The following is a 288358-nucleotide window of genomic DNA, read 5'->3' as shown; positions in this document are numbered from 1 at the left end:
TATTTTAGATGGTGTAAAGTTGATTTGCTTACTATTTTGCTGTATACTTTTTCATGTAAAATTTATTTTTATCCAGATAATTTTGCAAGATTGCATTGTCTGTAATGGCAGGTGAGCAATAAAAAACAATCAATGAAGAACCTTTCAAGATCTCCAGTCTCACCTCAACGGCAACATTTTAGAAGAGCCATGAAAAAGCAGGAGAACAAGATTCACTTTCTGTTTTCTTCACCGCAAGTCTGTGGTCATAAATAGCGAGCCGGTCCTCAGCGAGCCACCTGGGGAGTTAATATTGAGTTGTCTCTGGCGAATGTGCTCCATCTCTAAACCCGATCAATGTTTAATATTTGTGGCGGCTCAGGTGAGAAGAGGTGATGGGGGTCCACACAGATGGACAGAAAAATAACACACACACACACGGGCTATCACAACAAAGTTACTTAAACACACACACCTACTGTAGGACAATCATTTACACCTGCTTCCAACCAACCACCATGAAGCAATGAAAGTCACACTCTAAAGGGAGAGAAAAGTAATAGGATTGCTCAATTAGGTGCCAAATGGCTTTCTGGGGGCCACTATTTCATCTCCACTGCCACTGCAAGCAAAGTGAAAAGAGAAGCATGGGCTTCTGAAAGTGAGTGCAGACATAAGCTGCATATTGGAGACTCTTTATGGCCTTTATGGCTCAGATTTCATACTTTGTGCTGCGCTGAAGCTCTCAAGGCCTATCGTTAACATCACCTGGATTACATGCACATTTATGATGCCCTGAATCAACCAAAGCACTCACTGAAGGTATAAAAGTAAGATTATATATTCATGCAAGGCTGCACAATATGGCTTTATTTGTGTTAATGGAGGAAAAACAAGGGGAGCACTTATGGGAGGTGATTCAAAGAAAGTAACATCCAAACCAAGGACATGCGTTACTTCATGATTTTGCATTAATTCATTTGCTTTTAAAGAATAATACCCACTAGAAGCTAACACAGACACTTAGTCCAGAGATTTGACCTTGCTTTTTCTAATTACCATTACCAAGACTAAATTATTAGCTTCAGGAGCTAATCAACAATGATTTACGGGTGATTGCTGGTTCAGGTGGGTGTTCTTTTTTCTTCTAGATGAAATTACTCAACATTATGCCACACAGTTCAAAATCATCCAAATGCATCTCTACACATGCAGTTAAGATAGTTTGTAGCTACATTTCCTCTAACCATTGGGTAAAGTGTTACATTTCTACAAATTATTCAGGCTTGTAGTACAGAAAGCAACAGTTTGTTGTTTTTAGGACAGAACATGTCAGGCTTAGTGAAGCACAGAAACTGAAACCAGACACTGAAATGATCTGCTCACTTAACCCTGGTAAATTTCTACAAATAAAATGCATTTCACATTGTCAGCATAATGTACAAAGGTGAAAGCAGTGAATTTTTTTTATCCACATTTTTGTTACCTCAGCAACCAGAGATCAACAACATGCACAACATGTTTTTCCAGTGAATCTCTCAGCTTGAATTCTGTGACTCCAGGGTTTGGCATGTAGGGATTTTCATCCAACCAGTGTTTTATTTACCGAATTACTAATTCAGCACCGGCTTGTTATCCGGCCCCTCTATGTGGCCGGCTCCTCCTGGGAGGCACTGCTCTAATTGTGTTCGGCGGATCTGTGGTGTAGAATTGCTGAAATCCCTGACTCGGGCAAAATGAGAATATCAATAAAAACAGACCCTGGATGATCTTTGCTTGTGGCAAAACTGCACTGCACTGGATGCTGAGGTTTGTAATTACATTCCCCTGAATAATTGAAATCGCTGTCCTCGGGCTCTAAGTTCATCTAACTGAATGTTCAATATTGCAACATTTTATATATCACATATTTCACATTCTGTCTGTCTGGCAGTTCGTACTGGAGACATCTCAAGTGTCATACCCGCTAAGAGTGAAGCCCTTAAAAAACAAACAGATGACAATGCCAACCTGGTCAAATGTGTATTCTTTTCGACCCAAAAACCTCTGCAGTGTTGGCCACCACGTTTGCAACAGATTGGACCAGGCACGTGCAGAGGGGGGGACTGGGGGTGCTTGAGCACCTGCCCTTTTTGCTCCTTGCCCCCAAGTGCCCTTTTGGTCAATTTTTATTTTATTTATTTATTTATTTTTTGTATTATTATTTTCTAAGTCCTCTTCTGACACATAACATGTACTAAAATTATTATTTATTTATTTATATATTTTTGTACAACATAATAAGCCCTCCGGTCACCTTGTTACCTTTGACCTTTTGCCCGTGACGCATGACACAGTTGCTTCTCGTGCAGTGAGATAAGGCGGCTAACTGGAGCTCAACGTAGCGAACGTTCCAGATTACAGAACAGTTTTTGGTGAATTAAAAACATGTTTTTGGTGAATAAAGTGGAGTAGACTTGCTGCTTGTCAGATGACGGAAAACGTTGAAGTATCGTTTCTGCTTCAGCTCGGAGTCGCGGTTTAAGCAGAGAGGTAATGAAATACAATTGACACTGACAGGCCTCTGCGTCTGCCTTTCTCTGATGAACTACTGAGCGGGAGGAGACAGCCAGGTGAGGAGAAACTGTTCTTATCTATTGATTCAGTATTTTTATTATACAGACATTAGGCTGTTGTTGTTGTGATATTATCTAGCTGCTAGCTAACGACTTTGCTAGCAAAGCTAGATAACTTAAAAGCTTCTCCCCTGTATCGTTAATGATATCAGTCATTCTTACGTATTTATTATGCAATAAGGGCACATCGCCCGTCCAAAACCGATCATCTCCATAATGGATATATGTCAGATCTTCCAATTTCCTTTGCTTCATAATGTACATTTCATTTATTCTAGCGTTAGGTAAATGTATCTTGAAGGAGAAGAACACTTAAATAATAGTCCAACAAGGATATTCATTTAGAATTAAAAATAACTCACCATGAATTACCATGATAGATATAATGAATGTAGTAAGTGTCATTAATGAAGGGGAAAAAACTCAACCCAGACTTTAAGTTGGGTTGAGTTGAGCTGTATAATATTTTTGGAGCTCCCTACAAATGATTTACTCCTAATTGTTACTGGGGGAAAATGTCATTTATTGTAAGACAATTTAAAAATAAATTTAAGATTTGCAGAGTATGCAGTAAATTTTTTCTCCCCAATTATTTAATGGGGGAAAAAAAAACTAACCTCAGTTAAGTAAAATAAAATTGTACTCAAAACTTTTGGAATTGTAATGATTCCTTTTTTAAAAAACATATTGTTTTGTTTAAAAAAGTTTTTTAAATTAAATAACTAATTTTTGTCTTGTGAACATAAAAAGTTATTTGCCAAACATAAACTTTTATTTTCACACATCAGAAATCTTTTGTTGTGATTTTAGTCCCTGCTCAAGACGTCATGTGAGAAAAAAACTTAGAATAATAAGAAAAGATTTCTGACATGCACAAATAAGTTTGTTTTGCAAAAAAAATCACTTCATGAGACAAATGTGTGATTTAAATGTTTAAAAAAGTTGTTTTAAGCAAAACTCCGTAGGCTTTTCTCATGGTGACATGCATTAACAAGTCAATTTTTGCTTTTGTTTTTTTGTTTTTTTTATCTGCAGTTCCACCTTAAAGTTTGATGCAGCTCTGCTTTCCTGAATGGACCATCTTCATCTCCACTGCAGCAAATGGGCAGCTCTTTGTTTTATAGATTACAGTCCACTAAAAGGTTGCATTGTGCCCTTGTTTATATTTTAAATAGTGTAATTCTGTAAAGACAAAATATGTCTGGTGGTCCAGCTCTGATTTACATATCTTGCTAAATTGCGGGTTTGAATATCGCAATACTTTCCTATAACAAAATACACCTGCAGAAAGAAATTACTAATAAAATATCTTACATAGTTGCATGCTCTGTATAGAGATTTCCCTTAGCTTTGATTGTATATCTCACAATTTTGTAATTTATCATTGTTTATTAAACTCTGAAAGCTGAGAGGCTTTGTTAATATTCTATGCGGTTTGATGTGCCCTTTTTTTTGAGCACCTGCTCAAAAGTGGTCTCTGCACGGCCCTATTACTTATAGTCTACTTCACTCTTACTTATATTTTATTTTTGATTCCACAGTCATATTTTGTTTTTCATAGTGTCAGGACTCATGTTTCAGAAATGGAATTTACTGTATGAAAAACAATCGTAAATATTTTTATCTGAAAAATGTTATGTTTTGAATATGAGGTAAAACATTCATTCATCCACATACATCCAGTTTTCCCTGAATCCCCCCGTGGGGTGCCCCCACAGGGGGTAACGTTTCGGACGAAACGTTACTCCGAATTGTTCGCCAGTTGAACATCTCGGGAGCGAGCGGGTATACACCCCTGGACAGGTCGCCAGCGTGTCACAGGGGGGAACATATATAGACAGACAGGACAAACAACCATGCACACACATTCACACCTGAGAATTTAGATGGACCCCAATTAACCTGACAGTCATGTTTTTGGACTGTGGGAGGAAGCCGGAGAACCCGGAGAGAACCCACGCATGCACAGGGAGAACATGCTAACTCCATGCAGTGAGACCGGTGATGGGAGTTGAACCCACAACCTTCTGACTGCAAGGCAACAGCTCTACGAACTGTGCCACTGTGCAGCCCGCTGTAAACGACCAATTAATTCTTTTAAGTCTTACAATAATTACGTCATGAGGGAAGACGTGACGCAGCTCGGACCCTGTGACGTGTTTGACCCATTCCATTCTGTTCTATGTGACAACACCGCCCTCTGCTGGTCTTGTTTTGTTCCTCCTACTCATGGTAGCTGGCGACATTCTGTAAAGTCCTCTCCGCTGTTCTGATTTGCTTGATGACTTTTTATTGCCCCTTTTCCACCGGCTCTACTTCAACAAATCGGCTCGGCTCTATTTCGGAGTGACCGCGTTTCCACCGGCCCAACTGGGCTCTGCAGCAGGGTGCCGCCTCCTGGTATCGGAGGGTGTATCGCTATGTGCTGTGCTTCGAGGTCGCGTTGGCGGAATATTTCCCGTTTTGACCGGTTATTTTTTTTAAACGACAGAAACATTTAAAGCCATTTGACAGCTTATAATTAACACCCTCTTTACACACTTTACACAAAACGTTCATCGCAGAGCCAACTAAAATCAATCAATAAAAGAATCCTTTCTGAATATCATCTCATGGACGCTGAACTAAATGCGTCTTTCTGACCGGGAGCTGGCGGCGTGTTGAAGAGTTATGGACCGGACGCTTTGGAGCGTCTGGTTAGGAAGCCCGTTCAACAACTTTGGTAGAAACAGCGCGTTTAATTTCAGTCTCCATTACATACAGAATAGAGAAAACTAAAGAGAATGCAATGTCGAATCCATTTCTAAGCAGAGGAGCCGGCAGTTTATCTTGAGGAAATAAATGAAGGCGCACAAGTTGATTAGATCGTAACATGCGCAGTGCGCTGCGGCTGCACAACCAACGCGGACGCGGTTCTGCCGCTGCAAAGAATTAAACTTAACTCACCCAGTGGCTTTAATTAATGGAGATGAAGTGAGCCTCGCTCAGAAGCGTGGTAGATATAACATCTGTCTGTTTCGGGGGAGTGAAACCACGCAAAAATAATAATAATAATAAAAAATAAAAATAAAAAAATCCAAGCACGCCCGGGCCGCACAGGGTAAAAAAAATAAAGTTCAATGGATCGGTTTGGATCAGGCAGATCCAACTGCCGGATGAACCAGCGCAGATTTCTCTGCTGATACAACCAGGAGGAATTTGTAAATCTGTGCGATCAGACCACAGCAGGTGAAGTGTTGGTAATTTAAGTGGAGTTGTAATTTCATAAGTTATTGGGGCCATAGTCAGTTGTCACTACGGAGAAAAAGTTAGATGCATTTATCTGCTTTATGTGTGATGGGATCTGGTACACGATTCAACTGGGTGAATATTAACCAAAACCAGGCACGTGCAGAGGGGGCCTGGGGGGGTTTGAGCACCTGCCTTTTTTGCTCCTTGCCCCCAAGTGCCCTTTTGGGTCAATTTTTTTATTTTTATTTTTTATTTTTTTGGTATTATTGTTATTATTATTCATTGTATATGTCACATTTTTGTAATTTATCATTGTTTATTAAACTCTGAAAGCTGAGAGGCTTTGTTAATATTCTGTCCTAGAATGCGGTTAGATGTGCCCTTTTTTTGTTGTTGAGCACCTGCCCCCTTAGTGGTCTCTGCACGGCACTGGGTTTGACTATCTGATGCTGAAAATTCAATGGCGATCTGTGAGGTTGTAGTAGTCATCTGTGGAAGGAGGCAGTGGTTTGGTCACTCCGCACTCATAAATTGCTTAAGGGCTTTATAGGCATGCAGCAGCACAGGAGGTCATGTCAGTTCATTATCACCGAGCTCTCTGTTCCTCATGATGTCTGCTCCCTCTGCAAGGATTTATCTTCATGTGTAAATGTATATGTCACCATGCTTTTCCAATCCAGCAGAGCACGAAGGCACAGCAGTGTTTAAATCATTAGCTTACACACAAAGTGAAGAAATTACTCACAGGACTAGATTTTGCCCACAAACACAGCAAAAGCTTCACTGTTCTAAGAACTGGTTGCTAAATAAGTGCATCAGCGAAGTAATAAAACTGTTTCATTTTCTTGACTTATTTACCTATTGGGGCTTTGCTGGTCTTCACTAAATTGTGTCTTTTTTTGTTGCAGTGTTTACATATACATGTCAGTGCTGCGTTGGTACTAGTGTCTTAATACGTTTCTTGGTATGCATATCTGACTTTTCTTTTACTTTAAGCATACATTACAAAGAATTATAAAAGTATTCATACCCTTTGGACAGATGCACCTACTGGCAGATTTTTCTGTGGAACGTGAATACAAATTATTTGCAAGAATCCACTCATTTCTGAATTTCTGAGCATATTTAAAATATTTTTTAAAAAACATACAGCTTGGGAAGTTGATATGCCTGGACACGATGCAACTATTGGCTGGTGTTTGCAAAATCCAGGAGCAGCATTTATTTTCCTTGGAACTGATTGGCTGTACCCCAAAGAGAATGTGAAGAGAATTCAGTCTATGCCACACATTAAATAATTTATTTTCTATACATTATACAGTAACTGTAGCCTTTTTATTGCATTGAAAAATCTCTCAAAAATAAGATATTTCAATCCACACTCTGCAGACGTGTTATTACCCACAGAAATGTCTCCTTCCAGCGCCCTTCTTTGCCTGTTCATTCTAAACCAATTATGTTCACTGTATGAAGTGCTAATCTCCAAACCATATTATACAGAATAATGCTCTAATTCAATTGAAAGAAACAGTTCAGAGAAGACCTGAAGCTCACTTAATGACCTGACCGATGATTTAGAGTCTGAATGTGATTCTAAGCCAAAGATTTAATCACACTCAGCAATTCCAAGAGAACATCCATTCTGCATGCAGACCGAATATGTGACCTTGGTTAATATGCTAGCTTCCTCACACATGAGGCCTTTCTTTTCAATAACCCGAGGGATTGATTCCATTCTGTGACCCGGAGTTCAAAGGAAGGGATGATTGCTGTTTTAAATATGTCTCATTATGTTCAGAGCAATGTAATGTTCTCCTACCACCATAACTCTTCCTTCGCCTTCAAAGTGATTCATTGTTTTGTGAGTCCATCAGTCATTAAGCTAAGGAGAGGTGAATATCATCTTTCCACATGGCTCTGACCATCTGGTGTGGCGAAAATAACAACTGACTGGTCATCAGTTTACTTTAAGTGAAGTTAACATATAATGACATGACAATGAAACTGCCTGATATAAATGAATAATAAGTGTATTGCTTCATACAGCATTAACACAAACATTGAAAAAATAAATCTCATTTATTTTAGCATATCTGCTAACGTAATGTAACATTGATGCTATTGCCATTTATTATGAATTAATTTTGCAATGTTGATATATTGTTAATAAACAAATATACGTTTTCTATTAGTTTACACAATAAACATTTTGCAGATTATACCTTTTACCATTTTACTGTTCACAGAGGAGCACCATACTAGCTGAGGATGTGGTCTGCTGACATGATGCACATAGCTTGCCAATCATAGTTTAAGGAGCGTGCTGGCAGCTCTTTAGTTCCAACAATATTACCATTTTTTTCTTGTAAATATGGGATAAGTGCAGCAAGATTCTTTTTGAAAGTTTGACAGCAGTGTGCAAAAACAGATGGGGGAGAGGAAAGTCATACTTTTACAATATTATGTAGCAAAAAAATCCTTTCTACCATTTCCTTAAAATTATCTTAATGTTTTGGGACCACCTGCAATAAGCTTGGAAGTGTTTCTGGGGAGAGGGATGTCTTTACTTCTCCACTGGAGCCATTATCTCTCATCTAACTGGAAGGATGGACGAATAGATGGATTTTATCTTCTGATTTTGGCTACATTCCCACAGCAGGTCTTGATGCTCAATTCAAATTTTTTAATGAAATCTGATTATTTTATTTTTTTCGTTGTCGTTCATACTACTAATTGAACCCGACTGCAATGAGACTTCCATGTGAACGGTTTACGTCTCAAGGTGACCTGCTTGCACAGAAGAACTTAATGTCATACAGTAGCAGAAGTATGGACTTCTGTAAACTTATCTGCAGTTGTTCTTGCTGTCTGCAAAGCAAATTATCTATTGGAGACAACAAAGTTTATTTGATCTGATCTGAACAGTTTATGGATTAATTAATATGGTTTTTTCAGTATTGCCACAAACAATCCTGGCTTCTTTGGTACAACAATATGAAGGAAGTTGATAATAAAAAAGCACAACCAATTAACTGCAGCTTCTGTAGAGAAGTGAGTCTGGACATGTAGTCAGAGCCATAAGTGGTTGGATTGTGATGAGATGCATTTCAGTGACATAATTATTTCATAATTTCAGTCATAACTTTCAGTCATTGTTTACATCCTGATTTAATTCATCTGGCTTCTTCAGGTGCAGAATTATGACCTAAAGTCATAATTATGCATAATTTCAGCTTTTATGTCATTACATCAATGACATAAAAGCTGGATAAAATGCGACATGGCTGATCAGACTGCAGACACTTTGAAAAAAAAAAATCATTACCACAATTAGTGCCACATATGGAAGTGGCACAGATCATAGTTTTGGGGGTGAAAATATTGGAATAGACCTTTTCACACAGATATAGGTCACATAAGGGCAAAAAAATATATATTTGGATCGCATTTGCCTGCTGTGTAAACATAGCCTTTGCAGTTTCTCCAATGCTTTACAGTTAGGTAAATACTTTTTTCTTCAGTGTTGGGCTTTGGTCCAATAGAAACAGAAACTATGAACAACTGCACAGAGTGCTGCAGTGAAGTAATTACAGGCAGTGGCATAGAACAGCTTTAGAGTCCCATCAGGTGGTGCATCTCTCTAGAGCTTTCCAGCTGTGTTTTCTTTACATGTTTACTATACCTATATACTAGCTCTGCAGAATAATATCTGACAGCTAGAGGATAACACAAATATATATTATGATCCCATCTGTATCCTCTCAAAAGCAGCAACAACATGTGGATTCTCATTTGCTACTTGCTTACGGAAGTACTTCATTTTAGTGTCAGGCTGGGGAGCACTCAACACACAATTTAGGTAAGTTTGGACAGAAAACCAAAACTTACATGTTCTATAACACATCACAGGTTGTAAATAAGGTGCTTAAATTGCTGTTCGCCTAAGGTGACAAAAGAGTAACAGTCTCATGGATCAAGCTGTTCTGCTTTTCAGTTCATGCACCAACTTTTACTTCAGCGATCAGCGGTGGTCTGGTCGGGCGCCAGTGTTGGCCAGAAATCCCCTCAGATAAAAGAGAGCAAAAAAAAAAGACACAGACTTGAATAAGGATTACCTTCTTCAGGCGACCTTCCACAGAAAAGAGAGACAAAAACCAGAAGAAGGGAGGGAAAACAGACTCTGAACGGCTAAAACACATAATCCCACCCCCCTCTCTCTGGAGTATCAGCTTATGCATATGGATGCTGAGGCCATACACTGTATAGACAGTCCTACCTGTTATCTCCACTCAAAGATATTGCAGGATTGGATTCTGCCAGATTCAATTAGAGGCGGATTTGAGTCGTTGCACTCCCAACATTCCAGCGAGAATGCTACAGTCCTCTTGGTGTGGTTTTCATCAAGGAGGCCATTTTATGACACTAGCAAATGCAAGAAGACACAAACGCACAGACAAATTATATACCATACACATTCCTTACTGAATACAAAGTACTTAAAAAGGCTCTGCATAGTGTTATTTACAAATTTAGGGATTTGAATAAAACATGCACAACAACGCCAGTAAGCTCACACAACCACAAAGACACTGAGGTGGTATCAGCTCTGTTTTACAAGAGATGTGCATGTTTCAGACTGCAGGAGACCGAGTGTAAGCAGGCTGTTAAACCTCGCAGAGAGGGGTTTTAGAATCCACGCTGAGGCATTGTCTTCATTATCGGAGCCCAGCACTCCTGGTCGACAACTCTTAGCTCAATAAATATGGATATGAGAGGAGGTTTATCGACAAATGTTGCTGAATAAATCCAAGGCTGAAGGAAATTGACTGAAACATTGCTGGTCCAAATAGAAGTGAGGCCCTATTGTGAAATGCATGATGAAACTATTTGTTTTGTCAAAGCAGGGCTGTAGCCCAATTACCCATTGCTATGTTGATGACCTGGTTTTGACTTTGTCCTGCTCCCATAAGAAAGGTACAAGCATCTCTCAGGGAAACAAAAGCCATCACTTACAATGTTGCGGTAACAGCAAGGAGTGTCAAAACAAATTTGGAAGACTCTGTGCTATAATTTACACTTGTTTGCAAGTCCTGTTAATGAATAGGGACTGCTAACATGATTGTGGATGCTATGAGTACAGCAGGTGGGTAAGTGGAAGTGAAAGAATCAGGATTTAATTTGGCAGATTTTTATTCTGCAGAGCAAGTGTCCTCATTTCACCTAACAGGAAGGAATAGCTAAATAATGGGCGTCCAAAGCTTTTGAAGTGAGTGTTTAAGCTGTCTTGTTTTGAGAACTAAACTGAAATGTTTGCATGGCTTAATTTGTTTGTCCATTAGAGAGTCAGTCGGCACCAAAAGGTTTAATTCCACTTATAAAGGTGAGCTAAAGACAGAGAAATGCATCTAGGTCATATGTTGTACCTAAACCTTATAACTCCCACTTAGCAGTAACAGGTGCCATAAAGCATTTGTTACAAATCCTTCTCCTGATGTGAGAATGTCGATTTCTTTTATCAGACACTTGAAATTTGACTTGGCGTGAAAGTCAACTTCACTTGAACTTTCCCTAAAAGACTTGTGACGTTATTATGATTCGCTCCTTAAACACTCGAGACCCAAGTTGGGGCCAAAGACTTCAGACTCAACTTAGATTTCCTCCTTTATGATTTAAGACTTGACTTGAACTTTACTTCACTTGTGAACTTGTGAACCGTTATAGTACATGCAGAAACTGCCCATTGATATCGAACAGATTATGGTACTTTTGTGCACTATACCCAAGTGATAAAAAAAAACAGTAGCATCTTAAGATTAAAGTCCACTTCATCCTCCGTTATCTCACTTAAACAGATCAAACAGATTTCAAAAATGTCAATTTTATCTGGATATCAATCTACTTTATGTCTTTTGTACAACAAGCTATAACTTTGACCTGAAATCACACTCCACCATGGGCAGCAATCCCCATTCTACAGCTTAATCTCTGCTACAGCTTCAGCTTGACCACCACTTGTTGTCCACTGATCTCATAAAATCCCTCTGCTTCAATGGCAACTCATTCCTGGCAGCGTGTTATTCTTCCATCAATCCAGACAGTGGAACTGCTTGCCTCCTGTTTGCCTCAAGCTTCCAATTGGTCTTTCATTAAGGCTTCTGTCAGTTGTATGGCCCATCTTTTCTCTCAAGCCTTCTCAGGCTCCGAGGGCACCACCAAATTGTTTAAGGATGGATGATCTGTCAGGAAGGTCCAGAGGAAATGGAAACATCCCTATCCATCACCAGGAATCTTTGATACAAACAAAGGACCACAAATGGAGACATGCACCAGAAGACAACACAAGCATTTAGACATGCATGCTGTGTAATGTTGGCATCTACTTGCCTGCTGAGTTTCTCAGACTACAACAGCTCTGCCAGGAGGTGCTGAATATTCAATGCAGCAGCTAATAGAGGCACTGTTGGGCTTCCTAGGCCTGTATTGAGTCAATACCCATTTCAGTATTGGTCTTGGACAAATGCTTCATGGCAGTACTAAAACAGCCTGTTGAAGAAAATGCATTGAAGAATAAAACATTTGAACTAAAAAGAGCTACAAAGGCGCTATAGATGGCTGAAAAGACACTGTACATCTCCCTGAACAAACTGGTTGTGATGTAAAAAGAAGAAGAAAAAAAAGGGGAAAAATCCAAAAAGGCATTCATAGTCTTAAGGAACTGTGTTTAATGCTGGCACTAAAATTTCTCCAAAAGACTAAAATCGACCCTTGTTGTATCTTGTAGTGAAGAAGTCAGAACAACATACATCCTTTACTTTGTTCTCCATTTCCTTTCCAGAAGCAACACAACAAACGCCCTCTATCACAGCACGTCTTCAGACAATAATTGGTCTTATTTAAACATCCTCCACACAAAGCAATTTCCCACCAAACAACCTCCCTTCAGGTTTTAAAAGGAAATCAAGCTAATCTGTTACCTGTCAACAAAAATATTTACAACCGTTTTTGAAACATTTTCATTATTTGAGACGAAAAATATCCAACCTCACAGCCTCAGCTTCAACATCCAGTAAGACTTAATTTTACATGTGATGAGTAGTTACAATCTTTAAGAGGTGAGAAATGACTGTCAGGGAGACTGGTACGCCTCTCCGTGCTCCCCAAACGGTGCTGTTATGTCTTGTGGCCCAATCCACTGTGACGGGTCAGGAGTGACCTTTTGGCCTCCAAGACATTACTGAAGCATCTGAGCATGTCAGCATAGAAAGATGGAAGGAAGAAGGAGAGGAGGAGGAGGGTGATACGAGAAGACAGTTCTCGAGATGGTCTGAAGCTGAACTGGGGGGGCTGAAGAGGGTGTCCTTGGGGGAATTGCGGAGGTCAACCACTTCTGGCTATTAAAGAAGCCCCCCATAAAACCCTGTCCTGGTCCATGATTACATCTGTCATACTGCAAGAGAGGATGCAAGAGAGACGAAATGAAGAGGAACATATTATTGATAAAAGCTCCAAAGGAAACATCTGACTATGTGGAAGTTGTGTTTTTAGACAAATTAAAACAGCTTATCCAATAATTGGAGGCATCAAAGTGATGGAAATGATAACTGCAGAAGCAATGTTGTACTTTTCCATTAAAATGTAAAAATAAATTTTCTCATTCATGTCAATAGATGAAAGTGTGACACACTCCCTTTCCAGCACTCTTGAAGGGCGTTGATAGGCAACCAGGCCCTCAGGAAATGGACTGCTGTTTTTTTTTTTTTCTTTTTTTCTGGCAAATAGAAATACATGCAATCTATTCTCCTGTCAAAGGCCTCTGATCCACAGAAGGGAGTTTGACATGGTCACTAAGAAAGGGCTTCAGGCAAGAAAACACACAGAGATGCCATATGCACATAGAGGAAAAAGCAAAACAGCACCAGAAAAAGCTATTTGATAAAAAACATGCATTTAAATATAACAAATAAAAAGGAAAAATCACTTGTTAAAATTAAGTTTAGCTTTTAAGTGAGCCAAATTAAGCGTTGTTAGTGAATGCCACTTTCAGAATTGCAAAGAGGTGTAAAGTGAAGATAGAAATATGTCAGGTCTGGTTGTTTAGAAGAGGGGCAGCAATGTGAAGGGCAGTTTGAGGACAGCTAGTCCTCATTTGGTAGGAAAGAGCCCATATAATACACAGAGTAAACACCAGTCATCACCAAATCTCCTGGGACTGTGACTCCACCTGCGTTGGAGCACCTACAGCAGAGACCGTGCCAAGGTACTGAGACCAGAATAGTTCTGCATTTAACTTGAATGACTTTGAATTCAACCTTGTGCCGTGAAGTGTTGTAAAGTGGTGTGGTGGACCTGTATGATAGTGTGCTGGTCCACCTTTTGCTGCTAAAACGGTCCTGATCCACTGAGGCACTGAATCCGCTCAACCCCTGAAGGTGTGCTGAAGCATCTGGCACCAAATAACAGGAGAAGGCTCTTCAAGTTTTATATATTGTGACGCTGGGCCTCCATGAATCTAACTTGGTTTTCTTCCTGCTTCAAGCTGAACAAACTAGGTAAGTGAAGTTACTTGCAAACTTTACTTACCTAGTCAATCACTTGACTTGTATCTTCTTTAAAAGTCAACATAAAGAACTAAGGAAGAATGTGTATATGAATGATACCTATAATTTTCAAGATGTGAAAGAGTCAAAAATCACACTATAGTGCATGTAAACTAGTTTCTCCACACAAGGCAGATCTTTGAGACAAAATATGTTGAAGATTTCTGTAAGTATATTTAATTCTAGCTTCCTCTTCCATTTAAAGTCTTATGCATAACTTTATTATTGGTTTGATTTACTTGTATGAATTACTGGGGTTGCTGCCAACATTTCGTGTGAATTTCATGTTGGATGAAGCATAGAGTTTAAACACCTTAACTGTTGTATTAAGGTGTCATTATACCTATGACTCTTTCCCAATTAAATGTTTTAGCTTTGGTAGGACCTGCACAATGACAAACCTGAACATATTCAGGAGCATTTAAAATGAATGTATGCATGGTGCAGCTCCAGGAGAATAATACCAGCAGCTTAAGCGCAGAGTTTCAAACACAGAGTGGCCCTACCACTCGTTGCATTTTAATAACTGTATATCCCGAACACCCTAGGGAGAGGTGCATGTAGGGCTGTGGATCAGTACGTAAAAGCTGTGAGGGGAAAGGGGCAGTCTGAGTCCAGAATTGACTTTTCACAGCACGTCCTCTGAGGCAATCAGTCATTCTGACTGGCAGTGTTTGTGCTAATGTTCACACCTGTTTGGTGGCCTCCTGCCTCACACTTTACACAAGTGTGTTCCTTCCTGCCTGGAAATTATGCTGTGATCTCTCACTCCACCAAATGCTATGGGAAGCATAGAGAGATACATGGTTCCTGCTTGACTATGGCAGCAGGAGCAGAACTGGATCTAAATCTTTTGTTCCAACACAGTAAACCTGCTGCCTTTGTCCCTGCATGTACTGCTCTTTTTGTTTATTTTCCTAAATATAAGAGAATAACAGAAAAGAAAGAATCTATCCTGGACTAAGTGTTTCAGCTCATGGCTTTTAGTTGAATGAAATAATAAAAATCGCCTCGCTTCACTCTATAAACATGATTAAAGTGGAAAGACCATCTTTATGCAAGATGTTTTATCCCTCCCTACATTTTTCGCTGGCAGGTCATTTTATCTGCAGTGTCTGTGCACTCTCGCTGACTCTTATCACTGCTCAGCCCTTTACAAACAGGATCCATCAACTAACAATCAGACCAGAAAGAGAAGAGGTCACCTACACACTGATGCCTCCTGAATGATGGGCTAAAGAGAAAGTCTGTAACAAGCAGAAGATAAATCAGACATATTTCAGTTTTGGTGAGCTTTCAAGGCCGTGTTGTTTAGGGCAAACGAAGACTGAAGACAAACCATGAAGACAGAAAATTGGATTATGACATTAAAACAAAGGACAAAGTAAATGGAGTCACTTTATTGTGACTGATTCACAGAGCATTTACTGATGGTGAGTAGCAGTGGTAAAAAGCAGGGTGACAGTTATAATCTCATTCGCACAAGAACAAATTATAATAATTATTAGAGATAAAATTATTTGGTAGTTAGAAGGTTGTGAGTTCAAATTCCACCACAATGTCCTTAGGCATGACATTCAACCCTTGTTGGCTACCAATCTGCACATCAGTGAGTGAATGCGTGTTTGGACAAGTGAATGTAGACATTTTGATGGATCATACTATTTGGCTGAATTGTAACCCTACCATCTGACTGGTGCAGCTGTGAGACTAAAGTCAAGACTAATCAGACCAGAAAACATTTTTCTGTTGGTGCTGTCTCAGTTTCAAGTTGTTTGCTAATAGTAGTGATACTTAATATGTTCTGCTGCTGCTGTCGCTCATAACAGTCAACATATTCAAAGGTTGCATTGAGCATAAGGTGAGTGAAAAAGGAACATTTGTGAAGGTAATGTTAAACATGTATAACACTGATATTAAACCTAAAATCAGCTACCAATGGGGAATCATGTGCCATTCCTTACGTAGCACAAAACACAAAACAGAAGCCATCATTTAGAATCATATCCTTCCTCTTTTCTTTGTAACAAAGACTCCCTCTCTAATATTCCCAGCAGTGAGCCCTCATCTCCAGCAGATGTTCCCCTGCTGTGAAGTACAAGAGGAAAAAGGCAACTGTGGAGATGCTTCAGACCAAACTGTTGGAAGATTCTTTAGAAATCCTCTTGTGTCCTTACAGGAAAAAAAAATATATTTTTTTGTTTTACACCTACAAAGCCATTTAAACATTGGGTTGTTTTTGTTGTGTTTTTAGTTTATGTTTTTTTGTGAAAAGTAGTGAATTCATCTTGTGCAACAAATACATGTAAAATAACAGCTTTATCAGAATTCAGTGCATTGTAGGCTAAAGTAATTCAGTCTTTGGTAGAGAGGTTGAATTTAAATTTGGAAGGTCAATTTGTACAATTCTGTGTAAATGTGAACCCAACTTCAAAGGGTACAATATTTATGAAAATAAATGCCTTTAGGGTTGGTTTACCCATAACTCAGAGGGCTTCATGTGTAGATGTTCAGGGTGTCATTTGAGTTGGCAAATCTATGTTTTGAGTAGGATGTATTTTCTGCTGCTGAAAAAAGGACAAATATCTTGTAAGCTTTATGTCATGCCATACTTCTTTTATCCCATCCAAACAACACAGGTACTCTCCACATTTTTAATTCACTGAGTGGGGGGCAGTGAAGACCAGACTTCTCTAGGGTGCCATTTATTCAAGAATGGCTGCCAACCTGATTTTTCTTTTCTTTCTGGCACTTTTTCCTCATGGATCAATACGGATTTGAATGTTCTAATCATGCAATATCACATGAAAAGTAAACATTTGACTTGTCCAACCAAAACACTTCCTTTTTCAACCATTTTATTTTCTCAGATTTTAAAGACTGTTTTTGTTTGTTTTTTTTCCTTTGCTTCTACATGTTTTTTTTTTATTTCGTTTTATTTTACTGGGCATCTGAAAAATGTGATAATCATTTCAGAAGTTCAAAACTTAAAAAAAAAATGAAACTCGCATATGGCAGTAGTTTTAAACAGATTGCTCTCTGTCCGCATGTATTGGATAACTGCAACGACTAATAATTTGATGGCATGACATTCATCCTGTCCTCGCAATGACAGTCATTTAGAGACTAATCAGCAGCATGTTTTGTCAGAAAACCATTCTCTTTAGAGATTTGCCCAGTCTCTGTGCTCTGCTTGTTTGTATTTGATACATGCTTCAGTGTTTGCAGAGATGGCAGCTGTGGACCTCAGTAATTGTCCTTGACAGAGTGGAAGAGAGCTGTTTCAGCTGGTGGAGATCAACATTGCGCTGGTTGTGCCAATCATGTGGCTCAACTCAGCCAGGCTGAGATGGATCAGCCAGTCACACCGTTAGAATAAAGTGACTCTTCTGTAATGGCCTGTCGGGATTTCATTTTCTAGGTGACAGAACACATTTACAGGACTGGGAAAGGCTCAGTTGCTGATGGGAAGTTATTCTTGGAGGCAATGCAGTGCAACAAAAAGGGGTATTTTGCTCCTTTTTTTGACAAAATAAATATTTTTCTCACCCAAAAAAAATCTTTGGATTTCAAAGCACGAAGTAAAACAAGGTAACTTCTAAATGAAATCGAATGCCATCAAAAGGATAATATATTCTGGGGAAAAAAAGCCATGCTCAAAGGCAAATTTGTTGGGAAAATTGCTTGTTAGCAAAAAATAGCAGCCTAATGAATCAAGTCATAATATAGAGCTGTTGAAGACGAGTTGCAGGAGTTAAAACTGAACATCAGAATGAAGATGAGCTTCCTGGCCATAGTTTTGTTGTTAATGTACAGGGATTTTTACACACAACTAGCTCTCAGGTTTACAGAAAATGGACCAAAAAAAACTAAATATATTAATGACAGAGGAGAATGGACAGACTAGCTTCTGGTTTTCCAAGCAGGAATGACCAAATTCCACATATTATGTGGAATGGAAGTTACACAATAGGAAGACGATGGAGGGAGGAGCAGAGCAAACTTGACCATTATGTATTTTCCAGACATAGTGCCATTTTATAGGACAGTCAAGTATATCAAAAATAAAATAAATTTGACTTCATAATATGACACCTTGAAATAGGGCCTCTTAACCACCTTCAGAACAACAATGCTCCTCCATTATGCCAAGTTTCTCTTGAAACTGTGTGGGGATTTTGTTTGTTATTTTCGGTTTTGGTAGTGATACGGGTCAACCGGTACACTGCTGCTGCAGGTCTAAGGGTTTACATAGAAACCCGGCCACATAAAAAAATACCTGCTGGATAACATAAAGTGCATTGCGGCTTTGTGGCTCATGAAACCAGTAATGATAGTCATAAATGATAATTACAAATGTGCAATCTTGTTAAGATGTCATTGTCTGTGCAGCTTCTAACCTCAGAGCCTGTTCCGTCATGTGTTGCCTCTCCCCTTCAGTGATGTTTGTCTTGCTTTCCTGTGCAGGATCCTTTCACATCAACCTGGCACTTCCCTCACAATCTGCATTCAACCCAAACAGTGGAGCCCTGTAATCACAAATTCCCCATATTGTTTATAGCTCAGTGAGTCAGTAGCATGAACTGGTTTACCTGTGGGCTACAGCGGGAATGTCTTGAGCATCCCCGACAAGAACAGACAAAAACTCTGGCCTCAGGAAGCTTCAGTGATTCTCGACTTTTGTTACCCGCTCCCCACTTCGCTCTGTCTTCTTCTCGACTTCGTGTTGCTGTTTACCACGTGAAGCCGAAACTAAAGCAAAGATACATATCATTTTTTTGCACACTTGGCAGCATCAGCCAACAGAGTTTTCCTTTTTTTTTTTGCACAACTTCTTCCAGCGCTCTCTCATTTTCATTCGGTGCCTTTTATTATAAGGATTTATGCCCTCACTTAACAGTTGCCAATCTGGCAGTGACAGTTTTGGCATAAAACCTTTATTTGAGGCACAGTTAAAGCACTGATGTTCTTATTTTAAACATTTGATAAATACAATCTGCCTGTGATCAACAAATGATTGCAGAACAAGAGTCTAAAGAGGAAGAGCTTTTTTTAAAATTTAACTAACTCTGAAGGTTTGCCTCACAAATGTAACTTGTCAGCCAAGTTACATTTGTCAGCTGATCCCAACAGTCTGCATGGTAGTACATCTGTATGTCTAGCATGAGCCATGTACACAGAGACAGGAACAATGAGTTCAAACCAAGTCTTTAAAGGACTAGAAGATAAACTTTTATCACTAAATCTGACATTCAAGGGGTTAAGCAATTAGACAGAGATTAAAAATAGCATTCATAAAAAAATTGGAACAAATATATTGATAAACAATATTTCATTGCAATTTTTAAAAGTTTTTTTGTGCGTTTCCAATCGGCACAGGTAGAGCTGATAATAAAATGCCTTAAGTGGGTTAAAGCTTCCTGGAATGTATTAACAAAGCAAAATTTACCATAAACAAGAATCTTGTCTGATGAGGAGATGGTCTTTGTGCTACAGATAAATAGATGTGTGCTCTACCTAATGCCATGTTGTTCTGGTATTGGAGTGTTTGGCATTCTCATATTCTAGCCACCTGTTATGTGAACAGCTAAGCTTCATTCATTCTGCCTGGGTGATATTCACACCAGTCGCAAGTGAGACTCTCTGCTCTGAGCCAGCTGACTGAAACAGACAATTTTCTAATCGATGCTCATTCCACATTTTATAAGGGAATGTGAGCGCATTCCCTTCTCTCCCCTCATCTTCACCCTCTTTTCTTTTTTGTCCTTCTCTCTCTCTCTTCATCTCTGCCCGAAGTCGCCATGGGTTGTATCCATTAGCCACTCTGTCTGCTTTCCCGTTTACAGAAGTCTCCCTTTAAATCCCAATCTGAAGTGAGTATACCCTGGGGCCTTAAGGGACTTCATCATCGCCGTATCCGTCTCGCACCTGGAAAACTGGAATCAAATGGCCCAGGAAGAAACTCATTACTGTGGTATTCCTCTGTGGTTGTAAATTGCGATTTGAAGGATTGTGAATTTCTTATCCAGTTTTTGTTTTTTTCAAAACACTAAAGAGGTGTGGAGAGATGCAGACTACATCGACTTGATTAATCTGGGCTCTGCTGGTCCCAGCAAGCAGCAGAAGCAGCGTTTCCAGACTCGGATGGAATTCACTGCACAGAGACTCCCATCGAGTTACAATATGGCAATGTTTACACTTGCTCCGAGCCATGTAATAGGGACACCGGCTTGCATAATAAGTGCTATTCTGGAAGTTAAATTTTAATCCCCCAAAGAGTGCATCACCTGAGAAAATTAAGATCCAAACAAGCATGGAAAGTCATCTCTGTATTTTGATACCATCCTGAAATAACACCAGCTGCATGTAGAAAGAAGCTTGCGTGAGTTGAAATTGTTGACAGAATTCAAAATATTTCCGAGCACATGAATATGAAATACAAAAGCATTTCCAAATGAGCAGTGGTAAAAAAAATGCTTTACAAAACTATCTGCACCACTTTAACCTTTTCACTTGTCTTTATTTTCTTTTGAGCATTTTTAAAGGTTCTATTCATCTTGGTTACATTAACTTCATCTTGGTTTGTCCCAACCAAAAGGAAATTAATCATAAATAAGTCAAAAGAGATGCATGGTTTAAAATATGGATCATCATGCAGTGGGGATGTTTTGCTTAAACAGGGGCAGAGGAGATGGTCAGAGTTGACTGAAAGATAAATGGAGCTAAATGGACAGCAGTCCTCACATTAAAGATGTTGAGGTCTGCAAAAGCCTTGAGTCTTGAAGCTTTATGTACAGACTTAACTATTGGATGGATCAGATCAAAGCATTTTGATATGTTAGAAATAACACAGTCAAAGTCCAGACCTAAATATAATTGTGCATCTGGCATGGAAATCGATGTTCACAAACAAACAATCTATCAGGGCTGGACTGGAACCAAAAAAATGGCCCAGACAGTTTTGACCATGGTGACCCACCACTATATATGATACATGAAGGTACACAAAATCTCAGAGGATATAAGTGCATGTTGTATTGCTTTAAAAGTTAAAACAAAGCACTGAATCCTACAAGGAAGAGCAACCATGTAAAGAAAAATTGCCATGCTCTTCCACTGCTTGGAGATTTTCTTCTTGGGCGAGATGGCCACAGTGTTACAATTCCTATCTTGGAGTGAAAGTGAATATCAAAGAAACACACGTTAAATAGAAGGGTCTTCATCAAAGTGCCACCTTGAAGAATAAAAGCAGAGAGGTTTGCAAGTGTTACCTCTTAGGTTGCCTCCCAATGATAAATAATAATAATAATAATATTTCAGCAAAGCAATGTTTAACTAATATTATATACTATAAGTTGTAAAACCTGAAAGCTATAACTCCATGGCATGCTAAAATAACTAAATTGGACACCAAGTTTGAAAATCAACCAATGGGCATCACGGTCAACAAAAGTTATTTATAATACACCTTTTTTGGTAACATTATTCACCTTCAGGGCAGCCTGTAAATGGGCATCGGCCTACTGGGCATTGCCACCTGACTGCCATCCATTCTGTCTGAGCTTGAATTCTTTTGCAGAGAAGAGTGGATAAAATATAATGAAAATATTGTCTTTCTCAAAATATTTCACATTCATACTGCTTTACACAGTTTGTGCTTCAGGGCTCTGAACTGTTTCAAAGCATCGTAAGTCAAAGTGCAGCTAAATAAAATACTCAATACTGGCATTTCTTTAACATACGCAAATATTCAATCTGTTCACCTTGGCTTCACAAGCAGCACAGGATCATAGACTCTCCAAGTAGTCAACTCAAAATCCAAATAAGTGTGTTTCAAACATTATACTTCATTTATAGTACTGAATATCACTGGTCCTGGCTCATTTTTTTCCTGTCAGCTTCTCATACATGTGTTTGACTCGAAGCGATTTGGTCTCCAGCGCTTCTAATTTTCCTCTGGGAGCACGCTCGCCTTGAAGGGCAGCCAGTCCTCTCCGTTTCTCATTTACATGACATTATTCAGTAGGCTCCATTTCCTGTTCCCATGACCCCTTGATGTCTTCAACCCTGTGTCATCTGGCATTACCTCTGCAGAATTTAATTTCTGGTGAGCAGAGCATCCTGACAGGGCTGCCCATGGATCCTGTGAGGTCATATTGTTGGAATAATATAAAGTCGATGTGCACAGAGAAATGGTGTTGTATTGAGCCCTGCGTTGCACTATTATGCATTTGTATATTATTTCAGAGATAAAAATGTCATATACCATTATTTTTTTGATACAAAATCAATTAATATAATACATTAACTATATTTGAAACAATCATAAAAAAATATTTACAAATTTTAATACATTTAAACAATACCAAAAGGAAATTAAATTAATGTCGCAGCCTGTTTACATCTCGGGGGAAATCAGCTAAGAGGAAACAGGCTGAATAATCTGCCAATAATTGCTGATAATTTACAACGAGACCACAAATGTTTCCAAACAATAAAACTATTTGCATCCATCCGTTACAAACTATTCTTTATGCAGAGGCTATCTGGTTAATTAGATCCAGCATCTAATCAATGTGATTTCTGAGCAATTGCTCGTAAGTCATTGTGCAACAATAGTGCCAGCGATCACAGATTTACAGGACTGTCGATACACTTTTCTAAAATGATATTTACTCTTTTTCCATGAACATCAATTCCCACATTGTTGATGCAGGTTATTGATTGGCTGAATCCCTGCTGAATATTAAAAAAAACCTCCTTCAGATATCATGTGTTCCTTTTAGCCTCTGGCCTACACGCTGTGTGACATCTGCCCGAGAACACAGAGGGTCTGAGATTCAGGGAAGAACTGTTGCCTTCCTGGGTTTTCCCACGAGAACCTTCTGAACGCTCTCATTCACGATGCTCAGGTGTTGCTACACTATCATTAGTGGTCAGTGTTTCTGGGAAGAACAACCCAGACTATGCGGGAATACCGAGATGTAGGAGGTGCTGAGGTGGAGAGACCTGTTGAATGTTTTCCACCTATTAAGCTGTGGATCAAAATATAATCAGGACTCTCTGCTTTGAGCTGTAGCTTGAGGGTTGTGAAAAGTGTAAGTTGAGAACAGTTGAGCTTCCAAATTAAAAACCTGGATGATAATCAAGATTAAATAAAAAAAACAAAAAACTGGATTTTGCATTTCAAATTCTTGACAGAAAACGACAGAAAACATGCAGGAGACACAAATCTTAGTCACAAATGAGTTGTTTATGGGTAGCTGTTCTGTAAACATCATTATACCGCAGGTCACCCAGGACACAAATAATTAATTTAAAATTTAAATGCGGTGTATCGTCTTTTCTGTGGTTACCCTCCTGAAGAATAAACACAGTTTCCTAAACACAGTCCTGTGAATCTAGTTAAAAACCAAAGAGACTTCTTTGGCAAAAGTAGCTTTTCCAGATCTTCAAAAAAGTTACCCGCTCAGAATAATTTATAAGCAGATTTTTATGAAACTTTCCAGTTAACACACATTCTTGTATTTTAATTTTTGTATTGGTCTGTCATGATATTCTAAGAAATTAAATGTGATGTTTTTATAAGCGTCAAGTGGAAAGTTATAACAGAGATAAAGGGTGAAATACTCCATTCTCTGTCTAGTTTATCTTTATAATCTGTTTCACTTTATGAATTGAGTTATTTAAATAAGTTAACTTTTAAGTACTAAATTTATTCAGATGCAACTGTTACCATAGCAGATATTAAGCACTTTCAAAACGTTTCCATGTTTCCATGTTACTGCACCAAAGTCACACTGGCAGCAGTTAGGAAATTTAAGTTGCCTGTGAAATTTAATGACTTGTTTACAGTTAAGTCTTTTTTACAGCAACTTTTTTTCTCAGTGGCCTAATTTCATCTCTGCAACGAATCCAAGTTTATCAAAGCTCACAGTACAAAAGCTAACAAACAAATGTACAATTTCAGTGCTGTTCTTGAATCTTCCTATAGGATCATTCTTAAACAGTAATAAGATTTCTGGTATATCCATCTCTACATAAAAAATAATAATAATTTACTGGGATCTTGAAGCAGAAGTGATTTTTTGTCTTGCATATGAAGGTTTTATAGCTCAAGAATTACAAAAAAGTAAGAATACAAACTGTAGTCAACTCATCATATTCAGTTCATTTGGGTCAAGTCTGTGCATTTATGGGAACTAGAAGATTTTAACAGCAGTCATTTGTTGCTCTTGACCTCTGACTGGTGAATGTGCACAAAGAAGAAAGGACCTGAATACCCTCCAAATCTGAAAGTCGAGTTAGAATTTATGCAAAACTAGATGGCAGTGAAACAGAAGTCATAGGTTCATTTCAACAGTCCAAAAGCGGTTTGCATTAAATGCAGATTATCTGGCAGTACTGCCTTGCCCTTTCCCTGAACTTTTGTACTTGTGAACCCTCAGTGGACTGTCCTCATTTCTGAATGTGCAGAAGTTTACTTTAAACCTCGCAGATTTGGAGCACAAACCGTGGTGTCCATATTTTCAGACCGCCGCGGTGCTAAAACATGCATTATTCAGACTTAACTATACGACTGGAAAAATAAAATATTAAACGATTGTAAACAGTGTTTGAAAAATGAGGAAAGAGTGTCTCTGCTCAAAATAAGAATACTGCAATTATAATCAGCAAACTCCACACAGGATTGTGCTGTGGCACATGTTGCGAAAATGTCACAATCAAATAAAGGAGCTTCACCACTTCACTCCGAAGATACTGGAAAGCCTGTTCAAATATCTAAATGTCAACTGCGCATAAACACTTTCCAATTATGGTTTATGTGCATGCAGCAGCTGCAGGGCAGGAGTCCACACGTCCCTTTGTCGAGCCTTCAATCCCCTCTGGGTTTGAATCAACATGCACAGAATTTATAAAGATGGCACTAAGAGAAAAGATTTAATGAAACAATCTGAAAAATATATCTATGCATCTTTCTTTAGGGGGTTTAGATTCTCCACCTGATCATAAAAGCCCTATTTCTTTTGGTCAGCAGCCACTAAAGTTCAACAACCATTTATTGCCACAATTGTCTCGTGTGTGATGGAGATGATGATGACTGCTGGCTGCCTGTCATCACAGCCCCACCAGCAGACATGCCATTATTGTTAAATGATAGGTCATTTGTGGCACACTGGTGCAACAGGCCTTGCTGGACCTTCTCTGACCCTTCTACTAATTACACCCTGAGGACCGAGAACGAGCCAATCGTAGGGGAGCAGTTTGGCTCACTGCTCTCCAACAGGGGATCTCCTGTCTTGTTGCCAGTCAGATATGTGGTTGTGCTTGTCCTTCCCATCTCACAAAACAGATAAGAGGCCTTCCTTTAGCTCACAGACATGCTTCAGGCCTTGAGTGAGCCTTTATAGCTTAGCCTACTGTGCATCCTTCAAGGTTTTCTGTGTATTTTTGAGTCTTTGTCCACTGGGTTATTGCACACCAGGTCTTTTCAAATCTGTTTTGACGGGCTAATTGCCCAGGTTATTAGCATGCACAGCTAGCCCCATGCTCAGACTGGGAAGAAGAAATCCCTGCCCAATTATTACAGTCCCAGAAACGGTGGCAGAACGCTCTCCCTGCAGTCTGGTTCAGACTAGTTTTAGCTTTCGGTGGAGCAGCTGGTAACAGCTCACTGTCTGCATTCTAGACAGGCTTCTGAAACTGAAAAAAAGATATCCATAATACAGCTGGAAAAAATGCAACATTGATGGTTTAGTAGGAGGATAGTAACATGAATTATATAAATACTCAAAAAGCAAAACAGTGTTATAGAAAGGCCTTTTTTATGTCCATTGAGCAATCTGCATCACAAATAATAGCAATTTTTAAAAATGTATCTTGAAAAATATTTTTTTTAGGATCAATTTTTTTGACTAACACTAATAATCAAAAACTTCCAAGATATTCACATGGATTGTATCAGACATTCCCCTTTTCCCTTCTGACAAATCAACATAAACCTGTCCTGTTTGGTCAGGGAAGACTACCAAAATAATTTATATATGTCAAATGACAAAACAATGAAAGTTGTGTAGAATGTTTTTTTTTTTAACTCCTTAGATTCAGAAGTGTAAGTTCTTTCTTGGTAAAATTGCTTTATAAAACTGTGAACTTAAACGAAGATATTGGTTTCCTTTAACAAGCTTTTCCCAGTAGTTTGGCCCATTCCTCCTAACAGAATTGGTGTAACTGGGTTAAAATAGACCTGGTGTAACACATTTTTAGTCCAGCTGAGATCAAAGTTCAACAATAAACAACATGTAAACTTTGACAGTCTAGCAAGCCTCTTTGTCTCAAATGACAAACTAGAGCAGATTTTATAATTTAATCATCTACATGTGACATGTAAACAAAAGATGCAGTTTTCACATAGGAAGACCAGCTATTTGAGACAAACCTGATGTGCACACCAGAACCTTTACAGTTGACAGCAGATAATGTGATTTATGCTACGGGGTTGTGGTGGGGTCTATGATGATGTAAATGCTATATTTATTGGGAGTGTGCACAGCTTTCTGCAGACAACCATATAACACTTTATTGCGACCGCCTGGGCTGGCTCCATTTGCTGTGAATGGAAACAACGTAACCCTAAAGTTGTGGGCACCTACAGCCATAAATACATCTATGTAACGTAACGGATAGACTTTAAAATAAATCCAACTCAGGTTGAAAATAATGTTAGAACGCTGTTTAGGATTTGTTTGTAATTTTCTTCTTGTGCTTTAGCTTCTTAAACTCCACTTTTGCAGTTGCTCTTTTATGCTTTTGATCTAGTTGTCTTAATCTTCCAGCACACCAGGTCTATTTTAAATCATTACTCCTTCTGCATTTTTTTCTCAGTTTTAAGCTATTGTTTTCTTTACATATTTTATATATAGAAAGTATGGCATAAACACGTGTCATGAGACAGGCATAATGTACTGGCTGGTGTGACTTTTTTGTAAAAAAGAAACAGAGCCTCCTAAAAGCACATCACTGACTCTAATGGCACAGAAGTACTCCGCACTACTTCATCAGGAAGTCTCTTTTTTTATTTGCAGTCATTACACGACTAAGTGTAAAAGCCTGCTCCAGTACCATGTTGTTCAGGTTTTAAAGCCTCTGCAGGGGGAGATATCTCTGTGCTGTGATCCATAGAATAAACACTTTATTTGCTTCAAGCTCCACATGTTCAGATGGCTGCGCAGAGGGAGAGGAGACACATGGGACATCACAAGATTATACACTCTTTGTATTCACTGCAAGGTTAAATCAAGGTAAATTCCATGCATTTTGTTTGAAGTCCTTCAGCTAAGATTAAGCAGGATTGTTTTTTTAGGGCAACACAGCACCTGCATTTTTATGATAAACAAACAAAACTGGACATTCAAATCAAGTAACAATTGCCCTAGAAGAAACCATTTTCACCTTTTAACCTCTTCTTTCTCCACACTGTGTCTACTGTTTTCCTGAATCTGTGAAAGACATTGGGCCAGTGCCAGATCCGATATGTGGGAGCGTTTCTTATGTTTCTCCTGAGGACACGCTCAACATACAAATTATTCAGCATCCTTGTCCTTATACCATCCCATCTCCAAGTCCTTTGTCAGAAGGTTCATTGGGCTGAAGGGCATGGGCAGTAACAATAAATCTGAGTATGTTTATCTTACAAAACATGGGCCAGGAACAACACGACAGGCTAGCCCATGAAGGCTTTTCCTGCATGACTGCCACTCTGTAAATTATAGCTCTATTAAAAGCTTTTCTGCAATGAGTACAGTTTGACATCTTAATCCATATTATGACAGGAAATAAACCAGTTCTTGACTAAATGAATTATATCTCTTAAACATTTTCACATTCTGCCAAGTTACAAGTTACAAACATCAGCGTCGTTTTCGGAAAAGATCAACACTAAGTTGTACAAAATAGTGAAGTAGAACAAAAACAAAACATTTTTTTTTTATAAACAAAACCTGAAGTGTGCTACAAAGGTGTACTGAGCCACTATGAGTCATGCACATTTGCAGAATCACACATTAATACCTGCGATTTCATTACAAATGTCCTCAAATCTTTGTCGTCATTCTGCTAATGTTGAAAAAAAAACTATTTTGAAATTGTAGTATTCCATTATAGAGAAAATGAAATTCAAATCACAAGTGAATACGCTTGTTCACACAATAACTCAATAAAAATCATGGCAAAGAAATATATAAACAGAGAGATGCGGCACAATCACAATCCAGCCTTGGCGCTAGCGCTTATCTATCAGCCATCAGAGGAAACGTCAGCGTCTTATTGAAGCATTGGAATGGAAAACCCCTTATAGTTGGAAGTGGCTGCATATGAAACATTTTGGTGAAATTGCAATTTTACAGAAGAACTATGGATTCAACATATCGAATGACATGTTCTCTACATGCTACCTAGTATTGTAGTAGGTATGTGATGTGAATCAGGAAGCAGTTTATGTTACATTACATTGCAGCACATTCGGCAGAATTTAAAGTCCTGCTTTATCATTTGACAATGGCATCCCTGCAGTACAGCAGATAAGATCGCCATGCATAGCATACAGTTAAGCATCATCATCAGTCAAAGGACAATATATCTCCAACTGGAATATTGCATGTCTGTGCCTGCAGATCCACAGCCAACAAAGCCCGCTATCCTTCAGCTCTTTCTTTCGTGTATCTCTTTCAATATCCTGTATCCTGATGAGTCGGAGAGTGGGGTGTTGACCTGAGGTTTAAATCTCAGGCAAGTCCATTATAGTAAGACAGAACAAAGTGCTGATAGAGGAGACAGATACAGCCTTAAGGACAAAGAACATACATCCCCACCTGTTTTTATAGACCTGTACGGCCATCTTTGCTCCTGTTTGTACTTTTTACACTATTTTTTCATATTTATAGTTCAGTGTCTTCTAAATGCACCACATGCTCCACCACAAAATACTGAACAGAGAGTTATAGTCATTCTTCACTGGGATGTGTTTTCCCAATACAGCTAAATCTGTCCCAGTGGATCAAACCCTGTCAGATAAGCGCAGACAGCTATCAGTCCATTTCATCCACACAGACATGCCAGCTCAGTGGTGGGGGTGATTATCTCAGCAGAGGGGTGGACATCCCCCATAAGCTCCGGGGATCATTGTAGCAGAGGTTTCATTATTTATCAGATCTTCTCAAATGTCTCTTTATCCAAAGCAATCTTTATCAGCAATGAAAATCAGTTCCTTGCAGGTGCATCTCAATATCACTGAAGTTGATCTATTTCAGTGGCACAACTCAAAATGTTAAACTCATTTTATACATGCATTAAACTCAAATGATTTAAACAAGTGTTTATATTTGTTAATTCGGATGACTGTGGCTTACATTTAGCACAAAAACTAAGCTGATCAGAAAATGTGAATATTGCATTAGACCAATAAAAATACATTTTAGAAATGGAAATAACTCTTTGACAAATATGTCTATGTACTGTCAGAATATGCACTTAATACTTAGTTGGGGCTCCTCTTGCATGAATTACTGCATCACTGCATAGAGGTGATCAGTCTTTGGCTATGCTGAGGTGTTAAGAAAGCCCAAGTAATAATGTTTTGTGAACAAGTGTCTTTGACAGATACCTTCTGGAAACTACCGTCCTTGTGGAGTATCTGCTGGATGTCTGTCTGGTCAGAATTGTAGTAGGCCATTTTGTTATGTTTCGTTGATTGCGACAACCCAAAGGCAAAATCATGACTTAGAAGGTATTTTGAAAGGGAAATAAAACGTACAGCAATGGGGCAACCATTGAGCAATACATCAAAAAGACGAGAGTTCTAGCTGCAAAGAAATACTCTGCAGGCAACTGGCTAAAGAAAGGAGCATTAAAACTGCAGTGAGGTGATTACTTTGAGAAGGATCAGGTGAATTTAAACATATAAATGCACGACAAAGCTAAGTGAAGAATGCAAAAAGACCTATAGGAGACCTGAGGAAAATTTTAAAACATAAGAACTCAGACAAGACTAAATGTCAAACTCCAAGGATCATAACCATGACATTGGTTCTGTATTGTAAATCTTTTTAATTGGTTTTATACTATATTCCAATTTTCTGAGGTTAGTATTAGCTGCAAGCCATAATCATAAAAATTAACATGCTTGAAATTTGTCACTTCAATAAATGTATATAATTCACAGTTCAAAAAGTGTCCTTTTTTGAATTTAATAACTGAAATACGATATTTAAAAGATTCAAATATATTGACATGTACCTGTATGCAATTAAACATCATTGTAATAACAAACCAGTTTTGAATGAAGACAAAGCTGCTCATTCAAATTTGCAATAAAATGCATTTTATCTAGGCATTTTTATCCTCCATAGATAAAAAGGATCCCTACTCAGGGCATTTTTTATGTATTAGTGTAACATCAATCATCTGCACAACGAGCCAATCTCAGCACACAAAAAGAAAACAACTGAAGTTAAAATAAATAGATTTGTAAGTAGCAAAACCAATTTGAAACAAAAAAGTAAGATTTACTTTACATTTAAAAGATGGGAGCTACCACGGTTCATAACATGGTTGTGTTCATCTAAGAGTTGAGCAGAGCAGTTTAAAAGTGAATTGAAGCCTTGTATTCGCCCTCATTAACTCCAGAGCTGCTTGATCTCATAAACGGACATATAGTGCAGACGCTTTCTACTCTACTCCACCTATTCATTAGTCTCAATTTTCCACAATACATCTGACCTTGCAGCCACTGACCTATGGGCTTGTAAACATAAAGCAATTTCAAACGTCCTTTTAAAACGAAAAGCAAATTAGTAGTAAAAAGCATATGAGCTCATGAGGAAAGGACACTGAATATTTAGCTTTTAGCAGAACTATTACAACACACTGTTAAAAGGCCCTTACCTTTGCTTTGTAGAAGACCAGACTTTAACAGGAAAACCACTAAAAGCTGCATCAGATAAAAGCCGAATCAAAATACAGACGAAATACTGGTAAAAAAAAACCATAAACATCTCCTTATGTTTTGCAGAGCATGTCTCAGAGGCTATTAATTTGACTGCTGTGAACAAACACAACACTCACCTTTAAAATTTAGGAATTTATTAACTGCATCTGAGGCTTTTATCTTAAGGCCTTAACCCCAAATCACAGCCTGAGAAAATTTCCAGTTAAAGACCTCATTATACCGTAATTCAGACAGGCAATGACGACTCTGGCTGTCAACAGATGCCAGCTTTTTCTTATTATCACATATATGTGGAGGATTGGGTGGACTGACATATAGGCAACAAATTAAGTCTACTGCTCTGGACACATTTGTTCGTGTTGAGACTCATAAGCATCTTATGACTGTGACATCTTACAGCAAATGGACACTTCTGCAGCCTCACGTATTCCAACATTCTATTGTTTTTCAGCTGCTTATTGCAGATAGTTCAAAGTTGATTCTGCTGCACTAAAAAGGTTCAACAATAGGTTAATAAATTGCTGAGATTTTTCACCTTGAGTTCCCATCTCCCACAAAATGGCAGCTCAAGGCAAAGGTTTTAGTTGTTTGTATTCATGTATTATATTTTGAATGAAAAGTCACAGCACAGGTGTTTAAGATTAAATTATTTTTCTCCAGACAAGTCATCATTAGTACAGCTATATTTTGCAATTTCTTAAAATCTATATTCACACTACATATAACGTTTTTGCAATCACAGTCAATTTTATTACGACCAAAGCTTCTTTTCTTTAGACAATTCATATTTTTAGAAGCTTGTAAGACGCATCTGCTTTCTGCTGAAACATCAGGCCATCATTTTACTCTAAGTATATTTATTTATAAGAAGCCTTCTGATTGTTTCCTGGACATCTTCCGTTTGGTAGCAGATACACCAGGGCAGACCCAGAACTCAGAACTACACCATGGTTTCCCTCACCACAGAACTGTATCTGCACAAACCCAAGCTTAAACCACTTAAAATAAAACTCTGCAGTCAGATAAATTATTGGAGGAAATGCACAGCTTTTCTGCCAATAATTATCTTGGTAATCATTGTATGTTTTCCATTTTACAGAGATAATATCTCAGAACCTTCTTAAAAAAAGCCAACCCTTAAAAACCTGAATGGAGCTTTAGTGCTGACATCTCTGATTCACACAGGTATAATTGTGAGCTCCAGTTCAACATTAAACCACTCAAAGGGTATACTGTAATTTGTCCCTTTTCTTTGAGATCCATTAAAAAGATGCCATAAAAGCACTCTCCTCTGCTGAATGCTGCTTTTACAATGCACAAAAGTAATATGGGCTCAAAAGAGATTGAGCAAAACATCACAAACTGGGATCATTTGCAGACAGAAAAATGGAAGCTTATTTAAGCCTGCAAAAAAAAAATCAAAGGTATGAAAGTCAAAAACATTAAATGGTGCCTCCTTCTGATTGTACGCTGCTCTCACTTAGATATAATTACATCAGTTCTTCCCACTACCATCCTGTGCTGAACCGCAGGCCTGTGAGGCACCGTAAAGACAAATATGATTCATAGGGTAAAACTGACTTCTTGCTGAAGTAAGTGGAAGAAAAGACTCTTTTGTTACTTTTCAACTTTAATTTTTTATCTAAGGGAGCCTAGAGGACTGATCCTTTCAGCTACTGGGGAACTCTACCCCCAGAGCACATCTTTTATCACAGCAGAGCCAGAGGGATGTGGGGAGGCTGATCTCTGGAGAGCACTGTGAGAGACAGCAGGGAAACTGGAGTACAGCAGTGATCAGCATTCCTGTCTTCACTGGGCTTCATGCAATGTTAAAACTTGACTTTTACCATTGGCATACAGCACTCTTAAAACAATTACTTACCTCACATCATTGGCTGCTTTACTCTATTACCATGATAGAACAAACAGAGATATATTCTTGATCTTTTCTCCCTAAACAATACACCATCACTGTCTGTCAGTGTGTGTTTGTTAATAAGGGTGCCATTAATTGTGGGTGATTAAAAATAAAAAAAATAAAAAAATCACCAAAATAATAATTTATTAACCTCACCGACATGAAACAAAGCAAAAAGATGATTTGCTTTAAAATAAGATTTAAAATCCGAACAATAAACGTCTTCAAGTTAACAGTGAGACTTGTGATTAAAACCGGCAGCTGCATGAATTCATTACTCATTCATTATGTTTTAACGGTATTGATATTGTCAGCAAAGACGAGTTTGACCTGAGGACAAACCTATTTATGTGTGACGTTGCTTAGATGTTTTTGCAAAGTTTTTATCTAAATTACATTAAAATTGCTTGCAACTTATATAATAAAATATTTTTAAGTCTCAGACATTTGTGAGATCTTATGAAGCCGACATGGTTTATTGAAACAGTGTCTTCTGGTCCAGAGGTTGCATTTAAAGCCTTACCCTGACTTCTTCAGGGCCAAATGATCACCTCCAGTAAAGGTCATGGAAGACCATGATGGATGGCCACTGCTGTGATTTAATTTAAAATAAAGACCAATAAACACCAGGCGCATGCTACTGGCACAGGGGGATGATGAAGGACCCATTAGTTAAGCAAAGGTCGTAGACTCCTCCCCTGACAGGCGTTGTCACTAAGCCATCACAAACAGCGGAGTGGGACGTGGGGGCCAAAGAGGGTCAGAAAGCCACAACTGCCCCGCAGAGGATCTGTGTACGATGTGTGTGCTTATCAGCCCTGTCAGAGATAGACTGAGAACGAAGGAGGATTCTCAGTAGGGTTTAAAAATGTACTATCCTGGCATGCAGTCAGGTACTGAGTTCACTCTGTGTTTAGAGTAGAATCATCAATCAATCATCATCTAGATTTCAAAGTAAAAATTACAGGACAGCATATGTGCACATGCACATGTAATTAAACAAGTGCCTAACAAATGTATGAAGCTTTCTCACTTTAAACGCCCAAACTTCACTACATTCTGCTAAGATACAACACTACACTATGACTGAAAGTAGCATCACTGTGAAGTGAAAGAAAAATGATACGCTGTCTTGAAAATACTTTTTGGAATAAAATCTGACTGTGAACCATCTTACAACTCAAGGAAAAACTCTGCAGCAGCTGAAGCCACCTGCTGCCTCGAAAAGGTTTTCTTCCAAGATTTCCCTGTGTTAGCTCCTTTCATTTTCCCATCAACAAGCTTGACTGCCCTGCTGACAAAAAAGCATCCTCACAGCACATTGCTGCCACAACCATGTTTCATCAAACGGATGGTGCGTTAAGGGTGTTAACTTTCCTTACACACACAGAAGTAAGTTATCCTCTCAGCGGATGTCCCTACCTGAGCCGTGGATCTCTGCAGTCACTATGTTACCCTGAAGCAGTGACAAAAGATATTCAAAGGGTATGAATACTTACTCAAATAATGTGAATATTACCTTGCTTTATGTGGAGGGCATTTATTTCAAATCAAGGATCTTTTCATTTCTATTTGGTTTAATATTTACAAAAACCAAAGTTTTTTAAAGGAAATAAGTATCAGTGTAAATTATAAATATATTTTCTTTGACTAAGCATTTAAATGTTGCATATTTGACCAAGATTGTTTTGCATAATTGTTCAACATCATGCTATAGGGTGCACAGTTTTAACATAAACTGCGAATTAAGACAACCCATTCACATCTGCAGCTACTTTGAAAAGCTTCATAAAGTAAACATAAATAATTCTGCTCAACGAAGGTCAAAAATCAAAGAGAATAAAACGATTATATTATTCAAACTAGATGCTAGATTTTGTGTACTGCAAACATATGACATAGTATAAAATGGTCAATACCCACATCTGATATACAGACTTCAAAATCTCTGTCAAAACAAACAAATTTAAAACACTAATGTAGAAATGTGCACAGCACAAGGGTAATTTGCTGCCTTCAATTGCTCCCACTAATGGCATCTAATAGGTTCTGTGGGCCAAAATAGTGACAGCATGATGTATTTGGCCTGAGAGCAAAGCTAATGACTGCCATCAAATGCGATTTCAGTTTTCAGTCATGGTTATCTCAGTGGAGTCCAATTTATTTAGTGCTACCTTTTAAACTGCAGCGTTTGGCAAAGACACATGGCCAACAAAAACATGACCGAAACCTATCGCCTATTACAGCTGCTGATTGGGTTGTTAAAGACACGTCTCAGGTTTGTTTTCAGCCTGCAATAATGATGACCCTAATTGTGCCATTTAGTAAAGGTGGAGGTGACAGATAGAGGAAGTGAAGAAACTTTGACATAATGTCTGCAACCATAAAAAAGTAGGAACTTGGCTGAGAAAAGTTCAGATAGAGGAAAAGATCAGAGTTCCTAGCACAATGATACAGAATGTCACTTCTAGCATTTAAATATGAATCTATAAAATTGTAATTTTACTTGAGTCATACAAAAATGTTATCTTCTTTTTTGTCATTTGTCACATTTCATTAGATTTTTAGTCTGTCACATTAAAGCTTCAAAGTTATGCTATGAAATGTGTCGCATTCCCAAACACACCAGAACATGGCTGTGACTGAATGGCTGTAAGGGATGTTATGTGATTCCAGATGGATGTTGGACAGCAGACCCCTCATCAAAGCACAGCTTGGAGCACAGCACCACTAATTTCTTCCACTTTTTTTCATCTCACACATAACAGGATGACAATTCTTTACCAACATCCTTGAATCCAGCTAACATTTTCTGTGTCTATTTTAATACATGTGAAATTACAATAATGCTCGTGTTACATGCCAAAATAATAATAATAATAATAATAATAATAATAATAATAATAATAATAATAATAATAATAATAATAATAATAATAATAAACAATTTTCTCACATTGATTCATTTCTGAACCGCAGCACATTTGGTTTGTTTTTCTCCATATTTGACTTTTTCTTATCAAACAGCGTTTAAAAATAAATCCGTTATTGAACCGACTATCAGCTTACCATTCATTTACATGTATAATTATTACAGCCGCTTTAGGAGCAGTTTGCCTAAAGAGCTTTATGCAAATTGTAATTAACAGTAATTAAAAGGAAGGCTTCCATGAATTGAAGAAGGATTACCATTGCATCATTTACAAAAACCAAATTAAATCTAATGGCTTCACAGTGAAATCAGCAGGGACTCTGAGATGACGCTAAGCATGTCCTGTCTGACATTAAGACCAAAGAAGTCAGCAGAGGGGTTGCATTGTTAGAAAACCATGAGAAAACTGATGATGTTAATCTTTAAATAGCATATTCACTCAAATAATTAAAGATCTTTATATTTAAAATGCGCAAAATTGAAACTCGGTGCACTGCAGATACAATAGGGTATCTGCTAAAACATTCAATTGGCTGGGGAACTCAGTTGTCTAAGGAGATCTTTGTGCACATCTTCATGTTTGCCAGAAATGTGTGGAGTTGTATTTCGCCAGAACTCAGCCATTCAAATTTGTCGCCTTTTTACAATCATATTCTTCATAGGTTTCGAAGCATTTGGATCTTTGAAGTGAAAGGAAAATCTGAAAAGTGTTGTGTTGATTTATATGAACTCCCTATGAGTCAGTATGACACACCGTTTTTTGCCATTACAGCTGCAAATTTTCTGGTCTATCACTTTACCAGACTGTACACCTTGATGTTCATTTTTTGCAAAATAGCTCAATCTCAATTAACTTTATAAAGCATATGGTAGCATAAGCTTTAAAGTTGCATTACAGATTTTTCAATATGATGTACGACTGGACTTTGACTAGGCTTTTTTTTTTTTTTTGACTCCAGTGGGCTTTATTTGATAGTTAATTGACAGGAAGGTGGGTGATGAGAGAAGGGGGGGAAGACATGCAACAAAGGTCGCCAAGGCCAGGAATCGAACCTGTGACGGCTGCGTTGGGAACTAAGGCCTCCGTTTGTGGGTTGTGCTTAACCCCTGCACCACCACAGCACACCCCAACTAGGCTTTTCTGCATTGTATCTCTAGCTGTATGTTTAGGACTGTTGTCCTGCTGGTTGGTCAAGCTCTGCTCTAATTCTCCCTTCATCCATCCTACCTTCAACTGTGACCAGCTTCTCTGGTCTTGCAAAAAAAAAGCATCCTGATAGTTGTTTTGTTTTAAGGTACACAGAGGATGATATAAAATACCAGTTTTTCGTATTTCCGCATTTTCCACACTATAAGGCGCACCAGATTATAAGGCGCACCTTCAATGAATGGCCTATTTTAAAACATTTTTCATGTATAAGGCGCACCGCATTATAAGGCGCATAGAATAGATGCAGGAGTTACGTTATGCATCCACTAGATGGAGCTGCACTAAAGCAAATGCCAACAAAACAACTCCGGTCAGCGAGGAGAGCCTTCCGCGACTGGGCCGGGGCGTGGCCGGACGATGGTCACCCTTCTCTGTTCGCTCACAGCATGTTCGTGGAGAACGTGGTGCTAAATGACCTGCAGACGACCTGATTATCAGGTCGGTATGTAGATAGGTCAGTCAAACTTTATTAACAAACCAGCGTTCTGACAACTATCCCAGCGTGCACCGCACGCTTCTTCTTCTACGGGCGAAAATGAAGTCGGCGGCTGCTTACCGTAATTGCTAGACCTGTTGTGGCTCAATAGTGGTCAATATATAAGGCGCACCGGATTATAAGGCGCACTGTCGGCTTTTGAGGAAATTGAAGGTTTTTAGGTGCACCTTATAGTGCGGAAAATACGGTAGTTCTCAAAAACAGGCCAAAATGTTTTCTTCCACGTTTGCTATGTCTCCTTGTAAAAAACTGCAATAGAGCTCAATGGTCTCTTTAAACAGTAACTTTTCTTACCACTTTTCATTAAAGATCAAAGTGCAAACCCATTAGTTGCCTGCTGACATATTCTTCCACCTGGGATGTGGATCTCTGAAATCCTCCAGAGTTACCATGAGTTGATTCTCTGATTAAAACTCTCCTTCAACATCCTTTCACTGCCATGTGCAGTTTCGCTATGTTCTTAACATTTTTAGATGACAAATTGAACAGTGCTAAGCTTGTGATATTGATTTGTATCTTTACCGCGCTTCAAATTTCTCAATAATATCTGTTGTCTTCATTGATTTTCCTAGTGCTGTTTGTTCACGGATGTTCTCTAACAAACCTATAGGTTTACAGAATATGTGTATTTGTACTGTTAATGACTTATGCATACGTGGATTTAATTTCATGGCATTTTCACTAAATTTGTTCACGGTTGCCAGAGTAAAGGACGGCGAAGCCTCAATTAGGGAGATGTGTTTTATATTTTAAACAGTGGAAAAATGCAGTGAAGAAAAATACCAAAATTTTTCAATTCCTGTACAAGTTGTGTGGTTTGTTTTTGGAACACATTTATTCCAATTCTTCCGTTTTAAAGGCAATAAATTGAGCCCTTCATTAAAAGAAATATTTCTTTTAATCAGCAATATGGACTTCCAGTAATAACCAAGGAATAAAATAGCTGTTTATGTATGATGCAGGTGTATTCTCTCAATGAGAAGTATGAAGCACTCTCCAGCAGGAAGAAGCTGTCCGCAAAGCTCTACAGACTCTTAAGCGAGACTACATGGAAACATTTTGACACACAGCAAAAGGCATGGATGTGTAAAGTAAGCAGTTGGGTTTCAAGTCTAAATGTCTGCCTGGAATAATCACATCACAGCTTCCTTTGTGTTCAGTAGGTTATTAACCCCATATATTCTGCTGATCTGCACATGCTGCATAACTGAAGTTAGATCTATGTGTTGGCCTGAGGCTGTTAGTATTCATTATTTGGGAGAATATTGTCTAAATTCCTCAAAGTATTGATGTTTCATCAAACTTTTTACATTCATGGTCAGTTTATGTTTGGTATTTGTAGGATTAGTCAAGACTAAATTATCTTGCAAAGAAATATTATACTATCCCTCACCTTTTCTGAGTTACACCGGCACAAATAGCATTTTATAGAACTGGGTTGACATTTCAGGAAATCTGTGGCAGCATCTTGTAAAATGCTATACTGCAAAAATCACATGTACAGCTTGATATAAATGAGATAATCTAAGATTTAGTAAGAAATTCTGATCTGGTGCTCCCTTAGCTTAGAGATGAACCACAAAAATGAAAATCAGACAGAGAATAAATGCAAGAACCTCAGCTTTCTGAATTAAAACAAAATATCACTGGTAAAGATTATGTTTCTTCTCTTAACTTGTAATGTTGTGGATCCTGATAGAGCATTGCTCTAAGTTTCTTGCCCATTCTGTTTGGTCTTTGCTAAAGTTTCACAGCAAGTGCACACAAGAAATTGGCAAGTCACACATTTCAGACACACTATCCCCAGTTCTGTTTCTCTTTTTCTTCTGCTTATCTGTTAGTCAGCTCGCTATAGATTTCCGACCTCTCTCAGACTCTATACCCATTAAACTGTCAGAGTGGATTAACTCCAGATGAGTGCAGATAAAATCCAAGAAATTATCTACTGCAGGATGTAGAAAGTGACGAAAACTGAAGAAAAGTATTGAAAGTAACAATGGAAGGTAAATGATGATGCTTTGAGAGATTTATTTAATATACATGTGTTATTAAGCATCAAAAGTCAAAGAGCATGTCCAACTGACTAACCTGTTGACTTAATCATGTGCTTATTAATGGAGCTTTATGAAACAGGGAGGTCCTAATGCATGCTTAACCACTTTCATCAGAAATATTCGGACTTCACAAGGTTTCACTCTGTCAAACAATTCATCAGCTACCCTCACGTGAACCCACAAAGAGCAGAGAAAGGTGAGAAAACTGAATGAGGCCAAGGCTGTGGATAATGATGTCTCAATCAGGATACTACTTATAAGGCATCATCCGCTCACTTATGTGTGTAGTCCTGACAGCCAGAATAATAATGGCTGTCACACACCAGTGAAGAAACTGCTAGACCTTCACAGCCCAGAATGCATTATACTTGTTTAGCTTGCGAATTTCCTCAAAGATGATGGGTCAGCAAAGCTTGAGGGACACTTATTAAACGTAAACTTGCTTGGATGGGGCTCATATTATGATGGATGCTAATGCTGCTGAATTTGCACACATTAATTTTGATTTTGCGATGAAAGCTTCCCTAACTTTAAACATGCCAGAAAATCTTCATGTTGCGAGGTCACCTTAGTTACAGAAGATAAATTTCAAGTAAAATACGGCTAAGCATGAAGAAATTGTTTGATTGGAATGTATCTGACACACGTGTAGAATATCAGTGGGTATGTAAATTGCTTAATTTACATTGAGCTGGCACATCTTCAGCAGGCACTAGAGGACATAAGTAGTGCACATCTCAGTCAAGACATGAGTGAAGGTCATCAGAGAGAGCCAAATCAAATTGGTCATTAAAAATCCTACTTTCCGTTTGCAGTAAAGATGCCAGTTGTCAAGACATGGAACAGGTTGGCACGGTGTGTCGAAATTATTCCAATTATAGGTGGAAATTGGCCGGTGTGTGATAGAATGATTTAAAATGATTTTAAAGAGTTATGGTTTCGAAACTGCTAGACTTCTGCAAGAGAAAGAAATAAAGAAAAGAAGGAAGGAAGAAAGCAGCCCACTTTAATCAGAAAAGAAAGATTGAGATTTGTATAAATAGTATGACAAAATCGCATTATTACTTAACGTTACCACACTGTGAAATTCACAGTAGTTGTCCAATAACTTTATCAGTCCTCTCCTGAATTCACCAATGGGCACTAAACTAATCTGACTCTCTATAATAAAAATGCTATGGCACACTATCATGTCGTTTAAGGATAAGCATATGTCTATGAACCAATTTCTTCTCAACTTTAAATCCAGTAACACGAGCTCTGAGCAGTTTTAAAGAGCTGATGTGAAGGCTGCAAGTGCTCCTGAAATATGTGGCCATACTGCTGGATGATGGACCCAGTTAAAAAAAAAGCCTCAGAGGAGTGAGAGCAGAGGTGTATTTTCTTACAGGTATTATCCTGTAAGAAAATAGCCTCTTGCACTTCCGCTACCGCTCAGTTATCTAAACCAAAGTAAGTGTAAGGGTTTTTTTGTTCTGTTTTTCTTATTTATTTCAATAATCCATCCATCCATGCATTTTCTGTACACCCTTGTCCCTCAGTGGGGTTGGGAGGGTTGCTGGTGTCTTTCTCCACCTAGCGTGCCGGGCGAGAGGCGGGGTTCACCCTGGACAGGTCGCCAGTCTGTCGCAGGGCAACACAGAGACACACAGGACACACAACCATGCACACACACACTCACACCTAGGGACAATTTAGACAGACCAATTAACCTGACAGTCATGTTTTTGGACTGTGGGAGGAAACCAGAGTACCCGGAGAAAACCCACGCATGCACAGGGAGAACATGCAAACTCCATGCAGAAAGACCGGGGCCGGGAATCGAACCCAGAACCTTCTTGCCGCAAGGCAACAGCTCTACCAACTGCGCCACTGTGCAGCCCTCTATTTCAATAATATTTCACCATTTATTGCTTCTAACAATATTATACAATAAAAGTGGACACATATTTTCCACTGTGTTTACCATCATGAGCAGGTTAAGCTCCAGGTGGTTCTGACTGCAGTGGACCAGCTGATTTATCTCCTGTGTACATGGAGACTCATCATTGTCCTGAATCAGACAAATAACAGTAGTGTTATCTGCAAACTTCAGGAGTTTCACAGACATGTCCACTGAGATGCTGACATTTTGGCGCAGGACAAACGGGAGAGGGGAGAGAACACACCCCTGGGGAGCACCAGGGCTAATGGTTGTTGTGCAGGATTATGTTAATATTGAAATTATTTCCTCAAAATGGTATGGGACATATCAGAAGCTTATTACACAAAACTTCAGTGATTTACTTTTCTGCAGCATATTCCAAATACTGACTGGAAAAACATGAGTATTTGGGTGTCTTAAAGGGCTTGTTCACTCTCTGAAATGCACTTTTGTATATTGTTTTGTGTGTTTTGCCTTTTTTTTTCTGTTTGTCAAGGTAAGTTGCCTTTTTGCTTCAGAAAGATGTTTTCACTTCTCATTAAAAATACTTCTTTAGCATCGGTGAATGAAAAAGAAAGTCTAATTCCCTCTGTCTAAGCACTTTGGATTGTCATGCCTTCAATATACTAGAATCAACACCAACACAAAACACTTTACCTTTTGCAAAAATACTCAGCAGGAGTCATCATTTTCCTAGATAAACAACTATAGCTTTGTGGGTTTAAATTTTTATTTCTGCGTTTTGGAGTTTTGTGTCAACTCCTTGTTCACTAAGGAATAAAACAAGTTTTCCAAATGCAAACCGCTTGTACAAAGCTTGAAATAGATACTCTTTTTTTTTTTCTTTAGTTTCCTGATGTATTATGTGTTGTGGTGCGTTGTCAGCTAATCTTACGGTTGGCAAGAATGGGTAGGCAGATTTAAAAAGATCAATCACTGAGACACTACACCACCGCATGGAAAGAATTATGAAAATCTGTAATTGTTATTCATGAAAAATACAATCTAACAAAGTAGAAATTTCCCCTTTCACAATATGCTTGCCAGGGAGTAGAGTGAAAGAACATGCTCTGCTTTATTGACAGCCCAGGGGAACATGATTCCCTTCAATGAATATCATTTGGCATATCCTCAGCCCACGCCTTCAGTAATTTACAGTATTGATTTGAAACAAAGTCATACACTGTGAAGTGGAGAGGAGAGTACCGTGCTTTCATTTAATGCTTTAGTAATCCAGCTCCTGGTTTGGTACACAGCGACCAACGACGATAAAACATAACGTCTGAATCTGGCCTGTTGGGAGCCGTGACAAAGGCATCTGTCAAGGTGAAACAGCGGCGGATCACATTCAAGACTCATGCTTCGAATGTGACATGCTGATATCTCTGACCAGCTTAAAGAGCGGCATTATACACCAAATAAACACAATATGAAACAGAATCACTTAATTCATCTCCTTTTGTAAAATTCGTCTAGTTATTAATGACACTTCCCCTCCTCCTTGACGCTTCTAATCAATTACAGATTGTATCCAGGTGATTTAATTCGATTTTATGTTGTGTGGAGCGATTTCAGGATACGCAGCATTCATCAAAATATTATGCAGGGTAAAAACACAGGGGGACACAGAGTAGTCGCAGGTACAGCCAAATCAATCAGATCCTGCTGATCCCCCTATGAGCAAAACAAGATACTCTGATTCTACTGTTATTTCAGTATCTCTTTGTGTGATCCACAACAAAAACAGGCACACATAATTTAATTAAATCCAGCACTTTTATATGAAACAAATAAGAATTTTACATTAAATCTGACATTTATAACATATTTTATTATGAATACTGCATCATTAAATCAGTAGAGCAATATTAAGCTAAATTAAATTGCATTTTTGTTCATCAACCAATCTCTTTATTCATTTATCTTTCCAGAAAGTAATCTCTATTACATGCTCAGAAGGAAGAAACAGAAGATTTTTGTATCTTTTAAAAATCTTTGGAAATTTTATTTCCCGAGTTTTTCTAATTTATTGAGAATCAACACTGAGATTAACACTTGAACTTCAGATTGGAAGAATAATTAAGAGCTCATCAGTAAAATCTTCAAAATTGATTAATCAGGCAGTATTTTTTCCCTCTACTATTCACTAACAAAACAAAGAACATAATCATCTAGTACAAGAAATGTTAACACTCTGCATTTGATATATTAATAAAAAAATGTGTGGATTATTTTAAAACGTTCTGTATTTCAAATCCAAACATAACCAGATTATTAACCCAAATACAATCTTTGATTTTGCCTCATTCATCTCAGTCCATGCACACTTGCACAAATAAAGAAACCAACAGGACTAGATGGACTACATGTGCCTCCTTATCCCACTGTCATAAAAGCAGCAGCTGTAATCCAGATGTTTTTTTTTTTTTAACGTCTGTATGTAATCATGTGGTTGAGGCCTGCAAAAGCGAATATGCATTGCGTGGGTGTGTCAGTGTGTGAGAGCGTAGATCCGTCCCTTGTTTGCAGGCTCCAACATCTGTAAACAAGGAAAAGATCATAACGGCTTCTTGAGGAACACAGGCCTGACACTTCACACAAACCACAAGACCGACAAGGGCTGAGATCCAACAGGCCATCTGGTGTTGATGAGTTAGCTTTCCCTCGAAAGCTAACTCATCAACACGATGCTAGACTCCTCAGCCGACTGCAGCAGACACCCAGAAACTACCACCGCCGAGAGATCTCCCACATGACCGAAGGAGCACAACCCATCCAGAAAACTGTAACCCACATGGCCCAAAAATACGGCCACAGGCCCCACAACCCTCTGTGGGGTATGGAGCAGCCTACCCACTGGTCCAAACAACACAAACCTGCCTCTGGGTGAGGATGAAACCCCCCAGCAAAACCCCAACAAACAAATTTAAATGAAACCAGGCTTGGTTCTTTGTGAACCTACATCAGGTGAGATTGGGTTTTAAAACATCTCCAAGTTTGAAGCCATCTGAATCAATCCTGTAAAATATAATACTTGTAGGTGCAATGTCAAATCCAAAGTGTTTGTGGAGACACTACTAAGGTGCAGGAGATCTTTATCGTGTTTTAGATCATAAATTTTCTCTTTCTTGTCTTAATAGTAAAATGCTTAAGGCATTTTTTTATACATATTAGAAGGAATATCAGCATGACCAACCACTGAATTAAATTCATCCATCTAATCTTGATAGGTCCATCCTTCTTTTTCCAGAAAGATTAATACTTCTGCCTGACAGATGAAATTCATATTCTGCCACCCACTTTGTATGTTTATACATCTCACTGTGTGTGGCTCCCAAGCAAGCAGTGAGCTGAAATCTGTTTATCTGGAATATAAAAGGGTTATTTCCCAAGTTCGACCTCCATGACGTCCACGTTCATCGAGTGTGTATGTAGTTAAAACCGAGCATGCTCATAATTTACTGCTCTGGAGCTTTTCCAAGATGCTTATCCCACTGCAGAGCAACTAGCGGTTCCGCTCCCAGACTGCACAGCTTATCTGATCCCACTGCTAAGCTAAACCTACAAATTTAAATAAAAGCAAAACAAAAGGTCACCAATGGGCAATTTCTTGCAGCTGCCGCACTTGATTATCCAATAGAAGAGGGCTCAGACCTTCACTCGACTACAAAACAGCAGAGTGCTTCAGTTGGAGCAGAAGATTTCTCTAAGCCGTCTAGATTTGCATCGCGGCAAATCACGTGGAAAGTCTTTTCTTGTCCTCTCCCTCTCTGGACTACCAGCAGAAATCCAATTGCCCCTTATGCAACCACCATCCACTCCAACCCCCCTGAGATCCGACTCTATTCACACCCCTGAATGACACACACTTCACCCAATCACACAACCATGAGGATGGGGAATATAAATGATTAAAGCCAGATACTGTCTATATTCCCCACTTCATGAACTGCTGCACTTGTTTCATGGAAACCCAACTGATGGTAAGGCACATTTAAAGTCTTTGCATAATTATTGTACCAGGAGTGATGAATTGATGACAACAATAAGCTAATAACCCAAAGTGAGCCTTTTCTAATTGAACTAACCACATGGAGTCCCTCTTATCTCATATGTCATGTGTTCTACGAGATGCTTCTCCTACAACAGGCTCCCAGCAGGGGGCCGGAGGATTAGAAAAGGATTCCTCTGACAGCTCTGGAAAACACACAACTGAGTTTGCTTTCTGCAGCTAGAAGAGTCTGCTGCCCATTCACACACACAGCAAGCTTCAGACTCAGGCACACACCAGCCACTGAGCCAGCTGCCCACTAATCAGCTCATTAAAATGGAGATCCAGGTACAAGTATAACGGCAGTATGAAGATCAGCCACCTTCATATCTTAAGCCCTGGGCAATGTCAAGATGGATTTGTCTCCTTTTTTTGAGACTGGAGTCTGAGTGTCTGATTACTGTTCAGCTATTAAATTACTTCAACACAGTCTGAAGCAACTCGGTTCTGGCAGGGAGAAACTTCTTTTGCTACGACAATGATATCGCAGAAAAATGCACCGACGTGCTGAAACATTAAAGGGATAAATCAGATTATGCAAAGCGATGGTCTATGGAGCCGTTAACAACAGTCTGTTACTTACAGAAGCTGTTTACAGAGTCTTGCGGTAGTTTTCATGCTGCTTTAACTTTTACTCACATTATAACCACAAACTTTGATGTGTTGGAATTTAACAGAATGACACAAAGCAGAGAAATGTTTAAGGGCAAAGAAAATTCTGCATTGTTTTCAAAATGTGTTATGAATAGAAATCTGTATGAAGGGGATCTGTTTATCCCCTTAAATCAATATTTTAAATAGTATTTTTTTGTAGCATGTATTTTAACGTCTGTCTTCTTTGGACTTTTTTTTTTAGACAAAAGAACCCTTTGTGTTGTTGCTCTCCCACATAAGTCACACAACTAAAGTTTTTCATGTCAGCAGATTATCCTGACAACTCTGTTAATCTCTACAGCTCTATTAAAGTTACCATAGACCACTTGACTGCTTCTCTGACTGATACTTTCTTCAAAATTTAGGTACACATTCATGTCTTGGTAAGTTTTCTTTCGTACAATTTGAATGTACAATTTCAGATGATGGATAGAACAATGCTCTGTGAGGTGTTAAAAGCTTGGAATATTGTTTTGTGTAGTCTAAAACTACTTTGGACTTTCCCACACTATATCAATCAATCAATCAATCAATCAATTAAATTTTATTTGTATAGCACATTTCAGCAGCAAGGCATTTCAAAGGGCTTTACATAATTAAAATAAGAACAGCAGGTGACAGCGAATAAACAGAAAGACAAAGAGATTTTTTTTTAAAAAGATAAAGAAAAAAGGTTAAAAGTAAAGATAAAAACATTAAAAACATCGAAGACATCAAAACCTGCAATTTAGCCATAAGCAACTCTAAACAGGTGGGTTTTAAGTTGATATATCTGTTCTGTCATTATGATGCTATGTGTTCGCTAATAACCTCTAACAAACCTCTGAGGCCTTCACAGAACGACGGGATTTATATCGAGTTTAAAGTGCGAACAGGCTGACTTTATTCACCTGAAAGAAGCTCGTCACACTAGATTGTGTTTAGATGTTAAGGTGTAAGTGTTGCTGGATGGCTGAAAAATTTGTCTGGGATCGTCTGGTTCCTGTGGGGTGTGGCATATCATTGGGTCAATCAGGCTTGCTCTGGTGCATCTCATTGATACATTGATCGGAGCTCAGGCTGGATTGGAAGCAAAGTCAATTGCTTGTCAAAACCCCTGACTGATCTAATTAATCAGCTTCAGCATCAGAGGCTGGAGACACAAATAACAAATGGATCAAAAAGAGGAAATACTTTTAATGTCTTTCACTTTACTTTTTAAATATAAATGCATCATGACCACCAGAGTTTGATCAACCCCCAGCATGACATCATTAACTTCAGCAGGAGAGGCCGTTGCTCTCCTTGAGAAATTGCAGCCCATCCGCACATCAGTCACAGACGAGACATCGGTTTCTAGTCTAACAACGTTGAATCAGTGGCTGCATCAACCGCCTGGAATGACTAAATTAAACGCCTAAATTTCCCTAACAGTGTGTGATGAGTGATGAATCTCTCAGCCTTGCGGCCATTCTCATCATTTACCAGGGCAGCGCTGATTTTCTTTAGATAGTCCTGTCTGACAAAGAGACCGATGGAAAATACTGTATACATGGTGGAGACAGAATGATAAGGTGGGGAATTGAACTGAAACTGAACTATGGCATCATTATGAATGTCCCTTTGTCTCGAAGGGTTTCTAATGGCACGTGAGGACAGTTAGAGAGAGAGACTGTGGTAGGAATAAACTAAATCATTGCTACTGCTGCATGTTCACATTCTTGTGGATCAAGTCAGGTAGTTCTGATTAATAAAGATTGCATCAGACTCTGAATTGGAAAGTGCAAATAAACCTAATGGATGCATAAATTAATGATTTGAGCAGACATGCTTGATGAAAAAAAGAGCAGCTTCAGTGTATTTCTCAGGTCTCCTGTAAGGCAGAAAAATTAACGCAGCTCATCTTAATGAGCATCATAAAAAGTCTGAGGTGATGGATATGGAACTAAATGATTAGAATGAAAATGACTCAGGTTAATTTTCTTTGGCCTTAATTTCCTCATGCTTCAACTGGCAGTTGAGCGAGGAGCTCGAAGTAAAGCACTAATGGTGAACATTTAACACATGACCTGTGCAGACATGCCAGCTATTCTGACAAAAGAACAGTGGATGAAAAATTTACATCCCAGATCACCTCAATCAATACTTCCATTAAGCCCTAATCAATTGACAATTAACAAGCTGTTTCACATCGAGCCAAAGGATCGTATCCAGTCATGCAGAGCAAATAACAAGCAATGTAAAACCATATATTCAACTGTATGAATTCCAAAGCTAGCTTTCATCTGTTTAAAGTTAACTGGACTGTACTGTAGCTTGGGTGTGACCTTTAATTATTTGCATGAACAGAAGTTTACAAACAGTTGCCATGGCAATGCATTTTGTTAATTTCAGACTTTTAGTGATACTTTTGAGTTGTTTCTTTTGGGATAAAGTGATTATATAGATACTGTACTTCAACAGTTTAAAAAACTGGAATTCAAATGAATATAATCCACATGAGATCAAAATTATCTACGCACATGTGTGAATATATACATATATCCTCATAAAACGTGGGGAAAATGTCTGTTAGCAAACTGAGGAGACTCTGGTGCAATTCTAGCTGGATATTCAACCTCTCTTCCCATCATAAATTATAGAGCTCATTTAATTAGACTTGGGTCCTGGCATGAACCGGATGTACAAGCGTCCATTAATCTTCAAAGGACTTGTTATTAGTGAAATTTGAAAAAGCTAAATGTTGACCTGCTTGATTCATTACAAAAGCAACATGTTCATGTGTTTAGCATCTTAAACTATTAGTACACCCTGCTGAGTCTCTACCATTTAGCTCAGAGGTCTCAGACAACTCTATTCCACCTCACTGTTAGATATGTCTAATAAAACCACCTGAAAAAACCCACCTGACTAAAATAATAGGTAATTCTGTAAATTTAATTGGATGCTCAGGAGGTAATACAGCTTTTTGAGTCATGTGGGATGAATCGGGGGACGTTGTTCCCCAAGGACTGCAGTTTGAGACAACTGATCTAGCTGTTGATTTGAGGTGAGGTTGAAGAATTAGGAGTTAGTTCTCCTGCTTTATTAAATCACTAGTACATCTAGGGGCGAAACAGCTTCAGAACATGGTGGCAAAAGACATGGAATACTATGACTATGGCATTTCTTCACTTCCACGTATTATCATTAAAATCCCATATGTTGGGTCAATGTTTGGGAAGGTTTACTTATGAGTCCGTGAAAGAGAAAATATTTCTCTTTGCAGCAGGCTTTTATTAGCACACACGTTGTCAGTTTATGCTTACTGTTATGTCTATGCATGGCCGAACAATACTTCTGCCACCAACCAACCCCAATATTTTGTATACTTAAAAAAAATGCAGAGAAATTGTTTTATCCACAGATTCTTAACTGTCTGGGCACAAAAGGTGTGGCTCCAGAGATAAATGAGGTGAAAGAGGGATTAAAATGTCCCCAACGTTCAGGGTGTTTAATTGAAACCTCCCCTGGGACACCGCAAAGGGGATGAGAGGGCGGGAAGGTTGTCCAGTGAGCCACCACCAGGGACCTTCATATGCGAATCCACTCCCTCTCCTTCTCTCAATAGGCGATGATGAATAGTGCAACATCAGTATCCTGAAGGGAACAGAGGCGAGCTCTGTCGCTCGAAGACCAAACCTTGTGGCCTTTGTGGCAGAGATGGAGTACAGGAGGTGTGGCTCAAGTGTAATCAATAATTAATCAAAATATTGAAAATATTTTCACTCTGTTCTTATTATGCATATGGTGGCTTTTGCACACATCTGGTAAATGTGCTTAAAAAGCCTACTAAAAACAACCTAATCTTTCATTGCAGCAACATAATCTCACTCTGAAAATGTACGACAGATTAGTTATAAATGTTCTCTAATCGGATGAGACAGTTTTCAAAAAAGAACATTTTGATTGTCCACATGTAAATGCATGTGTGGCATTTAAGGAAATTATTCACTGAGTAACTCTCAGTATTGCAGACTTAATAATTTAACAATTATTAATTCTTAGCTGCCAAATCTGTTTTTAAGACAATTGCAACTTTTCTCAATCTTAGCCATTTTTTTCTAACGTTATATAAGACTTTAAGATTCTGACTTAAAACAATGCATCATTCTTACTCTTTTCAAATCAGCAATGGGCTGGGCTCCTAACTCATCCTTCAAAGTCGTGTAGTAGTTCCTCCCAGGTGCAGCTAGAGCAGCAGATGTTCACTTCTCTGTGTCCAAATAGCAAATGAATCGTGTCTGTTATGAACTGTCTTCTTTAGGTTTATTTGGAATGGTGTTATACTCTATACCGGGCAAATGATGAGACAACTCCTCAGGGTCACTTTTGACCAAATTCCAAATAGAAAAAAGGGAAGATTGGAATTGTTGAATTAGAAAAAAACAAAACAAATCAGCAATCCACATTATTTCTAATTGTAAGCATATTTAGGTTGCTTTGTACTTACTTATTGTTTTTGCAACGGCATCATTGTTTCCCCATTACAATTACATGCACATGGTTGATTATGCAAATGACATGAGGTTATATAGTAACTTCTAGCAACTTTTATTACATCCAATTGCCTCTCCCATTACTGAGAAATTGGCAACTCTGTCCTTTTATGGAAAAACATTATTTCAGATGTTTTAAGGAATGAAAAGCCAATGCAATTAAACAGCATTATTACGAGGAGAATACCTCTGACAGCTGGTAATTCATTGTTTGTCTCAGGTTTGTGGGAAGCTATTACAAATATATTGTGGGTGGCTATTACAAATGACTTATTTGTTAAAAATTTAGCCACTGAGACTACGATACATTTTGTGCCTCCTCACCCTTCCTTCAGTAGGAGGATGTGGCTGACAATTCTGAGTGATGGCTTTTGTCAAATCAATGAGATGTGAACAAGTGCTGTGATAATGTTGTTAGCCAGCATCATTTTCTCTTGTTCTTGGTTCAGCTGGTGATTGATAGAGGTGCGGGCCATTTTGTCCAAGGTCAATAGAAGCAGCAGTATTAGGCGTAAACTGGCTGTGCAGCATGTGTCCTTGAAACCACACCACAGGACACTAAAGTTAGGATGTACAGCCTGCTGGTTTGATAATAGACCCTTATAACGAGACATAATGGTATTTTTCGCCATCTTTTTATGCAACGACAACATACCTTTGTGAGATCACAAGACTTGACAACAGTGCACTTGAATTGAATGAAATTTGAAAAGGAGACGATTAATGCAGAAAACCCTGAAAACTAATTAATCTGCACATCAGCTTTCATAAAATGTACTGATTATTGTACAAGGAATGGATCTGTCATTCCTATAACACATATTTATAATTTATAGTTTTAAAACTGCTATTTTTATTTATTTTTGCCTCATATTATTCTTATAATTTAACATCTACAGTATCTAATGAAATGCAGGTGAAGGTAAAGGAGATGAGAAACCCAACACTGACCCATGATGCGAGAGCTACTGGGTGAAATTAGACTCATATATTTAGTTACATGGCAAAAAAAAATGACAGTCGTAATGTGGAAACTAGAGGTCAAAACTACAGTAAGCAAACTATGTGCATCTGTTGTTTTGGCTATATTTCAGTCTGGAGAGAGCAGTATGCAAAGAGCATAACGTTATTTAAGTCTCTCCTGTGGTGGTGTCTAGTTTCAGGTAATATTCCTTGGAAGTAGAGAATGATTTAAAACGAGCTTTAAATTAAACTTGTTGTATAATGCTTCTTAACTCATGGTTGATTATGTGGTTGCTGCCCTCCTGTTAGTTTTACCTCCCACTGAAACCTCCAGTGTACGCAATAACTTAGATTTTCAATTAGCCAAACTGAGAATATTAAGCAGCTGAGAAAATTCCATTTCTTTTTGTTAAACAGATTAGAAATGCTTACTTGATTCTCAATTAGCTGCTTAAATAAAGCTGTTCGCATTTGTTTGTGTGACATCCAGTTTAATACCCCACTATGCAAATTTTGTTGAATGTTGTGGTTGCAGGTTAACTCAGCCAGAGCAACAGAAAACAAACGAATCAGTCTGAGTTTGGCTTCTCCCTCGGCTAGGAGTGATGAAAAACATGGCTGGTTATTTTCAGACATAAAGACTGCAATCTTTTGCAGAGTGAGTGAGCTACATAAAACTCTATTAATGTTCATAAACCAATCAATATCACACTAAAGGAAAATCTAAATGATAAATTTTATAGCATTTAGTGGGTCTCTGTCACATCGCTAAACAATCAGGAGATTTCACAAGCGAGATTATAAAGGCAGCTTCCAAGAAGCAATTAATTAAATGTGCGAATGATTGAAAAAATACTTTGTTCTTCTTTTCAGCAAAACTTTATAACATTTTAAGCTGCATATCGGATTTTTTTTTTTTTTTTTGCTCTGTAATAGTAGGATGGCTTTATTATTAAAACAGTGTGTAAAAATCAGACTCACTTCTGCTCTTAGCCATCTGGTGGCACTCTTCCAGCTTTTTCATGACATGCACAGCTGCATAGTGGGCTCAAAGCCGCAGTACCTGCTGAACAAAGGCTTTTGTGATTTCATCCATACAGCAGCGGACTCACATAAAACATCTACAGGTTGTCTTTTTACTGCTTCTGCTTTATTTTCATTCTACATGCAACAAATAGATTTTTTTTCTGTAATATTAAAAATAAAGATCTCATCAAATCCAAAAATGTGCACAGTTTTTAATTAATTTACATGCATTTATGCCAGGAACTAATTTATGCTACATTGCGTTTAAACATGTCTGGATAGTGGTTGCATAATCATTTTATTGTCTTCCGTTGAGCCAGTTGATCATCATACAAATTCAACCGATTAAACAAGTTTTTTTTTTTTTTTTTTTTTTTTATGAAACTCTAAAATTTTAAAGGGTTGACATAAACAATGACTGTGGAAAATGTGTGCAAAATCAATACTACATATGTCCAAGCAATAAATCCACTGCAGAGAGTTAATGCAGCCCTTATGGCAGCTGTCTTTTCTGTTTGATGATTACTTATGGTCACTCCAAGAGCTAATGTCCTCCACAGAACCAAAACGGCCCTTGTTGTGGGAGGAATTTATCCAATCTTCTCTTCTATTTGAGAGGCAGCGGCCCCTCCCTCCCCTCTCTCGCTCCCACCACGCCCGGTTTGACTGTCAGCAGCCCCTGCCTCACCTCCCCTTCCCAGACCCTAATGAGCCATCTCCTGGGGCAGGGCTTTACCCCCACCAGGGGTAAAGAGGCCATCATGTTGCTCATCTAAAGACGACACATAGCCATGACTTCCCCCTAATTGTGTGCCTGTGTTGGCTCATTTGTTTTCGTCGTTAAAAATTCAGCCCCGAATTTTCTCCTCCCCACTGATAAAACAGGCTGTAAGCAATTTGTGAGAAGGGGGGGGGGAGGGCAGAAAATCTTCTCTGGTGGCTTTGGGAAGACGCAGAGGGCCTCACTTTCTCTGATGTATGAAAACATCTAAAGTCACACAAACAAAACCAGCCTTACAAAGTACAATAAAAGCACTAAGCACATAAACACTCATTTTCTCTTTCATTCATTATGCAGGCAAACACACAGAAATACACACACACTTCAGAGAACCTCTTCCCCTGGGATTTTGTGCATCTGTGGCGAATTTCAAAGTAGTAAACATGAAGCCCAGACTGACTGCGACCTGTAGGAGAGCAGACCTTTAGCAGAGACATTAAATATTGATGGGGTAAAGTTATGCAGATTGTTTATTGACCAACTTCACCGTGGAAAATAAGAGAAAATCCCATCTGTCCAGCAAACTCCATTTCTAGTGTAATTGGACTGATTTCTGTGTACTGTTTCAATGCATTTGCTATTAAGAGGATAATTCTAAAGTATGCTTCCTTGCTAAGATGCTTCTCCAGAGAAATGCCTCAGTTTGTGCACAATGGATCAAATTAATGTTTCCACAATTAGCCTGTAACATCTCAATCACACACAATTAGGACTAAGTTGATGGAAGCACAGCCCTCCTCTCTGTCGCTTGACTTGACTGTGACATTTGCCAGGTGGTGTTTGCCTCCACCATGCTTCAGTTATTATTAGGCTAATGGCCTGGAAGCATTCTGTTGATCTGATGGAAGGAAATTAAGATGCAAGTATGCTGCACATTGCGGCAAAACCCACTGTTTACAAAAATCCTGGTTTTATATGCTTTATACTTGAATAATATCTACTGGGTGTGAAAAAAATGTTTTCTTTAAAATGGTTCTGTCACAAAAATGCAGCACTTTAAAAAAGAGCATGTTTTCCCCACATTTTGTCATGCTGCAATCACAAACTTCATTATATTTTTCTTAAAAGGACCGATTGCAAAACATATTCATTAACATTTTTTTTTGCACAAAATCATTTTCAGATAATGAGATTTCAATTGCCGAGTTCTGCCTAGTATTTTGAACTTCTCAGGGCTTTGTCAGTTTTATTCACATAAGCTGCTGCTGCCCACGTCCCTCAAATCAATGATTACACTCTGACTTTATACGTGTCTTAATGTCTGCAAACAAATTTGCAATTGTACAACTGTACATCTTTGACCCTGAGTCACACCCAGAAGCAGAAGACGTGGAACCTTCTGCACAACAAGGACAGCGGTTTCCAAATAGTAAGCCAACAACAAAACACTTCTGTTTGGAGGGTTTCCGCTTGGGTTGCTAGGTGAGGAGCAGTACCTGCAGATTGCAAGTCTGGAGTTTTTTTGAAACAGTTAATTTTCCAGACACAAAAAACATTATTATTCTCAGGAAACAGGTGGGGTATGTTTAGCACTTGGACTGTTTAAAAGGTGCTACGGAGACTCAAATGGAAGCACAAAAACATGCAAAATGTGAGATTTGCACTATAGATCCCGCTTAAGATTTTGAATAACAGACCCAAACAAAGAAGTGGATAATTGAGAATTAACATGATAAAAAAAAAAAAAAAAACTTTCATCAAAGAAACATCTTAATCAGTTCTTTGATGGTCCATCTCTGATTAAAACTCATGACCTTGCTGCTGGTATCATTTATATAGCAACAATTGCTTCATCATAATATGCCATAAAACCTGCTGCTTTTCAGAGATGTTCTGAACCTCTTATATTTTTACAGCAGTCAATTCTTCCTACTTCTGAGATATTCATCTCAACAGGTGCCAACTTATCTAGTCCAATCCCTCTGAGAAGTAGAACTGCGCCAATAAAATCAGCAGCTGTGTTTAGATACACCAGTTTTACTCAGATTGATTTCTCAGTAAGAGTCGAAACACCTTGTTAAGATCAACATGAGCCAATCCTGGTGAATCTAGAAAACTATTAGGTGAATTAGAAAAGGGTAGCTTAAACCTTTTTAAATCAGTATATAATGAAAGTTTTGTTGACCTGAGCTGTTTGTTCTTATGTAAAAGCAACATACAGTCTTGAAAATAATTTATTTCAATAAGTTTAGTAAATTATATAGACTTAGTTACCTGGACTGATGTCCAGGTAACTAAGTCTATATAACTAACTATTATGGTGAAATATTTAAAAAATCAGAATAGTACTTCAGACCAAAAAAAAATACTTTTTTAAGCTTGCTGAATACCTCCTTAAAGGTTTTTATTTTCAAAAGATACTTTAAATCTGGGCAACAACTCTGTATACAACAGGTCCTCATGCCTCAGCCATTTAGAGGTGAAGTGAGAGATTTGTGAGTATACAAAAAGAAAAATAGACACAGCAAAGCAAAATTTATCTGTGACAGACTTTAGAAGATGCAAGAAGTGTTGAAAATCTGGAGAAAATGTTTTGACAGCTCTCCATTTCTGATATGTAAATTCAGAGTACAACTCTCTCCCACCAATCCTTTCTCCAGACTTTCAGCTGCACTCCCAGCGAGGCACAAGAGAACTGAGCGCTAAATCTTCGCTTTTACCATCGTCAGCAGAAGTCGCCCTTTGTGACGGGAAGTTTGTTTCTACAAAAGATGGAGCTGCAGAGACGTCAAGCCAGATTCCTGTGTTCCAGTCCAGTCTTATGTTAATCAAGTAAAGATCTTTCCACTTTCCAGACTATAGTTCAATTTTAGCAAAACAATTTGGGTCATGCACACATTTTCTGTTACATATCTTTTTGTTGACGTTAAAGGGGAAGTTTCATCATAGTTTTAGAGCAAGAAAAGATTGAAACAAAAGCAAATTACAACCAACCTTTTCTTGTTTCCCAAAGCAGATAAGAAATAAGTAATTTTTTCTTATCTTTGTTGGCAATTTTTTTATTGCCAACAAATAAAAAAATTGTTGGCACTGACTCATCACTGGGGTCAGTTACAGGTTTTCTGGCATTGCAGCAGAGAACTTCCATCTCTGTGTAGGGTGCCAACAACCATATATATTGGGTAGGAGACTCTTTGTGCATTTTTGATTGAAATGTCGACCATACTTTAAGTTGATCTATTCATTTATGTCCTATGTAGGAATTATAATGGAAACAAATGTAGATTTGCTCCTAACTTTTTTAATTCACGCCAGTTCCAATTAATACAGAAACACATGTGACACGATGTGCTTCCCATTTTGATTTCACAAGAAAGAGACTTCTTTTGAAAGAAGTATCCTGCTAAGATGTAAACTCATCTCACAACGACTCCTTTGTCTCAGTCTACCAGCATGAGAGATCAACAATACGGGAAAGGGTAGGAGGCTTATAAAGATAAAATGGCAAGCAGAAACATTGCATTATGACTAATGTGACTCATAATCTAAGCAGAGTGAGACTATGATGCATACCTGTCACAACTTTTGCTTAGGAACAATCCATCCTTAATGTTAATGCTACATTCCTCACTACGAAATGTCATATCGGCTTCAGTGCATGCTAGATTATATTACAGATGTAATCCAACAGGCAGTAAAACTGTGGAGGCATATTGTGTAACACCTTCCGCATTTAGAAAAAGCACTTAACCCCCTGCAAATGAGTCGCATAAGTAAGATATTGGACGGATGCTAGTGTGATATATGTTTGTGTTCGTGACTCTGCCTGTATGCTGTGGCTTGACCTTCTGTTTGGGCCAGCCAGCCCAGCGAGGATGCATAACTGGGAATGAGTCCAAACCAGGTGGCAGCTTGTGGTTAATCCCTTTGATGAAACTGTACAGCCAAACATACCTGCAAGGCTGCCAGCAAGAGGATGCATGAGCGAGAGAAAGCCCAAGTACCAAATTGTCTATGAGGCCTCACTTTTATCTCTAAGACAATAGACAAATAAAGGGAGATAAAGAAGACAGAGATGCAGTATTTTTGCCCCAAGTAAGACACCTGTTACTGTCTTGACATGACAGAGAAACCAGATCTGACAAGATACCCCGGAGAATGGGCTTCTGCTTTTTGTTGCGCATAACTGAGCTCCTCCTGCTGACAGAGATGCTTGCAATCGTCTTCTTGAGACTGTCGTTTCACATGCACAGGTGTTTCTGAAATGCATACGCATTTCTCCGGCAAGTAGTTTTTATAAACAGTACAAGAGAAGATTACGCTTTGAAGCCAATGCTCCTGCGATGTGAATTTTAACCAAGGGTTACTACCTTGTCTGCAGGTCATTCTGAATAATTTTGTCGAATTTAGTCAGATTTTATGAAAGCAAGTTTTTAACTGCACCAGTGGAAGGTTCAACAACTTAATGCGTCAGTTTCTCAAGTGATTTATCTGATGAGAGTGAATGTCAAATGTTACATTTGACAAACCTCCATCAAATGTTACATTTGATGGAGGTTTCATTGTTTGCTGTCAATAGTAAACACAATTCATCCTTGGCTGTTCATGTAAATCAGCTTTAAATGTATTCCCAAACTCAGTCTCTCATTGTTGATTAACCATCATAGTTCTAAAACTACGGTAAGTGTTCCACTTCTCCACATCGAATTTTGTTTTAAATTTATGTAAAGTTTTTTTTTATTATTTACTTTGTAAGTCACCTTTTCTCAATACAGAAACATACATGGCAACAGTGTTACACCAGTTTACACTCACATTATTTATTTTTTTATTGAAGTAACCTTTTTCAAGATTTGTAAATACTTTAATTATCAAAAAATTTGATTTACAACGTTCTGACAAGTCATCTAAACTGATAACTTTGCAGCGATCATTAAACATGGGTAAACATGTTTTTTTTTATTCAAGTCTTTTCTTGTGTAAGTTGATAGTTTTACAAACTAAATACGGTACAGCTCTTATTCCTACTTGTTTCCAGTCCAGTGATTTCTGCAGTTGTCAGCTACTGTAAGTAACAGGAAAACATAATCCTGCAAAAACACACGGAGAAGGTGACTCACTGCTGGCAGCCATGCCCGAGTGAGCAGACGTTAAACAGAGTCAGTGTCAGTTTATTTCCATGTTTAGGTAAAATGATCTGTCTGACAAAACACACTCATCCTTCCCACACTGAGTGCAAAGTACACACAGAAAAAATAATAATTACTATCTATTTCAGAGATCTGTCAGTGTGTGCTTAGCTGTTGTGATGGGCAGACATGTCCATACCTACAGGGGAAATGCTGTGAAAGAATCCGCTGAAAGGAAGACAGAGACAGAGTAAGCATTTGTAGGTGATGCAGGTAGAGGGGGTGGAGGTCTGACAGACTGATTGGCATGCAGGTGGAGTACCGTTTTCTCTGAATGCAGCAATATTTTTCCAGCGAGCAGGTGCCACTCGGCTCTATTCAAACCCTAACCTCAAAGCACAGATGGTGCAGGAGAGAATAACGATTCTGCTGCTGTTATCCCTTTTGAATCCAATACAGAAATCGCACAGCTAATAAAATAAAAAAAATTGTTAAAGCAGCAAAATAATGTGGTGGGAAATTATTTTCCTGGAATACAACATAATGGGCAAGAGAGAAAAATAGTTGTCCAGATTTTATTTTATTTTTTTCCTCTGTTAAATGTAGCCCTAAAATCATATGTTTGCAGTTAAGTATAGATTTTATTTTAGTTATATTTCAGAACAGCATTAAAAAGGTATGAAAGCTTTAGGAAACATTAAGACTGATTTACTGTTATAAGTCTTAATCGAAGTCAGCAGAAACATCCAGGCGTGGAATCATGTTTTTATTTCCGTAGGTTTCCTTCCTGTTAAATACAGTATTACAACAAAACAGTAAAACAAATAAAAGACACTGACCATGACATCTCCAGTAGGGGATAAGCTATGCCTAAAGTGATATTGATTTACTTTACAGTAAGGTCTGGCTGGTAGCTTTAAAAACTAGCATAAAATGGACCTATCGGCACTTGCTAACATGACAGCTCACACTGCAGCACACCGAGCGCAGACAGCTGATCTCCATCCTGCAGTTGCCTTCAGGGGAGCCTTTTGTGAGGTACAGTAGCTTTCACTCCTGCCTGCTCTCACACTCAATAACGGGGACACAGAACATGTCAATGTCAAGCTCCACTATCAAGCACTCCGTAATTGTGTTGGCATGGCATTCAAACTTGACTGCTGCTGCTATGAGCTTCCTACAGCCCTGTCAAAAATCTAAATGATAGGAAAGCAGAGATAGGAGGTGAAGATGCAGTTTGGTGCTTTGAGTGAAATGATACATGCAATTTTGTTTTTAACGGTTTCTTGTTTTAAAAGATATTTGAGTTATTGTATTTAACAGCAGATGTGGTGGGAAAATAAAACAACTCTGCTATGAAAATGGAGTGTAACTGCATAAATATTTTTTAAAAATTGCAAACACTCCATTCAGTAGAACAAAGCAGTCCACTCGGCAAACCTTGACGAGTTTAGTTATAATTTTATAAACACAGATCTCAATCCATCCTGTCAACACTTTATTTAAGATGAAAGAAAGATAAGAGACTTTCAGACTTTCAAAAGTGCAGCATGAACTCTCGTTTAGCCAACCTGAATATGATGTAATTGAAGCATATATTTGCTTCAACTACAGCTTCAGTGGAAAGTTTGTTCACATCTAGAGAATGGGATATTTAACTTTCCTTCTTAAAGTAGATCAAGCTCGGATAAGAACAAGTTTGTGGGTTAATGTGTCAAATTAGGATTTGAGAATTATTCAGGTTAAACAATTTGCATAGTAGATATAACTAGAGAAGTGCCAACCATGCCCATTGTAGGATTCTTAGTTAAGGTAGCTTTCAGCAAACGAGGCATTTCTTGAGTCTCACTATTAAAACTGAATAATAGAGAACATCCCCTACTATTTAAAACAAAGCTCCAAGTAACAAAATTAAATGAGTAAGTATCAATGGTAAAAGCATTATAGCAAAAACAATTGGAATAAATCATATTGTGAACCAGAGCATGAAGGAGTATTTGCTCTATTTGGTTTGCACATTTCCAGTACAGCTCTAATCGCTTAAGGTTTTGCTGCGTTTATTCTGTTCTGATCAATACTTTTCGTTTTTTTACATTTTAGATCATCATGTTTTATGTTGCTCAACTGCCAGAAGCCTCTTTAAACAATAAAAAACATCTTAATGGAATATCTTGTGTGTTTTCCAGCTTGTAGCCTTGTTTTCTTGGATTTGGTTTTCTATTACCTACACTACTTCAGAGGGAAATCTTTCTTGATGGGAAAGGATTCAGGGCTTCTTCTTCTGTTGAGTAACTGCTATAGTTTATAGCTTTTCCAGTATTTTGGATCCTGAGGGGCTCACAATAACATGCTGACACCATTTTATCCATTTAGCTGAAAATGAAGGGAGAGTACTTTGCAGTTTTATGATCTTATCCCACTTGGCAAGATTTCTGTCGCTCCTGGTATGTCGTAGGCCCAGGGCGTAGAAAATAGAAAATAATATGCTCTCCGTGCTTCTGTGTGTGTGTTGCAGTTGCGGAACGCCTACACTCAAACATTCCTTTGCACACTAAAAATGTTGTACATGTGTGGGTGTTGTAACCCATGAGTGCTCCATCTCTGAAATAAAATAAAATATCAGAATGGCTGTAGCTGTCATATCAAAGCCTCTCTGCGGGTCTGTTTACCAGCCTCTGGAATCTATTTCTCCCAGTCTGAATGGCCCAATGTGTGCAGAGAGAATCAGCAGATCAGAGGTGAGGGGATAGTTCAGATTGAATGTCGACTGTGCCCACAGTCAGAGCCAAAGCAGACCTACATCAGGTGGAACATGTAGGGATATGACAACCAGACAAATATTGGGTTTCTAATACGTTTTGGTTACTAACAATCTTTCTGCTCATGTACAACCACGACTATACTTGTTCCAAATCTAGAATCACACGACAGTCAAAGAAATCACCCAAAACAATCTCCTCTGAAAACAGCTTTGCCAACCTTGACATAAATTTTTTGTAAAGCATTTTATGTCAAGGACATTTGGAAAAGATAATGTCAGTCAAAGAGTCAACCACACGGAGCAAGAAATCAATACTCTGTTGGTTCAGCTGTACCTCTTCAAATTATTTGGTGTATTAAAGCGAAATCTTCTTTTTGTGGAGCATTTGCAACATCAGTAAAAATGCAAAGATTACAAGAATAAGGTAACATGTGCACCTCGATCCAAGCAAACTCAACTCTGGATTAGAAGTTTCACTGCCTCCTACATGCCTGGCATGTGCACGACATCAATTCCAGAGCAAGCTAAATGTAGTTGATGCAACAGAAAACTTTGGGGGAAACATTGTAAAAAAGAGGCTGTGAACCAGTCAGGACTGCTTGGTATAAACCTAGAAAAATATCAGGTTTTAAAATCAAGGCTACATATAGACTTAATATTGACTTATACCAGTGCAATGACATCCAAGACAAACATTAGAAGTGACATGTTGATCATTATGTCACTTTGTTTTGAGACACGCTTTCAGTTTACATTTAATCTAAGAAAGTAATGTTATAATCTGTTAGAAAGTTTGAAATGTCCTAAATCACGCACAGTAATTATACAAAATCGCAGACCTGTTGAGACAGAAGGCAATATATTATCCCCTGGTATTTTTTTATTTTTTTTTATAAGTGCTTAAGTGTATAAAAAATAGATACACATCCAATCCTAGAGCACAGAAGACAGCGAGTTTCCTGCCAGACTGTAAATCAATGCCTCAGCTCCCCTGGGGTCCCTCGGTAGCTGACAGCGCCAGACCTTGTTTCCACTTCTCTTTCACTTCCATCATTTCCTCCATACTCACACAAGTGGACAAAATATCAACGCTCATGCATAATGAATGCAGTAGCAAGGTGACGGCTTCAAAAGTCTCATATTTGTGCCAGAGCCTGATCAGAACTCCCTGCATATAATCAGAGAGAAGGGCATTAGAGGTGAATCTTTTGCTAAACAATCATAAAGAGCTTCAGTGAAACAGCTGGTGTCAATTTGGGCTGTTAACCTAAAACACTGTAGAAGTGTACAAGGTTTCATTAATTGGGACCGATAATTTCTCAATTAAGTGTCAGCTATTGAAATGAAACGACGTAAAGATTTGCCTGTTTCGGTGTAAAACAGATGCAGAGGGCAGCAGAGACTAGACCACACATTCAGAGTAACTACTCCCCCACAAACATAGTAATCATTAAGTGACAAGTGAAATGCAGGCCTTGTAACAAAAATGATTCTGTTTATTCTCCATCTGTGGTGACATCTGTTTCATGCTGTTCTCACTCTCTGTTTGTCAGCATTTTGGCATCACTACATTCAAATGCTATTTTTATCTGAATATACAAGACTGAGGGAGGGAGCTCATCTCTTTGTGTTTGATTTACTTGGTGAGATGTCCCTCTTTTTAGATGCCAGGATCTAATTACATTTATTTGAATAGCTGTTGAGTGAATGGCATTTGTGTGTCAGCTCAAAGAAAAAATGACCACCCTCATGGTGACACGCTAAAAAAATGAAAGCTTTTCATTTGTCAGTGTCAAGCAACTGCATATGAAATGTACTTTTCTTAAAAGCAAAGATCATTTTGAACCTTCTGGCTTCAATATTCATTTATTTAGAAGGACAGGGTCCCATCAACGGTAAAGCTCGAGTCGTGATGCATGTTGTTTTGGATATTTCACCATCTGGAATAAAGCTATAAGGGTCATGGATGTGACACAAAACAGTAATTTACTAGCTTTAGAATTACACATGCTTGTGTTGGATTGCATTGCGGTAGGTCGCTCGGTCATAAATTTTAAACCGAGACATAAAACTGTCTTATCAAGCTTATGTAACAACTGCAGAAATATGTCTCCGCTCCCTCAACAACAGTGTTTCGTAAACGATCTACATCAGCAGATCTATAGTTTGGTGTAACTTAATCTTTTTCTTTGCAATTTTGATTCTGTCATCTTTGTCAGCTAGTACATGTTAGTCAATGTGCTCAAACATAATCTGAAAAAGAAAAACAATACAGTGTGGCAGTCCTGTATGCTCACTCCTGCTTTCGGCAAGGCTCGTATTGAAAAGTAATGGAGTCTATGAAATTAAAACTAGGTTTTTTTAAATACTAAAAGAATATGAAGTTGGATTTACCACACAATAATTTCACACTAGCAGGACTCAGTCAGAAAATGAATGAATGACTGTAAGGTACTGTTCAATAACTTTATGCATTTCGGCAGAACAACCCAAGAAGAGGGATGTTGCACTGTATGTTCCAACTGTGAACCGATGGCTAGACTTCACTTCAAAAAAATCCCAATTCTTTTCTACACATGCTGCTGTATGTAAGGCTACAAATGTCCTCCAAACCACGAATAAAAAAAAAATAAAAATCTGTGCGTCTCCAGATGGTTCTTGTTGAAACAGCATTCTTTAAAGGCCAAACACAAAACCAAAAAGTTGTAGATTAAATTTTTGGAAAACTTGATGTCATGGTTTGGTGATGCAAAAAGAAATGTTTTCTTTTGCCCCGCAGCAGGTTGCTCTGTGATTCTGACCTCAAGCATCCAGACAGTTCTGGGTGTATGCTCTTTGCATGTTGACATGGACTCGCCAGAAACCCTCCCAAAAAATGTCTGGCTTCCTCCAATAGCATCAAACATGTACCTTCACTGCTGGGATGACCCGAAGAGCACCATCATTCCTTCTGAAAAGTTTACAGTGAATCCCCTGGTATTGGCAGGGGTCAGGGACCTCAACCACTTGTGAAGAGCTCAAATCTGCCAATACTCTAGTCTAGATTTCCTCACAAAACACCTATAGCTGCATGTTTTACTAGTCTAAACACCAAATATACCTTAATATGAATTAATATGTTTAGCAGAAGATATTTGGACTCTGCCGCAGAAGCTAATATCTGCAGTCTTCCTTATTTCTGTTCTTAGGGATATAGCCAATCATCAACATGTAAAAAGAACAGTGCTCCTGTATTGACTGTTTGGGTTTTGGAAACACCAAACAATGCTATATCAAACACCATTGTGTCTAGCTATTTCAGTTTCCTTAGCTGCATTTTCTTTTTAATATTTTAGATATGCTCCATTGCTTGAATTTTTTTTAATAGATGGAAATAACACCATCTTATATCTAAGATGGAGCATCTTTAAGATCAATCAAAAGGAGGTATTGAAGTTCAGTTTAGTTATACTTACAATTAGGTATTTTAAACTGCTGCCTGGGTAGTAAAATCAGCATTATCAATTCATCTTTTTCATCTTCCTAGGCATGCATTAGTCAGTATGCAACTGCCAAGATTTGCACAACAGTTTCTCCTCCAAGTTGAAGCACTAAACATTTTTGTCAATGTAATTTTATTGTCTTCTTTTAAGAGAAAATATCTTTTAAGCGATAAGTCCATTTTTCTTCTTTGCTACCAACAATTGCCAAATTTACTACTAACAGAAGTCTCATCAAATATTTTCATTCAGACATATCAGATTTATCTGCAGCATTTAATTTTTAATCCTCGGGGTTGCATTAGAAATCCCCGGAAACCTTTGAGAATCAGGATCCAACATAAGCTGTGAGTCTAGGGAAAGGATTACAGTTGTTAAAGTTTGTGCTGTAGGTCAAACAAAGGCTATGTCACTGCAAATTCAACCATGCACACTCTGATTCAAGGACTCACAGCACCAATTAAGTACAAAGTGTTCCCATAAAATGGAGGAAGTGACAGAAACGTCGGCTTAGTCATATTGGCCAGGCGGAAATGCTCAGAACCCCTCTGATCTAGTCTCTGATCAACTTAGCACTTTAGGTCAGCGCTGCTGAGACAAAGTAAAGAGACAAGAAGTTGACAGTTTAACTACCCCAAGCTGTAAACCCATTTTATGGCTACTTTCATAAGGCTCTGGCTACCCTGTCACTCCTTATCCTTTTAGCAGTCAACGAGCCACAGCTTGACCATGACCTCTGATCTTGCTCACATTTGCAGTACTTGGACTTTTTGGTCCAGCTGGAGTCCAGGAAGTTGAAAACTGGGTCTTTGAAGCTTGCTGTAATTAACACTTAATTTCACATTTATTCTCTCCTTTTTTTCTTTTTTTTTTTTTGCCAGCAAATCACACACGTAATTAGTTCTTTGGCAGCACTAAACAAATGCAGCATGACCTTACTTTGGCAAAAGAATTTGGTTTCATGTGACAACTTTTGTGACAAAAGTCCTATATTTACGTGAGCATGCAACTGTGAATTTATGGACCTAGCTGCAATGGTGTTATTGCTCACAGAGGTGACTAATGAGCACAAGGTGAGAAGTGAAACTTGTCATTAGAGTGAATAATAAGAGGAACAAGCTGAGAGGGTCAAGTCTGGTGTGAAAGAAAACGGGGGTGGTGATTGAAACTGCCATGGAAAACTTGAGATATAGGGTTGTGATTAGACTGAAAGGAGAGACATTTAGGCCCACCTATCATCTAACACCTTGATTGCATGTCTGTCACCTCCCTGTCAGACTGACTGCTTCATCAACCGTCTTTGTCTGCTGTGATTCTCCATTTGGTCCAGGGCTGTTCTCTGGGGACCAAAGAAGACAGGACGAGAGTAGTTGGTAAAAAAAAATGTGCCAAACCACTATGAGGTTTTACTAACTGCATCTGCTTTAGCAAGTCTCAAAATTCTGAAAGGTTTTTATTTTGACAAGTTTGATCAAATGAAACTAATACTGATTTAAGAGTGTTTCGTTTCAAAAGGATAGAAAGAGATTATGCTATAGGAAAATAATGCAAGTTGAAAAATTCTTCTAATTGAGCCTTTAGCTCTTAGATCTCATATATAATGGATGTGTTGTTGTAATTCTACAGAACTGAAACTGAAATATTGGAGAAATGACCCAATGAGAAGTTTGACTCGATTCTACTTTGTTCTCAATTTGTGCAATATGCATGGTTTCAATCTGGGCATTCTGTTAAGTTTAATCAGACGGAGTTGGGGAAGAATTTGTTTCTTTGGCAGCTAAAGGTGCCTCAGGAATGGTGTGGTATGGATCGGTTGTAGAGGCCACTTTTACACGTGTAACACACAAAATAGAGTGCTGAACCAGAAATATGTGTGAGGCAAGAATTCAAACAACATTTAAAACCAACTATCAACTGCACCACTGAGCAGGCACAGTAAATGTCAAAAATCCAATATTTTATATTGAATTTCTTATTCAACTAACCCATACCAGCTCATTTGAAATAAATACATTTAAAAACTAGACAGTCTTTTGAATATCTCTGTGAAATTGACAGTTATATGAGATCTGGCTCCTTCCAAAGAACCATAAATTCCCATTCGAACCCAAGTTTCTCAAAAGGAACTTGTTGCAGACATTTCACTAAGCACTCAAGCAGTAGTAGTTTTAAATTTACTAAAACAGCTGTCAAAGAGCAGGCCTACCGACACATAGCAAAATAAAAATCAAAAAACATTTTGGAGTGAATTATGCCTTTAAAATGTAGATTAAAACCCCATTCTGAATTGTGTCAAAAAGTTAATTACTTCCAAATCGCTTCTTATTTTAATGTCTTCAATAAAAGGCCTCACAAATGGTTAAAGGGTTATAGGGTCCCTCATCAAAATGACAGAATAATTACAGCCAAGGCTATTTGGCAGAAATAAAAAGAGTAAGAGGGAACAAGGAGGCAACAGAGGGGACACTGAAGTGTCTAAAAATGACAAAAAATGCACTTTTTAAACATTTAAAGAAGACATTTTAAATTATTTTTAAATGCTGTGAGCTTCTGCCATTTGATTCCTTTTTTAAGCTGGGTGTTTGTAGGACTGAAACACCCCACGCTATTCCCCCAGCCAGGAGGTAGGGCTCTCCCGGTGACCTCGGTGTGCTCAGTCGGACTAAACAATGATGCTGGGTCACCTCCTCGTGGCCCAAGACAGATGGCTGGCCCATCTCTGAAGTCCCGACCACAGCCAAGGTCATCTCCCTGGCGCATAGAGCACCAGCACCCCAACACCTCCCTGAACACCTTCATCTTTATTCCTGCAACATCTAGCATGCACATACACACGCACACACACGCACACACACACACGCACACACACAACCCCCAATGTTTAAGAGGAAAAAATAAACAATTGAGATTCTGCTCATGTGTCTCACAGCTGAAAAACACCACAGATGCAAACCCCATCAGTTTAGAGGAAGATTACCTAGAAGACATTTTTTTCATTTTATGCTCCTCTGACTTTCGCACCATTTTGCATGTTTTCCAACGATAATAAAAACTGTTGAACAAAGACTTAAATTGCAATGGATGCCTCCCCAGCAATACTGCAAATCAATTGGCACCTGTGTCGTTGCAGGAAATGCTTCACAGCACACTACTGAAGAGGAGGAATGGTATTGACGAGAAGCTGTGATCCATGAGACAGACTAGCTGTCACCGTCACAGGAGTACCTCCCTTACCCATTCAATACAGCAAACCATCAGATCAATGTCCACAGCCACAGAACACCCCCCAGCAAAACTAATTATCTGAGCAGTTTTTACTGCCAAGTCCCCTCCACGCTTTGTTTATGCAGGCTGCAATTAGGGAGGCAGTCAATAAGTGGAGGCACCGGTGAACAATGGCAGGAGGTTGAGCCTTAAGAAAGCTGCCATGCCATACATGCTGGGAGCATATATGAATTGTGCGACCACACACAATTTCTCATAACACCAGGATAAGAGATGAACTACTCCTGAGAGTTTCTCACAAATCACTTTTGAGCAAAGTTCTCAGTTCCGTGGCATCAGCTTCTCTGGAACGGCAACACCAGTGGGTCTTTATACCACTTCAGCACGCACAATTAAGCTGCTGTGAATATTTATGACAGGTTTAAAAGATGTCTTTCTCAGTCCCCCAGGTGTCACAAAGTGGCTGTAATCAGGATTCAGAAGAGGCTCTGGCTTTCAATCGATAGCCGGTGAGTCACCTGAGAGCTGTAAAATCCAGAGTTCTTCTCTGCCTCTAAAGCCTGGATTAGGCTGCAGAAACATGTTACTGCAGCAGATCTTAACATTAATTCTACCATTAACTCGGAAAGCACACTGATCAGGCATAACATTATGGCCACCTTTATAATAGTGTGTTAGTTCCTCTGACTCTTCGAAGGCATAGACTCCTTTGGACTGCTGAAGGTATGACTATGTGCAGGTAGGGCCTCTGTGGATCAGACTTGCTTTGATTATGATTTGGGCAATTTGAAGCTCAAGTTAAAATTATCTCTGGGCTCCATTTCTGTAAAATTTCTTGAAGCTACAGTCATCTGAGAATGATCTACATGCTTTTCTCACTGCATAAGTAGGTAAATAACATCCACATGGACAGCTGGATAATAGGGTTCCCAGCCGCATCACACACCGTCAACATAACATACATTTTACAAACATTAACAAGTACAAAATTCCATATCCTTCTAAAAAATAAAGATTTAATCTGAGCTGCAAGTTAAAAACTGAGTGTATGAAACTAATTGATTCAGTATATCATCAATAACTCGGAGATAAATTGGTCAATTGAAACTCTGTAATGATTCCAGCTGGAGAGTAGAAGAAAAAATAACTTAATTAACTTAATCATAGCTGTTTGGAAACACAAAAGGAAGGAGTTTTTGACTGGTTAGCTAAATAAACTTGATCAAGTATTTCAAGCAATGCTGTAATTTAATTTATTTATTTATTTTTACACCAGCAAGCTAACATTTATTATCATAGAAAGCACAGAATTTAACTTACAGCCTTCAGAAAAATGGGAATGAAGACTTGCTCACCATTCCATTATTCACCACCAGAATTGCAGACTACCTATTTTCAGAGTTTGGGTAACATTTAAAAAAGATTGCGTCATGGTCCTGTTAACGCCGAGTGTCCTCACTCAGGGTAAAAGACCTTCATGTTAGAAGTGGAGCAATCAGCTTTTAATTGTCCTCTAGAGACGTTCTGAGCCTGATCCAGTTTGCAAGGAGCTTCAGACCTTTACCATGCAAACGATGTGTGGCAATATCCTTAATTAAATTAAAACCTTAATTTTCCTCAGCTGACAGTTGATTTCCTGGTGGTGTAATTAAACAGGTTTAGAGAGGGTACTGGTGTGGTCATTGGGACATTAGAGCACTGATCCCTGAACATCACTGAGCATTTAGTATATCAATTTAAATCTATTGTTGCCTCCAAAAGATTTAAAGTCACAGAGGAGCTAGGTGGCCATTTCATTAGGTTTGCCTTCCTAGTACTGATTTTACTTGAGAACTTTATTCTTCGTGGCATACATTCAACAAGGTTTCTGAAACATCCCTCATTTTGGTCCATATTGACATGACAACAACACAGTCACATCTAGGTGCTGCACATCTATGGCTCAAATCTTCTCTCGTACCACATCTGAAAGATTTGGTATATCATTCAGATGTGATACCAAATGTATGCTTTCACGTGGCATTTTCATCCACAAAACTGCCTCTCAATGGACACTGTCATTTTCTTGCCCTTCTCTGTAAACCAACGAGAGATTTCTGAGATACTCTGATCAACCCGCCTTACTCCAACAACCCCGACAATGACCAGTCATTTAAATTATTTTTCTCTCCCATTTTTATGCACATTTTGAACTTCTGCAAGTCGTCGTTAACACATGGAAATGCTCAGGGACGCTGTAATGTGATTGGCTAACTCATTACATGTGTACTAATTGATACGGTTGGCGAGTTTATATATAATGAACACACACTTCATGTCCTAATATCAATAAAACAGTATATTTTCTGGAAGATAATCTATGATAATTATAGATGACTTATGGATGTTTATCTAGTGACCTTTTCCTACCAGTTCATAACTTAAATGTGTTACGCCATTTTGGAGTGCTGCAGCATTGGGCTGCATCATTGATGAGGAAGATTGATAGGCTGTGTCTGTGATGGCATTTGTGGATGCACATTGGTGCAAGGTGCTGACAGGCTCACTGTTTTTACATTACTCATGCAAATGTGCTATGAATATGGGCAAATACGGGAAACATCTACCATAATACATAATCCCAAATCTAAAATGTCTAGAGAACAAAGTGGCCTCAGACTAGTTCCACTTACACCTCTGCTTACAACGGTTAATGAAAACCTTATAAACAACATGGTGGTTACCCCTATAGATGCCAAACCAAAGCATCTATATGGGCATCTTGTTTTCGATTTGGTCAAGATGTCAAAGATGTAAAGCTTTTCAATTTGGATTCCAAAATGCCTTGGAGAAACCAAAGTTGCATGAAAGGATTTTATTTGTCACATTTTTTGCATTTTAATTGATGAGTTTTTATTTTCTTTACCAGACCAGCTTTTACTGTTGCTGTTGGATCTTCTTTCTAACAGAGTCCAGTGGGGGGCAGAAGGGGTTTGCACATGTACATATTCAAGTTCAGGCTCACCAGAAGGCTGTGTCCTGCTCACATTCTTTTTTTAAATGTACACATAGCTGCAGAATGTCTGAAGGTAGCTTTTATGTTGCACCATGTCCTGATGACACAGTCCTCCTGTCCCCTGTGAAGGGTTCAGAATCAGGTCACAGTGAGATCTTACCTGTCTTTGCTAAGTGGTGTAATCTTAAAGTGACACCACTTTAAGATAGAGACAGACTTTCGGAAGCAAGCAGCATTCACAATGAGAAGGCTGACATTGTGGACTCCTATTAGTGTCTCCTTGGCGCTGTATTCGATTGTCAAGTTAAATTTTGATGTAAACACGTAAGGGCTGAACTCATATTATGTTGCTATCTTTAATTGAAAGTATTTTAACATTTTCCTTTATGTATTGGTTTAATGGGATGTCAGTAAATAACAAAATCAACCTAAATATTATGAGTGTTTGCTCCAACATTGTGGGATTTCACCAAAGAGGCTTCAGCACGCTTTGGAAGAAACAGGTGTCTGAAAAAGCAGAGAATGACTTTAGTCAGTTAATGCAAGTCAGAGGTAAACATATGGACAGGTGGACTAAGAGTGAATGGTACACTGATAATAAAATATCTGGCTCTGATGAGCTCCTTTACATTTAGATAAACATAACATAGTGTGCTTTCATTTCAAGAGCTCCCACTGCTGTTGGTGACATTGAATGAGAGGGAAAAGTTAGTTCATAGCAGCATGACTTCTGCATCATGTATTATTCTCGGCAACAACCTGTCTCGTGTCGAAGAGAAAGCTGCCACCTTCCCCTTTCGTTGCCTCCACATTGTTTTTCAAACACCGATAACACTCAAAAAATTTCAGACACAAAGCTTTAAGTGGGAGCAGTAGGCTGCATGACAGTCAAAGCTAAAATTAATTCCCCCCACCCCCTTTACTTTCTATAATTGTTTCCTTTCATGCGCAGTAAGTAAACAGTGCATGGCTAGCTAACCAAATTCCACTGCCCTACAGGTATGCAAACAATTACAAAAGCCTGTGTTTGGTATTATTCCCTGCAGCTGCCCTGATGAAGGCAGCAGAGTGGTGGTGCCTTTTAATCAGCTCCAATGTAGGGAGCTTCCATGTGTGACCAAAACCCCGCCAGACAATCTAAAATCCGTCAAGGCAAATAAGTGTTAGTTCCTTAATTTTAACAAACATTTTTGCTCTGCTTCTTTCCCTGTACCAGTGTGTTGCATTGAACTCAAATATATCATTTCAAAGCACATGAATCTTAAATTCTTGTTTTTAAGATTCTTGTTTTTAAGGGTAAAATCGCTCCCCCATATTTTATTAGTACATTTGAGACCAGAAAAGTAATGGCAGCTTTGTTTTTGAATTATCTACCACTAGAATATATGTATATATTGATTGCTTAAAAGAACAATTGTTTTTGCCGTTGGTATGACGGCATGTTCTTAAGAATGGGTGTGTCAAAAAAAAAACTAACTTCTGTGTGCTTCTAGGGGATGAGTCGGTGATGAAGAGTAGATGATGATGATTGGCAAACAAGTGGTCGGGGTGCACAGACCAGTCGACCAAATGAACCAAGACATCATGGTCTGACTAACCAAACCTTAACCATCTCAAATATTCCATTGAACAGTTTATGGTAGCTGTGATAATCTCCAATTTCAGCCAGATATTTAATAGCTTACAATTTTCTTTTGAGTTTCAGAGAAACAGCTGACCATGTTTATGTATTCTTAACTAACAATTATATTGGTCTAATCAATAATTATTTATTGACCGATTCATTTAGAAAATAGATATTGTTCAATTTGAGACAGAAATGTTAATCTGAGATTTAATATATAATTACAAAATAATCCTCATTCCATAAATGCAATTTAGACCTCTGACAGGATTTACTTTTCAGACAGAATGATAAAAGTAATACGCTTCATTTAAAAAGACTAATCTGATTTTTAAGCATTAAGATGTCTCCCATGCAGTGAATGATATATCATTCACTGCAATATTTCAAGCTTTTATTGTTTTTAATATGTTTTTCAAAAGGCTTTGGTATAATGTGTCTGAGGAGCAAAACAAAGACTTGTATCTTAAGGAGGAAGCGTCATCCTCCCTTGTCTCAAAGGAAGACAGGCTTTGTTCTGAACACTGTTGTGAGGATCTTTGACAACATCAAAGAACTGCACTGCATTTCTTCAACTGGTGTGCTAATGAGAAACGACCGTCCTGCACAAGTATGATTATAGCAGCTTCATTAAGGGGCGAAGTAATATTTTGCATCTAGCTCTGTGTCTGCCGCCGATGGGAGCTCCTCTACACAGACCTCACATTCACTGAGGATCAGTCAGGATGAGTGACTCTTAAAACACTTGTGATCCATTTTGATCTTTTAGAGCTACAATTAGAGGTGCTTTCTGTAATAAAACGACCTGTCAAGCAGGTTAAAAGCGGTTGACATGCCCTGTGAAAATCTGTATTGCACTAAAACTGACAAAGTTTTCAGCTCTGGAGAAATACTCAGTTGTGTGCGCAGCCGAGCTGTTTATTATTGCTTTGAGAGCTTGAGAGCAATTCACTCGAAACAGAGACGGAGCAGGAAAAGCTGAAATGAGTGGGGTTAACACTACATGTCACACAACATAAACCCGAGAAATCACCAGAAGCCTAAAGAGAGCAAGAACAATGCAGAGAAATGAGATCTTGACCCTGGGTTTAATTCCATTTCTAAGACACCAGAATTTTTTTTTTTTTTTCCAGCAGCCATGCATCACTGCAGCTAGCCTCTGTATTTACAGCCTAGTCACCTCACACTGATATTAAAATGGATTATTCTGTAAAATTGCTCCTTGTAATTTACTAGGTTTACGCTTATATTAACTGTGTTGCCTTTTAGTATTAGTGAAAGTGTCGGATTATGTCAAGACAACTAAAACCAGAATTCATGAAGCAGTGGGATCAGCTGCATTGTTCTCGCACCATTTGCTTTATTTCTGCAACAAAATCACAAAACAATTTACTTAAAATACCCATATGAGGAATCCCGCCCATAAAGTCTCACAGGTTAGTTGAGAACCAGCTTTTGCATCCGGTCACAGTTGTTCTCATTTTACCCACAAACAGCAAGCGAAGAAGTTAGGTAAAAATATTTTACAGTTTGATTAATATTTGATTAAACTTGCTTGGGAAGGTTATTTTTGGTGCAAATTTTCTGAAATGGGAGAACCTGCAACCTCAGGTGTGCAAACATTTACTAGTTGCAAATAGCAATATGCATCTGCGCTACAAGTGTGCTCTACTTAAATATGAATAAAAATAACTAACGTGTAATGCTAAGGCTAATGAAGAGTGGGTTGAAAAGAACAACAAGAATATCTGGAGTTGCTAACAAAGTTATATTTGGGTTACCAAATATAACAAGCAGACAGTAACAGTGCAATTTTAAAAAACATTTTCTCCACATTTATGGGTCTATTTAAGGATTAGTACCTTAAATTAATCAGGAAATAAATCATAGCAGTGGTTTAACTTACTGTGACATTTCAAAACATTTGTAGTAGCTTGACTGGTGATCAAATTATTTATGTTAGTGTTAAATATGCAAAACGGCGATGCTGGAGTGTTTTTACCTAACGAAGCCAATTTGATCCTGCCAGTGAAACACAATACAGACAGACAATGATAAGATGGGAGTATAAAGATGACTCAACTAACAATAATTTCAGAATGAATAGGGATCACCTAATCACATCAGAACCCATTCTACCCGCTTACTTAGGTTCCAGCTGTCTGCAGAAAATCACCTGAAGCTGATTGTATTATTCAAGCCTCCTTTAACGTCATCGTCTTCACCCTCATACGTTCTCCTATAATTATTTCAGATGCAATGGTTCCCCCCCATTACAATTAGCTATATTTATGGAAATTTCTCTTGAAAAGGGCAGGAAACCCCTCTTGCTCAGGGAGATAATGGTCTTGATTATTTGGGATCTCTTAAAGATGCAAAGGCCACAGCCTCCAGTTTGCTTGAGGCCAGTCTCACCTACAAGTGGAAATAATTTCCACTCTAAATCCTTAATTATCCTTATTTTATACACAACAGAATATAATGACGAGAGATACTTAACAAGTATATGCTAATCATATCGTACTTGATAGAGCAATTGTTTATCATTTCAATGTAAAACCAAAACGATGTTTATTTGGATTGTATTTCACCATTAAAGTAAGTTGATATATTTCTAAAGAAGACATATTTTTGTTGTCTTTATATAAAGAAATGCTACATATTATACAGAAAGCAGGAGAAAAACACACAGGCGTGTGTAAGAGATGTGCAACAGCAGCAAAAAAAGCTTCTAGTCTGACACCAAAGCCAACTGGTCTAATATGATCTGCTATTCTCTCAATACCACGTGTAGGCACAAGGGCGCTGGCCTCAGAGGGCATCTATAATTCATCAGAAGTTTTCATGAATTAACAATGACATAATACACCCATATACAGTATGTATTACATGGAAAAAAAACAGGATATACACAATTATCGCTAATATACTCATTCCTGTTGATTAGAATCAAAATGGGAAAATATGCTGTGTGCAACAAAGGCTTCTAAAATTAGCATTTAATTTGTTCAAAATGATTTTAAACAGAAAACATGTCATTTTTCCTTAGGAAGCAATTGTCATATTTCTCATTTTATTTCCTAAAAGCACAAAACAGTTCCAGTCCGTGAAGATGATTATTTTTAAGACTGAAATTATGTTCCCCTCATTGTTTTTGATAGAACTAATCTCCTAAAAAAATTAAACCACAATATAACGACAGTCCATTCTCATGATGAGAATGCAATAGATTGCAGTATAGCTACAAGGCCAAAAGTCATTTCATTTGTGAAAATGAATACCAATTTTGGATTTGTTGGCAAGACACAGCATCCCAGTCTTTCATTTCTGTATGTTTCTGTTTTGGTCACGCCATATATAGGCCTACTGCGTCCTGGAAAACTATTGTGCACCCCTTTAACATTTTGTCATGATAACATTTCAAGGTATTTTTGGGGATTTTGTCTTTTGTGAAAGACAAATACAGTCATATGAAAAAGTTTGAACACCCCTATTAATCTTAATCATTTTTATTTCTAAATATTTGGGTGTTTGCAACAGCTATTTCAGTTGTATACAACTAATAACTTATGGACACAGTAATATTTCAATATTGAAATTAGGTTTATTGGACTAAAAAAAAAGTGCAGTACGCATTAACACAAAATTTGACAGGTGCAAAAGTATGGGCACCTCAACAGAAAAGTGAAATTAATATTTAGTAGATCCTCCTTTTGAAAAAATAACAGCCTCTAGTCGCTTCCTGTAGCTTTTAATGAGTTCCTGGATCCTGGATGAAGGTATTTTTGACCATTCCTCTTTACAAAACAATTCCAGTTCAGTTAAGTTTGCCGAGCATGGACAGCCCGCTTCAAATCATCCCAGAGATGTTCAATGACATTCAGGTCTGGGGACTGGATGGCCATTCCAGAACATCGTAATTGTTCCTCTGCGTGAATGCCTGAGTAGATCTGGAGAGGTGCTTTGGATCATTGTCTTGCTGAAATATCCATCCCCGGCTTAACTTCAACTTTGTAACTGATTCTTGAACATTATTCTCAAGAACCTGTCGATATTGAGTGGAATCCATGCGACCTTCAACTTTAACAAGATTCCCAGTGCCGGCATTGGCCACACAGCCCCAAAGCATGATGGAACCTCCACCAAATTTCCCAGTGGGTAGCAAGTGTTTTTCTTCGAATGCTGTGTTTTGTTGCCGCCATACATAGCAGCTTTTTTTATGACCAAACTCAATCTTTGTTTCATCAGTCCACAAGACCTTATTCCAAAATGAAGCTGGCTTGTCCAAATGTGCTTTTGCATACCTCAAGCAGCTCTGTTTGTGGCATGCTTGCAGAAACGGCTTCTTTCGCATCACTCTCCCATACAGCTTCTCCTTGTGCAAAGTGCGCTGAATTGTTGAACGATGGACAGTGACACCATCTGCAGCAAGATGATGCTGCAGGTCTTTGGAGGTGGTCTGTGGGATGACCTTGACAGTTCTAACCATTCTTCTTCTCTGCCTCTCTGATATTTTTCTTGGCCTGCCACTTCTGGGCTTAACAAGAACTGTCCCAGTGGTCTTGCATTTCCTTCCTATATTCCTCACAGTGGAAACTGACAGGTTAAATCTTTGAGACAACTTTCTGTATCCTTCCCCTAAACAACTATGTAGAACAATCTTTGTTTTCAGATAATTTGAGCGCTGTTTTGAGGTGCCCATGACGCCACTCTTCAGAGGAGATTCAAATAGGAGAACAACTTGGATTTGGCCACATTAAATACCTTTTCTCATGATTGGCTACACCTGGCTATGAAGTTCAAAGCTTAATGAGGTTACCAAACCAATTTTGTGCTTCTGTAAGTCGGTGAAAAGTAGTTAAGAGTATTCAAATCAATAAAATGATAAGGGTACCCAAATTTTTGCACCTGTCAAATTTTGTTTTGATGCATATTGCATATTTTCTGTTAGTACAATAAACCTCATTTCAATACTGAAATATTACTGTGTCCATCAGTTATTAGATTTATCAAACTGAAATAGCTGTTGCATACACCCAAATATCTAGAAATAAAAAGACTAATAGGGGTCCCCAAACTTTTTCATATGACTGTATAAATAGGTGCATAATTATCAAGTAGAGGGAAAAGTATGAAAATCTGAAGTGTGACAACAATTTGCACTCAGCCTCCTTTACAACGACACTCCAGTACAACTTACTGAGTTTAATTTCATCACTTCCTTCCTTCCAGTTAAGGTGTCCAGATCTCAAAGTTTTCATAAATGTTTACCCATTCAGAAATGTGGATGGATGCATCAGTGTGAATTTGCTCTGGATGGTGAGCATGATTATGAAGAAGTCTATTAATTTATCTTTCAGCTAAATGTCTTATGTGTAATTGAAAAGTCAAACGACAGAGTCGTGAAATCTCCATTTGTAGGTGGCAGTATCATGGTTTGGGAATGGTAGGATGCTGGAAAGAAACTTGTTAGCAACTCAAACAGGTTTACAAAGGCTCAAAGTCCAGAAATAAATAAAATTAGGAATTTAATTAGATTCCTAATTAAAGTCTAATTAGATTCTATGAATGATAAAATAATTTATTTTCCTTCCACTTCACAGTAATATACTCTCTGTACCAAGGTCTTTGTTGCTTTTCACTTATGCACAAAGTTACAAAACGGAACACGCCCATCTTTTTCATATTCATATTCACTTGTGCTTCCAGGTTCTAAAAATAATCTGATCTTAACATTCATTAACATAAAAAGGACCCCACAAAGGTGCCCATCTGTCTCTGTACTTGTGAGGGCAGATGCCCCTCACCCTATGGTCCAGCTCTCACCCTCAGAGCCTCCCTCCTCTGAAGAAGGTCCTTTAATTAAAACATTTCAGTATCCTTCAAATTTCCCATACAAACTCTCTCTTCCTGTGAAATGAGCCAGTCGAGTTGAAGGTAGTGCAGAAAACCTGCTGGGACTAAGACGGGATAAGAGTTGACATTATACAAGCACTTCACAGCAGGATGGAGTGAGAGATCTGAGATAAGACTTAAAGTCCAGCTGGCCCTCACCTTAATGCCAAAGAAAACAGTTCACCACTGCCAAACAGGAAGTGTTTCATAAAGAATTAATCAGGAATAACATATTTTTTTAGCAAATCTATTCAAAAGAAGGAAAACAATATGCAATTGTCATCTGTGGTAAAATTGGATTCTTGTTACCAAATTTGGAAATAAAGATAGTGATAAAAGTACTCTCCTTTCTCCGTTCATTGTTGTACCAAATCTTCTGTTGTCTTTTTGCATTTCTTAAATTTTGTCATGGTGAATAGATAGCCCCCACGATAAAGGTAGAAATTCTGGGTTCATAAAATGGCGTTTTCATCAGCTTTTATGATGTTTTTAGAGATAATAGATCAGACGTGGCTATTGTCTCTCTCAGACTAGCAATTAGATCCCTCCTTCTGGACGAGGATGTTGCAAGAATGAAAAGAACTCTGAAAATTTAGACATAATTTTGAGCCTTGAGGTCAAGCAGACACTGGCGTAATCTGTGGGGAAAATTGTGTGATGAAATCCAAACATGAGTGCATGTTACCCACAGTGATATCCTCCTGTGGAATCAAATTAGCATGTTGCTGAGGCTCGCCAGTTAAAAAGCAGAAAGCGAAGATGAAGAAGTACATGATCAAAGATGTTGGCTCCTGACACACCAGTGCAGATTGTTCATGCCAAAACACACACACACCTGCAAATCAACATTCATTGTTTCCATTTCTAATAAAGATACACATCATATTGTCAAATGTGAAACAAGCAAATTGTGGGTAGAGTTGGTTTTGGATATTGCATTTTAAGACGAATGAGATGTACTTGGACTATAAATAGTCATTGCTTTGTAAACATGACAGAAACGAAATGCATATATCTCAGTTAGGATTGTGCTAATTGACTTTTAATGACTATGTAGCAAATTAATTACAATCACTACACAAACAAAGACACAAACACTAAATTAAAATGTTCAATCAATCTTAAGACACTATGTTTTCAAAGAGATACAACATTTATATGCTCATTCCGGGTCTTTCATGCCATTTTGGCTCCAGATAAAGCACCAATGAGTAAAGCAATGTCATCACACCAGCCTGTCTACCATGTTTAACTCTCTTCCTGGCTTAAATTAGCATTTACTAAGCATACCCACAGCCTCTGAGCAAATGATATTTAGAAAACACTTCATTATGTTCCACAAAATTAAGCCAAATTCAGTGGGCTAAAGCGCTAAACAGGTATTTGAGTGAATTAAGCAGGAAGGTGTTACTCTTTAGGCGCATATGGAGGGAAATTTTCACACAGGGTTTAGTTTTCTGGCTAATGTAATTATGTAGCGATTTACACCCTCATCGTGGTTCTGCACTATATTTATCTTCAGCAAAGTGCACACGGTTGAAATGTGGCATGATGCCGGAGTCTGTTTTTGAAAGCGATGAAAACACTGCTGAATTGTCTGCCATATGCTCCACCGTGCTCAGGTTTACCATCGAAACAGCTTTAAATTAGAGATCATTCATCTCTCGTGGTCCTGTTTGATTTGAGCTTTCACTCTAAGCCTACTTAGTCTCAACATATGACTGCTAATTAGTGTTTTTTTCCTTTTGAGAAACAGGACATCACATTTCTTGGTGCTTGGATGTTGACAAGATGTGATTCTTGTCAACTGCATGCTCTAAACTATGCTCTCAATGCTGCAGCCAATGGAGTTTTCCCCTCTAATGTTTCTTTGGATGAGTGACTGAAGAGCAGCGGTAAATCACCTGAAGTGAAAATATGTCTACAAACACCATTTAACAATGCCTGATGAATATTCAGTGCTCTCCAGCCCAGGCAGGAAATCCCCATCAGCCATTTCACAAACTATAGTGGATAATTATGCCACCTCTAAAGCAAGGATCCAACTCTCAGAGTTGTCTGATGCCCCCAGCTTTTAATTAGCAAAATTACCACATACTTCGCCCTCCATTGATTACTGCTGTGGGGATTGATTATTTCCATACGTGCACACATGGACACACAGAAAGTACTGCCACGCGTGGGAAATCTATGCTTCTTTAAACACGATTAAGGTACCTTAAGGTAGTTGTGAAACTTTAAAATGAAATCTTTACATAGACAAAATGGAAATAAAATATAGATATTGTGTTGCCTTTGGGTTTTACTCCAGTATTTCCAAATGAAACCTTTCTTGTGATTTATCCAAACGTGCAACCCACCAAGATCCAGGACAGAAATGCAACAGAAAATGCATTTCTAAACAGAAATGCTGAAAATGATTTACACCGCTCAGATTATACTCGGTGTTCCCAGAACCAGAATTATTCACATAGGTACAACATTCAGTCACTTTGCTCTTCAGCTATGGATCAAACTACCTGAAAACATGAGATGTGCAGTGATTCCCTTAAACAAGAACCAAAAACATTTCTCATTTAGTCACTTTTTAATCAAATAATATAACTAGGGAAATGTTTGAAGCATTTATGCCTTTATGTCTTCAGGTTAGGTGTTATAACATTCTGAAGTGACTAATTAGGATTCTCAGCAATATTTGTTGCTGAGAATATTATTTTGCTAATCTACTCCTTACCATTGAGTATAACCAAAGATATTAGCTGGTCTATTAGTCAGGGTATCTGTTCTGGTAGAGAATACCTACTGATGTTTAATAGGCTTGTCATTTCTAGCTAAACAATTGTAGATTTTAAAACAGTGTTACCTTGATAAAACTGTGTTGTGCTAATTTGACTTCCACTATACAATCCAAGTTTTTTATTAGCAGAAATACTTTTGAAACATGACATATTTCCACATATTGTACTTTTAGCCAACAGCAGCTCCTCTTTGTTTTCCAAGTCACAATAAAGTCATCACCAAACAAATCTGAGGTAAAGACAAGACTTTTGGACTCATTCCAGTACTAGCTGGTGTGGATGCATAACATGTTTTAAACCAAATGCCAGACTGCCGTGTACTATGAACTTTTGACTTGTCCCTAACATGAGAGGACAGATTGGCAGCCGTCACATTTGGCCAGTGGCTTACCGGCCATTGTTTTCAACAGAAAGAGCAAATGTTGCAGCTATATAGTTATGGCACCTTTTTGCGACATTTAAACGAAAAGGGTATTTGCAGCCTCTCCAAACATCCTGACATTCAACAACACTGGATCCATGTTATGTTAGGACCCCAGCCCCCTTTCATGTCTCGTTCTTGATTCAGGTTGCAGCTGCCACAGCCCTGCTGTCAGACTGCAACCGCAGCATCTCCCTCTCTTTCTGTCTCTCTCCCTCTCAGCCCATGGGGTACAGCTGACAACACCGAGCCAGACAGTCAGCTTGAGCACAGCAAGAGAGCCCTCAGCTAAAGCTGACATATTCCAGGCTCTATTTCAACAGATGGAGTTTTTACAGGTACCGTTTGGGGTAAAATACCTCGCTGGAGGCTATAGCATCTGGTCCATCACAAATTGGATGGCACACCCCGCCTCATTCTCCTCACACTTTACAACCAAACCCTAACACCTCACCCTTTTTTTTTGTTTTCCCCTCTATTATGTAGGAGAAAAGCAGTGCAAGGCAAAACACAAACACACATTCCCAGAAACGGAGACTTTCAAATAGTAAAAAAAATGAATAAATAAAAATCTTTTAGTCCCTTTCAGTCTCTTGCCAAAACATACATATCCCTTAAATATTCTCACATTTTGTCATGTTATAACTACAAATTTCAATGTGTTTGATTTCAGAGACCAACACAAAGTAGTGCCTAATTGTGAGATGGGAGATCATAAATTATACATGGTTTAAATATTTTTTTACAAATGAAAAATCTGAAACGTGTTGCGCTTCTATGTATTCAGTGCACTTTACTCTAAAACCCTAAAATCAAATTTTGTGCAATATAATCTTTGTAACCATAAAATGTTCAATCCAACTTGAAATGTAAAAAGTAATAAGCTTTGCCTGCTTTAAAAAGTTAAACACATTTCAAAACACATTCACTTATGCACTACTTTAAGCTTTTTCTCACATAATTTCCAACTCAAAACACACTTAAGCTTGTGGTTGAAATGGAAAAAAAAGATGTGAAAAAGTTTGTGCGATGTGAAAACTTTCACAGACGGCTGTAAGATTCTCAAAGTCTTTCAAACATTCAATTTGCGGACACAATTCAGTTCTATTCAAACGGTTCTCATTCTGCTCCTCAGGTATGGCAGATGAGATGACACGCTGTTGAATCTCATTTGTGGGGAAACTTGGGCCGGTACGTCCCCCTCACCCCCCACATCATCTCTATCACTCACCCAACGACGCTCAATAACCTTGGAGTCATATTTCTCTGGCAGTGATTTAACGACTTGCAAAATTACACCGCGCTGGGATGAGCCTGCGTAGATGTTGGCATCTCTACTCTTTACTGTCCCGTGCGTCGTCAGCCCTGCTCGTGTTATTTATCACGACTTACGTCGTGACACACGAGCAGCGCCCAAACGACCATTCATCTCCACGTTAAATAACACGTGCCAGGCCAGGCAAAGACGAGAGGGCCAAGGTGAGCTACGAGGTTTTGAAAACTGCGGCAGGTGAATTACAGCCATCAAGGAGTTCCTCTGAAGTTGTGCTGCTGTGTATTTTCCTGAGGCCTGACAGGCTGTAAAAGGAAATTTACACTTGTGAGGCATTTACTCTGATTAGATGAGAGAGCAACCTCATACTGCTGAGTGCAGTTTAAGCGTTTTTATATTGCAGGAAACTACACATTTACCATTGGCTTATGTGGGAACTGATGCAAATTCTGAGGAAAAACACAGAATAGACACTGAACAGGCTTACAGCTGTACTCTGTGCTTTCACTTTTTGCATTGTAGCCAGCAGGTTTGTTGTTTTGCATAAAAAGACCAGAAAAAAAATCTATATTTGAAGCATCTCAGGCTGTGAATAACAAGTGTTATATTGTGTATTGGTAGGTTTTCTCAGCGTTGATGTATTCGTGAGGCAGAATCACATGTTTTTTAAATCTTGAGCAAACAGGAATCAGTAGCGATAGTATACTGCACTGTATTTAAGTTTTACACAAGCTTAGAAGCTGGACTCAGCTGATATTTTTATACAGGGTGAATTATACCAGCACTAGAGTTTACTGTAAATATCAGTTATTACATGGAAATACCTTCCAATTCAGATCTCTAGTGAGTATTTATTCACACCCAGTAATTATAATTCAGTCCACAGCACCTCTTCACGGCAATTACTACATACTGCACATTCCAAGTAATCATTCACTGAAAATGTGGTGCAGCAGCTTGAGCACATAAAAATACTGTATACATTACATAAATAGTTTATCCATGGAGTGATACATATTTATACTGCAGATATTTGTGCATATTATTCTGGTCCACCCCACCTTGTTGCAGCTTCTGATAATATACCCCAATTTAAAGGACCTGTATGATTACATTGTAGAGCCAGAAAAAAAAATATTGTAAGTACATAACATAACTGACACCTGCCATTTGTGTTTTTTGTCTCAGATTATTTTTGAAATTACACTTTTCTGACATGTAAAGAGCCTTTGGAGTCAACAGGAAGGAACTATCATAATTGTGATGATGTGGGGTATTGCACCAGCTGAAAGTTGGCCTCTTTCTGTGGTTACAAATAAAGTTTTTTGTCAAAAGAAAACTATTTAGTGGCAAAATGTTAAGTAGATGTTTAGACACTTATTGGAAACACTGAAAGATGACATTGAGGACTCTTGCTACATATATCAGACCAAGAACTGGTTGAGATGACCATACAAGCCTGATAGTACACTTTGGGATTCTCCAGAGAGATGAAGAGTGTTGCTGGGTTCTTCCCTGGTCCCGCATCACTCTTAAGCAGCTGACTGCAAGCTCACGACTCGAGCAGACAGCTTAACTAATCAACCCGCTAGTGTCAGAATGCTACTATTGAACTTAGCAGGTGTTTATTATATCGTTTGGTTTGAGTTTATGTTTTAAAATAAAAATATGATTGATAAAAACTGCTTGTGACATTTTTGAGATTCTCATGTTGACCATAATCTAATCTATTTTGCCATAGAAGTTAAAGCCCCTTTACCAACAGTATCAAATGGGCTTCCTAAAACAATATAAAAAATATATAATTTGCTCTTTTATTTCGTTGTTGCATCCCATGAAGATGTGATGGACAGCGGCCACAACAAGATTAACATGGGTATGACAGCAAGACAATCATGGCAGAGAAGTGGCCTGTAATTCAATCACTGGTGCAGAACATGTCATGTCAGTTAAGTCTATTGACTTTGACAGGCTGCACGAGGTGGTGGCAGGCTCTTATTGACATGGGGAGTCGTGCAAAGTGCTGAAGCATCATTGTGTAAATGAGGAGGGGTCTTTTCTCCTTCACCTTTGACCAGCAGCTTAGAAGAGACTGGCCTAAAAATCTGAAAAAGAGGACTATCTCTATATATGAATCTATGAGGTTTCGATGTTCTAATTAGGTTGCAGAAAACAAAACAGGCCGTCCTCGGTGCTCAATTGGAAAAATATACATTTTTAACAAATGCAATAAACAACAAACATCTCAGATGGTGCGTGTACAGGCACAAATGGCTCTGTGTGTGCCTCAGCTCAGCTGCATGCACAGCCACACAAAGTCCAGATGCCATTCATTAAATAATTAACGTCAGACTGAGATGAACTTTGATTTAATGGATCTAGCCAAGCCTTGTGGAGAAAAATTGATGGGCCACATTGTTTGGATTTCCTCCCAAATTGTGAGAAATCACTTTGGAGGTTTTATCGAGCAAACAGCAGCAGGAAGCAGAAGCATGGCTTCTTAACGGCAAAGCTAAAATTACTAAAAGATGAACAACATAGTTTTCTTTTTAGTAGACTCACAATGATGGGCTACTTATTAGCACCTAAGATCAACAATTTTAGTGTGGATAAGACATGTTCCTTTACTTATATATTGGTGAAAAAGCTTTGGTGAAAATAAACACTTTGTCCTTTATGGCTTTACAGTAAAGACAACATACACAAAAGTACAGGTGTTTGGATGGTTCTGAATGAAACAAGAATCGTTTTAGATGTGAACTCAAAAACTATGATATCAGAAAAATATAAAAAAATTTAGCACTGTTGCAATGATGAGATGACTTGCAAAATTTGTACACATAAGTATACAGTGGTATCTTCTTTCTGCTTCAACAAAAATATTGACCAGATCGCCACAATAATTCTTCACCTTACTTATCCTTATTTGGCATCATGAATGGTAAAGATACATTGTTTTAGTTTAAAGCAATGATTTAAAAAAGAAAATACACAAAACTCTGTTCCGTTCTGCATAGACTCCAGAGTGATTGACACGAATTTTGCCAACATAATATTTCAATCACACTATAGTGCTTCGCAAGACAGTCTTCACTTTGACAAGAAATTTGTGTACCGGTAGTTTGAATTTCACGAGCTCTCCTTATACCCCTCCTAAAGCCTTTACGCTCACCCATCGCACCTGCTGCGGCTGGACTCTCCTCCACCTCCCTGTACATGATAGGGTTCCTCTATAATGCATGCAGAAAGAAATACTGCACACACAGATGTGGGAAAACAAGTCTACACATAAAGAGCTGGAAGGGGGGAGTACACAGGCATGACGGAGTAGACGGCACCGTGCACGAGAAGCTGCTGCATGTGTAAATTGACTGATGCTGCCCACCCGCCACCCCCCTCAGTCAGATTAACTCCACAGGGCAAGAAAGATGAGAAGGGAGGGAAGAAGTGTGATTGGGGGGGAGTTGGGGGCTGGGTCCTGCCCCTCATCAAAGAGCTTTTCTTTTCCAATCTTTGCATTCATTTTGTGGGTGGGAGTGCCATCCACGTAGTGGGCACTCTGTAGCTCCTACTTTTATACCAACAGATTACCAAAGTCTTCAAAACGTTAAACATGAAATAGAGCATCATAGAACTATTTAAATCTGCTTCAGTAAATGAATGGAAGCGGATCCTGCGGTTGTGCTTAGCAGAGCACTAGAATACCAATGACTAATATGCATCTTCCTCGTGACCTATTATTTGAATGTCAACTTCTCTGCCATGTTTTGGTTTGCCAGATCCAGGCCCCCAGGCCAGGATGTTTTAATCTACTGTTTGGGGCCCAAGGCCATGAGGGCGACCCGCACCCTGAGAGGCAGGTCTGCTGACAGTCCTCTGCTTTCTATTGTGAGGCTGTCACATCCCACCCTCAGATCCCCGACCCATCTCTGTCTCCTTCGCTCCCTTGAGTGGGTGTAATTACATTTAGGAAGTCAATCCATGCCCAGCCTTCCTTTACCTACATCTTCACCCAAATGTATATCTTGTTAGGTCTCCTATAATCCTCACCCAGGGCAATAATAATGACCCCTATCCGGGAGTAAAACCACCTAACAATGAAAACCTGACTAGTTCACCTTCTCTAATAGAGCCGTAATGGTTGGAGAAGAGAATATACCAAATTATTAATTATTTCTCTTTTGGGAACAATTTTCCCTAAATACGTCTCATCTATGATATAGTCAAACATCTGATTGTTCAGCTGTAGTGACATTGATAAATCATGCATGTTAAGGTTTGAAAGCAGATAATTTAATGAACTCAAGTCATGACAAAGTTAGATTTAAGAGAAGCCAGTGAGAGATCATTGGAAACCAATATCGCTGTGAGAGACAAGTCAAGGATAAATCGAGGAGTAGCCATGTCCTGCACAGATAAATCTAGTTTTAGACAAAGCAGAGGGGTTGAAGTTCACCATCCTAATTTGATCAGGGAATATTCACTCAGCTTGATAATAGCTTTAACAGCCAACCTGTAGTTGTAATTACATCATCTGCTTAATAACCGAATATGGCTTCAGCTAATGTAATTTGCAATAAAGTGGGCAAGGATTGCTCTAAAGTTGTCTTAATTGAGTTAGGGGATATCATTTTCGGCAAATTTGCTGGTTTCTATCGTTTTAAATGGAGGATTTGCTCGTAAACAGAGTCTCCAAGGAATTCACTGCCTGATCAAACATGAAGAAAGAAGCAGCACACCCAATAATAAAACACTCATTACCATGGTTGCACAGCAGCCAGCTGCACAATAACACACACACATTAAACAATTAGCCAAATGTTGGTTATGATTAAAACTATTTTTGCAGTATTAATTTAAAGATGTTTAAAATACAAATTAAAAACATACCGTGCCTTGGAGAAGCAACCAGATCTGTTCAACTGCATGATGGGAAGTTCTGTTGAAGATTTTTTTTAACAATTAAAAATCTGAAAGGGTGTTCTGGTACACTGAAATAAACTCAAATGTAAGCTGAAAGGTTTATTTGAAAAACAAACAGAGTCCGGAATAAAGCTGAGCAGTAGCTTCAACCGTGATTCGATTATTCAACAACATCCCCGGAATTAATTGTAAAATCTACAATTTTAGCCTTTAATGAAGTATAAAACAAACAAGTAATCAGTTTGGCACAAGCCTTGTAGCTGACAAGGCAAAGACCTGAAAAAAATATAAAAAACTGCTCCAGTCAGACGAGATTTGAATTTGCCTTAATTAAATAAATGGCAAGAGTTGAAAACTGACCTTCACAGATGCTTTCCAGCCAATCTGACAGAATTTGAGGAAATGCGTAAATGTCAGTCTCTAGACAAAGGACCTGCACCACAAGTGAAAAGAGCTTCTACAAAAAGTAGTGACTCAGAGAGATTGAATAGAAATGCATGCCACATGCTCTGTTTTGTAAAAATAAATAAATAATAATAATAATAATAATGATAATGATAATGATGGTCTTCTATATGAAATTGTGAAAATTTTCATTGTTGTTCTTGGCTGTTATATGAAAAAAAAAGTTCAGGAAATTTAAATAACTTTGCTATCACTGTAATGCAATATTTTGCAAATAATTTACAGCAAGCACAAGCAGATACAACACAGCTTTTGACAGTTCCTAGCTCCTGAAAAAAAATGGCAACACACAATGGGAAACATGCATTTGTCTCAACTTTTTGATGCCTATTACAACCCTGAATTATTAAAAAAATACTTAACTCCTTTATATAAAACAGCCAGCTTCTATAATTGATTATGAAATATATTATCTGAGAATTTGAATCATGGATACTAGCTTTTATTGGAAAATATGGGAGATAGAAGAAAAACATCCCAGCACAAAGCCATGGCACCATCCCTCTCTCCACCTTAGAGATGAGCTTCAGAAATCTTGATCCATCTTTTGCAGGGTGAAAACAATGAATTTTACATGGCTTCTTTCAAAGGGAAAACTGAAGAGAGATGGCACTGTGGCAGCCCCACCTCCTTCCCCCAGAATTCACTGCAGACCCCCTGCAAGGAACTTTGTCTGAAGTTACTGAGAAGAGAGGAGGTGCTTGAAGCACTTCATATTTATGGCTGAGTTTGAGTGGAGAGAACTCATCCATCAAACACAGCATTTCCTTTCATCAAGCCTATGTGATGTTTTGAAGAGGTGATATAACCTAGTAGTAAAGCTTACCATACAGTAGACACTGAATATGGGTGAGGGTTATAGCATTTCTTCCAAATAAACTTCCTCCTATTTACACCGAATTCAAAAGAACACAGAAGAGGGGCCTTACTTTGTGTCTCAGGAGAAAAAGGAAAGTAGTTTTCTATGCCTCACACTGAGGATGGAGATCGGGTACACAGACAGATTTTTTTTTAATTCATTTGGCTTTGTCACCGTTAAAGGTTTCAAAGGCATTTCACAAAGACAAAGATAACCTCAGAAAATATGAAAAGTAGTTCAAAAATTATTTCATTTATGAAAGGGAAAACATACATTGCAGGTTTCCCTTGCCTCAGACACCTTCATTCTGGGAATCCCAAGGAGTTTCTTAGCCAGAAGGGAGACACAGTCGCTCTGGCATGTTCTGATTCTGCCTCAGGATCTCCTTGCCTGGAGACCCTCCAAAGGGAATCCCCCAGTGGGCATCTTCTTCAGATTCCCAAACCATCTCACCACTCCCTTCGATGTGGAGGAGAAGCGGATCTACTCTGAGTAACCTGCTCGTTTTGATGAAGTCATCACTGTGAACCAGACACAAAGATACCGACCGCCGTGGAAGAAGCAATCCACTTTCAGTGACTTCAGTCCACCTGCTTTTCAGGTGATGCTAAAATGAAATGTGGCTGAATGATGTGCATGATGCATGCTGTTAAAGTAATGAAATGTAAAGTCAAATAAAATAATGGGAAATGAAATAAAAAATAATAAAAGAACAAAATAGAAAAAAAGACTGGAGTCACTTCAGGTTGGAAAATATCTGCTTTGAAATGAGTCCTGGTTTTGCACGCTCGACTCCCCTGTCAGAACTTGTCTTTGTTTCTACAAACTGACACGACAAGCACCATTTACCGCCTGCAAACTTTTTTTCCACGCCATTAAATACATCCCGTCAATTACTAACATTTTAAAATACACTTACACACTTAGAACTTATTCCGGTTACCTGCACTTATAGTTTACACTATTTTATGTACCATAACATAAAGTGATTATATGATTTGTAAGGAAACGCTATTGTAATAGTTTACCACATTGGAGACAGTATAATGTTTTATGTCTTTCATTAAACTAAAGATTGGATCTTTTTCCCCATGCTGTGTGGATTTTGTGTCATCTGTGCACAAGTGCTTTTCAGCATCTCAGTAAAGATGCGCGGGTGTGACTGCGGCCAACCTTGTAACACGAGCTATCCAAAGCTTTTAAAACCATTACACAACTGCAAAGTCATTTAGGGACTAATCAAACCGTGGAACAAGACGCTAACCAACACCCCACTCGGTTTTTATCTTCATAAATTATTTGTCGTGTTAACTCCAGCTAGTTGTTACCTTCCCTATCAGAGCATTTGGAGATTTTATGGTGATGTGATTTATATGGGCTTGTGGCACATTAATGATGCCAGGGAGCCTTTGCTTGCCATCCATATTCATGAACAACTGTGTTTGGGGAGCAGTAGAGATGGAAGGAAGGGGAGAGACCGCTGCACATCCGCCAAGTCTCCCAGGCACAAGGTCTGGATCGCAGAGCTGCTTCAGGTTCACATGCCTGTGGCTACAGACCCACCTGTCCACCTAGATTCATTGCATTCCCTAAGACACGATACAACTGAACAAAGGAGCCACAGTAATATATTTGGTGCACCGCTTCTTTCTTCAGGTTTGATCAGGCAGCGATATAAAATTATTCATTTGTTCAAGGTTTTAAAAATGGCACAATATAATGCTCTAAGACATATAAACTTAATACACAGCAATCATCCTCCTAATCCCTTTGCGATATTAAAACGCTGCAACCGCTAAGACTCTGAAAGATTTTGTTTGCTTGTGGATTAACAGGCTTTTGTAAATAAATCAATAAACAATTTTGCACATTAATCTGTTGAAGACATTAGGCAATGAGCAAGAGTTATGTGTCATTAGAATATTTTGTTTGCCAGCTGTACTCCTCTAATACCAATTTGTCTTAGTAGATTTTCATAGCTATTTTGCTGATACAATGAACTAAACACAATGCCGAGTGCAATTCCGCCATGTAACATTTTGCTTCTTGATTTTGACATAATTTACAGTACCTTGCAAAAGTATTCCTAACCCTTCTGAAAATGGAAAGAGTACCACTCTATTGAAATTTACTCTGGAAAACGATATTATTGGACTGGAATGAAATGGATTGATCTAAATTGAATTCGGACCTATGTAGACACTTTATTAGATTGGATCTCTGAGTTTTGTAAAATGTCTGGAGATGACATTCATTGTTCGGCACTACACGGATAAATCTGCTTTGAACTGACAGGCAGTACGTCTCATCATTCAGGTTCTTTTAAGAGCTCTGAAGTAAATTTAGCCCAAGATCAGTGGTCATACTTCTGGCAAAATCCAGCAAAAAAGAAACTCAAGCAAACTGAAAACATCTCCTGCTGTTCTCCTATAAGGTTATTCTCCAACATGGTTTATTTTGCCCATTTGAGTAGAAAAACGCAAGCGGTCTCAGCTGGTGATATAAAACCTGGATTTATTGTTACCTATATAAACGCAAGACAGCGAGATTTCACGTCCTGTTAGCGATCATGATCTAATCAATGAGCAACACCTTAAAACTGCTGACAGGTAATTATGAGGGCAGCTCACTCTGCGACATGCCATTCAGGTAACCTGTGGTAATTACAGAGGAGAAGAAATATCTGCTGAAGGTTGCTCACGGTGCAACAAAAGCCGCCAAGAGTGAATTGCATGTCTGCTCCTGGGTGAGGCCTAATTTGCTTCTGAGGAAAATCAATAAAAGCTTTTCATGTTGGTTGCTATGGAACAACATATACTAAAACACAATGAACATTACCTTGGGGAAATTGGCACCAAACATAATCTCTCCATTGCCCTCCTGAACAATGCCCTTTTCTTTGAAAGAAACAGACGTTTCAGTGATATAATGCTGATTTTGTTGTTTACTGTAAGAATTATTCTTACCATGGCAAACACCCAAGCATCACTGATGTAAATTCTGTGGCATCAAACATAAAAAGCATAATAAAATAAAAAATAAAAAAAAATTCCTGCAACTCAGATCTTAATGCATCAGGGAATGTGCAAACTTTACCATCTTCCATACGGGACTCCACAGAGGCAAATAATCATAAAGGAAAATAATAGCGTGTTCCTCCAGTAGAATAAATGTCATCCCCGGAGTCTGTGATATTCCTAAATCATAAAGTTATTGTTTCACATTAACAGTACGTCATTCACAAATGTACAGATACAATTCAAAAATGTATGCCTTCACTGCTGTATTCCAGTCTGTCATGGTCATGTCTGCCTGTTTAAGCAGTTCTGCTCGTTGCGGCCGTAATCGCAGGTTGCGCACCTGATGTGAGAAAATGTATGTAGGAATCTGATGCAGGGAAAAAGGTCACACTGGTCTAAAGCAAACTACATAAAAGCAGTTCAGAGAGCAGCATGATGGACGTTATTAACAAGCTTTGACTGCAGGTCACCATAATATTTAAACGACATTAATACTTTGGTTAAAAATGATCATTTAGGGTCTAAAATAAAAGATCATCAAAGTTTGGCTTGTCCTGGAAACTAAAAAAAAAAACGGACACATTTTTAAATTAACCAATTTATCCAAAAAATCTCAAAACAATAAAAAATATATTTATAAGTGTTACAGAAATAAACCACTTCCTATAGTTGCTGATCAGCATTTTGCTTAATCTTGAAAACCGACCAACAGTATTTTAGGGATTTAAGTTTTCATAACTTTCATAGTGTACAAACTAAACAAAAACATTCCCCAACCCAATTTTGACAGTCTGATTGGACTTTTGGCAACTCAGTAAGGCAAATGGTCTTCCTGTTTTTGGTTCCATTTATATTCCATATCCCCCATTATTCTTTCAGGTTTGTGATGCCATACACCCTTCTTCACCTGTAAAGGGGGAAGAGGAGGAGGAGGAGTACTCCTCAGGCAGGTTGTCAAGCCATCTCTGGCTTAATCAAATCAGTAATAAAAAGTTTCTCACAATTATAAACAATCGTCAGCCCAGTTGATACTGTGTTTTCCCATCTAATTACTTGGATTAAATATTAACCTACTTCTGTGTTAGTGTTTGAACAGCAGACAAACGGCTTCCATTTTTACGATTCCAAGCTTTAATGAAGCACAAACACAAGCAAGACCGATGCAGTCTGTTGGTAATTCAAAGAACACATTTATTATCCTCTGGCTATGAATGAACAGCAGTAAAAGAGAAAGGGGGGACTGCACCACCAGCCTGCCAACCAACTCAGAGACAAACAGCAGGACGTGCACATCCTGCCAGCCAAGCCGCCATCACAGCAACTGTCGCCACGCAGCAGAGCTGCCATCACACGTTTGATTTGTACGCGTCTTGGACGTGATTGGCTGCGACGGGAATTGTGAGGCAAGAAGGGTTTTTTTGTTTTTTTTTGGAGTAATTAACCCTTTCACTTGCATGTATTCCACTTGAGAAATTACAAGTCCTGACAGGCTCCTGTCAACAACCAGCACCAATCCCACTCTTAATAATGTGCGAGACAGAGTGAACACAAAGACAGTGTTTGGGCTGTCACCAGTGGGGTGCTTCGGAAACTGTCTGCAGACAATACACTGCGTCTCAGCAAACCAAATGAAGGGGACACTCGCTGCTGTAACGGAAGCGCCTAAAGAGAAAGGGCCTGACAACTCATACAAAGTGACAGACAAAAACGACGCACAATTCTGACTCATTCTAATATTTGAAGATCCACAGTGGCTTTGTATGTTACAGCCTTATTCCAAATTAGATTAGATTAATATCTTTCCTCAAAATTCTACACATAAATACCCATCTAAAAACGAAATCCAAAAAAAAAAAAAAATCACATTTACACAGGAATTCACAACTTTTGTCATGAAGGTAACAATTGAGCTGTTCTCACTGATCATCCTTGAGTTGTTTCTACAACTTAAATGGAGTCTATTTGTAAGTATATTCAGTTGATTGTAGTTTATTCTCAAAGCCACACACCTGCATATAAGCACAAACACCAGGCATGAAATCAAAGGGATTCTCTGTTGACCTCTGAAACAGGATTGTATTGAGGTACAAATCTGTTGAAGGATACAGAAAAAGTTCTGCTGCTACTACTACTCTTCCAAGGAACTGTTAAAGTATAAATAATTGCTAAATATAATGTCCGTCTTTGGAGAATTATAGCAAAACTTCATGCAATATGGAAAGACTGATTGCAAAGCCAATTTCCTTCTTTTAAAAGTGGAATTGTCATTGAACAAATAGTTTCACATCTGCCCTACAGAAATAATGACTATCTTGTTTGAATTTTGTTATCTGGCAATTTCTCACAGGCATCAGCTGCTGTTTTTAAACCCTGGACAGAGCATTACAATTTGGCTTTCATTTTCAAAGTGAGAAAACAAATGAAAGGGAAAATTTATCACATTTAAAGGTCGTCAACATGTATGAAGCCATTCATCTTGGCAGACAGCTTTATTCAATGCATAAAGGTTCCTCACAGAGCAATCAAAGCTCTGGGGAAAAAATAAAAATCCGATGTTTCATGAACAATGTTACAGATATGCATTCCAATTATTTTATAGTACCAACACATAGGCCTAAATTAAAGTCTTATTTCATCAAGAGCATCCTGGAGTGAAAGCATGAGGATCAAAAAAGCAAATAGATGTTGAAAAACTAAAATCATTCAAGCTAAAACTGGATGTTTAATAATCGTCATGTAAATGTGTCCGAAAATCTTTCAAAGCCTTCACAGGTGGCTTCCTCCATAAGCAATATGCATTAGGTAAATGGTTTCACAAATAAAGAGTCACTGGCAGACTTCAGATTACATCCCGATGAGGCTTTTCATTTAAAATGTACTATGTGTGGAAAATAAGGCAGTTTACATGTATTAAGTATTTTATGGCCGGTGTGTGAACAGATTGCAATGCATCCTTAATGAGATCCTGTGACTTTCCTGTGCTTTACACAGTCAGCAAGAAAGTGCTTCTCTTTTGATAATCCCTAAACTTCAGTTTTAATTAGAATTTAGCTTAAGGCTTTTTTATTGTTTAATTTGGAAAGACCTCTTTCAGCCCAAAACACAGAAGCAATAAAAAGACCCACAATCACATCTTAAACAGAATCTTGAATGATCAAATCTTTCAAATGTCACTTAGAGGAAGAAGCACTTTTAAAGAAAATATGTTAAACATTGTTTTTGTTTGACAACCTGAAGTAAGATAAGATGATACTCTTTGTCTCTACTTTTTTTCAGATTTTGGGAGCTACACTGTTTTTCTTGGCATTCTACTGTAATTTTTCATTACAACCACCTGCTTCCCTTTTCAACTCTTTTTTGGAGCTGAATTCATGTGCCAATGGTTCCACTGGGACAATTAAACCCATAACTTTTTTATATTTTGGCTATTTAAAAGAGATAAACAATGCCAGAAGAAGAGTTTCAAATAGATAAAACTATCAAAATGCAGAACACGAGACAAATAGACTATGCAGTGCATAAAAAAATATATACAATCAGAAAATGATGGTATTCTCTCAGAGTGTAAAGTAAGTACCTTTTATGATCAGCCTCTTGCTGGTGTCCTCCGGGGTGTGGGTAGCCCCCTGTAGCTGAGGTTCTGTTGTCCACCAGATGGTGCCCACTGGTGAAAGAGACCCAAGATTTTCCTGGTGATCACTAAAATTTAAGATCAGAGGTGCCTGCTGGTTATAAAGTCACTGACCAATTAAAAAAGTAGTTTTTCCCTCCCTTTATGTCTGCACATCTGTTGAGCATATTACACCTCATTGAAACTTTTGAAGTCTGTTTATGCAAAAAAAGTAACTGCAAGTATCTCTGCGCTTCTTTTGTTTTAACTTCTCTTGCTTTTTAATTCACATGCCTTAGTGTCGTTGTCTTTAATTTTTAGCCCCACGTTCTTTGTACCTCAACGAGTCTTTGTATACTGTTTATCATTTAATAAAAAAACAAAAAAAAAAACATCTTTTGAGCATCCACAACCTGATAGGATGACTGACTGTACAGTTTTTGACATCAGTGTTTCTAGCAAATATTTTTCTTCTTCTTGATTTTTAATGGCAGTTGGCAACATTACCGCCACCTACTGGTATGGAGTGTGGTTTAAATATTTTACTTCTATATTTTATGACTATATGCAGTGGTGTCCAAGTTCATTCCCTGAGGGCTGGTATCCTGCAGATTTTAGACCTTCGCCTAGTTCAACACACCTGAATCAACACGATACTTATTAATCAGGCCCCTGCAGACCTTAATGACATACTGAGGAGGTAATTTAGCTTTGTGAATCAGTTTTGTTGCAGCAGAGACAACGCTAAAACATGCAGGAGACCAGACCTTATCTAAAGAAAATAAAACAAAACAGGTCCTCAAATGAGCACTGAATGCCTCCTGGATTAACTAATGCACACAAAACCAGCTGTTTCAGAGACTTTCAGGTTCAAATTAAGAAAAAGACAGATCATCTGGCTGGCGCCGTAGTCTGTTGAATGGGATGTGTCAAACATGAATGAAACTGGTCAGATGATCCATAAAATATGTTAGTCTGCTCTGTATTTAAAAAAAAAAAAGTTAACGGAGACAAAGTGATGTCAAAGTGAAGAGCTGGTGTTGTACAACTTTCAGATGAATACACCTGAATCACATAATTAGGCCATTAACAAGACACTGTAGAGCTTGAGTGTATGAAGCTCTACAGTAGATAATTCAGTCTGTCGAGTGAGGCATGTTGGATTTGGGACACTTAAAAAATTGCAATAGGACCCTGAACCTCTAAGGCTGAAGTTTGACACCCCTGACAAAGGGCTACTAAGTGAGAAACAGAAAAGAATGAAATGTGTCCTGACCTGAGCTCACAGCTTGAGGTCGTGTTCAACGTCTGGATTATCAAAAGCTTTACCATTAGATCACAGAAGAGAGAAACCCAGCAAGGAAGTAAATCTCTTGGATTGAAAATCAGCCCCAATGGCAGTGAGGCAGCATGAGTTCTAACTAGGATTTATTTTCATGTCATAATTCCAGCATCTGTGACTTTCCTCGAAAACCTGCTCCGTTGAGTAGACTTTTTATGATGCATACAAAATATAAAATCCATTTTTGTGGTTGATGATATTCATGTTATGATACAAAAATTCCAATACACACCTCATTCTTTAAAATTAAGATTTATTTATGACAATTATTTATGTTGTGCTATAAAACAGTTTAAGCACTTGTTTAATTAAGCTTTTTTTCACTGTATTCACCTGCAGCTCCTCTAGCATGTGATTTACATTGTAATGTATTTATATCAAGTGCTTATAAAAATTATTTTTATTATTTTTTTGTCCGTATTGTCAGATGTTTTGGATTGTATTTTTTGTTTTAACCTGGCTCATTTTATTGTGATGCCTTACTTTTTTTCAGTACAACTTGAAGAGCTTTTGTCTACATTTGACTTTTAAAAGTAAAATGTAAAAAAAAGTAGGATTGAGTTAAAAGAATACCTTTTCTGCAGATTTTGTGCACAAGCACAGACAGCACAGACAGCAACAACATATGAAAGTACAAAATAAAGCCAATAAATCATCATATCACTGGCAGAAAGAGAAACTTTATGTTCTGTGTGACATTTCCAAATGGCCTGAATCCAAGAGAGAGGGAGTTAATGGATATATTACTCGGGTCATAAAATAAAAGTCAAACCAAAACCAAATTTTTTCAAGGCCGTGTACAAAGCAGCTACCGTCCAAGCAGTCAGTTTATTTCTACGGGTAGTAAGTCCGGAACTTAATCTGCAAACCTTTTTAAAAAGGAAAGTAGAACATCAACCCATTCACCTGTAGACAATGTTCTGAAACACAGTAAACCGCTGGCAAAGCAAAAGACTTTATTTTTGTGTTCACTTGCTACCAAACTAAACTACAATGAATATTCAGTGCACATAAAGTCCAACATCAGCATTCTGAAAGCAGTTTAAAGCAATGTTTTCAAAACAAAGCCTTTATGTAAATCACTGGTTATCTACAAGCGATCTGGACCAGGGGGCCACAGAGCACAGATTAAAAAACAAGGTTAGTGCTTTCTTCGACAAGGTCAGCACATGATGTACTAACCAAAACGATAACGCAATGATAAAGAAGTTTGCGGCAGACGTTTTAATTAACGTATGCTTGTTTCCGTTTAAGAAATGTTTAAAAATCTCCCATGCAAACCCACTTGCTTCTGATTTATTTCCGTATAGTTTTAAGGAGACGTTATCAAGAGAACAGCACTGCCTGTTCGCAGTCAGACAGCATCAGTGGCGGTCTGTGTGGGTGTCACTGAGTGAGCGTCTTTATTACCTAAGCACTCATTAACTTGGCAGCTTACAGGCCATTTGAACTCATGACCCACATCCTGCTTCTCATTATTGTGCAAACCAGATAGGCCGGATGACGACTCAGGAAGTCAACACACGGGGGAAACAAGGGAGCTAATTCACATAATTTATATTAATGTGTTAAGTTATGAGCTGTGCATTATCTGCAGTGTAACAGCTTCTGACTGCAATGTCTTCCTCCCTTATCTAGATGTTCTGTTGAATTAAACACACCAAACATGTTTAGGCAATTTTTAAAAAGTCCGATCAATTAAATCCTCAATGAATAGATTGTTTTAATTTACTCTCTGTGGCAGCACGTTAATAGATTTGAATGATCACTCATCCTAAAAGAATTTACAACAGAGACGGAGGAAAGCTTTCAGGCAAGGTTTCTGCGAAACCCCTTACACATGCAGTCTGTTTTGTGGATGGAAATGTCAATAGTTACGACCCCCCCGAAGCGCAGTTAAAGACTGTGTGTGAGGTTAACGTTTTGGCCAGCCTCTGATCATTTAAGGACTCCCTTCCACACCAGCTTGTTGTAATTATGGGGAAAAAGTGGCAGCATGTGGTCAGGTTTATGACTGTTCTTCAAAGAGCAAGCCTGGTTTGCTCAGACCAATCTGGGTGACTGCAGAGCTGTAAATCCCAATCTGAGCCAGCTACTGCCACTAAAAGTGAGTATGGTGAAGTGAGAGTTCAAAAAGCCCGCTTTCCTCGTAAAAATGCATCTGAAGCCCATGATGCAGATTTGACTCCAAACATGAGGTAATTTAATGTATAATTAGGGAATGTATGTAAAACAAAAATACGCAAAACAGACACGGAAAGTTATTTTCTTTGAAGTGTCAATTAAGCAAAAAGAACTCATTTCGAAAATATCTGACTGAAGACATGAAATAGAGAGTAAAGCAGCCTTAAAACTGTAATGAGATTTTAATGGAATAAGAAAATCACAGTCTGCACATAAGGGTGTTACAAAGACCTGAGTTTTGAAGGAATTAAAGAAAAACTTAACTTAAGAAAATGTAGTCGGATAATTCAGAGCATCACAACCCTTGCTTAGTGCTACGTTGGTGTAGGGGGGGAGGTTGTGACTTTTCAGTGAACTCATTTTTATTCTCACAAACACCCTGGCTCCCCCGCTAATGATAAGAGCCCTGAGGCAAGTCAGGTCATATGGGACTGGATGTGCTCAGACAGAGACCGTCAAGACATCTGCAACAGCCTCAGCCAACTGTTTCAACTCTGGCACACACGGTGTCTTGTGAAGGTTTTTGCAACCCTTGACCTTTATGCATCCTGTCACGTTACATTCTCAAATTTCATTGTGTTTTCTCTCAATTTTTCAGCAAATTGGTAAGTATTAAGTAAAAGAAAGTAATAAGTGATGATCACAGTTTTTTTAAAAACTGAAAAGTGTGTCATATGTGTTCATTGTTGACTGGACCATTCTAACTCTGTTTACTAGTTTGGTCTCAATATTCTGCTGCAGGGTGATCTTCTGGCTCAGTTTCAAATCTTTTGCAGCTTTGAACAGGGTTCTTTGCAGGTTTGCCATGCTCCCATCAAATCTCAGCTTATCTAAATTTAAGATTCCCCCCAGCACAATGCTGCCCCCATCATATTTCATTTCAGAATGTTAGGTTTTATATGTTGACCACAACTGGCACGTTTAAGTGGACATTCAGAATGAACGGGCTATGGGAATAAAAATATGTCATGTGTCCCAATGGGAATATTCTAAAATTGTAGAATTTTAGAATATTCTAAGGGGTGGTTTATGCCGATTAAGCCTCCAAACAGCGTAAATACTTGTTCTGATTGCGGCACACTAACCTAATTGAACGTTACAGAGGGAAGTGCAGTAGTTGGAGTCAGCACAGAACTTTGAAGGATGTTTATTTCCTTCCAATCTCTTGTTCCATAATGCAAGAAGACCAACAGCATGTGTTGCTTAGTTTGTTCTTTAGAAAGTGGAGTAACATCTCAACCATTATTAGAACCTGGCACAGAACAAGCACACTACTACTTTGGGTTATTCTGGGGCGGGGGTTCAACACAGATGGAAGAACAACTTATTTTTCCGTGTTTTTTAGGGAAATTTTACCATTTTAGAAAATAGAAGCACGTGTCAGTGATTCTATTCTGAATAAAGCCTGGTGCATGAAAACACAAGACATCTGATTAATTAATTTTGTGCCCATACAAACGATACGATTATGTAATGAATCCAAGCACATTTAAAGTCGTTCAAAGGACCATTGTCTAGATGTTTGCTGTGTTCCCAACATTGTCTAGGAAAAACTTAGGAACTTTATCTGGGTATGTTTTAAAAAAAAAAATCAAACCATTCTTATTGTTCTATACTCAACAACCTTTTTGCTGACCTCTCAGTCCTGTTCCTTCTTCCTCATGATGCTGTTTATTCTCAACAAAGTTCTGAGTTCACAAAACAACTGTGTTTATACCAACATAAAATCACAAAGCCTAAATATCCATTAGGCCCACCAAAAGCAAATGTACCTGGTTTTAGTCAGTGATATATTAAAGGCAGCAAAATACAAATGTTAGCCACAATTATCTACTACTTTCTATTGATCTTTTCCAAAATAAATCCCAAATAACATACATTTAAGTTTATGGCTGTAACGTGACAAAATATGAAAAAGTTTTAAAGAGGGAACACTTTTGCAAGGCACTTTGTGATTTAAGTTCAACAAGATAATGAAACAAACTACAAGGGGGACAAAAAATAATTAATTGCAAATAAATGTATATCCAGTGCAAATTATGTGTTTCGCTGCACACAGTTTGATACGATTTGTCAACACAATGAGCCAATCTTCACAATGATGGGAAAAGTGCCAAACTCACCAAACCAGAAAGAAAATGTCACCCCCAGCATCTAAAACATGGTGACCAGCTGCTCTCTCCAGTCAACCAAATTAACCTCTCAGGGTTTTGATCAAAATGGAATTAAAACGGGGGAAGCAAGATGTTATTGCACAGCAGGATTAAGCTTCAAGCTGAATTTATCCACAGAGTAACAGTATATTAATGAACAGGACTTCATGTATCATATTGAGCAGCAGGTCGTTCTGATAGAGAGTTATTAATCTCCCCAGACCTGCACCTTCTCTTCTAATCTCATTTCCCATTTGTCAAATTCAACCTTTTTGTAAGTTCAGTATTTGGCCTCGTCTGACTCAGGTTAACAGAAAAAAAGTACAGAAAATGCCACCAATTTCACCTCCGGTAGCACATTGAACCCTGGAAAAGAAAAAATGTTAAAGTAACAACTTATCCAGATTTGTTTGAGAACGTAAGATATTTATAGGGGATTGGCTAAAAAATGCATTATCGTAGAATTAGTTTGTACTTTCATAGAAAGGTTTCTGTGATCTTCCTAACTTCTCTGTTTCTAGAAAGTGAATACTTCTTTCCATGCATGTCACTAACGTATTAAAATAAAAACATACGGTGACACTTTATTTGAAGGGGGGTGAATAAGACTGACATGACACTGTCATAAAAAATGACATAACACCTGTCATGAACATGAATAAGCCTTCATGAATGATATAACTGATATAAATTTGTTCCAAAAGTATTACTGATTGCACTTTAAAAATGAGGTAACTTTATGTTATTAAAGGTAAAGTTTAAACAGTAATGATTTATTGGTTAATGTCAAGTTGTCATAACAAAGACATTTTGAATAATGTCAACTTTGTATTAAAAGTGCCATGATTTACCGAATGACACTTTATGACAACAGTCATAAATATTCATGAAGGCTTATTCATGTTCATGACAGGTGTTATGTCATGTTTATGACAGTGTCATGACAGTCTTATTCACCCCCCACCCCCTTCAAATGAAGTGTTACCAAACATACTTTAAAACAAACTGGAGAAGATTTCTGGAGCAAATTTAAGAAGCGGTCATAAAAATAACTGCTCATTTCTTTGCCATTACATTTAATGGAATACAAATTGTGGGTTTTATAAGTGAGGTTCTGTTGAAAGGATATAATCCTAAAGATTAAGCAGCAGATAAATCTTTTGGCATCTTTGTTTGGTCTAAATCCAGATTAATCGGTCTTGCAGGTTGATGCTACAGCTAGCCCAAGACCAAGCCAAAGCAGACATCTTCCATCATTCTACAAGTTCACTCTCAAAAACATTTATGTGACCAGTATTTTATCAACTAACTCCAGCAATCCTTACTATGGGTGACTAAGAGGAAGCTGATGATTATTTACACAGGAAATGGAGGTATGAGGTGTTACACTACTAATGATGTGTGAATCACATACTGAGAATGGAAAAGATATGTTAAAGATTTTCTGGAGATGACCTTTTCTCAAACAGCGACACTGTTTTAGTTAGTTCAAATACTTATACCTTAGGTCTCTCGAATTATATAAGAAATAAGGTAACTGCACACTATTGTACTCCACTGATTAAAATTTCTTGGTCTGGAGGAATTTTGAATTTAAATATTACTCCTTGAACTTTTAATCCATCTTGCCTTATTTAATGCCTGGGAATGATTTTTTACGTTCAGCTATTTTTTAATGTAGAGACTTTGTGCATTGTGAGCGGCAAACATCGGTTCTAAATAAACATTTAAAAAAAGTAATTTTACTACTTTGCACATGTGTGCTTAAAGAAACTATTGATCAAATTGGTTTAAGAATAAGTCTGTAAAATAAAACCTTTAAAAATTTTAAATGTGCAAATACTTTCTGGTGTTAGACGCTACAAGAATTTGCATGATTGGCACCTGTCAATATCATTGTAGAAGGTTTGTAAGCAAGAAGTACCCGGCCCTCATCTTTAGGAACTGAGCCTCAGTGGTTCATCATTGCTAATGGGCTGCAATCCCGACAGCAGTTTCCCAAAGCGTGTAGAGGGCGGAATACAATTTATTACATTTCTAAAACCCAAACGAGTCTGGAATAAAATGCTTGAAATGGATCAAGGCCTGCAGTCGACCTCCTGTCCAGTTGGTTGAATGAAATTGTGATCAAAGGCAACTACATGGTTCTCTGCAAGAAGGTAACTGACACTAAACAATTTATTTATGTGTAACTTCAGTATTTACATTTAAGCACCTTTTTATGCTACTGTTTCTTTTTAAGCAGCTTTTCACAAGTTATTACTCACTCGCCTTGTACGTGCAAAAAACAGCTTTCACACTCGCATCAAATGAGTCTTTGTGTCCCTTATACTTCTTCTGGCTGCAAAAATTCGGGCTTTAACTAAATTTTCTGTTGTTTTCCAGGAAATAACCTTACAGAACCGATGTAGGATTTGTTGGAGAATTTCCTTGCCTGCCGACTTTGCTTCAGTATTGGCTGATAAAGTAAAAATGACTCAAACGTCATCATTTTCAACTACCTCTGCCATCATCACTGTTTGTCTGAGGCACAGACATGATATCATCTCTATGGTCCGAGGTTTGCTCTACTTCCGCATTTTCTCTTCTTCTTGTATTTTATTGGCAACAAACCAACTTAAGGTTTGCCATCCGGTAGGTGGCTGTGCTTTAACCGCCACCTACATTTCATATCTTACTATCCCAAAATGAGAACTACTAGGGCTTGTAAGACCAATCTTAAGAAATGATATTATTACTTCTTCCAGTGTCATGTCAGTTTTCCTGTGACGAATTATCATAACCTCACTTTTAAAAAAAAAATTTCTAATTATTTAAGCAGATTTGAGGTGATTCTGTGAAAGAAGAAACATTCTTGTAATTCATTAACCCAAGTTCCCACTTGTCTGGATTTGTATTTTCTTGGCAAAAGCCCTTTAATTTTGGATGATAAAATGACCAAACTTGTTCACATCTGTAAGAAGAAACATTTTATTCACAGATACTGGGAAAAAACACAAGCTGCCATATTATACATCTATACACAAGGTTTGAAAATCCTATACAAAAACAAAGATCTTAGAAAATATGGGTTTTGATATGAAACGAGACCTTACATATTATCACATCTATGAAAAGAAGGTCTGTTCGTTTTTTTTGTGTTTTTTTTTATTCATGAGCCCATCCTCTTCCTTAGTGAAAACCGAAATTATTATAAAAAATTAGAATGGTAAAAATGGAGAGTAGAAATCATCTGTAAAAATGGTTAAAAAATCTCATGCAGCATCTTCTGTGAGGGCCTGAGAGAGCACATCTTTGTAAAAGGAAACAAAACAAGCACACCTAGATAAATCATAGCAAGTCTGGTTTTTCATGTTTTTGGAACAATTATTCTCTCAGATCTCTCTTCTCTGTGTGTCAGCCATTTGATTCATAAACGCGTTTGGGTGGCTTCAAAGAGCCGATATGATTGATTTTTGCTGGACACCGCTACAATCACCATCCATTTCTGCATCCTTTCACGAGAGGAAGCAGATTTAGTCATTGTGTGAGGTGTTTATTAAATGTTGCCATTTTTTTCTAAACAGTCTTGTTGCAGATAAAGATTAACGTTGCTGCTGAGGACCTTAAAGTAGTTACAGTGTAAATGTGCTGGAATGCATAGAACTGAGGCTTGGTAGCACTTGGGAAATGCACTGTTTAGGAAAAATACTGTACAGGAAGAGGCTGGCACATTGGTGCTGTCTCATTTGTGTCTTACATTACATAGTCCAAACCATCTGCAGAGGAATAAAGCTCAAAGATGAGCATCCATAGACCTACTGTCACAACTGAGGGTGGAAAAATCTCTCAATGTCCATCACAGTGCCTTTCTGATTGTTTTGGCTTCATTTTCTGATTTGCAGGGATAAACATCAGTTAGCACACTTCAAATAAACTTTGCTTGCCATCAAACACACCAGCTGATCCACAGAGACCCATTTTGATAAAGGCAACTGTAGGGAAAACAAATCATTTCCACCCTGTGAGCTATTACAGGCCAGCTGACAGGAGGATAGGCGGTCTGTAATGAAATAATACAGTCCAGTTTGAAAGTCTAGAAAACTACAGAAATACAAATCAAACTTAAGGCGCAAGAGGCTGAATGACCAATGGGAAAAATGTTGACTTGAGGTTAGAAACAAGAGAAAAGGCAAAGTCTGGGACCGCAATAACATTAGCTTATTGCTTCTTATTTTTTCTTTATTTTTCCCACTTAAAAAAAAGGTTAATTGTACACACCACACATTCATTTAAATACACTATACAATGTGGTATAAAATATTTTTTTTCTTAAAAGCAACGTGTTCAGGGTTATGTTCAGGTATGCTTAAAACACCTGCGTTGTATGAAAAATAATGACTCAAAAAGAACATTAAAAAAAGGCACTTCAGGGTGTTTGTCGACTTTTCAGTAAGTGATAGCCACTGCTTTGCCATGAAGACAACAGCGTTTGTGCTCACGCTTCGTTCCTCTGCTCTGTCCTAGACAACGAGGCACTGTAGCTCAGATGGTCGAGATCTCCTATGTTTTTCAGTAAAGCTCTGCTCTTGTCCCCCGTCCGTCTCTTTTGTACTTCATTCCAGTGATATCTATAGACTGACTGCTACATCTCTTCTACCTTTTTCTTCTCACTTCCACTTTCTTTTTGATTCCTACTTGCTTTTGTCCTCAGACTTCAACTTCCCGCAGTCCCTCTTGAGTGCCGGGTGTTGACGGCATGCTGATGTCGAAGCAAGTCACCATCATAACGTGGGACTTGCAAAGATTGACGCAAAACTCCAACTCCTCTGTGGCCTGCGCCAAGGCCTCCAGGTAGTCTGGAGACTCTTTATCCATACTCTGGTCCACGTCAACTGTTGAGACAAGAGATCTTGTCTTAGGGCTTTAAACAAATGTATTTTTTAGGCTGTGGACTAAAATATCAGTACACCAAAAGTAACGGTGACTTACATTCTCCAACCCACTTGCTCGGATCCATCATTAGTCGAACCTTTGTGTCCTCTAGCTCATCCAACAACACTTGATGCTTTGCTCTTAATTCCCTCACCTGCTGTTGCCTTCTCTCTAGCAACCTCCACTTGCTGTTAAAATACACCAGACCCTAAAACAGGATAAAAAGGGGATTATTCATTGCAATAACCAGAGGATTCTGTAGAACCCATTAAGAGAGAGTAAACAAGCAGTTTCTAATTGTGAAGAGTAAATCAGTAAAGTAAGCACTTTGAATCAAGTTTGCATATTTCCTTGTTCTGCCTACCTAGACCACAAACTGCATATTGAAAGTGTTACATTTTAAATGAAGTATCAATTTAGATTTGTTTAATAAAGAATCTCAGCCAATATGAAAAAGAAGCGTACCTTTTCAACTTCTTGGTTGGGTTTCTGCAAGAAATTGAGACAAAATTTTGGATCAGTAAATGATAACCATGTATACTAACACTGCCGCAGAAACACATTGCCACAGCTAATTTTTATGTCTCTTCCACCACCTTGTTTCACTTTAGGAATGTATGAAGTGCAGGGTCAGTTTTTCTAATGTTTTTAGGTGAGTTCTGGATATTATTGAAGTATATCAAAATAAAAGATTCCAAATTTAAATTTAGATTTTAATCTAATCGCAGAAAAATATTAGTAATTTGTTCCAAATTCATTTGGAAGTGGTTTTAGTAAAGTGAGGATGTATTTGTATATGTCCACATGGTCAATCTATTAATGTCCATCTTTTGCTTGAATTTTTACACAACTCCCTGGTCTTCTCACATTCAAATCAGGAAACCCTTATCAGTGCACTAGACTTCTGACATTCATGGGGAATGCTACCAAAATACCACGCACAAAGTCTGGACACAGACATTTTAACGCCAGGATTTGCTGCTGAGCTGACTGAAGGTCAAACGTCTGGGGCATATTATTCTTGTCCTACTTGTTAAAAGGAAATTAGATGGGAAAGATTCAAGTTATTTCCACAAAGTCCTGTAAATCTTTGTGGCACATCTTGAGAATGTGTGGCAATAATGATGCACTTGCAAAACAGACTTAACAAGCAGGAGTCACAAGCCCTTCACCCAGACATGACGAAAGTTTAGCAACATGAGCTGCAAACAGACTGGATTGACCCTCCACTCACCTCTGCGGTTTCCTCCTGACGCCGTCTTTGGAGCCGTTCCACATCATCAATCTCATATACTTTGATCTCAAAGGGCTCTTTCAACTGTCCAGACATAGGAGGCAAGTCCACCCACTGGCCTGCTGGGGCCACCTTTTTCCCCAAGGACGATGTGTCTGGCAGGGGTGCAGGAATAAGCCGCCTTCTCTGGAAGCCTTAAAATATGCATACCATACAGTTAGGTAAGCATTTTCTATGTTTGGTTAAGGACAAGGCAAGCTTACACAATGCTATCCAAAGTGACTCACAGGTAAATAAAGTACGTTACAAGAATAACATTTAATAATCATTGAAGAAGAATTGTTTCAAATGAAAACAAATTAATAGCCAAGACAAAAATGAACTAATCAAGCTGTATTTACAGGAAAGCAGTCGTAAACAGTAATGGTGCACTGGTTTGAATGAGTGAACAGTTTTTACACATCCCAGCTAAAGGATGAGCTGCCATGCTCAATACCCCTTTTGGGAGTCAATATACAAGGTTTAAAAATCTATACTTTAAAAAGATGGAGCCAGGGCAGTGATACGATATGATTCATTTTTGAGGTGTAGGTCAGAACTCTGGCATTAGAAATATGTAATGAGCTGCAGCTGCCCTATCGTCTTTTTTACAGACGTCATTATCATTTCATTATTCAATCCCACAAAAAATTAAAGCACAATTATTTATGTCTCTTATTTTGACTTGAATCACTACTATAATCTGTCAATGTTTTTAGGATGGCCAAAGGCTAATTTAGCAGTAAACTTGACATGTCCATAACAATATTGCAGTTTCCTGCATGCTTTGTGGTCTTCAACCAATGGCCTTTCATTTTGTGGACTAAACCAATGACTTATGTCTTTTCTCTGTTATTCTCTGTGCTTCCATTACATTTGTTATTTTTCTTACCATTAGCTCTTTTCTTGGGATACTTGGAGCTCCTTGCTCTGCCTGACGATGACATCCCACTTTCACTCATAGAGTCAAGGGCAGACGAAGCACTACCTGTGGCTTCACTGTCCCTGATCATGCTCTCATATCCGCTGCTGCCTCCGCTGTGGTAGAACAGAGCTGTGCGGCCCATGGCTGGAGGCAGCTCACCACTCAGCACGCTGCTGTTGTCACTGCCATGACCACTGCTATAGCGCTGAGGCCGTCTGGGAGCAGTGATTTTACTGTACGGAGAAGGTAGCATGGCTGTGGGGGACTTGTCATCAGCCACATTTACTCCACTGTCATTCCCGCTGTCTGAATCTCCTGAACCTCTGCCATGCTTTCCTGACATGTTCCCCGTTGCAAGTTCACTCACACGACTGTTTGCAGCCCTAATGGCCTGCTTTGTGCCCATGATAGTCCCTCTCCCGGGTTTATTTGGGACTGGAGCAGTAGTCCGAGAGCCTGATGTTCGTCCTGATGGTGGGAGGTTGGCATTAGTATTCCGGGTCACGGGAGAGGCCAAAGATTTAGTAGAGGAGCTGAGGCCCTTGGAGTTATTAGCTGCTAGTGAGCGTGCTTTATTCCCATTAACTGCTCCTAATGCTCTCGTATTTACAGAGGCTTTAGCCTGACTTGGCTTTGTGTTGTTTCCACCACTTTGAGTAGATTGGAAGGTAGCTATCGGAGAACTCGATGAATTAGGAATACCAAATCTTGGAATTGACTTGTTGGATTTGCTACCCAGACTTGCTCCACTGTTTTCCCTGCTAAGCATAACTCTGGAGCCAGAGAGAGAAAGGCTTTCACACCTTTCAAGTGACATTTGACTGCTGTAATGCAGACCAACCTCTCCTTTAGAACCTTTGGCCTTCAGGCTAGAGGTAACTTTGGCTGTGTTGAGGCTGGAGGTTTTGAAATTGGTAGAGTCTGCTTTACGATGTACCTCAAGTTCATCCTCTGATACAGCTGCCCTTCCCCCATAGGTCCTCGTTGCCTCTCCATATGCTAACTTTAAGGCACTTTGGGGAAGCAAAATCTTAGTCTTGTGATCAAGGCTTGATTTCCTAACTGGAGGAGGAGGTGGTGAGGTGCAGCCAGGCTTGGGGAGATTACTTGCTTTCTGTGAGTTAGCCTTGTTGTTTTTCCCTAGCGAAGAGAATTTAAGGCTTCCAGAAGATGAAACAATATCTTGGCTTCCTTTGTGATCAGAGGAGGAATGAATAACAGGCACCGTCCCCAGGGTGGTGGCTCCTCGCCTCAGCTGAGGCATTCTGCTGGGTGGATTTCTGGTAGCTGACTTTTCACAACCATCAACCACTCTCTGGTATGAGGTAGACCCCTGCACCTTGGGAGGGTGAGGTACACTGTTGCTGTTGTTGGATGTTTTGCTGGAAAAGACACCACAGGGGGGATTTCTGAGAAATCTGCTGGTGCTGCTGGAGTCAGAAGTCTGAGGTTCTGGGTGGTTGCTGACACGCTGCCAGGGATCCTCCTGTTTAGCTTCTTGCCTCGGTGGATCTCTAATGCTGCTGCTGCTACTGCTACTGCTATGAGAGATGGATGAGGTAGGTTTAATCTTCCTGGGAAGACTAGAGTGGACAATTGAGGAGCCCTGTGGAAGTGGAGGGGAGCTCACTGAATGAGCTTTGGGTAATTTAGATGTAAATCGAAGGGACCCTTTGGTTGATTCTGGGGATTGGGGGCATCTTGTCAATGACAGTTTACTTGATGTGGCACTGTCACTGTCTTGTTCAGAAAAACTGAATCCACTGTCATTTAAGGAGCTCTTGGCATCTCTTGTAGATGACATGCAATGAAACATTTCAAGGGAATCGAAGTAAAAGGTGGACTCTGGCGCTATGTGTTGGGCCTGTGGAAGGAAAACATCGGTTGAATGGGCCCCTTCACTTTCCAAGGTGCAGACACTGACCTCACTCAACCAAGAACTGATAGACGACCCCCTGCTGTCTATACACTCCATTGTGCTCTCCTGGGTGGGTGTCACCATGGCAATGTTGACCTCAGATCCTCCCACAGTTGATGTGTAGGCATCAAATTCATCGTTGATGCTGCTGATGATGCTGACAGGCCTAGAACCAGAAGCCAGGGCCTGTAGTGAGCAGTCACTGTTAAAGCTAATAATGCTTGATGGCCGACCCTTATCTACAATACTGCCAATGGAGAGCTCTTCCACAACGGTAAACACTAACTCATCCTCCCCATTCAGCTCCACTGGCTGCTGTAGGGTGACAGTAGCTCTAAGGATATCTCGATCCAAGCACCTTTCCCTTAAAGTTGAGCGCACTTGACACACCTCTACAGGTGCTCTGAGCAAAGGCGATGTGCAAGGGTCCCTTCTTTTAACAGCTTGGTGGCTCATTCCCACCGGTGGCATCCTGGTGCCTGATCGTTCTCCTTTTTCAAGATTTTCCATTTGTTGTGAAGGAGGTGGAGCTGGCTTCGGCAAGGCTTTCTTGTTGGGATAAACTTTCTCCCTTACTACAGGCTCCGAGCTTATGGCTATGGGAGGTGTTGATCTGTTTGTGGTGACCTGGCTTTCAGACATCAATACCTTCTCACCATCTGCACTGGTTCTGCATACATTTTGGACAGTCTCTGCTGGCACCCTTTCTGAAGGCATGCATTGCCTCTTGTTGGCATCAAGTTTGGGTATAACATTGGCACTGCAGGATATTTGAATAGGGATAGATTGTTTACTTAAGTTTCCCTCTTGGTTGTTGTAAAGATTTACTCCAGTCTTTGGTGAATTACAGACTTGGTTTTCCTTGGATTTTTCTGTTTTAGGGCTAGCCTGGTTTCTTTTGCCTTCCCCGACAAAGGCAGTGGGCTCTTCACTACCATCTATACACTCCAGTCTCTCCTGCAGCTCAGCAAATGTATTGCATTTAAAGAACTGGTCTCTATCCTGAGGGCCCTCTTTTGCAGATCTCTTCTTGTTAAGTGAGGGGATAATGGGAACAAAGGCAGGTGGGCCTTCATTGTCACTAAGTTCTCTATCTGAAATTGCAGTTCCCCCAGGTCCGACGTAAATGACGGTATCACAGGATTGTTCACTACTTGAAGAGTATTCCGGGTCGCTGAGCAGAGCTGGCAGGTCTGGATCCAGGGCTACTGTCCGAGGGTGGAATGGTCTTAAGTGTGGTGGCCGTCGAACTCTGCCTTCCTCACAGGAACTTTCCCCTCCGGATGAACTGGATGCATACTTCAAAGAAGAGCAAAATCAAAACATATAAGATTGCTATTATAAAGAACATTAGCTGCTTCAAAAGAAAGCAGTAAAATGCTTATTTTAGCATTAGCTGAACTTGGATTCTTACTAATAAGATGAGCTGTGTCAAATAGCCAGTTTCAAGTCCTACATTTAAGTAACTTGGTGTTGTACATGGTTTGTGTACAGAGTTGAAGATTTTTTTTAACAGTCTGATGTTCATCATTCACTCTTACAGAGGAACTAGTATCCTGTGATTACTGCTTGTAGGGACAAAGGCTGATGCCGTCCCTCAGTGTGCATTTTGTGTTATAATTAGAGCAGGTGACATTTTATTGGTCTAAAACATTAATGTGATGACCATTCTATTTTGCAAAACCTTTTTAACTGTTTTGATGGATTGCAGATGAGTTTTTAATATTTCAACGTATTTTACATTGCATGTCAATATTTATCTAAAGGTTAAAAGTACACATCAATAGACACATGGAAATTAATGTCAGTAAAACAAATTGCTGTATCTGAACAGCATAATGATCATCACTGAGACCACAACCAAATAAATACAGACTGCTATTGGGCCTCATTAACTTTCCCTAATCACATTTACTTAGGCAGTGCTATCGATTACATGCAGACGAGCTGAGAAAAACTTAATCTGCGATATGGGGTATTATATGGGTGCATGTGTAAGAATCTCATTTTCTTAAAATCTGCAAGATTAAAAATGCAGATTTTAATCTTGATTAAAAATATATTTACACCTCAAGAAGACAACAAAACTGACCATGACATGTTTTTATATCGGTGACAAACTGTACCTTTTCATAAGTACAAAAAAGTCACATCAGTTGCTTTATTGGCTAATACCATAGCAAAAAAAAGGTAAAAAGAAATGCAATCTTACATATATAGAACAGATCTTCAGCATACCTTTGATTTCTTCTTCCTCATACGGTGAATACGAGAAGCCAGCTGGATTGTGTTGAGTGAATCGGCGTAGTGGGCTGGGGAATCTGAGATATGGGCAATCATGGTGGTTCTGCAGTTGATGTTGCCGAGAGACTCCCTCAGCAGCATTGTTAGTTTGCTGTCCCTAGAGAATGAATTAAAGTTGCTATTAGCAAGCGGCCCCGTCATGTTTTAAAACAATGACAAAAGTAACGGATGTGCTGTCTGGGGAAGCGTCCTTAATACGTGATGTGAAAAAAAGCTCCCAGGTGACAAACTGTTAATCTTTCAATACTTAAAATACTATTACAATCTTGTATCACACAAGGAAAAGATATTGTCTAAAGGCAAATAAATTGTCAACCTTTGCAACTGAAACAAACCCATAATCAATTATGGTCTTCTTACCTGTAAGGTACATGTTTTGCTCCATTTGTCAAAGCCATTATGACGTTTCCCAGCGCGTTCAGGGAAAGACACATGCCTCCACCTCCATCTCTGCTTTTGTTCAGGACCTTCTCACAGCTTCCCAAATCAATAAGGTGCAGTCTGCTCCGTCCACCCGACACTGTGCCAATGGAAGAAGGGGAACCAGGTAAGCAGAACAAAGACATTCCCCTTTTGAAGTTACAGTGACAGGAGCAACACGGCACTGTGTCAACTGTCCGGTTTGTTTAGGAGAAAGACTCCCACTGAGGTGATTCAGTTAGGGAACAACCAGCATTGTGAAGACAAAGGAATACAGTAGATGGATCAGTAAGTTTGTGGAGAAGTTTAAAATCATATCCAAAGCTACTAAATCCTACCAACTAACAAATGGAAATGGCTAAATAACTGTAGCTATGGCTATATTGATCAAATCACACCTAACAAAAACACTCTTAATCCAACCAGCTACATTCCCAAAAAAATTATAACTCTGGCTTTGTTTTATTATGTAAAAAATAATAATAAATCCAGCAAAATCAGGATTCTAATGAATGAATAAATTAAATAAATCATTCCATATTCAGATATTAAATGAGGCATTCATTCTTAAATCAAGCACATCATATGAACAGTTATCAAATTATTTTTTATTTTCAAGACAAATACTCTTTTAATCTATTGTGGTGAAGGAAAACTCCCATTTTTACGGCAACGTGAATGCCTCAAATGTCAGCTTGGAGGCTTGAAGATTTTACAGAAATACTAACTTCCTCCTTTGCCGCTTTTCTCCATGCGATACTGGTAAATATGTAGTGTGAACAGCATGTGCGAGTTGCGCCTTTCATCTTCATCTGCATCTGGCCTGCTGGTGCTGCGTGCGGCGAGGGCTGCGTCCAGGAAGAAGGCGGCTTTCTCAGCAGTTGGGGCTCGAAGCTCGCTCTGGTTCTGGAGCTACAGGGTTGAAGAGCAGTGGCGAGGTGAGCAAAAGAAGGTGTAAAAATGGAGGCGCAGTAAAGGAAAAGGAGCCTGTTAATTGGACTCCAGCATATATTAGAGTGTGTCTCCGGGGCAATTAAAACAGCAGATATGCACACAGAAGGAGGAGGATTAGGAGAGGTAAGGTAGGAGATGGTAGTGGTAGGATACAAATGTAAAATCGGGGTGGACAAGAAGGAAGGAAGAAGAGATCATACAGAAGCCCACGCGTGGCTGCCGAGAGGAAGACAAGCTTCACAGGACTGCATTTCCTTTGAAGTCAAAGTCCACAGTTGCCCCCAAAAACAACATCTGTCAGCAACACCTGTGAACACCTTCAAACATCCACTTCTTACCATCCCCCAGTATTATTTCTATTGTGCTACAGAGGCCTGATTCTAATTCATCCATAATAGATGCTGACAGGAGAGTCCGCATGAGAGAGAAGAAAGCTATCAATAACATAGATGAGTTTGGCTTATACATTAAACATGGATAGAAGAAGTATGATCGAGACAGATAACTGGGAAGTCCTGGGAGAGGTGGAATAAAAGAGAAACTCGCACAGATGCACTAACAAGAAAGTTTAAATCTCTTTGGAGGAAAAAAGGAGAGGTGGATCATAGGAAAAAAAGATCAATACTCGGATAATACTGGAACCCACAGAGAGAATGAAAGGATCAGTGAACAAAGGAAGAGTGAAGAGCTGTAGCGATACTCACCTGAGTGCCACAGATGGGATCCTCTCTCAGATGGATTCCCGGGGACTGGCCCTCCTGCAGACTGCCTGTTGACACCTCAGACAACAGGTCCTTCAGCTCTTCATCTTTCCCAAAGATCTCCACAGCAGACACGCGGACTGAGAAGCGAGTGCCCGTCTTCTCCTTGCGCTCGTTGATGAGCTTGAAGAGCCAGGAAATAGCACAGGGCACAATGCCCAAGCTCTGAGTGGAGCTGTCTTTGCCAATCATGGTGTATGTTTTGCCTGTTGAGTTAAAGAGAAAGGGATAAAAATGGAAATGTAACGAGAAACATTTATTCTCACATATAAAATGTCTTGTATTTCTGAACCTTGATTTTTTTTTTTTGCATTTTGTTACATTACAATGGCAAATGTAATCGTTTTTATTGGGATTTTATGCAAAATACCAACACAAATTGGTGCCTAATGGTGAAATTGAAATCTTGTTTTAATAATCTAAGAAGTATGGCATCACCTTTGCAGTTAGTATAAGTCAATCTCAACCAGCTTTGCACATGGAAAGACAAATTATTTTTCCTAATCATCTTTTCAAAAATGGCTTAGGCCCCAATTTTCACAGAAGGTATATATGGGCATGATAACCAAGTCCTACCAGATATGTTCAAACAGATCTTGGGCTGGACTTTGACTGGACCATTCTTGCACTTGAATATACTTGAATCATAGCCATTCCATTGTAGCTCTGGACATATTTTTAGGGTTGTTGTCTTGCTGGAATGTAATCCTCCTCCTCAGTTAAGTGTTTTTCAACCCCTAACAGGTTTTCTCCCAAGATTTTATCTCAGATGTAAAGTCAGCTGCTTGGGTTGGAATAAAATTTTGGATAATTAGAAAAAAAAAAAAAAAAAATGTCCAAATGCACACTTTGCAGATTCTTGAATCCCATGTTAATTTCCTTCTAATTAGCAATTATGTGTTACTTTGTGTTTGTCCCATTCAATCGCAATACAACCCATTAGGGTTTAGGGTTCTGACCTAACAGGATGCAGAGGTTTTGCGAGGTACAGGTAGTGTTTTGAGGCCTGTAATTGTAAGCTGCAAATATTACGCCGGCTGTCTTTAATTGGCGAGCGTTTTAAACCACATTGGAAATTATGCGAAGGTTACAAGGTTTAACAATTAGTGAAGGAAAAGAAAATGACTGGTGCGGGGCATCGGAGGTAACATAAAGTTAAAATAAAATCAAATGCTAATCCAAGGACTTATTCCAGAAGCAGTCATTCTGTGGAGAATTATAGCTAACAGCACCAAGAGAGAAGCACGCTCTTCATCCTAGGAGGACTGGCTGGACCAATTACTAAGATTTTAATTAGAGACTGAGCCCTGAAGCTTGTACTTTAGCCCTCAACCCCCCTCACCTCAAACCAATTCTTTCTTCCCTCCAATCTCCTATTCCTTGACTCACCCCAGTGCACTGCTAAGCCAATTGTGGACATCAAGCGTAGCTAACAAAGAGCAATGAGAGTTTTTTTTTTTCCCCGAGACTAACAAAGGCTGTTGTCTAATCTGTTGCCAGTGGAGGAGCTTACCGAGCTTGACTTGGCCGAAGCAGAAGATGCAGCCGTCTGCACCGTTCACCACAGACTGGATGACCTCAGCTACTGTCCCTGAGCACACCTCAGCCTGTGAGAGAGTGAAACATGCGCCCATCACTGTCAAAGTCTAGCTGAACAACACATCTGAAACAAGAAAATAAAACAGGGCAAATACCATGTCTTAGAACCAAGAAGCATGTTGATTTTGGAAGTGTAAAACATAATGAACCCCAATCCACCTGTTTTAAAAATGTCTTTTTCACAACAAAAAAGCCGTTGTGGCCACGCCTACTTTTAAAACACAAAGTGAGTACTATACATGGATGATGTCTCACCTTGATCTGTCTTGTCTGATGCGATACTGTAGTACACAAATTCATTTCCAGTTTTGAAAATAAACCTTCAGAAAGGAACATCATTTTTGCTGTAACACTTTGCAGAAAATGTGAGCAAACAGGTGACGAGGGTGGAGTTCTCATCACCTGCAAGATCTCTCTTCAAAACCCTTTTTTTTTAAACAGCTGGAACATTTCATATAAGGAAAGTATCAACTCAAGACCATGAGAAGAAGACAAAGCTGTTCATGACACAGTTAAATTTTTTTTCTACATATATATTTTTTTACCAAGCAGATAAAAGCCTGATCAGGACTGAAAAGGAAAAGTTGTAAAGATGACGATAGATACCATTTGAGGAATTTCTATTACTCAGGTGTGTGTTTGTGAAGGTTGCACTGTGTATTTTTGTTTCAGCGTCGGTCCTCTGGGAGCGGTGGGCCCTTACCATACATCACACAGCAAACAAGACCTGTAACAGCTGAACAGCTTGCTGTAGCTGTTAGCCACCAGCAGAGCCGTCCCAGAGGCACAATCCAGCAACTTGGCTTCAGCTCTGCAGCAGAAACATTTAGACTTCAGCTATCAGCACCATACTTAGGAAAATAATTGTTCCACGTAGGTGGTATGATGGAAGATCTGGGGCTCTCTCTGCTAAGGATATGCTCCTCTACACCAGTAATCACAACCTCTTTTACTTGAGTTTATTGTGCCATTTGCAAAACAAATAAAAGAATAAACGGTGATGTAAATCATAATGTTAAATTGCAAATCTGTGCCAAGTAGAAAGCTTGTCTAATCCTCTTCTGCAATACAGTAAATATAATGCTGACCTTTTTCTGTGTCTCAACGGGAGATGTGTGGTTAGATATAGAGTTTGGATATAAACGGAGTGGATTCAAATCATTCCTCAGACAGCTTAAAAGCCCCAGCTGTTGGGCTCACACTGGTAAGAATGCCCCCTGACCCAAGACAGGCATTTTTCTCTAAGCCCCTGGTCACACCCTGCAAACATAAAGATTGTCCCTTCGTCCTTGAGAGGCTAAATTGCCACCCAACACCTTAAAAAAACACACCCACGTGAACACACATAGAGGCTCTTACTTGTGAGGCATCGTGGGTAAAAACAGCATCGAAGGCAAATATCTTTGGGACGGCCACAGTGGCGGACCTCCTGTGCCCTGAGCTGGAGTGCGGGCTGGATGCGGGGTCGTAGAGGGTCAGCTGCTTTTTCCTGCTGTCAACTTTTAAGAAAGACTGAGACTCTGAGGAGTCTGCAGCCTCCAGAGACGGACAGATTCGCATCATCACTTTCACCTAGAAAGATAAGCAAAAACCAGGAGGGGAAAAGGCTGGATTAGAACGTGGGAAAGTGCAAAATGTATGAAACAGAGAAGAGGAAATGGAGTCAGCAGAGATTTATCTCTTGTTCAATGTAAAGGTGGAGAAAAAAACTTGGTCTAAGAACCTTTATTCATCTAAAAAAAGAGGAAACAACATAGTAAGCTTTCTTTATGCATTGTGGGATGTGACTATTTTTTAATTAAGTCAACAAATTTTTTATAAATTGGGTATTCAGAAAAACATTTTTTGTTTTCTTTTACACAATAAACTTTTTCCTTTTTTGCATGTTGCAAACAATATAAACAAGATGTCACCCTTTACAAAATGTATGCATAGCGTATGCCTGTATAACAAAAAACAAAAAATAGTAATCTATATTGTTAAAAAAAAATTTGAAATAACGAAAATAAAAAAAGGATAGGCTCTCAGTTTTGTCAGCCACTGGCGGTACACACAGACACAAATACCAGATTTTTCTCTTCAGCTGTAATCTTAATTTAAAGTTTAAGACAAAAAAAAATCGCATTTTTGTTGATTCAAAATGTTACCGTCGATGGAAAGCTATAGTCACAGCAGTCTTGGTGTATTTTGCATCAGGAGTCCTTCGATGTCGTGTAGACTATTTCAGAGCTGAACCATATCTCAGGTTACCATGGAAACTTTCAGTCTTGCACTGACTGGGAAACTCAATGGGTCAACACATTGCTTAATGGTGTTAGTAAAAGGCACCAAGGTGAGTATTGAAAGTCATAGCTGAAAACGGTGGAAATTGATGTGCGTGAAACGCCCTGCTGTGGGATTATCCCAATCCAGGTTGTTTTTCTAGACCGCAGGCAACTCAACAGCATGGGAGCGCACCAGCATCTGCCCCCCCACCCTCCATCGCCTCCTCCATTATTCCACCTACTCACTCTCCTCCTTCTGTTGTCCTTGCCCTCAGTTGCACAGAAAAAGTCAGTTCACTGCTAAACAGCCTGAAAGCCACCCAGCTGCATATTGCGGCTTCACATTCATCAAGTGGGCTTCACGGTTTTAACAAATTCCACAGGTCAGCGTACGGGTCATCGTGCCAGCATGGAAAACTGAAAACGATGACAGCCCATGCATTAAAGCGTTGACTGAGCATGGCTTTGACGAGACAGCTCGTGTCACAGGAGCGGAGCCAATCTGCTGGTGGTGCGCAGTTCAACCTCCTCCAGACAAGAGCAGAGGGATTTTACAATTTCCTGCTGCAGAGAAACATCGTGTGTGGTTGTGTGGCTGTGTTTGAACACGTCTGGATATAAAACACTACAATTTACAAAACCCCTTCTTTAGAAATCTGGACACCTCCATATTGCTTTACAATCTGATGGTCAGATATTTCTCACTTGCATTTCTCCAAAGGCAATGTGGAAACATATCCGTGACTGAAGGGTGACGGAAACAGCTCTTGGGATGTGTTTAACAGTCCATTCATCTCTCAGAGCATTTAGTGTTACATTATCTGAATAGTCTCTATACACCGCAGTTTATTTAAGATGCAAATCAGTCCTGACTCATTTAAAGTATGTGTGTTTTCTCTTTGGCACTGAAGCAAAACCTTTAAAATAACTTTTTTTTCTGGCTGAAGGCTGTTTTGTTCAGCCTAGGGATTCCACAGAACTTCTACATAAATGTTCTTTCAAATGCTGGATGTTGTTACTGGAGTGAGTTTACAGCACTTTATTGAAGTATTCAATGTTGCAAACATTCGTTATTGTTACACTACAACCACAGACCTCATTGCGTTTCATAGAAAAGCAACATGAAGTAATGTGATTTTTCACAACTGAATATAAGTGTCTGATTTTTTTTGTTGTTAAAATGTCTAAAATTATGCATCGTCACCAGTTAACTTGCACAAATGTTCAACAGGTATCTTTAGGAAGGTACTTTCGTCTTAATTTTCTTTAGCCAAGATCAAACTTTCTTTGTTATTCGAATCTTATTGTTTCGTTACAGAAACATTCAAATAAAGACCAAATTACATTTGCTATGACTTTTAAACTGAGTTTCTACATATGACTGCTGAGGTCATTAGAAAAATAAAAGCTAATGCCTCAGGTTTGTTTATGTTGGCAGTAATATTAAAGATATTAAAGGCCACAGTATTTTAACACACTGCTAATGGTTTTGGTTTCCCTGCACCTTGATCCCTTTCTGAAATCCATTTGTGTTGCTTGGCACGACTCCATATATAAATGTCTGCAGGTAAGAAGCAGAGAAGTGGAAGTGACCTATATATGGCTGATGGAAACCAGCCATTCAACTCAAGTGTCACAGCGCTGCTGATATAAACCAGATGCAGGCAAAGTCAAGCTGGAGAGGGCAAGGGAAACTGTTATTTCTGGATGGCAACAAAGAAACGAGACAATGTATTGGTGTATTTGTTCACTAACAAGATAAAGCTGTAACTCTGATAGGCCAGATCATAAAATCTCATAAAAAGTCAACTGTCCTGTTAGCAGAGCAGATGTAAACCACTGATCTTGTTTGGACTTGAAGAAAATTGTTAACAGTTTTTTTTTATGATGTCTGCATGTTGAAAGGAGATTTACAACATGAGGCAAAATTTCAACCGTCTGGATACCTGGCAGCAGAAGCGAGGGTTTCCTATCCAGGTGGGATCTAATCTTGTTCGGGGGACTTCTGCTTTATAAATACAGGACGTCGGCTCAGACAAACAATACCCAATAAACCTCAAAGGAAGAGCGACTTGTTTGCACAGCTTTGTTTAATGACTGTCCTATAGCTGCCAGGCCGACTTTCATCACCGTGCACCACATGTAGAATGGATTCAGGAATCCTGCTGTTGTGGTGACCACAGATATGTGAATTACAGCTTTTACTGGCTTTCGGTGTTGAGAGAGGAATGCTGGTCCCACAAACTGAGTGAATTCATGGCATTCCAGCAGGCTTATCTGACTGAATCTGCATGAACTGGACCAGACGGCATGCTGCCTGTAGACCAGTCTGTCTCCACTCTGCCTTTCACCCCTTCAAACAGGGGTCTCTCTGTGTATCTATGTATGTGTGTGTGTGTGATGTTGATGAGGACAAGGATACATCAGCGTGCATTATGGGTAGAAAAATGTGTTTCTGTGAGCATGCTCTCACCTTTCCCATGCCTGGGTTCTCTTTCACTTTGGACACGGCTCGGAGGAGACATGGCGGAGTCGGGGGTGGTGAGACCTGCAGGATGCCACTGAAATTAGTTGGGTAGATGGAGGGCTCCTGTGGGTGGAGCAGGGAGGGCTGGTGTTTCTTCCGTTTGGAGGAGAGGTTAAGCTTCTGAGCTGCCCTAAAAGAGGGAAAAATAGGAAATGAAGGTATGGTTAGATCCAGCAAGCCAGAAAGGTTATGCTTTGTTTCTGTGAGGTGTCATGCCAAGTGCTCACACTATGCCACCTCCATAAGGTGAACACTTTCCCTTTTAGTTTGCCAACATACACAAAACCGCTAAAATTGCTCTTCTAAGAAACCACTCCCTTCCTTTCATAATTAAAACACACTTATTTTCCAATCTCCCAACTTATATTCTTTCACCACATGGAATTAGCAATCAGTGTCAGCTGAAAATCATTGTTTAAACTACACCAATACAATATAAATCATCACCAGTCAACTTTCTCAGTCCACTGGGGACTAAATGTAGGCTGTCATAGCTGGAAGACAAAGTAAATCTAATCACTTATCTTGATCAGACACAGCCGGGCTGCCACGGACATGCCAGGTGAGCACTACTGAAGGACAACCAGATGGGAAACGCATGTCGCCTTAGTAACTGTAGGATGGCTAAGCACTTGTGACAGAGCATGTTCATTCATCATTCAAGTCACAGCAGAAGAATGAGTTTTCCTTAGGAGCGTTTAATTATGCAGCCAAAGCTGGTCTTTACATGTAGTCATACAATACAGACGTATTAGAGATTTACCTGGCAATAGGGTTGGTATACTCATCTGAAAACTCTCTATTTTTCAGTGTAAATACTAAAAGTTTGCCATTTTCAGTATGAGTTTTAATTTTAGAGATGAAGTCAGACATGGAACAAAAGGAGCCTGTCTATTTTATTTATTTTTTGCAGAGTTAGGTCCATTGTTCATTCAGGCTATCACAATAGAGTTGAACATCAGTAGACAAGAACAGCTCAAGGTATTACAGCCACGTTGAAGTAATAGGTACATCCAGTTTAACTGCAGAGCTCTTTCACACACACAGTATAATGTTTCCTCCCGTCCTAAAAGATTATTACTGATTGATTGCAATAGAAAATCCTCTTAAAGTTTCTACAAAACTTACAAAAATAGTCTTTTTGGAGGTAAATATGTGATACATATATTTTTTGTTTTACTACATTTAACTGCATTTGTAGATTTTTATTGACACAAAGAGAGAAAAAGCTATCAAACTTTGATTTGTTTTTAAGAAAATAGAGAAGATAATTTCATTGTAAAATCCTTAAATCAACATCAGAACCAAGTTAAATTGGTAACAGGAGGTCAGAGCTTTACAAAATCACTGTTCAGAAATTTGCCACATTCCTGATTTTTGAACATCTGATAGGTGAACAAGTTTATGGACACCTGGCGATTCTGCTACGTTGGCTCCAACCGTGAGAAAAAGGTATCGAACTCATTTCTGCTTTGCAGCTCATGGAAAAGAACCAGCATATTTGCCTGACGGGATTTAATGCATTGCCCCTATCAGCTAAAGCTTATCTGCCAACAATTCAATGTTGGCATATAAAGCACGCCTCCCAGGAAGATCCGATGAACTCAAGTGGTCTTAAGCAGTCAGATTTCAGAGAATGTCTGGGAGGACAAAGAAGTGATTGTTTAACATGAAGGAACAAGTAGCTCAATTTAGTATATAGGATTGAAAAAGAAGAACAATAAACTAGCTTTAGCTTGTTAACGATGTTCGGGTATACCAAAGTTTAAAAAAAAAGCTACATTTTCAAAACCACTATTGATTCCATCACACTGTTCTTACGCCTAAGCTGATTTATCTGAGATGAAACCGCAAATCGTTACCCTAATAGCATAATTGCCTAAGTCGTTAGTCTGATAGGTAACATTTTGTAATATATTATATGGAGGACAGTATGATGTAGCCTTTCCCCTCCCTCACCTATTGCTGTATATTGTCCATCAGAAAGAAGAATATCCCACTTTTATCTCACAAGAAAGACAACATTTTCTGTTCTGAAACACTTCTGGTCACAAGAAACAGACAACCATGAGGAAATGAGCACCAGGCATCACTTTCATCCTAAAATAGACTAATTAATGAGCTAATATAATTGAACTAATCCAGATAATAGCATCTTCTTAAAAACAGATACCATTTTAAACTTGAAAATTAATTTAACATTATTTCAGCATCATGCAATTCTTTCATTTTGTGTTGTATTCAAAACCTTAAGGACTTTTTTTTTTTTCTTTTATGAATTACAGCAGGTTAGGCCATAAAGACAGCCAGACATTGATCTAGGCCAAGAAACGCCTGACCGGTGCACTCCTACATTTTAGAGGCGGTACTCTTAAAAAAAGGGAAAGGCAGTGATCAAAATGAAATAAAACTACACGTCTCCAAGTCAGCAGGAGTTCCTCAGCGTCCAGTCTCAGCCCATTACTCCTCTTCTGGGCTCCTCTGGACAGAACTGGGTGGTTTGCTGCCAAAAACCTCACCATGTTCCTATTCCTGTCTGCCTGTAGTGACAATCTAACCCCCCCAATCTCAACTACTCCCCTCTTCACTGTAACACCCCCTACAGCGACAGCCGAAGAGCACAATCATGGAACACGCTGCTGGCTGATGGAATAATTATTGCATCCAAGAAGGCTGCAGGAGAAGCGTCTCCCTGGGGAGCTGCCTATGTGCGATAGCATGCGAGACGGATCATGTGACTGAAAAAAAAAAAAATGAATAAAGACTAGATGGAAGAAATGGATGTGAGCCAGAAAAAAAGGGAAGGTGAAACTACGCCGGAGTCCACGTGGCTGCATGCTGCAGCATGCATGGGTATACATGTGGGAGGTTTCTGCGACACATTCATTCAAGAGAAACCCATCCGTCTGCCTCTCTCGCCCCATTCTGTCGTTTCTCTTCCAGCAGCAGAATAAATCAAATGTGAGCCTAAGACACTGCACAGGAAAAAGGGCACCAAAATGATTTGTAGCTGTCCTGACCACAGAGGGGTGGTTACATCCCAAAGCCGAGATGATAACCTTGAAGTTTAATTGATGCTGCACAATGACAATCGGTGCGCAGGTGTGCTCATGAATGAAAGCAGAGACAGATTCACATCCACATTTTGAGATTAATTAACCGCTTCTTTGCGTCTCTGCCTCTCCCGTCGTCCTATCTTTGCCTCACCCAACTATGCCAACTATGAACAGGAAAAAGGTGGCGAGAAGTGGCTCAGATTTCATCTGCCCACAACAGCTTATCCACCTGTTCACTCTCAATCTCCATGCAAGCAAAGCTGTTTCCACACACAACTTGCTCCAACTTCTCAAAGCAGAATGTCACCCTGAGTAAACCAATATCTGAGATCTCTCAATTTTCTTTTCAAAGTATATTTATTTACATTTGCTTAACATGCACCAGTGAGAATGTGCTGCAGCCATGTACTTACAGCTCTTTCCAATCCATCATCTAGTTTATGTTCATAGTCAAAAAACAGACAACTGATTCAGATCAACTTTGAGGTCCGTGTCTGTGCCGTCACTGTTCTCCATTATTTGCGCATTTGCTACGCCAGCGCAGTCGCCAAGAACACGGCGAGGAGGAGGGGGATTGCTCACTAGTCAGGGCACGGGGCTCCTTCCTACTCCGATCGCAATCATTGAGGTTCCGCTTGATTTCACAGAGGTTTGTAAGACGCCAGAGGGGTGGAGGGAGGACGATCGGGGTGAGGCGTGGGCGTCATAGTAACTAAATGGAACAAGCGGCAGGTGGGGCAAAGATGAGGTGGGCAGGAGGGATGATCGCTCTGCAAGACCAAGTAGGATAGGTGCAATGGTGAGAGAGGTGCGTGAAATCCAGAGAGTTTCCAAAGAGGAAGCAAGAGAGGTGGAGCACCCGTTTAAAAAAACATCCCCAACTCTCTTCCACATGAAAAAGTTCTGCACCACTTCACGGTCTTAGAAAAGCAGCTTGAAGCAGTTCAGTTCCCCTCTCCGTTTCTTCATCCCAAGTCTTCTCTCGTTCCACAAGCTGCACTGTTTCCTGTCATGGAGTTAATCCCACACGCTCTGTCTGCTGAGTGCGGCTGAACGTCCCGACGGTCTTCCCCACAGCCAGAAGGACTGGAAGGGATTCTCCACTCCTGGCTCGGCTTTGAGAGAAGGAGAATTCCTGCTCTTGTTCCACCTCTTGGTCCTTCTCCTGCTATCGGAGAAATTCTGGCAGCTGTCCTGCCGTGTCCTTCTTTCCTCCCTCTCTCTCTCTATCTCACATACACACATGCAATCCCTCCTCCTTCCTCTCCCTCTCCCCTTTTTCCCTCAGCCCAGCCCCTTCTCCCTCCGACTGCCAGACGAGGTGTCAGCGCTCGATTGCTGGGTGCTTGCGGCGCAATTTGCCAGCACTCTCTTTTCTCCCTATACCCGCACGCATACACACACATGTATGCACCTCAAAACACGTCACATGAATACTTAATGCATACAGGAGCCCTCTCTTCTTTTAGGGTCCCACACTTCAAACAGATTTGGTTAGTATGCCTACAGTGCATACATGCATGAACCCCAGTGTGCACACATGCTTCTTTTTTTTCCAGCACTTTTGTGATTCGCTGTCATTGTTGAAGGATGTAATTAGCCAGAAGAGTGAGGGTCTTATTAATCAAAAGTAAGAGACACGCAGATAAGCGAGGATATACTTAAGAGAGATGGATTGCTCGAATGAGTGATGCTGGGACTCAATTGGCAAGCTCTGAGAAGGTAAAAATACCAGAGCAGAGGAAACAGTAGAAGACAAGAGACAATGAGCAGTTGACACACTAGGAAAGCGGATTTATGCTGGCCAGTAAGAGGGAGTGCAGACAGTCAATGGTCAAGGGTAAAAAGGGGAATGAAAGCATGTGAGTGGGTGAGCGCCGGGGTGAGAGTACCCTGTATTCCCTGGGCTGCCAATTTACCAGTAAGCCCTCTCAGCCACCCCTCCCCGAATACAGCCAGTGTTGTTTGAAAGGCTGCCGCGTTGGCTGCAGAGAGCCCACTACAACACATCAGCAAACAGAGTGGGTGTGAGACTAGCCAGATGAAAGTACATTCAGCACAAAGCTCTCTCTGACTCTCCTTCTGACACACTGCCCCACATATGAACTCAGCTGGATTAAACTTTAAAAGAATAAAAAGGGAAAAATAAAACCAGAACTCCGTACAAATCTGAGGATCCCTGTTAAATAATGAAGCTGTTTGATATATCACGTAACCTTTACAGTCGTCTCTGCAACAACACGCTTAGCTCTGCTGTTCTACAGCAAGTCCAAATTACATCAACTGAAGGGTTATTGTTTGAGAAGTGAAAGGTCTGGTGCATTCTTCAAAGAAAATGATGGTTTTGATATTAGAGCTGCTCAATTATGGCAATAAATTACAATTACCTGTCATGGCTACTCACTGAGTTTGAAAAAATAACATTTACTGCACACCATGAACATTTTTACCTATTTTCATTCATATTTTTTCCATGAATTCCATGTTTTGCCATTTTTTTCTGCCTAAAGCAAATCTAATCACAGGGCTAATACAGTCACTTCAGCTCCTGTTGCTTGTTAACACAAACAGCAATCATATGTCAACTCAATGCATCTTGGGTGAAGATAAATTACTAAAATTCAAACTGAGGAAGAGAATGAAATTTAAAGGATGACTGAGGAAGACGAGCAGTGGCTCAACAAAACACTGCAACCTACAAACCATATTTGTTAGGTCACATCCAAACAAAAGGCATTCTCACACTGCTTCCCAGCATGCCATCTGTGCCTGTAGTTCTAAACCACATTGATTTGCATGTATTCCCGGTTTGAGTACAGTGAGCATAATGGGATGAAGGGTGTGGCGTTCAGTGTTCAGGTGCATTGAGGTTTCGCCGTGACGTAACCATCTCATTTTTTTTTCTTTCCCATAATTGATGCTCTGGTAATTAAATGCCAATGTTTTATGAGTGTTCCCAAATGTTGAGATAATTATTGTGACCTACTTTGAAAAGATTCACCTTCAGCTTCAGCAGTCCTAAGGTGAATAAATAGAGCACACACATAGTGTTGCCCAAGTTTAGGTTATTCTGTTGTTCAAGTTGAATTTTATTTTTAAAAATGGGACAGTCTGAACATTTACATGCATGAGATTATAGCCATGTGGATAATTTCCATCTCTAGTCCCATGTGTTGCTTGTTCATCCCTACAATATTTAAGCAGCAGTTGGGTAAATGCCGAATCAGGTAGCATACAGGAACATTTTGGCAGCTTAGCTCAGCTGTGGAATGTGCAGGCCGTGTATCATCCTACGCCATTGAAATGCAAGGCAGATATACATTAGCGTGATACAGCATTGTTCGTTTCACAAGGTACTCCTCAGTCAGAAGTCAGGCAAAGCGTGGCCATCAAATTTAATTAACAACATTGTTTTGTCAGTCACTTTGTTTTAATGGTTGTTTGGAGATTTGATTAACGGCTCAGCCTACGTTGGCATTGGTCACTCTGACAGAGTTGCCTCATTAGTCCCATCCCCACCGCCATCCCCCTTAGTGTCCTCTCACATGTTATACATCACAAGGGCATTAAAAGAAGGAACAGTCACAGTCAGAACTGTCCTGATCGCCTTTCAGCTCAATCACTGTCTCCTTTATGAACAGACCTCAGGGACAGATAATGACCGCAATATATATAAATGAGCCAGAGCAAGACAGATGTAAAATTAAGCACCTTTTTAAAAGAATAGGTCTACTGGTGGCTTTTTTTTTCTTTCCGAGGAAGAAAAGCCAGATTTTGTCCTCACCTATAGAGCGAGGAGGAGGAGAAGGAGGAGGAGGTCAATGACTGCAGAGAAAAAAGCATAGAGGGGCTGTTTTTTCCTCCAGCTTTCAAAGCTTCATGTTGGCTTGCTGTCAATAATCACCCCAGCCTTTTTCTCCAAGCTTTGTCAAACTGGCTGGAGAAATCTCCCTACCCCACAGAATAATTTGCTGGCACACCCATCATCTTCATTGTGCAAATTTATCTCCGATCCCCTGACCATCTATACAGCTTCTTGGGTAGGTTCGTTCTGCAGCTAATTAACATGTTGCAGGCATTTCCTATTCTTGACATTTTGTTTCTGTGATTCCCAGCTTTTATTCTCCCTCCATGCACAAGATAAGGCTGCTGTGGCTATTCATGCGGGGATCAGATCACTGGATATGATATCATACTGCTTCATCCTCGACTGCCCCTCCCGCTCCACAGTCTGCAAGTCTCCCACTGTTGCTGATTAGCAGCCCGGCATTGCTGTTCATGAATGGAGATACATGTATGATAATGACCACGGCACAAAGAGCCAGGCACATTCACTCTCAGAAACACTGAACATTTATCCTGGACTCAGTAGTGCTGGCATTTGTGAGATGTCTTTTGTTCAAAAAGCGGCGCATCTTGAAAGCGTTGCTCCACGCCAAACCCAAAATGCCGTATCAGCAGTTGGTCACGACTGAGTGAGCTGGACTTGTGTTGCTTTATCAGGTGGGGCGCTGTGTTGTTGCATGGAAAGATAATCATTACCAAACCTCCCTAGAGCTAAAATTGACTGTCTTGTTGATGGGCTGCCCTCAACGCGATCAAACAGCTCTCTGCCCCCGAGGTGTGGGCGAACAGCATAAATCACCAAACTGTGAGAGAAACACAGACTTCAGATAAAGCGAGCACACCACGCTAATGTTCAGATAGGCACCGCTGCACAGGTTTATGCTTTACCAAATTTGGGGAGGATTAAGGCAAATCTGGATCTCTGCATCGCCCTCGTTGGCTGTGATCCCCATCGCCCCACCACCCCCACCACTACAGCCTGATCCAGCTATCACAGAGCCTTAGGGGTAATTAAGCGGCCATGACATCAGCCTGTGAGCACACAAATTCAGACAAGAGGAGATGATGTCATACACTTAACAGCTACTCCTGGCAGAATAAATAGCCCATCTAGAGAGGATTTACTTGTAAGTCCGGGATGCCAATTGCTCTACTTGAGATAAACAGTTTTTCATCTATAATAGTTGTTTTTTACTTTGAGAGAAAACTCTGCTGGTTTGATGGCAATTTGTGTATAAATATGGTGCTGGAAAGGAGCTTTCTTACTTTCAAGATTAGCATCAGTGTACTAAGTGAATTTGTTCAATTCTTTTCTGATTATAGAACATAAATACGGAAGAGGATTAGGGCCACTGGAAAAAAAATAAAACAGTTCTGATTTTAATCTCAGAATTCTGACTTTAATCTCAGAATTCTGAGATTAAAGTCAGAACTGTTTTTTTTTTTTTTCCAGTGGCCCTAATCCTCTTCTGTACATAAACTACTTATGAAATAAGGAAATAGTCAGAATTTCATGGAGAATTTCTCAAATTTATTTACATAAATAACTACATCTAGAAATAGTCTCATGATTTGTGTGTAAGAAGTTTGGCCAAAATCTAAGTCAAAAATCAGAGGAATTTGAGGAAATAAGTTTTAATAAAGAACTCAAAATAACTTTTAAAAAAAACCAGGGAGGAACAAACAAGGAGCCAAGGATTAAAAAGAGCTTAATAAACATGAGGCAAACAGAAAGAGCCAGCGAGGAGTGAGTGAAGGAGAGGTGGTTAAAAACTAAAGTTTTGTTGCTGGAACGATGTAACAGGGTGCAATTTTGGAACAGGCAGCCTCTCATTACCTCTCAGTTTTAAACTCTCATCGCTGTGGATAGTGTTTCTGCATCTTCCATCTTATAATAAACTTGATTTTTCATGGTTCATGTATTTTCCTTAAATATCCAAATGAATTTTCTATCAGAGGTTGATTGTTTAGTCAGATTAGGTTTCCATTCATCCTACACAAGCATCAGATTTGGTTATCTTATGCATAAAAAAGGCTAACATTAAACTTCTGGAGTCCCATTAACTTCCTCCTTGTTGAAACAGCATGATTTATGCTTAAAAACAAGGTCATTTCCTAGAAACCAATAAATATGACGCCAGACGCTTGTTGATGGCCACATACATGCAATATTTCACCAAATATCCGTAAATGTTTGAGTCTGAATTTGAACCCTGCTCGTCAAATGTTCATTTTTTAAGATTCATTTATGTTTTCTTTGTTCCATCACATCATTCCGAAACAGGATTAGTGCGAGTGCATCATTAGAAATTAAAAGACATTAAAATTACAGTCATGAAGGAGTCTGACTGGAACTCCATTTGAATTATAGTGGCACTAGAAGCTCAGACAGGTCTCATAATTTTCTCTAACTTCTTTTGGTACCTGTCTCAGAGCACCGCTTAGGTCTTTATTCATTAAAGAACTAATTAAATATGCACATCTATGTTACACATTAGCTATAAAAGGGGTGATACCAAAGGGACAGGCTGTCTAGTGCATGACAAAGCTAATCTTGTCCTCTTGTGTGGCTCAGACATTTAGTCAGGTAATGAGCCCATCTCTTTTCTAAAATCTCCCAGCAATCAAGGGGCTCTTGGTGTAAACATTCATTTAGTTTTTTTCTCACGTCCTCTTCTCTATCCTAAGATGCTCGAAACTACTGCCTGGCGCTTCAGCCCTGTGAAAACCCAGATTAATCTTGGAATGTGGCTAAAAAAAGATAATTGAAGAAAAGAAAAAAAAGTGCAATCCCTTCTTAAAAACAGAAAAAAAAAAACAACAAAGGCTACTACCGGGAGATGCTGGAACAGATTCTCGCTCCGTTCACTGGAGTTTTCTTATCATTCAGATACAGATTAGCTTTGGCCAAATCGGAGATCTTTCCAGACATTTTGAAAAAATAATCTGTTTCCTCTTCTTTTTTTTTTTTTGGCAAGCTTTTCTGGCTGTCTGTTGAGTCTTATCAGTCCAAAAGATCTGTAGCTTTCAAATCACTGCAAGCTCGCTTTCTGCTGTTTGGCAGCTGTAACGGCAGTCTGAAGGTTCTTCTCTTCTGTGTCAGGAGCCCTTTACAGGAAATAAACAGACAGTTACAGGCTAAGATTAATGGTCTTTCTATAAATCCTTAGAAATAGATAAACGCATCCCAACAAAACTAGACACCGATAAATGGGATGTCCATTTTGCTGAGCAATATCCGGCGTGGTGTGCTCCAAGCACGTTGGACCAAGCCTTCTGGAAAGGCTCTTTGTTTCAACAAGGTGTTCAGCAAGCCTTTTGTCCCTGCACAGTGTCTGACCTTGTGCACGGAGAATCAAATGGTACATTATTTGTGTGCCGACTGCTGACAGCCCAAGGCTGCTCACACATCTTTGCTGCACCAGTCTCTAGCCAATTAGGTAAGGCCAAATGCATTCATGTAACATCTGTGAACACAATGTGTTGTCGCGTAAGAAAAGATTCCCAACAAAGCCTGGCATTGCCTTCTGCAACTGACTTGTCGTATCTGAATCACTTTGTGTCGTCAAGGAGCGCTGCTATCAGAATAAAACAGCAAAAACCTGCAAATAAAATTCCTATTTTTGCCAGCGGGTTGTAAACCTGTTCTGTCACAGTCTGATTTTCAAAGGGGTCTGTGGACTGAGGTGGAAAACGGGACATTAGGGCATCCTCTGGAGAATAGCTTGAATAGCAGGGGATCATTAGAAACAAATGGGAAGGAAGGGGCTGTCACTGATAAACGTTGAAGTAGGCAGTGCAAAGGTACGGCTGGGATTAAAAAATGAATTAGGGGGAACGGACATTAAGAGAAAGATGCAGAGGAAACAGAATAAGACAGCATGAAAGGAAGCAGCAGGGTGTAAAGCCAAGTCCTCTCTTCGATCAGTGAGCCTGGCTCCGTGCCAATGAAGCGCTGTCCACGAGGAGGTAAATCATTTTCTGCCTGAGAAAAAAACTGGGGAGAGGGGAAAAAAATGATTGCTGGGACTATGCCACAGCCAGCTTGGAATTGCTTTATTCCCAGAGATGGGAATCCCCAGTCGGCCAAGAATAAATGGAACAGTTGGTGACAAAAAGTGAAAAAACTCATCAATATTCAAGAAAGTCTGGTTTGGTGCTACAGTATATCAGTGTAAACAGAAATGCAAGCATTGGCAAGTAGCAACAGCTTAGTGTATTTTGTACATATTTGGATGTAAAGTAGCCTGGCAACATGATACATACAACAACAGTATTCACACCACTTTACTTCTACCATGTTAAATTCCCAGGCTTGGATATATTTCTGAGCCATTTTATGTCATAGACCAAAACAAAGTACATTTGCATATAATGCTATGTACTCTGATTCCCCTAAATACAGTGCAATGTAGCAGTCACCAACAGAACTAGACTTAAATAGTAAATCTAGTTCAGTTGTGTGTTATTTATTCTTGGGATAAATTTGAGTGTTCTGTGAAGGTCTCAGCAAAGTGGTGTGTGTAAGGAATAAACACCGTACAGCACCCTACACACCTCCATGTTTCCAGGTGAAACATGGAGGTGGCAGCATTATGCTGTGGGAAGATGGTAATTATGAGGTGGGAAAACCACGTACACAAATTTACACTGTGTTGGTCTGTCACATAAAATCTCTGCAAAATGCATTGAGCATTGTGGAGAAATAAGAGCTCTGAATGTAGCTCTTGAACTGCAAACATATGTTTGCTTTTAAAATCAGAGCCATGTGTCTGTGCTAGACAGGCTGACTCATTTGTGATGGATAAGAAAATATTATGGTCCATAATCGCCTAGAAACGAGGTAATTTTTTTAAAACTTATTTCCTGAAACTGACTGCATCTCTACACACCCTGCACCCATTGACTGAGTCACACACCCACTTATCTGTCACATTCCCACACTGAAAACCCATTAGGACGTCTCGCCAAAAGGGGGCTTAAGGATGGCTTAAGACAAGCACAGGAAGGAAATATGTGGGTATAATTCCATTCACCATTCACTTTATTGTTCTTTCCAGCATTCAGGATCTCATCTTCCTAATGTGGCTTTAACTGGCCACGAAGGACTGAACAAAGCACTGGGCTTTGACTTGGCAGGACCTTTTGTATGTCAATGAGATAAGCTTACAAATTTAGCATCTATAGAGGAAAAGAACCAAAGAGCATTTGCAACAGGAGACAGAAGTGTGAATGAAGATTTGCAGCGACAGACTACCTGCAGCACTAAAATACTCAGCTGTTGCTCAATTTTTTTTTCCGGCAGTTGAAAGTGAAAATTTTGGAGGTAAATATGGTTTTCAGCTGATAGGTGACACATGATGATGAAGATATGCTCCTGCCATCTTCACAGACGGCAGTCTCCCCACCTCTGGCATGCTGACGAAGATTAACAGCTGCTTTCATCTCTTGGTTTTTGTTTTTTTTTGCATTTTCTTCGTGCTCCTGAGACATTGCTCCTGGTATTCTGCTGTACACTCCTTTCCACGGCTGCGGGGAGGTTGGAACAGCTTCACATCCTTCACACACATGTTGAACTCTAGTTTACCCATCATCCCACCCACATCTTCCCTCAGAAACCTCCCTAGAACCTCAGGCGGTTTTACTCAGGGCACACAAAAAAATGTCTTGGCACTCACCTCAAGTCATCACAGGCTGAATGATGTTTCCTGTCTTGAAACAACATCAACTGGAAGCAGGATATTGCAGACAAAAGACTAGAGAGGGTGATTCACATGAGACAATTCTTCAATCAAATATATTGTCCTTTAATTTAATTCATAACACAACTTAAGACCTTGATGAGCACAGGATTGACAGGCAAAGGGGTAAAAGTCAGCTTACTTCTGCTCCACTTCCCCGCTTCATTAATCACTTTCTGCCAGCGGAAGACACCTAGCGATTATTTATTTGCACTTCTCCGCACAGAGGCTATCACAACAAACAGGCCCACAGGCAGCTAAGAACATTTGGGGGTGATTAATCAGCGCACTGACGGGACAGACAGAACACGTTGGGGGAGGGGATTTTCAACACGTGCTCTTAATCTTTTATCTATATTCCAGCCAACAGGCAACCCAATGAAAACTAGACAGAGGTTCGACCGCAACCAACTGTACAGTCGTGCTGATAGCCACGATAGTAGGTGCAGGTGTGCTGCATGAAAAAAGATGGGTCTAGATGAAAGATGGGGCGTCAGGGTTCAATATACGCAAGGTGGAATCAATGGAATGGAGAGTTACCAGATTCTCATGGTGCGATAACCTCGATGCCAACAGTAAAAAATACATAAAGATTTCAAGCATATATTTGAGCAAAATGTGAAGATTGTAATTGGAAGCTCTTAAATTTAGAATATAATGTTATCTCAGCCTACCCGCCACAAGGAGAGAAGGCCACATGAGGTCATTGCTGCTATACAAGGATGCACCGAGTATGATAATAGAAAAATAAGTGGAAGGAAAAAGTGTAGTGGAAAAATCTACACAAAACACAAATAACTGCAGCCTTGAAAGGATCTGTAAGTAAACTCTACGTACTTCAAGAGCCTACACATGAGCTACAAACTGCCTGCTCCTTATGTTCGGTTACTCCTGAACTAAGACAGCATCTTACCAGAGCTAAAAAAAAAAAAAAAAAAACTATTGCCACTGTTGCACAATGATCCAAATTCAACAAGTATTACGTAATGTACAGGTAAAATTTGACTTTCTCTTTAAATTAAAGTCTGGAGGAAAAGTTCTGGGGCACAACTTCTACACTGTTTGAGGTCCAGTGTGAAGTTTCTCCAGTCACTGATGATTTAACCCATGTTATCTGTAGGTCCACTGTGGTTTATCAAGTCCAAAGTCAATGCAGCCCAATAGGACTTGTTACATGCCTAAGCTATAAGAAGTAGCAATATCTGCTTCAATCAACATGGTATCACTGTGATTGAAAGGGCAGTAAACTGGCCTGACCTAAACTTCATTGAGAATACCTGGATTATTTTCAACAGGATACTGAGAGGCACCGTAGCCAACAATACAGAAGTTAAAGGCCACTAATGAAGAAACCTGGGCTTCCTTAACACCTGAAGCAGTAACCGTTTAAAACCTCTGTCTATGTTGGTACGGGTTAATGGCCCAGACCTAATGTAATCCTGATCTTGAAGAAATGTGTTTGCAGATGTCTCATTCAAATCAAGCAGTTCATCCTCCATCACATATCCGTAAAGCCAACAGGCACACACAGGGAACCACAACTGGTGTGTGTGCAGAAAGAGTTTAAAAAACCCTGCAGCTGGTTCTCACATACAAGGTCATGAACTGATTACAGGGAATAATCCTTTCTGTTCAAGACAATGCATGTGGTGACACAAACAGCAGGGATAAACTCCCTTTGTAGCTTTTAATATTATGGCGAGATGTCGAAACATTGAGAGACACAAAAACACATTTTTGCATTTCCCTTCAAAGATGTGCAAAGTGGTGGGTATACGGAATAAAATTTGCATTAGTCACTATGTTTCCTGTGTCTGTACCTCAATTTGTATTAATTACATTAATTTAGAGAGAGGTCAAAGGTTAATTTGTACATTCCCAGGTAGTAATATATGTCCACACCCCTGTGTGTTGCAGCAGCGTCATTAGTCCCATCATTTCTTAGTTTGAGTCCCCCACATTTGCCCGTTTCAACTCTTCTGCAGCAACACCAGCAATAGATGGAGATTAAAAAAAGCAGCAATCACAATTAAACGGTCTGGCTTTGGAGGATGATGAGACAAAAGCTAAATCGTCTGTCCTAACAATCGCCAACCCTCGGTGGTAATCAAAGCGCCTGACTATCAAAAGACCAGTGCAACCAGTTAACATTCAGCAGAATAAGGTCCTGCAAACGTGCGTCTCTCGAAAAATAAAGCACATGTGTTTGGGGAAATCAACTTGCAACTGGTGATTTGGCAGATATTAGTAGTTCCTATTGAAAGGAAGGGCATGGCACAGCTGAGCACTGAGGAGCAGCGATGCCTGAGACGCCCCAGCAGGAGACACCTTTGTTTATCCAGATTGGAGCACATAAAGGCAGCTCACAGGAGATCATGAGCCTCTTTTCCACAACTGCCCACAATAAGGTCATAAACTTCCACAGCACACTTTATCTGCCAGTCTTTCTTTTTTCACTCTTACACTGTCTGAGCCACAACATGAAAGCAACTACTCCTAATGACGAAGATAATAGACTCCATTTGCATGACACCTTTCACTGAGGGGCACTAAAGAGGTTTCGATGGCATCCTTGAGCCCCCACAGTCATGACACATAATATCCATTCCACGGGCTGGGAGTAAGAGAAATACTCGTGATAACTAAACGCTAATGTACTGATCATGGAGCCCCGTGGGTAGCCATCAGGGCTGTTATCCAGTTAGACAGGGAATGTTCGATGTGGGCAGGCAAACCGAGCCGGAAAGGGATTGATGTTCAGGGCACGGCCTCTCCTGCCCACATGCAGCTAATCGCACACAATTTAGCCTTTTTTACTGATGTCACCACAGTCCTGAGTGACAAAGGCAGCTCTGTGTCAAGTGACATACCTACAATAGATTGAGTTATGTTGGTGCCTGGAGTCAGATAAAAACTCAATTGAAGATCGGTTTACCATCAGGTGATGTACTGTACCTAAATCCTGCCACATTATGCTGACCACCATATTTTTTGTCTGGAGACTGGTGTTTGTGAAGATGTTTTAGCTACTTTTAGTGTTAGTGATGCACTTAAAAAATGAACAAAGAGGAAACACAGAGTGTAAAAGTTCAGGTTGCGTGTGAGAGCAAGCCTTTCAGCAGACAACAGGAAGGCTGAATGGAGTGCAGCAAAGTTGTTTTGTTTTATCCTGTTTAGGTTTCAGTCTTATAGAAACATTGTGTTTGTGGAAATATTGTCATATTTTAGAATATCTTAAGAGTTCAGATAAGGACACACAAAGACAGCTGGTTTATTTATGCTAACTACTCTAACCTTGCTACTTGCTATTAAGATGCTAAGCTCAAAATCATCACCATCTTTTAGCCGATCACGGCAGGAAGGTAAAAGTCAATTGTTTGATCCTTTTTTCTTTTAATTTGCTTAAAGAGAAATCAGAATCGTAAAAGTTAGTTGTAGCGTAATGAAGCTGGTGTCTAGATATGGCCACAAAACTCTGATCAGTGCATCTCTAATCTCAACAGAAAATAAATTTCTAATTTCTGATCGTGAAATAAAACTGTCAGGTTTAGACAGCAGTGCTTTCCCTGCTCCCCACAGGGTTCAACACATGTGGACCCAGGGTGAGTGCAAAGGCTTGTGTCAGCACTTCAGCTCTTTGTTTGTCATCCCCACATTCACTGACCGCTTCAGGCCATGTGAGTGGGCCAGACACACTTCCTGACTCAGGGGATTTACTTAGTGGAACAAGGGAACTGGGACAAAATATCCCTCTGTTATCAGCGTGATAAAACTTCTGCCATTCTTCCTTTCCAATTTCTGTAGATTTTCATAATGTCAGGGACAAGTGATTCTGATCCGCCAGTCATAACAGAGCCCAACCCCGCATCACCAGGACACACACTTTTGAAAGAAGTCTTTTAAATCAAACACGCTCAATAGAAATTTCCAACTAAATCACATTTCTAAAACAAACTGTCCACAACCTGCTGCCAATCAAAACAAATCCTGAGAGTTTCAGCTGCCTTTCCTGTGTAAACCGAACACAGAATTCATATCAAAATCGCTCATGAATTATTCAACATGCACTTCTCTGCTGCGTACAATTTATACAGGTATGCCCCAAGACTAACGTGATCTTTTCCATCCAAAGGCTCAATACTGTAAATGGGGTTCCAGATTTCTCATGATAAAATTCAATATTTTTCCAGACTCAGATTTTCAAAGCAAAGCACAAATAGAGATGGATGGATGGTAAACATTTAGACTTTAGGTGAAAAAAAAAAAAAAATTTGGAAATGCAAATATTTCTGCCCACTCTTCAAAAACCTTGCTGAAATACCATGACTAAATTTGAGAGTCGTTTCTGTGTTCTTGAGTCTGTGCGAAGACTTAATCTGTATCCGTCGCTAAAAACGGATACGGATATTTACAGTACGGTATGATTTTGAATCAACGATGCAACTTTTCGCTGCATGCGGGTGAATGAAAAAGTGCAGATCCCTTAGGCTGCAAGGCCGAGCTCAACCTTCATCAACAACCTCGGCCTTGACGAAATCCGACAGGTCTTGGATGAATTCACACCTGGCATTTTCTGTGGGTTCCAGCCTTTTCGCTGCCTCAGCTGGTGCAGCCAATGTTAGCTGCCGCACAGAAGGAACCATTAGTCCCATCAGCCTGATTATGACAGGAAAAAAAACCAGCTGGTGTTTTATCCACCAGCAAACAAAGACAGATACCAGCTCAGCCATCCCTGCTCCCACTCAATACTTGTGATGAGCCACTTGCCGCCGTGGGCATGTGTTGCTCAGATTCAGCAGATTGATACGAGTCAATTCTCATTTGTCAGTCTCCAGAGGTACGCGCAGTATTAACATCTTCTGCCCCGTTGTGGCCGTTTCCTCAGAAAAATGGAGCCCAGATTTCTGCTTTATGTAATACAGCTACATACCATACAGTGTGCTTACACTCCCTCTCTCTTGGTGGAGGAATCCATCTCGCCGCGGCTTGACAACAAAACTATTAGCCCCTCACCTCGAGGGAGCACACAGTCCAACTTCAGCAGCACAAAACTGCACATTCCACAGAGCAAAAAGAAAGAAAAAAAAAAGAGTGTGACACACAAAGAAAGATAGATCGGGAGAGAGAGGAAAGAGAGAGAAAAACAGCTCGCAGGGCAGATTCAAGCCAACAAACACACACAGGAAGGCTCTAACACGTCCAGGTGAGCTCAGTCTTCACTGTGTGCAACATAACTTACTTGACTCCCATGGCAGTGAATCCAATATTCTTCTCCACAGACGCAGACCTCCCTCTCCTGACGCTTTCAGAGAGGAGCATCAGTCTAAGCTCGACTTCTGAATGACAGCATTTATAAGCACATTCATCCCAGGCAGCGACTGGCCTGCTCTGAGTCTGTATCCCCCGGCTATGTGGGCCAGACCAACTGCGCTCAGCAGACCACTGTGCTCCCTGTAATCTATTCTGTCTGTTTGTCACCGCCTAAGATCCCTGCTGTCAATCACGGCGCAGCAATCCAAACACAGTCATGCCCTGCTTTGTCTGTCCATAGAGTCACTGCACGGATCCCCCCCCCTGTTGTTATAGAATAAAACCACTGCATTTCCTGAAGCTCCAGATGTTTGTCTGTTCCCAGACTTACACTATGTCTGACCTGACCTCAGCGTGTCTGTCTGCCTGCAAGGTGGTCGGCCTAAGTGGAGGGCATTTCCTGTTCCAGTAGGAGCCACAGCTCAACCACCATGCACAATCTGGCAAAGATCTGTCTCTTGCTGCGTTTGCATTGACCATAAAATTGCTCAAATTGAAATAAAAAAAATAAAAAATAAACACGGTTAATGGAAGCACGCCAGTACGAAAAATCTGTGTTTGTTGACAAAATGCTTTTGCGTTAGGATGAAGTGATTTTTCAGTCGTATCGAAATTGGTGTATTTCACAAAACTGCTATTTCACATTACGCCAGTTTCCTGCGCTCATTTGCAGGAACGCACAAATAGGAGGAATGCGCAATTGGCTGCACAAGAGATCTCACAGCGTCACTCAATTAAATCAACAAAAATTTAATTTATCATTCAAAAGTGTTGACTCCATTGCTCTTATAAAATTGCCAACTACAATTTCTCCGAAATGCCACATATTTAAGTAGCCGCTGCCTCGTTATGAGAAGCTTGTGGCTCCAACGCCGGCATAAGGACGCCGGCATCTCTTCTGTTTGTTGCAGTCTGACCTTTCTCTGAGGTCAGGCTGCTATTATAAGGTGGGCATTCTGCTCCCTGCAGGTTGGGTCCTACATATTCCTTCTGGCCCGACGTCGTCTCGGAGAGTGTTACTGGGGTGCCGTTACTGCCACGATCCAACCTCAGATAAGCGGAAGACAATGGGTGGATAGATGGATTGATGCACATTGTGTTTGCATCATTGCCCCCTTTAAAAACAAACAGGATGAACTCCGTTGACTTCATTTCCAACTCCTAAGCTCACATGAATAGACAATAGACTTTAGTAAGTAATCCAACATGTGTTTTTCAGGCACTTGTGACCCTGCAGTGCCTCCACTTTCCAACGTGTGGGACTCATTGAAGAGATGCGCATCCCTCCATCCCCCCGTCCCCGACAAAATTACAGTTCACTGGACGTGAGTGGGCTATTGCAACTTCCTAATTCCCCACTCCACTTTTGAAAGAAAAATTAGTCACATTTTACTCCCACGAGCTAATCACATGTTTCTATGGTTACTCCAAGCAGCCTGGGGGATGAAGGGCAGAGTGCGTTGCTGACACAAAGGCAGTGTCTTGTGTGTGCAAGGCTAAATGGACCTGCTGCCACAATTATAGGAGGATTCCTGCGCAATCACAGTCATTACTACACAAACACTCACCTGGGCAGCAGCTGCAAAACAGCGATGGGTGACCATAAAACCACTTCCTCCTGACGCTCCCCCCCACCCCCACCCCCCCAGGGTCGCATTCCAGCAAACAGCTGTTCGCCCTGCGTCTGCAGCAGCCCACCTGCCTTTAGTGTGCCACCTTAATCTCAGTGGCCCTCTGAGTCATTTTATTCTTTACCTCTTTATGTCATCAGAGTAAGTAAATCAGCCATCCCTAGGGTTGGACCATGGCAAGGAAACAAAGTGATGAATGGACTCACCACGTCCTCCAAAAACCCATAAACAAGGGAGTATCAATAAACCATGAAAACGGTCTAATCCTGCTGTGTAGATGTGAGCCTGCTGATCAAACTGGGCTGCAAATTGAGCAGTGGAACCCCCCGAGGCGCCGTGCACCCAAAAATCCCATGAGCCCAGCTTGTAGCAAGCACAGCGTCACAATCAGCAGGTGTTGATGGGACAGCGAACCTGCGAAGCAGCAGTTAGCTCCACCATCTCGCCCCTGCTGAGAGCTCCCCCTGTTTTCATTACACAACACTGTGTCAATACACTAATCATATGCTCCGTCACAAGGCAATCAGTGGTTAACGTGCAACTCAGCCGAACGCCGGCTCTAAATTCATTACCCTCTCCCCACCTCTGTAACACACACAATGAGATGCGGACACACGCTCCACCCAGTCAGAGCTCGACCCCGGACTCATCCCATCTTCCTACGACTTTGTAGTTAGAATAATTGCCAACTGGCCATTATTGACCCAGAGGAAATCCTCGCTTCAGAGTATATTTTCTACATTTATGAATAAAAGGAAGACAAAGGAGTGGAGTGCCAATTATTACAAAAAAAATATTTTAAATATTCACTTAATGCATGAAGCATGAAGACAGAGGAGCACAGCAGACAGGTCAGGGTTTGCTTGTTAGCTTATACCTTTTGCTATGATCAGCACTTTACTGGAGAATTGCAAAAAGATCAGAGCTACATATTTCAATGACATATATTAGCACTTTGAACGTCTGCTGTCTTGCTAAACCGGAGCACAGAACTTTGATTTTAAAAATTGATAAACATCATAAAAGCCAACTAATTTGGCCTAATTAATGAAATAAAAAAAATTGTCACGCTGCAATTGTTTATATTTTTCTGATCTTTATCAGAAAGACTCCTGTTGAAAAACGAGTTGAATATTTTTTTCGAATCAGAATTGAGTTTAACATTTTAGTATTGTGACATCTCTACTAAGTGGTGGCAGCATCATGCTGCAGAGATGCTTTTGCTCCAAAAGAGCTGTAATTGCAGAAAGATATTTCTTTACAGGGACTGAATGCAAATTCATGCCACATTTTACAAAAAAAAATTTTTAGCAAAATACTTTGTAAACCATCCATTTCCCTCTACTTCACATTTTCTCTTAGTATTTATCTGTCACATAAAATATCAATAAGACACACTAAAAGTTGTGGTTGCAATGTAACAAAATGTGGAAAATGTGGAAAGGCACCATATTTACAACTTTACCCAAACATTAAATTAATAAGTTCGGAAAACATCACAATTGGTTAAAGAATCAATTTTAAAATAATTGAGTAATTTGTCTAATCAAGTCAGAAGCAGAAATGATTAACTGGAGGTAAACAATCACACTTCCCAACATGAATCTGATCTCTTGCTGTTTTTGCACATTTTGTTTCTCAAAATGCTTTTTCTACTCAGAGGAAATCTTAAACGAAACAAATTAGGTGCAATTAAAATTAGGTCATTTTGAAAGAAAACTTATTGAAATGTTGAACCTTATGTTGATGAGGCTCATATTTCTGTCTCTCAGCAGAGGTTAAACCGGAGCAGGTAGGCTCAGACTAATTGAGATCTAATTGAAATTACATTTCTGAGAAGAGACGGTGTTGCTAAATGTCAGACAAGAGTCTAAAGAGGCGTCTGTACTCCGCTGGGGTACAAACTGCTCTTTGCTTATTCTGCTCCTATATGCTGGGCTTTCAGCATTTACACACGCACACCACTAATTGAATCTTCGGAGAACAAAAGACGAATGCTAATCGCATATAAATTTTCAATCAGCCCGAAAATATGATGGACAATTATTTTATTCAATTTTGCTCTTTCAAAATGGGGTACAGACGAAGAAAAACACTGTTGATTGATGCGTTTGTTTTTCACTTTTTGGGCCTTACGTTTCAATCAGCAATTACAGAGAGAGAACAGCTGCAGAAGGGTCAGGAAGCGAGTGTGCTTCAAATCAAGCGAAAAACATCTCTTCTACCTTTTTCTTTATCTGCAGATTGTGATGTTGTTTAAGTCTGACCCCGATGATTGTATTTTTGCGGGCCAAGTCAAACACGGAGCTGCTGGCTGCAGATTTTCTTTGGGATGAGATGAAAGGTGGACGCCTCTGTCCGATCAGCACCAGCTATGGGGGGGAAAAAACACGCTTTCGGACTAGACGGCGAGCTGTGTGCTCACGTCCAAAGAAAACATGAGATTTAATAAATCAAGATTAGAAATTAACCCTGCAGCTCCTGATTGCATCCACTCCAAGTAGGAGGATGCATGTTGAGTTATGGATCTGGGTTGTCCCCCTCAGTGAAAGAAAAGCCCTTATGGTTGAACTGATATACTATGGCGCTGTGAAAACTGGGAAGATAAAGCCCATTTGGACACCTCAGAGAAATGCTTTGCTCCAAACTGATCCCCTGTGGGCTTCCTGTCACACACCACAGGTCCCCTCGCTGCTTCCTGACGCCCCCTGTGGAGCAGGGCTTCAATACACAGTGCTCTCAAGCCAGCTTCATCAATATTCATCACACTATAGCTCTCTTTAGAGAGAAGAGGCAGGCGATGCATGCACTGAGTGGACTGCCAAAACTAGGGGAGGCAAAATGGACTTAAAGTTTTATCATACTTAGTGGTATTGTGAAACTATTTACAATTTATTTTTTAGGTTATTGTGACTGAACAGCACAGCAGTCATAGCCACACAAATGCAGATGCTACCCATTTGTAATATGCTTCTTCAGTGTGATTTGTATCAGTACGCTGCACAAAATGACTGCATTTAATATGTCTTTATGTCGTTGAACAAAGAAAATAATAAAATTAACAAAACAGATAGACAAAAAAAGACAGTTTCATTCATTTTTAGGCATCATTAATTGGAATTTATAATGAAATTGATGGATCAAAATTCTTATCATGACCAGAAATGTATCACAATAAACAATAAGATAAATGCCCACCACATGAAAACAAACCACAAAGAGCACGGATGGACGGAAGGAAAGTGTTCTGTATTCTTTTACCATTTTCCAGAGAAAAACAGGACAGAAACAGTTTCCGAGCTCCAAAACACAAATGGTTAAGCTGAACTAAGTGCCTGAACTGGTGGTTCTGATCCTTAGCTGTCTGCGTAAACAAAAAAAATATATATAAAAAATGACTAAACGTAATAAAATACCTCAGAACAATATTAAGCTTTACCCTAAGCTCCCTTCGTGACACACTCGCTCTTTCTATAAACTTATGTAACTCAATAATCTATTCGAATTCACTGGTGCCTGTCACTTAAGGTTCATTTAGCTGCATGATGCGCATCCCACAGAATAATGCAAGTGAAGCATGGTAGGAACAACATTTCTACTGAATAGGTGCCCGACACTAAGGCTAGGAACCTGAACCATCATCTTCAGTGGGCAGAAAAAAGCAAGTCAGTGCAAACCTTCTCGGTTTTCCGTTTGGAGCACAAACTGAAGCCTGAATGCATCTGCAAACACATTTTGCGGCAACAAAACTGTTGTATGGCGAAACAACACAATCACAGCGGCCCAAAGTTTCACAGCGGTTTTGCCGAGGCGCTCACCTGATGAAGAAGGAGGTTGCTGCCGATGAGGAAGGAGAGGCGGATGCACTGGTTATGGGAACTGGGATTCCTGGGTGGTTGGGGCCTTTCAGTCTGCAGGGCGTCAGCGAGGTGGTGGTGCTGCTGCAGCTGCTGGTGGTGTTTGTCACGGTGGTGACGGGCGCCTCCGAGGCTGTGACACCACTTTCTGCATCCCCCATCAAACTATGGGCCTGTTAACACACGGATACAGAGATAAGACCACAACCCAAGCTCATGCCGGTTCTGTTCACCTCCATTCCACTCCATTTGCTCCCCCCTCTGCCCTCCTTTGCCACAGATGGATGGGCAGCTGCTGCAAACTGTACGGGTTAGTGGCAGTCAGCAGTATCCGCAGCAGAGAGCTCCCCACAGAACAACAGGGATGCTGCACCATTCATTGATTCTGGCACCGCTCACAAGGTTGCTCTGGATGTAACATACTGTAATTAAGCAATAACCCGCATTTAATTAGCAATTAAATCACTAGTGATTTAGCTCACTCTGCACCCCCGATTATATCTATACCTCCATGGCTAATTTGGCACTCAAGCAGGTTGAGTCAAAATGTCTGAGAGCGAGTTTTAAAGAGGGTAAAGAAATCGCCTGTGGTTTGTGGATAGTTTAAACAACTAGGAGGTGTGTCAGCTGTGCATACTGTACAAGTCGTGCCCTGTTGAGGAAGCAGGCCACAGAACAGGAATAAACCGAGGTGTGCCGCACCTGATTCAGCCCTTGAGCAGTGTCAGTTCTTGCTGAAACTATATTTCACTCACTGTTATGAAACACTGTATGCAGCAGCTACGTATCTGACACAAAACTCCTGAAGCAAGAATCATTTACAGCACGCGATGTAGGTTCAGGGCGATCAAACAAGCTTAACAAATATTTTTTTTAAAGTTTAAATTTAATATTTAGTCAATTTTGGGCTGGCAAGAATATGACCTGATGTTGACTGCATCAGAAAAAAAGATGCAAACTGGTTTTGCTCTATTTCATCGGGTCAATTCCACCTTTCATTGATCCATACTCCATTTTAATATCAATCTTCTTCCATACTTTTGTAGCTGTAAGCAAACTATGTCACACCCATGTACTTAGTGTCAGTATTTTGGTGAGTTACTGAGATAAATAACCCGGACCCCTGATTAAAGCAAGATTGTTATTGGCAGGTCAGAGTTATAAAAAGATCAGTTGTAGCATATTCATAGATTGAAAAAAAAAGACATGACTTTTCAATGGTTAAGTAGTAAATATACCTATTTTATGTCTAGCAGTAAGTTTTTTTGGTCCATCTCTGAAGCATGAAAGAGTTGTACTCCTCAGCTGGAGCCAACATAACTACAACAAGTTAATTCCCACCAGATATCAGATTTTATTCAGCAATGCTGCTAACAAAACACTACAATTATTGATTTTTTTTGTTGTTCCTTGAAGTATTTGCAACACTTGAACACTAGGTGCTCAGCAACAAGCTTTGAATTAACTAATGATGTACTAAGATTGGACCGGATTCCTCCTCGGCAACAAAAATAACTTCCTCCGAAACACTTATTATAAAGTTATTTATCATTACTGGCTGACAGCTGCACTTGTTAAATGCCATAACTGCTTATGTCAGACTTACGTTCTAATGTCTAAATGAGAAACTTGACTCTTGCTGCTTGCAGTGTTGTGTTATCCTTGAGCAGTTGTCAAATGGTGATCTTTTGAGCTTGGTAAAGTTCAGAATAGCACCCTTATTTAATAAAAATAATCAAGTTTTGCTGCCTTGAGACATAATGATGGAGAATAAGTTGGATAAAGGTTCAATGTGTGAAGTTATAACTTCAGGAATTATGCAGAAACACTAAATATGTTGCAGATCCCTGAACTGCTGCTGAAGCACAAAGCCCTCACACCAAAACTGGAGTTGGTGACAAGTTAGGAATTCAGTGCATACCAGCGAAGTGGACCCATTACACTCTGGAATGAAAGACTAGAGCACTTCACACGCAGCCGTACAGGAAGCTGGTGTGCAGCTCATCACATCTGCTGCTGATTGAGTCGTTGGAGGGTCTGTTTTTAAATCAAGTGGCAGCAAATTTGAGGAGGACACACAGACAGCCGGGCACAGGTGGAGCTGTGGTGCAGGCTCAAAATGGACAAAATGCAGACTCAACACACACACACACCCACGCACACCCCCCCACACACACACACACACACACACAGACACATTTGAGCTTGGGCCCAGCGCCTATAGCGGAAATGTCCCTTTGGTATAAATGCAGGAGACTTAAGCTGCACACCCAAGCCGCTCCCTGCAGCCTTGGACTGGGCCTGGCCCTGATTATGGCTGAGGAGAAGAATCTATCCCCCGGTCAGGTAATTAGGCTGTGTCAGTGGAGCCATGTGCGCTCGGCTGTCTGCACCAAAAGTCACTAATGAGCTGGCCTCCCACCCTCTCACCCCCAGCCCTTTAGCCTTGGTTCTTTCAATGGGATAAAACAGATAAAACAGAGAAAGGAGAAAAGAGAAAGAAATGAAATGAAATTTTAAACATAATAGGAAAAGTGAAGAAACGACAAAAATTTATAAGGGTTGGTTGAGCGGGTGCTCTGAAGTCCAGAAGTGAGCATTGCAGGTCAGCATTCAATCAACAGACCATCTTCCCTTCAGTCCACCGGGAGTCCACTGCGACCTTTGACCCCTGCAGTCAACAGACGATTACAGCTGGGGTGAAATAGGCCTTGTGTTGATCTTGCTGTTGTTCTCTGTTGGCCTCCATAACCAACAAAGTCCAGCTGAGTTGAGAATTGACTGCTAAATGATACGGGTTTCCTTCTGGGTGAGGAAATAACACTATTCAGGCCATCTTGACAGAAAATACCAATACAAATATTCAACCACATCCCAAGCAGCAAAGAAAGAAAAGTGGAATTTTCGACCTTCTTCCTTCCTTCTCTTGTCACCACTGCCGTCTGTGGCTCTTTGCCATTCGAGCACAGCTGCAGCAAGGCAGCAGCAGCCAAGATCGTCTGCTGGCTAGAAAATTGGTGGCAGTGGAGCTAGCTGCGGAGGCAGCCAACCACTGTGGTGAAGAGCGGAAATCCTCAAAAAGTTTGAGTGCATGTAGATTAGTCTGCATGCGGTTTTGGAAATTTTAAAGCAAAGGATGAAAAATGTTGATTTGATTCGGTCTGAACAGCGCTGCTCATATTGTAATCGACTCAAATTGCGGGAACCGCTAAAAGCTCTTGTCATACCGAAGCTAGAGCAAGATAACTTTTTGAAATGTCAAATTGTTCTGGCTTGGCAAAGAGAGCCCCAAGAATAAAAATCACACCTAGTTCTTCATGCACAGCTCAGGAAATTGAAACAGCATGGAGAATGAATCCATTTCACTGTTTCCAACAGTGAAAGCTCTGATTTAGATATCTTACAAACACATTCATATATTTCAAACATTTATGTCTGTTAGCTTCGAGGGTTATAGCTTACATTCAGTGTAACGTAACACGTGAATTTTAAATGAGATCAGTAAAAAAGAATAATAATGAAATGCCAGCCTGCTGTAAAGTATGTTCATGTACTGTACAGTATATTCGCTCAACACTAAGCCCAGGCTTCGTGCTGCACTAATTATTGCACTAATTCGTGAACCAATCTGTGCGAGTAAAGAGGTTTCAGGAAAACACGAGTTGATTTAATGTCTCCTTTCAACTTTCCAGTGCTATTAGGTCTAGTATTTTATCTCCCTTTTGACAATGTCCTTTTTTTCTCTAAACTCAGCTTTTCATTGTTGTTTGGTTATGGCATTTTCACAACAGCCAACTTCATTGAAAGAACATGTAAGAGGATCAGTGAATGTCTGTCACAAGTCCCTTAACATGGCTATAACATAATTAATAAATTATATATATTCTTTTATAATGTGTTTATGAGGTATGTGAAACAAATATATTTTATTACTGTTGGTAGTTGATTTAAATACAATGAACCCCACCTATCTGCTGACTTGTCTGTGGAACGTAACTCCAAATCATTTGGGGAAAATGCTATAATCTGTGGATTTTTTTCACAGATCATATCTAAAAAAGGCTTAGGAAACTGAAATACCTGGACGAAATGTTACTTCTGCTATAGGCTGTCATTTGAAAAAGCAGCCAATCAAGGACTGCCCTTCTTTTTCCTTGGTCCTGATTGACTGAACTCCAAATTGTTGAGATAAAGAAGAATGTGGATGTTAGCTTCGGTGTTAATGCTAGGATGGTTTCCACTGTGCGTATTAATGCATCCTAAGGTATATTTGGTGTTTGAAACTATTAAAATAGGCTGTTAAAATCATTTTTAGAGAGTGTCTTAAGTATTCACAGATGTTAGCTTTTCCAGGCAGTTGTGGTCCCTAAACTCTGTGAATACAAGGGATCCACTGTAATGACTTAACCTTTTAAATTGAATTACTAAAATAACTTAATTTTTCCACTCATTGACATGCACAGGTAAAAAACTGAACAAACTTTAACCAAAGCCAGTAGTTAGGGGAGTAAACTTCGTGTCCTTCCATGTAGGCTGCATACATCCTCTGTCCTTCTCAGGGTTGTGAGGGCTGAAGCTCATCTTAGACAATGAAAGGTGAGATGTGCGGTTCACTCAGGACTGGCTGTCACTCAACACAGATGGTCAATACAAAAAGACAGATAACTGAGAACATGAACACCTAGAGGGCAAATCAACTTTAGACAACCAAGGGAAAGTTTATGCAGCCTGAACGAGAAGATCCAAACTCCAGCTGAGATTTAAGACAGGAAATTCTTTAAGTCTGATGACTAAACCACCCATTATTAAAGATCCCCTTCTGTTTCATTCCAATAGAAGCAACAAACATGCTAAACAAAACCCACATGAGAGATTCTGGGTGCTGTGTAATAAACTCCAGAAACCGCATTTGACATTCCCTGAAGAATATCTGCATAAAACACACACAGTATATGTTTGCCCCTCCTGCCAGAACGGCGCAGCAAACGCTCTGTACTGGGAACACGAGTGGGAATCTTGTGCCTTTCAGCACTGTGTAACTTCCAGTTCTCAAGAGAGTGTGTGGGCTTTTGTCATCCTGAAGGATCTGCTTTTAATGAAAGAAACCGCTGCGTTTGTAGCTTGATGTCCTGAGGGGACATTTCTCCCAGAGCGAGGACGGCCTCAGCCTCGGCTGCGGGCTTTGAACAACTCACCCAGGCTTCGAGAGCCGCTAATTGCTTTTAGACACAAAGATGGAGAACACGAGTCAGTCTCTCCTGTCTTTGCCAGGGCATTTGGTTTAAGCCAGGCTGCATACGAGCAGCTAAAAGCTTTTGATGGTCTCCCATAAACCATCTCTACAGGCACTTGTTGACATTACTGGTGGGAAAAGAAAATCTGTCTTCGGCTTTTCAAGCACGAGGAAGAAACGAATACCCGGAGACTTCATTTATTTATACTAAAAAAAAAAAAAAAAAACAGAGCCGGGGAGATTTACAAGTTACAGTGCCTCACAAAAGTATTCACACCCACTGAAATTCTTTGTGCTTTTTGTCACTGTACAATCACAAACTTCATTTTATTTATTTAGTATCTTATGTAACAGGATGGAGGCGGAAGGAAAATTAAACATGGCTTTCGGATTCCTTTTTTTATATATACTGTAAATAAATACCTGGACGTTGAGTCAACACGTTTTTGAACCCTCTTCACGCTTTACGTGTAATTAGAGCTGCAAGGTGTTTGAGGTGTGTAAATATGTCCAGCTCACTCAGATTGAATAAAAGGCATAACTGAACATCTTTTTTTTTTCCCAAGTCATGAATTAAAAAAAAGAATGGACTTAATTCTGGAAATTTGACTAGGACATTTTATGCTTTAATATAAATCTTTCCAGTATAGCTCTAGCTGTACATTTAGCTTGCTTCTGCCACCGCCATGCTTTACAGTGGGTATGTTGTGTTCAGAGTAATAGGCAGAGTTAGTTCTGCTGCTTGGGTTTCCTTGAATAATGTATTTTTTATTGTCACTTTCCAACAAAGGTCAGAGTTCTTGGGTGCACAACTAATGTTTGCTCTGCTAACAAATTCTCCTGCCTGAGTTGTTGATCTCTCTCATGGGCCTCTGAGCTGTTTCTCTGTTCAATGCTCCCCTTGCCCCGCATGTTGCCATTCTTCTTCTTTTTTTTGTATAAAGAACTAAACAGTACCGGGTGAAATGTTCAAACCTTGCTTGGACTTTATTTTGCAACTCAACTCTGCTAGTAAATTCTTTCTACAACTGTATCCCTGTCTGCTCTTTCTTGGTCTTTATGACGCCGTTTGTCAAATAATGTTCTCTAAGAAACCTCTGAGGCCTTAGCAGAACAGCTATATTTATACTAAGATTAAATTAAACACAGCCAGGGTGTAATAGCTATGTGACCTCCAAAGACAGTTGCTTTTATAGTAATTTTTTAAGGGTGTGAGAGTAAAAAGGTTTGAAAACGAAAGCATGCAATACTTCAGGTTTATATTTATAAATAAAAAAAAAAGCTCTTTTTCTTCAATACGCTCTACTTTGTGTGTTGGTCTATTAGCACAAAAATTCAGATAACATTCACTGTTTGTGGTTGTATTGTGATAAACGCTCACATTTGCAAGTCACTGTTTGCTAATTTCTTAGGTGCTACAGCATGAGATATCATTAACATATGTTGTTTAATCTGAGTAGAGCCTGGCAGCTGCAGAATGTCACATTTGTCTCTCAGTTAGGTCTGACAACAGATGTCACCGTCTTTGCAGGAAGTAACTCTGCAGTAAAGCAAAGCGCCTTCCCATCAACAGGCAGAGATAAGCTCTGAGATGCTGGAGATCGCATCCTCTAATGAAACAGTTTAAATCATTTAAAAGCTTCAGCTTTTAATCATGACAGCAAGTCAAAAAAAAAAAAGAAAAGAAAAAGAAAAACTATCCACGCCAATCACACATCTAATAAACCAAAGGACACATAAAGAGTTATGGCCCGGGTTATTTAAATATACCCTTGAGGATGAGGTCAGTAGAATACTGCTGGGATGACCTCTGACCTTAGATCAGTCAGAACACCAGGCAATAAGAGGTCAGCACTCCTGTAGAGCTTTGAGTCAACAGCTCTCTTCAAGGCTTCATCGCCTCTAAAGGAAATTGAACATTTGTGATGGTTGATGTGATGAGAGCTGCAGGGTGATGTTTATAATCTGTAAGCGGACACGGTAGTTGTGACATTTTTGTGGTTCACATTACAGAATATGTACATCACTTAGTTTTTCTTGCATGTGATATTGTTCAAATATTAGATGTTAAAGCTAAACTACCTTGGGAAAGTAGTTTAACGTTCAAAAGTACACTTCTTAAACATGTATTTATTTATTTTTCATTTTGTGAGGTTACAAACACAAAATTCAGTGTACTTTATTGGAATTTGCTGTCGATGATCAACACAAAGCAATGAGTACTGAAGTAGAAGCATAATGATCCATGGTTTTGGCTTCTTTTTTACCACAAATGAAAACTTGAAAGTGTGGTGAAATTGCATTCAGCCCCCTTTACTCTAATACCAGTAAATACATTTAGTGCATCAAACTGCAAAACACTGCTGACACATCCACACAAAGAATCACGGTGTTGACTGCATCATGCTGAGGATGTCGTTCATTTATAGGGAAAAGGAATCAATTACAGAAAACGGTTGAAACCACTTATCATTTGCCTTCCACTTTACAATATTATTACATAAATTGATACATTTTGTTTGGGTCCAAATGTTCAAAACAACAAAGTACAAAAACACTATTTCAAGGTATTAAATCAGCTTTTCCCACTTCGAATTCATTATGCTTTTGCCATAAGTAAGTAACGTAACACTGATTTGCAGATGGTTTGAAAACTAGAATTTTAAGAGGTGTAAAAATGTGTGCAAATGTATGCAAATAATAAAAAGGGGGGGACATTACAGAGATGTTTGTATCAGACATCAGGATCTGTAAATGAATTGTGCAAATAGATTGTGCAATTTCCATATTGTACAGACATACCTGCTTAGGCTGAGGCAGAAAGTTATTGACTCTAGAGATGCTCCACATCCCATCGAGGTACTGCTGTGCCTGGATGGTGACGGTGCTCAGAGATCCAGTAAGCTGCCCTCCTGCCACCGTCACCTGCACACTGGTCTTGGACCCCGAAGAGGCAGAAGGGCTCTGGGCCCAGCCTGGAACTTTGTGTCTCTCCCCCAAAGGCAGGATAGAGCGGTTTGTAGGCTGGCCTTTCACTAACTTCTTGGCATGGACACTTGCGGACGAACCAGCGATTCTGGAAGGCTGTTGCTGAGCGGACGTGGTGGGCAACGCTGCCATGTCTGAGCCGAAGGCGAGAACAGGAGAGTGGAGTGCCTGCAAGGCCTCCTTCCTCAGCTGGTGAAGAGGCGTGGAGCACACCTGGCAGCAGTCAGGTTCATGGCTCCCAGGTGTTTGGAGCTGATCGAACAGGAAGGTTGCATATCCAGGGTCCTGCAGGGAAAGTAATTATACAAGTTAAGTCAGGAGATGGAGGAGGTCTGCATCTGCTCATATATTTCATTTAATAGTGTCTGTTGCATTTCAGAGATGCAGAATATCCGTAAGAGTAGAAAAAAATGTTATTTTGCTGTTGCATCCTGTATCTTTTTATGTATTATAACTTCCATTCATCCATTTTCTTTACACCCTTGTCCCTTAGTGAGGTCAGGAGGTGCTGGTGCCTATCTACAGTTAACGTTCCGGGTGAGGGGCGGGGTCACCCTGGACAGGTCGCCAGTCTGTCGCAGGGCAACACAGAGACACACAGGACAAACAACCACGCACACACACACTCACACCTAGGGGCAATTTGAAGAGGCCAATTAACCTGATGGTCATGTTTTTGGTCTGTGGGAGGAAACCGGAGTACCCGGAGAAAACGCACGCATGCACAGGGAGAACATGCAAACTCCATGCAGAAAGACCGGGACCGGGAATCGAACCCAGAACATTCTTGCTGCAAGGCAACAGCTCTACCAACTGCGCCACTGTGCAGCCGTATTATAACTTTCAAAGAGAAATATAAATTGGCTAAAATTGATGTTGGCAGGTTTATGACCTGCCACAAACCTATGATTGGATCAAGTAAGTTTAAGATTTAAAAAAAATTCTGAAGTAAAGTTTTGGGGAAGGTTAATTCATCATGACTACATTAAAATATTCCTACAAATACTTTGTAGTGCTGAAAACTTCAAGTTCCAGAGACGGCCTTGTTGTCTTTCCACTTTGTTTCTAAGAAGGCTCCCCGGGATGTCCATCTCTGCTTAGAGGGAGTGATAAAACAAAGTGACAGCGCTCAAAGCAAAAATAATTTGCATATGCTAAGTCTCCCAGCATGAAAACATATGATAAACCACAAAAAAAAAACTGAAAATAACTAATTCCACAAGTAGGCAGAGCAGTGATTGAATTATTCAAAACATAAGTAAGGATGAAATATAACTTTATGTCTACATACACACCATCGGACACGTTTGGTCTCTTAAGAGGCATAAAGTGGCACTACAGGCTGCTGCCCTGTGGACTCATGGCCTAAGACAGGAGCTCACAGCCCGCACATAAATGTTTATGAGACCTTTGCTCCGCAGAAGCTCTGTGGTGATCAGGAGGAGAGAAACAGTGGGGGAAAACAACAATCTACTGCTCTAATGCAGTGCCACTTAATACAGCTAACCCGACAGGCACAGAGAGCAAAGAAGCCGGCCGAGGGACTCTAAATCAGCTCCTGGTTGAAGGCAGCTCAATACGCAGACAGCCCCGCAAACACCAGCCTTATGAGACATAATGGACACATATCAGCAATGCTTTTCACTGACTGTCAAACTGCTGCCTAATTGAGCTTTACAGGATAGCCGCAATAAGGTTTACATAAAGGATAGTCGTGCGTGAAGTCATAGTGAGCCAGAGTCTAATGTTAGCTAAGTGGCTCAAGTTAATTATTTACCAAGCTGCCTATTTTGCATGTAAACACGGACGGGGTGAAAAGGAAACGTCTCATTTAGTCTCACTGTAAACGGCTCAGCAACTGTCTTATGGATTAGCAAGTGCAGTAGTCGCAGGCGGACATTAATGCTTCAGCCTTGTAGTCTTGTTGAGGGATTTAAATGTAAGAAGCTTACAGTTAAATGTGAAACAGTTGTGGGAGCTAAATAAGTCGGCCCTGAATCCACAGCATTGTTCAGAAGCGTAAATGCATTATGTCTGTGAATATTAAATTAATATGTGGCTTTCTTAACCTTGTAATTCATTTAGGATTTTCTTTAGCCCACTCAATATGAAAATAAACCTACAGATGAATATGTACCTAAAACCAAACCAATATTTTGGAGAAAATTACCCATAATAAATAGCAAAGACGTAACACTTTGGCAGCCATCAGAAAGCTTTTCCAGCAACGCTGGCCAGATTTTTGACCATTTGAATTATTTAGTTTCCAGCCACTGGCCAAGCTTTTAAGCAAAGCCCATATTTTTTAATAGGATAGCCATGAAACCAGACTGCTCTGCTCTGCTCAGCTTGGTTGTATGTTTGGAATCACTACCCAGTCGGATCATCAAATCACATCTAAGTATCTCTCAATCCAGGAAGAACCATGGTTCAAGTCCACCAGTAAAAACAGGACAAAATCACTCTGGGAAAGGATTTTCTGTTATAGGAGACAAAGGGTTGAGATGTTTGGTCTTAATGATAAAAATATTTTAAAAAGTCTAAATAATGATTGCGTTGTACCTAATCAGACATTGTTTCACAGAGATGTCTTTGAGGCTTCTTAACCAGCCAATACAGAACATTTTATCTATTTTTGTACCATTGCCTCACTGTTTTTAACTAATAGTAATTAAACTCCATTCCTCAACAGGTTCTCAGCGCCGAGTCATCTCTGTATTACCAAGGTCTGATAGCAAACCTAGCGTCAAAGATTCAACTGTACAGCCACTGTATAACAATGTAGTAATTCTACTTGGAAATTACAAGACAGACAAGCTAACATTTAGACTACAGCTCAGGTGTTGCGTAGAAAGCGCCTTGTTGTAGAGCTCACATCGCCAATTATTTAATTTGTTGCTACTTATCCACCAATACAGCACAATATGTAAATATGCTACCATTACCACTATTTTCTTGATTCTTAGCACTAAATGTTATATATAAAATGCTATATTTTTACACATTAATATTATTACTGTAATATTATAACAACCAATCAGTTAGGTGTTGGTTTGTGCTGCCTAATCTCTATGCATTATTTCTAGATTGCCTTTGTGGTCTTTATACATTTTTAAATGATTGCAGCAACTTAAGGATAGAACTGCTTTGTCTAATGTGTAAACACAGACAAATATCTAGATGTAAATCTGGATTATATATAGATTTAACACTGACTCATGTCTACATAAGGACTAAAGCAAAGAGAGCAGTTAGAACTATCTAGCATGGTAGCGGCACCATCATGCTGAGGTTGTGTTTTGCTGTACTCATTGCTTTTTAACTGCATCTCAAATCAACAGCTGGATTCTTAAAAGTGGGTCAAATTTAATCCCAAACACACATCAGAATATCAGCTCAACATTAAGAAATCACCTAAATGAATTAACTATGTTTAAAGTCAGACAATTTCAACAACTCTGATAAGAAGAGAAGTCAGATTTACAGCTGAATTTATGCCAGAAGCTTGTCGATGCTTGAATGGTCCAAAAGCATTTCTGGGAGCCCAAAATCACATGACCTATCCAGAGTGCACATAAACTGCTCACCAGAACTGTATTTTCACCCAGACAGCGTATCTAAACACAAACAGGACAGATCCACTGACAGAAGATGAAACGGTTTATTACAAAGCAGAGTGCAATGTGATACCGAGCCATAGAAAACGCCGCTGGCAGCTATTTTTACAGTTTGGCCTCGCTTCATGTCCACGTTTCCGTATGCAGGAAATTGAAGGAAAGTCGTAATAAATAAGCCCCACCCCTTCACCCTTTACCCTCCGACCACTCCTTTACCCACTCGGGGGGACTGGTAGATGAAATCAATGCCCGTCTTCCTCTTCATGCTTTGTTAGGCATTGATTTAGGGGCGCAGTAAAAGCGAAACACAAAGCTGAGCCCATCTGTTATTCAGTTTGGCTTCTGGAGGTTAGAGAGTGGGCCTTCTCCTGTAAAGCTGTCCATAAGCTTTATGCCCAGCGGTGTGAAGAAAGGGTCACGGCCGCAAGGCAGGATAGGTGGCACAGATTATGAGGATGATGATGATGATGTTGAGGCGAATGATGTGATTAAACTGAAGGCCACAGAGGAGAAAAGCGATATAGGACATCAAGAGTGGCACATATTTCACGCAGGTCTGGTTATAGAAAAATTTCGAGAGCTATAGTGGTATAAAAAAAGATTTTCTCCCTGCTGAAAACACCTTTTTGTTTGTCACACTCAAATGTTTCAGATCGAACCAATTTTAATATCAGACAAAGATAACTTGATTTTATTTATTAAGGGAAAAAAAAGGTATAAAACCAACCTGAAGCCATGTCTAAAAGTATTCGCTCCCTAAACCTAATACCCAGTCGTGCATGGAGTGCACTTTACCTCACGATCCCAAACTAATGTTCCTGCAGGAATTTCTGAGAGCTGAGTTTATGACTCCAGCACTTCTAACAAGTTTTTCAAACCAGGAAGCAACAAAACATCACCAGACCATCTCTTTTCTACCATCATGCCTGACCACAGATATGATGTCTGGGCTGCTGAGCTTCCAAATTGTCCCAGTTTTATCTTGTCAATCCACTGAACATTGTCTTGTTGATCATCAAGAATTTGGCAAATGTGAAAAGGGTCTTTTGGTCAACATTACTTTGTGCTCTGCAGTTCTGTAGATGTTGGTTTGGGTTATTGTGTGACTTCCTGGACGAATAATCATCAATGTACTTTTGAAATAATTTTGTTCCCTATTTTCCCTAATTGTCGATAATAATTCTGTGTGGTTCACAGAAGACCCAAAGCCTGAGAAATTATTTTGTGAACCATTTCAGATTGTTTCTCAGCTGTTCTTGACTTTCTTTAGCTCTGCACATGATGTGCTGCCTATTCCAGGTTGTCAGACAGGTTCTACCTAAATGCTTTCTTGATTTTAAAGGCCTGCTAGAAGAAAGCAGGCCAGGGTGTGGCGTCTGAAACTTAACTATCCAAAACACGTGGTCAGTCACAGTGTTTATGATTTGACCCCACATGGGGCCAAATTGGTTTGGATATCCTTTTAACTTCAATGAAATCACCATTTGATAACAGAAATGTTGGGTTTACTTAAGTTATTTTTGCCCGATAATAAAATATTTCAACTATAGGCAGCAGCTCAAACACTTTTCTCATGTGCTGATTTTATCCTGCTCCAGCTAAACGCTTGAGAGCTTATCCATAGGCGTAAAGTAGAAGCATGGAGCATACGATGCATGGGTGCGCAAGCCCCAAAGCCATACTGTTTCTTTTATTATCCGTTTGATATATTACTGACAGGTGCAAGTGGGTGTGAAGGGTAGCATCGCTTCAGAGAAGTATGTAATGCAAGGCTGCGGCGCAGTCCAAATGCTCAAAGCATTCCCAGCGTGAGGCGTGGAACCTCTGCAGGTCTTTGTGGCCATTGTTAATACGAGAGCTGGTTTTGGTTTCCAACTTGCGGCTTCTCACCGTGAAGAGTGCTAAACTGCTGCATAAGAGGTTCAGGGAGAGGCGGGAGGAGGCAGGCAGGGGTTGTGGACCTTGCCTGGAGGCGTGTGGATGGTTGTGTTGGTTTACTGCCTGTCAGTGGTGATCTTTATTAAACTCTGGGGACAAATCTAGTCAGATACTGTGGCCTTATTATGGAAACGAGCTGCACTGAGCGCCGTGGAGAGAGAAAGCCAACTGCCGCTGGAGTGAACCCTTCACGGTCCTTGGAGACTGGAGTTTGTCTTCGTCCCTCACACTAACTGTGATGAAAACCAGGGCGGCGGCGGCAGCAAGAGAAACGAGCCACCGAGCCAACTGTCTCTGTGGGTTGATGGAGAGTGTCATCACAGACAGGCCATGCCCAGAGGCTGATGGAAACAAGTTCAGCCGCAACCACTTATGGAAGAGAGCACTGGCGAGAAAGATGGACGGGATTTCTCTCCCGTGTGTCCTTAGTGTGCAAACAGAACTGAAATCACACCTCATTTACCTCGTCTTACCGCTGCACCCTTTCTCTGACCAGGCAAAGCAAAGAGCTGCTGTCTAACTGTTTCTACGTTCAGTGTTTGATGTAGCACTGATGTGGAGCACCGGGCCAGATCCAACCAGCTGACCTAAATCAAGGGAAGGTCACAGTGATTTGAAATGCATGAGGCCCCTCGCTTGCCGAGACACTTTTAGGCACGCTCGATTGAAAGTAAAATACTCCGGGACACCATATTTTCTATTCCAGTTGAGCCCGACAGATATTTTCCAAGCATGAAAGCTCACTGTGACCCTCTGCAGGAATGGAAGAAAGAGAGTGAAGTGAAATTGTTTCAATCTGCAGACAGGATAGGAAGGAATTTTAGAAGAAAAGATTGTGATGTTCGTAAAAACGTCACCTAAAAGAGTCCGAGTTTATTTAGTCGACAGGTTTCTGTGATTCATAGTGTCCTGCGAAAGTATTTAACTTTGTCACATTGTAGCCACAGACTTCAACGTATTTATTGTAATTCTGTGTGTTAGAGCAACATAAAATGGTGAATTATGCCTGAAAAGTGTTTCATGTATTTATATTCAATCTCCCTGAGTCAATAATTTGTGGAACCACATTTTTCAGGCAGTTTTAGGTCCAAGTCTTTTGAGGTATTTCTAAACGAGCTTTACACATCTAGAGGTGGAAATTTCTGCTCATTATGGAGCAAAGCCTCTTAAGCTCAGTGGGTACGGATGGAGAGCATCTGTGAACATTATATATTCTCAAGCCTAGACTTTTACTTGGCCATTCCAGTAGTCACTGGGTGAGAGGAAAATCCCAATAAAATTACAAAATGTAAAAACCCTATATGAGTTGACATAAAGGAATTCACAGCTGTATGGTCCATTCTCTGTCTCTCTCATTAAACTGAAAAATAAGCCTTTTTAGCTCCTGATTTAGATCTAATTGCTCAATCACTCCTCACCCCCTTCCTTAACCTCCCATTTATTGTTCTACTGGTACAGAAACATTCCTGAAAAGCAGTAAGTACAACACCACACTGCTTTATATCTTATTCTCACACCAGTGCCAGTCCTGTTTACACATCACAGCTCTTAAGTACTTCCTACCGACTGCATTTCTTGTAAAATCAAGACCACACAGAAACTGCCGAACCTTTTCAGCTTCTAACTTTCCCTGAATGGAGGAAAATCATCTGTTTACTCGACCTGAGACGCGTTGACCTAAAACGTGCAGAACCCCGATAGATTGGTTCCCCGATAAACCGCAAGAGCCCCCCGTCCGGGTCCCAGGGTGATCACGGGAGCATGAGGCTGACTCGTTTTCCCACAGGTTAGCTCGGCTCATTCTGACAGCCAAGTTGGAGAAAAACGAGCACAGCTGCTGGCCTTGCCCCGGGTGAACACAGAGCATTAAGGCAGATTACGTTCCCAAGATAAAAGCAACACATCCAGAGGTGTAATCCCTCTCAGACCCCTGCTCCATCTCAGCTCCGGAAACCCACCAACTCTGCCCGGATTCCCCGAGTTCGCCTGTGGCTCTGATTAGAAATCAGGTAAAGCTTTTAGAGCCACAGCAGATTGGGGATGCAGACCATTAAATTTAACCACTGCCTGCTTGGAGGCAGAGACAGACAATGACTCAGGATGTCACACTCGCATGCTATTTAACTGTGGGAACGCCTTTGGTGGAACACAAAAAGGGACGGTACAACAAATCACATCAAACAGATGTTTGCCCACGGTCTGCTGACTTGACAACATTAAGCAAACCTGTAATAAGACTTTCCCCAAACAAAGCGTCTCAGGAAACACAGGAACACTGTCATTACCTACCTGACAACAGCCTCGGAGAAAACAAGCGGACAACCACTGCTACAAATTCAATCATCTGCAGTGGATGTGAGCAGGAACGCCACCTGCTTGATTCATCCTGAGGATTTTACCGTAGAAGTCCTGAAGCTGTCACCGCGAAAACACAAAATCTTATCAAGTAGTTTTGGTCTACTCTTTAAGAACACTTGGAATAAGACAAAACTAACTTACAAGTAACTTTTCAGGTAGATGTAGGACGTAGTTTTAAGTCAGTAGCGTCTTAATATTGATGAAAAAGTGTTAGATTCATTGGCAAATTACTTCACTTATAACATGAGAAAAATATCTTATTATAAGTTAAATAATCTGCCAGTGGAACTAGCATATTTTCCATCAAAAATAAGGAATTATTTATTTAAAACAGGCTCCTATTTCTTCCTGAAAAGTTACTCAAAAGTTACCTTGTCTTACTTCAAGTTTTCTAAGGTATTTGTACTAAAAACTAGAGAAAAATACTTAAGATTTTGTGTTTTTGCAGTGTAAGGGTGGAAGTTACAACTACCTTAAAGTACGGTTTTCAAATAAGCAATTTTCCTTTTAAAAATGACTATTTCAAACCATCTTCAGAACAAAGCAGCAGATCATAATCCCCTCTCCAACCTATTTACCTTGTTTTGATTTGAGAATCAGTCTTCCTTTAAATGAGCATATAAATCGTTGCGACTGAAGAATCAAGAAGAGCTCAGTGACTGATGACAGCCCTCTGTCTTCCCGTCGTTTCTTCCTTTTTAAGCTGGCACTGAACTGCTGACAGAATGCAAATAGGCTTTCCCCTCTGTGACACTTTTAACACACGATAGCACCACCTGCCCGTAACATCACACTGTGACACAGGGGGGAGCAAACCAGCCACTCGATGAAGCACACAAAGATTTAACAGAAAAGAAAAGCTGCGACCTTCTTGTCCTTTTTCAGTTCGGTCCTGGCTGACACGCTCTATTTTTGGGAATTTCGTGCACTGCGATACATCTCAGACTAACCTACATTGCAGTCTGCAGCGCCCCACGACACGCATTACCAGAGACGTCGCTGTCCGTCAAATCTGAAAAGGCTGCGAGTTTTGTTGACCTTCAGCTTCATATGTGATCACTCATGTGTTTTTGCTAAACTGAACCGAAACCACCACTGACTCAAAGTGCAGATGTGTCTTCTCTCCATATGGTCGACCCATTTTACAGTTACTGCTCCTCCTTTCAAAGGCCACTGTAAGCTGTTTGAACTCTTGCTGCCTTGGGTTCGTTTCAATTGAACTTTTTCACATTTGCAACGTGAAAAAGTTTAAGTGAAAGAGGAACACAAAATAGTGTCACATTGCGTTCAAAACCGATAAAAATAAAGTTTCTTCTTATGAGCTGCAACCAGCTTCAACATCTCTGCTGGAGAAAAGCAACTCCAACATCATGATGCTGCCACTACCATAGGTTTCCCACCACACCTGTTGTTTTGCATGCAGTATAGGTGACTTTGTAAGCAGTTAGCTGTTTTGTATTTGATTAGGGGAATGGGAATGAAAAGGCACTAAATACAAATTAATGCTGCACTTTAGATGCTTTCCATCAAATGTGTTCACATTTTCTCCCGCATGGATTCTGCGTCTCCAACTTTTCTTGTGAAAAACTTTGTGATTAAAGTCTTTTGAAAATTTATTTCTTCTTGCCTTACACAACAGTGTGACATCTGAAGGAACTTGGAACCCCTGAATTTCACTTTGTATATAAGAGTAAATGGAGAAGAACAAAAATGCACATCAGATTAGGAAAATATAGTAAATAAATATGAAAACCATGCCTCATTTCCCTTCCATATTACAGTTGTGCACATGAAATCCAAATAAAATAGATTATGATTGCGCCATGATCATAAAGGGAGTGAATATTTCTGGAAGGCAAGGGAGAAAATGCAAAAAATATGTTCGTGTTTATATATGTGTGTGTTTGTGAGGCCGTCTCTCACACCCATCCATCACTGTAGCCTCTCACCACTTGGCCATTTAATTACCTTTTCCTGTTCTCTTGTGCACTTAAAGAAAACAAGCCTTTTCAGACTGTTTGGACAGACTTCATTCTTCCTCTCCCCCACCTTTTCAATATCTTTCTCTGCTTCTCTCTCTCTCTTTTTCTCTCTGGAAAGGCGAGGAGGCCTCAGCTGGCTCAAGCTCTGGGTGTCTCAGCCCAAAATCCATCAAGCTTTCATCAGCTTTGACTGGGGTCAGAGTGTTGGAGGCCTAAGACAGATTCACCACTGGTAGGAAGGGAGACAGATGCAAGAAAGGATGTCTCAATTAGACATCTGGTGGTGACTGATCATTAGTTTAGCTCAATATGCGTCTGATTGGAGAGATTTAAACAATGCTTGCACAGAGGAAGCAGCCATCGTTGTGAGAATTGCTGGATTTCTAACTGTAATTTTCCAGAGATCTCTTTTGTTTTTCCCAAAAAAAACATGTTAATCTGTGAACTAATTTCATAGTAAGTCAATAACAGGCCAATATTCATGTCCCCCCTTTTTCAAATGTACATTTAAAAAGGCAATGTTTCAGTTAAATAAGCCGTTATCAATTCTGTCCCACACTTCATATTCAAATTAGTATTCCCATACCATCTGCTTGAGCTTGCTTGCTTGTTTTTTGTCTAAGTGCCCACTCTATTCCACACGATTCTCGTACAACAGTTCCACCAGCACAGCCGTTCTTGTTAGTCAAAATCATTTTCATACTGTAAGAAGCGCTGACAACTGCCTGCTTTTCCACGGCAGTTTGCTTAGCAGGAAAACATTTTGACTGGGAATTGCAGCGCTCCCAGTTCCCTGCAGTTTACTTAGAGGGGAAAACAAAAACAAACTGCTGCCAAGGGCTTATGGCGACTAATCTCCGTTCGTGGTTAAAGTGTGGCTGCAGTGAACACTATAGGAGTGTGTGTTTTCAGATGTTAATTATCAAAGGAAAAAAAGGGAGTTACTCATGCTTAAACTGAAGTAATTACGTACAGCACATGCATCCTCTGGACCAATAAATGTAAAAGAAATACATCCCATCACATTTACATCAGCATTTAAATTGTGTTTTTAAATTACAAGCAACACATTTAGAGAACATGCGGAACGGGACGATTCTTATGCACTTGGTGTGGGCCAGTTTACAGTGCCAATGTAAAAACAGCATTTTCAAAAGTAAAAACCACTAAGATTCTGAATGAAATCGCAAATAAAGCCACAAATTGTCATCAGACAACCATATTTCATTGTTTAGAAACTCTGCAAATGTGGAAGTGGTTCCAAGTATCTGGCCAATCGCATGCTAATGTTAAAAGACATAAAATGTTAAAATCTAAAGTGTGGGAATATGTCAATAAATTCCTTTAAAAATTAAAGACAGTAAATTAATCCTTTTGTCCTTTTAAAGCCAAACTTTAAAGAGCACAAATCTAATAAATCTCAGTTTTTGTCACAAGGACCACAAAACCACAATGAGGAAATATAAAGACGAGAATCAATAAAGTGAGCTGAAACAAGCTAACCTCAATCATTCTCCTATAATGTGCTTTTATGATCCCTGATCCTGTGCGTTTCATTCCAGTTTTCCCAAGATATCCAATATACACAACAAATGAGAATATTCATTTTAGTGATATTTATTTTTGCTTTTAGGTAATAATCCAGTTTGCATTGTAATTGTTCCACTGCATGTAGCCATTTCTGTTTGAAATTTGAGTGCAAACAGCATGAAACTGCTCAAGTTCACACGGCAAATTTCACACTGGCTCAAGCCTAATATGAACCTGACTTTATGTTCTTGTTGTAATAAATAAATATAAAATCCTGGATCTGACCAGATTGCTGGGGAGGTGGGGACAAAATGATGTGCTGAGTATCCTTCATTATTAATTCTGTCCACTTCTCCCTCCAATAGACAGTGTGGTGATTATCCTGGAACGCTGCCACTATAAAGGATAAATATTCATATTTTTCTGTTGCTGAGAGCGTCTGAGTTTCAGCCTCCCTCCCACCATCTCTCTCCACAGAGTCATGGTGGCTCAGTAGGTTCAGTGTGTGGGGAGAGAAGCACATAATGAGGCGCAGCAAGTGCTTATTGTTGAGCGTGGCACTTTTTTTATTTGCCTGATGTCTCAATTTTCACCTACGAGTTCCTGCACCAGTAAAGATATGTGAGCGACGGGCAAATTGGTTAACATCATAAATGTGTAGGGGTTATAGAGATACTCATTCTAGCTCCTTATATGCTAAAATCCTGAGCTGGGCTGAGCTTTCCAGCATAAAGTCTGCAGAGCATTGTCGCATGGAGTGACACACATTGTGTCTCAGAACAATGCAGCAGCAGAGTCAGTCTGGTAAAACATTATAGTGTAGGTACACCACAGAGCGGGGGTACTAATTTATCATAAAAGATGTCATTACCATGCCAATAACTTGTCAGAGAGCACAATTATCTCTAATAATAGAAACACAAAACATCAGGCCAGAGCTTTCAGTCAGGGATGATGTATTAATGGAAAACTGTTGTGTGTTTATAAAAAAAAAAAATTCACACTGGCGTCTGGCAAGAGTAAAAGATAGAGATAAAACAAAACAACGACAGATAAGCTCCAACCAGTATCCAGTTGTTGTTTTTTTCTGCTAATTGAGAAGTCTAGACACATTTTGTGAATCTCGGTGAGATAAGGAAGTAGGCTGAACTGTCTCTGTGGAGAATAGCACAGGCTAATCCACTTATTGACTCTGCAAGATTTTCATTCACCATCATTGAAAATGCTTAGCTTATCAAAATTTTTCCACATGCACATTTTTTCACTTTGTGTTTTAGGAACAATGGCATCCTGCAAAACAGAGTCGTGGACTACAACTCAAAGCTCCTTAAACATTTTCACAAAAAAATTTAAATATGCAAATTCAGACGTATCTTTCCATGGATTTGGTGTCGCCCTCTGCAGTTATCGCCTCTATAACTCGCAGTACGTTCAAAGAATATGACTAAAATTAATTCTATTTAGTATTTTAATTGATTTTAGTAATGAAATCATCCAAAAGGGTTGCCTGGTGCAGCAGTTATCATCAATGCTGCCTGCCAGCAGAGGAATCCTGGGTTTAATCACCAGTCAGAATCATTTTATGTAAAGCCATGTGCATGTGTTGGTTTTCTCCAGAAACTTTGGCTTCTCTCCACAAACCAATAACATGCCTGTTAGTACATCACTCTAAATTGATCTTATAGGAGCTGCAAAGATCAACAGCTCCGATTTGAGAATCTGTTAATAAATCTGTCCATTTAGGGAAGAGAGCCAAGAAGAAAGTCACAAGAAATGATTAGAGTTCATCACAATCAGTGCAGGGCAGTAAACGTGCAAGAAGCTGCTATTGTTCCATTAGATTAAACTTTAACTTTTTACATGCAAAATACTAAGTGTGGCATTTTGCAACATGTGGTGGTAAGAACGGGTGGTGGCAGTGTCATGCTGTGGCGATATATATCTTTATAGGGATAAAGAAAAATACACTAGATAAGACTTGAGACTGAGGTGGATGTTCACCTTCCAGCAGGAGAGCTTCAAAAACATGCAGCCAGAGATACAACGGAATGTTTTTATCATAGCACAATGGTGGTCTAGTCAAAGTTCAGACCTAAATCCAATTATAAATCTGTCAGCACATAAAACTTGATGTTTAAAATGCTCTTTTTCTATTCTGACCAAGGAGAATTTAACTTCCAAGTCCCAGCCCTGAAAAGTCTTTGTGACTTGTATAGGACAGATAAATCAAACACAAATTCCAAAAAAATGCAAAAGTTTGTGGTTGTAAAATGACAACCGTGCTTTGTGAATACTTTTTCATGTGTGTGTGTCAGAGGCACCGACATGGAAAACCCTGAAGTTAGCGCTTTCTGCTCACCTAAAATGTCGGAACAACAGATCTCAGAGGAATTCAGATTGATGGGAAGACATGTGATCCTGCGACTGCAGCTCGTTAACAGCTGGACGGCACAAGAAGAGGCAACATGATGACAGAAGGTGTCAAACAAAGAGAAAGCTTTCAATCTGGAATGTGATTTGTATATTTTGTTGAATCTTGCAAAAGTATTTATATGAGTCAGTCCGTTGCTGTATTCATGAATGACACTTATTACCACATATAGAATTAAACAGGTTTGAGCAAATAAGCATAGAAGACAGAGACTTATGAGACTATGACAGGGATACAAAATCTAAAGGTATCAAGTTTAGGATGCAGTTTCATCTCCTTGCCTCTCATGAGTTTCTTCTTACAACTAATGACTTCACGCAAGACTGAATAACAGCCATACTTTTTTCAGACACACATTCACAAAGTCAGATGCGAAGCAGATCGGGGGATGCAGAAGCACGCCCTCACCGTGCTCAGGGTTTGATTGTTGGAGCGAAGGGGTCGAAGGGCAGCTAATTTCACAACTCGCAGGGGTCAGCCCTGGTGTGGCCTTCTGCCGGAGATCGAGAACCCCAACTAAAGCCCCGTCAAGAAAGACAATTGAACTCCGACCTCCGCGCTGATGGTGTTGACCTCAGACAGAGAGCACACACGTCTTAATCTGGGTCACGGAGAGAAGATCAGGTCCCCCGCTGCCAATCTGGAAACTACACGCCGAAGGAGCTACTGCTGGTGTTTACCGTCTGCTTTCTTGTTCATCAAGTCAAACCATGAAAAAATGTCACAAACAACATGAAACAGTCAATCTTTTTCTTATCCAGGATATTGTTGTGGTCACTCAGGCCTGTGTTAGATGAACATTTGAGATCACTGCATGTGTCCCTGTGGACGGGTTGGACATTTACCTTATTCTGATTAGTTACAGGGATCGGCTGAAAACTTGGCAATTAGTATGTAATGACTAGTATTGTTGTAGCAGGTTCAAACAGGCTTCAGTCAGAGGTTAGTTCAGATCTCAAGCAACATAGACTGCTATAAAAAAAGCCTTTCCATCCTCATTGTCCAGGTTTCTTCTAATTTGTATGAATGTTTGCCGTATTATTTCATTTAATTAGATGTTGAGACAACAAATCACTAAATTAGAGTAAACATGCACTAAGTTAAGTAAAAGTGGCCTTGCCTGACCTTGGGATTTCACTCGGTTAGTTTCTTTTCTGATTGCTGTGAATAAAGGCCACCAGCTCCTTTTCCCTCTTTCTTCTCTTTATTGCCGGGCAATTAGTTGGGCTTTCTGCTAAGCAGCTAGGCTGCCGTTGATTACTTAATCTTTACTACCTAAATCTTTTATCAAATGCATTACACATTATTATCCAACAGATTCACAAATGTACACAAACAAGTCATTTGAACAAAGGACATGTAGGAGGACAGTTTAACTAATGCAAATTAGCTAAACTGTAAATAATCTGAATGAAACGCATCACTAGGTGGAAGCAAAGAACTCCAATATGTTCCTTGCATCTGAACGTATGTGTTGTATATGCATAATGAGGCATTAGAGGTATAAATGCACACATCGCCCTAACTTTGAGATAATTCTCTACAAGACGTTAGCCCAAAACAAGCGTAGTTTTAAAACAATGTTAACAAAATAAGAGTGATGAATGAAACTCCTTTAGTTTCCACTTTTGTGATTGTGTTATTTGATAACTGAAATATTTTCAAAGCCAGCCCAGTTTGGCTAATTTGTATTCAACTGTAACGTGTAAAAGCCGTATTTCAGCCAGCTGACCAGCTGTCTGCAGTAAGGAGTGGAGGAAGGTGGTGCTTGCACGCCATAAAGACGATACCTCAGACACTAGCATCTCTAGCATCTCTGTTAGAGGATTTTAAACTATAAGAGCAGGTCTAAGATAGTAATGATTTTGAATAACACCTAATGTGAACTGACAAGGTCTTGTCCTATTTTTGACTTACTTGTTTTTCTTACCTGATATTTCATCAGCGCTCTCGTACCTCTCCACTGATCAGAATTTCCTCAAAGCTGCACTCTGAAACAAAGCTTTTTGCAGCTCTATTCCGTGCCTGCAGCGTCCTGCTGTAAAGATCTACAGAACGTGTGTGATGGATGGATAAAATCATTTGACACCTCCAGCCTGGCGGAAAAGGTATTGTGATTGAGGTCTGGAGATCACCCAGAGAGAAGGAGTGTCTCGCTTTTATGATTAACATCACGCCAAAAAGGATTTCCCTTCCTAAACAGAGACATGTGAGGCTGCCAGCCAACGGGACATGGCCAGATGGGATGTCTCTCAGATCTCCTGCACCGTTTTAGAGACAAAAATTACCCAAACCTGTGTCAACAGCTGGGAAAGGCATCCCCCTGCTGCGCTTTGTGAAAGTGATAAAAATAACGCCGTGAAGTATCCCACTGTGGGTTACACCCAGAACAGGTCTGTTTTTCCTGACTGGGAGGGTCACCGTCAGCCAGAGCTGGACCTCCAGCCAACATACATCAAGGCAGCACTTTCCTACTCCTCCATTTTCGCCCCTGTCCTTTCCTGTTTTGACAGGAAACAGGAGATGATAACATAGTCGCGCAAACAAGCAGAGATTGCCTCCGACCTGCTGCCATGCTGTCCTCGTGTCTGTTTTCTTTAAAGAGGCTTGTGTCCAGGCATTAAAAAAAAATTAAAAAATAACACAACGATGTGTTCCAAAAACACCACAGAGGAGCATATGCACACACACACCTGATGCACACCTGTCGTCCAGACAAGCTTTCAAAAGCCTGTCGCGGTCCATTGTCCAAAACAAACCGCCTCAGTCACAGACACAAGACTGAGACGGGAAAGATTTAAGCAGCGGCGTTCGCTGAGGGGATCCAAACATCAAACTTCAAGGGTAAGCAGAGGATAAACGTCTCGCAGGGAGAGAGAGGATGGCTGGAGAGGGGAGTGGTTCACGGCTTGGATCTCCTGTCCGAAGCTCTTTTTGAAATCTGCGTCTTTTATGTTGTCAGGAAGCGCGCCGCAGTAAGACACAACAACCAGGGTGATGGAGCCATTAGAGATGGCTTTGTAGACGGTGTGAGAATTTCAAAGGAGTGAGAAACTTTGATTGCCCTTTTTGATCCCCAGCTAGCCTTTGTTTATGAGCTAATTAAGCATTGTTCCACTGCTGCAGGGGTCTTCAGCTGTCCATCCAAATAGCACCATAGCATGACTTTTAAAAGCTGCTTTATTGCTTTTATGACACCCTCTGGCCTAACAATTAGAATGGGAATTACTTTTTATATTACAATCTAGTGTGGGAACCACCTTCTGTCAGGAATGCGCAATTAGTTTCTAAGTTGTGCAAATGTTTGCGTGCCGAGCACACAAAAGAGACAGACACACAGGCGAACGCATCGGATGGGTCAAATTCAGTTCAAACCTGGTCTGTGGTGTCTGCATCTGTGGGAGTTCAAGTGTGTCCAGCACTCAGCCCTCGGCTGGACTGCACAGCCAAAACAGCTCGGCTCTCACAAAGAGATGAAGACATAAAGGCCCAGCGTGGGGCGAGGGAGCGCCAAGGGGTCAGCCTTGGACCAAAGGGGAAGGAAGGGGGCAACGTGGACATGGTAATGACCGTGTGACTTTGGTTCACAAGGCCAGCGGAAATGTTAGGACACATCCGAGCAGAAATGAGTTTACTCATTTGTGTCTGAAAGTCACACTTCACTGGAGATGCAGGTGCATCACAGTGACGCAACAACATCATTGAAAAGTTTAGCTATTCGACTCAAGTACATAAATTCCAATAATATACTAATATATTACAAAATATTTCAGGTAATTTTGATAATTTTATTTATTTTTTAAATATCATAAGACAACAGAAAAAGTTTTTAATATGAAATATTATCCCTGATGTGATTGACACAATAAAGGACAGACTACTGACAAAGATCGACAACCAGATGCTACAGAACAGACAGGGTTCTGTGTCCTGGCATATAAATCGAAAGTTAAGTGGAAGGAAAAAGTAAAGTGTGGTAGAAAATCTAGTACAGTATATGGGCTTCACCAATTAGTGCACGAAGATCGCCTCCATGTCATGCCATTAAGTTAGATGTAACACGAGTTACATTTAAGATCTTGATGAAGTGACATTCAACTTGCATTTTTGGCCACCATAAATTGAATAATTAAAAAGCTGCAAAATTGTGACTTTTTGCATAAATTAATCTATAAACATGATGTATTAAACATTTACCTTTAAAATACATATCAGATGCCACGTATTTTATATTTAAAAAAAACACTTCTAAATCTCATTTCAACTATTTTAACGAGCGAAATATCAAAGGTGTGAGCAGCACAGCATCAACTCCTGTTCTCACCACTAAAACGTAACAGGAATTCATCAGATTCACAAGCGCAGGTGTGCTTCCCAGGAACTTCCACCCCTTTAGTGCCAGGAATCTGTTGAGGGACAGCATTTCCGTGTTGCACAGACATGTTCAGAGGCATTCCAGTGATGTTTTCGTTTGATGCATAAATTTAGAGCAGTAAACAACAGTTACGATCTGTCATTTTGATTTAGATGTCACCGAGACAAGAATTACTTAGGACCCCTGAAGCCTGTTTCAAAGATTAACTGCAAACTGAAAATGCGAAACCTTAAAGATGGCACAAAGATCGACACGCAGGTATGAAACTCTAACTAAAACCAACTCGAAATGAAAGTTAAATATTAAGACAAGCTAACTTTACTAGATTCATCCACCAAACAAACATTTTACTAAAAGTAGGGGTGTCAGAATCCCCAAATATCAGTACTTGATGCCTATTAAGGCATTTTTAAATGATTGATATAGAACACAAAAAAGATACAAGCTTTTTTCCCAACAATAAAAAAAGAAAATTTTTACTGAAGAAACTCTGGTTATAGTGGTATCAGATTATTAAACACTAACAAATGCCTAATATTTAACAACTCAAAACACTCAAAAAATCTCGACTTTCCTCACTTAAATAAATAAAAAAAAAGGTATTTGGACAAGAATAAACGTGGGGAGCCACATAACACTCTTCACAGGAAATTCTGCGAGCTTGATGTCACTCTCAGCAGGGGAGCTGCTCGCTTCGCTGGGGGGGTCTGCACCACAAAGTTCCCTGAACAAGCAGGATGCCTCATCTTTTACAGGCGATGCTGAGGTGAGCAGGAAACGCAGAGAGACGGGAAGAGGCAGTTTGGGACTCGTAAACAGAAAGGTTTAAGTTTAAGTGCTCGGCACACATGAAGGAGATAAAGCAGCCCAGAGCTCTCCACCAAAGATAGTGACATCATAAAACAGAACGGCGACAACAAGAGGGGAAGCATAAAGGACATGTCTATTAATGGGAGGCCGATCATAAAAGAGAGGAGATGGAAGGTTTAATTCAGCAAGCATCGGCTGGGAATCATGACCATCTCAAGATGTCAACATTTTTCAAGGCAGTAAAGCTCTGCCATTTGAATATGAATCTAATTATCCATGTGTGGCTGTTTTTAGGAACATCAGTAACTCTTGGCCCAAGTCGTTGCAGACATGCAGCAAAAGACAACTAAAGTGAGCAGTTTCATTTGGACGTGACGGCAGGAATCTTCCTGGGAGTCTTAAAAACAGCTTTTGTTGTTTCTGTGAAAGAATAATAGGAAACCAGATTCAAACTGCAAACACCATTTTACTTTTAATATCTTTTTGGTTACATTTTTGTCAACCAGGTGTTTTTTAAAAATCTGCCAAATAAACCAATCTTAACTAGTGTTTATGTGCTATACGATCACATTAGACTTCACATAGGGTGACTGCCTCAGTGGTAAAGCAGTTGTTTTGCAATCATAAGATTGTAGGTTTGATTCCAGCTTCCTCCTGTCCCATATTGATGTGCCCCTGGGCAAGGCACTTTATCCCAAATTGCCTACCGACCGGCATATTGTTATAAAAATGTGTGGTGAATTTGGCTCTAGTGAAAGTTTTCTACTGCAAGAAAAACATTTCAACATTCGCACTGGAAAATGTTTCAACATCTTCTGACTTCTCCCTGCTCACCGCAGCGTTGTTTTATTAACAGATAAGCATTTTAAGAGGCAAAAAGTCAAAAAGTGCCCTTTGGATGCTCCATTTCCTAAAAGTACAGAAGTTTGCTGAACTGCTTCAAAGAACCTCAGGTGCCAATCTCAGAAAAGCACACACCTACTGTATCTTTATTGAGTTTTTCTTCAAAAAAAAATCCATTATGAAAATCCATACAGCTGCAGATGACCTTTTCAGTGCTCTGCCTGTTGAGGAATTCAACAACATTTTTTTTTTTATGGAAATAAAACCAACTTGGCTGCCATTTTGCAGAATGCAGGGCTATGCCATTTCCTTTCAAATGTCAGCAGACAAATTATTATGTCAGGCCATTTAAGGTTGAAAGAAAAATGCTAGATGGACAAACAGCTTTATTTTCTAAAGCAATGCGTCATAATGATTTGGAGCAAATCTAGAATGCAGAGTATTTCCATAAAGGGGATTGAAATGTAATTTATTTCCATGTCCTTGAAAGCTTAGAAAGTAAAAATCTGTAAAACCATCTGAGCTTTACAAACATAAAAGTAACGTCCAGCCACAATCTCCAGCAAACAGGTCACCACCAGATATGTGTCCATGTGTCACAATGAGGACAAAAGCCTGACTGTAATAATGCAATCATAAATTGGTAGCAGTTACGACCAGAGAGATGGATGACTCCTGCTGCAAAGTGGAAAAGATGGAGGGACTTTGAGCGAGCTTCATCTTTCTTTTCTCTCTGGTGCTTACACGCACATCCGCACATCATCAATACACGCAGTCGCCCTCGCTCGCGGAGCTGGATGCTCAAGCATGAAATGAACATGAGCAATGTGAACTTTGACTGGCATTTTCACACCTCGCCAGGATTTATGGGGCACTATATATACGTATCAGAATGAAGCCGCTGATGATAAAAAATAGCCCAAAGCTTAGGTAGGAAGTCCAGGGAGATGAGTTAACGCTACCTGTTTACCAATCATAACACAGAATCCATCAGCTATTACACAAATAGAATCACTGGAAGATGCTGGTGTGCCTCCTAACAGACACAAATGGAGAAATATGATGTGAAAGCAAACGGATGCACTTACACAGCGGCCGCAAACCGCAACCGCACCGTGCTGCTGTTGGTCTGTAAAAGGTTCTTTAGGGAATAAAAAGAAATATTCATCTGCATTCATACATTCTTTCCTGGTCTTTAGCTTATCCAAAATCAGATCCCAGATAAGAGGTCTAGACATCCCTCTCCCAGGTCCAGGCTAAATTTAAAGTAAAGTCCCTCCAGCATGGTCTGGGTCTTCCTCTGGGCCTCCCGGTTCTGGTGGAGTGGTGGCTTGTCTCTGAACTCTGCAGTGGATAGTGAACCTGAACCCAGGCCCCATATGGGTGAGCCAATTTATTTTTTCTCTTCACTCTTTCTTCCATCATTCCTGCAGATGAGGCCCCAATCGGTTCGTCCATCTCCCACTTAATCTTACCAAACATCTACGAAGGGATGTTGGCTGTTCTTTAAATCAGGATTGGAGGCTTCACATGCAGGAAATGCTACAGCAATTGTAGCCAAGCTGTTTGGTTTTACCTTTCAGCGCTTCACCTTTTGCTGTCTTTTAACATGCTGGACTTAGAAAACTTATCAGCTTTTTGAGATATCATAACACTAGAGGAAACTAAAATAATTGTGTTTTCAATTAAATCTACAAATTACAGTAACTGCACGAGATGCTGAAGGCGGTTAAAAATATCTCGCAAATATGGTTTCAGTATTAAAGTAAATGGGAAATATTAAGTACAGAGCTGTGTACCACCACTGCTCTCCCTCTCACACAGTGCGACGTCACCTCTGATTCTTATAAAAATGACATCCACAGTAGAAGTGCTTCTTTAGGCTCCTTTAAACATATAAATAAATGAATTATGTCATATCTTATCACCTCTGACAATTAAATTAGAGCTTTTTTCAGACAAATATGGAGTTGGACACCATTGCTATTTATTTTGAAATTATCTTTTGGAAATAGTCTGTTATCTATATCCTGGGGAGAAATTAAAAAAGGAAATGAGATATGCTGTCATTCTTTTTAGCTTCATTTCAAAAATTAAATGTATAATTTTATCTTGCACAAACAGTTTGTAAAAACAGTTAAGGCTTCAGAAGACCTGAAGTTGGCTTGTTGTGTCTCTTGTAATAAATAGTTATTACATAAAGCGCCTCTATAGAAGCAAATACCAAAAAGGCTTGCCTGACTGGTTATTTCTGAAAGTACATGTTGCCAAATGTGGGCAACCTTCTGAACTGACAGATGACATGTAATTTCTTTATTGATTCTGTCAAAGGAATAAAACAAACAAGGCTAAGTCAGCTCCAACTCGGGAATCACACTCTGCTAAACCCCTGTTTGCCCTGAACATGGGAGCCACGCCCAGACAGCTCAGAGTTTGCTGTCTGCATATCCATCTTGGCAACGATGCACAACGCTGGCATTCTCTTTCAGCACATCGCTATAAGCCAGGCGATTTGTCTGCTACCACAAGGCCTGCTGTCAATTGAGCACATTTTATGGAGCCAGTAGGAGATTACCTCCAGCCCATCGGTGTCTGCGCACCATGTTGAAAATTTATCTCAACAACAATGTCTCTCCAATACTCTAAATCAGACTCGATAATGGACTGCAAACCGCCCGGATTGTGCGCGTCTCACTCCAGTGTGACATATAGCGCTGAACGCTGAGAGATCCAAGACAGCAAGGAGCAAACACTCATTCAGACTTCAGACTTTTCCTGTTACATATTTAGATCCACACAGTCAGGCTGATGCATTTTCCAATGGCTGCACATCTCGTTTCATTTGTGCTCTTTGTTCACTGACATTTCTGCCTCTGTCGCTCTGTTCTCATGCTCTGTAGATCTGTGCAGTGCTGTAACACATCGCCCTCTCAGTCTGCGCTTCGGCTTCTTTGTTCATTTCAGTCTGGCTCTTTGTAACTTGTAATCCTTTGCCAAACAGCAGCAAACTCTTTCGGGCGAGGGTTGTTATGTACAATAATGATTCTTCAAACACACAGAGAGAGGAAGACAGTGAGAGAACAGAGAGGTGCTGGAGACTGCTGCAGCAGAACAAGGAGCATTACCTACCAGTTATGTAAGAATGATCCAGAATAAACGCAGAGGGACAAACTCAGATGCATGATCAAAAGATAATGTCATTGAACCAGTAACAATTACATTAAAATATCACATGATTATTTTTAGCAGGATTGAAAAGAAAGCAATGGATAAACACTTCAAATTCAACGTCTAGCATAACAACTTACAATCTGTTTCTTCAGCAGGGAAAGGGAAACCGACAGAGCTTAAGAGATTTAGCTGAAAATGTTGCAAACCGACGGCAAAAGATTTTCGCCTGGGCACAGAGGTTCACCTTCTGGATAAACCGTTACAGTCAAAAATAGAATGGCTTTCAGTGGCCTCAAACTCCAGTCCATAAGGGCAACTTTCCGATGTTTCTCTGCTTCAGTACACTTTGCTCCAATATTAGCTCATTAGCAGAGCTCTGTGGAGCTTGACAGCATGCTAGTGAGGCAGTTTCACCAATTAATTCAAGTGTGCAGGACAAGGTACACATCGAAAAGTTGCAGGACTCTGGCCCTTGAGGAATTCAGTCTGAGATGTAAGGATGTTCATGTGTTCAATATTCAAACTTTAAAAACGACCATCCAGCCTAAATAAAGAGAAGCATGCAATTGATTTTCACAAACCTTATCCTGATCATGGTGTGTGTCCAGAAACTCTTGCACTGCCTTTAACGACACAAATTGAAACTTTCCAAATATTTTTAGGCACAAACGTGATGTCATCAAGCACAGTGCATGTTACAGTGAATGACACCCTTAGTCAAAAATATCAGAAGTGGTATTCGAACTGAGACTGCAACCTGAATGCAGATCCTTACACCGCTCTGCCACCCTGACCTCCATCAGCTGTGAGTGAGATTGCTTTATATGCAGTATGCATGAGGGGGTGATGAACATGAGTCTGATAGGGACTTTGTCCCTATCAAACATTTAGCGAGTAGCAATCTGCAAAATGTATCACATTTTTGTCAAAATGGTATGTTTTGCATGGGGACTCTGGGCTGGGCTCTCCAATCTCTGGGGACGAGGTCGCCGAGGTGGTCAAAAAGCTCCTCGGTGGCAGGGCCCCGGGGGTGGATGAGATCCGCCCGGAGTTCCTTAAGGCTCTGGATGTTGCGGGGTTGTGTTGGCTAACGCGACTCTGCAATATCGCATGGACATCGGGGGCAGTTCCCCTGGACTGGCAGTCAAGTGTGAAGCGGCCGGGATGAGGCTCAGTGCCTCCAAATCCGAGGCCATGGTCTTGAACCGGAAAAGGGTAGAGTGCCTTCTCCGGGTCAGGGGGGTCGTCCTGCCTCAAGTGGAGGAGTTTAAGTATCTGGGGATCTTGTTCACGAATGAGGGAAGAAGGGAACGGGAGATCGACAGGCGGATTGGGGCAGCGTCTACTGTGAAGCGGGCGCTGTACCGGTCCGTCGTGGTGAAGAGAGAGCTGAGCCAAAAAGCGAAGCTCTCGATTTACCGGTCGATCTACGTTCCCACCCTCATCTATGGTCATGAGCTTTGGGTCATGACCGAAAGAACGAGATCACGGGTACAAGCGGCCGAAATGAGTTTCCTCCGCAGGGTGGCTGGGCTCTCCCTTAGAGATAGGGTGAGAAGCTCGGTCATCCGGGAGGGACTCAGAGTAGAGCCGCTGCTCCTCCACGTCGAGAGGAGCCAGTTGAGGTGGCTCGGGCATCTGGTAAGGATGCCTCCTGGACGCCTCCCTGGTGAGGTGTTCCGGGCACGTCCCACCGGGAGGAGGCCTCGGGGAAGACCCAGGACACGCTGGAGGGATTACGTCTCTCGGCTGGCCTGGGAACGCCTTGGGATTCCCCCGGAGGAGCTGGAAGAAGTGGCTGGGAGAGGGAAGTCTGGGCCTCCCTTCTGAAGCTGCTGCCCCCGCGACCCGACCCCGGATAAGTGGAAGAAAATGGATGGATGGATGGATGGATGGATGGATGGATGGATGGATGGATGGATGGATGGATGGATGGATGGATGGATGGATGGATGGATGGATGGTATGTTTTGTTTGTATTTCTCCAATGACCCCTGTAGGTATTGTGTGCATTCCATACGGGCATGTACAACATGTGATATATGGGCATAGATCTATGAATTTGAATGCCTGACATTTCAAGACTTTAATCAACTGAGAATTTAAATCAAGACTAGAAAATTTCACCAATGCACATTTGAAGAACTCATGTAAGATGTCTTGAAAACTACTGAACTGAAGAATTTGCTATATACCATTTCAAAAATAAATAAGCCACTGCAACTTTTTCAACCAAGGTGTGAATATCTACGTTTAAGCACTTTCTTTGACAGATAACTCTGCAAACATTACAGCACCAAAGACACAACAGCAACAACCAGAGGGCCCGAAAACGATGCATCCTGATAAACCTGTGAATGTGGGTCTTGTTGTGTGTTTGTGTGTCAGCTCCTGTTTCATCCTGTCCGCAGTGGAGCTGCTCATCTGAGCAGCCTGAAGTGCCGCGTAGGCAGAAAGAGTGGCAGTGATTCCAGGTGTTGCATTCCGGCCGATTCCTGACGAATGGGGATGAGCATCGGCCTCACTCTCTTTCAAACCAAAACCCATCAGCCTCCTGCAACTGCACAGCCTGAACCCATTACCAGCACTAACTTGGCAATTTGCTCCTTGCAATTGCAATAAGTAGTGGACTAGTGAGCAACAACTGGGGCTGATTCACTTTCCCCGTTCGATAAATGAAAGATGTAGAATGAAGCTGCAGTGGACACAGTGAAGATTTGACCGTCACTCCAGAGTTGCCCGGAGGTTAGAAAATGAGGTTAGTGGCTGGTGAAAGTGCTTCGAAAGCAGAGCCAGCTGTGAAAATCTGCAAGCAGGAAGTGAATGAGAAACTCACTGCAGTGCACATAACTACTGACACAGTTGTTCCACTATTTAAAGAGCATGGTTAACCTGGAGTGTTTGGAAGAAAAGAGAAAAAAATGAACGGCAGGTAAAGATTTATTAATGGATGAAGACTTTTGTTGACGTGTCGATTCTGGTTTCAAAAAAAAGTCGTTAGAAGTGAATTTGATCTGATCAAACTGAGGTTTTTTTTTAATTTACAGTAATACTTAAGTGTGTTAAATGCAGAAACATTTCGCATTGCTGAGATACTAAAAGAGCAGTACTTTGTTGTGGCATGAAAAGTAATTACGTTGATTCATTTTAAATTAACATTTCTTATAAACTGCCAGTTATGCTTTACTATCGAAAAGATGAACAGCTTAGGGACATAAGTTAAAATTTTATCTGTAGGTTATAAACAAATAAAATGGATAAAAGTAATTTACTAACCAATAATTTTTTCCAGAATCTCTGATCACATCCAGAAATCAGATGTTGACCTTTAAAAAGAAGGCTTCACAGCCTGATACAGAAAAGTGATTCTTTGACACTAAAATCTATTAGTTTGCTTGAAAGAGAATGTATAAACATCTACTACAGTAAATCGGCCTAAAACAACTGCATGCTGCTACTGCACAAACATACAGTGCTGCACAGTAGCACCATGACTGATGTCTATGGTCTCTGCACCACTTGACACCAGATTATTGCTCTACAGTTTAATATAGCCACATGCCATAAAGCAGAAGTCACACAGCATGCAGGGATGAAGCAGGAGCACAGCTCATCTCCTCTCTTCTCCTGTATCGTTTCTCATCTCCTCCCAGGCTCTTTGCAGTGAAACAGGCTGCTGAGCACACACACACACGCACACACACACAAATATGACAGAGAGCCTCTGGGGCTCAGGTGTTTAAAGGTGCACAGAACAATATGGCCATGGACTGTTTTAACTCTGCGTTATCTCAAGTTTCACAACCGGGAGGGCTCTTCAAAGTCTTTCCTTCCATCTGCCTGCCAGTCACTCCATCCTGCTCTCCTGCTGCGAAATTGGCACAGCACACCTGTTCCAGCAACCCCCGGCCCCAAATGCTAATCTACCAGACGTTTTACGACAACTGATTGCAAGGACAGAGGTCAGCAATCGAGGAAGAAGCGACAATCTGCGTGAGAAACCTCGCAGTTAAATCGAGCTGACTTTTTCGTGTTTATTGCAGTTGCTTGTACACCCGCATGCGTCCGTGCGCATCACTGCCATCTTTAAAGAAATATTCCAATAAAGCTGAGCATTCTGCCTTGGGCAAAAAAGAAAGGCAAGGCAGGCCAGCTTTGACGCAATCTAAATGCATCAAACACGAGCTTCTCTGCTGCTTCAAGAACCTGATCTGAGACACCTACAGACACACCAACATGACTCACATTTGAACGGATTGATGATCAAATGAGGAACAAAAATGAAACAAATCCAACATGAATCCCAGTGAGTCATTTATGAAAAATATTCCTCCCATAATTCATTAATTCAAAGTAGGAAAAAAAAAACCCGCAAGACGACTGATGGTATAAATTAATTTGTGCAGCCACATTCGTAGTCACATGGATGTACACGATCCATAAGAGCCGGAGACGCTTTGTGCATACATACGAGACATGATTAGCCGTAGTGTACTTTCTCTCCATGTACAGGATCCCACTTGGTTGTAAATTCACTAGATGGTCTCCAGTGGCCTGCTTAATGGTCAAGGTTTCTGATTCCACAGTGCAAAGGTCCCAGGAAAGGCGAGGCCGACCTTAACCTCCAACAGCTTCAACCCCTCGCAGGCCTGCAGGACATTATCTTTTAATCCGTCTGCATGCTAATTTACCTCACAAGGTCTATTGTTGCTTCTATATTCATAAATCTCAATGTTTAATAGGAACTGTTACAGTACCAGTAAAAGCAATCTGCAGTTTCAACATTGCAGCAAATTCCAATCCAGCATTGGCTCAGAAAATAGAAAGCACTGAATCATGTTGATGCATCCAAGTTTCTGTAATCAGTATAAACATGATATAAGACAATTTAAGGAGCTATGAAGTGTATAATACACCGACTTATTACTTGGACATTTAAAGGATCTGGACTGAAATCACCGTGACTGTGCTGACAAAGTATTCATACACTGTGTAAAGTTTTATTTTTTGTCGCTTTCAAAGTATTTTACTTAGATTCCAAGCCAAAAAGCACTTGGCAACTCTGGAAAAGCTGCAGAGATCCTCATCTCAGGTGGAACAATCAAAACTATTAGACATAAACCTCCCATATTTGGCCTTTATGGAAGAACGGACACAGAAAGGACATAAGAAGTTCAGTTTGTCACAATCGATAAATGACACAACAAATGCATAGAAGAAGGTGCTACCCAGATGAGAAAAAAGTTGAAATATTTAAGTTAATGCAAAACATTGCACATGGTAGACAGCTAACACTAGCATCACCCTAAAGATGCAATGCCTGTTGTAAAATATGGTGGTGGTAGAATTATGCTGTGGGAATGCAGTTCTTAAACAAATAACGGATGAAAACCTTTTAGAGGCAACTAATGACTTGAGACTGAGGGCGAGGTGCCAGCTAGAAAATGATTCTCTAACACTCAATCAGAGCTGCAGAGCAAATTGTATAAGGTAAAATGTTAAAGAGCAAAATGTTGTTGAATAAAAGTAGGTCTGTATTTTTCCACTTTAGTTTTAACAAACAAGATTTAGCTTAAGCAAAGAAGAGAATAATTAAGATTTTAGATGTCCCTTTGGTCAAAAAGAAATCCAACCTTTCTGACTTTCATTCTCTCTGAATGTTATCTCTCGGTGAGCTCCGCAAATGCAATTAAAGTGAGCCCTTTCAAACAGGAAAGATATAAATTTTTGTGTGTTATCTGGTCTGATTTGCTTCAACCTGGCCTGAGGCGAGGAATAATAATCTTTCCTGGCAGCGGGTGATTTGTTGCATTTATAGAGGTCTGCGAACTAACTAATTTAGGCCTCCCTCTGCTCCTGCACAAACAGCTCACAGAGAAGATGGCAGGTCTGCAACGGGAAAACAATTTGGTTATTTTCCCTGCATCTAATCAAGATACCAGTGTATCTCTTAATTTCATGTTAGGGATTCTTTCATGTCAGATATTTTCGCTCCGCAGTGAGACTTTGTGGGCGGAGGTTCCAGTCAAACTCCTATCAGTTTGCAGCAATTGTTGACAGATCCTCTGATTACAGTAAGGAGCTTAGTGGTTTCTTTGATGTGGAGTTTTAAGCACTGATCTTTTTCTAAAGTCAACCCTCAGCCACCACGTTCGGCCATAATAAGCAGTTTAAAATTATTCAAATTAAGGAACACAGACGGTCTACCACTAATGACTGAATCACTCATTATCACAGTTTTAGGTATGCAAATCAAATAGGTGAATTCCCTTGATTCAATAAAGTATGGGGGTTGGCACCTACATTTAGACAGAAGCATTTAATGTCTGGACAACATTAAAAATGTTCCCCTGCACATTGTTTCCTCACACAACTGGTGGCCTTTTTACAAAGCTGTGCTGAATCGCAGACATAAAGGGAGAGGCCCTCGCTTCCACAGCTTTCTTGTGGGACATACTGTAAGCACGTTCCTCCAGACCCAAACAGGAAAATACAAAAAAAAACTGTCTGGGAGGCTTCAGAGTGTGTGAAAAGTCAACTTTCCCTCCAGCAGGCTTGATGTTGAAAAGCACATTCACTCTTCCTTGAATTTTAGTCCTCCTGATACTACTACTGTATTCAAACAATACAGTATGCAGAGAGAGGGGATGTCTGGGGACTGAGTGACTTCCTCTTAAGAAAAAAAACGAGTCTGCAGGCAGATTGGGAGGGTGGGGAAGTGTGACCTCGGGTAAACAGTCTCCGCTCTTGGTTTTTCCCAGGACAGACCCAAACACTGTCCAAATCAAAGCAGGTTGCAGGATCCCAGACACACCAGCAGGCCCCAGGAGTGACCCTGCTGACCTTACACCCTCCATGGAGGAAGTAATTTGGAACCAATCATCCATCCTATGAGGCCCAACAGGTGAGCTACTCAAACCTCAAAAAGACAATGAGGTTTTTATCCTTTCGCCTAGAGGAGGCCATACCATAGCCACCGCACAACAACAGTACCCAGCCATCACTGCTTGCCACCCTGGAATTAAGGCCTCATTTAGCCATCAACAAGAGCAAATAGTGGGTAAAGAGGAGGTCTTCATCTCTTTATTCCTCATAGAGCACCTGGAGAGAGCCACAAAGTGCTGCCAGAGGGTCTGTCACTAAACACAAGAGGTCAGTTCCAATGACAGATGACAGGACTCAAGTGAAGCCTTTATGGATATATGAAGTGGATATACCTGATAGCTGAATACAGATATGCTCTGAACTTCTCGTAATGGACAGACCACACATAAGGAGTCCAGGTGGTTGAGAAATGTCCCCTTGTCCCTTTGAACAGCTGCTCCTGGGTGAACCACAGGTGCAATGGGATTGCAGGTTAACCCTAAAGTGATGAAACTCAATCTCATGTTGAAATTCTCCCCCCTTTAATGACAGAAAAATTACAACAAAGGAGCACGGACCAGAGGCCAAACCCAGCCCGCCACAACAGTGGGGGCAAGACCTATATTTAACAGTGGTGGGAATTTTGGGAGCAGCAGCACAGGAACACTTTCAATGGACATCGAAGGCCGACTGGGACTGAACTTCCTCCTTAGCCTCCAACGTGAGCGGCCCAGTCGTTTCAGGCCCGTGGACACCCCCCATGCCCCCCACACCCAACAGCGACATAAAAAAAGATAAGCATTGTTTGGTCGAACAAAGGGGGCCACTTTAAATGTTTCAAAAGCGTCCAGTTTCACATCCAAGGCCAGCATTTGAAGTCAAGTAGAGCAATAAATAATGTCACAAGAGAATGATGAGAGTCTTCTAGGTTCTGTTAGAAAATAGCAAGTGGAGCTTCATTGTCCTTCAACCCAAAGTGAATAACAAGGGCAAGAACAACTGAAGGAGACAAACATCTTGAAAGAAGCAACTCAGAGTGAGAATTAATAATCAGGAGACCAAACCCAGCTTTTCCACGCATATGTTCACATATGGGCAAATATTATCAGATATTGGCTAAAAATTCTTCTCAGCTGATATTGTCCACATGTTACAAATTGTGATTAAAACAATTGGAACTAACATAGTACCTACAAGTGATGTGCAATTGAGATTCAGTCTCTTAAGAGCCAGCCAACACCCATGTAGAATGCCAGATTAGTTTTGCTGCCACAGGTTATATCTCCATCCAGGATGGACCACATATTGAAAGTGTACTTTAAACTCCTGACTAGCAATTCTCTCTTTGAGCTACACATATAGGACTGATACAGGTTGTCCTCCATTGAACCTTTACAAAACATTACCTGTGGCCACTGTGTGGCCTCTGAACTATCCCATGTGGGAACTATTAGCAGCCCAGTATGGTACCCAACACTGGGATTCCAGCTACCTCACATGTACTGTACAATTGTAATATACTGTACCATTTAAGGTGTCCAATTGGTTTTACCATATAGGTTGTATTTAGTGAAGACAATCAGGGTCTACTTAAACCCGACCAGATTGAGAAAACCCCATGGGACCAACATGGGGTACTTACTTGCCCCAATATATGGTGGAGGAACTAAATGGGGAATGGAGATTTGCCTGAAGGAATATAAACTAACCTTTAAGGAGTTGTGGTCAGCCAGAGTTTTCGCCTGTTTCTTCAGTTCAGACACCTTCTTTTGGCACTGCTGGCAAAAGCCTCCTTTCTCCTCCGACTCGGTGATGGAAACTGACCCGGCGCCCTCAGGTGGAGGACGGCTGCTGCATCGCGCTTCCTCCGCGGAGTGAAATCTTTTCCTGGGACTCACCACGGACTCTCCACTGGGACATCCCTCCACCTTCAGCACAAGATTAAAAAAAACATATATAAAGTTTATCAGGTGAGCAGTTCATGCGTCAGGTGCGTACAGGTCACAGTGGTGAACCTGAGAACAAGAGCACCATTTGAGAGAGATGCAGGTTAAACGAAAATGGAGACGTAGTCAACAGTTCACCCCGATTGTGACACACTTACAGCGAACACGCGGCTGTGGAGGTCTTCTCCATCAGAAGCCAAAATGCCCTCAAACGTTCTCATTCTCCCAGATCCGAGGTTTACAACCTTCAGGAGAATCGTTCGTCAAAGTCAAACTGAAAAACGCGAGGCAGAGCCATAGGCTACTCTGAAGGTTAGACTCACTGTCATCTGTCACATTGCACGTTGGCAAGAGCTGCACAGCCAAAGTAACAAGTGAGCGTGTCCACAAGTTTGCAAGCTGCGCAGGAGTTTTTCTTTTTTTTTTTTTTTTTTTTTGGCAGATCAATAGAGGAGGAGGTGTAGCATGCTGAAGTGGGAGGGCGAAACAAACTTTCTGCCCCGGGGTGGGGTCTCGTTATTCTAGAGTAGAAAGTTTCTTTTGATGGCTAAATTGTTTAAGATGTCTCTTTTATTATTCTCGTATAAATACGTAGACATGTTGCTCTACGCATTAAATAGAAATATGGAAATTAAAAATGCTCATTTATAATCCTGAAAGTAGATTAACTTTTGATGATTAATCTAAAATAATGACTTCAATTTTTTTTAAGAAGAAGAAGAAATTATAACTAAGAAGGTAGTTTAACAAAAATTAAACGACTTTCAGTCCAAGAGCATCGCCCCTGTTAATGGGACTCTGGCGCCATCGTCTGGGTAAAGAACAAAACGGCATTTCTCAGACTTGAATTTAAGGGCTTCACTGTGGGTTTAATATTTAATTAGTAAACTTTGAATATTTCATGTGGGTGATGTCAGCCACGGTGGCCACCCCTGAAAAGGGTTTCTAAATTGTCCCTGTCCTTAGTTTTGTACGTGTCATTTCATATTACAGACTATATGCCATGTTAAACTCTAACTTAACCCAGAAAACATCTTCTCTAATAGTTTTGAGGTTAAATAGAGATAATCTCAAGACCGTAATAGAGAATTACGTGCAATATAACAATCTCTGTTTCACACAAACATGCCCAGAACGTTTTATGATAATCATCTTCTGCTTTTCGATGTATGTCATTATCCATAGTGTTGCATTTTTGCAGAGTATATACATTTTTATAAAAAAAAAATAGATTTAGAATTCCACAAAAAAATGTAATAATTGAAGAGTCTGAATTAATCTGAGATAAAGAGAAGGGATGTTGCGAGATGCGTTTGAGTCCCGGAGAGGAGCGCTCCTGCGCGCATCATTTTTTCTGGATCCCAACTGTTTTCCCCCCGATCATATTTCCTCAAGTGTTTATTCCTCCCCGAAGAGTAGCTCTTACCTTGGCTTTTCTCCTCAGCAGGTGACTTGTGAAGCCAAATATGATGTCCGAGTCAACAAAGATAGTCCCCAGGTCTATGACGTTGGGGCTGGGCTTCCCCGCTTCGGGAGAGCCCGGTGAGTTTGGTAAAGCCATGCCGGCTGCAAGCGCTCCCCGAAAATAGATTTTACTCCTATTTGGTGCTTAGATCCATTAAATTCACGAGTCTCATTGTGCCAGAAAAGATCCGAGAGGTTTTTTAATCCCAACATCCAGGGAACTGCGCTGAGCACGTGTGCGTAAAATAACAACCTCCCGGGTTTCCAGTGACCTGGAGTCCAAGAGAAAGACAAGTACAATCCACCAGGTTTGTATCCACTCTAAGAGGCTACTTTTCGAGGTTGCTCATGTCTAATCGGTGACTGATGCTGCTACAGATCTGAGAGCGAACAAGGAGCACCTTGTGCATCTGCTGCGCACTGATCCCCTGCCTCTCTCCATCTCATCACCCAACTCTCCCTCTCTCACTCAGCCGCCCTCTCTCTCCGCTGTAAGCTCCCCCCTGTCAGGCTGTGATGACCTGCACGATCATCCCCCTCACGACGATGTAAAACACAGAGGCAGTCCTGCCTGTAACCCCCCACACACGGAATCACCTCAAGTTAATTATCTTGCATCTACTTGCAAAGTGTCACTGGAACACAAGAATGCCTACATTTGTCTTTTTGTCTTCTTCAGGTTAACAAGCCTTCAAAGTTAGACTTGCATAGAAGAGAATGTGACATATTATTGGACAAGGTATGTACATGTGCAACTCTAAGTTATTGTCAAAAAATTCAATTACAAATGTGAAACTTGTGTTCAGTTATAAATTTAAGAGTCTCTATATGCAAAGCGCTAAGTCTCAAGAACTTATTTTGGTCAAATTTAATTAACATTACTTGAAATGAAAACCTCAAAGTCTGTCTTTTAAAAAATATTAAAGAAGATCCAATAGAACTCGATTTTTAACACTCAGATTTGTTTTTGCTGGCATACTGCTGACTTGACAATTGTCCAGCAGACTTCTCAGAGTGCTGTATCCAGCCATATTAATGGGATGTTTAGAAGGAAATTATGTGGGGAAATAAAGATGCACAACTGCAGCCAGTATCGTGTCATCTGCTTATTTTGGTACTTGTGTTTTCTTAGTTCCACTATCCATGCTCCAGCCCACTGAGAAGCTTTTTTGAGTTAGTTATTTCTCTTTCCAGCCGGATTTAATGTCTGCCCACAAAGCCCAAAAGTACAAACACCTGCTTTGTTTAACATTGTATCACCATGCTTAGTCAACCAGCAAACTGACTGGACATAAACCCTATTTAGAGGGTTCAAAGGAAGATGAGAGACAACAGAGTCAACAATGATGATGCACATGTCCTTCAAAAAGGCCACTATTGAGTCCAGTGGAAACATCTTTATTGATATTACAGTAATCAAACTCTTGTTATAATTATCTGTTTTTATATGTATCCGCTGGTATTTTGATTATTTACTTTTGGTAAAAGCCCCAATTTTTTCTGTACCTTCGACCTAGTCTTTAACATCCTTCAAGAATCACTTTTAATATGGGCCTCGTCCCTACTGTTGTAAATATTTGACCACCAGAGGGCACTAAGAAAGCATTGAACTTTAATCCCTAGATGGTCAGTTAAATCTTAAATATGAGAGAAAGAGGGGGGAAAAAAACAACATCATGACTAAAGTTACAGACCCGGTCATCATTAAGTCGAACAATGTGAATTTCACATCCTTCATCCCAGTGTGATTCTGAGATATCTGAGTATTTCTAATAGATATGCCATAAGAAAACACTGCTGCTGGGTAGTGTTTTCTCATTTATTATTAAAATCATGAAACATTGTTATTTTATTTTACTGAATGGTTTCAAAAGGGTGGTTAGATGGGGACCATTACGGCCCTGGGGGGAGGTGCACTAAGACCAAAATATCATAGCAGAATTTCTGGAATTTAATTTTGTCATCAGGTGGCCAATATACAGGTTTGTGGTGGAAGAAGATTCTTTCTTAATTAATTAATTTAATTATTATTATTTTTTAAAATATTTGGCTAGGATGTCGAGCAGATATTTTAGGAGTGACTGCTCCTCATGAATCTCCTTATCTTCTTCGTGGCACCTTCTACCGTAATAAACCCTGTATGGGCGGAGATGATTTCTGCTTTCAAACCGCCGTTTCTGTGTTGACCGCAAGGTCGAACTGGATAAATGACCGCAAGGGGATAGTGATTTACGCCGTTTTCATTTACAATTCAGATTTTTATTTGCACTTTTAATTCAAGAAAGTTGCAAGACAAGTTTGGAAGTTTTAAGCTTTCCGCCCAGCAGGAAGTCAATTTCCCTGCAACAAGAACAGTTTGACAGGTAAGCACCGCAGATTGGGAAGGTCAATAATTATTTCATGGATTAATCACTTTTGATTAAAAAAAAAACATCTATTTTGTGTGACTTCAGTTGTCACTGAAATAATGACTGCAATCCATAAAGATGATTTACAATGTTCGTCTCCCGTCTCCTCCCCGCTCCAGGAGGTCTGGGTCGGACTCGGGTTTCCCCCTCTGGCCGCTGATGAAATTCAGTGGACCCCCCCCTGGAATCCCCCCCTTGGGAATGCCTGCGCTTCTACATCTGCTGCCCTGTCCCTGCGCACGTACACTTAAAGCGCTCAGGGCTTCTCATTAATGCCTCTCCTCGTGTCTTATCCCTTCTCCTCTGCAGCTCCCCCGGTGCGCGGTCAGGCTTTGAGGGAAACGTTTAGCAAATATTGATAGCTCTTGGTGCACGGAGGAGATCAAAAGCAGAAAAAAAGGAGAGAGGAGGGCAGTCTAAAAAACAGTGGAGCGGTGGATAAATGGTGCACAGTGCTTTCATGAATGATTTATGCGGTATAAGGTGGGTTATTGCTCAGGATTTTTTTTTTTTTGTCAGATTTTGGATGCCCCTGACAAACATGTGTCTTTAGAATTTAACTTTTAGTTAAATGTCTTTCCTGTAGGTACATATTTAAAATAAAAACTGAAAAGTGGTTAAATCAAATAAATTGCAGATTATTAATGCAGATAAAATAGGAGCATTCATTCATCTCAAGCTTTATGTCATATATTTCTTTGTACCGTTAAAGAGAAAAAGGCATTTCTTTCTCAAGTGAGTGAATTTACCATTTCAACACAAAACCAATTTGCAGAGCTTTGGACAGTGACCCTCCCTGCAGACCACAGGTCTATCTCCCCCCACAGACTCGTCAGAGACAAATGGTTCTTTATTGACTTGTTTTAATCAGTACCTCTGGAAAGTAGGGACAAAAAAGCAGTGAAAAAGTGAGCTCTATGCAGCAACAGAGCCATTAAAATGTTGCATATGTGCCAGCAGAATGAAATTACTGAGTCCTAATCATTTTTACAGCCCCCCACAGCTCCAGAGCTGCAGGTGCTGCTGGGACGCAGTCAGGCAAAGATGACAGGGAGACATCGAGGAGGCTGACAAACATGGTAAAAACGATGCAGTCATTCCCAAATATGTCCAGATTCAGGCCTTCTTTGAATCCGACCAGAATCGTGTGAGATGGCAGCATTTGTCCGACTGCTCAAGTGGTCCTAAACATTTCACAATTTTCTCAAAGAACTGTTGAACTGTTGAGAACCACTTGATCAGAATGACTTTGCACTTCTTCACTCGACGCTCGTCCTTCAAGCTGCGGATTCCCCTGGTGAAAGAAAAACCAGCATCTCCTGTTAGTGAGAGGCAAATGCAATGCTCCCGCACTTTTCTGAGGTTAAACCTGCTACAGAGCAAATCAGTACAAAAGCAGAGCGAAGGCCCAAGCAAAGCACTTCTTGATCAGGGAGCTTTTACCTGAAGAAGGCACCTCTTTTTCTTGGTAGACGTAGTGTTCCTTGGTGTGATCCCTTCTAAGACTGAGTAACTGAAGAGGCAAGAAGTGCTTATATAGTGTTTTTGGGCTTGGCTTTTACAAGAGTCTCGTTTAAGGAAGAATGAGGCTCATGCTGGTCCGACCTGATGAGCCGGGTTCCACCAGCAAGGAGCAGGATAGGGCAGCCACCCTGAAAAGGAAAAAAGAAAACAGATACTGACGAGTCATATGAACAGATGCAGTTTTATGTCATCACTGCCTTGTGAGTTCGTGTGATTTCTGATTAAAAAGGATTAAATTTATAGTCGGTAAGAGCCTGCTGTTCACCGAGCTTTATATTAGGATGGGATGCAGCTATTCTCTTGAAGACTTTCTGCAGTCAAAATTCTTCCTTTCAGCAGTCAGAGCGTGTTTCTGGTGAGAATACAAAGAAAACTGAGCTCAGAGACAGAAGTGACCTCCAGTGTTTGAAAAGATCTTAATTTATTCATTAAAAAAGAGAGAGTTGGAAGCTGCAAAGACAAGGCAAGTTTACTTGTGTAGTGGCATTCATACAGACGGTAACTCAAAGCTCTAAGTAAAGGTAAAGAAAAATACATTAGAAACAGTACAATTTATTATCACATAGAAAACATGCAGATAAAATTTAAAACAATAACTGATCAAATTTGACTTTTATGGGAAACCTGCGATAAAAAGTGATGCTTTCAGTCCTGGCTTGAAAAGACCTGACAACTTCTACACACTTCAGGTTTTCAGGAAGTTTGTCTCAGAGCTGAGGGCTCAAAATTCAACAGTTTTTTTTTTTTTTTTGCGTTATACCTGTGTAATACACAGGAAAAAATGCTTTCCAAATCACTGTAATCTGCTTACGACCCTAAACAGGATGGAAAAATAAATGAGGAGCAAAGAAACTCAAAGTTGACTCCTAATGTTTATTCACGTTTCAGTGAGCACTGAGTCAAAAGGTCTGCGATGACTTGTGGGGTTTTGATGGTTCATACCGGAGAAGAAACTCTGAGATGTTTTAACCCCAAAAGTGTTCAGTGCTTTATAACAAGATTGGGAACTTTTTCCAATTTCAAGGTGAGGAAGTGCAGTGATTTAAGCCCTGCTGTGATTCTTTCTCTTACTGCTGGTCAGGATTCTAGCAGCAGTTCTAGATGCACTTCAGCAGTATGAGAGATTCTTTACAAAAAATTGGTATACTTAACCACATTGAGTCTCTAATTTTCTAGTTTTCTTTTCTGAAAACAAGCATAACACAGATTTTTGATAAAAAGTGGCCCAAGAAAGGAGCCTGGAGGAACAATACATGTTAGTTAATATAACATTGTATTATACTTGTTTAAGTTAGGCATGTGTGGATTGACTTCAGACTGTGCAGAATGTGGCAGCAACCTGGACCAGAATTAGGGACCACACAGCCGCACTCCCTGGCCAAACCCCTGGACTTACTACTCTCCAGTCTTCATCCTGGCGTCTCAGATTATTCAGCTTGATGCTGCTGGTCGTTCACTTTAAGATCTGTAGAGACTTGCATTTTTATTCAGGCTGTGACTCCAACTCTTTGAACTCTCTTCCGCTTCCACTGAGATCAATGTTTACTGACTCTTTAAAAAAAAACAAAAAACTGAAAGCTATTGAGCTGTGTATTTCATATACAAATATGATTTGTACATTTTGTTTCTTTTATTTTCATGAAATACTTTGTGATGTTTTTATCTATGAAAGATGTTATATAAATAAAAATTACTTACAAAACAGAAAATGTGTCCTTTGATCAGAAGACAGCTCTAAAATTATATAGCACATCTACAAAACAAAAAAGAAAAAAATCTAGACCTGACATAAAACAACTCAATAGAAAAAGTTACATAGTGGCACTGATATTTTCAGAATAAAAGAAATAAATAATTCCAACACAGTAAATCTATTTTTTTATTTATTTGTGCGGTAAAAGATGTTGGAATACTCCGTAATCTGAAATAGAGGGAGTACACAGAATCCACTTTGAGTAATAGTGAATCAAGAACACAGTTTTGAGGATCACCATTTATAAATCCCAAATGGCACATTCTTGCAAATATGATCCAAGCCCTTTTAGATCAATGCAAAGCAACTCACACATTTTCAATCTATCCATTGGTTTGTTATGATCAACTGTTAAAAGCAGTTCATCATACATTTATCATTATTTAAGAGATTTAAGATTACCAATAAAGAAGTTTTTAATGTTATATCTTTGAAGATCTTTTCCAATATGATTAGCTACATTTTCAAAGACCTCTGTCAAAAACACAAGGCTAACAGGCTTTCATTAATTAATGTATCTCGATTAAGCTTTAATTAAAATAAAAGGTCAGTGCAGTTTTGAAGTACTGCATGTTTTGCTCTAGCAAATAGGGAATATATTTTTATATCTGCAATATTTTAGAAGCAACATTACAAAAAACAGAGAAAAAAAAAACTTGTGGCCACCATGTCAAGACAAAGGAATATTTGAACGGGATCAACACATTTCGTTTCATCCGAGTGTGTGAAAGACATCAGGAAGCACACGAGGCATTTCTTTACATCAAAAGGCTTTATTCCTGCTGTTCTTCCCACAAGGTAACAAATTACTATCAGACAAAACTCGTAACAAGTGATATGTAATACAACGTGGTAAGAGAGAATATTCCAGAACATTAAAATGAGTGAAAAAACAGAAGTGCATGAAAAAAGAAAATCTAAAAAACTAGAGCAGTACTGGATGACACGATTTCCTTGTTGTACATCAAAAAAGCCAAAGATACATTAATTTTATTGCTGAGAACATTAAACAAAGTCACAAAGTAACACGAGAACTGGTTTTCCTCTTAATCTGCTTCACACAATAGTCTGGACTTCCCCTTTCCGGTTCAGGGTGCGAGATATGCGACGCTTCCAGTTCAACAATTAGCCTAGAAACAGGCTGGATGAGTCTGAGGAGTAACTGCAGCTTGTGTTTTTTCTATTACACCTGTAGAGCAGCAGGAAGCGGGGGAGGGGGGGGGGATAAGCTGCATTCGGGAGCCGCGTGGCTCTTTGGCTGACGTGGACAACATTCATTCAGTAAAATATTGCTTTCATGATCTCACATTGTATTTTCTACAATTTCCCTAATAAAAGAACTACAAAAATAAAAATCAGTGATGTTTCTTGCCATTGGAAACATTAAAAATACTTAGCTTCACAAGCAGGTAACATTATTTCACAGTGTCACAGCTTACACTTTTATAACATGAGACTCACTTCAGTTCCCTAATTTAGGGGTTATTTTGTGCAGAAAAATAACAGATTTGAACATTCAGCATTCTAACACGACATGCAACAAACACTTACATGCATGTGGTACTTCCGTTTCAAGGCATGAATTCTAAGCAGAGGTGATATAAATACGTTTGGATGAATGAAGTGATATGTGCTCATATTTAAAAGAGGTCAAACAACAAACACAAAGGTGGACAGGATGTAGAGGACAACTTTACAGGAACGGAGGTAGAGTCGGCTCACAACAACGCTGGCTTGGCAGTGAACTCGATCGCTGCACCGTTCTGACAAAGTAAAGGATTAGAAAAAAGGAAGGATTAATACCAAGTACTAGAAGGGATGACAAGTGATTCAGGATTTCCACAAACACGCTGACACACGTGTGAGATTAGTGTGAGCAGGATTCTACAAGGGTTTGCCACAACAAACGCTCAAACATGATTAGAAATTGCGCTGTGGAGTTAAGCTTAATTTGAATGCATTGTTTTGGTTAAAAGAAACGCGTGTTTATTTATTCTGATAAAATTTGAGAAAAGGCTACAAGTCTTCACTTTTAAGACACCAATTCCCGATAAAAAGCTTGTTTGCTTGGTTATTGGTCTGCAACCTGCAGAGACTCAAGTGGCTCTTCGGTCCTTCATAAAAAGTTCTTAACTTTGTTCTAAAATGACTAATAATTTACAAAAATCTGGCCTTTATGGGAAAGTGGAAGGGGGAAAAAAAAGACTTCATGCTATTGCAATAAATTTCTTCAGAAGGGACAGTAAAGCAGGTCAGCTCAGCATCTGGTAGGACTCAAAAACTGATCTTTACAGATTCAATCAAGTAGAAATTTTAGTTTCTAAATGGCCAAAGTGCATGTTTCAACATCAGTTGCACCAAAAGACTGAAAAAGTGGTTTTCTAACTACTCAGATTTACTAAATGCAAATGCATGCCACACTTTTCAGATTTTAGATGTAGAAAAAAAATCTCTTTCTTTGCACATTACAACCATGTGCTGCTTTGTGTTGACGCTACATGCTAATTCACAATAAAACTATAACAGGGGCAAACATGAAAAGTTCTAGGGGTTTCTGGAACAATAACGCTTCCCTTCCCTCCCCTCTGTCCTTCCTTCCTTCTCTTGAAATTTGAGTCAGATCATAGTGATCGCTATGGCGATCTGGACGAGCGTTTTATGAACCCTGAATGAAGGGGAACTCAGGCAGCCATGCTCGCTGTGGGAAAGGAGCAACAAACTGGGAAGTTCACCACATGTCATTTACCTCCTCATCATCATCATCATCATTATTATATTCATCATATTCATTTAGTTCATCAAATATGGGCTGAAATGAACAAGACAAGCAATTAATAGGCAGAATAAAAAAGTTGGTTTGATTTAATTTAGGCTCATGTCTAAAGGAGGATGGGAAAACTGTTTACCATGGTTTTGCTGTTCATGCATGAGTTTAAAACCTCCACTACGTCCTTATTGCCTGCAGCTTGAGCCTGAGACAGAAGAAGAGAGATTTATTAGACTTTCTGAACTGACGAGTGTTATCACAGCAGACCAAGTCTCTCTCAAACCCACCACTTCAATGGCCGTCTTCCCGTCGTAGCCTGGTCTGGTGAGATCTGCCCCGGCGATTCTCCAGATATCAAGGCCCTCTTTATCGCCACTGGCCGCGAGGCTGACACACACACAAACACAATGTAACGCTTTTATTAAAGCAAAATCAAAAATGAAAAAAAAAAAAACTGAGGGTGAAGAAAGAGAGTTCCCTGAAGCTGAGCCAACACATCAGAGGAACAAATCAACAGATTAGCAGATGCTTTTGTTTCGTCTTAACTGATGGAAAACGAAATGTGCGCTCGTACAACGCTGAATAGGTCCCGACAAAACCAGTTGAGTGTCACGTGTAGATAAATAACAGCCCGGTCTGCGCAGTGCGCGTTTTGGAGATGCAGATTGGGTCCACAACTATGCAACAAGGTCGCATTCTTGGTGCATGTGAAACACTTGGGCAACTGGTTGGACCTGTGTCAGCTATGCAGGACGGGTCAGCGTGGATGGTTCAGAAAACCGAGCGGTGTGGGTAAAGTCCCGAAACGTCTTTCTGGTCGGTCTGACCTGCACAGCTCACTTCCTGCTTCCTCCAGCTGCTCTCTGGAGAAGTGGGCTCCGGTCTTCCTCAGCAACCTCACCACGTCCTTGTGCCTAAATAAGACGAAAACACAGAATCTCAATTAATTCACACTTTACCTATAATTTACAGTTTAATGTGATGCTGCACAATAAGGAGATTTCATAAAGCCATTGTATAATTTTAATATTAGCTCATTAAAAAATGGTATCACCTCACTGGAATATAAGTTATAAGGTCCTATAAATAGATTTTTCGGACATTAACCAACTTGTAATATGAATTTATCAACAGCGTTTAAAACAATTAAGTGTATGTAAAAAAAATTGAAGGCAAGATCTATGCTTTTGTGCTTTAGTGGCAACAAAGACATCATTGCATCTTCATGCTTTGTTAAAGCAGAAGTTAAAGTTTTTGAAAACTTTAACTTCTGCTTAGCTCATTTGTTGTTTCATTCAATGTGAGACTTTTTAAACATATCTAGGACTGAGTATATTAACCATTCTAGATAAAAGAAAAAAGAAATTGGACACAGAGTGAAAAAAAAACTGAATTAAGATTTATTTCACATATTTCCAAGAAAAAAAAGATGTGTATATTTAATGATTTAGCGCAGAAATGTATTGAATCTAGTATATTCTCCAACATCTCAGCATGTTGCAGTTTCTTCCTCAGGCGTTTATTCCGGATCGTGTTTGAGATTTTTATGGCGAGTCTGCACAAGGTACGTGTCACTCTGATTCAGTAAAAGTATGTCCCACTTACACTTTGGAAAATATCCAGATGAGCATCCCCTACATTTTTCTACCTCAGTGTTAGTAGACTTCTGTCACTTTTTGTTGCAAATGTCTGACCCTATAATCTCAGAAAACATCTTGAGTTTCTGACTTCACAATGTCAGAGAGTACGGGAGTCTTAATATCGTAACATTATGCCTTTAGTCGTGGAAAATTGAAATTTTCTTCCTCACAAATTTACGACAGCAAAGGCTATCCACGTTTTCTTGTAAACATGTGAAATGAATCTCAAAATTTCAGTTTTTTTTGGTGGAATTTTACTCGTCACAGGCTTTTGCCTCTTTCTTTAATAGTTTTGGACAAAAAGGTTTCCCTTAGATTTCTTTCATGTCCAACCCTGAAACAGGTTTGTAATATGTTGTGTGAGTCCTTCAGCGTGTCACAAAATGCTTTCATTTAAAGTTTCTGCTTGTCTATTTTTTCCTAGGCATTGGATTGACTTAGCTAGTATTTTAGCTTCATACAACCAGAGTGTCCTCAGTCAGAGGCTTCTTCAAATTCACTGTAATACTGACTGCTGAAGTGGATCCTTGCTGCCCACAGCTACCAGCGTGTAAAACAACTTTTTGAAGAAACCTGAGTAATACAAGTTACAACAGTAGTTTTTATAACTGAATTTGGAAACATGTTACACTTTTTATATATATATATATATATAATTAATTCTCATAATCACATTTTATTTAGGCAACATTTGGTAAAATACAAAATATAAAATCATTAAGGGTTCAAATAAAGCCTCAAAAACCACAACGCCCTTTTTGTGGTCAGTTCAAATATCACAGAATTAATTTTTAGTCCAATTATTTTTATTTGTTCACAAGAACCTATAAATTAACCGCCCACTCAGAGGCAATCAAACACTTTTGTGCTCGTGTAACGTTCAATCATTTCAGTTAAGCAATATTTAGACTTGGACTTCCTTCAAGCAAAGATTGCTCTGCAGCATTTAACTGATGTTATTGTGCCGCTGTAAGAGTTAGTGTGGTTGTAGTCGTTGTCTGACGTGTTAAGACAGGTTCCTTATCCCCACATTGAGCCACCCACACAAGAGTCACCTGCAGGGACAGTCACTGTGACAAGACACAGCAAGTTAGGGCTAATATCCACAACTGTGTACCTTTGTGTACCAATGTCCATAAAAAACATTATTAAGGACAACAGTGCAAAATAACTAAAAAGCAATTTGTTAATTCTATAGATTGTGTGACATAAGAACCACAGAAACTCCTGGAAGGAAAAAAGGAGTCTAAGAGAAGAAACAAACTAGTATCTTTCATCTGTGAAACTGGGAGCAAGCTGGTAAGACTGGTTATTAAGGCACTCCCCACAGTTGTTCTTCAAGCTTTCAGTCTGTACAACTCCTAGCTTTCCCTTATATGGACGTCAGGCTGCAGTGTGGTGTGAAAGTTCAGTGGCAAATACATCAGCGATACAGACAGCACCTCCAAACCTCAGTTCTGTCGGGCTGCTTGCAGTCGTTTCACTGAAACCATTAAGGCAGGAATCCGCTGACAGAAGCCGTGCAACGTTCTGTAGGACCTGTTCAGTAACGACAGGTCCCTGTGGGCCGATGCATCACTCCAGTATCACAAAGGAAACAAGTCCACGCTTGCAGTGCCAACCGTTAAAGTAAGACAAGAGCAACCTGGTAGCGTTGTGACACACACCGTCTCCCTCCTCAGGCTTAATCATCGCTCCAACATGGAAACGTGAAGCATGATTTTCACCAGCAGACGTACAGAAAGACTTCGGAGGGAAAAGAAAGCACTTGTAAAACATAAACACTCTCTAAACTGTCAGATGACAATTAGCCTAATTAGTTTGTAATTATTGTTGGCCTCTAAACTCCATTATGAGTCTCTCCTCTGAATTTTTTCACCCCCTCCCGACTAATACAGACGCTTTTCCCTTCTCCTCATTTAGGCAGAACCAAATTCCCTGCCTCGCAGCAGCTCGTTTAATGAAATCTCCGCTATAGCAGCTATTAACAACATGTTTTCAGGAAAACACTTTGAGGTCTGTGAGGAATGACAATTGTTGCTAATGGCCAAGAGGGGGGGTTTATACATCTGCAACTTCATAACTTTAATGAGCAGATTAAAAACAAACACATCAGCGCTCGATGCGGCTTTACCTGAAGCGCACAGCGTTGCATAGGGGTGTGTCTCCATAGCGATCTTTCGCATGGACAGAGGCTCCCTGGTTGAGCAGGTATTGCACAAGTCGGAGGTGACCCTCACAAGCAGCGATGTGCAGAGGCGTGCGTCCGTCAAAGTCGCCCAGACGTAAGTCGCTTCCCTGAAACACAGGAAAATCAGCCCTGCAGGTTGGCTGTCCAACACAGTAAAAACAGGTGCGGGGTGTGTTGATGTCTCTGTCATAAACGTCCAAATTAAATAAATACCCAACAGTCACACAGGCTGGAGTTTATTATGAGCAAAATGGCCAATGTTCAAAATAAATGATCAGGTTTACTTGCAGAGCTTTAAACAATATAACAGAAAACATCAGTTTAGCAGTCCTTAGCTGTATTTTCAGAAATATAATATGTCAAAAATTCAAATAGTGGCTTTAAAAATGCTATTAAGCAGTGTATTTATTATTGATTTGAAATCTGTTTTCTTTTGACAGATTTCGACAGAGATCTTGATGCAGTCAGTGTCTATTTGAGTTGCAAGAGTTTTGACTTTCCTTAGCAAACCTGTAAAACTCAGCTGAAAAACAAGCTGAAAATTTTCACAGGGGAAAATTACAAAAAAACAAGTATGATGTGGTTGCATAAGTGTGCACACTCTCTTAGCTTTCAGAATTACCCACCACATTTAAACTTGTGTTAAAAAAGAGTCAGCAAACACCTGCCATCCTGTATAGTTCCCGATATTTTTGTAGTTGTCCTAAACCTCATGTGATGTCACAAGAGGCATAAAAGCTTGTGTTCTTCTTTTTTTTATGTGGTTAAGTAATTTCTAACAAAAAGGTATAAATTGTTCTACAGATTACAAACTATATCAACAGCATGTTTAGCCAAATTCACAGGAAGGTGTTGCTGGTACCAAAGCTACAAAAACACCTACGTCTACGTTTCCAAATTCTATTTGGCTTTGTGTGAACTTGGACGTCCATTTTTTTCAAAAGCCTAACCTTGACATTTTTTTTGGCAAATTATCAGTGTGAGTTTTAACTGTGGACACTGACCCTGCTACCCAAACATGAGAAGATAAGAAAGGTCAGAACCTGCCTCTGCTGATGTACAAGGCTATAGCTAAAATGAGTGAGAGTGCATCAAACAGCTTTTGTTTATATGACACAATGAGAGGGAATGGCTGCTTACCATTTCCTTAAGAGCTACTAAAGCTTCTGTGTCCCCAATCTTAGCAGCAGCACATGCCAGTGAAGGAGTCAGGGCATCACGGATGGCCTCCAGTTCCTTTTGGATGTCAGGAAATGTAAGAGATTAAAAATTATGTCTTTTGGGGAACTTGATAAAAATCCTCTTTCCAAAGTTTGTAAATTGTGATTATTTTAAACACTATGCCAATGTTTGTTAACTTTTATCAATAAAAAAGTGACTTTACATCTCTAGTATCATGAAGTAGCCCCTTTTAAAAAATTACAAATACATTTTTGCAAATGCTTTTTTGTTTGTTTATGGGTCATGTGGGGCAATAACATGCAGTCAAAGTCATCCAACTTACTGGCCCCAAAAGACTGCATTGGATTGTTTAATAATTTCTATCCTCACCTTTATTTTTTTTTGCATCAAATACTACAAAATACTGTGAAAAATGTTCATCATTACTACAAATCAAAATGTATTTTATTGGGATTTTCTTAAACAGACCGGCACAAATTAGTCTATAACAGCAAAGTGGAAGGAAAATGGTACATAGTTTTCATTTTTTATGCTTAAGGTTGCCGTCCAATTGAAAAGAGAACCTTTAACGTTTTGTCTTTCACTTCACAACTATGCATTACTTTGTATTCAGTTACCATATTGCATCCCAATCAAATACATCGTGGTTTTAACAGGATGAAACATGAAAAAAGTTTAAGACTTTACTGAAATATATCAAGAGCTGCACAGACGTTTTTACAGTTTGATAACAATTCTATCCAATATGTCGATGCTTTGATGTGACATTAAGACTTGTACGAAAAACTGGAAGGACACAAGCCCCGCTGAGCTTTCCTGAGAATTTAAATGAAAAAACTAACACAAAGACAAGTGTAAGAACTTAGGACTTGATCGTCCTGTTATCAACTGGTTTGCTGAGAATCCTGTTTAGCTGTTGCAGGGGTTGAAACACGTGCGTGGGCGTCTGTCTGCCTACCTCCTTGCAGCTAACGCTCAGAGACTTGGCAATGACCTGGATGAACCTGCTGTCGCTCAAACACAGTTTGGCTCCTTCGAGGTCGGCGCTCATCTCACCTCGCAGGTTTTGAGCCATCATCTGGACGAGAGGACAAAACAGTTTTTTACTGTCATGACTTTCCTTCTTTGAAAAGTTCACATCGACACCAAAAAAGAGTGACGTTTTTAGAGCAAATAACCTTTTTCTGAGCATCCAGAGTGAGCTCTTTCTTAGCCAGAACGTAGGACAGTTTTGACAAGGCGGCCTCAGGGGTCATGTCACCTCCGGCTAACAAACCGGCATCCATCAACACCTGAAAAGTCAGACAAACCACTCATTTGCAAAGCAGATTGTATAATAACCACTTGCAAAATTGCAAAATAAATAAAAAATACTTGGATGAAAAGTTAACTTTTGTTTATGTATGTAATCTCTTAAACAGACGTGGAATGACATGCATAAAATAAAATTTAAATTCCTTAAATGTTTGAGTAGTTCATCAATTATATATGTGTCTGTTTAACGAGACATGAATATTTGTTTTTAATGGAAGACTGTAGCACAGGAAATATGAAATATTTTTAATACATAATAAATTCAAAGTAATATATCTGGCAGTTGCATATATGAAGTTGGGACTTCCACAGCAGGAGACGATTGTAAGAAATTTTTAAGACCAATATGCTTACCGCGCTTAGAAAAAAATAAAAATAAAAGCATGAGCAAGTCACAGCAATATTAAACAATTATATTGCAAGTGCATATTGTTTTAATTATCATAAAACAAACTCTGGTACCCTTCCAGTGGCGTAGGAGGCTGAGACCGTCCCCCTCAGACACTGGGTGCAGTTGACTATGATGACACCGTTGTCGGTGGCCTTACTCAGCTCCTCCAGAAGATCGGGGCGGTTATCGGGCGCGTTCCCACTGCCGTAGGTCTCCAGGACGACGCCCTGCATGGGCGGCTGCAGGAAAGCCCTGACCTGGGGACAGATGTGAGCCGGCTCGGGTTGAAAACAGCCTGCGTTTACGACCGCATCAACTGCATAGCATCAAATTGAGAAATTAGTATTCCGTGTTATTTTTCCTGCAGTGCTTTTTACTCTTATGCACGGGACCATTCCCTCTACTAAAAGCCCATCTGGTGCCTTCTCTAAAACCAGTATCTCAATCACCGGTTGGCTGGCAGGCACTCAGAGGCCCTATAGCACATCATTAACCGTGGCATACGACTAGAACAGCAGATGACTTCAACGGCAGAAAGGAGAGCAATTAATCTGAAGCCATTAGTGAGAATAAAGTCACTTGGCAAATATCAGCGTGAGGGGAAGGTGACATTTAAAGTTCGGGGTTCAGTCAGTATTTTGAGTATAATTAGTAGTTTGACAAGAAAGGTCTGACACAGACCTCAAATCATGCGTCCATGCAAGCAGGGATGGTGAATATGCAGGAGCCTGGAGCCTAATCAAAACGGTGCCTCATAAAGGCCTTTAAACGTGGTAAGAAAGCCTTGATAGCTGAGCTGGGAAGAGGGAGCAGATTGAGACAGTAAAGGAGAACCGTCCCCACAAGTTCTGCAGGGGGAAGCTCAGCTAAATGGGACGGCATCAGCGGCATTCCTCCCTCCTTACAGGGTGATTGGACATGGGCCATAACTTTCTCTCATCTTTTTTCTGGCCAGAACTCGCACTGCAGTTTACAAGAGCAGATAAAGTAACAGCGGAAAGGTAATTACATAAAAGCAACTGTATTTTATTGCAGTTTGACAAAAACAGGGCTTTACCTTTAGAAATGAATCATTATTCTGCAATACCAGGTAAGGGATAAATCATTCACACCAACACTGTTGACCTGAAGGACATAAGTGGGTTGATTCCGGGCTGTGACTACCTCGCTTGGCAAGTCACAGGCGTAACTGTGGTGTGCTGACTTCTACCCCCTTTGCCAGATCGGCCCTTTTACAAAAACAGATGGAGCCTGCAAAAAGGCACCTTGCGGTGTTTGTGAAAGAGGCTCTTGACTCCAACAAACATATTTTTTGTCACCGTGAGCAAATAAGTCAGTCTTTGTTTCTCTTGACAATGACTCTTTTTATTCGAAAGACATTTGCGTTTTATGTGCGAGTCAATTCAATTTTAATCAAACTTAATTTTGAGCAGGCACTGCTTTATTTGCCAAACCCTTGTAACTCTGTGTTAATGTTATTGTTGGAGTTTAGACTTATGACAAAAGTCCAAACTGAACCTGGTAAGAAAGGGGTAAAAAGGACATAAAATTGTATTCATCTACTTATTTTAGTCTAAAGAGAGGAGGAGGCCGCTTACTCTGCTAAGGAAAGAAAGTAAAAAAAAAATGCAGAAGTTCATTAGACTACAACAAGTGCAGTGCACTGAACTGTAATGCACATGGAGCCTCTCCCTGGTTCGCTCCCGTCAATCGCACATCCCAGATGTTTTGCATTTGATTCACCCTGCGGTCACAAGCTACAACTGGAACTGGAAGATGTTAAACCAAAGCTAAACATGGGAGAAGTTGCATTGCTTCTCCCATGTTTAGCTTTTACTGCTAAAAACGAAAGCAGTAAAATCTTAAATAAAATAATATGAAGTGTTTACTTTATGTCAATGCGGTCGAGTCAAGTTGGAATTTTTCAAGCCCGATCTAAACCCTAGAGAGGTTGTATTTTACATGTTGTAATTTTACATGCAAGTCCAGGTAAATCACTATGCAAAGATTTTTACAGAGCTTGAATAAATTTTATCTTGAGAGGCAAATTCATAAGAATCTTTAAGAGATTCTTACATAGCAGTGAGAATCGCCACCACGGTCCCGCCAGTAAGACACAAATCTCATTTTCTTACTGTTGATGCCGTGATTCCTGGGAACAACCTGAGCAGACCCACGTTCCTGTTCAGCTCCGTTCTGACTTGAAACTTTGCCGTGGTGTTTGCCCTCCACACCGTGTCCCAGTTAACTAGAACAAAAATTATTAGATTGCTTCAGCCGCAGCAAAAATTACACATCTTCAGTGTGCAGAAGTATTTTATCTATGACTAACTTTTAAAATCCACTTCAGCGGTTGCCAAAGGAGGCAAATTGGGAGAATTGAACGCATTGAAACTGCTGGCGTCCACCTTAGTAACACGATTTCCTCTGTAGAGCTTGTTGTAGAAATACAAGCAAACCTGGAAAAGAAGAGATCTAGTTATTGACCAAAATCTGGTGCAGATCAAATCAATTTCTAAATTTTCTGTCTTGCTTTTTCTTTGATGACTTATTTGCATTTTTAGACAAATGTCAAAAAGTAAATCATTGGAGGAAATAATTACCAGAAACACAGAACCTTGCCGTTTCTCTTTTCATTTTGGTACAACCACAAACTTCTGCACATTTTATTGGGATTTAATGTGGCAGACCAAGACAACATAGTACATCATAGTTTAAGCTGCCAACTTAAACTGACAGGCAGGCAAGAAGAGTAATAATCAGGAAAGAAGCCAAGAGGTCAAGGCAACTCTTGAGGAGCTACAGAGATCCCCAAATCAGGTGGAACAATCTGTGAGCAGGGAATCGATGAGTTGTACACAAATGTGGTCTTTAGTGAAAAATGCCAGAAGAAATCCTGATTGCAGAGAAAATTCATCTGGTTCCATGAGATCAAAACTGAACTTTTTCGGTCTACATCCAAAACGAACAGTGGCAAAAACTAACTTCACAAAACCTTGTGAATGCCATTGGCGAAACATGGTGGTGGCAGGCTGGCAGCATGGTACTGTGGGTGAATACAAATGAGCATCATTTGTAAAATGGGAACAAATATGGTTGATCATGTAGATTTCTACCACATAAAGCTACTCAAAAACTAAAACATTTTCACCTGATGTAAAATTCAGGTTCACATATGTTGGATAATTTCTAAGCAGATTCGATGGTATATTCTTTACACTAAGTGTTTTAAAGTGTTTAGATTAAATGAACAAAAAGCTGCTCAGTTTGAAACACTCGGCCCTGACAAGGCATCACTCCTGTTAAACTTCTGCAGAGCGTATGATGAACTGAGTCAGGTGCTTTTCCTGTTCTGTTAACTGTTGCGAAACACTCCCGGTCATTAGAAAGCATTCCTTTCACACCCCTCTCTGAGGTACATGATGTATTCTCTCTGCAAAATCACACTACACATTAAATTAATTTAGACGTTAATTCAGAAACGGAAAATACTAAACCATTGAGTCACTGCGACTCCTCATATCCGATTCAGAAATAAAGCCAAGTTATCAAATAATTTAAAACTACATTGGCTTTTCAAACCTCAGGAATGACAAACTGGCCGGCGATCAGCAGCGCTCCCAGCAGGTTGTCTCTGCCATCGTTCCTCAACTCATAGATCGGCACCTAAATACAGAAAGTAAACGCGTCAAATTTAGCAGCCACGTTTCAGAAACTGGCTGGTTAAACTCTTGAAGACAAGTTTTACCTGCGAGCCGGTGAGAACGATCGGTTTTCCCAAATGCTCACACATGAAGGACAAAGCAGAGGCTGTGTAGGCCATAGTGTCCGTGCCGTGAAGAATCACAAACCCATCAAAGTTTTCATAGTTTTTCTGGGGGTCAAAAAAATTAAGACAGAGCTCACAATGAGAGCAGAACTTAAAATTCAATGTTTGTTTTTACATCCTTTTAACTTTCATGAGCTAGAAAAAAACTGCCCCAAAATAAAGATAATACGTCTTAATTATTATCAAAATGTTAATTTATTTCAGTGTATTGGTTCGAAAAAATGAAATTCATTTATTATATAAATTCACTACTCACAGTAAAATTATTGACACCCTCCACAAGGAAGGTAAGTCACAGAAGGTTGTTGCTAAAAGAGCAATCCAATCATATTAATGAAAAGTTTAAAGAAAGAATAAGTGTGGTTAAGAACCCAAAGGGATAACCACATAGTTAAGAATGTTGTAAACCAAAGTGGCAAATTGTTATAGCAAATAAGGGAAAATGCGCCCCTGTCATGTATTGAGTTCATACACTATGCAGTAAAATGACAGATTTTCTGTTAAAAATAAATTTTCATTGATCTTATGTAATATTCTGATTTGCTGAGAAAATGAATTTGGGTTTTTTATTAGCTGTAGTGCAGCTTAAACTATAAATTAACAAAAATAAACACTTAAAATATACCACTTCACATGTACCTTATACAATACGGGTTTCCATTTTCAACTTTTTGCTGATAATCTAATTTGACGAGATAAACCTCTAAATGTACCTCGATGTCTTTTCCGATGCGCCCCCAGTCTTCTGTGGTCATGTTGGAGGAGTCGAGCAGAGGACTGTACTCCAGGATCGTGTAGATTATCCTCTTATTTAATTTACTCGGCCTTAGAAGGAAAACAGTTTACAAATGTAATATTCAGGAAGTCAACAAGCTCCGATGTTAGTGGAGTTAGTGCAGACACATTCACCACACAAAACACGAACACGGCGTTAAGGCAAACATTTAAATATGACATTATAAATTAATGTTCATGCTGATCTTTTTTGTATTTAAGTTCTGATTAACAAAAGAAAGTAAGTTTAAAGAAGTAGAAATGGCTACTAATAAACAAAAGAGTTGGTGAAGAGACGGTGTTTTTTTTAGCTGGGCCTTTCCATCTCCACAGAAAGCTGCCAAAACCTGTTTCGAACACAGACAAGGAATCCTGCAGGTGGAAAATCAAGGTGTGTTGTCATGAGGGTATGGTGAACGCAAGGCTCGAACGCTCAGGCCTAGGTTTTGTTTAGACTGCTGATTTAACTTCAGCAAGTTTAAAGGGACACAAATAATGTTACATTCTTGGTATGTCATATATGATTAAAGGTGAAAAATATGTTTTTTCATTCATGAGGCTGAAGAGTCTCAACCTAAAGAGCCCCACCTGCAACACTCACATGTAAAGCAGCGTGACGGCCTCATCAGTGACTGAAAGACTTCCCCGTTAATCTCTTTTTTTTTTTTTTTAAGAACCAGGGTGTGACTCCCTGTCTCCCACCCCCACATTATCATGGGCAGCTTTATCCCATGGAGATGGGAGCTGAAAGGAACAGCAGGGGGAAGAGCAGGCGGGCCCCAGCCCATGCAACCAGGGGTCTCCACTAACACTCTTCCAATTAGCCTCTCATCCACACACAACCCTGTGACATATGTTGTTGATAATCTGAGAGCTGAAGTAGCAGAAGAAAACACTATTCAAATCCCAAATTATTCATCTTTCTGGCCTGAGGAGCATCAAAGCTACGCATTAGCATACCCGTGCTAGGAGGCCTGAGAGTTAAAGAATAATACATGTGTGGATTGTGTGTGTGTCTTTTTATGAATGGGTTTGGGGGTTGAATATGGATATTTCTGACACCCAACACATTGGCTAGGCCAATTTTTTAATCAATCTATGGTAATATTTAAATTTTGTAAGACATCAAAAATAATCATCATGAAATGTACCAAAAATAAGACTTGGAATATTTCACTGTGTGTAAATAAAATTACTTTCTGGGTCTAATTATTGAAGAAAGTTCGTTTTTTTTTGTTTTTTTTAATTAAATTCCAACTCAATGAGATGCACCTTCATAAACTTCCACTGACAGGACGTAAAAACTGTAAAAAGTTGTTAACCAGCTTGGAGCTCAGACCATTCTCATTAATGTGCTGCATGTGGGCAGGACAATAAGACAAACTATATCAAACATGCTGATCAGCAGATTGTTGTTTGGCTTTTACAAACTGATGCTCCAAGGAACATTAGATTATCTCAGCCCAGGCAATTATCGTTCACACATTAAAGCAGCTGAATTACAGGAAACCAAGCACACATTAGCTCAATGGAGGGCATTAAGAAATACTCAAGCCAACATTTATTTTACACCATTCTCTGGTCAGCACACCATAACATTTGGTCTTAAGGACGGCAGAGAAATAAAAATACTGTCAAGCATGTGTCATGCTTTCAGTTTTACGGCACCGAGGGAACTGGAGATCGGACTGGGGCGTTGGCTTTCTGTTGAGGTGACAAATGCAGGTTAGAGCCACTAAAAGGAATCTGAGCGTTAGAGGAACAGTTTACTACAAAAAATGTTTTTCTAAGTTTGGGTCAAAACTAGATGAAATAAGGGGGTTAAGAGAGCAAATTATATAAAATTGCTGCATTTAGGGATAAACAAAGTGTTAGTTAAAAATCCAACAATATTAGATCATCTTTAAACTGTGTCATACAAAGCGAATTAATGGAATTAAAATTTCACAAGAAAATTAAGCATACAGTAGATGATAATTGTTCTAGTGAAAAACAATAGCACCAACCTTACAAGATGCTCACTGGGTTTTTCCCTGGCCCAGATTAAAACAATTTAGAAAATGTGGCCATTACTCAGCTTTTTTTCCAAATTCAAATACTTTTATACAACTAACAATAATCTATAAAATACAGTTTTATGGTTTCTATTGTAAATTCAGCTATGGTACACAGAGTGGCTTTCAAAGGTTTATCTACAAGAGCGCGAGTTATGGCTACATGTTGACTCTTGGTGAACTTACGGCAGGACCAGCGTGTTTTCCAGTTTGTAGTACTCATACAGGCAGGTCTGATGGGCATAAAGTTCATCGTGTAGGATGGGCAGCTTGCGCAGATTCTCCACAAGGGCATTGGCTTTAGGGGCATAACCTGTAAAAGAAAAAAAAGAAATAAATGTTGTAACTTATTCTTTGTATTGCTTTTTTAAAGAGGGATTTGCCATCTTCTCAATAACACAACAATAACAGTCTTATACTGAACCCTAGAGGTAAACGTAAGAAATTACAAGAACACAATTTTCTTTTTTTTTAATCCTAACATTACTTTTTTTTAGCTATTTACACCACCCAGTATGAAGATGATTGACCGTGTTTCCATAACATAAAGGAATTTTTCTTTCATAATACGTTGAATTAAATTAAATAGATTAAATTTTAACATTATTTTGTGTCAGCTGTATAAAATGCTGACCAAATAAGCAGAAAATTGTGGCTCCATCTTAAAAGTACTGTGCAGAGCCACTTTACTTTTAAGTACAATGATCTCTTTGGTGCCCATCAAAGTGGTGCAAAGACTGTTTCCGTAACATCTTTAAGGATCCGTGGGCTGATGCCATCATCTTGAAAGGAGGATTGGATTCTCTGCCAAAGGTGGCACTAAACTTCTGTTTCCGCCTAAAGTGCAGATATAAAGTTTTTTTGTCTTTGGCTGGGGGCTTGGTAGAGCTGTTGCCTTGCAGCAAGAAGGTTCTGGGTTCGATTCCTGGCCCCGGTCTCTCTGTTTCCTCCCACATGACTGTTAGGTTAATTGGTCTGTCTACATTGCCCTTAGGTGTGTGTGTGCATGGTTGTTTGTCCTGTTTGTCTCTGTGTTGCCCTGCGACAGACTGGCGACCTATCCAAGGTGACCACGCCTTTCGCCCGAAACGTTGGCTGGAGATAGGCACCAGCAACCCTCCCGACCCCACTAAGGGACAAGGGTGCAAGAAAATGGATGGATGGATGGTCTTCGGCTCTTTCGAGTACCTCTACCCTATCCACAACAAAACACCCTGACGGGATACATTACCCAGAAAGAAAGAAATTGTGGATAAACTATGAAAATGGCACCAGGGTCATCACAGCTCATACGGTGGATGGAAGAATCATTGCCCATAGCCCAGAGATGCCAGTAACCTTGCCCTTCAAGCAAAAGGAGAACAAGAGCACTCAGATGGATTGCCCGGTTGAGGCCTGTGATGCAAAACCTGAAGAAAAATCCAGCTGTGTGGTCAGTGATACAACTAGCAACCTTTAGACCTTTTCCCCCCTATCTTTACCTATAATTACTGTTAAAAATAAGAGTCTGGTGGTCAAAAACATTTTTGATGTGATTCCAGTGTTAAAATGAGTCACTCACATGTCTTTACATGTTCAAAATAAGTAATTTAGAGCAAATAGTAATCTGAAACTTCACCATTTGCGTAAAGCACAAAATGGAGGTAAGTTAGAGAAGTGTGATGAGAACGCAACTATCACACTTTTTGTATGGAACAGTTTTGAAAATGGTCACTAGAGTTTTTAAACAATTCAATTTTAAAGTATTTGTTCAAACTGAAAGAACAAATTTAAATAAACCTTAATTATGAGATTAAGTCATAGAAATTGTCATAAATTAATTCTTTAAGTATTGTGGGACAAAGAAAGATGTAAATTTCACTCCTAACTATATAAGATGTGTAAAACCCATTTGAAGTACTGTGAGATCATTTCAAACAGTACTTCAAATTTACATTAAAAATGCAAGTCATGCAAATAATTATTACCATTATTTTCAAGTCAAACATAAAACCATGCAAATCAAGTCTACATTACTAGCTGCAATCTCTCCATCTTGTTTAAATCCTTAAATTATGCTGGCCCCCAAGAACTTCTTATATTTTGTTTTGAAGCCTACTTTTATAATTTAGTCGTTTTCTGTTCCTCTATCCTCTAGTTAGAGCCTAACCTAAATTATCCAGCTTTCTTAGGTTAATATTTACACTAACAGTGACGGAGTCTATGCAGATCAAGACAATAATAAATAACAGGGGAAAAAAACTACTGATGCTTGATCTTACAGGGACCTTTGAATGTTATTCTACATCTATACATGTTGCACAATACCACATGTCAGCATGAGGTTATTGATTTATGAAGGGTGATGTTGTTCCAACTGTATCCTGGGGGGAAAAAAAGGTGGTATTCTCTGAGGTCTTCAAACTTTAATTCACCGTAAAATCCAGCCCTAATATATAACTGCTCCAAATGAATACAACTTTATTACAAATAAATACGTGTTCTTTTCGCCTGAGGTAGAAAATATATTTAAAAAACGTCAATTTTTACTTCGATGAATTTTTATTTTAAGTGTTCCCTCTCGTGTGTCTATTTTAGGTTCCACGTGTCAGTTGTTATGGAGCACAGAGTAATCCTTGTATCATGTTACCAGCAACATGTGACAGACCACTCTATGTATATGTTGAGCTGTTTGCTACAGGTGTGGGCTTCAGACAGACACTGCGAAACTTGAAAGTAAAGTTAAAAGTAACTGGGAGCCCAGTCCATCACAAATACCTGTGTCATGTAGCGTCATCCCGATGGTCCCCCCGGTGTTTATCACCAGGACCCGCGACTCGCTCCCGCAAGGTGAAGTCACCTTTTCCAGGTTTTCCAATGAGCTGCAGCTGGACAGCTTTCTCCATCGGCTTGGGTGAAGCTGAACGCTAGGCGGAGAAACATCGTTTGTTTCTATAAGAGTCGGATGGGACAGAGCCCGTCCGAGCGTGTTAGTGCTGCATTCCGCCATTATGCCTTAAAAGTGCCGGCGCTGCCCCTTTAAATCCGCCCGTTCAAGCTGAGGTCGTAAACGTCAGAGCGCTGCCTCGTGAGCCCCGGATTCCATCGCTGTTGTTGTTAATGCAAACCGATTATTTTAATGATGTTTAGTTTCGCTACTATAATTCACAGTGCTGTGATAGACTAGGCTGGGAATCCATTCTGACGTCATCAATGTGGGCTTGGCTTATACGCCAGTGGCGGTGTCCTGATATACGTATAATGGGCGACATGGGTTTGCTTCCTAAACCTAAGACCTAAAAGTTCAAACTTCTCTTGCTAAGCAGAACAGCCAATCACCGCCAGTAGAATGATTAAAATATAGCTCTTAGATTAAATAAAAAATATAAATAAATATAAATAAATTCAAATGTATATATCTGTTCTCAAGGTTTATAGTTAATCTAATTAATTTTAACTCTTAAGAATAATTTCTGTCATATTTCACTGGCTACATGCAGAGGTCTTCTCATGGCTATCTGTTCTGTTGTTGCCTGTAGTGTTGAGTGTTAAACATCTGTATGGAGTTAGATTTGTTTCACAATTATTCAATCAAAAAAAAATTACACTCAACCAAAAAAAAGAGATTCAATCAAAAAAAAAAATCTTCTCAAACAAAAAAAAAAGTCATAAAAACTATTTAATCATAAAAATATTTTTAAACATTTTTAAAGTTTTTTTTTTTTGATTGAATCTCTTTTTTTTGGTTGAGTGTATTTTTTTTTTTGATTGAATCTCTTTTTTTTGGTTGAGTGTAATTTTTTTTTGATTGAATAATTGTGAAACAAATCTAACTCCATACATCTGCATCAGACATTATACACCCTTATACTTACTTCGTACGTGTTAAATCTCACATATAATTGATTTGAACGTCATGATGTTGGACGAGAAACAGTAGGGTGAAAAATACCTTGCAGGGCATTCCGTCATATGAATTGGTTTAGTTAACACACTCGAGGAGCACACTCAATAAATAAAGACTCCTTCGAAGTTACTGAAAAATTAAGTAAGACACTTTGATACCATCCTGGTTCAATGTGATACTCTGGATCTCTTTCTTTGATCTCTCGCACTAACAATTTGGTTACATGCCGTTGGCCGCTAGGGGGAGATGTTACTCTTCTTATAATGATCAATAACTGGCAAAGATATATTCTCATTTATGAGATCCAAAACGTTTTTGTATTCAAAATGAGACATCATAGTTTCCACCGAATAATTTTTCTTATCCATTTCTTACTTTCTAAGGCTTTTTCTGACAAATGGATGGAAAGACACCTTAAATGTTGTATCCTAATAAATACTATAAATAAATACTATAGAAAAGACATAGTAAAATTGCATTGTATCATATTTGAAAGGATGCATTTCAGTAAGTTGGAATTTACTAAAAGTTTGTTTTGTCTGGCACTTATTTCCAAAACCGAAATTAACACATGTATTTATAACACAAAGACGATGTGATATACCATAATTTTGTGTTGATAATTGTGGTTTACGGCTTACAATAATTACTTTTATAGCTTGTTAAAGCATCCCAGGATCCAAATCTTACTATTACATAAGCCAAAAAAAAAACTTTAATATTCCAGTGTTATGTTATGGCCATATTATGTTCATAACAAATTGATTCTAGGTAGCTGTCCAAAATGTGCTGAGAAGTTAGGTTTTCATGCATCAGTGGAAAGTTAAGTGGACGGAAAATAGTTGGAAAGATATGGTCATATACAACAGCAGCATTGGAATGATTATAAAGTGTGTAATATTCATGAATATGATTGTGTTTCAAGTGCAGATCGACTATGTCTCATTCAAATGGAATGGTTGTTTGTGGGATACTGCAATAAAAACCTAAATATTTCCTAAGAAACTGAATTTTGCTTGTAAACCAACAGAAATAAATGCTCTAAAAGCATACCTTCTGGATGTGAGTTGTACTTTCTGAAACGAATTACCAAAATACAACTTTTTTGTCGTCATATTATTCATTGTGTGAGAGTGTAGCATGTAAAGAAGCGTCAGACAGACGGAGGCGGACTCGGCGGCTGTCAGCTGAATGGAGCCGACAGGAGGAAGTGGCCCCTGATGCAGTTCCACACCTTTCCGTTATAGCAGCGGTAGTGCGGATAGCTCCGGTTAAAGGAGGAAGGCAAGAGCTGAGTCAATTTATCGACTCTGAAGGACAAAAACAGGTAAGTAACTTAATTATAACCGGTCTCTTCTTCTACTAAAATGTGTCGCTAATCATATTGTCATCGTAGCACACGTTTATTGCCCTGATTTGTTTAGTTGACTGCAGCTAACTGCTGTTAGCTACTTAGCTTAGCGTGCTAGGTAACGAGCTAACTAGCTGTATTAACAGGCAATCTAGCAATAGCTGGCTAATTTTTCATGTCTGACCCTCCCCCTAAATCTCATTTCAGCGTGACCAGAGTTTCGCGTACGGGGTATTTCTGGCCACGGACAAGCAGGGATACATTTTACGAAGTTATTCCCTAGTAGCGCGGTGAAGTGTCCCGACGTAAAGCTGCGGTTTCTCTCCCCCCGAAAGCAGTGGAGAGAACAAGGGCGCACCCGGTGTGGAGGACCGCCACATCCTAACACCAGAGGAAATTCTCTTCAAGTATCGCGGCTTTTGTTGGAGGTCCTTTTTACCCACACAGTGAATCTTCTCTGCAGTTTCCAGTCATCGCGGCCTGTACCTTTCTCTTCATTTTTACTGAACAATGAACGACCTGCAACAGCTGGTGCCAAGTTCTTAGTCTGATCGTGTCATGTGGCGTGTAGGCCAAGAAGACATTATCTGAGCATAAATGCCCCTGCACCTAACAAGATCCAGACGGACTTTCAGGTGAAAAGTCAAGCATGTGTGTATATTTTTGACTTTTGTTCCCAAGTAAACAAAATATCAATTCACTTCATGGTTTCACCAGTAAGTCTATATTAAACTGTGAGCTGCATTCCAAGTGACCATCAAAACATTATCACATTTTCTCCTTGGGAACAAAGTATTTATGCTCAAGAGTTCAAAATGGGGAAAATGCTGTCAAAAATCTTCGGCAACAAGGAGATGAGAATACTAATGCTCGGACTTGATGCTGCTGGAAAGACAACAATCCTTTACAAACTGAAACTCGGACAGTCTGTGACCACAATCCCCACAGTGGGCTTCAACGTGGAAACTGTCACTTACAAAAATGTCAAGTTCAACGTCTGGGACGTAGGAGGCCAGGACAAGATCCGTCCCCTGTGGCGACACTACTACACAGGGACCCAGGGCTTAATTTTTGTGGTGGATTGCGCAGACAGGGATCGCATTGACGAAGCGAGACAGGAACTTCACCGCATCATCAATGACCGCGAGATGAGAGATGCCATGATCTTGATATTTGCCAATAAGCAAGACCTTCCGGATGCCATGAAGCCGCATGAAATCCAAGAGAAGCTCGGATTGACCCGGATCAGAGATAGGAATTGGTATGTTCAGCCCTCCTGTGCGACCACAGGTGATGGACTGTATGAGGGTCTGACATGGTTAACTTCAAATTACAAGTCTTAATGATTGAGTGCTGACTGTTTTAGGTCAAAACTACAATGTTGCAAGTAACAATTTACTCTTCAAAATGAGAATGCTTAAGAAAAGTTGATTATCTCAATTTATTTTTATTACGTTTATCTTTTGACTAATTTATCTTTAACTGGGTTTGCCGGCTTAAAGTTTGCTTATGTTCTGTAGCAGGCGTATATCACATTCTTTATTGCTTGGGCTTTTTGAGATAAAAAAAAAAATTGGGTTAACTGGTTTCTAAGGTCAAAGCCACAGAGATCACCACCTTTGCCTGTTCTTTTATTTCTATTTTATATCTTTTATTTCTCCTGAGGACATTGTTGGACTTAAGATGCTTCACAGTCCTTTTGACTCTGTTGGGATAAACTTTGACATTGAGCTCTTTTATTTGTCATGTAGCCTACTTGAAGGACACAGTACTGTGATTTATAGTTTTCCTTCTCTGGTATTAAAAAGAACTGGGGTAAATGCAAGAAAAAGAAAACATTGCCCATGTTTACATGTCGCAACACATTTTCTTACCCCAAATACAATTACGTGGGCTTTTCTAGTTAACTGATCGACCTATGTCATGTCTCACTATAATGTGCTGAGTATTAAACAAACAGGCCATCAGTAACCTCAGCTCTGACCTCTCAATCTGATACCAACAGCTGAAAAGTCTCAGTATTGGGACATTATATGATAGCTTATATCTGTAGCATGAGTACATAAGTACATTAACCCAACATCAGAGTCCATTCGTTGGCGCAGTCAGAACAGAAAGCTGTTAAGAAGTGAGATGTTGAACAGCCTGTGGTGCAGGTCCTATTCCTTATTTGACTGGGGGAACTATGTACAGAACAATGTCATTGTAATGTCTTATTAAAAAAGTGATTTTAAATCTTTTACCTCTTGTTTTTTTTTTTTATTCATTTGTTGGTTCATTACTTGCAAGGTCTTGCTTTTAAACTTGGGCAATTTCAGCTACCACTTGGTTATCATATGCTTAGAGCAATTGCAAAGAAAACACTTGTGGTATACTCGCCACTGCTACCGTAAGACTTCATATTTGACGCTTGGAAACATTTAAATAGTTGGATAAGACAGTGTTCCCCAACCCTTATCCTCAAGGCACACTACCCTGCATGTTAAATGGATTGCGTTCAACCTGTTAATCATCCATCAATTGAAATCAGGTGTGCTGAATCTAAAACATATAGGGAAGTGTGTCATGAGGACCAGGGTAGGAAAACATTGTGCTAAGATCAGTCCTTAAGTAATTCCTCTGATGCTAGGTGTAGAAGTTGTGTAACATTCATGTGAAGGAGCTGGACTCACACTGCAAAGCTGAAAACATCCAGATTTGTCCATCTTGTAACTGAGGGAAAAGTGTAGCAACCTTCTTTCAGCCAGCTGATCAGAAATCCACAGCTGCATGTCTTAAAGTGTTTAACTTAAATTTAACCCAAAAAAATCCTTATTCTCAACAATAGGTTTTAAATTATATTTAATCACATCTAGTGTTAAGATTTATATTCAACTTTTTTCCTCTTAATTTAATTGAACTGCTTTATTGTATGCTTAAACAATTTAAATAAAAACACCCCTGTGTTATCCACTACTGGCTGATGTGATAAGGGCATATTTAAATAGGTTTAGCTTAGAAACGGGGCGTAGTGGACTAAAACTTATCAGTCAACAAATTTCAATTCTTCAATTGTATCCAAGCAAGATAAATATAATTTACATAAATTTTTTTGCAACTCGTGTAGTTTTGAAATTGATACTTTGTCTGAAATTCAAGTTAAAACTTGCAGAAACTGTTATGTAGTCATCTACAGTATTCAGAACATATAAAGATGTAGGGAATTATTGTTTGAGTCACATTTGACCAAGTGTTTGTGAACAGTTAAACATCCATGCTCAGATTTAAAGCTGGCCTCAGTTCCCACCCCATTCAGCAGTGAAAATGTGCAAAACAGGAAGTCCAGTTGCTCTCTCTCTCTCTCTTTTTGTTTTTTTTTTTTTAGAACAGAGAAGTGCACGCAACTGTTTGCATGAAAAGTTGGATTGGCCGCGCTGATATTCAGCTGAATTGTGAATTCTTTTTGAATGTTTCATGTTGGTGCTGAGCTGTCAGCTGCAACTTCCTGAGTTTGCCTCAGCTTGAGACGTGACTTCACAAAGCAAATCTGTAGCACTTCAGTTTGCAGTGTGAAGCTTTTTGGAGCAAATTGGTTTCACTGCAATCCTCACAGCATGAAACCTTTAAAAAATACCACAGCACCACTGTTTGAATAGAAAAAAGAATTGTTTAAAAATAACACAAAAGCAGCAATTCTTTTTACTGTTGCTTAAATAATGTGTATGTTAATAATATTACTAAGACCTAAACATATCTTTATATCTATCTGACTTATAGAAAACAGTTTTTAATAAAAGCAAATTAAGTCATTTTTTTCTCCACTCTGTTATTTGTAAGGTTTAATGTCCTGCTAATTAGATAACAGAAAGCTTTACCCGGTTGTATGGAACATAGGGTAACCCATCACTGACCCTCCCCTGCCTGTTGCTGCGCACTGCTTCGCTTGTAAGAAATACAAATCCAGCTGATTAGAGATATTTCTAGTGAGTAAAAACACACAGTCGTACACTTAAAGCAAAATTACCATTTGATTTTGAAAGTGCAATTTGCAATAAATGTGAAGAGGCCAACTGCACGCTCTGTCAGAGCAGATAACCTGGATAATTGGCTCTTAAGCTTTATTTCTCTAGAAAGAACAGAAAGGCAAGCAAATTTATATTTTAATCATATGCGCTACGTGAATACCATTAAATATATATACCAGTGACGTGCGGTCAGGGGAGGCAGGTGAAGCAGAGCCTCCCCTGTCATCATGGAAAAATAATATATATAAATAAAATCATTTATAAAGATATTTTCACCCTGTAGTTTGTACTATAAAGTACCTATTTTTCATTAAATTTAACCAAATCTGATGATTTTTTCTTCAAAATCGCTGCATTTTCGCATTTTCCCATTCAAATGCTTGGCAGCAGCGAGCTGAGCCTCACCTGGGATTGCGCAACCTCTCGCTTACTGCACTGGTTGCCATTCTATGAGAGCATGCTCCTCCTGTCTACGTCGCCAATAAAATGGTTAAAAACATTTAATGTATGAACTGATTTTCCATAATTTAGCTTATGTATTTAATGTACTGTGTTTTTATCCTCACCAACTGTGTGTGTAAGGTGTTTCATGTGCTGAGGAGCGATCAGAAACAGCAGAGAACAGATTCGAGGTGAGGCAGGCAGTTGTCGTGCCTCATCGCTCGGGTCGCTCATGAACCCAAACATTGTGACTCCACAACTGCAGAGTAAGAGACAGTACAGCGAGCTAGGCATACAGTAGCTGCGCTGATACGGAGAGCGAGAAAGACGTTTTTTTTGAGTTGTACTTTAACGGTTTCTCCCCGTTAAGCACAGCACGCAATTAATAATATCTACATGCCAAGTTTGATTGAGATAACGAAATTGTTAAGCATCGCATGTTAAAGAATAGTCTTTTTGCCCTCCAGCATTGTTCGCATGCACGAAATTTCCTTATGTAAACAATAGCATGCAGGGGTCTAGATTTGTAAATCCGATTATAATTAAGTCGGTGCCTCACCAGCTATGAATCTCACCGCACGTCACTGATATATACATATGTGTAATAATATGTTTTGTATGATTTTAGTGCCTGTAAGACTAATGTGTTCTTAATAAAGTCAAATAGAGCGCTTTATGCGCCAACGTTAGTAAACAAAGTGAAACTAGTGTCTTTTAATTTTTCACAGTGTTTTGTTATGAGTTATAATGCAATTTGAATACAGCATACTAAATACTATTTCCTGGATTAAATTCTGAAGGTAAAACATACAGTACAGGTAACTTGTAGAGTGGCAATCTGACATAATACTGTTTTGATGTGTCCTATTCTGAGTCACAGTTGTCAGAGTGACTGCACTTGTTTGTTAGATCTTTTGCTCTAACAATGGCTTTTAAAGCCTCTGGATGTTTGTTTTAGCTCCACAGAGGTTTCTGTCTGGCAGGTCAGGTGACATAGATGACTTCTGAAGACGCCGAGACTTATGACTTCCTTTGGAAAAAATGCAAAAAAACTGAATATAATCGCCTGCAAGTCAAGCCCGCTGTATTGGACAGAAGCCTCCATATATATGCCTAATTTAACCACCTGGGTTTCCGCCTTTTATTACAACCATATGATCCTTAAAGCTTTATAGGCAACACTAGTGCCCTAGGGCCGAGGACAAAAAATGCGCAGGTTTTAATGACCTCCCTTCTGTAAAAATAAAACCTCCTGCCCTTCTGTCAACTCCCTCCATTCTCAACTGGAATTCCACACACTTCCTGAGAGGAAAGGTCAGAAATGGCTTTTAGGTCGAAGTAGGAAGCTCAGTAATGAGGAGCTTCTTCTAATGACCTTCACTGCCTGTAATAATGAGATGCTAGGCCGAACATCAATGCTGCTACATCAACATAAAAAGCCAACAAAAAAACAAGTGCTGTAAGCGACATGCTTATGAAAATAGGCACATAGTTTAGTGCTTTCATAATTCACAAACTAAGGGCTTAAACTCTTACTTAACTTGTTTGCATGAGAATATGTGACTAATTTGTCTGAGGCTTAAAATCTACGCGTTTGTTGGGCTTGTTTCTATGACAGTGGGTTAAAGGATCTTTGCAGTTACGCATGAATGTCTTTAGCATCACAAACAATGCTAATTTTGGTACTATGAGCCTCCTGTCAGGTTTTCAAATCTACATGGAAATAATTAAAAGGGAACAGCCTCTAAATGCATAGCCAACAACACATGTTTTCCACTGTTTCACAATGATGGTTGCCAACTTATTAGTCAGAATCAGGGGAAAAAGTGAAACGGCTCCAGAGTTGTTAAATAGCTGCATCCCTCCCACGATTACAGGCTAAACCTGAACTGTCTTTGTGGCTTTCAGGGGTGTGGTTTGTCTAAGTCACTTGTCTTCATTTCCTCTGAGCTCCATCTGCAGAGCAGCATTTCTGCAGGTAGTTCGAGAGTAACCCTCCCCTACATAGTCATTGTTGGCTTAATGCTAGCCTACAATTTAGCAGACACACCCTCCTGGGTAATCACTGTAGGATTTGGGCATTCGTGCCCGTAAAGGCCAAGCACCATTATTACAGCCGTTTATTTATTTGCTAAATGGTTGGTGGGAACAGATACTCCAAACTGCTGCTGTTACAGCTTGACTTGGTTTCTCTTTAACCTTATAGACACTAAAGTTGCCCTTGGTTGTGAAACTGCTGCCTCTGTGTCCACTTTTGAATTCCTGTGCGCCCTCCGTAGCCTCTTCGATTGTGTAGTTAATGATGAACTCACACAGAGCTCAGTTTAAAACAGGTGCGGAAGTGGCAGAAAGCTGTTTGGTTTCCTGCTGAGGGCACAGTTCCCCTGAAAGCACTTGGCGTTAATCAAAGTGCCTTGCGAAAGTATTAGCACTCCTTGAACTCTAACAGATTTTTTCACATTAAAACCTCTGAAAGGTTTGCCATCTGCATCTCCTGTCACTTGTTTAATTATGCACTGCTTTGTTTTGTCCATTGAATTAGATTTAAATAATAATTCATTAAGGATAGCTTTTGTTGGAACATGAGAAAGTGTTAGAAAAAGGGGTTTGAATACTTTTGCGAGGCTCTGTTGATGCATTGTTTTCTTCCAGTATTGTGTAACTTGACTTTGTTTGACTGCAGTTGTTTCAGACCCGGATTTTCTCACTTATATGTTTTTTTCCTGAAATTGTTGATTATGAGCCGTGCTCTGGTGGCCAAATAAGGTTGAAAATGTGAGGACCGTGAAGTCCAAGGTACACCGGGCAGTTGTCCAAAACACATTCCATTCATATGTGCAGCTGAAGGTTGCTTGCTGTGGTGAAATTACAGGCTCAGAGAACCAGAAAATGATTATGAACTGCTGCAATTCCACCTGACATTTTCAATTTGTGTGCAGCGCCGTACACAAGGTGCATAGAAGCAGTGTGTGCATTACATGTGCTACAAATGCTATTTAACTCGGCTAAAATCATTGGTGTAAGTGTAATTCAATTTCCTGGATGTGTTCATGGGCGCTCCTGAAGATCTGTAGATGCTTGGCACAGATTTATGAGTTTAAACTAGTTTGTCTCTGCAATCACACACCAGAAATACAAAGGATTATAGCTTGCATTCAGGTGTGAGAAAGGTATTACTGCAGGGATAGGAAGGGAAGGTATGATTAATAGTGCTGCAGCTTGCAGTTTTCTGAGTCTCCTTATTGCAAAAACCACAAACGCATGTGTTTCGAAAAAAGAGAAAATAATAAATCAGTTGTTACTCCTTTGTGATAATCTGCTTGGTGAATAGAACTGGCCAATGCTTGTTCAGGCAACACACAGATCACCAACCTTTGCCACGGAGCATCTGTTTTCACAGAAACAAGGGAGGGTGATTTTTATCATCACACACAGGAGCACAGGCACAAGTCATTCACCCCCACAGCTGCACACACTGACTGAAGATCCATGTGATGCAACCTCAACCGCTTCCTTTGAACAGTTCTCATACGTGCCAAATCAGTGTTGTGACGATGCTTTTGGATGAAACAACACATTTTGCTTGTTAAGAGGTGGAGATAAAGACACCATGGCAAGTCTGGTGATGCTCCTCATTTATGCTCCACAGTTAAGAAATGACTCGGGGAAATGTTCCTTATGTATCCTGGTTTGGAGTCCAAAAAAAACCTTTAAGCAATGTTAATGAATGATCCAATACTAATGCTTCAATAGGAATGGAAATGTGTGCATAGTATCCTTACAGAGCTGGATTCTTGACCCCCTCCCAACTGCAGCACAGCTGTCCTAACATCACCCTAACGGAGAGAGGAGGGAAACGGCGATGTTTCCACTAAAAACCAGTATTTCTACAGTATTCCATCCCCATTTGACGCCACTGTGAAAGTGTGGTTCAAAATGCTCAGTGTTGCTGCATTCCATAAGGGGTTTGGAAGTTGTGCTGAGAGATAACAGAGGTCACATGCTCCACTTTAAAAAAAGTGAGTTCTGTTGTCTGTTTGTGCAGCCTTAAGTTCAGTGAACTCATTTTTCTACGAGAGATAGAAGTGGAATGTGTGTGTGTGTGTATGTGCAGAGAGAAGTGTTTCAGCACCTTTTGCAGGATCAGAGGACTCCACCATTTATGCAGCCTTTCTATTTTTAAGCAGCCCAGTTTGATGTCTATTCTTGAGCCACTCCCTAAGAGTTAGTGAGAAAATGAGTCTTCCTTTTTCTGGAGCAGTGTCTCTTGGCTCCAGGCAGCGTGATGATGATGATGATGGTGACACAAAGGATCCTCTGTATCACTTGGCTGTGATGCAGCAGAGTGGAGCACGCCACACAGAGCGATGCGGCTTTTTCACAGCATTTCGGCTGCGATTCAGTTAATCTCTCATACAGCAGTAAAAACTGTTTGTAAACAACCAGACCAGATATTTTAATGTCATATCATGATTAATGAACAGACATTTTAATAAGTGAGAAATATTTTGAGGTTAGTTTGAGAATAGCACCATCTGTTGGTAGGAAGTGGCCTCATTGTGTCTTGTTGCAAGGAGAACCTACAAAAAGAATAGCATTAAGGCAACTATAATCCACTATTATGTGTACAAAATAGCAACATCAGCATTTCTCTGTGATTGACATAATTTATAGTAAGGCTTCCTGTGTTTCCATCTGGTACAAGCGTAATTATCTCATTTTTAAAAGGATATATTTCCTTTTTTAGTTATTCTTAGTCAAAATTTAAGAGGTTATCTGTTTTGAATGGAAAAGCTTTAAGTCGAACAAGTGGAATTTGCCTTTATCCCCTATAATCTCTAATAAGACTGCCTGAGACCCGTCTCCATCACACATGGGAACAGTGACTTAATACCAGCTATGATTCAAATTAATTAGCTGTTCAAAGCTAAGAAACACCTTAAGACAAAGTTCATTCTGATTACTGTCCAAGTGCTTCAGGACAAAAAGTGAAATGAGAATGGAGAGCCACAGAGAGTGATTATAGTTTAACAGCTGATTAGAATTAAATTAAAATCAGTATATCTATGTTCCATCAATTCTCAAAAAAGTCTCAAAACAGATCAAATTCATTTCTTAAAATATAATCCGAACAATGTCCTATCAAAAGCAATTTCAATGTATTCATATAGATGGATTCAAATTCTAAATATAATACAACATATATCATAGCACATTGTATACCGTCAAGAAAGCCAGGTTAACTTTAGAGAACGTCTTCCACGGCAAGCTTTTGTTAAAACGTAAGCAGTTAATTTTTGCCACTTTTCTTACAGATACAATAACTTAAGGGGAAATTTATGTTTCTCACTATTCAGTTTGATAAAACAGGATGAACCAACAGAAGCAGATTACATGACTCCCTAAATCATCACTGACTGTAGAGACTTTCATCTGAAACAGTCTAGTTCTTCTTCTTAGTTTATCAACTGAAACATTGGCTCCAGTCTTGTTTGTAGGAGATGTCCATACGTTGTTTACTATGTTCAGAAATGTTTTCCTTCTACTTGACTTTTCATTGAATTGCAAGCTTCTCTGGCAGTGCAGCTTACCTCTGTTGCAAAGCCTGTCAATAACGGTCTGCAGCAGTCAAGTCAGCAGTCTTTTCATTGGTTGCATAGATCACAGTAAATCAATTGTGTGTCAACTGGTCTAAAATAATATGTAATTTTCAGAGGAACTGAACTTTAAATTTAGATTACCTGTAAAAGAAAAGTAAACATAGAAAATTAACAGAACATGAATAAGTTGGGTGTAAAAATCTATACCCGTTTCATTGTTTGGACTGAATTACTTAAACTTACTGAAAATGTGCCTTCTTACAGATAAAACCAATTAATTTTAATTGTGTCCCAAGCAAGGCTGTATTTTTTTTTTTTTTTACAAAGCAATTAATGTATTTTGTCAGATTTTTAAACTTCCCTTGACCAACTGGATTGTTTCATTTAGCCAGAGTACTGAAGGCCACCCATGCACTTTATGCTACAGTTCCTACTGTGTAAACAAAGCAAGAAATGCTGTCGGGGGACCCTGTGTGTCTGTGAGAGTGTGTTGGGCATGCTTCATGGTTTTACGGTTGAATAAGAGCTATGATCTTCTTAATCTGGAGCTCTGAATAGAATTCCTGATATGGGGACAAAACCCACTAGTGTTCACTTTGCTTTACAAAACCATGCAATTTAACCTTAAATGGTTAAATTGTAAGTTTTTTACTTACTTAATGCAGCGTTTATGTGCAGATGAAGGAAACAGTTTATATTTAAGTGAGCACAAAGTTTTACACTATACAATCTTGGTTCATGGAGTTGAATATTTGTCGCCCCCCAGTGTTCATAATGGGTAAGCGTCTGTTTTATTAACTTCCTCTTCCTGTTGCCAGCAAGTGAGTAATCGAGAAGAGGCTGAGATAAGTGCTCCAGAGTATTTTATTTTTATACCCTAAAAACTTCCTGTTTTGAAATGTAAACTATTTTTAAGAAATACAAATGATTATTTAAGTTTTTTGTAAATGCCACAGTCTGAAATCTTTCTCACAATGATATAAATTTTAGTAGAAAAACAAATTTCCTGCTATAAGATCAGTCTTTTCTTCGAATGTGCAGAATATGGATGTCGGGACTGCTGAACTCTGGGTCCTGTTTGTCAGAAGGGATTGTCTCACAGATGAAATTTCGTTGCAGCAACTGAAAAATGAAAAAGTGAGGCAGCAAATCAGACATCAAGGATATAAAGCTATATAAAAAAAACCCTGTTTCTATCTATACCTCAAAAAACTTATTTTCCACTTCTGGATTAACGCCCTCGGTGCGTTGCTCATAGCAGCAGATAATGGAGGTCTCTGGTCCAGAAAGCTGCTTCAATGTCTCCACCAGTGGACCTATAGACTGTAGGATTGAACCATGACTTAAAATGAGGAATACAGCAAAGAATACGTTTTACAGTCTCAAAATGATTGTTATAGTACTTTATTAATGTATTTGTTCCTCTTGTCATGTTAGATCTTCAAACCATAGAATATCTTTGAAATCTTATGTGGCAGACCAATGCAAATGAATAAATATGATTTAAACTAAATCTATTGACTGCATGTTTATGTTTGCTATCCAACTGCAAGACGAACCTCTACCCTTGTAAAGATTTCAATATTACTCTTTGCTGACCCTAGTGACTTCTGGTAGGTATTTTCTTAAACCATATACTTGCAATAGTTGTCATATCAACAGCTACTCTTACCTATCCTGTTGATTTTTCTAGCTCATATCACGGGCCTCTTTACTTGTGTTTTCTAAAGGAAACTGACGGGACTGAATTTTATTCAGGAGTACAAAAGTGAAGAGGGCCAAATACAAATGCATCTACATCTTCTCTGATTTTTATTTGTAATGTTTCCTCTTCATAATTATGCACTACCTTGAGTTGAATATGTGGATAAAATCCACATGAAATAATTGAAGTTGGTGGTTGTAAAGTGACACATTTAAAAAGCACAGTTTAATTTAATCCATTTCATAAAAGAGTAAGTAGAAGAAAGCTTGCACAATACCTGCTCATAATATATGCAATCTGCCATGATAATGTAATGTGGAGGAGGTGATAGTTCAGACACATCATCACCCCTTTAAAAGCAAAGAAACGGGTTAGAGTTTAGCAAATATGCAGCTCGTAAACATTTGATCAGTCCAGTGCAATATTAAACAGAAGTACAAACCATTTCAGTACCTTGGCAGATATGGACCCACTCTGAATGAGTGTCTGGTTTTCCTGAATATTCACATTCAGGAGGGACTGCAAATCTTCCAGGTCTGTTACTATGACATGAGCACTGTAGAAAATGTAAGGAAAATAATTTGTTAAGTAAATGAAGATGCAAAGCAAATCTGAAAGATTGAGGGAGCGGGATGATTAACAAAGAAGTACGACTTCGTTTTGGGGTCTCACCCGAGTGTTGCTGCCATCAGACCAACTACTCCTGTCCCAGCACCTAATTCCACCACAGTCCTGCCACACCACATGTTGACTCCTGTCGACGGGTCATAAAACGTTTTAGTCTCTAAATATTTAGCGAGAACAATGGCTGCATCCCAGACGACACAACCAACGTCCCCTATGTAGCATTGTTTCATTCTTAAGACGCATCCGTCATTCTTTTCGATTTCTCTTACAAAATACTTGCTATTGTCTATTTCTGGTGCCGCCATGTTGACCAAAGTTGGAGCAATTGGTGTTATGACTGAGAGAACTTCCGGTCCTGTGCGAAATTATGTCCTCCTGTGAAAAACTGTTCCCCTTGTGTCAGGAGCGCGCACAGCAGCCAAAGAGGCGGGGATCCAAGCATTTTCACTCGGTGGGGGGGCCAAGTATTTCTCAAAAATACATAAAGGGAATACCTCTGACTTTCCAACTTCCAAATCTGTTTCTTAAAGTCAAATATCCCGCTAGGCAGGGCCAAGGGACCGACATTTTACTGTTACAACCTTTCTTATTTTATCAAAGTAAAAACTTTCGGTTCAATGAGATATAAATCTTGTTGAAACTATACACGTTCTCTTTACAACCAGATACTGTTCATAACTTTATTTGTTAGCTTTGGCAGTTAAACGCTTTCATAGAAATACGCCAAAGTACCTTTCAAAATAAAGTTTTCATCTGCCATTAAAGATAGCCTCATGCGCAGACGCTAACTTCCGTTGTTTCTCAGAATAGCCATTTTTGCTAATTTCTTGAAATATGTTTACATTTTCTCTTTACTGTTTGTTTAAGTCTGATAGATTTTAAAATATATAGAGTACGCAGTTTGGACTTTTTTAACCACTATAATTTTATTGTGAGAATTTAAAATGTATCAGAGCAACACAGAGGAGATAACCGGCAGTGAGCCCTCAGACTCTGGACAAACCTGTGGCAGAAGCGACCTGAATCAAGCTACCGCCTCGTCATGTTGTCCAGCATCTCTCTCCCCCGCTCTGCCTTACCGAAGTTCAGATGTTCACACTCCCAGTTCAAGTCATGCTCCATCACAGCCAGGAACGGCCTCAGGTGATTTTAAAAACTAGGGTATACACCCTCTTGTAAAAATATTCTGATTCTTGCTCTTCTTGCCCAACCTGCCCATTTGTAATGAGACAAAAAGAAGCAGTTCTGTGCATATGAACATTTTTTTAAACCAAAAATATCTATAGTCTTATGAAATTCAGATTTTATTCTGATAGTTTGAATAGGATTGGTCCCACAAGATAAATTTTGATTTGATACGTCGGTTTTCTTGAAGGTCAGTGCCAGAACGGCATCAGGGTGGGACGACCAGCCTCGTTGGTTCTCATGTCTTCCTCAGACACTTCCTCTGTTCGCTTCCCTGGAGGAACACCAAGACTCAGGAGGACACCAGGATCAACAGGACCGACAGGTTGACACCTTACACAGCCACGAGTTCCTGAAATAAGTTTTATATTAAGTAATCCCTTTTTGAGCTGATTTCTAAATGGTCACTTTTGATAGGAGCAAGTGTCTCGTCTGTTTCCACAATTTCTGGTGCCTCTGTGATAGTAGCGGTAGTTGAAGGGCGAGGTTTGGCCAGAGGAGAGATTGGCATGGCCAGTATTGACTTAAAATGTCCAGAACTCACACTTTCTCAGTTTGCAGACACGGGGACGTATGCCAAGGTAAACCTATTAATTTCTTCCTGGGTGATTATAAGACATGGAACACAGAGAGAGTTGTTTGTTTTTCCCTTTTAAGGTTATAACCAGGCTTCACATCTTGATGCCTATGGAAATCCTGATGCCAGATACAGCCAGTGAGAAGGGGAAATGGACAAAACTCTTCAAGCTCATCACAGAGAATTTTCCAGTATAAAGACATTTTAAAAATTGTAAAAAAAATTTCAAAAATGAAAATCTATCGATCGCTTTTAGTACGTTAAACCTTTGTTTTTCAGGGTGTAAATCTCACTGCAATCCAGAGAAAGTACTATAACGAGAAGAAAGGGCTGGAGTACATACAGCAGCTCTGTGCTCCAGAATTTGCCACTGTTCTCATGGAAGTGCAAGCAAAGTAAGCTGCAAAGTCCATGAAGGCATGAAAATATACTGGTCAGAAGTTTGGATACATTCATCATTAATCATTAACATGAATGTAATAGCAATTTTGAGCTCTTTACAATTAATTTGAACAGTTCTTATGTGGAGTGTTGACATTAAACAGCTTGAATTAATTTTTAAAATGAGGACATTTGGGGTTTGAGCAGGACGGTTGACTCAAACACTCATTTAAACTGATTCTGGTGGATGCAAAGTAGAATAACATGTCTGCGGAAATGGCCACAACATCCACACTACTGAAAATGTATGGACTACACTTAAAATCTGTATTTGTGCCACCCAATTTTTATTAGATCTAGTTTTTTTCTCTACAACTTAAGGGTATTTATCAAAGTATGAGTTGGGGTGTGTATATTGGAAAAATCCACAATAAATTAAAACTTCTATGCAGAACATTTGTTTCCGAAAGTTTGCTGAAGCTGTTACTAATTTGAAAACCCCAAGAAAGCATAATGTAAAGCTGAAAAAATTTGACATTCATGCTGTCGATGCGTTTATTCAAACCTGACCGGCACTGTTAACTCTGCTGTAACCCTGCAGGTTTTTGTTTATCTAATATTATTACCATTTTAGGTATTATTGCCTAGCAACGGCAGCTGCTTTGCTGAAATACTTGGAGTTCATTCAGAGCTCGTTTTATGCTGCCAAGTCTCTAAAAGTGATCTTTAAGGGAAGTGAACAGACGACTATGATCGACTCGGCCTCTGCAGCTAACTTGGAGTTGGTGGTTAATAACAGAGACAACAGGTAAGAGAGGAAAGCACCTGCAAAATCACGGATGTCTTTACGTGAACGCATTTTTAGTCCTTCTTTGTTTGCCTTTGGACAGAAGCGACTATACTCTTTTAGGAGTACTTAACCATACAAAAACACCTGGTGGAGCGAGGAGGCTGCGCTCCAACATCCTGGAGCCTCTTCTTGATGTGGATACTATAATCACACGCTTGGACGCCATTCAGGAGCTGCTGCAAAATGAGGAGCTCTTCTTCGGCCTAAAGAATGGTTTAGGAGTTACTTTTTTATTGAATCATAAATGCAAATTTAACAAATACAGCTGATGCATAACAGTGTGTGTTCTTTCCCCCTCAGCAATAGGTCATTTCCTGGACATTGATCGCCTGCTCTCCGTTCTCGTTCAGATTCCAAAGCAGGAAACGGTGCATGCAGGGTTCTTTTTTTTCACAGCACTATGTTCTATAAATGTTTTTTTCTGTTGCTCACTTTTTATGCATTTCTCATTAGTGGTACATTATTAATCCTGCAGGCTCAAGCTGCTGAATCGAAGATTACTCATGTCATCCAGCTGAAACACACACTGGATCTGGTGCCACAGTTAAGGGTCTGTACCTGCTGGTCTTCATTCAATAAACATTCATATACTGATTTTTATAAACAATTAAACATTGCACATATTAAACAGGAGGTGTTAAAGACATGCAACACAGCTCTGCTAAAGGCATACAGTGCAACGCTGGAGGACAACCGGTAAAAAGGCTTTTTTTTTTCACTTTAAATTCAAATTGGAAATATGTACTAAACCAAACACTTTAACTGCCCCATCTATAAAGATATGTAAATATCTTTAAAATAATAAACATTCCATCCCTGTTTAGTAATTGTACTGCACTTATTGTATCTTCTATGTTATTTCATGATCTTTTACCATTTACCATCTGTGCCTCAGTCTGTGCTCCCTCACAGCTGATACATACTAAGCATATTATGCTACCCTGTTGCTATCACTTTTGTCCTTTTGGGTTTTTTGTTCTGTGTGTCATCTTTAGTTTCTTGTAAGCTTGTTCCCCTTTTCTATTAATAAATATCCCTTAGATTCCATCTTGCTTATCTGCTGCCCAAATGTTTTTGTTTTGTTTATTTTGTTTCTGTATATTTTGTTTATACAGAAACAAAATATGACCTCAACATCTCATTAGTCAACATAACTCATGTGCTGATTTGGCCAGATGTGTAAGCTTATTATTGTGTTGAAAACCCAATGATGATCTATTTTAATAGAAAAAAACTCATAGCATGACACACTCCACCATACTTAACAATGGCTATAAGGTATTTTTACAAATATTCATACAAATATTAATCTGACTAAATCAAAAGGGTTCAGTTAAAGTCCCAATTTGGAGGCCGGATTTTTCAAAAATGTTACAGTATGAAATGATCCTACTGGAATAGTATCATTTCAGGCTTACATACATGTTTGTCAGGAGTTTCAATAGATTTTTCCTGTGCTTAACCTTCTTAAAACAGCGTGTGCATTTTGTTTTCCCACAGATTTGACATAATCCTCGAGCAGATCAAGACGGTGGTTAATTATGACACCACATATTTAAAAGGAAGCCTGAACATGCGGACCCAGAAGTGTTACGCAGTGCGACCCAACATCAATGCGTTCCTCGACATTGCACGCAGAGTTTACACTGAAATTGTAGACGACATTGCAGGTATTTAGTAAAAATTCTCTTGCATCATTTCTATGATGCATCCATATCTGATGGCTTTGTGTGTGTCCCTCTGCTGTGTATAGGGCTTGTGAACAAGTTGGGGGAGAAATACGGCTTTCCGTTGCGCACTAGTTTCAGTACGACCCGGGGATTCTTTATCCAGATGAAGCTGGATGGAGTGGTCTTACCTGAGGGAAAACTACCCCCAGAATTCATCAAGGTAGGGTCCTTTTAAAATGGCTCCACACGCAGATTAGGTTGTACTAGGTACAATGGAGCACTAGTAGGTAGTAAAAGAAACAAAACTAACTTCAGTAATCACCAAAGCTGCTTCTTGCTAACAGAAAATCTTCTATTTCAGGTCACCAAGCAGAAGAACAGCTATGGCTTTACCACTGCAGACCTGATTAAGATGAATGGTCGCTGTGATGAAGCGCTGAGGGAGATTTTCCACATGTCTTATGTGTGAGAAGACAACTATCTATCCTTTCACAAACAACTTTAGAACTAATTTTAATTGGTTTAGGCTGTTCTTCCCTAAAGAAAATCAAATATAAGGGCATGATTAGTAAATTCATTATCTCATTTTTACTTTGTGTAATGCCAGTGATCTCACAGCAAAACAATACTTATTTTAGTCACTAAAACCATAACCAGCAACCCAAATGGAATGTTTTAGTGAGAAAACTGACATTATAGCTTTTGAGGCTTGTCTTTATCATGAAATGTCCACTAGAGGGTGCTATTTATAAGGTAGAATTTATTATACTTCTTCTCTGTGTTTCAATAGGGTTATGTGTCAACTTCTTACAACCATCCATGAGCACATCCACTGCCTGTACAAACTTTCTGACACTGTATCCATGTTGGACATGTTGCTATCGCTAGCCAATGCATGCACAATCTCAGACTACGGTAAGTGGAAACCAGTTCCATCAATGATGGTGCTTTGCAAAAATGATGTATAAACCTTGAGCTTTTTAACATTTTGTCACATAGCAGAGACAAACGTCAGTGCATTTTATTGAGATTTTTTGTGGTAAACTAATTTTGTCACTCCACAAATCTGGCAGAGTGGTAGATGAGACTAAAACAGTTAAAGTGGTTCAGAAGGTAGGGATTTTGTCCCACAACTGATGGGCTGTTAGTTCAAACCCTCGCTACATCTATAGCGGTGGCTCTGACTGAATGGCAGCCTACCTTCCATAATCGGCGATTGTAGTCTAGATATGTACAAGTACAAGCCACTTACCATCACCCTAATCAGACCATTTCCATGGTGGACCATTGTGGTGGGAGCATCATGCCACCACACTGCAAAAACACAAAATCTTACTAATTATTTATGGTTTAGTAGTTCCTAGTGCAAGTGTTGTAGTTCACTTGAAATAAGACAAAACTAACAAATAACGTGTCCGCACAATATAGGAGTTTGTTTTAAGTCAATAATGAATAAGTACTACCTATATGTAAAATAATCTACAAGGCATTTTTTTCATGTTATAAGTAAAAATATTTTGTCATAGCAAAAAATCCTAATAAAATTTGTCACATTTTGCAGATTATAATCATTAAGTGACAAAAATGTGAAAATGTTTGCAAAACGATGTATAAACCTTGAGTAATGAAATAGTGTATTACCACTTTTCCAGTGCTGTGTGCTGAGTATTACCTCCATGAGGTTTGATCTGCTGTCTAGAGGAAGGTGGCTGCGTTAAACCGCCATGAACCGCTTGCTCTACTAAGCCTGACTCTCTGCTGGGCTCGGTTCTTTTCGCGTGCGGCTCCGCCCCCATCAGCCACGTGGGTGGCGATTGCTGGCCCTCAGCTGTCTGAAACTGTCTCTCCATTGATGCATGCTGACTGCCTGCCCCCCTTCTGTCCAAGCCAGCTTGTACTCAGATTACCCTTCTTACATAAGCCCTCACTGATGTGCTGTATTTGCAGAGACAACTGCAGCCGCCAACTGTCTGTAACCGGTGCATATTTTCACACAGAGAAATGGCTGGTTTTATGATTCTGTGGCTTATTTTACAACCTGCCTGCGTCTAATCAGGCATTTATTTAAATACGCTGATGGATTTAGAGCATTGCAAAAGCTTTTACAGTATTTTGCTGTTGTTGTCACTGATATGCCTGGAACACAAAACAGCAGACGAAAGTGACGTGTTTGTGCTGTTCTGCTGTGGCCGCCAGTGCGTCCAGAGTTTACAGACACCTTGGCCATCAAGCAAGGTCGTCACCCCATCCTGGAGCGAATGGCCCGACAGCAGCCTGTCTCAAACAATACCTACATTTCCGAGGGCAGCAACTTTGTCATCGTAACAGGACCCAACATGAGCGGCAAATCTACGTACCTCAAACAGGTGGCGCTGTGCCAGATCATGGCCCAAATAGGTCAGCGGCTAATATTCTAACCTTATAAATCGTGCCATGCGCTTAGCTTAATCTTGCGTCCTGACTTCTGTGTTTATGTTCTTCAAGGCTCTTTTGTCCCAGCTGAGTACGCCTCTTTCCGCATCGCTGATCAGATTTTCACCAGAATTGGTGTTGATGATGACTTTGAAACCAACTCTTCTACCTTCATGTTGGAAATGAAGGAGGTATAGGGTCTTTTTGGCACACAGATTGTTTCATGTGATATAAAAAGGAAGGCTTAATCTCTAACACTTTTTGTTTCTTTCAGATCTCTTACATAATCCACAATGCGAGTGACAGGTCATTGACCATTATAGATGAATTGGGACGTGGCACTAGTGCTGAAGAAGGCATTGGAATCTGTCACTCGGTGTGTGAGTTCCTCCTTGGCCTAAAGGTGAAAAATGCACCAGTGCGGTTGAGTTCTGCCACTCCCCTCTTTGAATTAAGAACCAGATCATTCAGATTCCTTTGCTGTTTCTTAGCCATTTACCTCCTTTCTAATAGCTTGTGATACACCTTCCTGATCAATGTAAATCTGCAGAACAAACAAAAGCATCCTACATAATAGGTGTTTTGAACTTGAAGGTGTGTCCGGTTTTTCCTCCTCTTTGCAAGGTGTTCACTCTGTTTGCCACACACTTTCTGGAGCTCTGTCAGCTGGAGTCTCTCTATCCTAATGTGGAAAATCAGCACATGGAGGTTCAGCACAGGCGCAACAGAGACTCTGGTGCTGAGCAAGTGGTGTATACATATCTGCTGAGTCGAGGATGCTCTGAAGAAAGACAATACGGTAACCAGTCGGCGTATTTCAGGAACAGTCTTGTTAAAGTTTGATATGAAAGTCATTACAGGACACAGTTTTTTTTCTGCTTTAGGTCTGAGAGCAGCTGAGATTACCTCACTTCCTCCAAGTATAATCCAAGAGGCAAAGTTGGTTGCCTGTAAAGTCAGCCAGCAGCTTCTGGTAAGTTATTCATACCCCTGAAACTGTCTAACGTGTTTCAGCTTTAAACTTCTCTCTTTTATGGGGGATTTATATGATAAATAAAACAAATTCTAGTGCAACTTTATGGAGAAGAATTTTTTTTACTAATAAAAATCCAAAAATTGTGACATGCATATATTTAATCTGGGTTGAGTCCATAGTTTTTAAAACCACCTTTTGTTACAATCGCAGCTCCTCACTTCAAAATTATTAATATTTTGTGCTGATATCTGCCAAACATCTATTGTAGAGTGAGAAACTTAGTAAAACCTCACGGGACGGGAATGTGGCTTCTCATGCTAGTAAAAATATTTGCCACCATATTCGATAAAGATTTTGCACATATGCTGTTAAAAGTGTGTAGGTGCAATATTTAGCCATATACTCTGACATTAAACTGCCCCAATGCTAACACTATTTTTCTGACATGATATTAATAACTGGAAATTTTGAGTAATACATTTTAGGAATAGACTAAACTTAGCATCTGTTTGACACTTTCAGGCCAAACGTCCCACTGATCCAGAAACGCAGAGACAGAGAGCTGTGTACCACCTGGCAACTCGCCTCTTGCAGACTGCCAGAAACTCAAGACTGGATCCAGAGAGCCTGCGAATGTATCTGAAAGGACTGAAGAAGCAGTATGAGGCGGAGCTTCAGACTGCAGCCCCAGCAAGGCCCACCACTGACACTGAGGAGGAATGAATGACTCTGCCCTTCTTCAGGGAGACATCTGTCCTTTCATTGTTACTGACCAAACGTTACATATTAATAACTGTGTTGTTTTTAATTCTAACTGTGGTGTTATTTATTTAATAAGTTATTCTGCCTGGGCAGTAAAATGCAGCTATATTACTGTGATGATTTGCCTGTTATTCTGTATTGTTTGATGTTTTCTGGAAATAATTGATGGCTAATTATATCAATTCAGTAACATGAATTTGTTATACAGTAAGTTTTTGTTATGGATGTTTTGGGAAAACTATGAAATCTTCCATTGCCAATATTTTCCTATGTATTTTTGTTTTGTTGATAAGAGCAAACATATTTGCAATAAACATTTTAAAAAATCTAAGCAAAAGCTGAAATAAAAAAAGCAATAAAATGTTAAATTAGCAATAAGCCAGGTGATACCTCAAAATTAAAAACAAATAAGAGAAAACTCATATGCACAATAGGATCATACTTGACAAATATTTAAACTTTTACTTGACTCTTTTATTGCAACAGTGTTTCATACACATGATGAACCAATCATAAGAACTAACACCAAAAGGCCCCAGGGGCCCCATCCAAAACAGAAAACTGTCTTTCATCTCAAAAAAGAACTTTGAACAACAAATCAGTGACCCAGTCCCTTTTCTCTTTTGCTCATGAAACACCTTTGGCATTGTCTTGACAAGGAGTGACTGATCACAACAAATGTAACGCATGTGGCCTAGGTCCTTGAAGCTACTTGAATCAATGACTCCAACAGTAATCCACAACTTTTTTTTAAAATCTCCCCTAAACTTGTACGTTACTTCACCGCCCTCTCAAGGTTGTAGTTATCTTTACTTGTTGACGTTTTTTCTTAGAGATGTTTTCCTTCTACTCAACTTTATAACAATGTGTTTGGATACTACGTGAGATGTCAGCTTCTTTACCAATAACTCAACGTGGCAAAACTTTTTGTGTGGGTCATGTGTAGTAGTCTAATATTCTGAGACTTTATCTGTAAGTCATAATCATAAAAATTAACGGAAGCAATCATAAAAATATACCATTTTTTTAATTTATATATATATATACATTTATTTATTTATTTACAAATTTACGTTAAAAAAATTGCACATTTCCGATTATATATATTTTCATTATTTGAGAAACATCCGTATAATGGCTCGTTCCGCCGGTGTACGTCGGCTCACAAAACGAGCGCTCCCTATCAGGCTGCTTATGACCCGCCCCCGCAAACCAGAAACAGCAGAGCAAGAGAGTGTGACGGCAAGCGCAGGAGAAAGCCAGGCTGGAGCTGCCCTGGGAAGTCGGGAGTGTGCCAGAGTCAACGCAGAACAACGCCATTTAACCACGAGCAACGGAAACAGACAACTGAAGCCACAGGTACTCACGACTGCGGTTTCCTTAGATGTTATCGGTAATTTTTGGTGAGAATAACCGCTTGTCCCGGTCAGAGCTGCTCTTTAGCTTCTCACGCAGGCCTGGGAACGGGCCGCAGCGGAAGAGTGAAGCAGTGCGCCGGGTCAGAGATTTAAAGAGAGGGAGGCTGGGATAGTACGAGGCCCGTCAGGGAAGAGGTCCACGCCTCCAGAGAGGAATGAGTGTTTCTGAGTGGGAACCAAACTATTCCTCCTACTCACTGTCTTGGTCAGCTCATTTATAGTGACAGATATTTCCGGTGTATTAAACTTGACTGACCGGTTAGCATGAGAGTGGTCAACCGTTAGTTAGCTCTGTTAGCTAGCTCATTCATAGTCCCTTTGAACTTAAAGAAAATTTAGAAAGTGAGGTCATTCATACTGACCACGTCCGGTTCACAGGACAAACCCTGCCAGGACATTTTAGGGAAGTGAGGTTGTGAGCATTCTTGCTTGCTGCTTCTGATGACTAATTTCATAGCGTGGAAAGTATCACACCAGTAAGATCAGACACCTTTATAGTTTTTTTTCGTTTTAAGGAGTGTCGCTTCTGAGTTGACGTGGAACCAGCTGCCATCACTCGCCCTGCGGTTAGTGTTAAGCATGACCAAGCAAGCTAGCACATTTAGTACTGCACCTGAGGGTGCCGAGGTGGCGTAAAGGATACCACCCTGTGTCAAAGACAAGTTAAGCTACTATGAACTATTTCTGGTATTTACACTGAGTGACATGTGTGCTGCCAAACCCTTCATATCTGCATGTGTCCTTGTGACATTTAGGCCTCTTTGGTGCTAGGGGGACTTTGGACTCATTGGAAAGTCAACCAAGATCTACTTAGTGACAGTTTAAGAAACTTAAAAAGCACAGAAATTTAAATTCTCCTCGATTCTGACTGAAGATGTTTGTTTTGTCTTGTTGTTTCCATTTATCTGATCCCTGTCTACCGATAAGTTATTTCTCAAGGCTGCTTTGCCCAGGTAGAGTAGAAAATGAAAGCATGGCTTCTGATTTGTTAATGTTTTCCTCCATAACCAAGCACGTATACCGTGTACTTTGATTCATTCAGTTTATGAACCAGATTATTGATAAGATTGAACATTATCTATCTATCTATCCTCTACCTTGCGTCAGAGCTTTTTGTCTGACTGGAGTTCATGTCTCTGAGTGTATTAAAACACACTGTCCAGTTTGTACGTAGGTGTGGGCTGTTCTGAGATTCTTATGCTCTAACCTTGAGTAAAAACCCAATTGTATCAAATTATCTGCATTAAAATTTGAGACAAAATTGTGTAACATAATCTGATTGCTTTTATTTAAAACAAAAAAGGACAAAGAAAATGCAATGTTACTATAGTAACAAGTATACATAAATGGCAGTTCAATTTATTTAGTAACTGACCTATTTTCAACTGTAATATGGTGTTTATTTAGTAGCAATGGTTAGAGTAATCTTAAGTCCTTAAGCTCCTGTTTTTTTTTTAAATAGTTCCTGTGAAAACTTCAATTGGTTTAGTTAATTTTCACTCATAGGTCCAGGTTAAGAAAACATTTACTTATTGTTTTAGTTAGTGTTTTTAAGTAGCTTGCTGCCAGTTCAGAGATGTTAACTTTAGAGTGTTGCATGGCCTTGTTTTGGACTTCAGGCAGGATAGTTATCAGGACTTGCCTCTGTGTCCTCGCCTGCCAAATATGAGGCCTGGCCAGCCAAGTGGGTAGATTCCGGGGAGCCAACAGCCCGAGAGGGCTTTGTCCTCCAGGCTCATTTTGATGCTGGAACGAGGCTCCAGCTCCATAAGGGAACGCATGAAATCTCCATTCTTAGTCCCAGGACTGGGAGAAAGTGAGAAGTAAACGAAAGGAAACAAGCTTGTGAGTTTTACACCACCTACTCCACCCATCGTCTCTGTGCCAACATTCAGTGTTGCTTCAAGGGTTACTGACGGTTTGAAAGACTTTATGTTTCGAAGATGTTTTCTATAGAAGGTCCATACAGTGTGACCAGGGTTTTCATCTGGGTGTTTTCTTCCTGGTGGGATGTGCCTCACCGGGATGACATCTAGGAGTACCTTAACTGGCTCCTCCACTTTTCTATTCTGAAAAGAAGCCCAATTCTAACTAAGAATATGAGAGAACCATTAAATAAATTACGCACTCCTTAATGAGATCACTGGCTTGATACTGTTTAAAAGGCAAACGGTTCATAGAGGAAGAGTACATAAATGTACCACACAGAGCTACTGACGGACCAGAACACAGAACTACCCAAAATATTCTTTAATTAGCCGTCATTATCTATTGGCAATTGAGTTTCTGAAAAATCAGATGTTTCTTCTATCTTCATTTAAATGCTTTTAAACTCGTCACTCCCATCTATTTTCAGTCTATAAACACACCAAACATTTTGATGCTCTTCTATTTAGGTGAAAAACAATCTAAAGGTAGAGAGCATGTATTTGGATGAATAAATGGAGATAATCTTCTATTTTTGGTTGGGTTCAGACTACCAGGAGGTTAGACCGTAAAGAAAATGGATGTCAGCCATGAAAAGCCTGATCGGTGCGTCCCCGACTCAGACCAAGGCCGCAGTTAATTAATCCGCTATTGAAATCCAGCTTCAGGATGTATCCGAGTTATAAAGCACATTAGAATTGCTTTGTGGGCAAATATTTAGATTTTTTCTTTTTCTTTCAATGAAAAGTTTGGTTTTGCAGCCAAATAAAGCTAAGCTTGCAACAGACCTAATTATATGTCTCTTTTTCTGTTGTGAAATGTGATCAGAGGTTTTGGAGGTTTGGAGTGAAACACAATCAGTGCTGCACTGTGAGACTAAGCCTGTCAGTGCTCAGGAAGCCCTGCAGTGGAAAGTTATTCTTACATCTATTATCATGGGTAATCTTCTTAATCCAAATTACTAAAGGCCTGCTCTACGACACTGACTCCTATGCTGAACGTCGGCCACAGCTCTTGACTGGATTGTGCAGAATTTCAGGTCACTTCTCATCAGATGTGTACACTGCTGACACAACCCTTAAACAGACTTTAACTTTCTTTTTCTGTTTCTCTCATGCCTGAAAGATGCTATATTTATATCATTTTCCTCTATATCAGCTTGTCTAATTTAAAAGAGATTTTTAGCATTGTTTTAACAGGAAAACCTGTAAATTGTCCAGTAATGGTAATTTAATTACCAGAATGAAGTCGTAATATTAGAGAATAAAGTTGTAATTTTGAGAAAAATCAAGAGTCGGATGTGGTATAAAAAAATCTGAGATTAAATTTTTTTTATCTCCTGGCCCTACTGCACACTTTATTCAAAAACAAAAATAGAGCTATTTTCCAACTTTTTATGGTTTGAGATATTTTTGGATCAAATTTTTAAGCCAGAGCTTTTTGTGAATTAATATTTTTTAGGGATAATGAATTCACCACAGACTACACTCTGTGCTTTTAGGAAATCTCTATTTAGTGTAACTTACACCATTTATATATAACAAATCTAGTGGTATATATTTTGTCATAGAAATGATTCTGCATGGAAATGGCATAATTCTCCCATTACCACACTGCTTGATTGTTTAGCCAACTTCTGCATCATGCTTTCATGATTTGCAGAATATGCTGACAAAACCCAAAAAAGAGCTTATGTGGAAAGAAATCTAAAAATTTGAGTCTAGAACACAAATGGGAACTAGGAAGAGCAAAGGCACATTTTTCTGAAGAATGTGTTTTTATGGATTTTAAATTGATTACATCTGAGGCTATTGCATCCTCAGAGATATCTAGAATGTAACAGATGAATATCCTCTCCTCTGGCATAAAAGGACTGAAGTTCCCGGCTGCAGCTGGAGCGGTGTTCAGCCTCTGACACTTTCATGTCGGTATATTTTTGCCCCTTTCAAATCCAATCCAGTTTAAGTTTAGAACAGCGGGGGCTTGTCCTTACAGAGGCCGAACGGCAGGGAAGTGGCTAAATGAGAACGTACGAATGTTAGCCTAGTTGCCTTTTGCTTGGTGTTGACCTATTTTGTTCCTGTTTCAGTCTGAATGAGTGAAGCAGACATTTTTAATATTTGTTTAACATTTTTGGCTTTAACAGAATAGTTTTCAGTTCTCTCTGTTCCCTCTGTGAACTTACAGTATGTAATGAAGTCGTTAAGCTGTCTGGCAGGGGCAGTGTGGTCTAATTGGATCATATCGCTAAGATAGGGTAAGGTCAGTTCTCACTCGCCACCCTCAGCATAAACAACGACCCACCACACATGGAGAAATGTCACACAGAAGCACAGATTTATATGTGGTTACAAAAAGAGCAAAAATCAAGTCTTGGATGAAAATGTGCAACAGACTAAAAGCATGGTTTAAGGTTTCTATGTAGTCTTAATGGACATGTACTTTATAGCCTGCAACTAATGATTATTTTAGTGATCGGTTATTCTATAATCTTTTTTGATCATTAATTGGATTTAAAAGATGGCACATTCTACAGATTTCTCATTTAACCTTTTAAGATTTTTTTATGTACAGTATTAGTCATACATTAAAAGATGTAAATAAACAGATTACTCAATTCCTATTTTAAATAAGAGAGACAATTTTATTTCATAAAATGCAAGTTTTAGGAAATAGGAAATAATTTAGTGAATTTGAACCAGGGAAACAAAATTATGATACTTGAAGAGTTTGAGAATTTGTTTTCTTTTTTAGCAAATGGTTGTTTTTAGAGTTTGTATATCCCAGTAAACGATTAATCAGTTGCTAAATTAGTTGACGATTATTTCAATAGTTGATGTATTAATCACAATTGTTTCTGCCCACTTCTCTGGGTTTCTACAGGTTTGAGGTCATTCTAGAAGCCTTGTCAGTTTTTATACACTTCCAAATCAGTTTGGATGTATTTGTAACCCTCATCTTGTTGGAAGCTCGACTGTTGAAGTCTCACCTGTAAAACCCCAACCGTTCTTTTTGTTCCTCTCCTCAGAATGGCGATGGATATCTACGACTCTCAGTACCTTCTCATCCTGGCCCCCACACTGGTCATCGCCCTCATGTTCCTCTTCTTCTGGCTCTTCATGAAGGAAACCTCTTACGATGAGGTGCTGGCTCGGCAGAAGCGAGACCTCAAGCTGCCACCGACCAAGCCAGACTCTCGTAAGAAGAACGAAAAGAAGAAAAGCAAGAAGAAGGAAACCGCCAGTGGGGGAAGTGGTGGAGGAGAGTCTGAAGAAGACCTGCGGGATTTTGACTTGACTGACGTCATTGGCTCTAACGTGGAGGCAGAGGAGGAACCTGAACCTGTGGTTACCCCGGATCCATCCCCGCCTGCACCTGCTGCCGAAGTTTCGGTCTCTCCAGAGGCTACTTCTGGACTAAGGGAGAGGAAGAAAAAGGAGAAAAAGGCTGCCAAGGCTGCTGCCAAAGCTGCTGCTGCAGCAGCTTCCAACCTAGAGGAGTCGGAAATGAACGACTCAAAGCCAGTCAGCCACAAGACAGAGACGTCTCCAACTTCAGGCAAACGGATGAGCCCACCTCCTCCACAGGTGGAGTCGCAGGTTCAGGTCCAAGCTGCTCAGGCTCCTGTTCAAACTCAAACTCCTCCCCAAACCTCTGGGAAGAAGAAAGACAGGAAGAAGCAGAAAGTGGAGGCGGGTTAGTAAATAAGTGGAGTTTTTAGCCTGGTTTAGCAAGGGATAGCCTTGAGTGTAAATATCAAAATTTTAATGCATCCCAATATTGACACAAAGATTTTAAACCAATATATGTTGCATGATTGACTATGCTTAATATTTCCATATTAGATGAATTGGTCTGTATCGTAAATGATTGAAAAGTGTATCCCTAAATCTTCTTTCTGTTTCAAGCAGACGTCCAGCAGCTTGAGGTGAAAGCAGAGCAAGCTCCAGCTCCAAGCAAAAAGGAAGCTCCTTCAGTGGCCGAAACCAAAGTTCTTGACGGTGTCAACCCAACGGCTGTCACTGGCAAAAAGAAAAACTCTGCCAAAAAGCAGAAGACAGAGCATGGTAAAAATGATCAAAACAATCTCACTATCTGAGTCAGATGTTGATTTCTTTAAGGCTCATAGATTCAATCTTTTTCTCCCCTAAACAGTAGTAGAGGAAGCCCATATTTTGGGAGATGCATCAGCCTCCAACCACCAGGCAGCTCATAATGACGACGTACCACCTAAAGCATCTGGCAAGAAACAGAAGAATGAGACTGATAAAGGTAAGATATAGTTTAGATTTTTTTACCCTTTTTGGCCAGCTGTGGCTAGTAAAGTTTATTTCATTCATTTAGGTTACAAAAGTAAAACTCCTACATTTATTTCACACAGAGTGATGTAATTCAAGTGTTGACTCCTGTTAATTTTGGCTTATGAAAACGCTGTTTCCCACCATATTCATGGAATGCTGAGTGGAAGGAAAACATTTGGTAAAGAAAGGTGCACAAACCCTTTCTTGAGCTTACAGTAGAGTCCCAAACACTCGACTGTGGCTGGAGTCACCGCACACAGACCTTTCCAGAACAGGAGTTGCAGCTGCTACATTCTTTGTGTTAAGCCACTGCTAAACCAGAGGCATGATGAGTGTTGGCTAAGAGCAGGACTGATGCTCAGTGATCCAGTCTGATATTCAAACCAAAGGAAAGTTTTGCATTTCATTTAGAACTCCTGGATTAAAGAGGAAGAGTAGAGAAACTCGGATTTCAAGTAGCATAAGGTTCAGTGTGACGTTTACAGATTTAGAGAACCCTGTCATATACTGGTGGTGGAAAAACTGATTTTATTTTTCAGCTGAGGCTAAATTCTGAGGTTATATACGATTGAAATTTTTTTAATAGACTGAACTTTCTCTATTACAGATATATATTTTTTTCCTCTTCCAAATTCCTTTTTCAACCATGTTTTCCTTCCACTCAACTTTCCTCAAACCGAACTGGCTGAGCACTCTGTGATCCGCCAGATTCTGTCAGCTTATTTTCTTTTAGCGCATCAATATCTATGTGCTGATTAACTGTCAGATCAGCTCTTTTTCCTATAATAATTTACATCATAACATTTTTGTTTTAATAGTTCTTCTGCTGGTCTTGGTCAAAGTTCAATGTGGAGTTTGCACATTGAACTCCACATTCAATGTGGAGTTCAATGTGTTGATGTGGTTAGGTTTTGCAGCTCAGTCAAAGAGAGTTTAAAGCTCCATTACCTGTCAAACATTTACAGACTTTTTATTGTATAAATAAACTGCAGCAGCAACCTTTTTGTGACTTAGCAGGGAACACAGAAGTGAAACTGAAGGAGCTGCTTTCTGGTCTGTCCAGCCTGACTTTGTCAGAAGCGGAAGCTACCAATGTGATCGCTCTCCTCCGAGAAAAGAACCCTACTGCCCTGGATGCCTGGCACAAAGTAAGATTACTGGACCACAAACCACACAGCTGTGACAAATGGCATGTCTTAATATTTGAATACAGCTGATAAACCTGAAAATCATTACTGAATTTCCCCTGTCTGCTTTTCACTTCTCCTCTATCGCTGTAACCTCCAGTCCACAGCGAGGCCTGACCCGGCGGCCCAGGAGAGAGAGAAACTTCTTGTAACTCTGCAGGAGGAATCCTCCATCGCCAAAGACAAAGTGAAGCAGCTCAGTCAGGTCAGAAACGCTCTGAAGAATCCTTCACTTATAAGGTATGGATTGTTTTGTTGAGCTTTCCCTTGTGATTTTTAAAAAAATGCTTTAGGAGCTTCAGCTTGAGAAACAGAAAACTGGCAGAATGGAGACCATGATGAGAGACCAGCGAGTCGCCATGGAGAAGGAGCTGGGCGGCATGCAGGCCAAAGCACAGGGCAGCTACCAGGAGCTACAGAATATGCAAAAATCGGTGAAACCTAACTTCCTCTATTCAGTAAAATGGCTTTAATTTAGTAACTGATGTGAAATGTAACACGTGTGTGTGTGTGTGTGTAGTTTCAGCAGGTGAGGGAGCAGTTGGAAGCCCAGATCACTCGGCTGCAGCAGGAGAACGGGATCCTGAGGGACGCGGTCAGCTCAGCCACCACTCAGATGGAGAGCAAGTTAGTGCTGCACTTCTGGGTCAAATCTGTCAGAATCTAAATATTTGAATTATTATAGTTCACTCTCTTAAAGTGTATACTATATTTGTATGCAGTTGAAAAACGTGGAAATAATTACGGAATGATTTCCAAAAAATTATATTTCTGTGACAATTTTGTAGCATTCCTGAAGTACTTTACAATTATGACTTAGATCAGTGGTTCTTACACTTAACACATAGGTGTCACTTTGCATTTACCTTTCAAATGACACCAACATTTCTGCAGAGTACCACTGAAAGTGACTCAACTCAAACCATCAGTTGATCCATGAATCTGTCAATGCCTACTGGTGGTACCCGGGTTGCCTTTATTGGGACTCTCAATAAATTTTACTATTGATTATTTGCAAGTTAAATATAAACAAATCAAATGTGTTTTGTTTTTTTTCATTTTATTTTCCGTTTATTCCTACTGTGCTGCACACAAATTTCCTCTGAGATAATAAAGATGATTGATTAATAATACTTAATCTATCGAGATTGAACATTTACATTTATTTCCTTCTTTTGGTTTGATTTCTTAATTTTTGTTATACAAGAGTTTTTTCAAGTAGCTGTTTTTTGTGTTTTTTGGAAATCGGTATTGATCTGCCTTTGCGTATAAAATATCCAATATATCCTACCCCTTTTCACACTGAAATATGCTTTTAGTGGGTTGCTGATGATTTGCTTCTTCGGCAGTTTCCCAAAATATTGCCCATGAGCAATTTTAGCATTACATTCTTGACAGGAATTCTGCAGAGCTGAACAAGCTGCGCTCCGAGTACGCCGGCCTGATGAAAGAACTGGCAGACAACAACAGCAAGTTGCAGCAGGAGGAACACCAGAGGAAGTCACTGGAGGTCAGCTACAAGCAGAACGTGTCCCAGCTGGAGGTACGCTAAGCCAGATGTGTGTGTTTACCTTCTGCTCCAGGGTCCCTCGGCACAGAAGAGTGCAGCTTAGCTTCAGATCTGGTCAGTGGGTGTGGCAGCATTAGTGGGGAAGTGGCGAGGGAAGCTGTAGTAAAAGTCCAAGGGTGGATTGTGGGAAACAAAACCTGAGATGGGTGGGTTTGCTTGCTTAGGAAGCTGGAATGTTTGAAGCTTTGTATAAACACGACTTTTTCCTGTAAAATACTCGGATCAACCCTTCCTGTTGGCTTGATGCAGACAGGTCTTTGCAGTGAACTCCAGACGTATACCAAGCTTTGGGTTTCACACATTTTAACCTTGATAAGGCAATTTAAAGGATACATACATTCCCACTCAGATGTTTACATACACTTATCGTTAGGAGTGAACAATATGAATTAAAAGTTTATCTCGATATTTTGTGTTACCATTGCGATAACGATAAAAGTGATAAAACTATTTATTACTTTTTTAGATAACTGTATAATTGTGACACATCAATCAGAGCCACACAAACACAAATACTGACCTTTAAAACCATTCCAAATTGTAATACGCTTTTATAACAATAAATTATGATAAATACAATATGATAAATCTCCAGCCCTACTTATCATTAGGTATTACACTCTTGAGCATTTAGAGATGAGTTTGAGCCATTCTCTTTCCAAAGTGTAAAGATTATACAACAACTTTCCTGAATTAAAAAAGAACTGGGTGTCCATTTTGACTGTATAGCAGAATTTTTCTATTTGGTTTCAAGGCATTAAAAGTAGTAGGTCAGGACACCTTATATTCTGATAAATATCTTTTTAGCATGTTGCATTTCAACCTCGCACTTTTTGTTGCCATGAGCATAATTTTATTTTCTTATTTGACCAGTCATCTAAATGTTTTCCTGGAACAGCTCTGGCTTTTAGACATGGTGGATACATTTTGAATTGGACTGAGGGCAGAGCCGTTTCAGAAGCCTATTGTGGCCTTATTTAGAAAGCCTGACTGTGTCTGTTTGACTCGTCTGACCCAGACTGTCACCTCGGATGAAGAGAAATGGGTCGAAATATTTATGAAGAACTCTGAAGCCACCAAGACACAAGGCAATCTTTAGCATTGAGATCCTAGAAATCTTAATATTTATAAAGATATAGATACTGAGATATGCTTTATGTAAGAAAACAAACATTCTTCTACTATGCCTTTTGTTATAAAGTTGCTTGATTCCTCGTCATCCCCAGGCCCAGTTACAGGATGCCAAGCGAAGCTGGGAAGAGTTGCAGAACTTCCTCCACAATGTCAACGCTGAACGAGAGAAACTTCAGGCCTCCAAGCAAGGTCACTAAACATCCTGTCACACAGAAAACATTTATATATTCTCAGTCCTGTTCAAGTGGAGTAACTTTATGTCTTTTTTTCTTTTAAAAGAGCTTCACAGCCAACTTCTGGCAGCCGAGACGGAGATGAACAACAAAAACAAGGAACTCCAGACTCTACACAGCAACCTGAATGAGGCCATGCTCTCCAAAGAGCAGCTGGAGCGGAGGGTGTTGGAGCTGATGGAGATGTCCCAGCGCAGTGTGCCGGATGAAACTGTGCAGGCCCAGGTTCAGGTAAGCTGCTATGACCAATTCAGAATATGACAAATCACGCACTCCATCTGGAAATAACTCTTCCAATTTGTTTTACTAGGAACTTAAGAATGAGAACAAAGCTCTTCAGGCTCACAACGAAGCACAAAAATCCCAGAATGAAAACCTGCAGGCTCAGATCTCCTCACAGGTGTGGGCCGGCTTTTTACCTGTCTTTTATTTCTCTTTTGAAAGCAATAAGATTAAAACCTACATATCTGAGCGCAAGTAGGCTAATGAGATTTCTCTGTTCAACATTTAGGCCAAACACGTGTCCCACATTGAGGAGCTACAGAAGCTGTAAGCAAGTCTTTTACCCTCGGATTGCACCAAATGTGTTGGCATCGGAGATCGGTACAGTGATCTTTTGTATTTGAATATTTTTACCTCCACCTAGGCTGTCTGAAAAGGAGCTGCAGCGGAAGAGTCTTCAGGATTCTCTGAGTGTTGAGAGGAGCAGCGGAGCGAGCAGAGAAACTAACATGCAGGTATGTCTTAAAGCTTCAGGTTCCTGTGCTAACATGTCACTGGTTAGTCTGTAGGCAGTTTATCACAGTGTTCTCTACCATGCTGGGAAGACATTTTGTTGATGTTCACCTTGCAAGATTATTCACATTTCTTGTTTTTTTTTTTTTTCCTCTTTGCTTCATCTTGCAACCATGAACTTCTCTGTAGGTTGTTGGAATATTATGAGATGCACTGAGAATAATTGAGAACTGGAAGGAAAAAGATTCATGGATATCAATATTTTTTACAACACAAAAAATTGAAAAGCGTGCCAAGAATTTATAACCAGATCTCTGTAATGTGATACATCTGTTCAACCAGTTGCCTTCAGAAACCAACTTATTGGTAAATGGAGTAAACCTGTCTCATCTGTACTCTGTATAAATACAGCTGTGCTATTGAGGTCTTAAATGTTTTTTTAGAGAATGTATCAAACAGCTTAAGGAAACAGTTGTAGAGAAGTCTAAAGATGGGTTGGGTTTTAAAACAGCATCCCAACTAGGCCTGTCACAAGAACAGGTTTTGCTGGAAGATAAATTGATAAATTATTCTTGAAGTTATTGCTGTAGATCCTATTGTTGTTTGAGACCATTTTCAAGTAACATACTTGTAAAGGCATAATAATGAAAGCACAGCCTCTCAAAGATCAATTTTAATTCATCATGCTATTCTTATCTCCATTGGCTTTGCACGTCTAGAAACTGTCAACAAACTTGCAGCTGTAATTGGAGTTAAATGTAATTATTGAATGCATTGATTCAGTGGGACTGAACGCAAATGCATGCCACACTTTTCAGATTTATTTTCATAAAGCGTGTTAAAATTGTTCCTTCCACTTCTCAACGATGCACCACTTTGTGTTGATCTATCACATAAAATCCCAATAGAAACAAAAATGTAGGGTTTAATGTGACAAATTTGACAAAGTTCTTGGATTGAGTATTTCAGAAATCCACGGAGCTGTTTTGTCTTTTAGACTTTGCACAATGAGAACTTGTCGCTGAAGGTGGAGATTCAGAATCTGCAGGCACAGATTACTGAACAGGTTAGCTGCTGCTTTGTTTTTTCGCTAAACACATTTAAAGGCCCCTTACATTATTCTTCTTTATTACACACCTAAACATATTGGCTTTGATCCTTTTCCTTTCAGAAAGCTTCCCAGCTGGCCTTGGACCAGATCCAGAAGAGGTGGGTGTGGAAAAAAAATTATATTTTTATTGCCGGTGACTTTTGTTTATGAAACAAAAGATCTGTAGTGAAAACCTGCTTCCTCCGCAGTGTCCAAGAGAAAGAGGAGAACATAAAAACGGTTGAGGGACTGTTGGAGAAGGGGCTGATTGAAGTGGCCAACAAAGAGGCGGAGCTGAAGGTAATGCCAGTTTTTAGAAAAGAACAGGCATGTTTTTAATTTGTGAACATTTTGATCTCTTTCCCAGGGGAAAAACTCCCCCGACAAAAAATCAGAACGTTAACTTTCTTCCCCCAAAACTGCAGACTATGAAAGAAGAGAATGAGGTGCTAAGACATGAAATAGATGACCTTAATAAAAAGAAGGCGGAACAGGTGAGATCTGGTTTATTTTATTTATTTTTTAAATAATTAACAGATTTTTTCTTGTCCTTTCACATGTTTATTGTATTGTTTTCTAACCACAGGCTACATCAGAGTTGAAAGTGGAAGAACTCCAAAAACAGTAAGATCAATCAATCTAATTCCAATATTTCCTGGTTTGTAACAAGTCGTTTTATCCTGACCTGTAAAAGCACCATTAAGCCACACATTCCTTTCTGATAATCTCAGGAGAACTGAATGTGTTGTCTTTGTAGCTAAATCTTTTTAATATTTGCATGAAAGTTGCTACAGCAATCCTATTAACATCTGGCCGAGTGACATTTCTAACATTATCAGAAAGTCCAAAGTGTCAAGTGTAGGCGTAAAATGGAGATCTAGGCTTAGTGTTACTTTCTCTTGTCCAGCAAACACACGCAACCACTTGCTATTGTTGTTGCATCTTTAGACATCAGTAGATGTTTGACATGTTGACTTCAGCCAGTGATCTATCGCAATCAGCTTTCTTGGCCAAGTTTGTGCAAACAAACAAGAATTTAACTTCGGTTCTATTATGCTCTCAATATACAGACTTAAAACGTCCTATGGTGTATTTACTTGTATCTGTACTATACAAATTATTAGTCGAAGGTTTTTACTACAGCATGTGGGTTGGCTCTTTTTTAAGACCTAATCAACAGATTACTCTTTTTGTTTTAAATCTTAAGGTTGAAAAACAGTGTATTTGATAATACTGGGAGACTCTGTAAGGCTTGTAAAAGATTTTTTTGTTTTGTCCTGGTGTCACTGATGTTTAGGATCCAACAGAAAGATTTGAAGCTGAAATCGGTGGAGGAGAGTCTACAAGCAGCACAAGCCAGCAGCTCTACCATGGAGAAGACAGTTGAGGTTTGGGCCTTTCCGGAACAACAATTTGAGCATTTTTCACAGATGATCATCATTGGTGTAGTTTTGTTCCCGTTTTGAGCTCGTTTTATCCTCTTGTATCTCATAGACTCTACGGCAGCAGTCGTCTGCTCTTCAGCAGGAGTTGGAAAAGCAAAAACAGGAGCAGCAAGAGATGGCCAGTAAGGGTACCAAGATTCAGGAGCTCCAGTCTCAGTGAGCTGACCTCATTCTTTACATTGAATTCCATTTTTCTACATTTTCCTCCCCAAATCTGACCATAATGGAGAAACTCTGAACTCCAGGTTAGCCGCAAAGGACCAGGAAATTCAGAGGCTTCAGACTGAGCTGGAGGTAAAGACGAAGGATCTGGGTGAAAAAGTGGAGCAGATGCAACAGCAGGTGAGGAAGGTTTTTATAAACTACACATGACTGCTATCAGAAGATATTTTGTTTTAATTTCTGGCTTGTTCACACAGCAATCCATCTCTGCAACACCAAGCCCTGCATTCCTCGCAGCGTAAGTGAAGCGATGCCACTCAGGTTTAAGAAGTTTATACTGAGAATAGTGAATAGCTTTAAAAACCAGAGGCTGTTCTGTTTGGCAGGATTTCTGAGAAAGAGAGTCAGGTGGACAGTCTGCAGGTGGAGCTGGCTGAGCTGAAGGACGCTTTGGAGCTTCACAGGAAAAAGAATAACGTAGGTTTCCTGCAGGATTGACTTGTAACACATTAACACTAAACTCTTTCCCCTGTCCTCTGAATGTTCCCACCAACCGTTCCCCCTCCTCAGGTCCGAACACTGCATATTTCCATAGTTTCTGTTCTCCACTGTCACTTATTCTCAACTGGTTTGCTTTTTTTGTTCTGTTCAGCTAGAATCTCTTAGCTGGAATGTGCTCTGTAGGAAAACTAGGGAGTCCAGCATAATTGGACTCATCAGTATCTTTTCTACCTTGATTTGGATTTGATAAGCTGAGCATTGCAAAAGAGAGCTTCCAGTCTCCTCGTGTTGTTCTTACTGTTGGATCCAGTATCGGCAGGCTTGGTTGTTGTTGTGAATGACTCAGAATTTTAGAAACTGTTAATAAAGCATCAGTGAAAAATTATTTTCACATTAAGAACTCTGTAAATGCAGTTTTTATACCTCATGAACTTCCCCACATTTTATCACATTGCAATCGCAAAACTTTTATATTCTTTATTGGAATTTGGGACAAATACATTAGGAAGATTGAAATTTCTTCTCCTCTTGTTCCTTTAGCAGTTGGAGTTTGTTTTTTTCCCTCTAATGTAATAAATCATTCTGGATCAGGCTTTGTTTAGGGGGTCACTAACTGCTTTTTCCCTGAGGCTAAACTGAAAGTAGTATCTTTCTGGAACTGACTTTGTAAAACAGGAGCTTCGGGAGAAAAACTGGAGTGCAATGGAGGCTCTGTCAGCCACCGAGTCCATGCTTCAAGGAAAACTCAGCAAAGCTGTCAAGGTTCGACACCTCATCTCAGTCCTGCTTCACTCTAGATCCAATCTGATGCATTCCCCCTCCAAAATGTCTGTGTTTTGCCATAATTGACCCTGTTTATTTTCTTTTTGCATCATCATCATCCATAATAACACTGCATACTCGTTTACCTTACTTTTGCTCTTTCTCCTCTTTTCATGGCCCGATTTTTAATTAGCTTTAATTCCAGCTGCCGAATCTGATCGATCCTTTTGTTGCATGTCAGATTGTTCCAGTATTTTTCTGAAGCTTTGCTAAACCAAAAGACAGGCAATGAGTGTGCAGTGACTTAGTCATTCACTAGATGTCATTAGCTCAAGATTCATGTTTTTATTTCTGTCGTCTTGTCATTAAGCATGGCATGTTTTCTCCAATATTGCCAACTAATCAAAAACGACTCCTTACAATGCAGTTTCTTTTCTGTTTTAATTCTATTTAATCTTTCAAAATGTTTAATCCATATGCAGCAGCCCTGTACTCGCAAAGACATCCTGACTGATCACCATCAAGAGAAACTGGGGCAACTGGATGTTTTAGCTAAGTTTACCGGTAACACTTTATTTGACGGGATGTGAATAAGACTGACGTGACACTGTCATAAACATGACATAACACCTGTCATGAACATGAACGAATCTTTATGAATGTCTATGAATGTTACCAGGAAGTGTCATTCGGTAAATAATGACATTTTTAATGCAAAGTTGCTCTAAAAGTTGCATTGAAAGTCCATGAAAAGTGCCAACGTTGCATTAAATTGTCATTATTTAGAAAATCATGCAAAGTTGGCACTTTTCATGGACTTTTAATGCAACTTTTAAAGCAGCTTTGCATTAAAAGTGTAATTTACCGAATGACACTTCATGACAACAGTCACAGACATTCATAAGGACTCGTTCATGTTCATGACAGATGTTATGTCACGTTTATGACAGTGTTATGTCAGACTTATGCACATCCCTTCAAATAAAGTGTTACAAGTTTACCTTACATTTTGCGTAGTCTCAGGTCAATTTGCAGTCGGATAGCGGTTTCTATTTGCAGTTGCAGTGATGTGTGTATATTTTTGCCATCCTCCTACAGCAGTAGGTTAGCACATTCGTCCAAACATCACAATGTTGCTGTGATAAAGTAGAAAGCTCGTTCTCTGGTCTGAGCCTGGTGCTTTTGGTACTTTCTGTGTTGCTGTTGTGTATTTTCAGACGGTTCAAGTTCTGTTCAGCTTTGCTAAGTGTTACTGCTGAGAGTGAAAATCAGTGACATCAGCTTATTGCCAGGAGCCCAGTCGTGCGACGCCTCCTTTTGCATTTATCGAAAAGCTCTGGGTTAATTTGGTCATTTTTAAGGAGGAACAATTATTTATTTACTTATTTGGGAAATTAAAGATAATGAGAGGCTCAAAATCTCAAGTTTTGTGTTTAGTTATAGACACAAAATCTTAGAGAAAATAACAGAAATGTACCTCTTTTACAAAGGTTTCAACATTCATTATTTTTATGTTTCTATTTTTTCTTACTATACGCATTTGATATGTTGGATTACATGTATATCAAGTTAATCAAAACTGTAATTCAGACATTGAAGTGACTGTAATTTGGGAAGTTTCCTCCATAAAGATCCTAAAAAATGCAAATGTTTTGATCCCCAAGTCACTTTTACCTTGTGACATTCTGCTCTATGGTGCTGGGAGAAAAACATTTTTCTAAGAAAATACTCCTGCTTCATAGGGAAAATGTTCAGTACTATTCTTTATTCACTGCTAGAGTTTTGAAGCAAGATTGTAAACGAATCTATTCCCTTGGATGATGGCTAACCCATCAGATGACATTACTGTTGCCGTGACATGGTAGCATTTATCTTTTCTTCTTTGGACAGACGGTTGTTTTGCTGCCTGATTGTGGTTTTCATAAAAAGTGTCCGTTTTGGTCTCATACCTTCCCGCGACCATGTCTCAGTAAGCTCTGCACTGGTCACAGCTCTTATCTCCTGTGCAAATGATATTTTAGATTAGTCTTTCTTGCACCTCCTGAAACTTTTTGAACAACAACTAAACTTGATGGTTTTGGTTATGTGATAAAATGGCTGTTTTTTTGTGGGGGGTTTCTGGTTGACTCAGCGAATCAGAATGACAGCGATATCAGCTGCTCTGCCACAAAATGCTTTCTGCTCAATTTGCGGCAGTGCTGAAATGCAGCAGTTTTAATATCTGTTAATAATCAGTTAAGTTTGCAATTAATTGCATTTCCTTTGATCACTTTTCTCAGCAACTCAATGCTCCATAAAAGATTTCTCCTGGTCTCTAAGCATGCTGAAAGGTGCAAATGGGATAGCATATGCTTAATTTATCTAATAAAAACAAGTTGATTCTAGTTAAAACACTGATGAAATTAATCTACAAAATGATGAAGAAATGATTCGTTTACATCAGGATAAGTGCAGAGGGCCCTGTTGCCGCATCGCCTGAATCAAATCATCACAGTTCTCAACGCACTTTCTCTCTGTATTTTTGTTTCTGTACTTTCTGCTTTCTAGGAAAGCCATGCAGCGCTGACTCAGACCCAGGCCGAGTGTCGAGATGTTCTGCACAGACTTCTGCCCCACGTGCCTCTGCCCTCTGAACAGGTATCGACAACGCTGCATTTTTGCCTTTATTTATTTATTTATTTATTTATTTATTTTGTTCTTCTGCCATGTTTGACTTTAATTTTTTCCACAAATTGTTCCTCAGAACCATCAGGAGTGGTTACAGGGATTCGAGACTGCGGTGGCTGAAAGCTTGGTCGTATCGGCTAGACAAGCAGCACAAGAGTCAGAGGTAAGTTAAGAGTAGGAAGCCTAAGTTTGCCAGCTGTCCTTTTTATATTCTGAATGAGTAAAGAAATGTTGTCCTTCCTGCAGGAATTAGCTGAGAAACTGAAAGAAGCAGAGGAAACCCAAAGGATTTTACAGAAGGACTGTGAGACGTACAAGAAGGTTTTGGCAGAGACAGTAAGATGTTTCTTTGAGTCTTGAAGTCATGGGGAGAGCTTCCTCCAGCTGAGGTCTTATTCCTGCTGTGTCCACAGGAGGGCATCCTGCAGCGCCTGCAAAGCAGCGTCGAGGAGGAGGAGTCTCGCTGGAAAGTTAAGCTGGAACAATCACAGGAAGATGTCAGAGAGGTGTGTGTTCAGGCTTAGAAAGAAACAACTGCTGATTACAGATCACAACACAGATGTGTTTGTTCCTTTTTTTCCAGTTTTTCTTTAGTCAATGTTGACAAAAGTGTCTTAACAAAAGTTATAAAATCTAAAGCTTCCTTCACTGTTGCTGTTCTTGTTGCATCCAAAAGCTGTGGAAAAAATGAAAGTAGAAACAAACGTATTGAAACGTTCTAGGTTCTGCACTTCCATCATGCAGAACCTAGATATACAGGCTCTCTCTCTTTAAATACATCTGTGAAAGAATGCGTTACTTTTAGGCATACAGTAAATTCCAGTATTGGGATCAGATTCCACTGTGGAATAAGGGGGAATCCACATGGATTCTTCTAAATATTCCACATTGAACGGTTTGTGGGGTTGCAACAAAATGGAAATGACCTGGGAATGACATCAGGTCAGTCACAAAGCGGTAGGCCTCTTAAAATCACAGCAGGGTCAGTGAATGCCAAGGTGCATTGTGAGAGGAGATCACCCTTTTTCTGCACTTCTGGATCTCCAGACTTCATTCAACCCTCAGATTAGCTGAAGATCAACATGTAGAGAGCTACATGGAAAAGGTTTCCATGGCGAGCAGTTGCATCTGAGCCTTTTATCTCCAAGTACAACTCTTGAGTCTCAGATGTGTGATGAATGTCATCTGGACTCTAAACCAGAGAAGTTCTGTTCTCCAGTATGATTAAAAAAAAATCAAATGAGTCCAGAGCAGAAACATCTTGTCCAACATGAGTGTCTGATCTCACAAATGGTCTCCTGGAAAATGATCCAAAATTTCCATAAAAAAAATCTTTTTGAAAAGCCTTTGAAGAAGAACAGCCTGCAACATTAAACCCTGTGGATTAAGAATAGGATCTCACTCAAGCTACGGTGTGTGTGAGAATGGATGAACTGATGTATTGTGGCTATGCGTATGTTAATGATCCATTTGTGTTTTGACCTTCCTGGTGACATAAAGTGGCTCCAATTTACTGAACAGAGTTGGATAATCCACTTCAGTCCACTTCTGTTGTCTAAACTTTCACCGTTCCTGTGCACTGTCTCGTTTAATTGTTCTGTAATTCTGTTTACGGTGCAGCTGAGAAGAGAGAAGCAGCACTTGGAGTCCGAGTTGGAGAGGGCAGAGAATGAGAGCGCTACGTATGTGACAGAAGTGAGAGAGGTGAGCAGAACCTGAACTGAACGTTCCTCCTGTTCCTCTGATCATTCGAAGGGTTTTGCAGCTACAAGATTATTCCTCAATCATCCAGTTTGACTCTTTAGACTCTGGATCGTTTCCCACAGACCTCCATTAAACAACATGTCAAACTTAATTTCAGCTCAAAGATCTGTTGACTGAATTGCAGACCAGACTTGATGGCTCATGTACAGAGGCTTTCAGACAGAATAAGGAGCTGGCTTTGGTAAGCATGGATGATCCTCTGGCTGGAGCTTTTTTAGCGCCTCTCTGGGTTTCACTGTCTGCTGCCTAACTTTGGGCCAACATGCAGTGCTTTGCAGAAGTATGTTTACTCTTTTTAAAAACTTATAACTTTGTTGGAATTTTATATGCTAAACCAGCAAAATTAGCATGCAAAGTTATTTCAGTAGAAGGAAAATTTTGACATGGTTTTCAACATGCATGACATGCATTTGTATCAACTATCTTTTACTTTAAACACCTTTAAATATAATCCACTTGAACAAGTTGAGTCCCATGACTTTATATAAACTTTATTCTCCATGTTACAATTTGCAATTTGTTCTGGAATGTTGGTGAACAAAAAAGCATCAGAAAAACTTTTGAGTTGGAGCAAAGTTGATGTTTGACCTGGACAAAAACCCGAAACGTGCAATCAGAGCGACAATAGATTGTTTAAAGCAAAGCATGTTCATTGAAGAGTGGCCTAGTCAAAGCCCAGACCTTAATCTGATCTACTTAGAAATGTAAAAATTGATGTTCAGACCACTCCTCCCAATCTGACTGAGTTTGAGGGGTTGTGTAAGGAAGAATAAATCTACATATATTTCTGCCGATTCAAACATACAGCAAACTATGATTGCAGCTGTTATTACAGAGAAAATGATTTCTACAAAAGTATTGACTGAATGCACGCATACTACAACACCTCAGATCCAAGTTAAATACATTAGTTTGTGGCTGTCACATGAGAAAATATGTCAAAGTTTAAGAAGCATGAATACTTCTGCAAGGCACTTTAACATCCTGAACAACAAAAACTAAAGACATAAGATTCTGAATGAAGATCCTCCTTCTACTTGCTGCGATACTAACCTTTCCTTTTCCACATCTGTATTCTACTCGTCTTTCTCACACCACTAAACATTTTCTCTTTAGATGCCAAAAATGGGTCTCCGCAGTAATTAACTAAAGCCTCAATCTTCAAACTATTTTTGTCTGTTGCTCAACTGGTGCTGGAGATGTTTTTTCACCATTATATGTTAAATCCACCCCCTGTTTTGAACTGTAATGGCAATAGTAGTATTGCTATTCAGACCAATAGCAGTACTACTGGATGTGACCTTCTTCCTGACAACTGTTGGAATTTCACAAACGTCAGATGAGCTGTTCACATAGCCACATTTTTGCAGCCAAAGAATGAAGAAATTAACATGACATCTGAACATCAAACTGCACAACAGTCATAAAGTTTTAGCTTTGAAGATCATGGAATGACTGACTTCAGCAGAGACCTTCCTGACCTGCAGGAACATATTTTCCTATCAGTCGGTGTGTAACGTTAAAATGTCGGAAGCGTCCTGTCAGTGTGTGAGTTACTCAAACTGGACTTTTCGGATTATGACATCATTCCTCTGTTGCAACAAGGTCATACTGACACAGTGCTGTTCCTGTGTTTGAACACACTCATTAAAAGACTACCACGTCATGGGCATTTTCACATATCCATGACATTTTTGCAAACACATGAGTTTTAATGAATTAGAATATCAACTCAGATAAAAGTGTTTCTGACTCAGGAATGACTTCAAACGAGGAATTTAACCATTGTAGTCCACATCCTGAATATGTCCCCATCTGCAGTCCAGAATCACTTACAAATTCTTCAATTAACATTTTCTTCTACCACACTCTTCAGTTTCTCCTTCCACCTAACTTTCCATTAATATTCTTTGACACAGCACTGTGTTCAGCTAGCTTTTCTAGTGATGACCTTTTGTGGCGTCCTCTCATCCAGTGTGTTAATGACCGTCTGCTGGACAACTGGTATCTTTCTCAGAGCTTTGAGAAATTCAATTTGAGATTTCCATCTGCTGTAAGCTAAAATCATCAAAGTTCATAGAAATTATGTATTGACATGTATCATTCTGTGTGTGATTAATCCTTTTTCTATCAAATCATTTGAGTAATCTTGAGATGCACCTGTGTGTCTCCACTGTTTTGATTCTTCTTGTATAATCTGAGGAACAAGCTTAATGTCTGTCTTCAGTTGAAAACCCAGCTGACTGAGACGCTGTCCAGGTTGGAGACAGAGGAAAACGAGAGGCAAAGAGTAGCTGGAGACCTGTACAAGGTAATGGCGCTAATTTCTTTCGTGCGTCTGCTCACACAGGTTAAACCACAGCTCATAATGCTAATGAACATTGTTTATTGTTCACTCAGGCCCAGCAGTCTCTTGAACAGATCCAGAGTGAACTCGCAAAACTAGTAGAAAACACTGCCCTGATAGAGAACAGCAACCTGTCATCACAACATGTAAGTGTTTTCTAAGAGTAGTAGTAGTAGTAGTAACATTTAGTGGTTCAGCATCTGCTTTAAACCAGCTGATGTTTGTCTTACAGGAGGAGATTGACAAGAAGGAGAGAATAACTGCGGGACTGAATCAAACAGTGAGAGAAATGCAGCAGTTGCTCAATGTGATCAGCCAGCAACTGGCTAAGAGACAACAGGGGGTGAGTTGCCTTCCTGACAAAATGTTGCACTGCATCTGCAGCTTTAATAAGATCTGCTAAAACACACTGGCCTTATTTTAAAAAATCTGATTCTTTACCTTTCCACTGATTTATCAGCTGCATTAAAAAGACAAGCAGGTTTCTGCTGTCTTAGAAAAACCACGAGCCATTTCTCCTGCTAACGTTAGACATAAGCGTTTGTTTTGGTTGTATTTACCCAGAATGCCCTGTGCTATGGTCTGCTTCCTGCTTTTGGAGCAGTCTCTGGTCTACTTGCATTCACTTATGCATTCGAACCGCATCATAGTTCACATCAACCAAACCGAGACCGAGGTTTTGATGCTGCTTTTTTTTTTCTTTTTCCCTCCCCATTAAATCAGACTTTCCAGACACATTGACTAGAGTTGTATTAAACTAAACAGGGCTGGTGTAAATGCACCCTGACTAACAAGGAGCTTGTACATCTAGGCCTGTCACAATAACAAATTTTGCTGAGCGATTAATTATCTAAAAAATTATTGCGATAAATGATAATATTGTTTCAAGACCTTTTGACAGATTTAATGGAAATGACTAATAGTGCATGCGATTTACTGCCATAGATAGATGCACTTTATTTTCAAAAGAACACGTAACACTGGAACTAATAAACTAAATAAACAAAACAACCAAAAACAAAAATAAAATGGATTCTCAGTCTCCATTAACAAAAAACGTACTTGAATAAAAACTAAGCAACCTAAAGCCAAAATGGAAATAAATACTGCATTCAACCAAAAGAGTGCAGATTATGAAGTCTGTATACTATATTGCCGTTCAATAATCACTAGATTTAAATAGAGAAGACAGGCACATCCAACTACCTGATGCAATATTTCACACTACACGATTTTTTGCCCCGTTTTTCCCCTTACGACAATCTTAGAATGTTGGCCGATCTAAGATTGTCGCTGGTGATTTCGTAACCGATCATCCTGCAGTGTGTGGTGTGTTACGGTAGATTGTCGTGGCCGCTCCGATCTACAGTCATGGCCAAAAGTTTTGAGAATGATTCAAATGTTAATATTTACAAAGTCTACTGCTTTCAGTTTTTATAATAGCAATTTGCATATACTCCAGAATGTTATAAAGAGTGATTAGCTTAACAGCAATTAATTGCAAAGTCAATATTTGCCTAGAAAAGGAACTTTATTCCCCAAAACACATTTCAACTTCATTGCAGCCCTGCCTTAAAAGGACCAGCTAACATAGTTTCAGTGATTGCTTAATTAACACAGGTGTGGGTGTTGATGAGGACAGGGCTGCATATCAATCTGTCATGATTAAGTAAGAATGACACCACTGGACACTTTAAAAAGAGGCTGGTGCTTGGCATCATTGTTTCTCTACTGTGAACCATGGTTATCTCTAAAGAAACACATGCAGTCATCATTGCACTGCACAAAAATGGCCTAACAGGGAAGAGTATCGCAGCTAGAAAGATTGAAAATGGGCCGACAGTTAGCCGACAACTCGTGTAGTGTGCACTGGACATTACAATAAGGAAATGAGGAAGGGAGGGTCAGTGGAGAGCACCGGAGCGGAGCCTTTTTTCATTCAGTATCATCAACAGAAAGAATAAAAGGCAGGAAGAAACGATAAAGCCGATAATTAAAATGAGGTCGATAGGTTTAATTTATCGTGCGATTAATTGATTTATCGTTTATCGCGACAGGCCTATGTACATCATCAAAGTATTACCAGTAACTTTATTCACAATCATGTTTTTCTGCAAACGATACAAAGGTATAAGCAACTTATCCTTAAGAGCTGCACTTATGGCTAAATTATGAGTTTGTCTGAATATAAAATCCAGCTGAAATGGACCAAACTTAAGGCTCCCTCTGTAAACGAAAAGTCAGAATTAAGACATGTTGCTTACTACACATCCTCCTGTTTTATCAGCTTTTAGCAGCATAGTTGAATGCTCAGCCTGAATCGGTTTATTTTCTTCCAGGAGATTGAGAAGGATCAACAGAAAGTATAACGAGAGGATGCCGCCACGCAGGCACACCGACTGCAATACAGAGACAGCCTGCAAACTTCAGCCTCCTCACAACCGCATCACACAGTCACTCCTGCTCACTTCCTCCCAAACCCTGTCCTCTTCGCCTGAACTGTAGATGGCCTCTTGTCTGACGGCCTACACAGGACCAGGCAGAGGTTCTGTTTTATTCTTAACACTCCAAGCACGGTACCAAAACTCCCAATTCTCCACTCCAGCCACATTCCTCTTCTGCAGCTTCATCAATTGATTTACTATTATTTTCTTTTTTACTTCAAACTTTAAAAATGACCCTTGGCATTATTTAAACTGTGTGGCAACCATTCCTCTGTTATAAATCCACCTGTATAATTTCCAGTGACATACTTGTGAAAACTACAGTAGATTTTTGTTTTGTCTGGAGAGATCAGAGATGAAAGGTCCCAGCTTAACGAAACAAACTTTGGGGTTTTCTGTTTCTTTTCCTTTTAACTTAAATATATGTATTGTTTAAATGTACCACTTAGGACCTGCTGAAATACACTGTTCTGTTGATTTGCTCACCAACAAGAGAAACCGCCACGATTGCTCCATGCGTACCTTGGCTCAATACTTCCTGGGGAAAGAAGGGAGTCAGTAGAGCTCTCTGCATGCGAGATGGGTCACTACGTGACTGTATTCATGGTGACATATTTTTCTCCCGCCTTTACTGCAGCTCCACAGAGAAGAGAGTTTGGAGTACAAGACCAGGCACATTTAAGAGGTTTTTAATCCAACTTCATCCACTTTAGAAATGAGCGTCCCATATCGTGTGTAATCAACACTTACTATATTGTTGGCTGAGTCCATTAACACTGAAGATTTTGTTCTTTTTGTAATGGGTGATGTTAATAAAAGGGATGCTTAATAAAGCTTGTCTTTTCTTTTTTTTCTATTGCAACCTTTGTATTGGCCACAAGGTGGCAGCATATTACCAGAGAGGATGTTTTTCACGCTTTTGAGTCACAAGCTGGAAAATTCTGAGTGCGCAACATGAAAATCCAAAGTTTCTTTTCATGTACTTTTTGCTGGTGGGTAATTTAGTTTGGAAAACACATTAAACTGTTTGAATGCAGACATGTTACTCTAGGTCAAATTTTAAGATCCATTAAATCTCAATGAGACATTGAGAAATGATTCGTTTTTTGGTATTGTAACCTGCTGTGTATTCAGACACTTTACTGATTGTTTTGTTTGTTTTTTTCATTCTTGTAAAGATAAAAATTATGGTAAACAAAATAATCCCAAGATAAATCCTGATCCCCTAGAGAGCTGTTTTAAATCCTATCTGTGAGTCATCATTCACATCTTCAACAAACGATGGAGCCTCTGACATGCTGATCTTTGCAAAACTATTCATACCTGTGAATATTTTCTCACAAAGTAGTGTGAAATTGTGAAATACTTGGTTTTGAATATCATACGTGTCTAAATCTACCTACTGATAACTGCGGTGTCTTTAGCGAAATTTGCATCTGGCATTTGAGATGACGTGCGGTGAGTCTTCTACAACTGTGGAGGATTTCTGGCCACTGATTTACCAAACTGTTCAAATTCAACCACTTTAGAGGTGTTTTGAATGTGTGATGCATGCTTAAAGCCATACCACAGCATCTCAACCGATTAATCCCAGGCTTTGACTAGGCCTCCCCAAGACCTAAATATTTGCTTTGTTTTTGGCTTTTTTAACCATTCAGATTGGATGTTTGAACAGTTCATTGTGCCATGAGTCATAAGAAATGACAGATCTTAGTTTTACATCAGATCTAATAGGATGCACATCTTTAAAGAATATTCACTTTTGTCTCATTTGTACTCGGAGTATTTACCAAAAAATGTTTTGAATCCTTAGCTGCATGGTGGCACAGTGTTGCTTTGCAGCAAGAAGGTCTTGGGTTCGAATCTTGTCCTGAAATCCTGCATGTTTTCCTTGGGATTGGTTGGAATGTCTCCAGGTTTCTCCCACAGTTGACAACATGACTCTTAGGTTAATTTGTTTCTCTAAATTGCTTTTAGCTTGAATGTCTGCATGTTTGGTTGTAAGTCCTGTGATGAACTGGTGGACCAGACTCTTACTCAATGACAACTGACAGACTGGTTTAGGCAATGGATGGGTTGTGAATCAAAGATAATTTTCAAGAGATGGGACTATGAACACTCATCCTGAGTCAAGTGAAGAATAAAGTGCTTTAAATCTTGCTTTGATGTTTTCATTGTGATCTCTTGGATGAGTCGTTGATGCTCTCCTGGAGTAATTTTTGTTCCAGCCTGTCCTTGGAGGGTTCATCGATGTTCCAGGTTTTTTCCACTTGAAAATAACAGCTGTCACTGTTGTTTTACTGGATTCCCAAAGCCTTAGAGATGGCTTTGTAATATTTTCAGACACTTATTGGTGTCATTGTATTTTAGTTCTCTTACCTTTTTATGGAGAATCTAGACAATTGTTGGAAAAATACCATGTTTGCTATTTTGCTTAAACATGGTGCATCTGTCTTAAACCAATGTGTTTCATTTGTCAAAATTATTTAGATTCTCTTAACTATGTCGCCCCTAAATAAAATCCAATGCAAGATATGGAAAATAATGTTGGAAAGCAACATAATCTGAGACAAATGTTATGTTTTATTTTCATTTTGTGAATTGGATTCATACAACAATTGGGATGTACATCTTTGTACTGTACTGGAAGCTGTAATGCCAGTTCCACGTGAGTCAAATTGATGCTGACTTTATATGCATGGAGAGCTGTTGCTGCCTTGCATGTTAAAAAGGCCTTTTGGACAACAAGGCTGTTGTGCTGACTGACTGGGAGAGAGGGTGGGTGTTTGGGTGAGTGGGGGATGTCGGGTCAAGAGCACAAGCAACACAGGATCAGCACATTCCTTGAATTCTCCCACACTGTCATGCTACAGTCAGCTGAGTGGAGAACTGGCTTTTGCTTTGATCGAAACCATGCGACGCAGCGTGCGCCCACAACATCTTCATTACAGAGGAGAATGCCTTTCACTGGCTGGAGATTCAAGTTGTCGAAACATTACTTTGAGGTAGATTCATCTAAGCATACTGTCCATTTAAAGGAAAATGTGATAAAACTGGGGTTAATAAAACTGGGGTTAATAAAGGAGGAAAGTTAAATTATTCCACTCTTACAACATACATATTTGTCATCCCTTGACTCAAAAATGTACAATAGTCACATGATGAGTCTGTTGGACATCATATGGTTGAGCAAATCCTCACTAAGAACAGTTCAGATGTTAACAGGGACTTTACCAGTCTGTTGTCATTGCTCACAGACTCTCTATTGTGCAACTCAGCTCTGCATGCCTCTTGCCTAGTAACATTGGACTCCTCCTCCTAAACTTAGATTTATACTCGCGCTACGCCAGCGCAGCTTCAGCAAAGCGGCCCACTCCCTGCATCTGCTCTCCATCAGTGTGGTATGTGCCGGAGAGCCTTTGATCCCCACCCACCCCCAAATCTTCTGTGTGTGTTTATGCAAGTCAAACAGAGGTAGAAACAAAACCTGCAGTGCTCTTTTACAAAGACAATGCCCAGTGAATGAAAAGCACAGCGGAAAGAGGCAGTGGCACAAAAGAGCAGTAAACATTCATTATACCCACTCCTTTAGGGGGTTGCCCTGAGCCCTTTAGTTACAGCCCTAACTCGGCTTTGTGCTTGTGAAGGAGAAACCAAGACATCTGTGGTGGTAATCAGCAAGAAAAACTTCAAAATATTAGATATTTCAGCTCTTTTTCCTATACATGAGTGTCCATGAGGGTGGGAATGGAAATACCTTCACGCACCCCGGTGACCCCCCATCGCTGCCTTTTTGTTTTTGCGTGAAGTGTTATTGCGCTTTGAAACTGAACACCAGTTCAAACAGAGGGCCATAATTAGAGGGGGGCACCAAAGAGGCCCCAGGCAGTGGGTGAGCACCTTCAGCCATGGATGTTCCTGTGAAAACAAGACTGAGGCAATAACGTGTTGACGAGACCGCCAGAGAAAGGTGGGGAAGTGGAGCATTCACCAGAAAGGCGAGAGAACAACTGGACATGTGACCTCAGCCTTAAGTTGTAGGTTCAGCGAAGCGTCAGTGAGTCAACCTCCGAAGAAATGAGTATGCCAGTAAACCAATCAGTGATATCAGATGTGAAAATAATGTTTCCAGGCATGCAGCTGAGTAGTGGTGTAACGTGTTCCCACTAAAGTTAGTAAAACAGAGCCCATCATACTAAAGTCCTTACTCAGGCTCCCTGTAGCTCAGAGAATAGACTTTAAAATAATTTTGTTAGTTTATAAATCTCAGCAACAAAATACGATGAAGACCTGTTGTTGTTTTATCGCCCTTCCAGGTCTCAGGTTTTTGCATTTCGGCTTTAACAGTAACCAGAACCAAACACGGAGAAGCAGCATTCAGTTTTTGTGCTCTTGTGATCAGGAACAAACTTCCAGAAAACTTCAAAACAGCTGAAACACTTTGTGTGTTCAAGGTGATGCTAGTTTCCTGCCACTTTGCCCATTGTAGGCTATAAAGTTTAGATCTTATTAAAGCTCACCTTGCCCTGTCTGTTAGTTTCTTTGGGTTTGCTGTTCTTAATTGACTTTTTTTTTTTTTACATTTTCATATGATTGACTGAGCCGTGGTCTGCAAGATGTAAGAAGCTTTAGAAACCTGATATAAACTTCTCCACAACTTCATCATGACCTGCCTGATGTGTTGCTTGGCCTTCATGTGATTATTTACTCATGTTTTCTAACATACCTCTTAGATTTAGAGGTATTAAAATAAGATTGAGGTGAATATAAGCAATATAAGCAGTTTTTCTTACTTCCCAATTATGCACAATTTATTGCTGGTCTGTCACACAAAATCTAAATAAATCATACAAGTTTGTGTTTGCAATCTTGAGAAAGTGTGAACAGGTTCAATGGGTATGAAGGCATTGTGTTTGGTTGCACAATTAATCACATGCTTCAGCAAAACTGCCATAAATCCCTGATTATGGAAAGAGAGGTTTTAGAGAGCTCAAAGGAATCACAAACAAAATGAGGAAATCTGATTTTGCCATCTTTTCATCCCCCAAGAAAACAAACCAGGGGGGATTATTTTCACCAAGTGTTTCCCACCAATGCTGCCCCCTCATCAGTATCATATTTATACTAAATATGGATACTTTTATGAGACTATCTATTAATCATACAGTGTGCATCTGAAATAATATTAGGAGTTAATATTAGAAAACCCCTTTTTGAATATTAAAAACCTATGCTATTGGGATAAAAAATATAAAAATCTGAATTGGCTTTACTTGCCAAGTTTTGTACAAAATCTAGAAATTTAACCTAAGTTTCCCTTTGCTTTCAATGATTACATTTTAAATATTTTTATACAAGAAGGGAATATATATATATATATATATATATATATATCAGCTGGTTTTTATATTTTAGTCTGTCTGATTACATCATTTTAAAAAAAGAAAACCTTTTTTAAACCTTACATGAGTAATTTCTTGGTGGGATACTATTTATTTTAATTGTTGAAGTAGTGCTACTAATTTTTTAGTACTTTCCCCACATCTTCAAGGGCTGTTTCAGTTACTGAGACAAATAACAGATGATTGTTTATAATTTGCTACTGAAACAAATACTAAACATCTAGATTTTAACTAGGCTACAATCAATCGAATATTACTAGCATATAGTTAAAAAAAACTGCTTGAAATGTATTTGTGCTACAACTGTTAAATCAAATTATTCTTGTTCTCTCATTCTCACTCCCAATAAGCAAATATAAAAAAATATAGATTATTAGATTATTGGTTTAGGCTAAACTCAAGAATTAGAAGGGAGGAGCTTGATGTTTTTGGAGGTTTGGTATCAAATTTTTAAAGTATCAGTTCTCACATATATTTAAAAAATGACAACCTGATCTGAATCATTAGAAATGAATTTGTTGCAACAAATATATTTTTTTCGTGGGGCCCCTTTAAGAATTCCCAGATTGTAGTCTTTGTTTACATAACAGATGGTGCCACCCATGGACGGCGTACGGTGGTCCAAATGGAAAACGAAACCCACGCTTTGATCACTTTATCCCCACAATATCAAATCCATGAAAATACCATCAGTAGGTGTGAATGTTTGTGTCTTTAAATAATAAATCGCAGTCACATCTGCGCAGACTCACCGTAGGAAGAAGCAGAGCTGCCGAGGCGTCCCCCCCTACAGAAAGTAAAGCAGAAGTGAATGGTACAGTCCGGCCCTGCTCTTCGCTGTTTTTGTATCTGCTGTAGAGAGGATTCAACCGCCAAGTAAGTTACGCTCTGCTGTGGTTAGCCCAGGAAGTTACAGAGCAGTTTATTTTCCTTTTTCCCCCCACAAGCAAACAACTGGATTTAATCGGATAGAGAAACACGGATGATGTCAGAGTCATAAGATGTAGTGAGGGGGCTTGGTGTCTTTTTTTTTTCTTTCTTCTCCTCTCTTAAAGGGAATCTGTTAATCTTGTGAGACACTGTTATTACTGTGGAGCTAACACAGTCAAGCCTCATGTTTTCGTCAAGCCAGGAGGAGCACTGCGCCCCGTCCAAAGACCCGGTGAAGTACGGGGAGTTGGTGGTGCTGGGGTAAGATTATGGCATATTTATTTTTAAATTTACTGGTTCAGGACGAACAAGAGAGCGAGTGTTTTAGTGTCTTAAAAAGTTTCCCCGGATGTTCCTCTACCTCGCGCTGCCGAGCCGCTATAACCTGACTCTGAATTAGCAGGAATGTGTGTGTTTTTCTTTTTTTATTTATTTACGGTGTCGGTCGGATTTAACTCGGGAGGCCGTTGGGTTTAGTTTAGAAATTTACGAGCTCACGTTACTCCTCAAAGCAGACACGTGCGCAGTCAGATATGCGGTCCAGTTGTTGATGATGATGATGTTGATGTTGATGATGTCTCGCTCCCTGATAACCAGTAAGATATAGAAACTAAAGCCTGACCAGATAATAAACACGTTCAGGACAACTTTAGGTACACCTCCTGCTTCCCAGCAGCCCCAGCCGGAGCGCTCCTCCCTGCCTTGGAAGTTGGATTCACGGGGCTTCAGGAATTCGGAAGTCGTGGTGGTCCCCACCCCCAGGCCCCCAGGCTGCTTCCTTTTCGGCTGCCACAACCCCAACCCTGCACAACTTTTGTTCTAACACGCACCATTGTCTGTTCCTGCTGGAAGGATTAATAATTACTCCCCACGGCATTGTTTAGTTGAATTATATCACCACACAAATGGGCACTAATATCGGAACAGCTTTGGAAGCTTAACGCCTGACAGGATCAAGTTGAGAATGAAGAGAGTAAGCAGGACAACTTGATCTGCATTGTGAAATTCTAAAGCCACATTGTGCAAGTCAGAGGACAGGAAGTTACTGTGCATATGTCATCACTAATAGGACATAAGTCATCAAATTCTTTAAAAACAAAGCCAGTGGGTATGTTAGAGTTTGCATTGCATGCCTGTGGTCAAAATCTATGTACCAACTTCAGTACAAGTGTTAGTACAGGGATTCCTGCAGCGATTGCAGTTTTCTGGACAATCAACTTTAAAAAAATCTGGCCTTCCGTTTTCAATTTAGGCTGATACCGATTTGTTTTACTAATGACTCAGGTGTTATAAGGTCACAATACACGTTCAGTGTTCCAATCTTATTGCTAGAAACATCAAACAATACCTGTGAAACAATAATCTTCCATGGCAGAACAGAAGGGGACAGTGGGTGACTTTCAGGCCTTTGCAGAGGTCTGAAGATCGATTTTTGATGTGCTAGGATGAACTAAACCATTTCTATTTTCTACATGCCAGAATAATAGGGGAGAATGGTTCAGTTTGCATCATATCTAGAAGTTTACACACACACTATAGGTACTTACCAACTGATATGACTTTAAAAACTCCCAATGTTTATGTCCCAACATTGGACATAAATGGGGGAGCATTTGTGGATGTATTTTAAAGAAAGACCTTAAAACTCACCACTCTCTTGCGTAATATGATGGGAAACTCAAAAGACAACATATCAGAAAAAAAAAACAAGGTGAACTTTGGGTATGATTTCCAGATGGCTGAAGGTGCAATATTCATCTGTCATCTGAGAACTGTGTGTATGAGCCACACAGGAGGTAGGAGCATCATGTTGTGTGGGTGTTTTGCTGCAGGAGGAACTGGTGCAACTGGTGAAAATATAGATGGCATCACGTGGAAAGAACATTTTGTGGAAATGTTGAAGTAACATCTCAAGACATCGTCCAGGAAGTTAAACCTTCCCCACAAAAAAGTCTTCCAAATGGATAGTGACAATATGGATCCCTCTAAGTTAGTTAGAACATGGCTTAAGGAGAGTCTGTGGGCCGAGCTGAAAAGTTTTGTGCTGCAAACCTGACTCAGCAGAATCAGTTTGGTTGGGGGGAATGGACCAAAATTACAGCAAACTATTGTTTGTGTAAGAATTTCCAAAACATTTGACTTAAGCCAGACAGTTTACAATAAAAGGCATTGTCAAGAAAGTCTGTAAAATTTCCTCTCTCATTTAGCAAAAAATGGTCATTTAAATGAGACCATTTCAAGGACTTTCTGAGTCAACTTTTGGACTCGAAAAGTCCAAAAGGGACTGGATTTAGTTTCTGGCATTAAGCAACACAGCAGCAGTGGAAATAAAGGCTGTCTTCCTCTTTTCTATAAAAAACATTAAGATCATTTTACTTATTTTTCCTTTTTTAATTTACACGTATCTCAGGTTAATTACTAGCACCAATGTGAATATCACAAAATAAACTAACATTATGTGAAATAAGGTAGAAACAAAAGTCTGTGTTGTTATTTTCAGCTGGGTTTTAGCTGTAGAGGAAGTTTAGTTTTTACCCCGAAGTACTAGTTCCCTGAAAAAGTGTATGAAAGTTTGATCTCTATGGTGTTGACTATCTTTGTGTGTTGTTTTTTTATGCTTTTTTAAACACTATTGTGCAAAAGTACAATTGGAAAATCTTCTCTTTACGTTCCAAACAAGAAGAATTTGTCCATGATAGACAAAAGTAAAGCTGCAACTTATTCATAACAAAGGTGAAACACCTTGAACCAGAGAAGTAGGAATCTCAGTTTGAGACTTCTTGCAGCGGAATCCTTTCTAAATCATTAACCTTAATGTTAATGATTTCAGTATTAGAGCATCTTGTTAAATCTATTAAATCTATTAAATCCTTCAAACGTCAATCCAGATTTGTGGAAAATTACCAGTATTACAAAGCAACAACTGTGCATAATATATATATATATATATATATATATATATATATATATATATATATATATATATATGCATAATCACTGCCGTGACATCAAGGATATATATATATATATATAGATATATAAAAATTATATTTTTTAGAAGAAAACTCTAAACATCATTCTGGATAATCGAGCTCCAACATGTCCAATTCTCTGTCACGCTTTGCATTGTCAGTGATTAGACTTTGGTCAGTATTTTTACTCACCTCAAAGTTTGTGACATGAATTATTAACAGTTCTCGTAGTTTATGCTGCTCGAATCTCACGTTTACAGCACTTGAAGCGAATAGCAGCAAAGTTATAGACTGGGGAGTAGAGTGGGTGGCTTTGTCCTTCGCCTCCAGCTGTCCATTCAACAGCCATCCTGCTTATTGTAAAGGACAAAAAGCAGCGCTGACTGGTTATCACCCAGGGCTGAGCGTGTGGTGTGTTTGACGCCGGGACTTTTGTTCTCCCTCCTGACATCAAGACACGTACGTGAATCAGATGTGACGGGTGCATAATCACTGCCGTGACATCACATCCCCATTGATAAAGCCGATGGTAGACGAGATAGCTGTCAGCATGGCACAAAGCTTGTTTGAGCTGCAGTTTCCCTCGGCGGCTTGTTGTCACGGCCGCGGCGGCTCTTATTACTTGCATGGCTGCCTGCCATCTCCGCCGCTCTCTGCTGAGGTGGGATTGGCTCGGTGCTGGTCAGCGAACGGAGGAAGGGGGGAGCTGGGGCTGCACGGGTATCTTGGAAATGAAAGAACGGATTGATCAGGACTCGGTCTTTGCTTTTCCTCAGCTTCCTCTGTTCATTGTGGCTTGGAGACTGGGCCCATTGAGGGAACTTTCTACATTTTTGCCATGAAAAAGTGCCCAGTAAAAAGAAACCAGCTTAGCTTTGTTACAGACTTCCACTGATTGTCGATACATTACGCCTTCAGCAGAAGCTCATTACAGAAAAGAAAGCTGTCTTTTAAAAGTTTGTGTTTAGTTTTGTTTCATCCTCTATGACCCTGTTGGATCAACTCAGTATACAGTACCCTGGAACATTTTTTATGTTCTCTTTGGAGTTGAAATCAACAAGTGATGAATCAATTGTTCAAATAACTGTCAACTAATTTAGTACTCGATCATTGGCTGGAGTATGCGGACTCAAAAAAAGTAACTCAGAGCAGTATTTAAGCCAAAATTTTACATGTAAATACGTTTTACCCAAAACTCCTCAATAGCAAAGATTTATCTTCACCTAGTTTAAATTCATTAAATGAATACTATATCACTGCGTTTGGGTAATAAAATATTGATTTTCTTGTTTAAATGTGGAATTTAATTACTGTATTTAGGGTTTGTGTGCATATTCTACTATTGTATAAAAAATAAACTTAAGATGTGAAATGAAAACTCTGTAGAATGTGACAATTCTATAGGACTAATGGATTAATTGCCAGGATAAGCTATAGAATCATTGATTAATAAAATAATCATCAGTTGCAGCACTCGTTATTTTACAGCTTTCTTTCCCCTAAATCCAAAGTGCATGTTTAAAGTAAATTCTTTAATTGCTTTCCAAACTAACCTGGCACTATGAAAACCTAATCACTCCGTAGACCTGTTTGTGCCATCAGGTGTTAGCAATGTTTTTTTTTTTTGTTTTTTTTTTATGGTGAAGGAATTTTGAACCACTTTTCTTTGTAGAATTGTTAAATTCAGTCACAAGAGAGTTTTCAAGCAGACATAGCATGTACGAAGTCATGCCACTTAAATCCATCTCAGTTGGATTTAAGTTTGGGCTTTGACTAGGCCTTATTTTCGTGTGATTAAATTCGGAGGTGGACTTGCTGGTGTGTTTCACTACATTTTCCTGCTGCACACTACCACCACTATGCTTTAATGTTTGTATGATATTCTTTCTTGTTCCCTTTAGTCTTGTCAGTCCACAGAATATTTTTCCAAAAGTCTTTGGGGTTGTTAAGATGTTTTTTTTTTTTTTTGGTAAACGTGATATGACCATGCTGTGTTATTTTTAGCCAGCAGGAACACTGAAACCCTTTCCAGCCCGATTGGCATCACTTTGTTTCTCATTTGTTCTTCAGTTTCTTTAATCAGGTCTACTTCATGTTGTCAAATGGGTTCTGTATAGGTGAGTTTTTGATTCTACAAAATCAGGGCATAATCAAGCCTAAAAAGATTGAACGAATCTGTCCTTAAAACATGTGGTTGATAGCAGTTAATTGACGTTTTGCAAATCGAGGGGATTATTCGATTGGGGCCTGGTTGGTTTGGTTAGCTTTTTCCCATTAATAAATAAAATGACCATTTAAAGACTAAATGTTTTGATTTATTTAAATGATAAATTTAAGGGTTGCAAAAACAGAAGAAACCTATAAGGGGAGCAGACGCCTTTTCACAGCACTGTATCTCCTTCGTGTTCCGTAATCGGTACACTTTGACATTAACACAAGAGGTAGGAGGTGCTGTTGGCTCCTCACTGCAGCCCTGGAGGATACGCGATATGCCACAGTCTTCTAATCCCTGCTGCTAAATATTGGAAGGTAAATCCGCCGTCTGCCTGGCACAGGTCAAAAGGGAACGTGATCACAATTAGTTGGTAGAGCCGCTTTAAAGAGCCTGTCCTAGCTAATGTGACGGTGGCAGCTCCCGGATGACATGATATTGTTCTCCGGCGTGATGATGAATTAATTTAAAGCTTGTGGAGCTTTTTATTACAGACTTAGAGGTTATGTTCTTCAGCATAATTCATCATGGTGAAAATGCTAAGCTTCGTGTCAGCTGAATACATGCTTAGTGTGAGACATTCAGGAGCCAGCCAGTGCTGAGTGTACGTCTGAACAATGCAGGCCTTTATTTAGGCTGGGAGTTTCTACGGTTGATCTAGGATGTTTGTCAACTGCTCTCATCCATCGTGGGGTTCAAATTTTAAGCTAACGCACACAGTGCAGCGTGTGTGTTAGTGTAAATTTGGATTTTGTTGCAAAATTGAAACAATAAATCAGAACAGTGATGGCAGAAGGAGTAACCTCACGCATTGGCTTGTTTCCAGTAGGCCTTCAAAGCAAAACTTTTCAATCTGCTAAAGTTGTTTGCCATTTCTGTGGTTTTCATGATATTGTAACAGAGTGCTGCACCTCCCCCACATGTTGCTGTAAAAACATACATTGTTGGACATTAAGCGGCTGATAACAGCTGTGTATTCTGCTTCTTTGCTTAGATGCATCACAAATTTTAAAAGCAGCAGCATATACTTTAATTATACATGTGCTATAAATTAAGAAACCATTTGGAATGCAATATTTATTGGTAATTATATTCATGTCTTGAAGTCACTTTGCCCATCTTATATCTATAAGATATTCAGCCTGACGGAAGGATAGGTGAAAAGAGCGGAGTGTGGAAAACATTTCAGCTTTTTAATTTATGTAATTTAGCACTATACAAATAAAACTGGTTTGATTTGACTTATAAACTAAAATCTTCAAGTGTGACCCTTTGGAGTCACATACGGGCCACGTATATAAATTTGACCCGTGGGATTGAGTTTGACATGTGAATGAAGTTATGCTGTACGTCATAGATTGAAGCTTTTATGCAAATACTATGGCATTGGTTAGTTCAAATCTCAGAAAAAATGTGTTAGATTTGTAAAAGCAGAGGTTCTTATTAGGAATGAAGTGCACGCTCTCAAACATTATAAAAAATGTGAGTAAAAATGAACTAAAAGAGCCATAAAATTGCTTTAGTTGTACGTTTTCCACAGAATCCGCCTTCCTGGCTCTCTGTGGGTGGCTTGTCTTACAGGCCAGCTTTGTGCACTGTGCTGACTGAGACCATGTGTTTCCCTGCCTGGCCAGCCGTATGGAGACACGGGACAGGTGGGCCAGCTTAGGAGGGAGTGGAGGGAGGAGGCGAAGGAGGTTCTGTCGCCTTTATGTTGTAACAAAGACGAGAGGAGTCCCATCATGCCGCGGCCGGTTGAACCTCTTCCCTCCGATGAACTGCTATGCAAAGTTGGGGCGTTGGATGTAAATATTTCTGCTAGACGGTGTGGCTGTTTAGCGCTCCGTGGTTACGTGTGCGGGTGTGAGCAGAAGGTCTGCGTGTTGGACTGGAGTAAAGCATGGGGTGACCCAGCTGTAGGAACCAGCTGGTGGACAGAAAGTGGATCAGTCCCACCGGAAAGGGCTCCTCCATTCATGAGGAGGAGCTTGGGCGAGGTGCCTCGCTCTGGACAGAAGGGGCGAAGCTGGAATCTGGTGTGAAGGGATCAGGAAGCACAGAGCATGTAGATTTGAGTAAAGGCTCTCAAATCATGTCAAATCTGAAATTATTCTGACGATTAATCGATTGATCGCATAAAAAGTTGGGATATTGTGCAGATTTTCATTTAATCATGTAAGACTTCTTTATACAACATTATTCATACATTAAAAGATGCAAAAGAACAAATAATTTAACCCCTTTTTTACACAATAAAATAAACATTTCATTACCTAAAATGCAATAACAGCGTTTCTTTAGTGTACACTTGATTGTTGGTAGCCAAAGGATTCATCTGCAGCCAAAGAAATACTCCTAACATCATCTGTTGAGTACTTTTTTGATCAGCCAATTAACAACTGGATAGAAAAAAGATGCTTAACAAGTTTTTCTTCTTACAGAATTTGAAACAGGTGAAGCTAAAACTGTCACATGAGTTCCTGGTAGACCATATTTACAGACAAGCAAGGCTTTTTCTTATCTTCGATGCAGAGTGTATACATTTGTTGTACAGCTTTGGCTTAATTACTGCCCTGAGGGTGTTGCTCTTTCACAAAATGTCATTTTTTAGTATTTGTATTCTCCAGTAAACAATTAGTCGATTACTAAATTAGTTGCCGATTATTTCAATAATCAATTAATCACGATTGATCCAATTAATCGTTTAAGCCCTAGTAGTTTTCTATGTAATTATGTTAAAATATGCTCAGTTTGCCACACAGTCTGCGCATTTTAAAATGTGTTCCTGCTTGTAGCTGCAGTTTACACAGCCCCGCTCAGTGAAATCACCAGAGTGCATTATGTAATAAGAGACATTATCCAAGGTGACGCTTAGATTACTAATATGGTGTATTAGATTGCCAGTGATGTAATGCGTGGAAAAGCTCCCATTCAAAGCACGCAAATGTTTCTAAATCTCCATGTGTACTTTTTATATGATTACAAGAATTTTGCCTGCAAATCTCATTACACACATCTTTTTGGAGCTGCAAAAAAATGGCTTTTTATCCAGAGGGGAAAAAAATAACTGTGAATGCTGTCCTTTTCTCCACCCCGTCCTAACCCCCACCTCCCCACTGTGACAGGTACAATGGCTCTCTGCCCAATGGAGATCGGGGTAGACGGAAAAGCAGATTTGCGCTTTTGAAGAGGACCAAAGCCAACGGTGTTAAGCCGAGCACCGTGCACATCCTCAACACACCCCAGGATAGCAAGGTACAGAACAAAAGATGACTTAAGATTTAATGAACACACTGTCACTGTGAATGGTGTGTATTTTGGACCAAATATGTATGAATGAAGGTGTGAAATGTTGTTTTTCTCCTGAATCTGGTGGAGTTAAAGTGAAGGGAGAGTCTTTAGGCAGCACGGTTTCCTGTTCTCCGTCCCTCATGGAACCTGAATGTACGTTGCTGTTGGCCCTGGTCATTGTGTTGACATTTCCAGTTCAATAACCATAGTTCCTAGCTGGGCCTCATTGCTTCTCTTCACACCAGAGAGCCAGGATAACATGTTTCCCTTCCCGCATTCTTCCTCTCGGTTCCAGAGCCAGGCCGTTAAACAAGGAGCTGCTTTTCTCTGCTGTTACTCAGACGTTTGTTCTCGCTTTAGCTCTCCGACCAAAGGCTCTCAGGTTCAGGTTTCTGTCACCTTGTGTAACGTGACTCCTGGTATCTGCTCAGAAGGTTTTCTTTCTGGGAGAAAAGCCTTTTCACAACAGAGACGCAGCTTTATAACTGAATGTTGGGAAGAAGTGGTTTAAAAAAAGGTATTTGTACTCCTTGAACTTTTTCACGGACCTCAGTCTGTTCTATAGAGATCATACGTGATACAATTTAGTTCAGTTCCCTTTAATCCTGGAATGCCTATAGTGTGGCCTTTGGGCCAATTTGCAGCCCCTGGACTTCTTTTCTGTGGCCTCTGCAGTTTGATAGTGGTTCAAATTTAACCTGCCATCACAGATGACTGATGCAGTGGAGACTTTATTTACTGGCAAGTTAAAATCCTTAAACATGGGGAGCAAAACACATGTTTACTTTTTAATATCCACACCTTGGCCTTATTTTTTAATTTCATAAGTAGGATTTTTACTTGAAAGCAGACTTTATACCCAAATGTTTTTTATCAAGTTGTTGAACTCTGCTAAGTCTTGAAAGTGTTTTCAGAGATCGAGTGACCTGGATTCTGTTTTAACTGTAAGAAATAGACAAAAAAATATTTCCCCAGGCCAAGAAAATAGAAAACAGTTGATCTCCAAAATATTAACCTATTGGATTTTTTTTCTTTTAACAAGGAAAAACCTTATTTGTGTTTTGATCCACAATAATTTGCACAAACCCATTTCCTACAAATCTCTAACCACCCTATTCTTTTCAATATTTTGAGCACTAGGTTTAATTTTTTCAGCACGCTAACAAAAAAAACCATCACCATAAAATTTTTTTATTTCTTTATTTTTCCAAAAAATGAAGGCCTCCACACATTTTGACTTGACAATTTTGGCCCAGGTCACAAAAAGGTTGGGCACCACTAGTTTACTTTGACACCCCTAAATAAAATTCTGTTCAATCAAGTTTCCGAAGAGAATCTCGGTAAAAATGCGCCTGCTCTGCGTCTGACTCCATCCACATTGGTTTTATTTTGGTCCCTCCCTTATAAACTCCAATTTTATTGAAGTCAAAACAGCAGATTCTCCACCTGAGCTGTGAATTCCTGCAGCTCCCCCGGAGATGCCGTGATGTCTCGACCCACGGCTGTTGGTTTGGTTTAGGTGGAGAGCCATTCCATGGCAGCTTTGTTTTTGTGCCAGTCTCTTTTTGTTATTTTCCAGATGATGGATTGAACCGTGCTCTGTGAGACGTTCAAAGCGTGGGAAATTGTTTCCTAACCTGACCCTGCTTTATGATGCTGTTTGTTCACTGATGTTTGCCAACAAACCTCTGAGGGCTTCACATAACATCTGGTTTTATACTGAGATTAAATTACACACAGGTGAACTCTGTTTACTAACTAGGTAAATACAAACATGAAATAATGCATCGTTGTCCTTTCTCTTCCACAATTATTCACTACTTTATGTAGGTTATAAATTCTGAGGGAAATACACTGGAAAATGTGACGAAGTTTAACTTTTGCAAAGGCAATGTGAACTGTGGTGGAATATCATTTCTCAGAAATGTAGGCTGCATTGTTTGTGGCTTTAAAAGAACAATAAGTGGTGTCTGTCGGAGGCGTTTTGAGTATGGGAACTGCTGCGACGTTCTTCCTCTTTTACCTCTGTTCCTCTTTGCCACCCTGTTACCAGGCCTGGGATTATTAGTGCTGAGCGAGCGGAGGATGTTGTCGCAGTCGGCCAGCCCTCCTCCACTCCCAGCTGCACGTACAGTCAAAAAATAACCATCTGCGAGAGACAAACAAGGTGCCGAGCCAATGGAGTGATTAAATATATCAAACACTGAAGGAGTCGGATGAAAGAAGCCATCTTTGGAGCGGTCTGCCAGCGCCGCTCACGCTCCCCAACGGTGCAGCCTACGAATGAACCGAGAATGCCCGGTGGCTGAACGGGAACGCTCACATGTCTGTGCGCGCGCTGGTGTTCATGACAGATAATGAGAAGCTCCCATGATGCCGCTGCCAGCCTTAAACTCGCTGCAGTTTATTTTGACTCAAGTCGAGGGGAACGCGGTTATTTTTACTCGTCTTTCTGTTTTTTTGTTTTTGTTTTTTTGTGTGTGTAAGCGCTCGTTTTCCTTTAGCTGCCGAACAGGTGGAGCAGCGTTTGTTTGCGGCGATGATGACATTTGTCCCCCGTCTGTGTCTGAAGTTACAGCAGAGCGTTGCGGCTCCGGTGACCCACTTTCTCTCTCTCTCCCTTTTTCCCCTCCCCGCACGTGACAAAATAGGAAAGGAGGGGGCGATGGGGGTGGGGGGTTGTTTTGGAAATGGCATTTGCAGATAAGAGCTGGATGATGGTGGCATGTGTTTTAAGTGTTGGTGAGAGCTGCTTTTTGGGCCTTAACTCGCCCTCCCCTCAGCGCGCTGACTGGCAGATCAGCCGCTTGGCGAGCTCGTGCTAACCGAGGGCCAGCGGGCAGTTTATGGTCACTGTCATGGGAGTGTGAGTTTACAGGCTTTTCTCTGTTCCTGTTCCAGGAATTTGTACCGCACTGTGCAACTTAAGGTAATGCAATAAAGAAATTGTGCAATAAATTGGAGGAATTTTTTTGTTGTACTTTTTGTCTGTAAAGAGGAAAAAAAACAAGGACGAAAGTATGCGCAGCTCCACCGCTGGATGGCTTTCATTTGTTGAACGGTTTGTGTCTCGGTACTGGCGTTGGTTTGGTTTCCTCCGTCGTAAAGTTAGCATGAGCGGACGGAGGGATTGCGCAAGGATGTTTTGTGGCATTGTTCCTGTAAATGGCCGGTGGTATCGACGCCACAAACAAGATGTAAAAGGAAAAGGATTCACTTCTTTGTGAATTGAGGCAGTAAGTTTCAGATGCGGTGCCCGGCAAAAGTATTCATACCCCATGAAACTTCACTTTTTACCACATTAAAACCACAAACTTAAGTATTCTACGGGAATTTTAATTAAAGTTATGCATGTGAAGTGGAAGAAACACTGCTGCATAATTTTCAACTTTACAAATGAAAAAATTATTTAGTTTTCATTTGTTCCCCCTTTATCCCCTGATATGCACAAATGAAATTCAGTGCAATCAGTTGCCTTCAGAAGTCGACTATATTCCACCTGTGTGATTTTAACATGAGTGTAAATCAACTGAAAATCAACAGAAAAATTAACTAAGAAACTCAACACAAAGAAAATTAACTTATATGGCAACATCTTTGACCACAGAGAAATAAAACATTCTAAGACATATGGAACAAAAATGAACAACAGAGAAAGGATTAAAACTTAAGCACAAATAAAACGCCTAAAGATGACGATGGGGATTCGTTTTATCATCAAATGCAGTTTAGGAACATTTGGATTTAGATCTTTGTCTTTTCCAGTTCCAGCTCAGTATGAATATAAAATCACATGGAAATATTTTTTGTATTTGCAGACTGTCCAAAGGCCTAAAATGTTTTGTCCTGCCTTCATTGTGTCCTTCTTTCCTAACATACTTCTGTCAGTTTTGCTTTTTTTCATCCTTACTGACTTCTTTCCTTACTTACTTACTCACCTCCAGTTTCTGGTATTCACAGCTTCCATATTTAAAGCCTTTCCAGTGTTTTACATTGTAAGATGAACCAGAAGGTTTGGGAAATCTGGAAAGACTGAATATAGAAAAGTCTGGAACCTTCGCATCTAAAATGTGTGTTAACCAAGTTACGGCAGCACCATGTGTCCCAAGTCTGAAATGTGTCGTCTTCTTCCAGGCTGTGAACTGTAAAGGCCAACACAGCATCTCCTACACGCTGTCCAGGCACCAGACGGTGGTGGTGGAGTACAGCCATGATAAAGACACAGACATGTTTCAGGTGAACGCCTGTTTAATTACGCGCTTGGTTGTAAAAGAGGCTGCATCTGAATCTCCCATGTACTCTGCATCGGGTTTTAATTAGAAGCTTGTATATTTGGAAATAATGTTAGAAAAAGACGTATTAATGTTTAAAATGTGTGTTTTAAAACTCAGTGACGAGGCAAAAGATTTTTTTCGTCTTACGTTCAAAAGCAAGTATATACAAAAAGATACATAATGCAGACTTTATTGGAACGTTTGAAAGAGGGGCGAAATGAGTTTCACAAAACAAGAGACGGTCACAAGCGAAGGATTTTTGAAGTTCTCAGAGAAGAAAAGTGACAAAATGAAAGAGGAAATGCTTATTTCTTCCTCTGGTTTCCTCTTCATCACCCCGATGCAATGCTTAAAGCTAAGTTTGAAGACATAGTGTGTGTTTTTGAAGCACTATCTCAGGATTTCCCAGTGTTTTATTTGAAGCAGCACGAAGCCATCTGAATCTGAAACTGAGACAGTTTTGCCGCGTTTTTAATAAGCGGATGCTAATTTTGAGACTGACGGCAGCAGCACGTTTAAAAACGGAGCCGAGACAGGAACATGAAAAGGTCAGTCGCCTACAGGTCAGTAACATGTTATAAAAAGAGCCTCTGAGAGGCTGAGGAGCCGGGCGGGTGGGGTTCGCCGAGTGGGCCTGTAATATAAACACCATGATTTCTGTCTCAAAGTCGCTACACGGCTCCACGTTTGGTGGCCTGTAATAGAAGTTAGAGTGGCTTGCAAAAATATTTATACTCCTTGAACTTTTCCACCACTTCACAACCAAACACTTCAGTCTATTATTACTGGGAATTTATTGGGAGGAGGGGTCGGCGGCTTTTATCGTCCAAAAAGCTCCTTCTCCTTTTCTAGAGCTGCAGAACACACACACAATCTACATTTAAGTAAAGACACTTAAATTATACATCTAATTTTATGTTTTAGAACAAACAAAAATTATTAAAACATTTACTTTACCATATTTATGAAATAAAAAGATATTATTTAGAGCATATTAATTTCCTGTTATTGTTTGGATGTGTTTTAGAGCAGCCTGGGTAACCAGAAGGTCGGTGCCAAAACTGAACAAGAACACTGCTTGTAAAACTTAATTTCCACACGAGAATGCCATGCTACGCCGTGCAGAGAAGCAAGTTTGTTTGATAAATGTTCATTTCCACGCCGAACTGCTGCGCCTTTAGACGCTAACAAACAGGATTATTTGATTGCCGCTGAAACCCTGAGTCAAGCGAGAATGGTGAAAACACTTTGCTTTTATTTCTGCGTGAATTGGCCTGCTTACATCCCAAATGTTTACTCCGGCATTAGTGAAGACGGAGGTGACGCAACACGGTAGTAAAGGTGCCTCTGGCCCGACGCTTTTGAAACCTGCTTTTAACATCAAGCCGACGCTGAGCTTTCACAAACAATCAATTTCTCAGTTTCATCATGTTCAGTGTTTATTTTTCTCGTTCATAATTCCAGGGGTAAATGCGTTTTGAAATTGTAAACTTTATTGAGGGTTTCAATGAGCTGAATGAACGATTTGCTGTGCAGATTGGACGTTCCACGGAAAATCCCATAGATTTTGTGGTTACTGACACCGTAGCGGGAGGCCAGGATGGAGAGGAGACTCAGATCACCCAGAGCACCATCTCTCGCTTCGCCTGCAGAGTCGTCTGCGAGCGCGACCCCCCCTACACCGCTCGCATCTATGCGGCTGGATTTGACTCCTCCAAAAACATCTTCCTCGGGGTAATTACTAGTTGCTGTTGATTTACGGGGTTTCGTGAACTTCTACGTCAGTTCATGGGACGAAAGTAGTTTTGTAATATAATAAAATGCTATTTCTGCACCAGGAAAAAGCAGCAAAGTGGAAGAACCCTGATGGCCACATGGATGGGCTGACGACCAATGGGGTGCTTGTAATGCACCCTAAAGAAGGCTTCATGGAAGAGTCCAAGCCCGGCGTCTGGAGAGAGATCTCTGTTTGTGGAGATGTCTACACTCTGAGAGAGACCCGCTCGGCGCAGACCCCAGGAAAACTGGTGTGTTTACATACAACAACTGCAAACTTAAATGTCATGAGTTTTATTATGACATTATGTTTTATTATGGCTACTTTATGTTAGACCAACATAAAGGAATAATTTGCTTGGAATAGTTTTATTCGGCCCGCAGATTAAGAATGGTACAAATTTGACCCTCTAAGCTGATAAGGTGATGCTTTATACATTTTTATGATGATTCCTAAAATATTTGGTACAACAAAAATATTTTTTTTCTTTCATTAGCCATGTTTTTTTTTTACTTTGATTTTAATATCGTTGAAGTCTTGAGCACTCAGCCATTAAACTTGGCCAAAGACATCAAGGATTTTTGAAGAAAGTTCCTGTCTCTGTTCCTGAGATTACACTGAAAATCAAACCAACAAAACAGAAAACTTTCTACCAAAACACTTAGCAACATATACACCTTTGCTTTATTAAGGAAAACATCTGAGGCAGTTTTCAGTAAATTGTTCTCTTTTACTTTGTTTCATGAAAATATTGCATGCTTCAATCAGAACAATGAAAGATTTCTAATAAAATTACACAGCATTTTTAACTTAAGAAAAGTATGACCCCTGAGTGATTTTGGCCCAAAGCGCAAAAACCTTAAACCACTGATGTAGAGGTTCTAGTTGTAGCTCAGGCTGCACGTGTAGCATTGTTGTTCTGCTAGAAAGTGGGAAAGGCAGCAAACATTGAGCGCAGTCCTGAACTTCTAACAGGTTTTATTAGGTATTTTTCTATGTAACTGAATAGCTGTGTGTAATTTTGTCGAACTTAAATCTGTCTCCCTTTTTCCAGGTGGAGAATGAGAGTAACATCCTGCAGGACGGCTCTCTGGTGGACCTGTGTGGGGCCACTCTGCTGTGGCGCACCGCCGAGGGTCTCTTTCACACTCCCACCCAGAAGCACCTGGAGGCCCTGAGGCAGGAGATCAACGCGGCACGGCCCCAGTGCCCCGTGGGTCTCAACACACTCGCCTTCCCCAGCATGCAGCGCAGTCGGGCCTTCTCCTCTCTGGAGGACAAGCAGCCGTGGGTCTACCTGGCGTGCGGGCACGTACACGGCTACCACAACTGGGGCCACCGCTCCGAGCGGGAGCCCAACACCCAGCGGGAATGCCCCATGTGCCGGGTGGTGGGACCCTACGTCCCGCTGTGGCTGGGCTGCGAGCCCGCCTTCTACGTGGACACGGGCGCGCCCACTCACGCCTTTGTGCCGTGTGGACACGTGTGCTCGGAGAAGTCGGTCAAGTACTGGTCGGAAATCCCTCTGCCCCACGGCACCCACGCGTTCCACGCCGCCTGCCCCTTCTGTGCCACGCAGCTCGGCCTCTCTCAGGGCTGGTCCAAGCTGATCTTCCAGGGCCCGGTGGACTGATCCGAGGATCCCTGCTGCCGGAACGTTCTGAGAAAGCGATCAGATAAAACCCGTGCTTCATTTGTGCAAACCAGCCTCGAAATGGAATGAGTTTGCTTGAGTTTTGACCGTTTACGTGGATCCTGTTCAACAGGGAGCCATTTCAGATTGTTTAGGAGCTTTTCGGACGGAGTCAGAGAGTGCTCTGTCCAGACAACCAGTTTTATGCAAGGCTTCGTCGTCAGGATGTTTCGCAACACTACCATCAGATTGCTGCAGAAAGTCTCTTAAACGAATGACTTATTTCTCCCACCAGGTGTCTTTGGGTCTGTTGGGAAAGGAAACAGTTGTTTAGTTTCTGATGGGACGGAGCTTTCACAGAGCCAGACAGCTGGACTGTTGGCTGGGAGAAAAGCCAAGAGGAACTTTGGGGTTTAATGGCTAAATAGCAAAAAAAAAAAAAAAAAAAAAAAAAAAACGCCTCCAATCGTTCCTCTTGGCGGTAAACTCTTAATGGCATCCAAATCACGTAACTCGCTAGAAGTGGCTTCCATTCACCGAACAAACTTTGAGTTGTACAGAGATGAAATTCAGTGCCTGAGATCCCGATAAAAAAAAAAAGTGGGAATATTTTTATCAGAAATTGAAAATATATATATTTTGTGGAAGGTAAAGGAAGAGGTGACAACCCACGTGTGCTTTACTACACTGAGGCTGTTGGAATGTTTTGTAACCCAAATGTTAATATATTTTTCTCCTTCATATATGATGTGTGTGAGAATGAATGCATGTGTGATTAGGTGTGTGTGTGCGCGTGTGTGTGTGTGGGTAGGTCGGACTGTGTGGCCCTGCATCATTTCACCCCTACCGCTTCTTATGATCTCACATGCCAACCCGAACTGCTAGCAGAGATGTCGCAGGAATTAAAAGAAGGTCACCGGGTTTCAGAATGATGGTGTGGGAATCCACCGACTCCTTTCTGCTGGCGCTCTAATTATATGACCTGCTTTCTCAGTTAATGTCAGGCCCGCTCACAGTCAAATGTGACATTTTGGCTTTACAACTGACACCTACGTTGTTGATCAGCCTTGCACTGCTGTTAGCTTTATCCTGTACTGGGTCCGATCCAAGGCTGTTAAACCCTGGCCACGTTCTCAGTGGCATCGTGAGATTATAATGCAAGATGGGAGCGGCCACCGATTTAGTGATCCAAAGTGATTCTGTGAACCCAAACTCCTGCAATGACTGACCACTGACAGGTTGGGATTACAGCAAAGCCTGTTCTGTACCTTAGCGCAGGGTTCCTACACCCTCCAGAAGACTGTGAAAGTGTCGAATTAGCTTTTAAAGTGAAAAAGTATGGAGCAAAATGAGTATGGAAAACCGCTGTCTCCACGTTCCACTTGCCAGACAATGAGAATATGATTTTCTAATAACTTGCTCAAAGAAAGCGGAGCAAATTAATTTGAGTTGTATAAAAGTAGTCGTGCGTCCTCACAACTCATTTTAATTTAAATTTTTAGAGTTTACAAGCTGACTATTTCCTACTTTTGTTAGATAAAATAATTTTCTTGCAATAAGAACCAACTGCTAACATGACTGTTCTGATTTCTAAGTTGACATACGTATCTATTGTTTCTTAGTGTTTTCCAACATAGTAATATTTTATTATTTTGAGATGAAGCTCTCTGTCTTAATGAAAGGTTCATTAAAACAGAGAGATAACGAAACTGTTATTGTTAAAAAATGAACATCAAGTTTTATCTTAAGATAATATAACAGTTGTAACAAAAAAACCCCAACACAATATTTTAATTTTGGGATAATGCAACCACTACTGTGGGAATAAAATTAGGTCATCATTAAATGTTATCATTAAATGATAATATAAATTAAGAATGAAAAACCCAAGAAGTCATTAGGCTTCCATTACAAAACAAACTGAACTTGAGGAGACTTTATCTTGAGAAAAAGAGATATCTTAATGGAAAACCAACAAAAATATCAAAACCTTATCGTCTCAGTAATGTTTTTTATAACATTAGAAAACTAGCACCCTTGTAATCTTGTAAGAAACAAACAAAAAACTTGCTGACACAAAGTTAATATTTATTTCTCTCAAGATTTTGAGATAACAAAACATCACTGTCAAAAACAAACTAGGTATTTCAGTTTTGTTATTTTAAAGTAATGAGAAATGAATAATGGTATGACTACACGTTTGAGATAACTTGAGATAACTCGTACTGTCAAAATCGAAACTCGCAGTTTCGCTGCAAAAAAAGTTTGGAGTTTGTTACATCAGGATCAGATGTGTAAATCGCATAGATAAAAGATATTTTGGGCTATTAGAGTGACTATGTGCAGTTTTTAGTTTGTGTTTCTTCAGTATTGCTGATACTAAACCTCAAATTGGAAGAAAAAAAAAACAACAACTAGTAAATCACATTAAACTTTTAGACCCAACTGTCTGACATGATCTGGAAATTGAGATATTTGATAATCTGACTCTTGAGTTTTAAAGTGGAAGAATATGTAGGAACCCTGTCTTTCTGGAATAACAATGTTATCCTGCTTTATGCCAAATTCAGCAAATGATGTTGTGGTCAGCTGAGTCGAGTCGTCCAGAACAAAGTAGCAGAGGAACTAAAACAGAAGAATCTGGGAGAAATGGCTTGAAAACACTGTTCCCATATGTGAAAATCTCATCAGTTCTGCTTGTAGTAGAGCATTAAGACGGTGGGAATTTGACTGCATTCAAGTAAACTTGCAGGCTGAATCATAAAGAATAAAATGAATTCAGGTATCCCTACCGGGGGGGAAAAAAAATTTATGTTTATTTTTTTAGCATTTGGGATTTTTCCACAGAGAAACCATCTAAATATTCTTGTAATTCTTCACAAATACCAGCAGCATTACTTCTACTCCATACCACTAAGAAACCTCTTGGTTTCGGCTTATTTCATGTAACTGCCACGCAGGGTGATGCACTAAGCCTGGAACTGTACAGTAGCATTCCCCTCTTAACAGTTTTAAGCTCAAACACTGTGCCCATTGCTTGAGACCGTATTCTGTAACAGCTGCAGCGTAGCCGCCTCAAACATTCCTCCTCGGTAAACATGGGTGGGGCTTGCAGTTTCTCCCAAGGGCTCGTTCTATGAAATTTGTATTTAAAATTTTTTTCCTGCAGGAATTCTGTACACAAGCCATAGAACACACCGAAGCTCCTGATGCCTCCTTTGCAAAGAATAAAAATATTTTTTAAATAACAAACAGGAGTGAGTTGGGCTTCTTTCTCTGACTGTCAGTTTGTGTTTTATACTTGTGGTTAATGGCGGGGGGCTGCGGGGCATTTGATCCACTGATTTAAAGGGCTGTGTGCATTTGAAGATTTGTTGGTTTTCTTATTCAGCCCTCGCCTTTGAACTCCAGATGTCTGTGCCGTGTTCACTCAGCCAACACAGCAGTAATGTTTAATCATACTTACACATGTGTTTCATCATGCGTCAGTGTGAGCATTGTACCTACTATCTTGCTTGCGAGTGCTGGCTCTACATGTTGATAACTCTATCAGGATATTTTTACTACAGATAAGCCCCCCCCAAAAAAAATGTTCTTGAAGTTTGTTTTCTGCACATTTCTTCGTTTTATGAGAATCCGTTTTCCCTGCTGCGCATTTCCTACAGAGGCCACAGGAGGGCACTGTTTCCTCAACAATAGAGCTGCTGGCACTGCGCCCTGAGGCATCCAACAGCCGCAGCAAAGAGATGAAAGTTTTTATGTGCGCATAAATTCATCGCATAAATACATTAGAAACAAGAAAAAGAGAATTATCTGCACATGACTAAAAATCATGCAAATACGCAACTAAAGGAGACGCATGTCAGCTGTATATTTAAAGGTATTACAGATGAATCTTTTGCATTTTCAAGGCTTTTAGAGCTAATTTAATTACGAAGTGCTTTTATTCCCCGTTTAACTGCTGTCATGTTCACAAGAAATGCCAGATGTATAGGTTTGCCATGTTTCGGTTTTTATGTTTACATTCCCTTAAAAAAAAGAAAAAGCAACACAAGATGCTGACAATGACATTTCCAATCATTCTTATTTGACTCCATCTCCCCCTATAATAAGGGCACATGAAAGCGATTTAAATACACTGCATGTCGGTTCGGCGCTGGGAGAGGACTGGAGCTGTGCGGTGGCATGCGTCCTGATTAACATTTCTCCAGCAGATGGGAAATGGGTTCACATGTCTGCACACTTGCCTGTTTTGCTGAATGACAGAAGAGACGGCGAAGGTGACAGCATGCTAATTTTGGGATCACTCAGTGACTCCTCTGCCTTAAGCAGGGCAGGGTTATGCAAATATAGTGGAATAGTGGTGGTTTTCTTTTTTTTTATTGAGAAAGTTTGCATGCAGGACTGCTGTTTATAAATGCACACGAGCTAGAGCTGTTTAGTAATTTAGCAGCATTATTTTTCTTACTTTTTCTACTTGGTTTGGTTATATTCTTACAGAAAACTGATGTAAATCATGATTAAGCATTATTTCTTTTTGAAAACAGCAACATGACTATTTTAGATATTGCACTAAATCCAGGCACTCGGGGTGTACTGTCATTACCTTCCAGCACATCTAATTCAAATGACAGGAACGTCTCCTCTGCAGGCCAATCAGTGCTGAAGAATCAACCTTCCATTCACTGAATCCATAGCAGCTGGGAAAGAGGTAAAACCAGAAAGACAGTAGGTCTTAAGGACCAGGTTTAGGGTATGACGAAAGATATGGAGTGGATTTAGAAAACGGACGAGACAAGATCTTATCTTATAACTTGCAACAGAAAACCTGTTAGAAGCTGTAAAATAAAAAAAGTGAAACTGGAAAGCAATGAAAGACAGCAGCTCCAAACATCATTGGTTCAGTCAAAGTCCAGTCCTAAATCTGATAGAAAATGTAACATTTATGAGACACAATGTACAGTATAACAGAAACAGAACATTATGTAATTCTATAAAAACACAGACAAGTATGCAGTCTTAAAAACA

General features: G+C 39.7%; 7 protein-coding genes and 1 long non-coding RNA gene across 25 annotated transcripts; 4 read left to right on the top strand and 4 right to left on the bottom strand.

Moving 5' to 3' along the window:
- Positions 1 to 105005: 105005 nt before the first annotated feature.
- kif26ab (kinesin family member 26Ab) lies at positions 105006 to 187361 on the bottom strand. Of its 4 annotated transcripts, none has more exons than XM_017302555.2 (16): positions 186862 to 187361; positions 185199 to 185417; positions 153385 to 153855; positions 145311 to 145522; positions 121855 to 122038; positions 118477 to 118689; positions 117032 to 117125; positions 115462 to 115724; positions 114532 to 114715; positions 113744 to 113903; positions 113318 to 113480; positions 109129 to 112378; positions 108198 to 108391; positions 107429 to 107452; positions 107021 to 107171; positions 105006 to 106923 (listed from the first exon to the last, which is right to left on the bottom strand). In XM_017302555.2, the coding sequence occupies exons 1-16, from the start codon at positions 186994 to 186996 to the stop codon at positions 106739 to 106741; spliced, it is 6102 nt and encodes a 2033-aa protein (XP_017158044.1). In that variant the 5' UTR covers positions 186997 to 187361; the 3' UTR covers positions 105006 to 106738. The 4 variants fall into 4 exon arrangements, with proteins under 4 accessions (XP_017158044.1, XP_008398398.1, XP_008398399.1 ...); XM_008400176.2 differs by lacking the exon at positions 186862 to 187361 and adding an exon at positions 185594 to 185839; XM_008400177.3 differs by lacking the exons at positions 145311 to 145522; positions 153385 to 153855; positions 185199 to 185417; positions 186862 to 187361 and adding an exon at positions 139791 to 140104.
- Positions 187362 to 190153: 2792 nt separating this feature from the next.
- Positions 190154 to 190802, bottom strand: LOC103459003 (uncharacterized). The gene is made up of 2 exons (XR_532660.3): positions 190751 to 190802; positions 190154 to 190601 (listed from the first exon to the last, which is right to left on the bottom strand). It is a non-coding gene; the product is annotated as an uncharacterized LOC103459003 (long non-coding RNA).
- A 2535-nt stretch (positions 190803 to 193337) lies between these two features.
- aspg (asparaginase homolog (S. cerevisiae)) lies at positions 193338 to 211935 on the bottom strand. 4 transcript variants are annotated; one of them, XM_081603232.1, is made up of 18 exons: positions 211484 to 211935; positions 208913 to 209039; positions 208679 to 208705; positions 206612 to 206723; positions 205818 to 205943; positions 205652 to 205735; positions 204402 to 204528; positions 204205 to 204317; positions 202141 to 202326; positions 201543 to 201656; positions 201323 to 201442; positions 200323 to 200418; positions 199126 to 199289; positions 196179 to 196265; positions 195639 to 195738; positions 195491 to 195556; positions 195331 to 195393; positions 193338 to 194347 (listed from the first exon to the last, which is right to left on the bottom strand). In XM_081603232.1, the coding sequence occupies exons 1-18, from the start codon at positions 211713 to 211715 to the stop codon at positions 194303 to 194305; spliced, it is 1989 nt and encodes a 662-aa protein (XP_081459358.1). In that variant the 5' UTR covers positions 211716 to 211935; the 3' UTR covers positions 193338 to 194302. The 4 variants fall into 4 exon arrangements, with proteins under 4 accessions (XP_081459358.1, XP_008398402.1, XP_008398404.1 ...); XM_008400180.3 differs by lacking the exon at positions 208679 to 208705 and adding an exon at positions 208341 to 208376; XM_008400182.2 differs by lacking the exons at positions 195331 to 195393; positions 208679 to 208705 and adding an exon at positions 208341 to 208376 and having other exon boundaries at positions 211484 to 211934.
- A 1837-nt stretch (positions 211936 to 213772) lies between these two features.
- On the top strand, positions 213773 to 216205 carry arf6b (ADP-ribosylation factor 6b). Its single transcript, XM_008400183.3, has 2 exons — positions 213773 to 213939; positions 214171 to 216205. Exon 2 carries the CDS (start codon positions 214779 to 214781, stop codon positions 215304 to 215306), a length of 528 nt encoding a protein of 175 aa, XP_008398405.1. The 5' UTR covers positions 213773 to 213939; positions 214171 to 214778; the 3' UTR covers positions 215307 to 216205.
- Positions 216206 to 224854: 8649 nt separating this feature from the next.
- vcpkmt (valosin containing protein lysine (K) methyltransferase) lies at positions 224855 to 232759 on the bottom strand. Of its 4 annotated transcripts, none has more exons than XM_081603273.1 (7): positions 232676 to 232759; positions 232256 to 232317; positions 226386 to 226467; positions 226156 to 226269; positions 225991 to 226063; positions 225212 to 225331; positions 224855 to 225130 (listed from the first exon to the last, which is right to left on the bottom strand). In XM_081603273.1, exons 3-7 carry the CDS (start codon positions 226457 to 226459, stop codon positions 225026 to 225028), a joined length of 486 nt encoding a protein of 161 aa, XP_081459399.1. In that variant the 5' UTR covers positions 226460 to 226467; positions 232256 to 232317; positions 232676 to 232759; the 3' UTR covers positions 224855 to 225025. The 4 variants fall into 4 exon arrangements, with proteins under 4 accessions (XP_081459399.1, XP_081459400.1, XP_008398409.1 ...); XM_081603274.1 differs by lacking the exon at positions 232676 to 232759 and adding an exon at positions 232645 to 232665; XM_008400187.2 differs by lacking the exons at positions 232256 to 232317; positions 232676 to 232759 and adding an exon at positions 226610 to 226905.
- On the top strand, positions 227036 to 235443 carry msh4 (mutS homolog 4). Of its 2 annotated transcripts, none has more exons than XM_008400185.3 (20): positions 227036 to 227483; positions 227716 to 227850; positions 227943 to 228106; positions 228183 to 228293; positions 228382 to 228497; positions 229118 to 229291; positions 229374 to 229546; positions 229634 to 229701; positions 229809 to 229883; positions 229965 to 230029; positions 230834 to 231003; positions 231087 to 231223; positions 231365 to 231468; positions 231794 to 231918; positions 233200 to 233400; positions 233488 to 233606; positions 233690 to 233791; positions 234040 to 234214; positions 234300 to 234388; positions 234914 to 235443. In XM_008400185.3, the coding sequence occupies exons 1-20, from the start codon at positions 227285 to 227287 to the stop codon at positions 235112 to 235114; spliced, it is 2703 nt and encodes a 900-aa protein (XP_008398407.1). In that variant the 5' UTR covers positions 227036 to 227284; the 3' UTR covers positions 235115 to 235443. The 2 variants fall into 2 exon arrangements, with proteins under 2 accessions (XP_008398407.1, XP_008398406.1); XM_008400184.3 differs by having other exon boundaries at positions 233690 to 233818.
- Positions 235444 to 236350: 907 nt separating this feature from the next.
- On the top strand, positions 236351 to 261672 carry ktn1 (kinectin 1). Of its 8 annotated transcripts, none has more exons than XM_008400189.3 (35): positions 236351 to 236512; positions 241526 to 242193; positions 242409 to 242564; positions 242653 to 242769; positions 243813 to 243946; positions 244086 to 244190; positions 244279 to 244419; positions 244506 to 244612; positions 245384 to 245528; positions 246782 to 246878; positions 246969 to 247153; positions 247233 to 247322; positions 247434 to 247471; positions 247569 to 247659; positions 248655 to 248723; positions 248829 to 248866; positions 248957 to 249047; positions 249173 to 249241; positions 249334 to 249371; positions 250045 to 250135; positions 250242 to 250348; positions 250438 to 250534; positions 250612 to 250652; positions 250741 to 250831; positions 251531 to 251617; positions 254165 to 254254; positions 254361 to 254447; positions 254531 to 254620; positions 254698 to 254790; positions 255905 to 255988; positions 256146 to 256229; positions 258276 to 258359; positions 258449 to 258541; positions 258628 to 258738; positions 260735 to 261672. In XM_008400189.3, exons 2-35 carry the CDS (start codon positions 241527 to 241529, stop codon positions 260762 to 260764), a joined length of 3738 nt encoding a protein of 1245 aa, XP_008398411.2. In that variant the 5' UTR covers positions 236351 to 236512; position 241526; the 3' UTR covers positions 260765 to 261672. The 8 variants fall into 8 exon arrangements, with proteins under 8 accessions (XP_008398411.2, XP_017158035.2, XP_017158034.2 ...); XM_017302546.2 differs by having other exon boundaries at positions 242406 to 242564; positions 242656 to 242769; positions 243816 to 243946; XM_017302545.2 differs by having other exon boundaries at positions 242406 to 242564; positions 242656 to 242769.
- Positions 261673 to 266684: 5012 nt separating this feature from the next.
- peli2 (pellino E3 ubiquitin protein ligase family member 2) lies at positions 266685 to 286582 on the top strand. The gene is made up of 6 exons (XM_008400193.3): positions 266685 to 267432; positions 275481 to 275610; positions 279781 to 279882; positions 281457 to 281654; positions 281759 to 281947; positions 282752 to 286582. Exons 1-6 carry the CDS (start codon positions 267356 to 267358, stop codon positions 283328 to 283330), a joined length of 1275 nt encoding a protein of 424 aa, XP_008398415.1. The 5' UTR covers positions 266685 to 267355; the 3' UTR covers positions 283331 to 286582.
- Positions 286583 to 288358: the final 1776 nt, after the last annotated feature.

The sequence above is a fragment of the Poecilia reticulata genome, chromosome 22, assembly GCF_904066995.2.
Source record: "Poecilia reticulata chromosome 22, P_reticulata-male-v2, whole genome shotgun sequence".
Lineage (NCBI taxonomy): Eukaryota > Metazoa > Chordata > Actinopteri > Cyprinodontiformes > Poeciliidae > Poecilia > Poecilia reticulata.
This window is presented reverse-complemented; position numbering and strand designations above follow the sequence as displayed.

What these genes read in the sequence shown, in the direction of transcription:
- aspg (XM_008400180.3), bottom strand. Translation starts at nt 211,715, where the DNA reads ATGGCGGAATGCAGCACTAACACGCTCGGACGGGCTCTGTCCCATCCG. An exon ending in CAGGAATCACGGCATCAACA is followed by an intron (nt 202,327 to 204,204) that starts GTAAGAAAATGA and finishes ATCTGTCCCCAG; the next exon opens with GTCAGGGCTTTCCTGCAGCC. An exon ending in TAGTAGCTCTTAAGGAAATG is followed by an intron (nt 199,290 to 200,322) that starts GTAAGCAGCCAT and finishes CCTGTGTTTCAG; the next exon opens with GGAAGCGACTTACGTCTGGG.
- msh4 (XM_008400184.3), top strand. Translation starts at nt 227,285, where the DNA reads ATGTATCAGAGCAACACAGAGGAGATAACCGGCAGTGAGCCCTCAGAC. An exon ending in ATTTTCCACATGTCTTATGT is followed by an intron (nt 231,469 to 231,793) that starts GTGAGAAGACAA and finishes GTGTTTCAATAG; the next exon opens with GGTTATGTGTCAACTTCTTA. An exon ending in AGTTCCTCCTTGGCCTAAAG is followed by an intron (nt 233,819 to 234,039) that starts GTGAAAAATGCA and finishes CCTCTTTGCAAG; the next exon opens with GTGTTCACTCTGTTTGCCAC.
- kif26ab (XM_017302555.2), bottom strand. Translation starts at nt 186,996, where the DNA reads ATGGCTTTACCAAACTCACCGGGCTCTCCCGAAGCGGGGAAGCCCAGC. An exon ending in AGAACCCAGGCATGGGAAAG is followed by an intron (nt 118,690 to 121,854) that starts GTGAGAGCATGC and finishes TTATCTTTCTAG; the next exon opens with GTGAAAGTGATGATGCGAAT. An exon ending in GAAAAGCGGCAAAGGAGGAA is followed by an intron (nt 113,904 to 114,531) that starts GTTAGTATTTCT and finishes CCATTGGCACAG; the next exon opens with TGTCGGGTGGACGGAGCAGA.
- ktn1 (XM_008400188.3), top strand. Translation starts at nt 241,527, where the DNA reads ATGGCGATGGATATCTACGACTCTCAGTACCTTCTCATCCTGGCCCCC. An exon ending in TGCCTCTGCCCTCTGAACAG is followed by an intron (nt 254,255 to 254,360) that starts GTATCGACAACG and finishes ATTGTTCCTCAG; the next exon opens with AACCATCAGGAGTGGTTACA. An exon ending in TGGCTAAGAGACAACAGGGG is followed by an intron (nt 258,739 to 260,734) that starts GTGAGTTGCCTT and finishes ATTTTCTTCCAG; the next exon opens with GAGATTGAGAAGGATCAACA.
- peli2 (XM_008400193.3), top strand. Translation starts at nt 267,356, where the DNA reads ATGTTTTCGTCAAGCCAGGAGGAGCACTGCGCCCCGTCCAAAGACCCG. An exon ending in ACACACCCCAGGATAGCAAG is followed by an intron (nt 275,611 to 279,780) that starts GTACAGAACAAA and finishes GTCTTCTTCCAG; the next exon opens with GCTGTGAACTGTAAAGGCCA. An exon ending in CGCAGACCCCAGGAAAACTG is followed by an intron (nt 281,948 to 282,751) that starts GTGTGTTTACAT and finishes CCCTTTTTCCAG; the next exon opens with GTGGAGAATGAGAGTAACAT.
- vcpkmt (XM_008400186.3), bottom strand. Translation starts at nt 226,645, where the DNA reads ATGGCGGCACCAGAAATAGACAATAGCAAGTATTTTGTAAGAGAAATC. An exon ending in ATTGCATATATTATGAGCAG is followed by an intron (nt 225,332 to 225,990) that starts GTATTGTGCAAG and finishes TCAATCCTACAG; the next exon opens with TCTATAGGTCCACTGGTGGA. An exon ending in TGGAAAATAAGTTTTTTGAG is followed by an intron (nt 225,131 to 225,211) that starts GTATAGATAGAA and finishes TTCATTTTTCAG; the next exon opens with TTGCTGCAACGAAATTTCAT.
- arf6b (XM_008400183.3), top strand. Translation starts at nt 214,779, where the DNA reads ATGGGGAAAATGCTGTCAAAAATCTTCGGCAACAAGGAGATGAGAATA.